This window comes from Serinus canaria, chromosome 15 (genome assembly GCF_022539315.1).
Source record: "Serinus canaria isolate serCan28SL12 chromosome 15, serCan2020, whole genome shotgun sequence".
NCBI classification, from domain to species: domain Eukaryota; kingdom Metazoa; phylum Chordata; class Aves; order Passeriformes; family Fringillidae; genus Serinus; species Serinus canaria.
This window is the reverse complement of record NC_066329.1, coordinates 10,033,607-10,269,033: the sequence shown is the minus strand read 5'-3', so window position 1 is coordinate 10,269,033 and position 235,427 is coordinate 10,033,607. Positions and strand designations below refer to the sequence as shown.

The 235,427-nt window shown below is 52.6% G+C and overlaps 11 protein-coding genes across 28 annotated transcripts; 5 read left to right on the top strand and 6 right to left on the bottom strand.

The window, feature by feature from the left end:
- Nucleotides 1-22,260: 22,260 nt before the first annotated feature.
- On the top strand, nucleotides 22,261-44,703 carry RPH3A (rabphilin 3A). Its single transcript, XM_050980492.1, has 20 exons — nucleotides 22,261-22,382; nucleotides 22,800-22,814; nucleotides 23,769-23,903; nucleotides 31,225-31,354; nucleotides 31,538-31,624; nucleotides 31,927-32,089; nucleotides 32,491-32,517; nucleotides 34,503-34,640; nucleotides 34,745-34,852; nucleotides 35,009-35,086; nucleotides 35,144-35,344; nucleotides 36,017-36,096; nucleotides 36,645-36,719; nucleotides 37,510-37,619; nucleotides 38,235-38,361; nucleotides 38,795-38,851; nucleotides 40,155-40,306; nucleotides 41,320-41,401; nucleotides 41,887-41,983; nucleotides 42,306-44,703. Exons 1-20 carry the CDS (start codon nucleotides 22,306-22,308, stop codon nucleotides 42,434-42,436), a joined length of 2,070 nt encoding a protein of 689 aa, XP_050836449.1. The 5' UTR covers nucleotides 22,261-22,305; the 3' UTR covers nucleotides 42,437-44,703.
- Nucleotides 44,704-59,650: 14,947 nt separating this feature from the next.
- WSCD2 (WSC domain containing 2) lies at nucleotides 59,651-82,855 on the top strand. Of its 2 annotated transcripts, none has more exons than XM_030233030.2 (9): nucleotides 59,651-59,757; nucleotides 67,952-68,872; nucleotides 71,535-71,649; nucleotides 72,836-73,020; nucleotides 73,728-73,849; nucleotides 74,978-75,152; nucleotides 76,140-76,304; nucleotides 77,938-78,138; nucleotides 80,885-82,855. In XM_030233030.2, exons 2-9 carry the CDS (start codon nucleotides 68,497-68,499, stop codon nucleotides 81,235-81,237), a joined length of 1,692 nt encoding a protein of 563 aa, XP_030088890.2. In that variant the 5' UTR covers nucleotides 59,651-59,757; nucleotides 67,952-68,496; the 3' UTR covers nucleotides 81,238-82,855. The 2 variants fall into 2 exon arrangements, with proteins under 2 accessions (XP_030088890.2, XP_030088891.2); XM_030233031.2 differs by lacking the exon at nucleotides 59,651-59,757 and adding an exon at nucleotides 60,360-60,541.
- Nucleotides 82,856-84,653: 1,798 nt separating this feature from the next.
- CMKLR1 (chemerin chemokine-like receptor 1) lies at nucleotides 84,654-96,866 on the bottom strand. Of its 7 annotated transcripts, none has more exons than XM_030232582.2 (4): nucleotides 96,600-96,866; nucleotides 91,962-92,104; nucleotides 89,886-89,976; nucleotides 84,654-89,441 (listed from the first exon to the last, which is right to left on the bottom strand). In XM_030232582.2, the coding sequence occupies exon 4, from the start codon at nucleotides 89,360-89,362 to the stop codon at nucleotides 88,274-88,276; it is 1,089 nt and encodes a 362-aa protein (XP_030088442.1). In that variant the 5' UTR covers nucleotides 89,363-89,441; nucleotides 89,886-89,976; nucleotides 91,962-92,104; nucleotides 96,600-96,866; the 3' UTR covers nucleotides 84,654-88,273. The 7 variants fall into 7 exon arrangements, with proteins under 7 accessions (XP_030088442.1, XP_018772217.1, XP_050836446.1 ...); XM_018916672.3 differs by lacking the exon at nucleotides 96,600-96,866 and adding an exon at nucleotides 93,710-94,056; XM_050980489.1 differs by lacking the exon at nucleotides 96,600-96,866 and adding an exon at nucleotides 93,710-94,056 and having other exon boundaries at nucleotides 84,654-89,438.
- A 9,599-nt stretch (nucleotides 96,867-106,465) lies between these two features.
- On the top strand, nucleotides 106,466-111,709 carry FICD (FIC domain protein adenylyltransferase). Its single transcript, XM_018916666.3, has 4 exons — nucleotides 106,466-106,520; nucleotides 106,937-107,266; nucleotides 108,514-108,961; nucleotides 109,712-111,709. The coding sequence occupies exons 2-4, from the start codon at nucleotides 106,987-106,989 to the stop codon at nucleotides 110,322-110,324; spliced, it is 1,341 nt and encodes a 446-aa protein (XP_018772211.1). The 5' UTR covers nucleotides 106,466-106,520; nucleotides 106,937-106,986; the 3' UTR covers nucleotides 110,325-111,709.
- Nucleotides 111,710-111,861: 152 nt separating this feature from the next.
- On the bottom strand, nucleotides 111,862-127,151 carry SART3 (spliceosome associated factor 3, U4/U6 recycling protein). 2 transcript variants are annotated; one of them, XM_009092412.4, is made up of 19 exons: nucleotides 126,546-127,151; nucleotides 125,947-126,073; nucleotides 125,208-125,312; nucleotides 124,072-124,256; nucleotides 122,945-123,050; nucleotides 122,099-122,223; nucleotides 121,527-121,682; nucleotides 120,592-120,730; nucleotides 120,126-120,233; nucleotides 119,656-119,733; nucleotides 119,392-119,450; nucleotides 118,831-118,940; nucleotides 118,506-118,618; nucleotides 117,928-118,004; nucleotides 117,383-117,548; nucleotides 116,190-116,632; nucleotides 115,400-115,552; nucleotides 114,134-114,318; nucleotides 111,862-113,267 (listed from the first exon to the last, which is right to left on the bottom strand). In XM_009092412.4, the coding sequence occupies exons 1-19, from the start codon at nucleotides 126,711-126,713 to the stop codon at nucleotides 113,087-113,089; spliced, it is 2,784 nt and encodes a 927-aa protein (XP_009090660.3). In that variant the 5' UTR covers nucleotides 126,714-127,151; the 3' UTR covers nucleotides 111,862-113,086. The 2 variants fall into 2 exon arrangements, with proteins under 2 accessions (XP_009090660.3, XP_018772210.3); XM_018916665.3 differs by having other exon boundaries at nucleotides 114,226-114,318; nucleotides 126,546-127,150.
- Nucleotides 127,152-127,223: 72 nt separating this feature from the next.
- Nucleotides 127,224-129,382, top strand: ISCU (iron-sulfur cluster assembly enzyme). The gene is made up of 5 exons (XM_009092410.4): nucleotides 127,224-127,378; nucleotides 127,452-127,565; nucleotides 127,778-127,888; nucleotides 128,498-128,576; nucleotides 128,982-129,382. The coding sequence occupies exons 1-5, from the start codon at nucleotides 127,295-127,297 to the stop codon at nucleotides 129,074-129,076; spliced, it is 483 nt and encodes a 160-aa protein (XP_009090658.1). The 5' UTR covers nucleotides 127,224-127,294; the 3' UTR covers nucleotides 129,077-129,382.
- A 1,241-nt stretch (nucleotides 129,383-130,623) lies between these two features.
- TMEM119 (transmembrane protein 119) lies at nucleotides 130,624-134,379 on the bottom strand. The gene is made up of 2 exons (XM_050980491.1): nucleotides 133,611-134,379; nucleotides 130,624-131,968 (listed from the first exon to the last, which is right to left on the bottom strand). The coding sequence occupies exon 2, from the start codon at nucleotides 131,944-131,946 to the stop codon at nucleotides 131,197-131,199; it is 750 nt and encodes a 249-aa protein (XP_050836448.1). The 5' UTR covers nucleotides 131,947-131,968; nucleotides 133,611-134,379; the 3' UTR covers nucleotides 130,624-131,196.
- Nucleotides 134,380-136,684: 2,305 nt separating this feature from the next.
- SELPLG (selectin P ligand) lies at nucleotides 136,685-140,100 on the bottom strand. Its single transcript, XM_009092601.4, has 2 exons — nucleotides 138,835-140,100; nucleotides 136,685-138,081 (listed from the first exon to the last, which is right to left on the bottom strand). The coding sequence occupies exon 2, from the start codon at nucleotides 138,074-138,076 to the stop codon at nucleotides 136,862-136,864; it is 1,215 nt and encodes a 404-aa protein (XP_009090849.4). The 5' UTR covers nucleotides 138,077-138,081; nucleotides 138,835-140,100; the 3' UTR covers nucleotides 136,685-136,861.
- A 132-nt stretch (nucleotides 140,101-140,232) lies between these two features.
- Nucleotides 140,233-187,539, bottom strand: CORO1C (coronin 1C). 7 transcript variants are annotated; one of them, XM_009092409.4, is made up of 11 exons: nucleotides 185,535-185,686; nucleotides 162,276-162,475; nucleotides 152,984-153,106; nucleotides 147,825-147,954; nucleotides 146,935-147,116; nucleotides 146,301-146,420; nucleotides 145,343-145,447; nucleotides 144,332-144,477; nucleotides 143,764-143,821; nucleotides 143,435-143,680; nucleotides 140,233-142,764 (listed from the first exon to the last, which is right to left on the bottom strand). In XM_009092409.4, exons 2-11 carry the CDS (start codon nucleotides 162,468-162,470, stop codon nucleotides 142,645-142,647), a joined length of 1,425 nt encoding a protein of 474 aa, XP_009090657.2. In that variant the 5' UTR covers nucleotides 162,471-162,475; nucleotides 185,535-185,686; the 3' UTR covers nucleotides 140,233-142,644. The 7 variants fall into 7 exon arrangements, 6 of the variants coding, with proteins under 6 accessions (XP_009090657.2, XP_050836444.1, XP_050836445.1 ...); XM_050980487.1 differs by lacking the exon at nucleotides 185,535-185,686 and adding an exon at nucleotides 179,059-179,149; XM_050980488.1 differs by lacking the exon at nucleotides 185,535-185,686 and adding an exon at nucleotides 179,043-179,141.
- A 3,153-nt stretch (nucleotides 187,540-190,692) lies between these two features.
- SSH1 (slingshot protein phosphatase 1) lies at nucleotides 190,693-224,335 on the bottom strand. 2 transcript variants are annotated; one of them, XM_030232513.2, is made up of 15 exons: nucleotides 224,230-224,335; nucleotides 219,745-219,785; nucleotides 206,865-206,968; nucleotides 205,084-205,148; nucleotides 204,240-204,361; nucleotides 202,873-202,941; nucleotides 202,418-202,483; nucleotides 201,044-201,238; nucleotides 200,636-200,729; nucleotides 199,481-199,609; nucleotides 199,045-199,091; nucleotides 197,723-197,869; nucleotides 196,931-197,131; nucleotides 195,630-196,224; nucleotides 190,693-195,198 (listed from the first exon to the last, which is right to left on the bottom strand). In XM_030232513.2, the coding sequence occupies exons 1-15, from the start codon at nucleotides 224,293-224,295 to the stop codon at nucleotides 193,927-193,929; spliced, it is 3,213 nt and encodes a 1,070-aa protein (XP_030088373.1). In that variant the 5' UTR covers nucleotides 224,296-224,335; the 3' UTR covers nucleotides 190,693-193,926. The 2 variants fall into 2 exon arrangements, with proteins under 2 accessions (XP_030088373.1, XP_018772198.2); XM_018916653.3 differs by lacking the exons at nucleotides 219,745-219,785; nucleotides 224,230-224,335 and adding an exon at nucleotides 209,462-209,952.
- Nucleotides 224,336-225,204: 869 nt separating this feature from the next.
- On the top strand, nucleotides 225,205-233,999 carry DAO (D-amino acid oxidase). 3 transcript variants are annotated; one of them, XR_001991004.3, is made up of 11 exons: nucleotides 225,205-225,336; nucleotides 226,885-227,137; nucleotides 227,273-227,387; nucleotides 227,719-227,795; nucleotides 228,204-228,269; nucleotides 228,605-228,659; nucleotides 229,093-229,197; nucleotides 229,673-229,755; nucleotides 231,155-231,325; nucleotides 231,863-231,961; nucleotides 232,292-232,407. XR_001991004.3 is itself a non-coding variant. In XM_030233499.2 (11 exons), exons 2-11 carry the CDS (start codon nucleotides 226,944-226,946, stop codon nucleotides 232,424-232,426), a joined length of 1,047 nt encoding a protein of 348 aa, XP_030089359.1. In that variant the 5' UTR covers nucleotides 225,205-225,336; nucleotides 226,933-226,943; the 3' UTR covers nucleotides 232,427-233,999. The 3 variants fall into 3 exon arrangements, 2 of the variants coding, with proteins under 2 accessions (XP_030089359.1, XP_009090655.1); XM_030233499.2 differs by having other exon boundaries at nucleotides 226,933-227,137; nucleotides 231,208-231,325; nucleotides 232,292-233,999; XM_009092407.4 differs by having other exon boundaries at nucleotides 231,208-231,325; nucleotides 232,292-233,999.
- Nucleotides 234,000-235,427: the final 1,428 nt, after the last annotated feature.

The window sequence follows — 235,427 nt, the reverse complement described above, 5'->3', positions numbered from 1 at the left end:
GCTTCTCCCTGGAGGAGGACACGGATGGCCGCAGCCTGGAGGTGAACCAGAAGATGCTGAGTGAGATCTGAGTGTAGAAATCTCCAGGGAGGTGTGATGGGAGCATCTGGGCTCTGCCAGAGGCTGGCTGTGCTTTGGGAATGGGCTGGGAAGGAGATGTGTCCCTGAGGCAGCGGGAGATGCCGGCACAGAGGTGTTGGAATCCGTCAGTGATGGAATTGATGGGCAGAAATCAATCCTGGCTTGGGAGTCTGGAGCAGGAATTGGTGTCTGGGGGAGGAGGAGAGGATGGGGAGGCATCCCCAGGGGAGCCCTGGAGCATCCCTGAGCTCCCAGACCTGGCCAAGCCGAGGTGCTGCTGAGCTCCCAGGGTGAATTCCTGCCCTGTCTCCTCCACTGTCACCAGGATATTTTCTGGAAAATCCCTCACCAGGGTTTTCACCCCTGAGAAGCCTCAGGAAAGAAATGCAAACAGTAATTTTCTGATGGCTTCTCCCTGTGTTTTGCTGCTTTGGAATGTGGCAGGTGCATCTTGGATTGGTTCCCTGTGAATTGTTTTTCCTTAATGACCAATCTCAGACTCTCTGGTCAGTCACAGGGGTTTTATTATTCATTCTTTTATTATTCATTCTTTTATTATTCATTCTTTTATTATTCGTTCTTTCATTTCTACCTTTCTAATGTATCCTTTACTCTGTAGTTTAGTATAGTTTTAGCATATGTTATTATTATTATCTTATATTATATATTATATATTATTATTATTATCTTATTATATGTTGTAATATAATATAATGTAATGTAATGTAATATAATGTAATGTAATATAATGTAATATTGTATTTTATATAATATAATATTCTGTTATATATAATGTAATATTGCATTATATATAATGTAATATTATATATAATGCAATATAATATTGTATATTGTATATATTATTGTATAATATATAATATAATATAATGTTATATATAATGTAATATTGCATTATATATAATAGAATATCATATATTATAATGATATATGATATTATATATAATATTAATTATATCATACAATATTATATAACCTTCTAAGGAGTATGGAGTCAGATTCATCTCTTCCCTCATCCTGGGACCATTGCAAACATCACAACACTCCAGGACATGAGACTGCTGCCACCCCAGAGGTGACACTGCAGCCCTGGGGGTGCCCAAACCCCTGCCAGGGAGCTCAGAGCCCCTGGCACAGAGCCCGAGCCCCTGTGACTTTGATTATGACCCGTGGAAAAAATTACCAACCTTGTGTGAGGATCTGCAAGCCACAAAAGTCTAAGCAGGATAATAATTAGATTATCACAGGGTGAAAAACAGATTTTTTGGGGTTTTTGGAATGGGGGTTCAGGGGCAAAGATGGAGGAATCTGGGCATGTCCAGCCTTTCTCCTTCTTCCAGCTCTTCCCTTCTCCCTAATAAGTGATTTTTTTTTTTTTTTTTTTTTTTTTTTTTTTTTTTTGGTGTTTTTTGGTTTTTCTTTCCTGGCTGCCTGTTGCAGAGCTCGCTGCTGATTTCCCAGGGGAGGAATAAAAGAGCCAGAGCACAAACCCAGCCTGGAAAATCACCACCAGCAGGCAGACCCAGGGATGGAGCCTGGATTGGAGCCACAGGGATCATCAGTATCCCAGCCTGGATGTGTGTGTGTGTCCATCCAGACAAGGTGCAAGGAGAAGGAAACTCCAGCTCTGCTTCCCCATTCCCAAACCCTCTGTGCTCAGGGATTTTTCACCCTGAGCTTTGGTGCTGCCCCAAATCTGCTCTCATTATTCCAGGAGCTGTAATTCCAGGATGATTTTCCCTTCCCTGGTGTTTGGGAAGCAGCTGCTTGGAGCTTCCGCAGCTTTTCCTGCTGGTTTTTTGGGCTGTTCCAGCTTCTCCATCCAAAAATCACCCTCAGTCAAACCAAACTCCTTTGGGAATCTCAAGGGAAGCTGGGATGATGAAATCTGCTTTTCCAAAATCTGCTTTTCCTGATTGGCACTAATTAAATCCCACTTCTTCATTAAGCCAGTCCTGTTTCAGACCTTGCCTTGGTTTTGCCTGGCTTCAGGGTCAGCCCAACAGCTTGGATTGCTTGAATCCACAAGGAGATAAATAACCCCACTGGAATTCAAAGTGGGCTTTTAAAAAGACCTTAAAAAGCAGGGAAAAAAATGAAATCATATCCAGAAAAAAACTCCTCGGCCAGCGCTTTCAAACCTCTTCAGTTCAATTGCTCCAGATCCCGCTGGTTTTTGAGAAGTTTGGCATCAATAATCTCCATTTGTTGGTTTGTTTTGGTTTGTTTTGCGACACAAAACGTCTCATCAGGCTTTTGGCACAAAGGCACCATCTCAGTCTTTATCTCCTGTATTAAATAACCCAAATTTCTCTGCAGTTTCAGCAGCATTTCCAGCACCTGTTGGCTCCAGAGCTGGGCAGGAACCACGGATTCCTTCCAAGCACCTCTGGCTCTCATTCCTTTCACTCCCTTTTGAATCAGCAACTGTTTTGTCCTGTATATTCAATTTTTTTTTTTTTTAATCAATCTTTTTAAGCCTGATTACAGCTGCCTCCTCAGCGGGGCTTTTATGAATTTTGTCTCTGCAGCTTTCACCATAATTAATTGTCCCTGAGCAGTGCCCAGCTCTCCCTGTTTTCCATTCAATCCTCTCTCCAAGCTGGCACCTCCTGGTTTTGTGTCTCAGCTCTCTCACAGCAGAGAGGAGAGGCTCTGTCAGATCTGCCTTTGTTGTGTCCAGCATTCCACACAGCAATTCCAAGGGCAGAATCCTTTGGGATCCATGTGGGGAGGCTTTGGGTCCCTGCCTGCTTCTCTCCTGGGGGAGAGGAGGGAGCTGAGGGATCCTGAGCTGAGCTTAAATTAAAACTCAGGAGCAACCTGGGATAGTGGGAGCTGCTCCTGCCCATGGAATGGGATGAGCTTTAAGGTCCTTCCCAACTCAAATCCTTCTGGGGTTCTTGGATTCCTTTTTTCCCCTCTTGGATTCCTGGGGTTAAATCTGATTTTTGGAGCTGGGTTGGTTCCCAGGGGCTGCGTTTTGGGGAGCAGCCCTGGGAAGGGCTGGACCAGGGGCTGGACCTTGGGATCCTTTCCAGAAAGCCCATGAGGGCTGGGTGGATTTTGGGATGGGTGTTAGGAAAACTAACCCACAAACACCAGGGGTTATGTCCAGAAAAGAGACAGAGGAGCCCTTTGACTTTATTCCAATAAAGGGAGAGGCCATGGGGCATCCCCTGGGGTCTCTCCAAATTTTGGAGGACCCAGCCTCCCTTTTTATCCCAATTTCCCAGCCACATTTCCCTTCTCTCTTTCCCCCTTTCTGAGGTCTGAGAGGTTCAGACTTCCCAGAACACCTGATCCCAAAGATTTCCCTCTAATGTACAACCCTCCCCTTTAACTTTTAATTCTTATGGAATTTAGGAGTTTTTCTTCCCCATTGTTTCTTTCACCTTTCAATGCCTAATTTCATTGATCAGCAAACCTCAAGTTTATTTGTAAAAGCAAATATCTTTTTCATCAATCAGTGGAACCCTTCCCATTGTTCCTTTTATTTCCCAGTGCTGGTTTCATCTCCCAGCAGACCCCCAGCTGGTTTGCAAAGACAAATCCACCATTCCTCTCGTGGGGAACAGCACAGGAATCCAACCCCGTGTCCTGAGGGTTCCGGGGGCAGCAGCTGCATCCCGATCCCGGATTCCCGGAGCAATTCCAGGGCAGGCTGGGCTGTGGGCACAGCGGGGGAGCTGCTGACAAACCCATCCCATCAAATCCGCCTCTGGCCAGGGGTTTTGTGCCTTGGGATTCTCCCGGTGCCTCTGGAATGCCATTAGCGGATCATTTTTGGGAGCAAAAAAAATCCCAATTCCTTTGAGAGGCTCCGAGCCAAAGGGATTTGCTCTCAAATATTCACTCGGTTCGTTTCCCGGCTTATTTTTCTTTTCTTTTGGAGCGGAAAAAAGCAGGAAGAGGAGGGAGAAAATGCCTCAGCCTGGGGGGGGGGGCGAAGATGCACAATCCGTGATCGTCCTTGGGGATTTTAACATCCTTTAAATTTCCCTTTCCATCCTCTCTCTTGGAACCTCCGGTTCTTGGCTCGGTGGGGTGAGAGGCTCCTGGGGTGTTGGGAGGCAGCTGGGGTAAGACAGGGAAAAACAGGCTGGAAAAGAAGGAAGAAATGGAAAAAAAAAAAAAAAAAAAAAAGAGAGAGAGAAGAAAAAAGAAGAAAGGGGAAAAAGAAGAAAGAAAAAAAAAAAAGAAGAAGAAAGGGAATAAGAAGAAGAAGGGGAGCAAATTTGAATCCTATGATCTTAGAGAGGCCTTTTCCAGCCTTAACGATTCCTTGGAAAAGAACAAAGGGAAGAAAAAGCCGGGGGCGTAAAGGGAAAGAGAAGGGAAAATAGAAGAAGAAAGGGAAGATAAAAAAGGGAATGAAAGAAGAAGAAAGGAAGAAAAAGAAGTATCAGGCAGCAGAAGAACTCCCTTTGTTTTCCCCTCTTGCTCCTTGTCTTGTCCTCCTTGACTCTGGAGCATTTCACAGCTTGTCCTGGAATGTGGGTTTGGGTTCAGTGGGAATTAGGGGGGAAAAAGAGAGGAAAACTCCCAGGATCTCTCCTTCCTCCATGGATGCTGTGCAGCTCAGGGGGTGCCCACTCCCTACTGATCAGTGAGCCAGGGACAGACCCTGCTGATCCCAAACCCTGGGGAGAATCCCATGGGAAGGGAATCATTTCTGGAATGGAATGGAGAGGAAAAAGGAGAAAGGAGAACCCCAGTTCCCACCATGGAAGCCTGTGGCCATGGCCCTGTCCCCATCCCTAGTGGGAGGTGTCCCTGCCCATGGCAGGCCTTGGAACCTGCTGGTCTCTGAGGTCCCAAACCACCCCAGCATTCCCTGATTCAGGGATTCCCAGGATTCCTGGGAACAGCTTTGGAGCTCAGCTCCTTGCCCAGCTGCTGCTGCCTCTGGATGATGGGGAATGCCCATCCCAGTGCCCATCCCACCTGCTGGAGCCATCCCCGCTCCCACAGCTTCAGGGAAGGTTTGGGAAGGGAAGGGAAGCTCCATCCAGGACAGGGATCTCTCCCTCTTTGAGGACCCAGGGAATGGGGGCAGGAATGAGGCAGGAATTCCCCCCGCTGCCCGAGGGGATCTCTCCGTGTGCCCGGCAGGAGAGGAGCCGCGGTGCTGCCAGGGGAGGGAGGGAGGGATCGCTGCGCCAGCCCTGATTTACTCCATCCCCGCACTGCGGAGCCGCTCCGTCCTCTGCCTCCGGGGCTGTGCAGAATTCCACAAACCCTTTGGATTCCCGGCTCTTAAATCCTTTGGAGCGGGGAAGAGCCGGTGAATTTTAAATAAGCTCTGGAAGCTGCGCTTTAAAACCTAACGAGCCAGAATATCAATTATGCCGAGGGAAAGGAGGGGAAGGAAATGGGGGAGTTGGGTCGGGGCTGCTGGTGAGAGATCGGGACCTGCTGAGTGACGGGGGCAGAATTAAATCCAAATCCTTCATTTCCCACCAGCAGGGCCAGGGATGTGCAGGGGGGCTGGAAGTTCGGAGAGGAGTTAAAACCCGGCTTTGCTGGAGATGCTGAGGTCTCTGGTGCCTTGGGATACTTTTGGGATCCCAAAATCCCCTCACTGCCTCATTTTCAGCCCCCTCAGCCTGTGCCAGTTCCTGTGACTCAGGGAGTCTGTCCTGGAGGGGAATGCACCAAAACCCTGCTCTAAAGTCCCCATCAGCTCTGATCAGGGAACAGGACGTGCCAATTTTCCTTGGGAGGTTCCTGCCCGGTGCCAGCTCCTCTGGGATTATCCATGTTCTCTTTGTCCTGGGGGTTTGGGAGCTCAGGAACGCTTCAGCCCCGAAATTTCAGCTGTGCTCTTTGCTCTGAGCACAATTTTCTATCTGTGGAGTTTAATTGTGCTGCTCATTTCTCTCCTGGAGCAATTAAAGCCCAAAATGCCAGAGCAGGGGTTTAATCTGTGTTTAATCTTTCATCAAAATGCCAATCAGGATTCGGCCACAAACTCCACGTGGCACTGTTGGATCCAGGCCTGGCTCTGGGAATTCCTCTGGTTTGGGGTCACCAGGCTCTGGTTGGATGAATTGCTGACAGTTCTGGGTAGGAAACCTCTTTATCAGCCAGTTTTGGTAGCACAGCACTGAATCACTGGGAGGGAGAAACTCAGAGTTGAATCCCCAGGGAGGGATGTGGGATCAGGAGCTGGGACAGCCAGGATGGTGCAGGGATATGGTGGGAATAAATCCCACAGACTCCATTGTCTCCTGGGTGGAAAAAGCCCCTTCTTCATCCACATAATTCCTTTTTATACAGTTTTACATTTTCCTTTTTAGACAATTTCAAGACCTCGTGTGTGACTCCAATTGGTCAGGAGCTTTCTTGCCAATTACCCATTATCATGAACAAGTTGTTATTAACAGCAATTATTAATAACAAGTTGTTATTGTGCATTGATTGGTCACTCCAGCTCTGGGTGTGTACAAGCAGAACGAGTTGGTTGTGGGAGATAGTTTTCATTTTTCTGTCCAAACGTTTTATACTGGTGTAAGTTGTTTTTGGTTGTTTTTTCACCCAGGAATGGATTGTTATGTTAACAAACTGCTCACACCAGGATTGCTTTCACATGGGAACTTGGAAGGAATGACAGGCCAGCCAGAGCAGGCCTGATTTTTTAATTTTTCTTTATGATTTTTCTACCTTACTGCAGGGGTATCCCTGGTCCAGCTGTGCTCCTCAGCCCTTCCTGGGTGCTGGATCCCTCTGGGATCTGTTCCATGGCTGCAGGAGTGATGCTCAGCCCAGCCCAGGGATGTCTGGGGCAGGTGGGATGTCTCCAAAGCCAATCCAAATCTGGATTTCTGCCCGTCTGAGGAATGGAACAGAGCATCCCTGTCGTGGGAAAATCCCTTGGGAAGAGCTTTGGCATCTCCCAGCAGCACCTGCCCTGGCTGTCATCACACCTTGGCTCTTCCACCTGCTGGGAGGCGGCACAGAGGGGCCCTGCCTCCCTCTCCAGGGGAATTCCAGGCATGGGGAGCACCAGGAATGGGGCCACTCGTGGCAGCACCTTCCAGCCCTTCCCAGCATGGAATGGCTGGAGGATCCACTCAGCACCCCACAGAAGTGCCCCCGTGGGAAGGAAAATCCCAAATTCTCCCAGGAAAACCCCAAAATCAGGAGAGGAGATGCCACAGGGGGAGATCTCAGCTGGGAGGGTGGGAAGAAAAGGAAAATGTGTGTTTATTCCACTCTGGGGAATGAGCTGAGGCAGGAGAAGCACCACGTGGGTGGGAGAGGCCCAGCAGCACATCCTGGCTATAAATTAAATCATAAACTGCATTTTCCAACCCCATCCCAAACTTTTGTGCCAGTTAATTCACAGAGCCCGACTCTGCAGAGGAGAAATCCAGGGCAGGTTTGTAAATGCTGCATTGCTGGCAGCCAAAACACAAATACAACCTGAGCAGCTGCCAAATGGGAAAAAACAGGGAAAAAAAAGCTCTGTGTCAGGATTTACAGCCCTGGAGAAGAACAGGCTCAGCCTGGGGGGCTGGGAAGGGGCTGGCACCACTCCTGACTTCCCTCCCGGGGCAGAGATTTGGGAAAAGGACAGAGAAGCTGTTTTCAGGCTGCCTGGAGCTCTGGAGAGGGTCCTGGAAAGGGATTTGGGTCTCTGGGATGCTGCAGGCTCAGGGAAAGGCACATTTGGGAAAGTGGAGGGGTAAAAAGAGTGTGAAATTCCAGCTGTGGTGCAGGATCGGTGATTCCTGTCCTGGCTGGAGCTTCCCTTCCCTTCCCTTCCCTTCCCTTCCCTTCCCTTCCCTTCCCTTCCCTTCCCTTCCCTTCCCTTCCCTTCCCTTCCCTTCCCTTCCCTTCCCTTCCCTTCCCTTCCCTTCCCTCCCTTCCCTTCCCTCCCTTCCCTCCTTCCCTTCCCTTCCCTTCCTTCCCTTCCCTTCCCTCCTCCCTTCCTTCCCTTCCCTTCCTCCCTTCCCTTCCCTTCCCTTCCCTTCCCTTCCCTTCCCTTCCCTTCCTCCCTCCCTTCCCTTCCCTCTTCCCTTCCCTTCCCTTCCCTTCAACCTCCCAAACTCCCAACCTTCCCACCTTCCCAACCTTCCCAACCTTCCCTCCCAACTTCACTTCCCAAACCTTCCCTTCCCAAACCTTCACCTTCCCACCTCCCTTCAACCTTCCCTTCCCACTTCCCAAACCTTCCCTTCCCAACCTTCCCTTCAACCTTCCCAAACCTTCCCTTCCCAACCCTTCCCACCTTCCCTTCCCAACCTTCCCTTCCTTCCCAAACCTTCCCTCCCCCTTCCCAAACCTTCCCTTCCCTTCCCAAACCTTCCCTTCCCAAACCTTCCCTTCCCAACCTTCCCAACCTTCCCCCAAACCTTCCCTTCCCAAACCTTCCCTTCCCAAACCTTCCCACCTTCCCAACCTTCCTCCAACCTTCCCAAACCTTCCCCTTCCCCAACCTTCCCTTCCCAAACCTCCTTCCCAAACCTTCCCAAACCTTCCCTTCCCAAACCTTCCCTTCCCAAACCTTCCCAAACCTTCCCTTCCCAAACCTTCCCAAACCTTCCCAAACCTTCCCAAACCTTCCCAAACCTTCCCAAACCTTCCCAAACCTTCCCAAACCTTCCCTTCCCAAACCTTCCCAAACCTTCCCTTCCCAAACCTTCCCTTCCCTCCCTGTTTTCCCCCAGTGTTTGTGCATTCAGGAATATTTCCATTTTCTCCTGCTGCTGTCTATTCAGGAATATCAAAGCCCAGAGGTTTTTCCCTTTCAGCAGCAGCCAGGTGACTCCACTGAAGATCAAAGCCAGGCTTCTGGCATCTCTCAAACCCTCTCCTCTCCCTCCCTTTGGAGGAGATGCAGGTGTTGGAGAGAATATCCACGGAGAGCTCCTCCAGGATTAACCCTTCCAGGGGCTGGGAATTGCAGAGGCTCCAGTTTGCTCTGTGAGGAGCCTCCTGCCCTTGCTGGAGCATCCCAGGATGTGCAGCCCTGGATGAGCAATAGCTGTTGAGTTTATTCCCAAAACAGGGCACTCTGGCAGCTGGAAATATCCCAGCCAGCCCTTTCCCAGCTCCCAAATTAAAGCCTTGTGCTGCAGGCCCAGCAACTTCTCCATTCTCCTCTGGGAATTTCAGCTGCTGCTGCTTTAATTCCTCGGAGCGGGGATCGATATCCTGCAGGATTTGCTGGGAGACAAAACAAGGCAGAAAACAGCCCTTGGAATGAGATAGTTCCTGCTGGGACGCTGAGCTGGGGTCCCAAATCCAGCTCCTGGACCTTATTCCTGCCCTGGGCCTCCCTGGCCAGGCTGGGATTTGTCCCTGGGATGGATCATTCCATGCTGGGAACACTGACCAGCCAAACCCCTGAGGGACAGTGCTGGCCAGGACCTGGTGACAGCATCGACCCCTGAGCCTGGGCAAGGCTCTCCCTGCTCATTCCCTTGTGTGGGCTGCTGCCAGCTCCTGATCCAACAGGGAGTTTCCCCCCACCCATGGGGAAGTGACATTTTCCTGGAATCCCAGAACAGTTTGGGTTGGAAGGACCACAAAGCTCATCCCATCCCACCATGGGCAGGGACACCTCCCACCATCCCAGGGGACACTTCTTTTTTCAGGTATATTTTAATCCCAGCGTGGCCTTGGACACTTCCAGGGATGGAGCAGCCCCAGCTTCTCTAGGAAAGCAGAGCAGAATGCCCAGGGAGTGGGAAAAGGGACCCTCTAAAAATCAGGGAGAAATAACAACAAATTGGGGACCCCAAATCCCACTGTGTGCTGCCAGGGAGTGTCTGCACGGGATAACAACGGGATAGGAAAACCAGGGGATGATGAATCCCATGGATCCAGCTCTGGGCTGCTCCTGGCAGTGCTGGCACTGCCATCCCCAGAGCCTGGCAGCCTCGGTGCCTCTCCCTGTGATCCAGGCGGTGCTCGGGCCGGGAAGGGGCGGGGGAGCCGCCAGCTGAAATCCTCTTCTGTACAGGCTGATCCCTGCTCCGTGTGCTGGCAGAGCGGGAGGATATTCTTGGATGGGGAGCCAGCAGACACCTGCCGTGCCGGGCTTTTCTTTCCCGGTGTAAAATTTCCATTTGGGAGCGAGATAAGAGCCCGGCGATGCTTCCCAGGAGCCGCCCCCCTCTCCACGGGAGAGCGCTCCCAGCCCTGGGAATGCAGCCTGGACACGGCTGGAGCTGGCAATTGGTGCAGATGGATCAAAAACCGGCCTGAGCTGCGAGCTGGGATCTCTTTCCATCAATCCAGCCACGGGGGGATTGTCCTCGGCCACCGGCTGCGGCTCCGAGGTGCCACCAATGCCACAGGGGCCGCGCTTGGGGACAGCAGCACCTCCAGGAGCCCGGGCACATCCTGCTGTGCCCGCCCTGGGGCTGGCAATTTTGGGGACCTCCCCCCTCCCAGCATCCCAATCCCGGGATTGCAGCCGCCCTGTCCCCATCCCTTCCCTCGGGCTGGCGGCTGCCCCAGCCCGGGCACGGCAGCAGCCCCCGGCCGTGGGAATGGGAAGTGGAGAGGCTCTATTTTAAACCACCGCTGTGGGTTGGTGACCTAGAAAAGCAGCTCCGGGAGCAGGAGTGTGAAGTCCAACCTCCCCCGCTGCGAGCGGGGCCGCCGAGCACAGGGTGACCTAAATAAAGCCACGGGAGAGGTGTCGGGGGCGCTGCTCCCCTAAATTAAACCATGGAGAGGTGTTTGGGGTGCTGCTCCCCTAAATTAAACCATGGAGAGGTGTTGGGGGCGCTGCTCCCCTAAATTAAATCAGGGAGAGGTGTTTGGGGTGCTGCTCCCCTAAATCAAACCATGGAGAGGTGTTTGGGGTGCTGCTCCCCTAAATTAAATCAGGGAGAGGTGTCGGGGGTGCTGCTCCCCCAGATTAAACTATGGAGAGGTGTTGGTGATGCTGCTCCCCTAAATAAAACCATAGACAGGTGTTGGGGTGCTGCTCCCCTAAATAAAATCCGGGAGAGATGTCTGAGGTGCTGCTCCCCCAGATTATACCATCAAGAGGTGTTGGTGATGCTGCTCCCCAAATTAAACCATGGGCAGGTGTTGGGGTTGCTGCTCCCCAAATTAAACCATGGGCAGGTGTTGGGGTTGCTGCTCCCCCAGCCCCAGGTTTGCAGCTCAGGACCCTCCCAGCACCATCCCTGTGGGTCTCAGGGGGATAAGAGGAGTTGAAATGGATAAATTCCTGTGTTTGGCAAGGATGCAGCCGGAGCAGCTCAGGGGGGTCCCTCTCTCATGGATGGATTCTTATGGAATCCATCCATGGAATATTTCAGCAATGGTTTGGCAGAGCTGATGCTCCTGGTGGAGGGGTGGGAGGGGAGGTAAAGCTGAAGAGAAAGCTGCTTCCTCCCCTCTCTTTAAATGCTCTGTCAGGAGGAATTTCAATTATTTAAAGCTCACAGGTACGTGCTCCTTGCAGCCTCCCAAATGAAACAAGGCCCAGCTCCCCTCAGCCCCAAACCCAGGAAGGTTCTGGGCCAATGCCTTCAGCTGAGTGCAAGACAGGCCAATTAATTAAATCAGCAAATAAGTTCTCCTAATCCCATTAACAAAAGAGGAGCTGGAGATTAAATCTTTGATGGCACTCACTGCAAAATTAATGCAGGCAGCCTGCTAGGAAATGCATTCTTCCCCTCACCTCGGCAAGGATAACAGAGCAGTTTTATAGGGCAGGGCGTTATCAGGAATGGGAAATGGATGTAAAACCAGCACAGATCTCATTAAAAGGCTGTAATGAGCTGCAGACACAACGAGCTGGGCCTGCTGAGCTCGGGGCTCTGCCAGATCCTGCCTGTGCCACCACGGGGAGGGCACGGGGTGGGGGCTGCCGAGGGGTTTGGGGTCCCTGGGGGTTTTCTCAGCTTTGGGGTGAGGCAGGAAGGGGCTGGGAAGGGGAATTTTCACTCAGGGTGGGATGGTGGAAATGCAGGAAGTGCCTGGGAAGGGGAATTTTCACCCAGGGTGGGATGGTGGAGCTGCAGGAAATGCCTGGGAAGGGGAATTTTCACCCAGGGTGGGATGGTGGAGCTGCAGGAAGAGCTTGGGAAGGGGAATTTTCACCCAGGGTGGGATGGTGGAGCTGCAGGAAATGCCTGGGAAGGGGGAATTTCACCCAGGGTGGGAGCTGCCTGCTGCAGAAGCTCCCTGGCATCCCTGGCAGGTTGGGAGCAGGGGGCTGACAGCCCAGGGGGAGGCACAGGGGGTGGTGAAAAACATCCTGGAACCCTCCCAAGGTGCTGCTCCTCTTCAGCTTCTCCAGAGGAGAAAATCCCTTCCCCAGCCCTTGGAGCTGCCGGCTTCCCTGCGGCTCCACCAGAACTGAGGGAAAGGGGGAAATTCCTCCCTTCTTTTTTCATGGATTGATTTTTTATCCCAGCACTTTCCCTGGGGGGAGGAATCAAGGATGGCTCCTCTGGCTTGTGCCTGGTTTGGGGTTTTCTGGAGGGGCTGGAGGTGCTGATGAGTCAGGGGGATCCAGCTGTGTCCCTCAGAGGTCCCGAGGGAGAATTCCCAGGGATGGTTTTCTCCTGCTCCAGCCTAAATCTTGGCTTGGGGTTTTCTCTCCTGGAAAAAGGAGGTGCAAACTCTGTGGCCCCCAAAGTTCTGGGACAACCTCGTGGATTCATCTCCTGCTGCTCCCATCACTCCTTCTCCATTCTCCTCCTGCTCTTTCCTCCTCCCCATCTTTTCCCAGGAGCTGCTCTGGGAGGCTGGGGGTGGATTTGGGATGCTGGACTCTGGATCCTTGCCCATCTTTCCTGTGTTTTTGAATTTAACTCCTTGGGGCTGCTCAGGGATTTATTTTCCCTGAATTGGAATTGGCGACAGCAGAGTTATCCAGGGTTTTTGTGTGCCAGAGCTCCCAGAGTTTATCCATTGCCACTGGAACTCTTTTAATCCTTCAATGAATATAGAAATAAATATATAAATGAATATTAAAAAATAATACAAATTAATATATAAATGAATAAAAATCAATATATAAATGAATATAAAAATAATATAAATTAAGCTATATTATGCAAAAATAATAATATAAATTAATATATAAATGAACACAAAAATAAGTATATAAATGAATATAAAATGAATATATAAATAAATTTATACATGTATATATAAATATATAAAAATATATATAAATATATATAAATATATAAATATATAAAAATATATATAAATATAAAAATAAATATATATAAATCTATGTATCAATATATATATATAAATTATATAAATAAATGTGTAAATGAATCAATAACTGAATGTATCAATGAATATAAAAATGACTATATAAATAAATACATAGCCCTCCCTGCTTTGATCCACTGGAGGATCTGCCAGACTGCCAAACTGTACTTCCAATTCCACAAAAGAATTCCAACTGGCTCTTTTTATTTTTGAAGAGGGGCTAAAAAAAAGGAGAGTGGAAGTGCCAGGGATTTAGAACAGACAAGTGCAGGTGTTGCTTTGTTTCCTTTCTGGAAAGCCACTTTTGGATCTGATTTTCAAATTGCTGCTGCTTTTTGTGAATCTCCAAGGAAGGTGTCGAGACAGATCAGCTTGAAAGCCCCTGTGCTGCTCTCTCCAAGTATTTTGCATAAGTGAGGCAATTCTTTTGCTAAATAAAAACACAGAGTTGGGCCTGGAAGAGGAGGAAATGTCCATCAAGGATCCGGCTGATGCCAATCAACACCCGGCCTTCAGTGCTGCAATCCTTTCCTGGCTGAAGGCAGGGAAAAGCTCCATCCTTCAAGGATCTCTCTCTCTCTCCAGGGATTTCTGTTTACACCCCCCCAAAAGCAGAGTTTTCATGGGGGGGTTTACTTGCAGCTGGGGAAAAACCTTTTGTGGGGAAGTGGTGAAATCCAGCAGGAGGAATGAGGAACTTGGCTCCTCCAAGGTCTTGGCCAGAGGCAGCGTGCTCCTGGCTCGTGCCTGGGGCTCAGGAGGTCTCTAGGATTTGGGAAGGGCTGCCAGGCTGTGGGATCTGCAGGAATCTGGGAGGGGCAGCAGCTCCCACAGCTTTTGGGGGGTGCTGCAGGTGGGGAGGGTGTGGGAGCTCAAAGCTCATCCCATTCCACCCCTGCCATGAGCAGGGACTCCTTCCACCCTCCCAGGTTGCTCCAAACCCTGTCCAGCCTGGCCTTGGACACTTCCAGGGATCCAAGGGGGCAGCCACAGCTTGTCTGAGCACCATGGACCTCACAGGGAGGAATTCCTTCCCAATATCCCACCCATCCCTGCCCTCTGGCAGTGGGAAGCCATTCCCTGTGTCCTGTCACTCCATTCCTTGTCCCAATCCCCCTCCAGCTCTCCTGGAGCCCCTTTAGGCTCTGGAAGGGGCTCTGAGCTCTCCCTGCAGCCTTCCTTTCTCCGGGTGAACATTCCCAGCTCTCCCAGCCTGGCTCCATCCTCGGGGGCCTCTTTGTGTCCCTCTGGACCCTCTCCAGCTGCTCCAGGGGCTCCCTGTGCTGGGATCCCAGAGCTGGGGGTGACTCTGCAGGGGGGGCTCACCCGGGATGGGATGGGATGGGATGAAAGGGAGATGGAAGATGAGGATGGGAGAGGGTTGGGGAAGAGAATGAATGGAAGACATGCGGAGAGGGGATGGGCTGGAGGAGAGGACGAGCGCAGGGGGTCCCGCTGCCCCCCCCAGCCGGGGGCAGTGCCAGAGGGGGCCGAGCGGCTGCGCCTGGGAGGGGGGCGGCCCCGGCCGTGTCCCCTCCCGTGTCCCCTCCCGTGTCCCCTCCCCGCGCCCTCCGCAGTGCTGCCGCCGGAGTCGCGCAGCGCCAGCGCGGCCGAGCGCGGGGAGCGGCCCCGGAGCCCCGGGAGCCCCAAATCCCGGGAGCCCCAAACCCCGGGAGCCCGGCCCAGGTAAGGAGGGGATCGGGGGTCCCCCGGCGCCGCAGCGTGGGGGTCTCAGGAGGTGCCGCGGGCTCCGCAGGGACAGGGATCGGGATGCGGCTCTGGGAGGTCGGGATGCTCGTCCGGGGGTGTTCCTCGCCCCCGCACCCCGCTCTCAGCCCGGGGAAAGTTGCGGCATCCCGGAGCGTGCGGGCGGTGGGTGACACCCCAGACCCGCGGTGTCGCCCGTGGGTGGCCGGTGGCAGCGGCTGCAGCGGGTCCCTGGCGGGGCGTGGGGCTGGCAGCGCCCGTGGGTGCCGGTGGGGCGAGGCTCTGGGTGCTGCTGCTCGTCTCGGCCGTGTGCGGGCAACTTTGAGCCGTGTTGGGCATTTGAGGGGGTTGAAGCCCCCAAAATTGGGGTTTTTTTCCCCGTCCCCGGAGCGCGCCCGGCGGGAGCTGCGGTGGCACCAAGGCTGAGCCCCTTCCCAGAATCCTGGCAGCGGGGGGATGGGGGGAGCGCCCTGACCCTGCTGCTGGGACATTTTGGGGTGCTCTGCTCCCTGATGGGGCTCTGCAAGGGCAGCATTGCCCGGCTCAGGGTGGCCCGCGGGCTCTGGCAGGTGCTGCTCCTTTCCCAGGATGGACCAAAGTGATGCAAACGGCACCAAAAACCTTTCTGGAGTAGCCTGGAACCTCCGGGATGCAAAACCTCCTCGGGAATGAGGCTGCTGGAAGCTGTCGCTCCCAGGGATGGGTTCTTCCAGAAAAGGCTCCTGATTTTGTCTCTTGCTGGGGTCTTTCTAATAATTCTGGTTACAAGCTGGGGCAGCAATTTGTCTTTGTGTGATGATGAACACTCACTCCTTGGTTTCCCTGCTCTGAGCAGAGGCAGCTGCCCCGGCCGTGCCTCTGCTCGGGGCTCGGGCCATGCCACGCTCCTCCCGGGATCCTGGCAGTGTGTGTGGATCAGCCTGATCCCCCTCTTCCCATGAGGTTGCAAGGAAAAAAAAAAAAGAAATCAAAAAAAAAAAAGAGGTAAAGCCTCCAAACACGGCCAGTTGGCTCCAGGGATGCAGAGATGAGAACAGATGAACCATTTGCTTTAATTACTGGTATCAAAAGCCCAGGCTGCAGCTTAGCCTGAAAATAAATATTGTTAATGTTGTGACACTGGGCTCTGTTTGATGATGCATCATTCATCCGGGAGGGATTGAGCGAGCTGATGCTGGAGGCTGACTCAGACCTGCTCAGGGCTTCCGTGGGGAGGGCTCAGCCCCACTCGCGGCACCGGGAATCGCTGTCGCATCCCGTGGGCGCCTGGCCGGGCATCCCGCGGGAGGGGAGCGCCGCAGCAGCCTCGGTCAGCGCTGTGGCATCGCCGGGCGATGCGGTGGGAGCTGCTGGCCGTCACCTGCAGGGTGAGAATCCGGTTATTGCCAACCCCACCAGCTCTGGCCGTCACCTGCAGGGTGAGGAATCCAGTTATTGCCAGCCCCACCAGCCCTGCTCGGCTGGCAAACCCCGTCCCCTGCCCGGCTCCAGCTCTGCTCCCTGCTCCTTCCCAGGCTTCCCTTTGCTCTCCTGCGGGCTGTGGCAAAGGGTTTTTTTTTGGGGGGTTTGGATCCCCCTTTGTCAGCGAGGGACAGCCCGGAGCCCATTGCGGGGCTCTGCGTGAGGTGAAACATTCCCAGCTTTGGGAAGGGCGAGGGGTGGAAAACTGCTGCGGGAGGGTGCGGGGCCTCAGCCCGGCTCTGTGCGCGAGTTCGGAGGGACTGGTCGTGGGGGTGGCACCGAGCCTGTCCCCTGTGTCCCCCGCGGGCCCCGGGGCGGTGGCAGCAGCGGTGACCCCTGGGCCAGCTCGCCGGTGGCCCCGGCTCGGTGTCCTCCTGCCGCCCGCAGCCCGGTGACGCTGTCACTGCAGTCAGTGCTAATTAGTTAGCGCTAATTAGCGCTGAGAGTAATGAACGCTCCAGGTGGTCCCGGCCGAGCCCGCAAGGGCTGGAAGGGAGGGAGGGAAGGAGGGAGGGGGCTGCGCTCCCCCAGGCCGGGCTGATGAATTCCCCCGCCTTCCTCAGGCCGGGGAGTGGCCGCGGGTGAGGCCGTGCTGGCTGAGAAAGGGTCACGGGTGGGGGCAGCGATTCCCTTCTCCAGCCCTGGCAGGTTTGGATGCAGCTCTGTGGATCCGGGGTGCCGCTGGTGGGGGCTCCGTGAAGGCAGGTACAGAGGGGGGTGTGGGGAGGAGAGAACGGGGGAAAGCGGGAGCCCAGAGTGTCCCTGAGCTGGTGGCTGCGTGCTCAGCCCTGGGGGACGGTGACACTGCGGTGCTGAGGGGTCCCCCCAGCACTGGGACCCCTCCCCACAGGCCGGGCCCTGCGTGGCTCCTCCTCTGCCCCAGGCTGGGGACGCCACCCCCTCTGTTGCTCCTGTGGGGTGACACCGCAGCCCTCCACCATCCCCGGGGCACCTGGTGGGGACTGTCACCCTCCTCTGGCAGCGAGCAGGACCTGCTACCACCTCCGAGCTCACTCGGCTGGTGCTTCCCAGCCTTTCCCCAGGGCTGACCCTCCCGCTGTCGCTGTCGCTGTTCCAGGGTCCCTGCTGGAATTCTGATGGCTCTGGCCACGCTCCCTGTCCCTGGCATGGAGGGTGCGACACCAGCTTCCCGTGCCCGAGCCCTGCAGGGATCTTCCCGTTGCTAAGCAGCTCCTGAGGATGGGAACGATGGCAGCCCCGGGTGGGCTCGGGGTGTGCTCAGACCTCACCTGGATCTGCCCCTCGGGCAGCCCCGGGTGAGGTGGATGCACCCAGGAGTGCGTTATTTATTTAATTTTTTAAAATTTTTTTTTGCCGTTGTCTTTCCTGTAATTAATCAAGGGGAGTAAATCCTTGTGACAGCATCCTAACCGTGTTTGGTTTGAGAGGGAGCTGCTGGAGGAAATGTCAACGTGCTGCTTAAATAAAATTGACTGAGCTGCTGCTCAGCTGCCTTGGGATGCAGCTTTGTCTGGAGGATGACGGGGAGCTGGGAATTCAGGGGGACAGGAATAAAGGCAGTTCTCAGCCCCTGGTGGGAATTTAAGGGCAGCAGTGCCATTAGCCAGGCCCAAAGGAGTTGGTGTTCCCAAAGACTCCCCCAGGCTGTGGTGTGGATTTAACTGGAGGGCACTGGAGGCATCGCTTTGCTTTCCCTGTCTCTGCTCTCTCACTGTCACCTGTGGACTGAGGCTGTCACACTGAGCTTTAATTAACTAATTAGCACCACACTGAGCAGGGGAGCTGTGGGGCTGCTGTTCCCTGCACGGGTTCGGTGTGGAGCTGAAGGATGGGGTGACCCCAGGGCCGTGACTGGCTGGCTCTAGGTCTTTCCCAAAAGCTGCATCCCCAGGAGCCCTCAGCTCCCGTGGGGCAGCCAAGGCTCTGATCCCACCCCGTGGCTGTTGGAGGATGTGGGAACACAGGGGGTGTGCTGCCACGGCTGTGTCACCTGGGGTGACACCTCTGGGATTGTCCCAGGTGTCTGGGAGGAGCTCCAGCCCCTGCAGCTTCCAGCCAGCTGAGCTCTGCCTCCCTCCCTGCTGCTTTCACAGGAGAGCCTGGGCCGTGGGTGTTCCCTGAGCACCATCCCGTGGGCAGCTTGCCCAATTTTGCCTGAACTTTCTAAAAGAATTTGCATGTGGGATGAGATCAGTGCTGGAATGTCGGGGTTTGAGGGAGTTTGGGAGCCTCTGGGGCTGGGCTGCCCTCCTTCCCCTCCCTGGGACCTGCTGATCATCCTGCAGTGTTCCACAGCTGCTCCTGCAGGGATTGGGGGGGATATTTTCCCTTTCCCCCCCTCTCTGCAGGTAAATCCAGCAGTACCAAATCCTGCCTGGAGCCAGAGGACAGTGAGGTCCTGCTGCTGTCCCTGTAGCCATGGAGGTGTTCCACAGGGAATGGGCAAAGGCCTTTTCCTGGGAAAGGACAAGCCTGGATGTGGGGTGTGCTGTCTGTGCCAGGTGTCTGGGCAGGATTTGGAATTCCCTGTGGTTTGCAGCCCTTCCTGGGTGCCAGGCATGGAGCAGGGCAGGAGCTGGTGCTGATGGACTTGGAAATGTCCCAGGAGCTGGGAGGGGTTTCCAGCCAATCTTGGTGCTTTGGGATGTGTGCCCTGGGTGGTGAGGAGACAATTCCAGCTTTGGCATTTGCTCCTCACACTGCTCATTTGGTGGGGGGCATCTCAGTGGCTCCTTGTCACTCCAAAATGAGCCCCATCAGGCAATTCCATCCTCATCCCAAATATTTCCATCCCTGGCTCCAGCTGTGGAGCACAAACCCGCTCTGGTGCCAACGTGCAAACCCCACCATCCCAACAGGGAATCACTTTGGATCCATTCCCCTTCCAAACCTCCTGCTGCCTGATGACACCCAATAATCTCCCACTGGGCACCAGAGCAGCAGCTTGGGTTGGTTGGTTGGGGTCTGGCTGCTGCTCCGTGTTCCAGGTGAGTGGATGATGCCCAAAATCTGCGTTTTTCCACCCGGATTAATCACATCAGGCTTTGTCAATGGAAAAATTACCTCATCATTGGCACTGGCAGGTGGTGAGAGCAGCAGACTTATTCAATATTTAAGAAAGCTGCATTGCAGAGCTCAGGAGGCTGGAGGGAGAAATAGGTTGCCTGTGTCAGTGTCTGCTGCTGGAGACAATCTCTGCAGGCATCGGCTGGCAAGTGTGGAGCTCGCTGGAAAAGCCTCACCCTCACCCTGGGAGCTTGGAAAAGATGGAATTTTCTCTTTTCTCCCCTGGTTTGGCAGGCAGGGGAGCCCTTTGTGCAGGGCAGCTCTTTGTGCCAGGCTCCCTGCAGGTGCCCAGCTGTGGGTGGCTCTGTGCCCTGCGGCGCCGTGGGGTGGGATGGGCTCATTCCGTGGCCATCCCACTGCTTTTCCAGCCCTCCCACAGCTGGCTGGAGGGTGAATGGGACCTGCTGACTCCTGACACTGCACCTGCCAGGTTTTGGGTGCTGGAGGTGGGCCCGGGAGTGAGAGGGATCCACGGGAGGCATTCAATCCTTTTAGTCAAGCGTGACCAAGCCCACGGGCTCTGTCACACAGCAGGAATGGAGCTGCATGATTGGAGTCATGTGGCCCTTCCTTCCTCAAGGCCAGAAATTAAGACCTCACTGCTATTCCTGGCTCTGCCCGGGACGTGCCACGCCGGCGCCGGCGGGAGCTGCCGGCATCCCTCGGAAAACCTCGGGATGAGACAGCTCCTCCCATCCCCTCCAACACCAGGGCAGCAGATCCGGGACCCTTCGGGGTCAGCCAAACCCTGGAAGGTCTTGGCACCCTCCTAGGTTTGGGATATTTCCATTTCATTAAGGAAATGCTGCTGCATCCCATCGATCCCCGCTCGGATGGCCACATCCTGCTGCTCGGGAGCCAGGATCTGGCAGAGGGGAGGGAAGAGCCACCCTGAGCTGTTGTTTTGTTTTTTCCCGTGTGCTAAAAACGCTGGAAGAAGCATTAGGGCAAGCGGGGGTAGTTGCTGGAAGTAATGCAAAGTAGATTTTCCAAATCTATTATTTATAGGTGGAGAAAGGGATTGTGTATTCCTCCAGGAGCAGCAAAAGCAGGACACAGCGCTCCTGGCCTCGCTCTTATTAGCACAAAGTTCCAGCTGGGCAAGAGAGTTTTCCTTCCTGATCCCTCTTTGCTGGGAAAAACCTAAAAAAAGAGGGTTTTCCCCTCTTTCCCCCAGCTGCAGGGTTGGGGTGGACATTCCTGCCCCGTGTGACCTTGGGACAGTCCCTTTGCCACCTGCATCTCCCCAAAAATGGGTGGGGGCACCGTGGTGCTGCCCTTGCTCCCTGCTCAACCTCTGCCCACCCGGGGACCCCTGGGATGTTTTCATTCCCAGCAGGAATTCTGTGCTGCAGTGCGGGTTGTGGAGGTGCTGGGGGGGACTTAAAGGAACAATTTCCCTCGTTAAGTGACCTTGTTAATTGGAGCCTCCTGCTTTGGCACGGGAACAGGCACCAGCAGAGCACTAATTACCCGCGTGCTTCGCTCCTCCTGCTTTTCCAAAAATACTTTTTTGCATCCCCAAGTTTTCCGTGGAGCCAAGGTGAGCCTCAAGCCTCCACAGCTCCTCAGGGAGTGATGAGGAACCCTGCAGAGCATTTTTTCCCTTTTTTTTTTTGGGGAAAGTTGGGTGGTTTTTCCTGGCTTGGAGCCGGGGCAGATTTGCAAGCTCCCGTTTTCCATCATTTCCTTGGTATCATCTCCCCAGTTTCTCTGCTGGAATTTTGCTGGAGTCTCTCTGTGCCCTACAAAAGTTCATTTACCAGTTTGGGCAGAGCTCTGGTCCTGCTGGGATGCTGATTTTGGGACCTAGTAGGATGAGGGGCACTGAGAGATCCCTTCCAGGCAGGGAGGAATCCAAGGCAGCATCATCCCCGGGCAGCAGGATGGGAAGGTGAATGATCCATGGGCTGGGAGCAGCCTCATTATCCATGCCTGGACTCTGCAGAGGGCTTTTTGTGATTTATTTTTTTTTTTAGCTCTGCTGCAGGCAAATCTATCAAATCCCTGTTTTTCCCTCAGAAGAGGTGACAGATGAATGGATCCATCCATCCCCACCCCCCTGCAGTGAGCAGGAGCAGCGGGTGGAGGGGCAAAACCCCTCCAAAAAATGGGAATAAAGCAACAATCAGGCTGTGGATTCGACATCCATTGGTATTTTAAGGAGAAGGGTTTGGAGAACCCTCTCTGGATGAACCTTTGGAGAGGAGTGGACAGATCCTCCTGTTGGAGTCCTGGTGCTGTGTTTTCCCTGCTGGATCCATTTGGCAAAAACTTCACTAAACCAAAATGGGAAAGGAGGAGATGGTTTGTTTTTGTTGTTCTTTTTTTTTTTTCCAGAGGGAATGTGGTGTGGGAAAGGACAGCGAGGCAGGCTGGAATTTGGGGAGAAAGTTTCCTTGTTTGTAGCTGTTTCTCTGGAATGCATCCCCCTCTTCCCTCCTGGCTCCAAAGCCTCATAATTAATGCGAGGTTGGGGATTCATTAATTACATCCAGGCTGTGCTGCCCTCGTGGGAAGGAGGTGACTGGAGGCTCCTGTGGCTCAATATCCAGACTGAAGTGCCATCCTTGCTCCAAACCCTCTTAGAATCCCACAAACAAAACCTTTCCCAGCGTGATTTTTAGGGAATTTTTTGTTTGTTTGTTTTCCCTACAGCCTAGCTGGGAGCTCCACTTCCTCACTGGCACCTGGGAGCAGAGTGGTTGAAGTCCCTGCTGTGCCAGGTTGGTGACAGCCAGCAGGGCACTGGTGTCCCCAGGCTGGTGCCCGGGGTGGCCGGCGATGACCGACGCGGTGCTGGGCGGCTCCTCTGACCGGTGGATGTGCCCCAGTGACAGGACCATGTCCCTCCGAGCCAGGTGACAGCAGGGCACAGGGACAGTCCCAGGGTGGGTGGTGACACCAGCTCTTCCCGTGGGGACACCAGGAGTTGGTTCAGTGCTGTTGCACGGGGACGTTTTGCTGGGTTTGCTCCTCAACGCCCTGGGCGAGGTGCTGGGGACAGAGCCGGGGTGTGCAGGGACCTGGTGCTGTCCCTCTGTCCTGGCACCCTGCTAGGTGATGCCACATCCACTCTGGAGCACATCTCCAGCCAGGATGGGGGCTGGGTTTGGTGCCTGGAGGTTTGGAGTCGCTCTCTGGGGGCATTGGGGCTCCATGGGGAGGGACCAGGATTTGGGGACTGTCACCCTGAGGTGGGAGGTGTCACTGGCTGGGCTCTCCTCATCCCTGCTCTCACCTAATCCTTATTCCCTCTTTTTCCCTGTGCTTCCCAGCAGTGAGAAGGAGCAGTAAGTATCTTTTATTTGTCACTTATTCCTCTTTTCCTGCTACTTTGATGGTCAGGAAAAAACTGGGTTTGGATGTTAAAAAATTAAGTTTGGGAAGTGTCACACTTTAAGGGTTTTAATGAACTTAAGGCTCAGGGCCATGTGGGTTTGTTATCCAGAAGGGAAAAGAGCCAGGGAAGCTCTGTGGATGAGCAGGAAGCTGAGGAATGTTTGCCTTTTGCACCCCTGAGTGGCAGACGTTACCCTGTCACCAGGTTAGCACTGCCTGACGCCCAGGCTGGGATCTTTGGGAATGATGTGAGAGGGACAAACACTCCCATGTCTGGAGAAGTGTTCCCAAAAAAAACCCACCCACTCCTGCACCACCACCCCAGCCCCGCGGCTGCCAGGCAGACCTGGTGCTCCGGGGTGCCGAAGGAAACGTGCAAATAATGGGAATGGTGCTGAAAAGGAGTTTTGCCTCTGTATGAAACCAACATTTCCTTATGAAACCCCCTAAAAATGGAGATCAGAGCTCCCAGCTGTGGGTGGGGGCTCACTGCAGGCTGGGTGGGATCTGGAGGATGGGGAGGTGGGCTGGGTTTGGAGGATGGGGAGATTGCCTGGGTTTGGGGTTTGGAGGATGGGGAGGTGGGCTGGGTTTGGGGTCTGGAGGATGGGGAGGTGGGCTGGGTCTGGAGGATGGAGAGGTGAGCTGGGTTTGGGGTCTGGAGGATGGGGAGGTGGGCTGGGTTTGGGATGTGGAGGACGGGGAGGTGGGCTGAGTCTGGAGGACGGGGAGGTGGGCTGGGTTTGGGGTTTGGAGGATGGGGAGGTGGGCTGGGTCTGGAGGATGGAGAGGTGGGCTGGGTTTTGAGGATTAGGAGGTGAACTGGGTTTGGGGTTTGGTGCCTGGGCACAGCCAGGGGTGGGGATGGATCCCTGGCTGGATCCCTGTTCCCGCTGTCCCCGCAGGCTCCCGGCGGGATGGGCGGCACAGCCCGAGCGGCAGCGCAAGGGCGAGGAGCTGACGGATGAGGAGAAGGAAATCATCAACCGGGTGATCGCCCGCGCCGAGAAGATGGAGGAGATGGAGCAGGAGCGCATCGGGTAGGGCGGGCTGGTGACACCGAGGGACGCGGCGGGGACAGAGGGACCCCGGGGCCGCCGGCAGGAGGCTCTGCTTGGCTGCTTTCCTGGGCAGCAGCCTCTGCACTGCGGTGCTTCTCCTGGAAGGAGCCTGCGGGGCATCTTTGGGTCCTGGCCAGGAGGAACCTGCACAGGGAGCAGCTCCGGGGGGCCGGAGCCTTCTGCTCTCATCCCGGGGGTTTTTTAATCAGTGAAAAGGGATCGCTGAGAGCAGCTCAGCTTGTCCAGTGCTGAGCCAGAGAACGGAGGAGTTTGAGTTCTGGGATGGGTTATTCCCACTCTGGAAGGAGCTGTGTGAGGCTCAGGAGGGCTGAGTGGTGCCCAGGGCTGTGCTTGGGTTTGCCAGGCTGGCCTCTGGCAGGGAGGCAGAGATGCTGGCTGGCCCTCAGCTGGCCAGGCTGCTTTAGGGAGCTACTCCTGGAAAGCCAGATTTTTCTGGGATTTTTCTGGGATTTTTCTGGGATTTTCTGTTCTGTGTCCTGGGGTCCCCAGAGCTGCTGGTACCTCATTTTTCACCAGGGGCATTCCCAGTGCCTGTGCACAGGGCGGGAAGTGCCCGTGTTTCATTTCCTGCCAGGTGAAACGAGCTAAGGCCGAGGTACCCTTCCCCTTGCTCTGCTGGGAATGGTTTTCCAGAGGGGATCTCCATGATCCCACTGGAATCTCCACAATCCTGTTTTCCTGACAGAGGAGCAGTTTCTTCTCACTGAGTTTAAGCATCCACTGCTCTTTTTTCTTTTTTCCTAGCAGGGAAAATACTCATCCCCAGGCAGGAGCCACGCTCCCCACTGCTTTGGGAAGTGCCAAATTCCTTCTCACAGCTCAGGGACAGTTTGCTGTCCCTCAAATATTGCTGTGCTCTAGCTGTGGAGGAGAGCTGGATGTATTTCCTCATTTTTCAGAAATCTTTGCTTAGGATTGGAACATCCCGGGAAGGTTTTGCCTCTCCAGGGACTGTTCTCCTTGCCTGGGCTCAGCTCCTGCCCCACGGATGTGCTGCTCCCTCTGACTGGAGGTGCCTCCGGGGCTTGGCATCATTTTCCACCTCGCCTCCCCCTCGAGGCTTTTTGGCAGGAGCCAGGTGAGAGTGGCTCTCTCTGTCCCTCTGAGTGGCGGTGATTCACACCCCAGAAGAGCTCACAATCAGCTCTCCCTGGCGCTTCCCTTTTTGCAGCCCGCTAAGAATTCCTTTCCAACGGCGATGCTCCTTGGATGAGCCGCAAATCGTCTTGGGGAGAGATTTATTTCGTGCAGCTGTTTTCCAGCTCTTCCCTTTGCCGAGCCAGAGGAGGTTTGATCATCCTCATTCATGAAAAGCCGGGTGGAGGGGCCGGGAGCCGGGAATTCTGGCGGGTGTGCAGCCGCAGCTGATTCCCCTCCTGCGAGGAGGAGGAGGAGGCGTAGCGGGAGCCGTGCCAGCCCCTTTGTGTTTGTTGGCTTGCACAACAAGAGCTGTAGGATGTTCAGCCCCGGGAATGTGGGACAGCGGCTGGATCAGCCTCGTAGGGAATCAGGAATCATCCCTTATCCAGGATAGCTCCTTCCATTACAGAATAATCCGGGTTTGCCAGGCTGGCCTCTGGCAGGGAGGCAGCGGTGCTGGCTGGCCCTCGGCTGGCCAGGCTGCTTTAGGGAGCTGCTCATGGAAATCCTGATTTTTCTGGGATTTTTTGGGATTTTTCTATACCTGTAAAGGGAAAAAGAAATCCATTAAAACTCCGCCAGAGAAGCTGTGGCTGCCCCATTCCTGGAAGTGTCCAAGGCTATGTTGGAGCAGCCTGGGATAGTGGAAGGTGTCCCTGCCCGTGGCAGGGGGTCGTGTCCAACCCAGACCATTCCATTATTCCATGAAAACATTGCTTTTGGTTAATATGAGGAATAGCTCACACGGAGTGAGATTCCAAAGGGGGAATACGTGGTGAATACTTGGAGTTGCCTCAATAAGTAAAGGTGTTTGAGGGATTAACTTGATCTTTACACCCAATCCTTGAGGAATCCTGAATCCCACAACCAGGGCTGTGGATGAACCTCCTCTTGCCTCAAACCCTTCCCAAATTTTCTTTGCCCTCCATCTCCTGTACCCTCCACCCCACCAGCCCCTTGCCTTGGGAACAAATCGATGCCTCTTGTTGAGCTGTTGTTTGTGGAACTAGACTTGGTGTCAAACCCAGCTCAGATTAATCCTGTCCGGGAGTATTTTTAGCTCTGAGGGTGGATGGATCCCGTGGGATGCGTGAGCTGGGTGCTGATGAGGCCTGGAGGACAGGGACACTTGGGATGGGGGGGGAGTTTTTGGTCTCGTGGCGCAGAGGACGACGAGAGGAGCTGGAATCATCTCGAACATGACACAGCAGGAGCAGGAGCTGCTGGGTGATCAGGATCATCCTTTGGGATGAGGGACACAGGGCTGGAAGTTTTCAGGGAAAGGGGATCATCCACGTGGGCAGGGATGGATCCGTTGTTGCCCCATCTCGTTCTGTGCTCGGGGGTCTCTGTGGTGGCTCTGGTGGCACTCTGGGGACAGTGGTGCCACTCCAGCTGCAATCCATGAGGATCCTGTTTTCCAGCTGCCACAGGAGCACCTGCAGGCGCTAATTGACTCCGTTCTGCATCTCTAATTGGGGGCCATCAATAACCCAGCCAGGCTGCTCTGCTGCCTAATGAGCTCCAGCAGCTCCTGGCATTGAGGGGAAGATCTGAATCCATCCCGGGCTGGAAATGGATGTTTCTGGAGAGCATCCCAGAGGGAAGGTGACAGCTGCCTCCTGGCTCTGCCCATGGCCCTGTGCTCCCCTCTCCAAGGGCAGAGGCCTGGCTGTGTCCCCCTGGGAGCCACCTTTGCTCCAAGAGGAGCAGCTCTGCAGCAGGACTGGATTTTAATTTGGCTGCTCGTGGCTGGGATGACACAGGGATAATGCGGGAGCAGATGGAAGTCCCTGGGGATTAAATCATTAACCTCAGAGGCAGGGAAGCTGTCTGGGGACCACAGCCTGGGATCTTCATCCCTGTGTGCAGACAGCACTGAGATAAAATTCAGGCTCAAGGCAGGGCAGGGAGGTCACTGGAGACAGCTGGGAGCGTCTCCTGGAATGCCAGTTTCTGGAGGAGATGAGGTTCAGTCGTGGCCAGGGGACAGCTTGTGCTGCTTGAGATTTTGTGGGGGTTTGCTTGAGCTTTCCCCTCCAAAAAAACCCCTCCTCTCTTATTTCCAAGACTGCAAAAATTCCCAGCAAGCACCTGGATGAGCATGGGATGGGAAACTCGGAAAAACTTTGTGGGAGAGAGCTCAGCCTGGAAAAACCCTAGTGGGGCTTTACCTTTAGCTCCCTGCCCACTTGGAGGGGAGGAAAATTGCTTCTCATTTCTCATCCCAATTCCAATTATGTTTCCCTTAATCTGGAGCTTGGCTGCTTTTCTTGTCCCTTTTCCACCAGGAAAATGAGCCTTAATTTAATATTCATCCCTTTGAGGCACACGATTTCCCCGTGGAGATGAGGCTGGGCTTCGTTCTGGAGGCTCTTGGTGACCTCCTTTGTGTTCCTCTGGAATTCTTTTGCCATGGATGTGGTGGCTGAGCCCATCCCTGCTGCCTCCTGCACAGCACTGAGGAGCACGTGGATCATGGTGGCCTGGATCAGGTCCTTCCTCGTGGATCAGGTCCTTCTCCCACCCTTTTTTGCTGCATTAAATTCCTCCCTGCCACAATTTAAAGCCCATTAAGGGCATCTTGGCCACTCGTTTCTGCAGTGCAGATGAATATTTAAGCACAGCAAACCCCTGCTCTGTTGTTAAGTCTTTCCTGGGACCATCAGCGCTTCGTTCTGCTCACTCTGTCCCTCTTCCCATCCCTCTCCTCCTGCTGCAATGCTGGGAGCTCCATGGAATCATCATTTAGGTCGGAAAAGACTTCTGGAGTGCAGGAATCCAACCCCAAACCCAGCTCTGCCAAAGCCACCACGGGTTCTGTCCCATCCAGGACTGAACCCAGCCCAAGGCAATCCCTCATCCCCGTGGGATCCTTTTCCTTCCAAAAATCATGGGAAATGTTTGGATGTGCCCCTGGGCCCTGGAGTGGGGCAGGAGCACCCAGGGATGTCCCTCCCTGCCCACCTTCCCCCTCCCAAGCCACATTCCTGATTTCCATGGCCAGGGCCCTGTCTCATTGCTGTTATCTCAGGTGCAGATAAAGCTCCTCCTGTCCCTCTCCCATCAGTGCCCAATCCCTGCAATCCCTGTTTCCCTGGCAGGTCAGGGATCTCTCCCATCCCTGGGCTGGGCTGAGCCAGCTCCCTGCTCCAATCACTCCACTCCCTGATTTTTCCCCCTGTTTTAACACTTGGATATTTCCTGCTCTTTGAAGTGCAGGCAGTGGGGAGGAAGATGATGCTGGAGGAAGGCAGAGGGATGAGCTGGAGGCTGGTTATGTGCAATAAAAGTGAGGAGGAAATTACCTCCAGTGGAGAAAAAAGCTTTTGGGAAGGCAGAAATCTCATTCCTGGTCAGGGCAGGGCTTCCCTTGGATGTTAATGGGAGAATGGGATGGATTTGGATCTCTGGAGATGCTGGATGGAGCTGGAAGCCAACCTGGGCTTTTTTTCTCTCAGTTGTTGCCTTTATCAGGAGCTTCTCAGCCCGGGGGGGGGTGGGCACAACCCCCCCTTTCTTCCTGCCAGGTTCACACCAGGATTTTAAATTGAACTTTTTCTACAGTTCTCTCTCAGCAGCGTTTGAGTCATGGTGGGGAAAAAAAAAATAAAAAAGCCCAATTTCTCCCTCTTGAATGGATGTTTTAATTACGGAAATGTTCTTGGCTTGCAAGTGGTGCCACAGGTGTGTCCTGGCTGCTGAGCTCTTCCAGTGGTTCAAAAACCCCACTTAAGGAGCAGCTCGTGGTAAATGAGAGCCTGGGAGAGGTTTTTGCAGCTAAATAATGAATCTCTTGAAATGCAAAGGCTTTTTCCTCTTTTTTGGGTTTTTTTTTTCCCTTCCCTCCCTTTGATTGTGCCATTTGTTCCAGTTTCTATAATAAGTTTGTTTGGGCTTGCAGATTTCCAACTGGAAGCTGCTTTGCTTGGAGCTCCTGCAGCTCAGCAGGAGGAGCTGCAGGGGATTTGAGGTTTGTCCGTGAAGAAAAGAGAGGTTTTTTCCCCAAAATGTTCCCCCTTGGTGAGGTGGGGGATGATAAAAGCTGGCTGTTGTGGGGACCGTGCACTCCATGGGATGTGGGCTGGGGTTAATTGCTTTAAATAACACTTGGGGAGCAGCCAGGATCCAGGTTTTAATTGGAATTGCTGGCTGGGTGTTTGTGGGGTGGTGCAGCTCTGCTGGAGTCTCTGGGATTTCTGTGTTTGCCACGGGCTCTGGAGCTTGGGAAGGCACCAGGGGTGGATGGTGGCTCCAGAGCTGGGTTCTTCTCTAGGGAGGAACCACCTGGGGATGTGAAGGGCAGGGATGAACTACAGCACCTCTCAAACAAATCCCGGAATGGTTTGGGTTGGAAAGGTCTCAAATCTCCTCTCATTCCGGGGGCAGGGACACCTTCCACCAGCCCAGGTTTCTCCAAGCCCCATCCCACACTGGGGCAGGGAGTTAGGCTGGCAGGGAGCTTCTCCCTGAAGTGGGAGAGCACGAAATTCCCTGGCTGTGGTTCTGAGGGTGCTGTTTGTCAGCTCAAGGATGAGAACCGCGACTGCCGCGCTCCGAGCCCGCGCGCTCCTGGCGCTGGCGGGAACACGTGAACTCTCCCATCTGCCGTCTGGTGACACCAGAGCTGTGAAAACAGAGCCTTGTCCCCACTGCTGGCTCTGTCTGGCACTGCTGCTGCCCACCCAGCCCAGCTTCCAGCTGGGAACAGGCTGCAGGTTCATCTGGAAGCGGCAGGAGGCGGCTCCGCTGCGGCAGCCAGAGCCCAGCGGGATCGGGGTGGGAGATTCCTGGCTGGGTTTTGGCAGAGCTGAGGTGTTAAGGGGGCTTTGCCTGGATAATTGGTGGAATTACGGATCCACATCCCTGAGTGTGGTTGGGTTTGGTGGCTTTGAGATGCCCCTGTTGGCTGCAGTGAGGCCTTTTTGGGCTGTGATGGGTTGCGCATCCTAAAATGCTTCATTTGGGGAAGAAATTCCTCCCTGGGAGGGTGGTGAGGCCCTGGCACAGGTTGCCCATCCCTGGAAGTGTCCAAGGCCAGGCTGGAACAGCCTGGTCTAGTGGGAGGTGTCCCCACCCATGGCAGGGGTGGAATTTAAGGTTCCTCCAAACCAAAACCATTCCACGCTGGTACAATTTCCCCTCCTTGTGCTGCTGTTACTTTATTCAACTTTTCCCCATGGAATTCTGGCTGTCCAACCCCAACCCCAGAGGCATTTGGTGTGCAGGGAACCTGTGGATGGTTTGTGAGCATTTCAGAGGCCCTGGCAGCCGAGTCACCACAAACCTGAAGTTGTCACCCCTGGTGGGAAAACGCTTTTCCAACACCCGCCGGGTTTTGGATTTGGGTCAGGCTGCCACGGGGGGCTGCTCCCTCCGGTGGGCTCGGGTCTCCTCCTCCCTTTCTTCATTTCTTCCTCACTGAATGACATAAATAATGCAGCTCTTTTTTCCCCCCCTTGCTGTGCTATTTTTAGGGCCAGGATTCTGGGTTAGCTGAGCGCACGACGCCGACGCCAGCTCCCGGCTGCTCCTCCCTGCCTTCCAAACTCCTTCAGCCAGTGCTGCCTTTCCAAAACTTCCTCTGCTGGTTTTGGTTTTGAGTTTTTTTTTTACCTTTGCATGAATCAGGTGTGTTTTCACAGCCTGATTTCCAGCGGGCTTTCATTTCACTGCAAGAATTGCCATCAAATATACGTAACATTTTTCTCCTCAAACGATAAGAAAATTAATTAATTAATTAATTCAGTCCTCATTAGAGCCCTTCCAGGATCTCCTCCTTCAGCTCTTCATGGGCAGCTGCCGGGACTGGGTGGAAAGGTTTCCATTTAGGGACAAGTTGCTCCATGCAAAACTGCTGCCTTGGATGGATTTTCCATATCCACGGAGGTGGGGCCGGTGTCACCTCTCTGGAAGTCCATATTGCGCCAAATAAACCTGAAGGAATCTCCTTTCCCTCTGGGATGTGCGTTTGTACCATAGCTGGAAAGGGAGAGGCTCCGTGGCCAGCAACACCTGGAAAAGGAACAACCAGACCCAAGGCAGTGGCCACCCCCAGGGAGCAGGGCCTGCTCCCGTGTCCTGCCCTTCTCCTGGCATTCCCTGTGCCCTTCCTGACATCCCTGTGCCCTCTCTGCAGGCGCCTGATGACCCGGCTGGAGGACATGCGCCGCAGCGTGCTGGGGGACGGCATCAACCGCTGCATCCTCTGCGGGGAGCAGCTGGGGACAAGGGGCTCTGCCTGCGTCGTCTGCGAGGACTGCAAGAAGGTGAGACACCCCCCCACCAAGTCCCACAAACCCCCCCAGCTGGGGGCACAGTGGATTTTGGATGCCCATCAATAGCTTGGCACCCCCGGAGTCGCTGGTGGTTGTGCAGGCAGAGCTCTCCTTGCTGCTGTTGGGGACGTGTTGGTGGCACTGGTGTCACTCAGATCTTTGTTTTGCCCGCAGAACGTGTGCACCAAGTGTGGGGTGCAGACCACCAACAACCGGCCCCAGGCCATCTGGCTCTGCAAGATCTGCAGCGAGCAGCGGGAGGTGCGTGTGGCCCTGTCCCCTCTGTCCCCTCAGTCCCTCCGAGATGGGACTGACTCAACCTCCCAAGGGCCTCCTCGCCCAGTGGCTGTTTGAGCGTGGTTCTTACAGGATGGTTTTGTTTTCTTCACAAAATTACATTTTATTTCATGAAAACAGAGCTTTGGGGCTGCTGTTGGCAGAGATTGGCTGCTGCAGCATGAGCCGGGGGGGGGGGGTTAATTGATTCATTAATTAGCAGGGTGGGGCTGTGGGGTCGCTGAAGGTGGTGTGAAGCCCTGAGCGGCCCCACCCTGCTCCCACAGGTGTGGAAACGCTCCGGTGCCTGGTTCTTCAAGGGTTTGCCCAAGCAGATGCTGCCGCAGCCGATGCCCATCAGCAAGAAGGGAGCCCAGCCCCCGAGCGAGCCCCGCCCGGCCCAGCCGCCCGCCCCGGACCCCAAAGTCCCCTCCCGGGCACCCACCCGAGGTAGGTGACAGCGGGGGCTGTCCCCCAGCACTGCCAGCGAGGCTCTGGGGTTCCTTCCCATCCTCAGCAAGGGAAAACTCTGGGGAAAAGCATCCAGAGCAGTCGTGTGGCTGCTGCCTGTGTCCAGCAGTGGAGCCTGGGGGTGTTTGATCCCGGAGTTCCCGGTGGGGATGGATGGATGGGGTTGCAGGATATTGTCGAATGAAGCAGCCCCGGGTGGGGATCAGAGCCCGGCTGAGAGTTTGGGCAGTGCCTGGGTTGGGATGTGGTGATGGGGATGCCTTGAAAAAATAGGGATGAAATAGGGGAAATCTGGGAAAACAGCGGCAGCGCATCCCAGGATGGGGTTGGGGGTGCGTGGGCTGCAGTTCACACCCTCTCGCTCTGTTTGTGCCCCCAAGGCCAGGCGGATGCTGAGGACACCGAGGGTAAGCACTGGCCTCTGTCCCCTCCCTGTGCCCAGCCCCGTCCCTGCCTCCTTCTCCTCCCAAGGCGTTTTCCCACCCAGTTTCCCCCGGGATGCTGCAGCAGGATCGCTCCTTGCCGCTGCTGCCGCCCACCCTGCGGAGGGCCCGGGTTGTTCCAGGGCTTCCCCACCTCCTGCACACGCCGGGGCTGAGCTGCTGCCGCTCCGGAGCCGCCTCCGGGGGTGGTGGGTCCTGCTGGGAGGGGATTTTGGGGCTTTTATTTTTTTTTTTTTTTCCTGGTTATTTAACGGCAGTCCTTGGAAAACCTCCCGGGGAAAGTTGAGGAGGCTTGTAGGGGCTTGTGCCTGTCTGTGGGGATGGAGCAGCCCAGCCTTGTGCTGTGCACGGGAGGCAGAGCAGCGTGAAGGGTGCAGCAGTGGCTTGTTCTGGTTGTTCCTTGCACCCTCCAGTGCTTCCAGTTCCATTTGGAAAAGCTCTCAAAGCCCATGGAGTTCAACCATTCCTCCAGCACTGACCCATATCCCCAAGGGCCACATCCACACTGCCGTTAAATCCCCACACAGGGATGGGGACTGCTGGGCAGCTGTGGCAGGCTTGGACAATCTTTCCAGAAAAGAAATTGTCCCTAATATCCAACCTAAACCTCCCCAGGCACAACTTGAGGCCGTTTCCTCTTGTCCTGTTGCTTCTTTGCAATGAGAAGAGCCCGACCCCCACGTGGCTCCTGTCAGGGAGATGTGGAGAGTGAGCAGGTCTCTCTGGGAGTTCATTTTAAGTAACAGCCCCCATTTTCACGCTTCCACATAGGAAGCCAAGGGGCTGAGGATCCCTGATCCCCCTCCAACACCGTCTGCTCCTCATTTGGGCGATCACTAAGTTGGGAACAGCGCAGTGGCTGCAAACCCTCCTCTTCCATGGCTCCGTGCAAGAGGCAAAGAGGGGCTGAGGGGACAGTTCCCACCTGGAATGGTCCCCTCCATCCCACCCTTCCTTTAGCCCAGGTTCTGATGCCCCCAACTGACGATCTCCCTCTTCCCATGCAGCAGCAGTTGGGGAAAGCTCTTAATTAAGGCGATTTAATCACACCCCTAGCCGGTGCCGTTAAACCTCCCAGCTCCAAGGGCAGCTTTTATGAATCCTGATGGCTCCTGGAGTCCGGAAGGCTTTGCCAGCTCCGCACGTCCCTCCCGGTGCTCAGCATGCTCCTGCCGTGCCCGTGATTTTCCTACAGCTCCCTTGGAAATTTATTTATTGCACGGCTCTCTCTGCACCACGGGGCTCCTGCTCCTGGATGCTCATTTCCCTCCCTCTCCCTGCTCTTCAGCATTCCGGGTGTTTTTCCCTCTCTCCCTCCTCCTTTCCCCCCCACCCCCGCAATCTGTTGCGTTCCGCTTTGTCCTCACGCCTGGTGACCCTGAGAGCCCAGCCAAGGAGAAACTGCCCATTTATGTCACGGCAAAGATTTATCCCTGGCGTCTCCAGCAGCAGCCAGGTGAGCGCCGAGACCTTTCCCGTCACGTCCGTGGGGTGGCAATCCATCACCCCGGAGAGCCGGGCTGGGATTGATCCGCTGGGACAGTGGCTGCTGGGTGATGGAGGGAGAGGCAGAGGTAGCTGCCACGGCTGTCTCCTTAATAAATGGGAGATGATCAGCAGAAGGAAAATAGGATTCCCCCCCCCCCCCCCCCCCCCCCCCCCCAAATCCCAGGAATGTGGAGCTGTGGTGCCATCAGGGGTCTAATGGGTGCTGATGACCAGGTGTTGGATACCTCAGGCCTTGTTTTCCTGCGGGACTCTCGTGTCCTTGGGGATTTCCTGAGCGCTGTGTGCAGGTTTGATGGTGCAGAGCCCTCCTGCCGCAGTGCCCGGGGCTCAGAGGTGCTGCTGCAGTGGCCGTACCCATTGTCCCCCTGCTGCTGGCACCCAGGCCAGGGATGGCAGCTCGCTTTTCCAGCCTCACTGCTCCTTTTTCCCTCTCCCTGCAGGCACCGAGGGCACAGCGGCCGCCCGGGGGAGCCGCAAAGCGGCCGAGGGCCGGCCGGGTCCGTGCGGCGGCGAGGACACCGCTGGGGACAGTGACAGCCGGGACTACACTGCTGAGAGCGGCGTCAGCCGGAGCCCCGGTGAGAGCGGCACTGCTCCTGCATCCCTGGACGGACAGATGGGGGGACACAACACCGGGAGCCGTCTGCGGGTGCTCTCTGCTGATTGTCCCCTGTCCTTGCAGGTGTGAAAAGAACCAACTCCGTGCAAGGCCAGCGGCCACCCCCACCGGCCACCGCCGGTCCGGCTGCCGCATCCGCCGCTGGATCTGCCCCGGCAGCGGCACCCGCAGGTGGGATGGGATGGGATGGGATGGGATGGCATGGGATGGGAGCTCGGCCAAGGGTGTGGCCCCTGGGGACACCCCACGGGCAGGGCTCAGCGCGGTGGCTCTCAGGGAGAGGCCACCAGGGGAGGTCCTAGGCACTGATGCCACCTCTGTCCCCAGCGCCGGCGGCCGCAGCGGCAAGGCCGGGTGCCGGGGGTCCCGCCCGCTTCCCGGAGAGACAAGGTAACCCGGGGCTGGCTGCGGGGGGCTGGGGGCACAGCGGGCCGGGGGCTAACGGGGTCCTTCCCGCAGCGAGCCCCCCGGAGCTGGCCCGCGGTGCCGCCAGGGAGGAGCGGGGAGGGGGCTTTGCCGCGCCCCCCGGCAGGGAGGACAGGCCAGCCTGGCAGCCCCCTGCTGCCAGCCAGCCCCCGCCCGCAGCCGCGGCCCCGCAGCGGCAGCAGCAGCCCCGCGAGGAGGAGGAGGAGGATGCCAACAGCTACGACTCGGATGAAGGCAGTATGTAGCCGGGCAGGGAGGGAGTTTCTTTGGGAAATGTGGGATTTGGAGGAGGTTGCTGGGTGGGCGTGACTCACCTTGGATGGCGGTGGGTGTCCAGCAGGGAAAGTCCTTGGGGAATGATGGGTGGGGATTTGAGGGGGAGGATCTGTTGTGGAACATCCTGGGTGGGATGAGCTGTTTGGGGTCGGGATCAGGTGCTTGGATTGGAGCAGCTGATGCCCTCTGTGCCTGCTCTTCATCCCTGGGGTGAAGGAGCACGAGCCTTGAGCTGGTTTCCAGGGAGCCAAGACAGGAGCCAGGTGCTGAGCCCAGCTTTGGGAGGAGCTGCTGTCCCGAGCTGGAGCATCTCCTCAGGGCGGTCCTGGGTGGAATTGCTGTGGGAAGGGTTGGTAGGGTCACTCCTCCCTTGCCTGGAGAATATTGGAGTCAGCTCCAGAGCCCCAGGCTGCTCTCCCTGGGCAGCCCCTGCCCTCCAAAGCTGTGCAGAGCTCCCGAATCCGCCTGGATTTGCGGCGGTTTGGCCGCTGCCAGCGCAGTGCCACTGCAGTAAACAGCTTTTACATTTGACCCGCAAATCTTTCTAATTATTACTAATCGGGGATGATTAAATGCAGTTATTGGCTGGGGTTTTAACGAGGTTGTTTCCTTCTCCTCCTCCCTCCCTGCCAGCCACGCTGGGAGCTCTGGAGTTCAGCCTGCTCTACGACCAGGACAACAGCTCCCTGCACTGCACCCTCATCAAGGCCAAGGCAAGGCTCCTCTTTCCCCCCCTTTTTCCCCTGATTTAAATCCATCTGGCTCCCAGTTTCTCTGGTACGATGGGAAGGAAGCCATGTGGCTGCTGGCAGAGGCTGCTCCCTTGGGAGGCTCCAGGCACAGCTGCTCCGGGTTGGGGGCTTTTCCTTGTGTGGCTCCAAGAGATCTGTGGGAGTGATGATACCCTTGAACAATCCTCCCAGAGAAACTGTGGCTTCCTCATCCCTGGAAGTGTCCAAGACCGGGTTGGACAGGGTTTGGAGCAGCCTGGGATAGTGGAAGTTGTTCCTGCTTGTGGCAGGGGGTGGAACTTGGTCCACCCAAGACCGTTTGAGGTCTCTTCCAACCCAAACCATCTAGAATGTTGATTTTTCCTGGGATGGGTTGGTTCAGCACATCCTGGCACCCACAGCTGCTCTGGGCAGAGGCTCTTGGGTCACTGAACACATTTTCTCTTTGCGTTTTTCATGGGCAGATTTTTCCTTTCCTTGGCTTTGCTAAAGGAGGATTCACATCCTCTGTTTCCTTTATCCTTTTTTAGGGCTTAAAACCAATGGATTCCAACGGCCTGGCTGATCCCTATGTGAAGCTGCACCTCCTGCCTGGAGCCAGCAAGGTGAGGCTTTGCCAGGTTTGGTGCTGAGGATGGAGCAGAGGTTTCTCAAATCCCCCTCAGGTCCCTCCCTCAGATCAGATTTTCCCTGTTGATTTTTCTGCTCGCTGCTGTTTTCCCTGGGGGTGTCTCTGAACAGGGAGGATGCTCCCAGATGCTCTCCCAGACTCGAGGAACAGCTCATCCTGCAGGCAGGAATCTGCTCAGGGATGGAGGGAAACTCCAGAGAAGGCATTGCTGTTAATGCATTGCAAAACATCTGCCCAAAAATCGAATTATGGCCAGGGTTGGAATTATCCATTTGCTTGGAAGCTGCAGCATGTTCTTGTTGGAGCTGTGGGGAGAGAACCGTGGGGGAAACTCTGGCTCTATCATGGAAATTCCTGGAAATCTCCCTCCCCAGCCCAGCTGAGCTGATCTGGGTGGGCAAATCTTGAGGAAGGAATGAGCACCTCTTTGCTTAGAGGGTGCAGCAGAGTTCTGCTCAGAGGAACCCGGAGTCAAACCAGGGGAAAACCAATAATAAAATCATTGGATTTATTTTTACAGCTTTGGGGTATTGGGATTGTTCAGAGGAAATCCAGGTGTGACGTTGGGAATTGCTTTGATTTCTGCTCACTCGAGGCCCTTCTGGAATTCCAGGACTGACAGACAGTGCTGGGAGGGGAAAGGAGAGGTGACTGACACACCTGGGAGGGAATCCTCAGGGGACAAACCCTGGGTTCTGGGGTCAGCCATGAGGTCACTCTGCAGCGCTGGGCTGTGACTGCCCCGTGTTTGTGTGACCCCACAGTCCAACAAGCTGCGGACGAAGACGCTGCGCAACACGAGGAACCCGGTGTGGAACGAGACCCTGGTGTACCACGGCATCACCGACGAGGACATGCAGAGGAAAACCCTCAGGCACGGCCAGCAGGAGCCCAGGGCTCCCAGGGGATGGGGCTCTGCCTGTCCTCACTCACAGCACCACCCCCAGGAGTGCAGGGGGGGGTTTGGGATGTGGGAAATGCGGATTCGGGTTAAAATCAACACGGATTTGGTTGTTTGAAGAGAGGAGAACTGGCTTTTTGACCTTGCCATTTTATAGTAGATTATTGATTATGCTGTGGTTTTTATCATCCTAGAGATGTGCATCTCTGCTGAGTTGACAATAGCCCAGGGAAAAAAGTCCATATAAATATCTCTTAAAATTTACAGCTCTTTCCCCCCACAGAAGACTTCCACCTCTTGATTTCTTGCCCCATCAAAAAGCAAATATTAAAGATGTTGATTTTTTTATAGTTTATTTTATATCTTATATAAAATTATATTTTATTTTATATATTTTATATTTTGGCATGATAGAAATTTGAGGGTTGATGGATTTTGGTCAGAGGAAATCCAGATCAAGGGTGGGTTTGGGGGGGATTTGCTTTGCTTTTCCCTCCCCCTAGCAGTGCCCCTGCAGGGATGGGTTTGGCTCTGCAGCCAGGCACTGCTCCAGCCTGGCTGATGTTCCCTTTTCCCTCTTTTCTCCAGGATCTCCGTGTGTGACGAGGACAAATTTGGCCACAACGAGTTCATTGGAGAAACCAGAGTTGCCTTGAAAAAACTCAAAGCCAACCAGAAAAAGAACTTCAACATCTGCCTGGAGAGAGTAATACCAGTGAGTATCCATGAAAATTCCTTCTGCTCCCCTTGGAAATGGCACCTGAGGGATGCAGGGAGGGGCTGGAGGTGCCTGACTTCCCTGGCACCTTCAGGAGTTGCATTCCCACCTGTGCCTGGGCTGAAATGACATCCCATGGCCAGGAGATAAGATCCTGGTGGGAATCCATGGGAAGTGACTCCAGGACCTGCTCCTGTTGGCATTGCCAGCCCCTGGGGATGGATGTCACCATGGGGGAGGGGACAAGTTGCTCTGTCCCCCGTTGAATCCGCTGGGACGGGGCTTGATGGAGCAGATGGAGATTCCTGAGGCCCTTCCACTTTGGAGTGCAGTGCAGGAGCTGGGCTGCATGCATTCCCAGGTGCTTTTCCTGTGGGATGGTGCCTCTCCCAGTCACTCATGGCTTCTTCTTGTCCCTTTCCCATCCCAGACGAAGCGCGCCGGAACAACGGGCGCATCCCGTGGGATGGCTCTGTACGAGGAGGAGGTGAGTCCTTGGAGCAGGACAAGCTCCACCCGTGTCCTTTCCACCAGCCCTTGTGTGCAACCCCACTATCCCCCCGTCCTGGAGATCCCACATTCCCTGGTATCCATCCCATCCCTCCTCCTCCAGGCTGAGCTTTCCCTCTTCCCTCCAAGAGAGGTTCCTTGGCACAAGAGATGGCTTTGGAGGGAAGTGACTGAAAGAGATCAGGGAGAAAGAGAGATAAAAATCAGAAAAATGTAGTGTTCAACGCCAGCTCTGACCTTCATGTTTTGTTTGCTGCACCTTCATTCTGAATGGAATTATCAAATAGGCAATAATAACCCACAATAAAAATAAATAATAAATAGTTATATTTACACACACACATAGGTGACATAAATTATAATTAAAACACAGTCTGCTCTGTCTCGTAGAACACAAAATTAATTTAAAACAAACAAACAAAAAAACCACCTTGACTGAAAACTGCGCTCTGATCTGACAGAAGCTTGGCTAGGAGAAGGAAAAATTAAGGCAAAATATCTGCTCCCATGGCATGAATACCAGGTGCAATATTATGATTTTTACTACCTTAGCCTAGGCTGGGATCTGGAGGCCTCAACCAAGATGCCATTAAAAAAGATTACAAGTCCTTCCCACCAGGATTTTACAATCCACAGCTGTGATTTTACAATTAACTTCCAGCAGGTCATTTCCAGCACCAGCCCATGACAGGAGTGAGGTTTCAGACAGCTGAGCCAGAGGAGGGGCGTGAGGAAGGAATCATTATTACCACATTTGACACCCACCTCTGTGGCGGTGTTCTCGGGGTCCCAGGAGGAGGGGAGAGATGAGAATCTTCACTCCGTGTTTCAGAATGCTGATTGATTATTTTATGATAATATATTGTATTAAAAGAGAATTATATAGTAAAAGAATAGATATATATTATATCAAAAGAAAATTATAAACTAAAATTATAAACTAAAATTATAAACTAAACCAGATATATGATAGAAAATTATATACTAAAACTATAAAAATTATATACTAAAAAAATAGAAGAAAGGGTTTAATTGGAAGGTTGGCAAGGAATAGAAAGGAATGGAATGATAATAAAATCTTGTGGCTGAGATTGGCCATTAATTAAAACAACCTCATGAGACCAATCCCAGATCCACCTGTTGCATCCCACGGCAGCAGAGAATCATTGCTCGCATTTCGTTTCTGAGGCCTCTCGGCTTCTCGGGAGAAAAAGATCCTAAGGGAAGGGATTTTCCATAAAGCGAGTGGGTGACGCCGCCTCTGGCGGCTCCTCCCGCAGGTGGATCGCGGTGGGGACGTGGAGGAGCGCGGGAAGATCCTGGTGTCCCTGATGTACAGCACCCAGCAGGGCGGGCTCATCGTGGGCATCGTGCGCTGCGTGCACCTGGCGGCCATGGACGCCAACGGATACTCGGATCCTTTCGTCAAGCTGTGAGTGAGCTGGGAACGGCTCCGGCCTGGAGACACCTGCTGGCCTTCCCCTGGAGCCCTGGCGCGGCAGGAGCACGTGGTTGGGCCAAATCTGGTGTCACCAGTGTCACCCTGCGAGTCCTGCTTGAGCTTCAGCTCTGGTGGTGTTGGCCCAGCCCTTGGGTCTGTCACTCCCCAGTGCCCAAATCCCTGTGGTTGCCTCCTGGAGAATCCCAGGGTTGTTAAAAGCTGGAAAAGACCAGGCTTTGACTGATCACCTTGTGTCTGCAAGCAGATGGCACGTGGGGGATGGGGGGTGGGTTTGGGGATGATGCCCAACTTCCCTGGGATCCACAGGAATGGGATTCCCACCCGTGACTCACCAAGGGCGTGGTGGGAGTCCAGGGACAGTGGAAGCTGGAGGAAAGGGGATCCTTCTCTCCACCTCTGACCCAGCCTGGCTGCAGGACAGAGGTGGCCCCGTGTCCCCCCGTGCCCTGCTTGCTGCCCCATAAACCCACGTGACCCCGGGAAGGTGAGGGAAGGAGGTTTTTATTCCAGCCTCGTGAGCTGCACCATGGAGAGGTCCCTGCAGCCATTCCTGGTGGGATTTTTGCTGCTGTTTTTTTCCTTTGCCTTTAGACAAAGACCTCTGTTCTCCCTATAACTCATTCAGTGACTCTCATGTTGAACATATTCTGCTCATCTTTTTGTAGCTCCATGGAGCTGAGCAGTTTCCCTTCCCAGTCTCTCTTTATTTGTTGCATTTTCCATTTCCACAAGCAGAAGATGGTGGCTTTACATTTTTAAATCGGCTTCTAACAGAGATCTAATTAATCCCAGCCCTAAATTGAGTTCTGGATCTGCAGCCAGGCTGCACAGCCCCAGCCCCACACTTTTCCCACATCCTCTGGAAGGTGGGAAGAGAGACTGGCCCCAAATAAATCTCTTCCAGCCCAGAAGCTCCCTTTTTTAGCTTACAAACTCCCACTGTTCTTGCACTTGAATTTTGAGCTGTTTTCTGTTGCCCCCAGTTGGCTGAAACCTGACATGGGAAAAAAGGCCAAGCACAAGACACAGATTAAGAAGAAAACGTTGAATCCTGAATTTAACGAGGTATGGATGGGTATTTTTTATGTTGTTAAATCAATTCACTGAATGCTGTGTTGGGTGGAGGAGGTGGAAGACAAACTCCCCAAGGTTTGGCTCTTTGCTCAAGCTCCTTTCCCACTCCTGTGCCCAGGAGTATTTTTGGGAATGACTTTGCCATGGCAGCGCCACACACCCTGAAAGCTCCCTGCATCCCAGCTGGGAATGTGGGTGGGATGAGCGTTCCTGGGGGTGGAAACTGGAAATTCTCCACTGGTGCTGCTTTGATGGGACAGCTGGAAAGGGCTCACGTAGGTGCAAGGGGTGAGCTCAGCTCCTGGAAAAGAGGTGCCGCAGGGAATGAGCGTTTTTCCTTCATTAATTACGTTTTAACCGTCCTCTCCTTGGATTTTGAATCCAGGCTGAGCAGAGATCAGGTCCAACCCTTTAACTGCAGCCTTTGGGCTGTGTTTTCATTTGGGGTGTGACCTGGGTTGCTCCCATTCCTGCAGGAGTTCTTCTATGACATCAAACACAGTGACCTGGCCAAGAAATCCCTGGACATTTCCGTCTGGGATTACGACATCGGGAAATCCAACGATTATATTGGTGAGCCGTGAGCTGGCAGGCTCTGCCCTCTGGGGAAGGGGTTGGTGCCTGGCATGGGGATTGCTGGATGTGGGAGGGGGCCCTGGGTCACCTGCCCAGGTGGGATGATGGAATCTGGTGGGTGCAGCCCCCCACACTGCCCCACCTCCAGCATCCTGGGAGATCCGGGCAGGAAAAGCATCTCTAGGCGTTTCCGTTAGATTTTTTCATCCAGGAGGTGGAAAAGGCAATTCGGGGTGTGAGGTCTGTGCCCGTGACAGGATTTCCTGGCACATCAGCATCACCTCTGGATGCAAAGTCTGCTCTCCTCCCCTTTCCCCAGGCGGTTGCCAGCTGGGAATCACGGCCAAGGGCGAGCGCTTGAAACACTGGTACGAGTGTTTGAAGAACAAGGACAAGAAGATCGAGCGCTGGCACACCCTGCAGAACGAGAACCACGTGGCCAGCGATTAAAGGGAGCCTCTGCCCAGCCCTCCCTGCCCTCTGCCACGCCCCTCTAGGTCCCTGATGTCCCTGGTGTCCCTGGTGTCCCGTCTTCCAGCGCAGCCACGCCTTGCTACAGCCTCTGATCCCAGGGTCCTCCTCCTCCTCCTCCTCCTCCAAGCCCCCTCCTCTGGAAACTCCCTCAAATCTTTTCTATTCTCCTTTATTTATTTTCAGCTGGGGGAGGGAGGCTGTTCGGTTCCCCTGGTGTGTAATTTTGGCAAGCAATAGTTCCCTCCTGACTGTTCCCCCCACCCTTTCTCTCTCTCTCTCTCTCTCCGTTCCCGTCGCGTTTCTGACGCTCTGTGTCCCTCCAGCCTCCGCTCCCAGGGGAGATGGCAGTGCTGGGCTTGGGAGCATCAGCCTGTCCTTGCTTGTGTGATCTCAATACCTCAGTTGCAATAAGGAAAAAAGCTCCTTGGCTTTGGTGTGGGTGTCACCGCCGCCTGGTGTCCGTGTCGTCGTGGTTAGGCCAACTCCGGTGTCACCGGCGTCATCCCGCGAGTCCTGCTTGAGCTTCACCTCTGCTCTGGCCCACCTGAGCAATGTTGTGGCACATCCTTTGCTGAGAAGATCCACCTCCAGCACCATGACAGCCACAAGGAGGGTTTAGGGAGCTCTGTGCTGGCAGGGGAGCAGGTTTGGGTCGGGTTTTGTCCTTTCCTTCGCCCGAGGAATTTGAGGGCTCTGCTGCTCTAGGAGCCCAGCTGTGTTTTAGGGTTGTGACTACCTCCTCCTCACCTCTGAGCTGTGTTGTAGTGACTGGCTGAGCCCTGAAGGGCTCCTAGGTCCCCTCAGACCCCTCCTGCTTCCAAGGATTTACTGTTCCTCAGGAGGGAAGCTGAGGCAGCTGCTGTTCCCCCCCAGGCCCCCCCAATGTGTGCCAGGATTATTGCTTTAAACCACCACAGCTCCTGGAATTAGCTGGAACTATCTGAGATCTTCCAAACTTGGCTTGTTTTGGCTTGGTTTTCTTTCGTTTTTCCCAGTTTTCCGCACAAGAACCCTCAGCCTGCACTTTAAGGATGGCCTGGAGCTGTTGGAAGTGCTCTGGACAGCGGGAGAGCACAGACCTCTGCAGCTGCTGCTGCTGGGCTCTGGAACCATTCCCTGGCTCTGGAACCATTCCCTGGCTCTGGAACCATTCCCTGGCTCTGGAACCATTCCCTGGCTCTGGAACACTCCAGGCCCTGTGGATAGGAGCACACTAAGCACTATGGAATATATGGAATTTTTTGTCACACTGAGCATGGTGTGTGAAACCTCCCCCTGCACCCTCTGCTGCTGCTCCCCTCTCTTGGAGTTGGATGAGTTCTGTTCTCCTGGTATTTTCTTTATCTCCCCCCAGCCCCAGCAGAACTTGCTGATGTGCCCTGAATGTCCCCAGCCCTGGGTGACACAAACCCCTCTGTGCTGAGCTGGCACAGGCTCTCCCCTCCTTGGATCTCCAGGTGGGAAAAGCCAAGCCAAGCCACCCCAGAGGGTCCAGCTGGGAATCCTCCTCCATCATCCATCACTTGGGGTGGGATGGAAGAGGGCACCTGGAAATCTTCCCCTTTCTCATGGAATTCTTGCCTCTGTGCCAGTCAGGGTGACATCCCTGAGCCACCCTGGCCAGGACCCAGACTGAAACAATCTCTGTTTTTTGGGCTGTTCCCCTCTGCACCCCGTGCTGAACCCTCCCTGCTGCAGGCCCAGCTGAGCTGTGGGGTGGTGGGATCCAGGAGCAATGGTTGGACTCTCCCTTTTTCAACCTTAATGACTCCAAGCTGCCACCATCCTTTCCAGAGGGATGGACCTGCTCCAAGAAATTCCTATTCATACCCAGGGCACGGAGCTGTGCTGGGGAAATGTGGGGCTGAGGGTGGAAAAAAAAAAACCTTTAAAAATCATTATTTAAGCAATTCCTTAATTTCTCCCAGTCCTGCAGCAGCCCAGCCTCCTTTGTACGTGCAGAACAACTCCCTTAAGGTTACCCTTTTCCCATCCTGTATTCCCATTCCCTGTTCAGCCTGCTTTCTTTGGGAAAAGGACACTCAGATCATCTCTTTGCACCTCCAAAAATCAAGTGCAACTTGCCAATCTCCTCAGTATCGTGCAAAACCACAGCCCTGGTCTCTGCCCCACCCCTCTCTTCTCAGTTTTTCTGATGGTAATTCCTGCCCTGAATGAGTTCTTTTTGTTGTAAATAAAGCATGCACCTATGGATTGGGAATGGTGAAAAACAAACAAACAAAAAGGCAAAAAAAAAAAGAAAATTCAAAGCCTCTTCTACTGCTGTTTGCATTCAGACTCGCATGCAGTGATTTTACAGCCAAATATCAGTTTACAACTGTTAAAAGAGAAAAAGAAAACCTTACACAGGAATTAGAAATCCTCCAGTCTTCCGCTGCATGCAGCACAACATCCTCTCTTGGTGTGGTATCTAATAAAGTGAGAATACTGGAAAAGAACAAAAATAAAATCAGATTTTTTTGGCTTCTTTCATTCCCTGTGGGAGCAGGAACCTCATGGGGTGGACAAAGGGGCCTGGCTCTGGGAATTCCTGGTGGGTTGGAGCTGTTGAGAAGTTTGGGGTGGTTGGGAGGGAGATCCTGGCTCGGAGTAACAGGAATTCCTGGGTTTGGGAATATCCTGGGTAAAGCCATGCAGGTTTAAATCATCCACAGGCTCCCCTCCCTTGGTGCCTGGGAGTGACAGCCCTGAAGAAAAGCAGGAGTGGTGGTGGGAGAATTTTTTCCTTCCCAGTTCCCTCCCTCAGCCCCAATTTGGGGAGCAGGAGCTGCTCCCTTGGGTGGTGGCAGCTCCAACCAAGCAACGATTTCCTTTTGTTTCTTTCCTTTTGTTTCTTTCCTTTTGTTTCTTTCCTTTGATTTTTCCTTTGATTTCCTTCTTTTATTGGGGTGTTTTAGGTTCAATTCCCAGGGCCGGTGTCACAAACATATTTTATGAAAAATCCTTTTGCCAGGATTTTTTCCTCCCGAGAAGCTGAGAGGCCTCAGAAACAAAATGTGAACAACAATTATCTGCTGCTGTGGAATGCAACAGGTCCATCCTGGATTGGTCTCGTGGGGTTGTTTTTAATTAATGGCCAATCCCAGTCCGGCTGTGTCAGGACTCTGGTCAGTCACAAGATTTTATTGTCATTCCATTCTTTCCTTGATGAAATCATGTCTGCTTTCCTTGGATAGCTGGAGGACATCAGGATAATATAATAAAGTAGAAGAGAAGATAAGAGAAGAGAAGAGAAGAGAAGAGAAGAGAAGAGAAGAGAAGAGAAGAGAAGAGAAGAGAAGAGAAGAGAACAGAAGAGAAGACAAGAGAAGACAAGAGAATACAAGAGAAGACAAGAGAAGAGAGAAGAGGGGAAGAGGAGAGCGGAGAAGGAATGAGATAGAAGAGGAGAGAGAAGAGAGGGCGAAGAGAGAGAGAAGGAGAAGAGAGGAGAAGAAAGAGTAAGAGGAGAGAAGTGAGATGATAGGAGAGGAGAGGAGAGGAGAGGAGAGGAAGAGAGGAGAGGATAGGAGAGTAGAGTGAGATGATAGGAGAGTAGATGATATGAGAGGAGATGATGTGGAATAATAGGTAATAGTAATATAGTATAAGTAGTATAATAGTAATAATGATATAATATATGCATAATATATAATATAAGATAATATAATAGGATGTAATATAATATAATTATATAATTTCTATATATAATGAAATAATCAATCAGCCTTCTGAAACACGGAGTGAAAATCCTCATCTCTTCCCTCCTCCTGGGATTCCCGCTAACGCCACCCCGGGTGGGAGCCCCTGGACGAGCCCAGGGTGGGGACACGGCCCCTCCGTGTGTCCCCGGGCTGGTGGCGATGCCCAGAGACAGCAGCAGATGTCACTGGAGCTCCAGGTATGGAGCGGGGAGGAGGAGGAGGTGCCGCAAGGATGTCCCGATTTTTCCAGGAATTTGGGGAATTTTTGGGGGCAATCGCTCCTAACGCTCAAACCTTCAGCGGCAGGGAAGAATTGAGATTTTGTTCTCTGGGAAAAAAACGTTCCCAGCAGCCTTAAAATTGAGCCTTAACTTGTTTTTGATGTTTTTGTTTTCCAGCGTTGTGCTCTTCTCACTGATTTTCCCTCCTCTTTCCCGTTTCCTGCCCAGCGGGTGGACAGCAGAGAAATCCCAGGGGAGGAATTCCAGTCCCATCCAAGACCCCCCAGCCAAGAAACCCAACCCAGGAGGCCCCAGCAGAGACCATCCAGCCTCAGATGAAGACTGGGATGAGGATTCCCAGGGATAAAGGTGCTGTGGTGTTTGTGGATGAGGCAGCTCCAGCCGTGGCTGGTTGTGAATTCCTGCCTGGAAATTTATTCCAAAGAGGGATTCTGCTCAAATCCATGGCAATAAGAGAGGCACATTTATTCCCTCTAATTCCTATTTCTCCTCCCATTTTCTTCTCAGCCTCTCCAGAAGGAATTGCAGATTGGGTTCCTCCAGGACCATCCTTTCAATCTCCTGCTTCTGGAGGTGCCTTCCCAGTTTTAATTCCAGCTCAGCACACCTGAACCATTCTGCTCTCCCAGCCCCTTTCCTCCTGTGCTAATTGGATTTGCACCTTTGGAGAAGCCAAAATTTGGATTCTCGTCCTGGTGCTGGTTGGGAAATCAGTTCCAGTTTGTTCTTCATCCAGGGGTTTGGGAATTGGGGATGGCAGCATCACCTTTGGCAGCTGCCAGGACCTGAGGCAGGTCCTTGGCTGGTCTGGGAGAGGGGCCAGGACCATCCCTGGAGAAAAGCCATGGGATGGAGGTGTTGGCAAAGGCTTGGGGACTTGTCCCAGTCCTGTGAATCCCAGTGTGGCCAAGTGGCTCCTCTCCAAGGCTCCTGTGGCTCCAGGAGGTCACAGCAGCCCCCACTGACCCAGCAGTGCTGTTTCCTGATTACCTCCTGTGGGATAATTCATTAAAAATCCCATTTTATGGAGCTCTCCTCATCTCCTGCCTGATCCTGGAGAGAAACCTTCCCTGGCTTCCCATCTCCAGGGAGGAAAAAAAATTGAAATAAATAAACCAAGCTTTTCCTCTTTAACATTTCACTTAAAAAACAGAGGAGCTCAAACAAATAAATCCCTCCTCTATCCGCTTTGGAGCCCAGCTTTTCCAAAAGCCAGCAGGGAGAAATCTCTTTATCTCCCAGGGCAGAGATAACAATGTAATTACCAGCTGGGATCAATGGCTTTCATCTCATCAGTCCTCAGCCTCAGATAAATGGTTCTGTTCCCACCCCAGTGCCCAGAGCGTGGCTACCACCTCCTCTGGGCTGCTGGCCACTGCAGGCTGAGGGTCCTGCTGGCATCTGGAGAGGCCATGGAGGGAAAATCTGGGGTTTGGGATGGTTTTTTTCCACAGGGGAATGTTGGATCTTGAGTGGGAGAGGGCAGTGGAGACCCTCAGGGGATGCTCAGCCCCTCCTGTGCCTGAAATACGGAGCTGTGTTGGAGTGGTTTGAGAATTTCCTGCCTTTTTTGGGGAAGAAAAATCCATACAATTTTTTTTTTAGTGCAGAATGGGAGTGTAACTTAGAGTAACTGGAGAGAGGAGTGGTCTGCAGCTGCCACAAATCCCAGATTCCATCAGACTCCACACTCCAAGAAAAGTAGCGTGGGATAACGGGAAGGGAATGGGAAAAGGAAAGGGAGTCTGATTGAGCCCAGCTTGAATATTAACTGGGCACAGTGGCGACTGGTTTGTACTGGGAGAGAGCCCAGGAGGTGGAGTCAGAGTGAGGGATGCCCCCTGTGTGGGGGGGTGGGATGGGATGGGATGGGATGGGATGGGATGGGATGGGATGGGATGGGATGGGATGGGATGGGATGGGATGGGATGGGATGGGATGGGATGGGATGGGATGGGATCTCCAGCAGATGGGAACTCAATGCCAGGCACAGCTGGGATCATTTGTGCACCTGCCCCTGCTGCCCAGTGTGGACAGTGGCATTTCATTAGAAACCAGCACACAAATCCAACATTTTCCACCCTGCTCTCATCATCCCCTGGCTTTGCTTCCATGGTTTTGTTGTTTTCCAGCCAACTCCGCTCCATCCCAGCCTGGCTGTGGTGCTGAGCTCACCTCAGCTGTTCCTGGGGACTGCATTTCCCAGAGCAGCACTGTCCAGGACACTGGGAATGGCTCTAAACTGGGAGAGGCTGGGTTTAGCTGGGATGTTATTCCCATACCCACAGGGGTGGGAAGGGGATCACTCCCTCCCCCAGTCCCTGCCCTGTGCATCCAGCCCTTGCCATCCTGCTGCTGCACCAAGAGCTGGAAAACTGCATTTTCCTGGAGTCCAGGTGGGTTCTGATCAGCTGGGAGTGGAAAATGGGCCTGGCAGGAGTGGGATGGGAGCAGGGGAGCAGCGGGTGGGGGTCCCCCTCAGTGTGGGGGACACGGACACAGCTCCTTTGGGGACATTTTGGGAATGCTGGGCAGTGAAAGCAAGCCCCCTTCCCACTTGGAAGGCAGTGGGATGCCAGCACCTGCCTTCCAAGCTGGATGGAGCAGCTGGAATGAGGCTGGAAAATGCAGTTTTCTGCTTTCAGAGATCTGAGCAGCTCCCCGAATCCATTAGGGCTGCAGAGATAAAGGATTTCTCAGGTTTGCTAGGAAAAAAAAATCCCCACAAACTCCTTTCAAAAGCTGTCTGAACAAAAAGGCTCGCCTTGATCCGAGCAAACCGAGGAATAAAAGCTGTGACAGACTAAAAGGAGCAAAAAAAAAAAAAAAGAATTTAATTTGGTTCAGGTCAAAGGGAATTGCCACTGAGAAGCTTTGGGGGTGCTTGTAAAGAGGATGGGCCGAATTTGAGAGGGAAGGAGCCTGAGAAATTCGCGGGTGTCTCTGTCACTGCTCTTTGTTGCCTGATGAGGGTCAGCATCGTTAATTAGGGGCCAGCTGGGCAGAGCCCGGGAGCTGATCGGTATCTCCCTGATAAGAGCCCTGTCATGGAAACCCTGAGTGCCAAGATCTCCAGAGCCTCGGCAAATCAGGGCTTTATTCAGCCTCTCACAAAGAGTATTTTCCTTTTAAAATCCGAGTCATTCAGCTCCCTGTGACTCCGGCTCCTTTCTAAAGGCAGGTGGCACCTCCAGAGGGGGAATTCAGGCTCTGCCTTATCTCCAGAACTCTCCCAAAGGATGAGTTTCCAGGAGCTCTCACCTTGCTGGAGCTCACACCTTTCATCCCCGGCTGCTCTCGGGGTGTTTGAAATGTCTTGGCCTTGCAAATTGGCTGTGATCGAGCAGCTGGAAAGTTTTCAGGGAAACAAGGCTTTGGAGACCGGCAGGAAAAGTGGGAATGGAAACCTGCCTGAGGGAGAGCTGCTCTGCCAGGTGTAATCAAGGTAGGTTATACCCCTGAAAAACGCACTCCTTCCATCCCTGGAAGGGCTCAGGGTGAGCTTGGATGGGGCTTGGAGCAACCTGGGACAGTGGAAAACAACAGGGGGTGGAATGGGGCGAATTTTAAATTCCCTTTCCAACCCCAATATTTTCTGGGATTGGCGGAGGAAACAGAAGAACGAAGCAAAGCCCTTGAAGAAGCTGCTGAATTAAAAACCCTGGAAAAGGGAAAACAAAGCCCAGCAGGTCCCTGGGAAGGGCTCAGAGGAGCTGGCAGGCTCCGGTGCTCCAGGATAACCCCGGGCCGGAGCTGCTTTCCCGGGGTGGGAATCTTATCGATCTCCTTTGTTTTACAAGGGCCGCTGACGCGATGATATTTGGCAGCAGCGGTAACACTGAAACACGAGCCGTGCTCGGGCCTCTTTATCTTTAATTGTTTGAAAAATGACCCGGGCGCGGCGTCGGTGCCCTGGAAATCATCCCGGGGCTGCGGGGGAGGTGCTGATGCACAGGTTGGGAACCTGCCGGGAACTCCCGTGGGGGGTCACTCCGCCTTTTCCCAACCTCTGGAATCTCGTGGTCCTGCAGAGGTGGTGCTGGGAAGTCTCCTGTGCTGGTGGAAGTGGCCACTGGCTGCTGTCCCCGGGACTGGTGTGACAGGAGGAGGTGGCAACGGGGCCACCCATCCATGGGACAGCTGCTGGTGGTGGCAGCGCTGCGTTCATCCATCCCCGCTTGTTTTCCAAGTGTTTTTTCCCTAATTGACATGAAACCGTTGTCAGGATCCCGGGCGGGGGCTGGGGAGACAGGCAGAGGGAGGTGGGGTGCGCTGACATGGAGTTCAGGCGAGGATTTGAGGATTTAGGCTGAAATGGAGTTTAAAATTCCTTCCCTGGTGCCAACCAGCCGCAGCCAAGATCTTGGGACAGACGCGGCTGGGGAATGCTGGTCTGATCCTGGGATGGGGAGGATTTACACTCCAGATATTTGGAAAGGGCTCTGACACCTCTTTAGGACACTTGGGGCAGGTTCCTCCCTCCACATTTTGTTTGCCCCGGCTGGGGGATGATGGGGTGGGAATTCATCCCCTTGCTTCAGCTCCTGGAAAATCACTCCCTGCCTGATGGGGAATGCGCTGGCCCAAATCTGCACCTCCTCAACCCTTAAATGCCGGTGAATTTGTGGAAGAACCGCAGATGCATTTCAGCATTAGAAAGGAGCCTTTTAAACACCCCCACTGATTTATTGACAGCTTTGTCTCTCAGCGTGGAAAGCAAACACAGCAATTTATTCACTTTTTTTATCCCCCCCAGTTTTTTATTCAGATATTTTCGACAGACACTCCTCAGGGCAGGCGTGACCGGCGCCGTGGATCTCTCTGTGCCGAGCTCACGGCAGCAGATCCGTGGGACAAATCCCGATCCGTGGAGCCGCTGGGATGCTCGGGAGGTGAGGCAGCCCCGGGATGGGATGCAGGGAGGGCGCTGCTGCAGGAGCCAGCTCCAGGTGCAGCTTCCCGAGTCCTCTCTCGCTCCAGAGGCCAATGGTCCCTCCTGGAGCTGAATAATTCAGGCTCTGCAGCCCTCCCGCCGCCTGGAATGGCAATGAGCCAGGAATTCATCCTTTCCCCCTTCCAGGCGATGCCATCCCCACCCTCGGGGCGTGTCCCCTCCCCAGGAGGACCAAGCTGTGCGTTGGAGCCAGGTTGGATGGGCCAGGATGTGGAGCTGGTGCTGGAAATCTGCTCCTTTGGAATGCAAGTGGTGCGGTGGCCTTGGGGACACGAGTGAGGACACGAGGACAAGGAGCAATCGGGGGTTGCTAAGCAAATAAACCTTGTTCCGAGGTCCTTGTCACCGTGTCCAGGTGTCCCCAGGGCTGGAGCAGAGCCCAGACACCCCGGGCTGTCCCTGCAGCATCCCTGTCCCTGCCCTTTGCATCCTGCTGCTCTCCGGGGATTCCTCTTGGCTGTGGATTCCCAGGGAGTGTTTCCAGCATTGTGTGGTGCAGGAATAGGTGACAAATCCCTATGGAGGGTTTGTCACTACACTGGAAAGCAGGAGCCTGGGGACTGCAGCTTTGTGTCCTCCATGTGTCTGTCCCATGGATGGATGGATTGAATTGGATTGGATTGGATGGGATGGATGGATTGGATTGGATGGATTGGATTGGATTGGATGGATGGATGGGATGGATGGATTGGATGGATGGATTGGATTGGATTGGATGGATGGGATGGATGGATGGATGGATGGATGGATGGATGATGGATGGATGGATGGATGGATGGATGGGATGGATGGATGATGGATGGGATGGATGGGATGGATGGATGGATTGGATGGAGACCAAAACCATCTCTAGTCCTTGGTGGATCTGTTCCTGCCCCAGTGGAGCTGGGACTGGTGTCCTGAGCAGCACCTGGAAGGTTGCACGTTGTGGGATATCCAGGGGGGATAATGGACTGGCTGTCCCATGGTTCTGGTGTCCATCTCTCCTGATGGAGCTGCTGACATTCCTGCTCCATTTTCGAGATGAGCCAGGCTGTGGATAGAATAATTTGCTGAGACTCATTAACCTAATGCTGGAGGTTTTGGATAAACAGCTGCTGAGCCTGGCTGGGGGGAAAATGGGATTAATTGTGGCTCTGGAAAAAGGGATTGGGATGAACACTGGGGGTATCAAGGCTGGGGTCTCCTCCCAGCCCCCCCAATTCCAGGGGGGCTTTCAGCCCCACTCCTCTCCATCCTGGAGGTGGAAAGGAGCAGGAATGAGATGGGAGCACCAGAATCCTGCCCAGGCAAGGATTTATGGATAAAATCCCAGGACCACATCCCAGCCCTACTGCAGGGTCAAAGGGGAAACTGCAAAGCAGCTTAGGGACCTGAAGCTTTTCCCATTTTTGGAAATATTGGAGGTGATGGGAAGTGACCCTGGGCAGGAGGAGGTTCAGAGTGAGTATTCCCATTCATCCCAGACAAGCAGGTTTTCCAGGAAAGGAAATGTCACCAGCTCCATCTTTAGGTGTCGTTGCAATTCTTCTGTTTTTATCAGAATTAACTTTGGAGCTGCGTGACTCTAAATGCCAATAATTAAACCCAAACAGCCCCAGGATCAGGTGCCACCCCCTGTCCCCAATGGGGCCTTGGCCCTATTATTTGAAATTGATGCAATTATTCTTCTGGCAGAGTAATAAGTTTCTGTTCTGCAGTACCCAGTGGACCCTAAAGCAGAACAAATGCTTTAATAAACCCAGGATGGGCCTTCCTGGGAGCCAGAATTTCAGGTTACTAAGGAGAGGAGCAGGTTTGGGAATGTTTAATAAATGATGTTTCTTGCTCACAACGCACCTCTCTGATTAGTAAATGTTTTCTGCTCGCTGATTAACTTTGTTTATTTCTTAATTAGGTTCAGCGCCGGCTGTCTCGTGGTTCCCAAATAATTGTTTGATTAATGGGCCTGGATTTACATTTTCATTAAGCCCCCCCCCCAATTAGCAGTGCCAGAACAGGCAGATCTGGGCCCTCAGAATGACAATTTTAGCCCATTAAGTAATAACTGTTCTATTGATCAGGGATAATGGAGCACAGGCAGAAAATCCATGGCTGAGTCACAGAATTCCTGGGGGAAGGCTGGGAATGCACCCCAGCAGCACCTGCTGCTCCAGCTCCCTCTGCCTCCACTCGGCCATTAAGGGGTTAATTGGTTCCAGTTTGGGCATTGAATTGGTGGGGGAGGGCTCCCAGGCAGGGAGGGGAATCTCCAGTTCCCTGGAGGGGATGGGGATTGGGATGGGGATGAGAAATGGGGCTGGGATGGGATTAAATGGGGAATGAGGGATGAGAATGGGATGGGGCCATAAATAGGAATAGAGGCAGGAGCAGGGATGGGATCCCAAGGACAAAGGGGAGGACACTGCCAAGGACCCGCTTGGCTGCTCATGCCCAGGGAAGGGAGAGGAGTCCTTGCTCCTGTCAGCCTGAAATGTGTCTGGAGATGCTTCCCCAGTGGGGAGAGGAGACTCTGGGGGACAAACAATCCCTTTTCCATATTCCCAGGGGATGGGCCAGGCTGTGGGGATGTCACTGTGGTGAGGATGTCACCCTGGCAGGGCTTTGTCACTCCTAGCACAAGATCCTGTTGCTATATTTGCTCTCACCACAAACCTGCCTTTTTCTCTTTTTTTTTTCCTTTTAAATACTGGATTCCGCTCTCCAAAAGTAGGACACAGCCATTCCACGTGCCTGCTCCAAAGCTCCATAATCTCCTGCCTTTGGCCAGGGCTGGGAATCGTTGTGCTGGGAGCTCTCTGGCCAGGAGCAGCTTTCCAGGTGCTCCAGGGCTCCGTGGGCTCCAGATCCAGGGAGGAGAAGTTGGAGGGGATGGAACCCCCCCCAGGAATCCCTGGGATCTCCTCCTGCTTTGTGGGAGATGTCACCCCTGCCTGGGGCCATCACACAGTGAGGTGGCACTTCCTCCTTCCCACCATCCCACTGCTCTCACCCCTGCCCTGGGATGCTCCTCATCCTCAGAGCAAATCCGTCTGCCAGGAGCTGCCAAGGGAGGAGGAGGATGGCAAAATGGGGCCAAAATGGGCATTTTGGAAGGTCTCCCTGAGTTTCTCCATTTCACATTGGAAGAAATCTGGATTTGCCTCGCTGTTCTCCAGCTTTTCCCCCTCTGGAGTGCCCCAGGGAGGGTGAGGAGCAGCTCACAGCTCATTTATCAGCCAGAGCTGAGGGAAGAGCCAAAATCCTGTGGCAAAGCCACGGGAAGCAGCTTTGCCTCTGGATTCACAGCTCCATGGAAGCGTGAGGATGATCCCTGTGCACACAGATGGTTCCTCTGCTCCCCCCCAGCCAAACACCTGCTCTGCCGCCAGGGTTTGGGGACCTGCTCCAGCTGGGAATGTCCTGATCCAGACCAAAAGCACCCCCGAGGCCATGCCAGGAGCAGCCACAGCCTCCAAAACTCCAAGTGTTCACTGGAAAACTCCCAGCTCTGCCCTGTGTCCTGCCCATCCATAAATGAGGATTTACAGAGCTGCCTCTTGCCCAGGTCAGGGCAGATCATCATCCCTGCCTCTGCTCCAGCCCTTCCCCACATCCATCACCCTTATCCCAGGGCTTTAATCATCCCTGAGGCTCCCAGGAATTGCTGGAGGATTTATTTCCCTGCATCCAGGATGTGCTGCCCTTCCAGGCTGGGTGCAGCTGGGGATCCCCTCACTGATCCAAGCCCCTCATCCCTCCAAAAATTCCCTCCTTCAAACGTTTTTTTTTCCTCCAAAAGCCCTGAGTTTGCAGGGCAGGAAGAAATTCCAGTTTGGTGATGGATCCATGGATTCTCCTGGCAGGACCTGGCACAGCCTCATCCCAGTGCCTGCAGAGCTCCAAGGGCAGCTTGGAACAACAACAACACGTGGGAGACAAACCCAGATCCATGAATTAGTGGGAAGAAATGGAAATTTGATCCCTTTTTGAGGTGTAAAGGGAAGGTGCTGTGTGTGAGGGGGGGCTGGGGGGATGGGATGTGCCTCCCATCCTCGTGGAGCACCAGGAATGCTCAGGACAGGAATCTCCATCACATTTTGGGTTTCAGCAGCTCTGGAAAACCAAGCCCTGAGCCCAAAATCAGCTGGAGGCAGAGGCATGGATTGCAAAATACCGATTGCTTGGGAATTCCTGCCTGGCTTAAGGAATGCTTTGTGTTTAGGGAGAGGATTGTGCCGCTGGGAACAAAGGGGGGGATGGTTTTAAACAAAAAAAGGAGAGATTTAGATTGGATTTCAGGAAGAAATCCTTCCCCGGGAGGGTGGGGAGGCCCTGGCACAGGGTGCCCAGAGAAGCTGTGGCTGCCCCTGGATCCCTGGAGATGTCCAAGGCCAGGTTGGATGGAGCATCCCCTCCTGCCCTAAATCTTTCTTTCCTGACCCAAAATGCTCCCACCCTCCTCCCACCCTGTGCCAGCAGCACAATCCCAAAGTGTTGGTTTTTATAATTTATTAGCAGGACACTCTGATTTAGGCCCTGCTGACAAATGGGATGTTGTATTCCAGGAGTTTATCCCTGGGGAACAAATAAACAAACACAGGGCTGGAAACCTCATGAATTTTTTAAAGAGCTTATCAAAACCTTTTTTTTCCCCCCTTTTCCCACAGGCAGGGTGGCTGAAAGGGGAAACATCCCCTCCATCTGCATTCCCAGCACTTCTTTTCCCTTCAATCCCTTAATCCTCTTCTTTCCAGCCTTAATCCACACGGTTGCCTCTTTCTTGCTTGGTTTTTTATTAATCCCCCCCCCTCTCCAAATAATCACAAAACCAATACCAAGACTCCAGAGCTCCGTGTCCAAACTCCCAGCTCCGTGAGCATCCACAAAAGCCTGAGCATTACATCATCCCAATTCCTATTTTTTTCCCCCAGAATGACCCCGGGTTTGCAGCCCCGGGGCGTTTCTTGGGATTGCAGGGAGCGGGAATTGGACATCCATCACTGCCAGCTCCGGGAGAGGCGCTCCCCCCTGGAGACCTGGCTGTCAGTGGCATCCTAATGAGTTAATTAAGGAAAAGCAGGGCAGCAGAGGTGGGGCCCTCCGGGAATCCTTCCTGGGAGAGGCTCACGGAATTCCCAGGGAACCGTGGCTGCTTCCCGGGGGAGCAGGGGAATACCAGGAGTGAGGAAAAGCCTTCAGCAGCTCCAGGGGGATCACAGGCTGTTGGGTTTCCCATTCCAAAGAGAGGCTTCCCAAAATTCCCCCGCGGCTGCCAGGGGCTGGCCCTGCCTTTCCTGGGAATGACTCGCAGGGATCTCCTGCCTCCAACCCCTCCAGATCCCAAAATTTGTCCTTAAAAGCAATTCAAACCCATCGGGAAAACTCTGCTCAGCCCCTTTTCAGTGATTCCAGCTTCTTCCTGCCCAGGCTGCATTGCTGGAAAAATGGATGTGGAAAGGAAGAGCAGGAAAGGCCAGCAGGAGCTCCTTATTCCACAACTTTCCTGATCTTTGCTCCCTTTCCTGCCCCACGTGGCTCAGGTGGAGCAGAGGCAAAGACAGTGCAAGATTTGCTAATGATTGACTTTTAATCAGCTGATAAATTGACTTTTAATCCCTGATAATTCAGCCCAGCTCTCCAAGCCAGGAAAACCAGGATTGCAGGGACATTTTCCACCTGCAGAGGAACACCCTGGGAGCTCAGCAGGGAGAGCAATCCACCAAGAAATGAAATCAGGCCCCTTATCCTGCCCTTCCCTGGATGTCCCCTCCCCAATAACCCAAACCTCAAGCACAACCTCATCCTTGGGAAGGAGGCAAAACCTCTGGAAAAGCTTTGGGATGCTGCTCCAGCATCTGCCATGGGAATGGCAGGAGAGAAACTCCCTTTCAGCCGTACCCTGCACCCCACAGCTGAAAAAAAAAGTTGAATTTCCACTCCCAAAAGGCCCCAAATGTGGCTTCAGTCCCAAATTAGTTTTCCCACACCCCGGCTCGTTATGGAGCAGGGCACAACAGCACCAGGCATCCCATTTAAACTGGAGATTCTGACCTTCCTGCTGAGGATCTTTCCAGCTTTTTTTTGTTTGTGTGTGTGTGCTGGCACCTCCTAATCCCCCAAATGAGATTGGATGCAGATTTTCAATACTGTAATGCACTGCATCCCCTTTGTCCCCAGCCCTCAGGTAATCAGAAGGTTTTTAAATGCCCATAAATGAGGGGTGCAGGGGTGGAGAGGAGGGGACTGTCACTCCAGTGTCCCCACAGGGGTGGGGACCCAGTGTTTGCCCTTTTCCAGTGAAATCCACCCCCGTGCTGGGCACTGGGAGCCACTGGCTCTGTTTCCCTGGATAAGGCTGGTGCCAGGAACCTCCACAATCACCTCTGGCTCCAAATCCAGCGTCCCTGACGTAGGGATTTATCTGGGGACACTTCAGGCCAATGTCAAAAGTCCCTTGTCAATAACCTCGATGTTTTTTGGGATAAAAACAAGCCTGAAATCCCTGCGGGATTGGATCCTCCTGGTGCAGAATCTCTGGGAGCAGGGATTGGGAATGGCTTCCATTATTGCACCACGGTCCATAAGGAAAATAGATTTGCTGTCCCAGGAGGGTCCTGGGAAGCCAAAGTTTATTCCAACAGATGGTGCTCCCAGGGGAGGGCATGGCGATCCCATCAGGGGAGCTGGAATTGCATCTGGAATTGCCAACACCCCCTGGGGAGCTGCTGAGGGAGGGGAGATCCCTGTTTTTAGAAAATAACGGGAAGAATCGCCGGGTTTGGGGGGAATATGGGCGAGTTTGTAAAGCCCTCGGGGGGAGGGGGTGGCATCCACCGGCCCAGCCCGTGGGAGGTCTCATCTCCCCCCATTCCCGCAATTCCCAAAGTTTAGCCGGAGGGGGGGAGCGCTGCGTGGCCGAACACGATCCCGGGAGGATTAAAATAGCACAAACCAACTCCTCAGCCCCCCCGGGCTGGCACTGAGGCAGCATTCCCAGCCTGGTTTCCTATGGAAACGAGCGCCGCGGTCCAGCCGTGTCCATCCCGGCTGGCTCCGGGCACAGGGATGTGATTCCCGCATGGATCGGCCCATCCCTGGGCAGGATCCGGCCCTCCCCCGGCTGCTGAGCTCCCACCGGGAATGGGGATCCCCGCGGGATGAAGGATCCCTCGTGGACGTGTTGGACACCCCCCGGTTCTCCTGGCACCCGGAAAATTCCGCGCTCCCAGCCCGCATCCCTGGATGTGGCTTTGGGAGTGGAGATTCCCAAAGATGTGGGAGAAGGTGCTGCCCTAATCAGCCTCGGGAGTTTCCTCTGGAGCCCTTTGGAATTCTCTCCTCACCTGGAGGGACTCGTTGTGTGCCACAGCCGGGAATGCTGAGGGATTGGGATCACAGCAGAGCCAGCGCCGGGAAGGGGATGCAGCTCCCAGCTGCCGCCAGCACCCCCAAAAATTCCCCCCAAGGATTAAAGTTGGCAATGAAAGGGGTGGGGGGAAATTCCCGCTACAGTTGATCCTTTTTGAGTCGTAATTTTTTCTTATTCCCAGGATCGGGAAGTTTTGGAATTAATTTTTAACTGATCTGACAACAACAACAACAACAAAATCCACATATGCAAATAAATATACCCACAGATAGATCCAATGATATATTTATATATCTATTTATTTTGATATATTTAGCTATGATATATTTATTTAGAATAGACATATTTTATATTATTTATATATATTATTTTGTATTTATATATTAATAATAAATATATACTTATTTGGATAATTTATATGTGTTTACATTTCTATATGTAACCATATATGGAATGTACGCGTTTGTCTATATTTTTATTTATTTATTTACTTTTTAAATGTAGGTTTAATCCTCGCTGGCTCCATTCAATAATCCTCGGGCCGGTCCCGAGTGCCCGGAGGATGGAACCAGATTCCCGGGGGGATCCAGATCCTCAGCATCCCTCGCTTCGGGCGCAGCAGCGCGGCCGGGGCCACCCGAGAGCCGCTTCCCGGCACTGCCGCATGCCTAAAAAACAGGGAAAACAAGAAATAAATTTAAAAAAATAATAATATCCCATCGGGGCGGCGGGAGGGAAGGGGTTAAGGCCGGCAGCCGGCGGAGGGAGCGGAGCCGCTGGATGGAGACGTTAAGAAGCGGCGCCCGGCAGCGGCTGCGGGCAGAGCCGAGCGGCAGCCGGGCCGGGCTGGGCTCTCCTCGGCCAGCACCGGCATCACCGGAACCTCTCCCGGGCGGTACCGGCACCGTCAGAGCCGCCCCGGCAGCGGGGCCGGGCCGCGGGCAGCGCCCGGAGCCCCCCCGGCCCCGCCGCTCCCGGATGGAGGCACCGAGGGATGGATGGAGCCAGGGATGGAGCGGCTGGAGCGGGAGCAGGGCCCGGGAACGGTGAGGAGGAGGCGGCGGGGGAGGAAGAAGGGCTCGGGGGAGGGGGAAGAGGAGCTGCCGGTGCGGGGAGAGCGCTGAAACCGGGGCTAAAGGGGAAAAAAAATAAAGAAAGACCAAATCAACAACCAAAAAAATAAGAGAAGAAAACAAACAACACCACCCCCCCCCTCCCCAGCCCCCCTGCGCAAAATACAATTTTAAAAAGGACCACGGAGCTCCCCGAGCGGGGGGCGGCAGGACCCCGGCCCGCCGGGAATTGCGGCTGGGAAGCGACGGCTGCGGGTGCGGGAACCTGGGGGGCACCGGGTCCCCCCCGCGGCTTTGCGGGAGTTGATGATTCCCGCCTCATCCCGGCAGGGATTTTTTCGCTGTTTTCTGCTGGTTTGGGAAGGGTTTTGCTTGGCTGAGGCAGGAGAGAGCTCTCCCCATCCTCATCCTCCTTCCCAGACTTTGTGCAGGAACATCTCCGCCGGGGAAACAAGGAACATAAGGGAACGTAATCCTGCCAGAAGCCTCTCCCCTGTTTATTTTCCTCTTCCCACATCCATGCTGGCAACTTCGGGGAATAATTTAACATAAAGATGAGCAGGGAGAGCCGAGGCAGTTGCAGAACGGCGTGAAGGTAACCTTGAGCTGAGCCCTATAAACCCCGGCCTCCGTCAAGGCAGGATTAAAGAAACTTTCCTGGCAATCCAGAGCTGGGAATCCCAGCCTGGCCCTGGGAATTACAGCCCCGGGTTGCCCCCACCCAGCCTGGCCCTGGCCCACTGCACCTTCTCATCTGGTGAGTGCTGTTATCCTTCCTTCCTCTGGGAATTTATCTGGGAGTTATCCTTCATAAGGGGCTGTCCCTTCCCTGGGCTTGGCAAAGAGCTCTCCCTTGGAATATCCAAAGCTGTTGAGCTCCAGGGGTTCCTCCAAGACAGGCTTGCTAGCATTTGTTAGGTTTTTAATATTTATTATTATATTATAGATATTGTTAGCAATTATTGTGCTTTTATATAGATTATATTACATCTATTTTATATACTATTAGCACACACTATGGTTTTATATTCATTATTCTATTATCTATATTATTAGCCCCTACCATGGTTTTTATGTACATTATATTATAATATTCCACGTATTCTTAGCAGTTATTAGGCCCAGGGAGAATTCCCCAGGGGGTTTTGCTCTGGTTTTTGGGATGCCTTTCCCAAATCCTGGTGCTCAAGGACCCAAGTCCAGCTGCAGCATCAGGGCTGCAGGTGCCTGGGTCCAGTGGGGCTCACCCATGTGAATGTCCCTGCTTTTAGAGTCCTTGATGTTTTGGATCCTGGCAGATGGGAACCCCTCCATGGAGCCCTGGCTCCCCAGGGGGACTTGGGTATGGATTTTCCCTCCCAGATAAAAGCTTCATTCTTCCTGGGGGACCTTTTCCCCATGGAAAACCGGGCCAAGCCTCAGCAGCTCCAGGCTCCCATCCAGAGTCACAATTCCCATGGCTGAGGCAGGATCCAGGAGTGTTCAGCACCATCCCCAGCTCAGTCCAGATCCTGGGAAAATCTTCTTCTCCCAGCCCCCTTGGACCTGCAGGGACTCACTGGGCAGAGCAGGCAGCTCTGGGAGGGGAATTTGTCCTTCCCAAAGTGCTGGCTCTCTCTGGAGCCAGGAGCTCCTCCTGGGGCTGGGGAAGGAGCGTGGGACAGGAGGATGTGCCCGTGCTGAGGGATGAGCCTGCAGCATCCATGGGAATGGCAGATCCCTGCCTGGATGGGGGGAAAGAAAGGAACCAGCTCTCCTGGGGAAGGAGGTTTTGAGGGAAGTGTTGCACGAAATCCTCCTTCTCACTCCATTAATGTCTGTGGGCTGTGCAAGGCATTGTCTGCTGCTGGAAAAGCTCGTTAGTTAATTGCCCCAGTGCTGCTGTAATCCCAGATTAACGAGGGTTGAGGCAAATCTCCATGGAGCAGACCTGAGCGTGGGATTTATGGGGAGATTGGATTCTGCTCTTCCCTACCTGGGGAGCCCTTGGGGGCTCCATCCTGGGCTGGATGTGCTGGGTGCTCCCATGGGAAGAGCTTTCAGTCACACCCATGAGGGGTCACACTTCCCAAATCCCCCCTGATGGTCCCCATGGATCCCACGGGGATGGGATTTAGGCAGGTCCAGGTGGGTGCAACCAGATTTCCCTTGGGACAGTCTCCTTTTGGTGTTCCTCATCCCCTCCCGTGAATCCTGGAGCCAGGGCTGGGCTCTGGTGCTCCAAACCTCGGGATCAAACCCTGCGGCTGCTGCGGGGTTTGTTCCTCCTTGTTAAACACAAGGAGCAAAACAGCGGCGTCCTGGCTTTCCCTGGAATAAGGAGCTGTCAGCTCGGGAATGCTTCTCCACAGCCACAGGGACGAGCAGGTGTCCGTGGATGGAATGGGCAGAGGATTTGGGGAGGATGAGGAGCGCAGGGAGGGCCGTGCATCCCCCGGGGGTGGCTGCCAGCCCCGGCACTGCCTCTGGAAAAGTCCATCCCGTGTGTCCTAAACCTCCTTCTCCTCCGGGATTCAGGCAGCTCCGTCTGGGGGGAGCTTTGCTGAGCCAGCAGCTGGCTGCGATCCAGCTGTGCTTCCCTAGGGAACAGCCCCGGCCTTCCTCCCGCCCCCCTCCTCCTCCTCCTCCTCCTCTCCTCCCGGCTCCGTGTGGGAGCGCATTCCCTGGGATGCACATCCCGGCTCCCCAAGTCTGATTGAAATCCCTGACTGGATTTTGCAGGCTGGGCATGAAACCCCCCGAACGTGAGACATTAAAACTGCTCAGGTTAAACCCTGTCACAGACACTCAGCGTCCTCCGAAGGAATTACATCACCTTTTCCAAGGGCTTGAGTGTCGGCAGGGTGGGAAGGAACGGGAGAGGGAGTCTGGGAGCATCCCTCGGTGTCACTGAGACCCCACAATCCGGGGTGGCCTCTCCCAAATACCACCCTGTGTCACCCAAAAAATAGGGAATTAACGGGGAAAATGAGGTTTCTCAGCCTTGGACGCAGGGATGGGGCTGATGCCGGCAGCAGGAATGCTCAGGGAGGGATGCTGGAAACTGGCAGGGATGTGGTGGGAGATCCCACCCCAAATTTAATGACCCTGATCCCAAAGGAGGGAGCTTCCTGCTCCTTCCACAGCCGCACCCAAAATACCCTAGGCAGATGGGATAACGCTGCTGGAGAGAACTGGATCACCCAGACCCCTGGGGTTGCTGCAGATTAATTAATTAATGAAAACCCTAACGATGTTGGGAGGGGAACACCGAGTGCCACAGCTGGATCCCCACTGTGCCACCTCATTTCCATCATCCCACAATTCCCTGGACCCTCTCCTTGCCCCAATCCCTGCAATCCACGGCAATTTCCTCCCCTATTTCCTTCCCTGCCTTCGGCAGCACCGGGTGCTTTTTAAATGATTCATGACTTAAACCATTTTTTCTTTATGAGCTGCTTTTCACACTTGTGAGGGGAATTCAGCCTCCAAATACTTGGAACGGGCTTTGATGGAATTGTGGGTGGAGGAGCAGAACAGTGAAGTAAAAACTCCCCATTTTCAGCTCCACTTGGGCCATTGTGGAGGAGAATACCCAGGGAAAGGAGCAGAGCCTTGGAGATGGGATTACCTGGGAATTAACTGGCCTGGAGGCCACACGCAGATCTTTGCTTCTGGGGGCTGGAGCAGCCTGCTCATCCCAGCTGGGATTGGTTTGGGGAAGTCTCTCAGCAAATTCCCACCACCATCCTGGTGGTCCCACCCTGGGTGGGTATCAGCATCCCTTGGGCAGGAATCAGCATCCCTTGGGCAGGAATCAGCATCCCTTAGGTCGAGCTCTGGGACATCAATGGGAATTTGCCACGCCAGGCAGCTCAATGTCATAATTAAGAATGGGGTTAAACTTCCTTAAATAACTTGATTAAACAAAATTGCCTTTCTGGGCCAGGCTGCAGGCCCTGGGCTCGTGTAGCTCTGTCCAGTGATTGGGATAAGCCAGGGCAGGATCCATCCTGATGTTCCTGGGTTTATTTATAGCTCAGCCCTGGCAGAAACGGGGCTGGTGCCCTGTGGGCTCTGTCCTCTGGAGAGCACAGGGAGCACTGAGAGGAGGTTGTGCAATTAACACGACCTCATTTCAGAGGAGCCTTTTAGAGACCTTGATCAATTAGTCTGGGGCAGCCCCGAATGGATCCCGGATCCTCCTGGATCTGGATCCCTCTGGATCTCGATGCCTCATGCCCTGGGAAAGTGCTGAGGCCACCAATAAATCCCCAAAATATTTCAAAATCAGTTTTTATCCATAAGCAAAAGCAGCTCCTTAATTCCAGTCCAAACTCCTCCATGGACTCCCAGCAAGGAGGAGGATTTGCAAACCCCACAAAACGCTTGGAAATCCTCCATAAAACTCCACCAGCAGATGGGCAAATCCTGCCCTGGATCTTCAAATTGAGCCAATAATTCCCTAAGGAGAGGTTTTCCCTTTGCATCCCTGGCTGGTTTGGCCTGTGGAAGGGATTTAGTGGCTCCACAGGGAAGCGCAGGCCTGGGAAGTATCTCACCCTCGAGGATGAGGATCTGATCCCGGTGCAGCTTCCTGGGATGAGTCTGGAACCTGCTGAGTCAGCTGCTTTTAAGGCTTCCCCAGCGGAGAGGAGGCACAAATCCATTTCTCAGCAAAATGAAGGTAGAGAGAAGCTGAATAAATAAACTTGGTTTTGATTTGAGGGCGACTGACAGCTCCCTGTGCTGGGCTGGCCCCTGGGAGAGACACTGGAAGGTTCTGGATGCTCCAGGTCTGCCCTGCTGGGATGGAATAATCCTGGTTTATCTCAGCTTCATTCCCAGCCATAATGGGGTTTAAATTCAGCCCCATGCATCTCACTTGCTGCTTCCTTAAGGAGTGCAAAAGGGTGAAAATCCATTTCCACAGGGCTGGAAAAGAGGATGGGCAACTCCACCTGGAATCTTGGGCTGTCCAAACTCTGCCATGGCAGCAATTCCAGGCTTGCACTGCAGGGCACTCCTGGGGATGGAGGCTGAAGGGTTTGAGGGATGGCAGCGCCCAGGGTGCCCGGTGTCACTGGGGGTTTGTGCTGGTGTCACTGGGGTTGGGCTGGTGTCACTGGGGGTTGTGCTGGTGTCCCTGTTTGGTGCTGGGGAAGACGTGGAGCTTCAGGAACTGCTCTGGGATGGAGGGACATGGGGATTTCTGGTGGTGCCTGCACCCAAGTGGGTGGCTTTTGGTGACAGCTGGTCCAGGGAACCTCCATGCCCTGGCTCCTGTGTCCCATAAATCCTGCACCCCGTGGATTGCGTTCTTTTCCCAAATCCCCTGGATCCTTCACTGCATTTCCAGGTTGGGCAGAGGCATTCCAGCACTCCCAGGGTGCCCAGAACCTGCTGTCCCCATGTCCTGCGGCGTGGGACCGAGGTCAGTCCCTGCGTCACAGCCCTCCCGTGGGGTCACCCCACTGATGTCACCACCCCTCTGTTTGCCAGCCCCATTCTCTCCCCGTCCCTGTGATAAGAGATGTTAATGAGGGGGTGAAACTGGATATTCCCGCGGCCTTCCCCTCCTAATGGAATTCTGGTGGTGGTTCATTTGCTGGTTTTAATGGGCCCATTGTTCTCCCGGGCTGGGGGAGCCACGTGAGGGTGTTTGGCCCTGCTCAGATGGGAGGTGGTGCCTGAAGGCGAGCGAACCTTGGGGCTCAATAATTGCAGAGCAATTTGAAGACAAGCCCCCAATCCATAATTGATGGGCTCTTCATTCATCCCGCTCCCGCCGCTCCCGGACCTGTTCCCACCTCTCCAGGCGCAGAGGGATGGATAAACCTGGGTAAAGATGGCAAATTAGCGAGGATTTCCTTGCCCTGGGGACAGCTGACACAGGGAGGTGGGTTGGCTGTCGAGTGATGCTCAGCAGGGTATCCCGGGCTAAGATGAGGATTTTGGCTCCTGGTGGGAGTGTGGTGATGGATGTAGCCAGGGAACCATTCCCCACTCCCGGCTGGACCCGCATCCTGGGAAACCGCTGAGTTTGGCTCTGGGGGGGCAGGGAGGGATTCCCCAACCCTGGCACTGCCAGCCGGGGGGATTTTTCCAACTCTGCAGCTCCAGGGCCGGATCACAGCGGGTCGTACCCGAGCGAGGGCTGTCAGATAATTCCCTGCGGATAATTCCCTCCGTTCCCTGCTGCCCCAGCAGTTTTCCATCCGAGCAGCCGCCGGAAGGCCAGGCTGAGGCCGCTGCATTGCGCTGGCTGGGGACTGTCCCCGTTTGCTTCATTAGCTGGGATGACAAAGTGTGTCACCGCTGTCCCCCGGCCACGCCGCGGGCTGGGCTGGCACCGAGCGCAGCGGGGTTCAGACAGCGGGGTCGGGGACAGGATGGGACCCCTGGGGACACCGTGGCGGGTGACGGTGGCGGTGGGGACCAGGGGTGGCCGCTCCTTCACCCCAGCGCTGCTGCACGGGGTGGATCCATCCTTAAAACCCAGGGAGCGCTGGTGGGATGCAGGGAACAGCGCTCTGGGATGGTTCCTGCATCCCTCAGCTCCCAATACCCCCAGCTGATACTGGGAGCACTGGTGGCCGTACTGGGAGCACTGGTGCCGGCCCTCCCCGCCGCCCCCGGGAGCCCGGAGCCGAGCCCATTATCTGCTCCAGACAATTAGCAGAAGCATTAATGGAATATATGCAAATGCGCAGTAATTGACCTGTGACTCCGCAGTTCATGATGGAGAAGGATGAGCTCCAGATGGCTTAATGAGAGTAATTTAAGCCCCTTCTTTATATGCTGTGCCAGAGCCTGGCAGAGCCCAGCCGGGGAGGGGAGGAGGAGGGGGTGGCACTGGGGACACTGGGGAGCAGGGACAGCCCTGGGGTCGCTCCCTTTGCTCCCCAAACCACCTCGTATCCAGCTCCCATCCCAACCCGGGAAGGTGGATTTGTTCTGGGTAAGGAAAAAACAGAAAATCCTGGTTGGGGAGTGCAGGAGAGCAGCCAAACACCCCCGGGATCACCGGGCTGGGGGCTGCTCTCCCAGCAGGGCCATGCCGAGGTGCCAGTCCTGCACATGCAAAACCCAAACCGCTGCTACTCCGAGGTTACTCAGCCTTTACTCTGGCTGTGTTGAGGAGGGCTGGTGTGGGGTTGTGCCCCTCCACTGCTCTGCCCCAGCCTCTCCAGGCCTGAGCTCCACAAAATTCCCGCGGCAGAGCCGGAGGGATCTGAATAACCACTCTGGGAAACCAAATTAAAATATTGATGTATAATTCATGCCATATGTTCCACCAATATTTTTTATTTAATCAACTGAAGACAGATGGCAGGAACATAGAGGCCATTAAACTAATGGCACTTTGTCTTTCCATTTATTTCCATCTCCTTTCCTAAAATAAGAGGAGACCATGACAGGCAGCACACCCCGGGCACTCGGATGTGTCAGCAGGGGCATTTCCCACGTGGCATTTTCCCAGGAAGGGCTGGAGCAAATCTTCTATAGCTGGGGGGGTTGGAAGGAGAGAAATCCAGCTGGATTTCTTGGGAAGTCCAGCCTGGTGGGGCTGGAGGGGACTGTCCCATCTCTGCTCTTCCCATGCCAAGAGCCACCAGGGATGGTCCTGGTGTTCCTGGGACAGCACCACCCTGGTGGCAGGGTGGGAATGGGGATGCTCTTGGCTGGAGGAAGAGGTTGTCATGGCCATCTCCAGTCCCTGGGACCATGAGGAACTGGAGGGACACCAGGGATGTCGTGCTCCTGACCCTGTAGGATGCTGGAGTATCCACTGGCAGCACCCCACTGCCCATGCATGGATTTCACTTGGGACCTGCTGCTGCAGAGTTGTTTGGATCTCGGGGTGCAGTGTGTCCATGCAAAGTGTGTGTGCACAGCTCATCCTCCTGGGGGTGAAACTGGGAATTTTCCACATCCCAGAGCCATCCTGGAGCACCTCCTGCACGACGAGGCAGAGATGTGTGGGCTCTGGGATTTGGGCTCATCCCACCAGCATCGCTCCCACTGCACCCAGTTACCCACCTGGGAGAGGTGGATCTGCCCCTCCCTGGGGCTGGAAGCTGATGAAGACCACAGGTGGCCTTCCTCCCCCCCTGGAGGGACAGGGCCACCATCCTCCCATGTCCTGGGACGCTTTCCTGAGTGTGCCTCTCTCTTTGACTTGCAGGTGGAGATTTCTTGCCCTGGGAGTGAGCTGAAAGGGGTTTCCTTACACAAAGGGTCCCAGGCAGCATTCCAGGCTCCAGGCGCGTCCAGGCACCTTCCATTCTTTGTCTGAAAGGGCAGCGGTGCCGTTCCCAATCCAGCGATGCCTGACGGAGCCGGTGCCGCCGGGAGCGAGGAGCTGCGGCAGCTGATCGGCTTTCAAATCACCTTCAAACTTCGATTTCCTTAACATGATCCCTCCATCAGAGCAGTCCCCGGGGCACAGCCGGGGGACTTTGCCAGCAGGAGAATAAACCGGGGCTGGAGGTGACAGCGCTGGAACACCCCGGCCACGACGCGGGGACTCAAAATCCACCTTCCCCAGCATTCCAAGACTTTTTAGGGTCGGACAACAGCTTTGCACGGCCTCGTCTTGCAGCTCTCACCCCATTTGCTCGCAGGGATTCACCTCCAAGCCAGGCGGGATAATCCCCTCCTCGGAGCATCGCTGGAGCCGCAGAGCAGCTTCCCCGCGGCGCCGGCTGCCGGGGAAGGGATGAAGACGCTATGGCCAAGCTTTTGCTAAAACTCCAGCGGTATTTTCGGCGCAAACCCGTGCGTTTCTTCACTCTGCTGGCTCTCTACCTGGCCGCCGGTAGCTTGGTTTTCCTGCACTCCGGCTTCTCCGGGGAGCCCACGGTGCCGGGGAGCCCGCGCAGCTCCGCGGCCGCCGAGGGGCCGGGGCTGCCCTACCTGGGGGTGATGCAGCTCAGCCGCGGCTTCAAGGCGGCAGCGACGATGCCGGCTGGGGGCCGACGACACGGGGCCTGGTTCAAAAGCACTTCCAAGGAGCCGTCGGACAGGGGAAAATCCCGGGATAACGGCGGCCCCCGGAGCCGGGCGCTCCGGAGCAGGAGCGGCCGCGAGAAGGAGGAGGACAGAGGTGAGAACGGGGAGGTGGGGGCGGTCCCTGCTTTTTGCCTCTCCAGGGGGACATCACGAGGTGGGGAAGTGGTGTCTGAGCTAGTTTTGGGTTCTGTGTCCCTGCCAGGACCACAATCCGCCCAAGGAAACGTGTATTTATTTGTTTGTTGATTTATAAACCACACACGTGCTGCACCCAGGTTTTCTTCCCACATCCCACGGGGATGCTCTGGGGAGCAGCAGCCCACTCTGGAGAACATTTCCAGAAAGATCTTCTCCCTCCTTCCTCTCCTCCCTCCCCAAGTGCCAATAATGTGCTTTTATTTTTCCATCTTCACTCTTTCCCCCTGGTGCATCACTGAGCTCTGAGCCCCCCCCCTTGCTGTTCCAGCCGATTTTGGGGGTGGCAGCTGGGGGGATGCTGTGCCCCATCTTCCTCCCACCCTTTGGCTCTGGCAGGGGCCAAATTCAGTTTTCATTCTGTTGGCCTGAATCAGCACAAAATCCAGGCTTGTGTGGGCCTTGTGTTGAGGCAGGGGCTGGCTGTGATTCCCATGGGAGTGCAGACAGGGCTGGGCTGTGGCCTCTGGAGCCAGGAGATCCCTGCCTGGCTGGGGTCTTGTCAAGTGGGTCCTTTATTAATGATCAAGGATGAGAAAATGGAATAATTCCCATTGATTTTTTTTAAATGGCATTTATTTATCCTGGAGGCAGCCAGAGCTGCACATTCTGTGGGATTTGGGTGGCTGGGCTCCAGTAGGAACCCCCAACCTCACAGCAAACTGGGGCTGCTCCCAGGGCATGGAGGGCTCCTCCTCCTCCAGTAGGACATGGTTGTGCTCATTCCAGGAATGATGCATGGTCCAGGCATGGAAGCCAGAGGAAAAGTGGTGCTCACGGGATTTTGTCCTGCTAAAAGGAGCCCTTTGTGACCCTACTCCGAGGGGTCTCTGGGGTGTTTTGGTGGCCACATCTCCCCATTAATGCAAACTGACTTGAGTGCAGCCTCAGCAGATGGTCCCTGAGCCCAGGCTGCCTGTTCCTATAAAGACCCCAAGCAGTGCCCGTGCCCTGGGCCATATGTCCAAGCGCTCCAAGATTAACCTCATCCAGCACTGCCAGCAGGGATGGGATGCTGGGCTTGGGATTCCTGGGTTTATCTGCTCCCAGCTGCTCTGGGAATATAATTTTCCCCTTGGAGCATCTTGGCAGCTCCTGAGTGGGATGGTGTGGAGAGAAATTCAGCAGCTTGAGAAATCCCACATGCCAGGTGTTCCTGGTGTGGCTGGCAGAGCTCCCCCTCGCTTCCCTGCTCCTCTGGAGCACCGGGATATCTGGCAGGAACAGGTGGATTTAATGGTGTTGGTAATTAAGTGGGGACAGCTTAACGAGGTGGCTGCGGAGGCTGTGCCACGTGAAATCATTCCAGAGGGAATACTGCTCCAAAAATCAGCGCTGGTTCAGAGAGTGATGTGCAGCTCCCTCTTCCTCCTCTTCCTCCTCCTCCCTCTGGTGGCAGTGTCAGGTGAAGGTGTGGGTGGAGAACAGCCCTGTCTGCCAGGGAACGGCCTCATCCCCATGGGAATGCAAATCCCCGTGGGAAGGGGCATCTCCTGCCTCCAGCCAGGGAGGATTTTTAGGCAGTGAAGCCAAGGGAAGCAGGAACAGACCCCAACCCTCAGCCACATCCACCTCTGGTGCCTTCCTGGAGAAGCCCAGCCATTCCCACCTGTGATACACAACCAAGCAATTCCATGAGGATGGAGGGACCAGCCACCCCAGGCAGGGAGCTGGAGCCATCTCTGTATTCCCAGCTCTGGGAAAAATTGGATGCTTGGGGAATTTAATGACAATCACTGGGTGGATGTGGGTGTCTCTTCACAGCCGTGTTTCCAACAGGCTCCAAAATTCCTCCTGGAGAGGTCCAGCTCTCCCTACAAAGTGCCAGTCCCACCCTCCCCTTTCTCTGGTGTCCTTGTCTGTCCCTAATTATTCCAGCTGGCTTCCCAATAAGTGGCAGCACGCATATGTCAGGAGCACTGGGTTGAAGGAAATGCACATTAGTCACCGGCTCCGTGCAAGTGTCTGGAGCCATCCCACACCCATTGGAATCCTCTGACCTGCCAGACCCTGCTCATCCCTGTGGGAATGCTGTGTGGAGCAACTGGGAGTTATGGCTTTGCTGGTTGGAGTTATCTGGCACATTTCTCTCCATCTCCCTCCTCTTTGGCCTCCAGGCTGGCTTGGGAAGGTGGCTCCAGCACCGGTGGGGTCTGTGCTGTGCTGGGATAACTGGGAATGGGGGATCTGTGCTTGAGGAACACCATGGGATGGGGTGAGCTGGCTCAGGGACCCCACAGAGGCGTGGAAAGCAGGGAGGAGGTGAGAAGGGTTATCCCAGAGTGTGGTTTGGAATTGGAGTGGCACAGTGAAAGCAATTCCTTCCTGTGAGGATGGGCAGGCTCTGGCACAGGGTGCCCAGAGAAGCTGTGGCTGGAAGTGTCCGAGGCCAGGCTGGACAGGGCTTGGAGCACCTTGGGATAATGGAAGGTGTCCCTGCCTGGTTGGGACCCAGAGTTTCCATAGCAAACAAACAGGGAATGCTGCTGCACATCCCTATTTAGGGAAAAGTCAGGAGGGGTGGGATCAGAGGGTTGTGACCCTGTCCCCTCTGTCCCCAGCCCGGTACATCGGCTGCTACGAGGACAACACCCGGCAGAGGACCCTGCGCGGGATGTCCTTCTTCGACTACAAGAAGATGACGGTGTTCCGCTGCCAGGACAACTGTGCCGAGCGGTGGGGACGGGGACAGAGCTTCCATCAATCCCTGATCACTCCCTCAATCCCTGCACACCAGCTCCATCAGTCCTTCCCATCAATCCCTGCACACTCCATCAGCTCCTGCACACCAGCTCCATCAGTCCTTTCCATCAATCCCTGTACACTCCATCAGCTCCTGCACACCAGCTCCATCAGTCCTTTCCATCAATCCCTGTACACTCCCTCAGCCCCTGCACACCAGCTCCATCAGTCCTTTCCATCAATCCCTGTACACTCCATCAGCCCCTGCCCACCAGCTCCATCAATCCCTGCCCACCAGCTCCATCAATCCCTGCACACCAGCTCCATCAACCTTTTCTATCAATCCCTGCACACCAGCTCCATCAACCTTTTCCATCAATCCCTGCACAATCCATCAGCTCCTGCACACTGTCCCTCCCAATTCCTGCACACCAGCTCCATCAACCCTTTCCATCAATCCCTGCACAATGTCCCTCTCAATCCCTGCACACCAGCTCCAACAACCCTTTCCATCAATCCCTGCACACCAGCTCCATCAGTCCTTTCCCACCATTTCCATGAATCCCTGTACACTGGTTCCATCAATCTTTTGGGATGGGATAGGATGGGACAGGATAGAATGAGATGGATTTAAATTATATGATATTATATGATGGACTAGGATCCATCATATAATAGGATCCATCATATGATAGGAAAATAGGGTAGGATAGAAGGTAGGATGGGATAGGATGGAATGGAGTGGAGTAATAGGAGAGAACAGACTAGGAAAGAATAAGGATAGGATAGGAAAGAATAGCAGAATGAATGGAATAATGGATAGGATGGGATAGAAATGGAATTAAATTACATTACATAATGGATTAGGATATGATAGGAAAATAGAGTAGGATAGGAGGTAGGATGGCATTGAATGGAATGGAGTGGAGTGGAATAATAGGATAGAACAGACTAGAAAATAATAAGGATAAGATAGGAAAGAATTGCAGAATGGGATGGAATAATGGAAAGGAAAGGATAGGATAGGATCTGATATTTTCAGTTGAAGTGCCCTAAAAGGATCATTAACCCAAAACCGAATCCCTGGGATGCACAGCTGATCCCAGATAAGCAGGAATGCTCCCTTCCAAACCCCCTGGAGCCGGGGGGGATGTGCTGAGATCCCGTTTCCCCTGGGCAGGGGGTACCTGTACGCGGGGCTGGAATTCGGGGCCGAGTGCTACTGCGGGCACAAGATCCAGGCGTCCAACGCCAGCGAGTCCGAGTGCAACATGGAATGCAAGGGAGAGCGGAGCAACACCTGCGGCGGGATCAACCGGCTCTCCATCTACCGCCTGGAGCTGGCCCAGGAATCCGCCCGCAGGTGTAAGTGGGAGGCTGACCCCAGCTCAGCCCTGGAATGGGGGGACTTGTCTTGGTGCTGGAGGGGTGATCCTGGCATTCCCGAGCCAGGTCGTGGCTCCGTGGAGAGCAGGGGTGGTTTTGCTCCTGCAAACATCAGGAATCTCCTTGTGGTCAATGCTGCTGGCTGGGGTTGGGTGGAGTGAGGAGCCCCAAGGACTCCTGCTGGAATTCAGGGAATTTTGGGTGACTTTGGGTGGAGTTTTCTTTCCCCATGGCCAAATAGGACCATCAGTGTCAGGATGGAGGATGTGTGGGAATTCCAGGGAGAGCTGAGGGTGCTCCCTCGTTCGTCTCTCAATTAGGCAGCTCTATAATTACCCACATTCCCTGCTCACCTTCCCTCATATCCAAGGAACAGGAAAGGGGATGGCAACAACCAGGAATGCACAAGGGCTGAGGGTATCAAGGACCAGGGATGGGATTCCAGGCCTGACCAAACCTGGTCCTGCTCTCCTCCCTGGTTCCATGCCTGGGACCACGGAGCTGATAAAAACAGCCAGGAAAATAAAATCTCCCTGACTTTGCTGCCGGGGTTTTGCTCCGATTGCGGCTGCACTGCTGGAGGGGCCAGGAGCCACTGGAGCAGTTGGGAATGCCGTGTCACACAGAGTGGCAGCAGTGTCATTTCTGGAGTGTCACCGGGGCCTCTCTCTCTCTCTCTGTCCCAGATGGAAGCGCGATATTCCGGGGGTGCTTCCGCCGGCCTGAAAACGTCTCCATAGCCCTGCCCACCAGCCAGCTCATGCTCAACATGTCCGTGGATAAATGTGTGGATTTCTGCACGGAGAAGGTACTGGGATAAACTCCTTCATCTTTGTTTCCATCATCATCATCAGAGTCACACTGGGAGATCTGAACCCAATTTAGGAACATCATTTTTGTGTATCCAAAAAATGGATTTGTGTCCCTGCCGCGGGAGGGAGTGGAGCCAGCAGCAGCCCTGGGAAAGTTTGGGAAGGAGCATCCCAGAATTAGAGTTTAGGTTGGAAGGGACATTTAAAGGAGCCTTATGGGGTCCTGCTCTGTCCAGGGGTCTCGTGCTGGGACATGGTGCCTCCGAGTAGGGAGGGGAAAGGTTGGCAGTGGGAACTGGTGGAGGGTGGGTGCTGGAAATGGTCTGGAATGATGCTGGGATTGGAAGGATGCTGGAATGTTTTGGAATGATGCTGGAAATGCTCTAGAATTATGTTGGGATTGGAAGGGTGCTGGAATATTTTGGAATGATGCTGGAAATGCTCTAGAATTATGTTGGGATTGGAAGGATGCTGGAAATGTTCTAGAATTATACTGGAATGTTCTGGGATGGTGCTGGAATGGTCTGGAAGGATGTTGGGATTGGAAGATGCTGGAATGGTCTGGAATGATGCTGGGATTGGAAGGATGCTGGAAATGGTCTGGAAGGATGTTGGGATTGGAAGGATGCTGGAAGTCTGGATGATGCTGGGTTGGAAGGTGTGGATTAAGGCTGAATGGTGGGAGGATAGTTGGAATGCAGAATGATGCTGGAAGGATGCTGGAATGGTCTGGAATGATGCTGGAATTAGAATGATGCTGGAATTGTCTGGAAGGATGTTGGGATTGGAAGGATGCTGGAAATGGTCTGGAATGATGCTGGAATGGTCTGGAAGGATGTTGGGATTGGAAGGATGCTGGAAATGGTCTGGAAGGATATTTGGATTGGAATGATGCTGGAAGGATGCTGGAATTGTCTGGAAGGATGCTGGAATGGTCTGGAAGGATATTGGGATTGGAATGATGCTGGAATGATGCTGGAATGGTCTGGAATGATGCTGGAATGGTCTGGAATGTTGTTAAAAACCACCCCGCGCTGCCCAGCCACGGCGAGTGCCGGGCGCGAAGGCTCTGCCACGGCCGGGGGGGGCGATGCCAGTGCCGTTCCCTCTGCCCATCCCGGCAGGAATTCCCGCTGGCAGCGCTGGCGGGCACCACATGCCGCTGCGGCTTCCCCAGCACGCTGTTCCCGCTGCACGAGCGCGAGGACGAGCAGCTCTGCGCCCACAAATGCGCTGCCGAGGAGTTCGAGAGCTGCGGCTCCGCCGACTTCCTGCTGGTCTACCAGACACAAGTGCAGGGTGAGCTTCTCCCGGCCTTTCCCCCCCCACCCAAAAAAATGAATTTTCATTCTCCTCCTGAGAATGGGAATTTTGAAGTTTATAATGAATTTTCATCGGCTTAAAACCAGACTTCTACTCTCTCACCTTCTTCCCCGTCGCACCGTTCGTATCGTGGTCTATCCTACAATTTTCAGAGCCTCAGACCCTTACATCACAGAATTCCTCACTTGCCTACTATTCTTCCTAATTGCAGTGCTCATCCTGATCATTGCCAGCAACCCAAGTGTGAGGATCCCGTTAGAAATGAGCGGGTTTTAATTCCCCTGGGAAATCGGCGCTCCCCTGGGGAGCTGTGGTTGCTGCCTGGCTCAGCTGCAGGGAGCAGCAGACTCTGCCTCTGGCAGGATTCCTCCTTCCCAGGGCTTTCCCACCTCTCTGTGATCCCATGGGAGTCTGCTACCCAGACAAGCTGCAGGGAAAAATGTGGGGTGGAAAAAAGGCTGTGATCAGGCAGAACATTCCTGAGAGATCAGTGAGCCAGGGAGAGATCAGGGAAGCACTGGGAGAAAGGAAAACTGTTCCTGAAAGAGGAAAGGGCTGAAGGGAGCAAGTGAGGACCCAAATTCAGGTGGTTTTGGGTCAGTCTTGTCACGATCCTTTGGTGTTTGGGGCTGTGCTGGAAATGCTGTTCATTGATTCATCGAAAAAGCAGGAGCGTTTCTTGGCACAGGAATCCCTGTTAGTCACTCTTCCCTAAGCACAGAGCTGGGAATGACAGAGAACTCTGGGGAAAAATCCTCTTAGGACTTTTCAGGTGTTTAGGACTCTTTGAGGTGTCCAGGACCCTTTGGAATGTCCCTCTAAGCCTTAGGCAGGGCACCTTTCCCTGCCCAGCCACCTCCTCACCCCTTCCCCAGCGTTTTCCTGGGAGAGGCAACGTTTCCTCAGACATCCCAGTGGGACAAGCAGGTTTCCATGACACATTCCTGGTGTGTCTCCCTGCAGACAACCGCTGCATGGACAGGAGGTTCCTGCCCAGCCGTGCCAAGCAGTTGGTGGCCCTGGCCAGTTTTCCTGGAGCTGGGAACACCTGGGCCAGGCACCTGATCGAGTTGGCCACCGGCTTCTACACCGGCAGCTACTACTTCGATGGCTCCCTGTACAACAAAGGTGAGGGGAGGGCACTCCTGGGGTGCCACCCCAGCTGGGGACAGTGCTGGTGACATCCCAGGGGCTGCTGGAAGGGCGGAGCAGGGCTGGTTGTGGGTGCTGCTGGGGTGGTTTGGGCTGGAGTATCCTGGTTGAGGGAATTCCTCCCTGGGAGGGTGGGGAGGCCCTGGCACAGGGTGCCCAGAGAAGCTGTGGCTGCTCCATCCCTGGGAGTGTCCAAGGCCAGGCTGGACAGGGCTTGGAGCAACCTGGGATAGTGGGAGGTGTCCCTTTCCAGGAGGATTGGAATGAGATGAGCTGTAAGATCCTCTCCAATCCAAAACATTTTGGGATTCTGGTTTAATAACTCACCCCATTCCCAGCTCCCCCAGTTTAGAACCACTCACAACAGCTTTATCTGGAGACCTTGAAGGCTTCCCCTATTTTATTCCATCACTTTCTGTGGCTTTGAGAGGAAATTCTCCATTCCTCCTCAGCTGTGGTGGAGTTGGGATCTGTATCTCTGGGGTCTGTACCCAGGCTATTCCCTAAATCCCCATTCCTTCCCAATTCCTGCCAAATCCAGCCTTGCAGAGAGGGAGATGCTCAGTGAGGGAGCACTGTCCCAGCCCCCAGGGTGCAGCAGCATCCCAGGGAAGGCAGCAGCAGTGGGAAAAGCCTTGGCTGGGTTTTGCTGAGCCACACGAGCGTGGGCTGTGCTCATTCCCTGTCAGAGGGGCCAGGAGGTATCCAGGCAACCAGCAGATTTATCCACTGCTGAGAGCCAATTACACCTCTCTAATTGATGGAATACAGCTCCTTCCAGCTTATCCCCCACTCCAGGTGCATTCCAGGGGCTGGGATTGATGCTGGCTCAGCTCCACGCTCAGGGCAGGGTCCCCTCTCTGGACCCCCCATGGCATCACTCCCACCTTGGGCTGATCCACTGCCCCGCAGGCACAAGGATTTCCCTCTCTTTATTTATTACTGGGAGAGTTTCAGCTGTGCTCAGGGAGGTTATAGCCATAAAATCCGCCCTTGACCCCTCAGAACAGGCACAAGAGCTGAGTGTGGCCAGGGAGATGTCACCCCGAGAGGCCCCTGTTCCTGTGAGCCACCCACTCATCAATTTTATGAGACTCATAACATGGGAAAATAAATTATTTCCATCTGGGGGAAGGGATGCAAATCCTCCTTCACGCCCCTGCTGCTTTCATCATCCAGCTGGATTTTGCAACCTGATATCCCTGTGATGTTCCCTTTCATGGAACCGTGGGATCCTTTGGGTTGGAAAAGCCCTCTGAGACTGAATCCAACTGTTCCCCCAGCTCTGCCAAGGCCACCACGTCCCCAAGTGCCACATCCTCACGGCTTTTAAACCCCTCCAGGGATGGGACCTCCATCACTGCCCTGGGCAGCTGTGCCAGGGACCGATCACCTTTTGGGTGGAGATATTTTCCCTCATATCCCATCTCAACCTCGCCAGCACAGCTTGAGGACATTTCCTTTAACCCTGTCTGGTTTCCCCTGGCTGTCCCCTCCTCTCAGGGAGCTTTGCAGATCCAGAACATCCCCCTGAGCCTCCTTTTCCCCAAGCTGAGCCCTTTTCCCATCTCCCCATTAGTCCCATTAATCCCAGCTCTTTTCCGGGCAGGATTCAAGGGCGAGCGTGACCACTGGAGGAGTGGGAGGACCATTTGCATCAAGACCCACGAGAGTGGGCAGAAGGAGATCGAGTCCTTCGACTCAGCCATCCTCCTCATCCGCAACCCCTACAAGGCCCTGATGGCCGAGTTCAACCGCAAGTACGGGGGGCACATCGGCTTCGCCGCCCACGCCCACTGGAAGGGCAAAGGTAGGGCAAGGAATCCTCTGGGAGAGCCCCAGCCCGGCTGCTGGAGCTGGGAATTGGTTGGGAAAGCCAACCCATGGGTGTCCATGGGGGAAATTTTGGGCTGTGCCACCATTTTGGGGACGTTTCTTGGTGTCACCTCTTGGTCATGGGTTCCCGTGTTGGGTGGGACAAGATGGGAAAGGGTGGGACAGGACAGCAGGACCGGGCAAGGATGGGCATCTCCTGTCCCCAGTGTGGCCACAGGGCGAGGTGACAGTCCCCAGCTCATCCCTGTGGGATCCAGGTGTCATTTCCACGTGTCCAGCTGCTCCCCAGCCACCACCCTTCCCACGCACAGGCGCGCGCCAGAGGCTGCTTAATTACTGCAATTTCCAAATTGCTGTTGTGGGATTGACTTCATTGGAAAGAGTTAAAATGTTTAGCTTGATTGAACATCTGCTACCCTTAATTCTGAGTTTATTTAAGGGGAGCTTTGGCTGCTGTGGCTGGGATGTGCCTGGATTTCGTTATCTCCATGTGCTCACAGTGCTGGGCACAGCCCAGCCCTGCTCTCCCCATCCCATAAAACCAGCGGGGTGTGGTGTCCCCCACTTCCTCAGCTGGTGTCCCTGGGCTGGCACTGTCCCCACTCTGGTGGCACAGGAGCCTCTTGGTTGATTTTTTTTCCCCATCTATCTGTGGATAGAGCAAGGATTGGTATCCCAGGACCACAGGGAGCCTCCTGAGCCTTCCCAATCCTTGTCCAGGGAGCCCCCTGAGCCATCCCAATCCCAGCCCCCTCCTCAGCCTGTCCCAGGCTTCGTGTCTCCGAGGGGAGGGAGATCCAGAGGGGACCATGCCAGCACAGCCTTGTTTGGATGCACTTCAAATACATCACCAATTTCTTTCCAGAGGATGTGTGGAGTAATTAGCTGATGGGTTAATTTTCAAGTTAATTAACCACTACTGGGAAAGATGGAGATTTTCCATTTCATGGTTGGTGACCCCATTCCCAGCTGGAGAGGCCTCTGAACACGGAGCATGAGGGTCCCATTTCTGGCCTTCCCTGCATCCCAGCTCTTCAAATCATTTTCTTCTCCCAGGAACTAATTTTGGGGCAAAATTGGAAAAAAAATCCCCAGGCCCTCTCTCCAGCCTCACCCCCAGTGCTGAGGGGGTGTTTTCCCATTCCCCCAGCCCATTCCCAGCCCTGCAGAGGCCAAACCCCTGTTTGGTTCCGTGGCGTTAATTTTACAACATCCCTGGAGCAGCTCCAAAGCAAAGTTTTATGTGCTGTGATTACACAAGGTGAATTGTCCTGGATCTGTTTAATGGAACACATCCTGTGGTTAACGATTCCTCAGGGAATTAAGCCCAGTCCAGCTGTTAATCAGGCCTGGGTTTTGTGGGGAGGACACGAGGAAGAGGGAGATGCCTGGAGCTTTAACGCAGCCCTGCCAGGAGAGAGGCGGCTGATTATCGGTGTCTCATCATCCCTCCCACCACCTGATCCGAATGGCAGGATCAATTAGCCAGAAGGTTAATTGAGATGCTCCAGCAGGGATGGGAGAGGACACAGGGAACATCCACTCACATCTGTTGGACCCCTGGATGCTGAGAATTTTGAACTTTCTGTGCTGAAAGGCACAGACCCACACGAGAACACTGCGTTTGACCCGAGGCCGTGGAGAGGGCTTCCAAAATGGATTAATAGCACTGGGATTCCGGGTGTGGAGTCAGTTAGAAGTGTGTGAAAAATCTCAGATTTGGGGTTTCAGTGCATGGTGATAGATGGGACCCAGGATGGAGAATTTTGGGCGTGGGTTAGGTGTCTTTTTTGCACCTTCTTCTTCACGAATCTGGGTCGTTTCCTTCTCGGAGTCTCTGTGGTCAAGATGACCCCGAGGTGTTAGAAAGTCTCTTTTTCCCAGCCCTGAGATCGAAGAAGGAGTCAGGATTCTTTGGCTGTGGTTTTCAAGGTTGTTTATTTTCTGTTATCCACAACATTCCTTTGTTGACCTGTCCGGCAGGTCGGTCTGAGGCACACTGACCACCTTAGGACAGCGTTATCTTTTTATACTAAAAACTACAAGTACATTATTTACAACAATTTCCCAATACCTATCACCTACGTTAGACAGTTTATCTCTAAACCAATCCAAAAGTGCCACCATCACAGCAGAAGATGGAGGCTAAGAAGAAGAAGAAGGAGAAAAACAGAACACGCCCAGATTCTTCCATCTTGCCTCCTGAACCCCCATTCTAAAAACCCCAAAATTCTGTATTTTTCACCCCGTGATAAATTCACTACTCAAACCCTTGTGGAGTTTGAGTAGTGAAGGGCAGTGGAGAGGGCTTCCAAAATGGATTAATAGCACTGGGGTTCCGGGTGTGGGGTTGTTAGAAGTGTGTGAAAAATCTCAGATTTGGGGTTTTGGTGACAGATGGGACTCAGGATGGAGAATTTTGAGCGTGTCCAAAACCCCAAAATTCTGTATTTTTCATCTCATGATAAATTCACTACTCAAACCCTTGTGTGAAGATGTTTGTACATCTTCACACAAAGTTGGTAGTTTTTAGTTTTTTCCATGGGTTAAAATCCAAGGCACTTGGAGACCTTGACACTTTCACTCCGTGCCAAGGTCTCCAAGCCCCCTGCCGGGTTCCCAAGTCCTCCGGGGCAGCCAGAGGATCGTCCTGACCTCCGACATTTTCTCCAACCGGTTGAAATCCCAACACACATCCCCTGCTCCATTTCCCCCCTCAGAGTGGCCGGAATTCGTGGCCAACTACGCCCCGTGGTGGGCCACCCACACCCTGGACTGGCTGCGCTACGGCAAGAAGGTGCTGGTGGTGCACTTCGAGGACCTCAAGCGCGACCTGTTCGCCCAGCTGCAGAGGATGGTGGCCCTGCTGGGTGTCCCGGCCTGCGAGGACAGGCTGCTGTGCGTGGAAGGACAGAAGGACGGCAACTTCAAGCGCTCGGGGCTGAGGAAGCTGGAGTACGACCCCTACACGGCCGAGATGAGGAAGGCCATCAGCGGCTACATCCGCACCGTCGACGCCGCCCTGAAGCTCCGCAACCTCTCGGGGGTCCCCGAGGATTATTACCCCAGATGATGGTGACCACAGCGGGGGGATGGTGCCCAGGGGTGGCTCTGTCCTCCCGGATTCTGCCTAATTCCACCCAGTGGGTGGCTCCTCTTTTAACCCTGCGTGTGCTGCTGTAGCTGTCGGTCACTCCCTGCATGAGCCGCCACAGGTCCCCAGGTCCCCACAGGTCCCCACAGGTCCCCAGCCACCGCTGAGCTTTTTTTTTGGGGACACGGGTGCCTTCCCTGCTCCTCCCTCACCCTGGGGTCCCTGCTCCTGTTCTGGCTGTCCCAGCCCTCCTGGGAAGTGCAGTGGGATGTTTTGTGTCCCCTCAGGCTCTCCTGGGGACATGGAGCTGATGCACCCGGAGCTGAGCTCCTTGGGGTGGGCGTCCCCAAAATCCCAGCCCTGCAAGGATTCCACTTGTCCTTGGATGGAATCTTCAGCCTTTCCAAGACAGGAAGGACCAAGGGCGTGGCACCGTGTGGATCCTGCCTGAGGTTATGGGATGGCAAGGCCATGCTGTGCAATGCCCCCAAACCTGCTGGCTGTGGCCCCTTGAGCTATCCTATGGCTCCCTGAGAATTCCCTGGAATTCCCCAGCCACAGCACCAGGCAAAGTTGCTGCTCCAGCCCTTGGGGGGGGCCCATGACCCCACCAGTGTGGCTACAGGTAGAAGCTCCCCTTCCCTGTAGATGCAATTCCAGAGGGGGGAAGTTTTCCCTGGAGCTGCTGGGACCCACGAGCTCATCCAGGCCACGTTTCAGAGCCAGAACATCCCCTCAGGAGCAATTTTGGGGAGCCAGGAGCAGTTTGGGGGACCAGAAGCAGGGTCCACACTGCAACCCAGCTGCACCCAACCCCCGTGGGGAGCAAACCCTGGGGCTGAGCTTTGGGGTGTCCCAAAGCCAAACCAAAGGATCCCACCCGCCGGGAATGTGCCGATTTCCGGGCTGGCTTTGTGCACAGCTGCATGTGGTCCCTGGCTGTCCCCTCATCCCACGCCACCCTCCCCATCCTGGCTTTGTCCCAGACGAGCTCCCCAAAGCTCCCGACCCGCAAAACCCCTTGGATGTAGGTGCAAAAGCCATATATTGTACGCAGCCTTTTCTAGAGTTAGAGATTCACCAGTTGGCTTTTAACTCTTGATCCTGATAGAAATGCAGGCACAGGTTCAATCCAGAGACCCTGCTTGGTCTCTATTCCAAGAGAGAAGAAAACTCCCTGGAGAAAAAAGGAGAATTTCAATAAAAATCTATTTTTCTAACGTGTGTGTGGAGCAGAGCTGGGCTGCTCCTTGTTTTTTTTGAAGGAGGGCGAGATTGCCTTCAGAGGGAGCAGCTGCCCCCTTTTTAACTCTTTTTTAACCCTTTAACTCTTCACTTGGCAAACAGCTGGAGGTTTTCTTGGGATTCATGGCAGTGGGATTGGAGCTGAGCCCACTCTTCTTTGCCCATGGCAGCCCCGGGGTTGTCATGTCAGAACAAGCCCTCAGGGTAACCCAAGAATTAAAGGAGAGGTTTTGTTGCTGCTCTGCCCCCCCCCTTTGTGTTTTTGGGGTCACCTGAGCAGTCCCCACCATCCCAGACAAGGGTTGTGGGAGCCAAGGGAGAACAGCTTCTCTCCCCTTTAATCCCATTAATCCATTTCTGTATTTAAACCCATTAACAGGTATTTAAATCCCATTAATGTCATTTCTGCTTTGACAACAGGACCAAAGCTGCTCCTTTTTGGGAGCTTCAGTACCCTGAGAGTGTCCTTGCAGACAGATTTAATGGGATTCATGCTAGGAAGGGGGAGATTCACTGCAGGATTTATTCCTGACCTTCCTCAGCACCAGAGAGAGAGCTGGGTGCAATTTATCCCTTATTTCTAATCTGGAGTTGGTGAAATTCCCTTTTTTTTCTTTTTTTTAAGCAGGGATGAAGCCTCACCTCGGCCTTGATTCGTTCTGACAGGCCCCGGCCGCCCAAGGGGCAGCTCTCCCTCCCTCCCCTCGGAAGTAATTAACCCCTCAAAGCCAATTAATGGCCGAGAGAAAACAATTAAGGGATGACATCGGGTGGCGTGCGGCGCTCGGAGCCTGGGCTGCAGCTTGGGAGGAGGGAGGGGAGGGTGGGGAAGGGACCCCACATCTGCACCTCCACAAAACCCACAAAAAAAAAAAAACCCTGGGAATCTCTCCAGCCTCCAGCAGCACCAATTCACATCTTCTCTTTTATTTTCCCTGCTTTTATTGCACCACAGTTTCTTCTTCTTCTTCTCTCTTTTTTTTTTTTTTTTTTTAACACATTTAAATTGCACCGAAATGGAGCAGCTGGAAGATGTTATGACCATGTCAGGGCGTGTTGCACATCTGGCTGCACCTCTGGATTCTGGGATCCCTCTTCCCCTCATCCCACTGATGCAGGAGCAGCTTCCCCCTCCCGGAGCTTCGTACTCTGATTTTTAAATTTATTTATTAAACGCTGGGCTGTGTTTGAACCACGTGGAACTGGCGAGTAAGGACAAAATTCCTATTCCCCCTGGAAAAAGGATTGGCATCATTTTCCTGGGAAAAGCTCTTGACATTTAAGAGCCCGCCCGGCTGCCTGGGGGAGGCAGCACTCAGCCTTTCCATGAGGATTTGAAAAGATGGGATTTTTCCTCTTGACTCAGCCTGAGCATCCCTGGGTGGGCACAGCTCGCCCTGCCCTGCTGGAAGGACCGTGACCCCCCCTCCTCCCTGGATTCCAGCAGGAAAAATCATCTATTTTTGGCAATCTCGCATCCCCCGGAGCGTTTTCCTGCCTCCCGGTGCTGCTGCAGCGTTCCTCCCTCCAGGGCTGCAGGGGTTGCTCAGCTGTTGCCGTGGCAACGGCGTCTGCACCAAAAACTCCCGCATTTCCCCCAATTCCGGGTGGGGTCGGTGCTCCCTGGACGCGGTGATGCTGGAGGGGATGGCGAGTGTGGCTCGGGTCTGGGATCCCTTCCTGGCAAAGGGACTGGATGCTCCTTTGGGGTGGATTCAGGGGATTCCTGAACGCAGGAATTCCTGAATCCAGGAATCCCCCCAATGCCCCCAGTGATGCAAACAATGCTGGGGGGGCTCGGAGAGAAGGAGTTCCCCTTCTTCCCAAATTAAATCCCATGAAACTGTGTTAAAAAATAAAGGGAAATCCCCCCACAAACACAGCCCTCAGCAGCAGACCTTCCATAAAAACCCCAGAACGGGGAGATGGGCCATAAATCTGAGAGCAGCCACCTCCATCCCTGACAAAACCAACAGGTTTATGTGTCAGCTTGGCTATTTCCCCTAAAATTTACAGCTGACAACGTGCCTGAACACAGCAGGGATAATTTAAACCCAGCTCCAACCTGCCTGGCTCTGAGCAAAGGGAGAGGGGAACACGTTTTGTCCTTTTTTTTTTTCCCCCCTCTTAATTTTAAATTTCATTCCAATTCGGAATAAAGGCAGTGATTTATGGGAGAGGGAAAACACAGCTTTATTTTAGGGCCGTGACAGCCAAGTGAAAAAGAGCTGTCATAAAGGGTGGTAACACGTTCCACAGGAGCAGGGTTTGTTCTATTCCAGAGTAATTTCTCCCAGGAAATGAGACCCAGCCTTGGGTTTGGGGTGGGGGGTTAAATCCAGGGAAGCAGCAGAGGGAATGGGATAGGTTTGGGATGTGCTGGGTGAGGACCAGTCCTGCCACAGCTCCCAGTGGGCTGCACCAACATCCCTGGAGCACACAGCACAATTGGGAACTAGGGGAGGGAGAGGGAGGTGGTTGGGAACAGGATTTGGGAGGTGGGGATTGAGTGTGTGGGCTGGGGATTCTGGGCTGAAGGTTGGGGTCCCAGAGTTTGGGATAAAGGGCCTGGAAAGGGGTTGGGGCTCCAAGGCTGGGGATGGGGGTTCTGGGATGGGGGTTTGTGCTCCAGCTCCAAAACCTGCTATTCCTCTTTACCACAAGTCTTGACTGACCCTAAAATCCCCACAACTGCCTTAATTCCAGATTTCATGGGATGGTGGTGGCTCTGCATCCCACTCACCCCTGGGCTCTGAGGTGCTGAACCCAGCTGCATCCCAATTTCATTGATTTCTGCCCCAAAAGGGGCAGCAGATCCCGGCACCAGCAGCCCTGGAGCTGCAGCTCCCAGCCAGCCCTTTCCTTGGATGCTAATTCCAGTTTGTGCACGTTCCCCTGGAGCTGCCCCTGGTCATTAACCTCCTGCTGCCGTTAATCAAGAGGACTCTGTTAATTAACAGCTAAGGATGTCTCCAGCTGAGCAGTGCAGGGGTGGGATTGGGGTCACCTGGATACATCCAAGGATCCTTGATTTAATGTATTGGAGCTTCCCAACGCTCTGGGGGAGTGCAGCCCCCTCCCCTCCACCAACAAAATATCCAGCTCTGCAAAAAACCCAAGGAATGCTGACAGGATCCATCCTCAGCACCCTGGGAGATCCCAGAGCTGCAGCTCCTGCAGTATTTTGGGACTATCAGAGGAACTGGGGCAATACTGAGCTGCATTTCTTTGCCACTCTGCCAAAAAGGGAAGAAAAACTTGGCTGAGGAGGCTGAAGTTTTCTGAGGAATGTTATTTTTTTCCCCCTGCTTCTATTTTATAGACATATAAAAATGTGATTTTTTTTAATGCTGCCTGGGTGAGCTGTTTGCTGCCTGTCTCAGTGGGTGACACGGGAACAGAAATCACTGATATTCTTCGGGGAGCTTAATTCAAAGCTAACAGGGTCCAGCAGGAAAAAACTCAGTGGATTTTTCCCTTTTCCTCCCAAACCCTGGCAGGATGAGGAGAATCAGGATCAGGAGGAGGAACAGAGCAGCAGCACTGGTGTCTGGATGGATGGTGGGGTGGAGCACTTGGATCATCCATGGGAGACCTCCCAAAGCCCACCCAAGAGGCTCAGATCCCACCTCAGTCACACAAGCCCCATCCCTCTGCTCCTGAGCTCTTTCCACAATTCCAGATTGGACACCAGGGCTCAGGAATACACACAGGGAAGTGACTGCTCAGGGAAAAACCCTGGGATCCTTCCCACTCCACACTTGGAGGTATTTGCCTGGAAAACAGAGGTTTTATTAAATAAGCAAACAGCTACAAAGATGCACTCAAATATTTGGGAAACTTGGGATTGCCAAGCTGCCATTACAGGGATGATTTAACCCCCCAGGGTAAGTACCAAGGCACTGATGTTTGGAGTAATAGCAGATGGGCTTGGAAAAAACAGACCCCAGAATTAGGGAGGAGCATCCTGAAAATCCATTATGAACATCCCAGCACCAACCTGAGGAGGTGTGGGATTGTGGGATGGCATCCAGTTCTTGAGGCTTCATCCCACTGCTCCCACATCCAGGCCTTCTCCAAACCCTGAGCCCAAAAAGCCCCAGAGGCTGCTGGCTCTGGGTCCATCCCATTCCCACTGCTCCCTAAACAGATCCTCTGCAAGTTCTGTGTGTCCCTGTATGTCCATCTGTCCCGTCCATCCCATCTGTCTTATCCCACTCCTAGTGGGATCCTGGCAACATTCCAGCAATATTAATTAAATACTGGGGAAAATGAGCAAGAGGAGCCTCCTCCCACCACCAGAGAGGCCCTGCTGCCTCCTCAGGCAATGCATCTTCCATGGGTATGGAGCCAGCATGGATTTGGGGGGAAAAATCTCTGTGGATCAGGGCTGGGAGTAGCCCTGGGCTTGGCCATGGGATGTGGTGTGGTGCAGGGACATAGCAGTGCTCCCTAGGGAGTGGGTGCACCCCAACCCCAGGAGACACAGGGACAATCCAGGTGCTGAGTGTCCCATCACACAGAGGAGGGGATGAGATGGAGGTGGGGCAGCACCGGGGCGGAGAGAATGCCGGATAATCCTTCTGAAATCCTGAAATCTTGAAATCTTGAAATCCTGGCATCCTGAAATCCCTCTCCTGCCACAGGATTTCAGGATCTGCTGCCTGGAAATAGCTCCCTGCCTTTTCCTGGGAGATGTCTCTCCATTTTATTTTCCGTTTGCTGAAATCCAAGGAAAGCTATAAATAAATATTTCAGCTTCTGTGGGCACCTCGGAGCAGATTCTCAGCTGCCAAAATCTGCACAAAGCTTCCCAAGGGACCTCCTGAAATGTCCCCAGGGCCACTGGGGACTGCTTAATTCCAGCTCCAGGGATTCCTCGCTGTCCTGGGAGTGACACATAAATGAGGGGGACACCAGGGCTGTGGTGAAGGAGCTCTAATGGAGAAGGATCTCCCAAATTAACTGGGTGTGAAACTGGACTGAGGTGGTGGCTCAGCCCATCCTTTGCTGCAGAGTCTCCCAGGAGATTCCCAGAGCATCCCAAGATGTGCATGAGGGGACAGCAGGTTCTCCCCAGAAGCTCATTCCCAGCTCATGGGCCTGTTCCTGGTCCCAAACACCCACCTTTCCTGCAGGATGTACCGTGTGGAATGTGCCCATCAAAAGGAGGGTTAAAAACACATTTCAAATTGACCTTTCCCTCTTTCTTCTCCCAGTTTTCCATGCTGGTGGCCCTGTGCATGAGCCCAATCCCCACACTGGAAGGTGGCCCTGGATCTGGGTCACTTAGAAGACATTTGAGGTGGGATAATCCAAACCCTCCTAAGGACACTTCCCAAAAAAGTCACTTTGTTCTGGTACCAAAATACCTCAGGAATTTCCCATGAGGAGTCACAGACATGGGACAGAGGAGTGTCACCAATCTGGCCATGGCACAGGAGGTGCCTTCCTTATATCTTGCCCCCCACCACGGTGCCTCTGGAAACACCAGGAAAGCCCTTCCCGGGTCAGGCAATGCACAGTTTGGATGGGAATGCCCAAAAATATTTTCTTAGTTTGGCGCAAGGATTTTTGCAATCCCACACAGGATCAAGGGTGGTTGTGTCTTCTCCACACCTTGGGGGTCTCCATCTCCTGCCAGCCCCCAGGCAGCAACACCAGTCAAAAATGGGCTGTAGGACAGTGCAGGACAATGTTTGACCACCCCAGGGCTGGTCACCATCACAGTGCCAACACCAGGGGATTCTGTCCCTCCCGCGGGCTGAGTTTAGACAACTGTTGTCTCTTTCTCAGTCATGGAGGAGACCTTGGAGAAGCTCCTGTGCACGATGCTGGAGTGTCCTGTCTCCTCGCTGAGGGCGTTAACCAGCCTGGAAAGGAGAGTCACCTTGAACTTCTTGAAGTCCTGGCCCATGAAGACGTAGAGGACGGGGTTCATGCAGCTGTTGGAGGCTGCCAGAGCCGTGGTGAGCGGGATGAAGATCTCGAACACAGACCAGGGCACAGCGTCGGGCACCGTCTCCAGCAGGTTCAGCAGGTGGTAGGGACTCCAGCAGAGGAAGAAGGTGACAATGATGGTGACAATGATCTTGAAGGGCTTCTTGGACTTGGCCAGGCGGTTGCGGCGCAGGTTGAAGACGATGGCGACGTAGCAGAAGGTGATGATGGTGATGGGGAGGATGTACCCGGCCAGGAACCTGGTGATGTTCACGGTGCGGTGCCTCACCAGAGCCAGCCCTTCGTAGGATTTATTCCTGGAGAGGGAGAAGTTGCTGAAACAAATCACGGAGCTTCGGGTCTGCGCCGTGTCCCGGAAGACGAGCGAGGGGCAGCTCATGACGATGCCCAGGGTCCAGATGACCACACAAACGCCGTAGGCCAGGTTGGTGGAGCGGTGGTTCTGCGACCACACCGGGAACACCACAGACACGTAGCGGTCGAAGCTGATGGTGGTGAGCAGCAGGACGCTGGTGTACATGTTGAGGATGAGGAGGAAGGAGTTGAGCTTGCACATGACTGTGCCGAAGATCCAGTGGTAGCTCATGGCCGTGTAGGCGATGTTGATGGGCAGGAAGATGTTGAAGAGGAAGTCGGCCACGGCCAGGTTGAGAAACCAGACGGCGTTCACCGACTTCTTCATCTTCAGGGTGATGATGGCGATGACGAGGCCGTTGCCCAGGATGCCCAGCACGCAGGACACGCTGTAGATGATGACGGACAGGATCCTGGTGATGTCCTTGGGGTCGTGGGCCGGGTCTGCCCACACGCTGCCCGTGTCCTCGTAGGTGTAGTCGGGGTAGTCGCTGTAGTTGTTGTTGAGGCCGTCCAGGTAATCGGACAGGTTGGGAAGAGCCATGGTCTGTGGGAATGGCAGCTGATCCGTGTGGTCCCGGGGAGCTGGGATGCTGGGGTCTGCAGCCAGGGATCTTCCCCTGCTGAGCAAACACTTGGTGTTAATTGCGGCGAGGAGAGCGGGAGGGACAACGGCCCCCAACACTTGTGGGAATTGGGGACAGGGAGAGAAGGGACAAGCACAGGAATGGGGGATCCCATGAGAACCCCACTTGTCCCGAACAAGATGCTCCCGCAGCTCCTCCCTGATTTCCTCCCCCATCCGTGAGACATCAGGACGTGATTCAGTCCCTCAGCTCCACCAGGATGTGGCTGCAGCCTCATCCTGCAGAAATCGTTGAATGCCTCCTACTTCCAGGGGGAAAACCGGGATAATGCTCATTAACAGCTCATCAACAGCTCTGACTTTCCAATCTGAAACATAGTATGGCTCCTTTTTTTTTTTTTTCTTTTTTTTGCACTGAGGTGGACTGAAAACCCAGAGGGAAGCTCCCCACACCCCCCACTGACACCAGGCACCCTCTCACCTCTCTCCTCTCTGTCGGGATGGGGGACAGGTGACACTTCAGTGTCCCAGGGCACAGCGGCAGCTCCCTCCACACCGGCCTAAGGCATGAGCTGTAACATTAAAGCCAGGATCAAAGAAAGGCCACTCACCCCCGGATGTGGGGTTAAGGGAGGAAACCCAGACAGAGTGTGGCAACAATTAACCCTGTGCAGCCTCCCTCGGGGGACTGGGCTGGCCTGGGGACCCTCCTCGCCTCCAGTCTGGGGAAGGTGGGGTCCTGCCATGATCCCAGCAGCTTTTGGGGTAATCCAGGACAGAAATCCCAGCTTGTACTCTCTGACCAAGCCCCCAACACGAGCAGCATCCTCAGGTGCACACAAAGAACCAACCGACCACGGGTTACTAATAATTAAATAATAATTAACTCAAGGTATAAATGAGATGCACATTATCTGCATGATCTATTTTATATCCTCCATTCTCACAGGGTTGTTTTCCTGATTCAATTGATGCCCTGTATGTTTAAACATGTTAACTGTGGTAAACCAGCAGCATCACCTGCCAGTGTCAGACTCCAGAGCCTGGATTGAGGGGGTTCAACCTCTCCCCTGTGAGCATCCAGGATACAAATCCAGAGTTAAACCCCCCCCATGGTCTGACTGAGGAGCACAGAGCATCCCACCCAGACGTGTCCTCACAGGAGGGACGTGGGGACGCTGAAGGACCCTCCCTGTTCCCGAGGAATTTCACCCCAAAGGTCCCTGAGCGTCACCCTCCCGCCAGCCCTGCTTTGAAATTCCCATGGTGTTTGTGTTGGAAGCTATTGTTTCTCCCTGGGCTTTTCCTGCTGTTCCTTCCTGCCATTGCTGCTGCAGAGTCCCCAGCCAGGGGTGAAATCCCTCCCTGTCACCTCCCCCTGGCCCAGCTCCTGGGCATGATAAGCAGCCAGAACAAATGAGGGTTGAATGCAAAGTTTGGGAATCAGCTGGGGAGAGGCCTTGTCCCAGGAAAACCTTGATGGCCACAGGGATGAATTAAAGTCAATGATCTGGTGGAAGGAACAGAATCAGCAGAACTGACTCTCCCAGAGATGTTAATGCTGATTAATGAGGCGTTGCTTTATGGAACAAGGATGTCAGGTCATCCCCTTCCCAAAGGCAGAGCCCCAGAAAGGTGGGGGAGCCCAGAACCCCATGTCCATCCCATCCCACCCCATTGCCTCATATCCCATCCCACTTCATTGCCTCCCATGGCACCACACCCCATTGCATCATATCCCATCCCATCCCATCCCACCCCATCCCATCACCCAGAGAACCCCAAAGCTCCCTGGACTTGTTCCACAGCCACCTTTTCCACTCTGGTGTCATCCATGGGGCAAGTGAGACACTCCCACCCCTCACTCCTACCCCACATTCAGCCCCTGCTCCAGAGGGACAGGAGAAATTCCCACTCCTCTTCCCACTGCGTCCACTTCCAGGTTTTCAATGTAAAATCCTCCCTTCAGTATTATTTTTAATTGCTGGGCCTGATGACTTTCAGCTCGTTCCAAAGCTCCTTTTATTGGGTTATTTATCTGAATTCTCTGTTAATTTTGCTCTGCCGGGTTGGGCAGGGATTGGTCTCTGTTCCCAGCAGGGTGAGGATGGCAGACAGCAACGGGAACACCAGGACTCTGCTTCCCTGTGGGATTTGGCAGAGGATGGGTTTGTTTCCAGGGCTCATGAGGAGCAATCCCAAACTCCACAGGAGCAGCAGGCAGCTGCCAATCCCACCATGAACATTCCAGATGGGCACCAGGAGCCCAGACCTGCTGGAAAATCATCCAGCAAACTCCCACCTGCCTCTCCAAAATTCTCCCAAAAATTGAGAATATCAGAGGCAGCTGCATGAAACCTCCTCATTTCTCACAGCAAAAAAAAACTCCAAAGTCTGGGAGGAAAGAAAAAAAAACCAAACAAAACACATAATACTAAGAGTGTTTCATTGCTCCTCTCCGGGCTGAAAATTCCCTGCTCAAGCCAAAACCACTGTTCTCCCTTCAATCTATTCATCTTTGTCCTCCTATCTCAACAAAACGGAGCAGAGGATTTACCCAAAATAGCCTTTTCTCCGTCATTCCCGCAGCTGTGTTTGTCTTGGTACCCAGGGAAGGCCGGGTGGGATTCCCGACGGGCGGCTCGAGCACCGGCAGCATCCCGGCACATACCGGGGGAGGATGAGGTCAGGGATGTTGTTCTTGGGAAGGCAACAGGAAACCGAGAGAACAGCAGAAAATGTTCAAATCCAGCTTTTCTGGGCGAAAAAACTCTGCCCTGGCCAAGGCAGACGGGCGGGGGACGGATGTGAGCGGGGAAAGGCGGCGGGATCGGCGTCCCGGGGACACGGGGAGGGCAGGGAATGCTCGGGCAGCCGATCCCAGCGGGCAGGGCGGTGCCAGAGCCCTGCTCCAGGAGTTTATAGGGATGGGCAGGTTGCCAGCACTGCCTCCTGCCCGCCGGCCAGGCTTTTAGTGGGACAGGTTGAGGAGAACTGATAGAACCTAATCAAATCAAATCAAATCAAATTAAATTAAATCAAACCAGCAGAGCAGCTTTTGAGTACATCAGATCCTGCCTGGGCTGTCAAAGTGCATCACGCTTTGAGCCACATCATGAAATGAATCCGGGCTGGGACCTGCCAGGGCTGGCTCTGCAGCTCTGGGGACACTGGGGCAGCCCTTGGGTCGGTGCTTGTCCCCTCTGGAAAATGCTCGTCCCCGGCACGGGACAAACAAATCCCCCCGGAGCAGCCGGGTCCGTGCCCGCCCTGCTGCCGCCTCCTCCCCGGCAGCTGTTCTGCCTTTCCTTCCTTGGAGCGCTTCCCTCTCCTCTTCCCATTGAGGTTTCCGAGCTCCCAGCGCACCCCAAACCCCAAACCCGCTTCCTCTGGGCGTGGGAGGCGCGGGCAGCTCCGGCGCAGCTTCCCGGGAGAGGGGAATTGCCGGCAGATGTTCGGAGCTCAGCTGTGGGAAGGGCTGGGGGTAAAACGGGATCTCCACGTCCCTCTGGAGCTGCTGGCACCGGCCCCCACCGAGCCCTGCCACAGTCCTGGGTGTCCCTGGAGGGCAGGGATGTCCCTGGGGACATGTGGCAGGTGCTGGTCCCAATTCCGTGGAGGGTCACAGCTCTGGCTGAGTCCCACCCTGCGGGCTGAATCCCAGCATCCTTGAGAATTCCACGGCATCCCATGGCCCAGGGAAGGCAGATGCAAACCCCATCCCAAGCTGGCAGCCGAGGCCACCCCATCAATCCCCACGTATTTCAGCCCAGGGTTACGCAGGAGGGACATCTCTGCAGGGATCCAGCTCCCAGGAATCTCAGGGAGCAAGGCCCCAAATGGCAAAGCAGCTCTGGGTACCCAGCTCCAATTCCCCTTTATTCTAGCAGGTGATTGCCATGGCAACAGATGCCACAGGAATGAGGCTGCCCAGCATCCCACTCCCCACCGGGACACCCGGGATGAAGCCCCCATTCCTCGGTGTAAATCAACCACCAGCCCATCAAGAGGGAGCTCAGACCTCCCAAACCCCGAGCTCCAGCCTGCCCAAAAGCTGCTCCTGGCTGTGATTCCAGCCCTGTCACCACCCCCTACCCCTCTGTCCCGCTCCAGCAGGCTGGGAAAGGCACAGGGATGTGGGAGGCCATGGGAGCAGCAGCAGCAGGCTGAGAATGAGCTCCTGCCAGCGAGGATCCAGGCTGGAAATTCTCCCAAACCTCCCCCAGCACCTGGAGACCCTCAGGGCAAAGGGAGGAGGCACGGCTATGGGGGAAACTGAGGCACAGAGGGAAGCTTAATCCCTACCTGCATCCACTCAGACACATCCCAGTTCTCCATCCCGGATCTGGGACCCCCCCAGCCGGCAGCCTCTGGCATCCCCAGCCTGTCCCTGCATCCCTGGGGCTGCACCACGCCCGTGTGAACGGCACAGGAAAAAGGGAATAGCTGGAATAGGCAGCCTTAAAAAAGCTGCTGTGCCCAGGGTGGGACAGAAAAACATGAGTCAGTGTTTATCTGGGCAGAGCCAGCCAGGCTGAGCAGGACGGGTCGGGATAGGATGGAATGGATCCCACAGATCCTCCTGGCCACAGTGTGGGGTAGCACTCATGGGGAAAGCGCCCCAATCCTGCCAGAAAAAGGGGTTTAACCTCAAAATTTGGGTTATGAAAGGCCCCTCCCAGGGTGAAACTCTGGCAGAGCAACCCGGCCTTCCCTGGCACCAAGTGTTGAAAGAGCCACACCGATCGTAAAATCCCGGCCTTTTGCTCCATCTGTTCTGCTCTTGGGAAGGTTTGAGGATTAAAGGAGAAAATTTTGGGCGTTTGCACCCACACAGGCAAAGATTTCCTTGAAAAGGGGCAGTTTGTACTTCTGAGCTGCTTGAAATGACTTGGCTTCAAAGATAATGAAAGTTCTGTCATCTCCTCTACTCTCTTCTAATAATCCAAGGTTTTCTCCTGGCACTTCTCAGGCAATAAAAAGACAATAAAACCTCCCTTTGTCAGAGCATCCTCCCTGCTACATCCCAGCAGTGCAGTGATGCTGTCCCCAACCACAGCTTGGGCTTGGTCAGGGGACAAAACCTTGGGGGCATCGCTCTGGATTCGGGGCATACAAAGGGAAAGGAACCCAAGGAAACAGAAATAGGGCTGCAGGAGGGATGTGACCCCTCAGGGGATGTGGCATGGCTGGGGACAGCAGGCTCAGCCCCCCCCCCGGGTGAGGAAGTCACCCTGGATCCATGGGAGCATCCTCCCAGCTGTGCTCTGTGTCCCCAGCTGAATGCTGATCAGCACAGCAAAGAAAAGCCACCCTGTTCTCCCTGTCCCCAGCCAGGGGACACTGCCACACTGTCAGGGCATCAACCCCCCCAAATTCACTGCCAGCTCCTCTCCCTTCTGTGCTGTTTTCCCACCCTGCAGGCTGCAAAGCCCAGCTTCCAAAAAAGATTGGGATTTTAGGGAAAATTGGGGGGTTTTGTGGTGAAGGGCAGTGGGATCCCAGAGATCCCAAACCCGCTGTGTAACAACAGGGCAGCAAAAAACCTCAACTGGTTGCAAATCTCCAGCAAACCCTTCTTCCCAAATCCCTATAAAAACACAAATTAACAAATACATAGAAACCCAGAGGTGTTTACCTGAGCTGGATAAATCCCCAAGGAATTTTCAGCATTTAGGGGCTGCATTAGCCATCTCTGCTTCTCCTACAGCCCCGTTAGGGCTGGCATGGGAATCACCCTGGGCTCGTGGTTTTGGCATCCAGCTGGAGCTGACACGGATATTGCCGAGCGTTCTCATCCCGAGGAGAAGCACATGGGATGGGAGGATGAGGAAAATAAATGCAGCCCGTGGAATAAACCAGCTGCTGGCCTCAGCAGAGCTGCAAGGGGAAGGGGGAAGCTCTGGGGGAGGATGTTGAATTTGCAGAGTTTGGCTGGACACAGAAGGGGATGTGGCAGCAGTGACATGTCCCGTCCACCACGGCTCCTCTGCTGCCCACAGTGGCTTGGGAATCTCTTGGGAGCCTTTGGGAAGGGTTTGGGTATCCCTCATTGAAAGCACAGCCAGAGGGTCCCCTCGGGCTCCTCCAGCCTGGCTGCCCCTCTTCCCTGCTCCCCAAGCACCCCAAATCCATGCCCTGCTCCTGAGAGGCTCCTGGCCTCACACACGCAGGAGAGGGGGAACCCAAAGCCATTCTTGGGGTGCAGGGAAGAAGAGAAGCTGCTCATCAGGTCCTGCCCATCCCACAGTGCATTCCCAGTGAGGAAATCAGCCTGGCTTGTTTGTACCCCCAAAGAGAGGGTCACCAGCCAAGAGCTGTCCCCAGCCATCCTGACCTCAGCCCTGTGACCGCCAGGAGCTGGAAATTGCCAGTGGCAGCTGGTGATCCTGCATGAGCTGAGCCTGGATGGACACAAATCCCTGTCCTGAGCCAGGACAGCTCATCCAGAGGGAGATGCAAAACACCTGGAGCAAAAGCAGCACCGTGCTGTGAGAGAGCTTCACCTTCCACCAGAGCCCCCACCTGCTCTCCGGCACCAAGATCCACGAGTTTTCCAGGGGACAAACCCCAGTTCCCTCAGAGCTGGAAAAGCACCACCCACGTGTCACCAGGGGACAGAGGGTGATGCCAGCAGGGAGCGGTGGCAGGTGAGAGGGAGCTCGAGGCCCCCATGTCCCCTGAGGTGGGGACATTGCCCCCGTCCCACGCGGAGCAGCTCCCGTGAGAGCCGAAAAAGAGGAATCGGAGGCACCGCCAGCTTTGCACAACTCCGTGTTGCAACATCCCCGAGCTGAATCAGGGCTGAAAAAATGCTGATGTGCCGGTTCGTGGGGCTGCTACGGGGAAAGGAGAAGCCCCAGAAGTGTGAACCGGGCAGGGATGTGCCAATCCCCCTGTGGAACCAGGCTGGGGACTCGTGACCGGCTCCCAGGGGTCCCTCTCTCCCAGGACCCCCGGCATGGGGTGGCAGCTCCGGGATATTCCACACTTGTGGCACCTGTGGCAGGTCCCCAGCAGGATGCAGAGGAGCTGCCCCAGGACAGTGGGAAATGCAGCCCAGGATTATAAAAACCATGAGAAACACGGAGCCGGCTGGGGAGTGGCACAGGCTGGATCTGCCCCATCGCTCTGCCGCCCCATCCTGTACCTTCTGCTCCCCCAGTGTCCCCCACCAAGTGACCTTTCCCGATACCTCGTGCGGTGCCAACGCTGTCCTGCTGCTCCGCGCTGGGCAGGACGAGCTCGGGCTGCCCTGGGTGCCAGCGGGATCCCATTCCCAGGCGGATCCCGGCGTGCCGGGACAGACCCAGGCACGGTGCCGCTCCCCGCCGGTTTTAAGGGAGCGGGGAGGGAGTTGCATCCATCACCAAGGTTTTCTTGGCAGCGCGATGCTCGGCGAGCAACAGCTGGGAGAGGGTGTGACGCCGGGAGCTGGGAACGCTGGCCTGGATCACAACCCAGCGTGAGGAAGCAACAAGCTGCTTCCCGAGGGGCCTCCTTTCCTGTGCCGCCCCCCGGGCCGGAGCGCACCGTCCCACGGAGGGATAACGGAGCCCAGAGCGCCCCGCGGGGATGCTGCTCCAGCCGGGAGCACAACGGGAGGCAGGTGGCTGCCAGCCCCCCTGGCTGTGCTGTCCCCACCCTGGGTCAACCGCTGTCCTCTGTTCCCCCCACCGCCCCCAACTCCTTCCAAGACGTTGAGTCACTTCCCTTCAGGCAAAATCTGGCTCCCAAACGCCGCTCCTGCTGCTCAGGGGCTGCTTTTTCCCGATGGATTTCATTACCACCAGGATGCTGCAGCTGCTTCCAGGCAGCCCCCCCAGCCCGCAGAGCCTCTGTGGTGGCAGCTCTGTCACCCCAGCCCCTTTGACACCTGCAAGAAAAGTTCTATGGGGGGCACAGAGGGGTTGGGAGAGGCTCCAGGGTCCCCTGGGTGAGAGGGATGGGAAAGGCTGGATGCAGGGATGGGGTTCAGGGGTTTTTGGGGCAGCCCCCCAGACTGGGAGCACTGAGCAGCACAGCCCCCACCCACACAGAGCAGGAGGTTTGGATAACCCCTGGCTTGATGTGGCACCGGGAAAATTCCTTCCCTCCCCACGCAGATCCCGCGCTCCCAAGCCTCAGGCATCCCAATCCCAGCATCCATCCAAGTCCCAGCAGCCATCCCAGTCCCAGCAGCCAGCCCAGCAGGATAAGAGCCAGTGCAGGGGTTGGGAGCAAAGGAAGCACAAGGAAAGACAAGAAAATTTGGCAGGGATGCCCCCTCACCCTCCTCCAGCCTGGAAAAGGAGCAGGATTTGCCCCACTGGGACACCCCAGCTCAAGCAACACTGTCCTGACTTTGTCACCAGCCATTCCCCAGCAGAAAGGAAGTTCATCTACCACAGGATACTAATTAAGGCTAATTAATTATTCTCAGCTGTAAAGACAGAGCAAAGAACATCCTGAATCCAGCCAGCAAGGGACAAAACCAACCACAAACTGATGGGATTTCCTTTTGTGTGTCCGGAGTCCAACGGTGCCACCAAGAGATGCTCAGCCCAGGAAGCTCCGGATGGCACCAGCTGGGACCTGGTGGGGATCTTTGGGCTTCCCAAAACCACCCCAGGGCCTGCTGGGGCTGGGAATGCTTGGCCATAGATGCTCCTGCACGTGGCCTTGCCAAGGGCTGACCTCAGGACATCGAGCAATGACCAAAATCCCGGCAGCTCCGAGGGGTCCAGAGCCAAGACCCGGCACAATCCCAGTGTTCCCAGCAAGGCCGAGCTCTGCAGCCCCACTGAACCAGCCCATCCCTTGGCATTGCCTCCTTTCCCAGGCACCTGCCACTTCCCCTCGTCCAGGCAGGATGCAGGATCCTGGTCTCACACTCATCCCTGTGTTTAGCCAGATGAAAGGAAAACACGCTGACTTGGGATGTGATTTCCCATCCCGAGCGTTTGTGGGTTGGGGTTTCCCTCCGGGGCACTGGCACCGCCTGCTCAGCAAAGCCCTGCCGGCAGCAGCGCCTGCGGAAGGACAAACCCCGTTCCCAGGGCCGGTGATGGAGCAGGATCCGGGCAGGAGCAGCCGTCGGGAACGGCAATTCCAGGCGCCGCAGCCTTTGGCAGTTGTCACGTCCTTGGCAAGCGCCGAGTGCCACCCACACCGAGCAAAGCAATTAAAGCTCTAAATTGATTTGGGCTGATTAAACTCCCTGGAGCAGCTCCCTGCCGAGCCGGGATGCGCGGGTGGGGCCGGGATGCGCGGGTGGGGCCGGGATGCGCGGATGGAGCCGGGATGCGCGGATGGAGCCGGGATGCGCGGGTGGGGCCGGGATGCGCGGATGGAGCCGGGATGCGCGGATGGAGCCGGGATGCGCGGGTGGGGCCGGGATGAGCGGCCGGAGCGCAGCAGGTCTGACCTCTCCGGTTCTCGCCCTTTTTTCTCCCACACAGGGGCTGGGAACCCGCCTGACTCATCCCGAAACAGATGTGGCAGTCAATGGGGAAGAAATTGGAGGAAGTTTGGAAGTTTTCCCTCTCCGGGAGAGCTTTCTCAGGCATCCAGCAGCACTTTCCCTCGCCCCGGGCAAAGCCGTGGGGATAAATGGGAATGGCTGGAAAAGGAGCTGAGCTCAGCTACGAGGACAAGACAGGAAGCTCCCACTGCATATCCCAGCTCCAAATCCCAGGTTTTAGAGCTGAGTTTATGCCCAGGGATAACTCTGCCCAGCCTTTCCCCCAGGGAGCTCATCCCTGGCTCCACACCCGCTGCGGTCCGGAGCTCCGGATCCCGTCACCGCCTCCCGATCCGAGCGCAAACTCCCTGCGCAAATAAAGAAGCCACAGACAGGATGTTCGGGAGACGGCTCCCGTTCCCTTTTTTCGCTGATTTGATACAACCACGGAAAAAAACCCAAAAACCCAGTCCCAACCTTGTGCAACTCGAGTTTATAAATAGCCCCAGAAACACAGCCAGGGCTGGGACGGGGTGGCCAAACCCCGCTGTGCTCCTAAGGCTGGCACCTTATCCCGCTGCATCCCACTCCTGGGATGGGCAGGTCAGGGATCTCCGGGTGGTTCAACCCCCAAACACCCTCACAGAGCCTCTCTTTACTCCAGTCTTGCATCATTCCCCCCATTTTCCCACGTGCTTCCCTCAGAGCTGTGCCAAGAGCTGGATCTGAGCGATGCACACCCACAGGCCAGGGGAGAATTCCGAGTTCTCAGCTCCCAAACCCCACCCTTGGCAGAGGAGCACTGATGGGAACATTCCCAGGGCACAGCTGGGCCCTGTTCCATGGATTCCCCCACCTGTGGCATCACCCACCTGCTCCCATCCCCATGCACTGCCCAGCTCTGGGCAGGGAAGCAGCTCCTTGTGGGAAGGTTCAGCATTCCTGCCAGCTCTGAGCAGTCCATGCCTTTTTCGGGGATTTTTTGGCTGGGGGTGGCCTTGGTGCAGGTTCCCTGGGCTCCAATTGCCCTGGAATTTGTAAAAATAACAGCAAAATATTTTATTTTATTCCTGAGCCTTTGCCAGGCTGGGAGTATTTCTGAAATGAGGGAGCACTCAGTGGAGCCAGGGAGATGTGGGGGTACCTGTGCCCTCACTGGGGCTCCCCACAGCATCTCCCTTGGATGGATCTGGATCACTGATCCCAATATCCAGAGCTCAGCCACGTGCTGGATACAGCCCTGTCCCACACAGGAGCCCAGTCCCAAAACCCAGCTGTTATTTCAGAATTATTAAATAGATCCAGAAATGTAGGGATCTATCCAGAGGGTGATGTTGATGGAAGCCAGACCCACTAACTCCAATGAATTCCTGATTTTTATTCCCTAAACAGTGCAGAGGGAATCCCTGTTATCCATGGCCTGGAGTGGGTGCAGAAAGTCCCCAGCACTCTTCCTGGCTGGTGGAGAATGGAGTTCACATCCAGCTGCTCCCAGAAGGATTCAGACCTTGGGAATACCTTATAAATCAATGGGGATAAATTGAAAATTCGGGCAGGACTTCACATCATTCACCCACTCTCCCTTAAGAATTTTGAGGAAAAAACAGGTTAGGAAAAGGGAATTGGAGGTACCCTGGCTGGATGTGGCTTCCCTGGCACATCTGGCTGGGGAGAGGATGTCCAAGGAATTAATTCTGTGTGGAGATCATTGGAATGTCAGGGGACCTCTCATTTATCCCCAGGCTTCAAGTGCAGGAATTAATTCTAGCCACGGAATTCTGGGCACTTCCAACACCAGCAGAAGCTGCTTTCAAGGAGCCATAATCCCCAAGGGAATTAAAACTAAAAACTGATTAAAACTAAAGCATTTCCCTGGGTATCCCACCTGGAATGTGGGGGATTCCTCACCCTCACCCTGGCATCTTCCCAACCCAGCAAATCCTCGGATCTGCTGGTGAGGAGCTCCTGCAAAACAATTCCCCTGTGGAAAACAGGGGGCTAATGGGATTTAGGGGAAGAGGAATGAGAGGCTGGATGTCAGCAGACCCAATTAGTGGATGGGTCAATTAAGAGAGAGGTGATGGGATATTGGAGATCCCAAATCCCTCCTTGCTCTGAGGATCCCACCTGCTCCTCTCCCATCGTTGCTCCTGGAAAATTCCACCATGAAGGATTTAAACGAGTCATTTATCAATTAAATGTGTGCTCTGGCAAATTAAAATCTGTCCTCTTGTTTAATTAATAGGGCAGCTTTATATTCGACAAATTAGGGAGGCTCTTGATGAGCTAATTTGTTAATTAATGGAAGCCTGGAGGCTCTTCCTTCATTAGACTTTGGCACATCCAAAGTGCAGCTCCTCCTTAGGAGCCCTGGCAGTGGATTTGCCATGGGAGAGCTCTTGGCATGGCTCCTGGCATTCCTGGGATTTATGGCAGCAGTGCTTTCCCCTTCCCTTCCCTTCCCCTTCCTTTGGGAAAAGTTCCATCCCTTGCCAAGGAAAAGTGTGGGATCCTCCAGCCAAACGGAGCCCAGAGCTGCTCTGGGATGGAAAGAGGGAAAGAAACTGATAAAAAAATGGGAAAAAGCTTCTGGTCCTGTCCAGGGATCTGTGTTGGGTAGGAATCAGCCCTGTGGGTGGAGGATCCAGAGCTCATCCCAGCCGATCCAAGGATTCCTGGGTGTCCCCAACACCCAGATCACTCCCACAGGGAACACAAATCCCCCAGGTACATCCAGGCTTATGGATCAGCCCCCTACCCCATCCCAGACAGCCACAGCCACCCCCTCCCAGTGCTTCCAGTACAAACCAGTGCCAGGATGGTGCTGAGGCTGGGTGGGCTCCGTGAGCTGCTCCAAGGAGTGCCAGGGAAAGAGGAATCACAGCAATTCCAGGACAGGGATCCCAAAAGGAGCACTGGACCAGTAACACCAGTAAGAGCAGCATGGTGGGGCACACCCACACTGACCTGGGATATGATCCTGCTGCAAATCCATGTTAAAAACCAGGAATGTGGATTCCTGAGCTGGCACCAAGGAGCATTCCCCTCCAATCCAGCCTGTCCCAGATCCCATGGAGCAGCTCCCTCATTTATTTTTATCCACCAGTGCCTGCTGCATTCACCAGTTATCAAATAAATATGGGAAACCAGGAGAGGCACCCAGAGACTCCCTTATCTCAGTTTTCCATGGACTGGCAGTTCCTGGGATGTGTTTACTCTCAGCCTTTAAAAAGCAACACCAGGTTCACTTTCTGCCATTGGAGTTTGCCAAGTTTCCAGCTTTCCCTGGATCTTATCCCACCCAGGCAGGTCCTGGAGAGAGGGCACAGCTTGCTCAGACCCCAAAGGTGCAGTAAAAAAATCGCAGTGAAAGGCAAATTCCTGATGGATTTTCCACAAACACTTGGCCAAAAAAAATAATGCCGCTGTCAAAGCTGCCCTTATTTGGGTGCCTTTTCCAGAAGCTGTGCTCTGGCTCTGGATCCTGATCCATTCTCCTGGAATGCCAGGCACAGGGAACCCAGCTGATGCTGGGACACCTCCCTGATTCCTGCTGGAATGTGACCCTCAGACACTTTTCCCAAATCCCACTCCTGCCCTGTGCACCCACAGCCTCCCTGCTGCCACAAGGGATCCATTCCCACCCTCTGCCTCTGATTCCCAACACTTTTGGTGCTCCAATCCTTCAGAAAAATCTCAATTTTAACATCCCCAAGAGTCTCTCTGCCCTCCCCACAAGAAAAGGCAATTCCTGGGCTGTGTCTTTATCCCATTTCAGCAGCAGGTTGTGCTGGAAATGGAAGAGAGAGAAGCAGATGCTTTTCCCTTGTCATTTTTCCAATGCATTTCTCCTTTCACAGCCTAACACACCAAAAAAGAGGGGGGGGAAAAAAATCTCCCTTGAAATAATATTTACAAGCTAATTAGGCAGAGAATTGATTTGAACATCACTGGAATACCAGAAAAATGCCAGCTGAGCTGGGAAGGCTTGGGCTGGTTTTCCATGGAAATTAAGATTGCCACAGGCTGCTGGAGGCAGGAGCTGGAGCCATTCCCTGGGAGGTCTGAGCCCCTTCCCACCCCCAGCAGCCTCCTGGAATCCCTTGGTTCATCTCCAGTTTGTGAAATGACTGTGAGAGGTGAAGGAAAGGGAATTTTTCCTTCCCAACAGGAGAACATTTGAATTCCTGTGTGCCATGGGAATAGGGAGAAATCCAAGATATGCTGGAAATAAACACCAATTCCTTTTGATTTATCTTCAGCAGCACTGCCTTGCCCAAATCCCAGCCAAAATTCCAGTTCCTATATCCCAACAGGTTTCACACCAAGGGAGCACAACATGGAATTGCTTCTCCTTCCCTTCCCAGCTTTGCTCCTTCCTGCCTTGCCAGACCTCAGCCCTGCTCTCCCAAAGCTCCCAGAGCAGGGCTGGAGGCACCTCTGGAGGCCCTGCAGGTCTCTCCTGATTTATCTGGGCCATTTTCCCAGTTTTCCACCAGCCAGCAGCTGGTGTTTGGAGCACAGCTCCCCTGTCTCTCAGGAATTATGGATCTACCCAGCAAAGGCACAGGGAAATCATTGTTTGCTGCTCAGACCCCTGAAATTCCAGGAGAAAATGAGATTTCTCTTGCTTGCTTTAGATTCTGGGGTTCCCCCCCAATCTGCTGGGTTTATTTCCAAATTCAGGTGCCAAGCAGCAGCAGGGAGCTGCCAGTGGCATTCCTTTTGGGAAGGGACAGGGAGCCTGGCACTGCCCCCTCCCAGCTCCTGCTCCAGCTCAGCCTCTTCCTGTGGGAAGCAAAGCCCAGCTGGGGGAATTTGACATTCCAGCTCCAAAGGAATTAAACCCAGCCTTAAAAAGAGAAATATTTCCCAACTCTGAGTTTTTTCAGAGTGCTGGAAGCACCTGATAACCACAGAATTCCACAAACAGGGGCTGCTCCCTGCTGACAGGGGGAGAGGGGAGCTTTGGACTTAGAGGAATTTTACAGGATCCATTTTATCCAGCAGCATGCAGGAAAATGAACAGAGCACCCTGGAAAACTGGGAATGGCACAGGCTCTGTCTCCTTATTTCCAAAAGGGCTCTCTGAGCTCTGCTGAACAGCACAGGTTTGCAAATTCATTTCTTCCATTTGCAAACCCATTTCTTCATTTGCAAACCCATTTCTTCCACTTGCAAACCCATTTTTTCCCAACTCCTGCCCTGTTCCCAAGTGAACATGCTGAGGAAAAAGCGGTGCAGAATTCCAAAGGCCAGATCTCCTCAAGGGCACCAACCACAGAGGGGATTTATGATTCCTGCTTTGGTTCCCATTTATCACAATCAGCACATATCAAGAGTTATTTGCATATCCCAGCCTCTGGGAGCCTTTGGAAACTTAGATCCATGGAGGAGCAAAATGTGAGTGGCAGGTGGCTCCTGAGGCCTCCTCTGCTCCAGAGCTCCTGTTTATCTTCCTGGGATTTAGGAACTTAAATAGCTCTTGAATCTCAGGAATTTTATTTTATATATATATATATATATATATATATAGTGTATATATATTATAATTATGTATGTGTGTACATATAGTATACATATGTATATAGGTAAAAATATATAATATAATATAGAAAATGTATTTTATATATCTATTGTGTACATATTAAAATATATAAAATATATTTAATATATTATATATGTATATGTCTGTATCTATAAAAATATATTTATTAAAATAATTATTATATGTATATAATATGTATATATACATATTAATACATGTATATACATATTATATGTATATATATATATATATAAAATTATATATTATTGTTCCTGTTTGCAAATCCTGCTTGGGGCATCCTGGTTGGGCAGAGCCCCTCCCAGGTAGCCCACACTGCCTGAAATGTTGGAATTCAGCCCAGGAGAGCTCCAGCAGCTCCCCAGCACCTCTGCCAGGACACGGCTGTGTCCCCAGCATCCCTGCACTGCCGTTGCCATGGTGACTGAGCATTGTCCCCTTTCCTGCCGCCTTTAAGGGAAAATGTCCCCCCAGAGCACTCCCAGGTGGCCTCAGCTCCATCCTGCACCCAGGACACCCCAGGACAGGGATTGCAGCCCATGAGGAATTCCCTGCTGGCTCCAGCCCAGAGCTGACCATCACCAAGGAAAAAAAATCCAGGAGGAGCCACACCAAAACAGGAGGGTTTGAAGTGAAATCCAAGCAGGGAAGAGCTTGAGGCCACCCAAGACCAGCAGAGCATCCTTGAGCATAGAAAATCGTGGGGCCAGCACTGTCCCCGTGGCTGGTGGCACTGGCAGCCCCAGGGAAGCCACCAGCAGTGCCACCCCCGAGTGTGCCAAGCTGCCTCTGTGCCCTCCCAAATCTGCCCTGACACCTGCTGAGCTCTGACAGCTGCCAGGACCTGAGCAGGGGGCGAGCTGAGAAGCTGAAAGGAAAAACAGCTCCTTTTGTAATCTGCTCCCTCAGCACTCCCACCCCCTGCCCGTTTTAGCCCTCCCTGTCCCACATTGGAGCCCTGGAGGTGGGAAATGGGAGGAATTGTGGCTGCTCCAGGACGTAGCACACGGGGGGATGTCCCCTCTGGTGTGGCTGTGGCAGGAGAGTCGCCCACCCTGCTCCCACTGCTCCTCTGGGGGAATGGTTTGGGTGGGAAGGAACCTTCCAGATCATCCCAGGGCACATTCCCTACCCCAGGCTGCTCCAACCCGGCCTGAAAGAAGCAGCACTGATGGGTCTGGCTGATCACATCCTCCAAAGGGAGGCCCGGGAAGATTATCCCAAGGATGGGCAGGCTTTGGGAAGCGCAAGCTCCGAGCTGCTGGTACACCCAGGAATCCCTGAGCGCAGGCACAAGGGAATTTCATCCCAGCACAAACAGTTCCAGAAGGCAGCCAGGGCCTTACTCAACCTCCAAATATGTTTTCCAGGATCGGCGCTGGGCAGGTCCTGGCGGGGGAATGCAGCAGGCTGGGATGTTGCCGTGGAGCAGCGAGAGGAGTCAGTGCCATCTGCCGGCTGCAGCGACCCCGCCGCTTCCAAACCCACCGGGTGGACAGGGACAGCGGGTTCCTGCCCATTACATGTCACAGCTTGATGATTCTGATTAATTTTCAAGTATTCCTTTTATAAATCAATAAATAATTGATTTCTAAATTACTATAATATATTACAATATAATATTGTATGCTGCTTAAGGCCAAAAATAAAGAGTGAAATATCCAGAAGAGATACTCCCGGAGAGGCGACGGGAACTCTGTATGCACAGAACGAGGTGATTTTCCATGGAAATGGCCAGAAATTGAAGGCAATGGAATTTAACCCTTTGCGAGCCCTGCCGCCCTCCCGTCGCCTAGCAACAGAACGCCATGCCCTTATTTGGCAACCGGGCCCGCCCACTCCATGTACTCCATTTTCATTGGTTGTATCCGTATGATTGACGTGCGCGGTCGCCATTCCTCACCCTCCACGAGCCTCTCCCGCGCCCGGGGCGCGGCCCTACCCGGAAGCCGGTGCAGGAAGGGGAGGGGAGGAGCGCGAGGGACGCCGCCCCTGCGACAGCCAATAGCAGAGGAGCTTGGGGCAGCTCAGCCAATGGCAGCGCGCGGGGGCGGGGACGGGGGCGGGGTGAGGGAGCCGGCAGCGGGCGGCTCCGGGAGGCGGCAAAGGTGAGGGGGGGACCGGGCAGGGGGCTGGGACAGCACCGGAGGTCTTGGGCAGAGGGGGATCGGGGGGAAGGCCCGGGGTGCTGGGGGGGATTCCGGCCGGATTCGGGCTCGATGAAGGAGCAGTGGCTGAAGGAGAAGCGGAGCACGGGGAGGTGTTCCAGGAACCCTTGGCTTGGCGGGGGGCACCGGCCTGGAGGAGGGTGGAGAGGGCACGGGAAGCTCCGTGGTGCCCACGGAACCGGCTGGCAGAGCCCCGTGCCCACGCTGCTCACGGGCATCCATGGGAGTGGATGCAAGAGCGGATCCCATATGGTGCTAGGGGGTGGCAGAGAAGGGGGTGGCAGGGACAGCTGTGACAAACCCAGAGCACAATTCTTACCCGGCGCGGAGCTGTGGCTAAAGCTGTGCGTTCCCAGGTGGGAGCAGTGACAGGGGAGATGCTCCAGGTGTCGGTGCTGGACGCAGGATGAGTCTCGTGGCGATGGCGACCGATCCCGAGCTCCAGTGGGTGTCCCTGTGGCTCCGTGTGCGCTGGGCGGCCGTGCTGGTGCTGCTGCTGAGCTCCCTGGTGATGCTGCTGCTGCCCCTGGACAACCAGTGCCAGGCTGTGCTCAAGGGCCTGTCCTTGCTGAGGAACAAGCTGGGCTCCTCCTCGGGAATCAGCAGGCTCACGGGACAGAGCACGGAGCTGAGTGTCACCTCCCGGGGGCTGGAGCTGCTGGTGCTGAAGGGAAAAGCATCCCCAGGTGAGAGGTGCTGGGTGGGCAGAGTTCCTTGGGTTAAGGAGATGCTGGAGAGGGTCCAGCAGAGGTCACAGAGGTGATTTGGGGTCTGGAGGATCTTTGTGATCAGGAGATACTGCAGGAGCTGGGCCTGGTCAGTCTGGAGAAGGGAATCTCAGCAATCCACACAAACATCTCCAGGGGGTGTCAGAGGATGGTGCCAGGCTCTGTTCAGTGGGGACAAGGAGCAGTAAATTAAAACACAAGTTCCACCTCAACATGAGGAGCAGCCTCTTTCCACGAGGGACAGCTGCCCATGGAGTGGTGGAATCTCCCTCCATTTGGTTTGGAGACATTCCAAACCCACCTGGACACCTTCCTGCTCCAGGTGACCCTGCTGGCAGGGGCTTGGAGTGGGTGACTTCCAGATGGACCTCCCAACCCTGACCATGTCCTGTACCCCTGATGGCAGAGACACTGGACCCTGATGGTAACAAACTGTAATTAACTGCAATTAACACTGGCTGTAAATGCCCCCGGGGTCAGGCAGGCCCTCACCTGCCTTGACTGCAGCTCCTTGACTGCATTCCAGGGCCCTGTGCTGGCCTTGCTCCGTCTCTCCAGAGTCTTTCCTCATGTTTTCAGTACAAGTAACTTCTGTGGAGGCAACTGGAACACAGAGAGGTGGTTTAATGCACAGAAATCTGGGTTACACAGCGTTAATCCCAAAATCCTGGCACAGAACAGCCTTTCAGGCAATAGCCATGGCCAGTATCAGCCAGGACATTAATTTGGAAAACACTTAAAGGAATTATTACAATTCCAGCACTGTATCTTTGTTTGCATTAAAGCTCTTAATGCTGGGAAAACATTGGATAGTACAGTGGAAAAACAGAAGTGCTGTTGGCAACCAACATAGTGATGTTAAGATTATAATTTCACCTAAAAGAATGCCAAGGGAACACTGTTAAAACACTGTTTCCTCTCACATGAAGCAGTTTGGTAGCCACCTGTGGCCACCTTGAGCCTGCTGCCCGCAGGTCCTACCTCCCCACACTTGCTGCCAGGAATGGCTCTGCTGCCTCATGCTCAGCCTGGAAACGTGGCATAAACCCCTGGAACACAAATTCTGTTCCAGTTCTTCAGTTTTTATATCAGTGAACAGTCATAGAATATCCTGAGTGGGAAGGGAGGCACAAGGATCACGGAATCTGGATTTCCAGAGGTTTCCAGTAAAACTCACCACCTTTTATGTTACCACTTCATTCCAGAGGTGAAGTTGGAAGCCAGAGCAGCTCTGAATCAAGCCCTGGAGATGAAGCGCCAAGGGAAGCGGGAGAAGGCCCACAAACTCTTCCTGTACGCCCTCAAAATGGACCCGGATTATGTGGACGCCCTGAACGAGTTTGGGATCTTTTCAGAGGAGGAGAAGGACATCCTCCAGGCCGACTACCTGTACTCCAAAGCTCTGACCATCTCCCCCCACAACGAGAAGGCTCTGAGCAACCGCGGCCGGACGCTGCCCTTGGTGGAGGAGATCGACCAGAGGTATTTCAGCATCATCGACAGCAAGGTCAAGAAGGTGATGGCCATTCCCAAAGGGAATTCCGCCCTGCGCCGGGTGATGGAGGAATCCTACTACCACCACATCTACCACACGGTGGCCATCGAGGGCAACACGCTGACGCTGTCCGAGATCCGGCACATCATCGAGACCAGGTACGTGCTGGTGTTCACAGGGGTCCCAGGAGGAGGGGAGAGATGAGAATCTTCACTCCATGTTTCAGAAGGCTGATTGATTACTTTATGATATATATTATATTAAAAGAGAGTGATATATTAAAACTATACTAAAAAAATAGAGGAAAAGATTTCATCAGGCTAGCAAGGAAAGAAAAGAATGATAACAAAAGCTCTTGACTCCCAGATAGTCCGAGCCAGCTGACTGTGATTGGCCATTAATTAAAAACAACCAACATGAACCAATCAACCTGTTGTATTCCACGGCAGCAGGTAATTAATGCTTACATTTCGTTTCTTGTAGTCATTATATTTTCTGAAAAATGCCTTTGCCAGGATTTTTCTCCTGAGAAGCCTCAGAGGAAAAGAAAACAATTATATGCTGTGGTGGAATGCAACAGGTGCATCTGTGATTGGTCTCATATAGTTGTTTTTAATTAATGGCCAATCACAGTCCAGCTGTCTCAGACTCTCTCAGAGTCACAAGCTTTTGTTATCATTCCATTCCTTCCTTTTCCTTGCTAGCCTTCTGATGAAATCCTTTCTTCTATTCTTTTAGCATAGTTTTAATATAATATTTATCATAAAATAATAAATCAGCCTTCCAAAACGTGGAGTCAGGATTCTCATCTCTTCCCATGGCGGGGCTGCCTGCAAATTCCGTCAGCCTCTCAGAAGAAAAAAATCTCAACAAAAGGATTTTTCATAAACCATGTGTCTGTGACACAGGTATGCCGTTCCCGGGAAGAGCCTGGCGGAGCAGAACGAGGTGCTGGGCATGCACGCGGCCCTCAAGTTCGTCAACACCACGCTGGTGTCGCGCATCGGCTCCGTCACCAGCAGGGACATCCTGGACATCCACCGGCGCGTGCTGGGCTACGCCGACCCCGTGGAGGCCGGGCGGTTCCGCGCCACGCAGGTCTTCGTGGGCCACCACATCCCGCCGCACCCGCAGGACGTGGAGAAGCAGATGGAGGAGTTCGTGCAGTGGATGAACTCGGAGGACGCCACCAGCCTGCACCCCGTGGAGTTCGCGGCGCTGGCGCACTACAAGCTGGTTTACATCCACCCCTTCGTGGACGGCAACGGCCGCACCTCGCGGCTGCTGATGAACCTGATCCTGATGCAGGCGGGGTATCCGCCCATCACCATCCGCAAGGAGCAGCGGGCTGAGTATTACCACGTGCTGGAGGTGGCCAACGAGGGCGACGTGCGGCCCTTCATCCGCTTCATCGCCAAGTGCGCCGAGACCACGCTGGACATGCTGCTCATCGCCACCACCGAGTACTCCGTGGGCCTGCCCGAGGCGGGCTGCAAACAAACCATCCCCGTCAAGACTTGAGGGTTTTGGGCAAACTCAGGAAGCTGTGGGAGAGCAGAACTCCAAGCTGTTCCCTGCTGGGAAGTGACTGGATGGGAGGTGTCACTTGAGCGTTTTATTTAAATTTTATTAAATTAATATAACTTATTTATATATGTGATGCCAAACAGAAGTGGGGATGGTGGCTGTGCACTGGAAGGAGGTGGGGAGAGATGTCAGAGGGCTAAAAAAGATGAACTGAAAAGTAATTTCTCCTTAAAACTAAGCTTTGAGGAGCTGCTTCAATTATAACCCTTCACCCAGGCAGTCAACTGTACTGTCTGACCTCAGCAAAGCCTAAACTGAGTTGGTTCTGTGTGGCCTCTTCCCTGTAGCTCCAAAACACATCCCTGAAGGAACAGCACTCCCAGCTGTGTCCACCAGACACTTTAGTATCAGTCACACAGGTACTGAAGAGGAAGGAGACTGAGCTCCAGCCCAAAGGCATCTCTCCCCCCCCATTTCTGTTTCTGTGGCACTTTGCATGTTTACTTTCAGCTGCCTTTCCTGGGGTGAGTTTTGAACCAGTGGGAAGTGTTTGGTTTGAGATTACAGGTGATAGGAGGGGAACAAGAGGAAAAAAGCTCTGACTTATTGAGGGAGGAGTCAGAAAATCTCAGCCAAGAGGAGCCCTAGGAAAGCACAACTGTCCTTAGACATTTCAGTGGAGGGGTTGGAAGGAGCTTGTCTGCAGAACTGTGGGCAGAAAAGGTCATCAGGCAGAGCCAGGAGACACCAGTTGGGCCAATTTGGGAAGAAGGTGTACAGGAAATTTTTGGCAAACTTCCACTTCCTTAGTCTAGGTAAGGGAACTTCCACAATTAATCACTGGTCATGTCATTACTCTGGTAAATGTGTCAAGAATCACTCGAGGCCTCTGTGTGCTGCAGGGGCAGTGCAGTGCCTGGAGCTGCTGAGCAGTTCTAAGAATCACTTTTTCCTTGGTTTTTATCTTAAAAGTACCCACAGATCTCCCTACCCCAAACCTGCCAGGTCTGTAACAGCATCATTGACCCCACCACCCCCAAGCTCACAAAACGTCCATTTAAAATCCCAGTTTAGAGCAATTTAGCCCCTTGATAAAAGCTGCCAGGTTGTCCTAGGCTTGGTTTTCTTCCCTTTTAACTCTCTCTCACCTGACAGGGAGCTTAGGTCATGTTTTAGAGAAGCAGGAACCAGGATGAGACTGGGAGTTCTCTGAGCACTGCTGCCAGGGAAAGCAGACAATAGAGGAGGAAAGGTGTCCTGTCCTTACAAAGCATGTTATTTTTGTAGTGCAACCTGAGTATAAATAATGCACTTTAGAGCTCTGTGTGGGGGGGAAATGTTATTTTAGTAACAGATTAATAAACTATTTTAATATGAAAGTCTTGGTTTGGAAGAGGCTGTTCTCAGAGCACACTTGGCTGCAGTGAACTAAGTGGTTGTGGAGGAGGAGAGGCCATGGGAGAGATCCTGGTTCCCTCAGCCATGTGACAACAGGAGCAGAGTCATCATTTCAAAGTAAAGCCAAGTGAAATCAGCACAGAAAATAGTGTTTATTTGCAGCAGTGTTCGTGTGGTCCAAGTGAACTCAGCACTGGGGTCCCCCCTCACATCCACCCCTCTGGGGGGTGACTTCCAGGGTAGTTGACAAGCAGGGATGTTTCTAGCCAAGGTCACACCACTGTTGGAAAGTCTGAGGTGATGACTGAAGTGATTTCAGGATATTCAGAGCAGATGGAATGAGCTGCTTCAAGGCCTGAGGGACACTGAGCACACCTGAGAGGTGAGGTACATCACTATCACCCAGGTGCCAGAGGAGAAGTGCAGTTCCAACACACACATTTAAACAAAAGCAACAGTATTTATAGAAAACCTTTGAGAACTTGAGTTTAATAAACCGAGAAACGTCAGCTTGCACTTCACAGTTGTACAAAACCATACAGAAACCACCTGCAAAAAGACATGAGCTAGCTAGGAAAAACAACCAAAAAAAAAAAAACAACCAAAAAACCTGGTCCTCAACAACAGCACATCCAGCTTCATGGGAAACAAAAATTACCACCTAAGGATCAGCTCCTGACACTTAAAAAGAATCAGCTCAATGTCCTTTACAAATACACCATATAAAAAACAGGTCAACTGGAGCAGAACAGGAACTGGATACATATATATGTATATCTGTGTATCTACATATACACACATATGTATAGAAACTCTCCCAATACTAAAAGAGGCCATTGTGGTGAAGTTGGAGCATCTGCTGTTGGATTCTGCATGGAAGGAGATGACAGTCCCTGCGTGCGTGGGTTTGGGTGAAGAATGGGGCTGTTGGCAGAGAGAATGTCTGCAATCCCAATCTGAGCTGACCAGTGGAGCTTGCTGAGGTCCTCCCATGGCATCTCATTCGTTAATGAAAGAGAAAATTGTTGGAAAGTACTCCAAAAAACTCCATGTGGCATCCGAGCCATGCAGGAAATATTTCCCCCCTCGTTACCCTCAATATGAGGGATCACATTAACGCCATTTCACCAGAACAAAAGTGTAACTCTTTGCTCTTAGAGGAAAAAAATAAAATCAAAAAAACCAAAAAACCACCACCTGGATTTGTGCCATCCTCCACTGATCCCGAGGAATGCAGCAGTCCAGTATTTACACGGGATTGGGACGGGCGTTCTCTCCTTGCAAAGCTTAAGGACACAACATGGCTTCCAGAAAGGCATTTCACATTGGACCAGACCTGCTGAGTGCACAACCCTCGTTCACTTTTTCAGGAGCATCTTGGCAAAATCAGCATTGGACATCTTTTTAGGCTCTGCAGGGGGCTCAGAGGATGCTGCTGGTGAGTTCTGGACCATCCCATTCTCAGCCTTGGCCACGGGGTTGCTCTGACGCTGCAGCGCCCGGGGCACCATGGAGAGCTGTGTCCTTCCCTTCCCTCGCCTGGAAGGGAAAAAATTCCCATTAAAAACACTCTTTTAGCTTGGGGGAACAACAAGGACTTGTTTGCCATGAGGAATGCCCATTTCAGTATCACTCCTGTCATTTGTTTCAGGGATAAAGCTTTTCATGGGCGTCTTTGAAGCACCCCTGGGTTCTGGTGGACAAAAACTGCCCTACAGTCCCCAGGGCTGAAGCTCTGTTTATCCACAGGAGCTCATCCAATACAGGAGCACTAAAAGATGAAGGAGCAGCTTTAATGTTTGCTAGGAACAATGGCTGCTTCTCCAGAGGGAGAGGATCTGGAGGTTACTAGGGATCAGTGCCAACATCAGATCCAAGGGGATGGCCAGTGCCTCATCCTCTCATTGCTACAGAGCTGTTTCTGTGGGTAAAGAGGGAAAATCTGCTTTTCTTCAGCAATCCAACAACCCATTTTTTATGGTGCAGTACCTTTTAAATGTTCTTTCAGATCCACAGGGTCCTGCACTGATTTGGGTTGGAAGAGGCCTTGAAGATCACCCAAGTTAGACCCTCTGCCATAGGCAGGGATGCCTTCTATCCAAGCTGCTCCAGTCCCATCCAACCCAGCCTTGGACACTTCCAGGGATCCGGGGCCAGCCACAGCTTCTCTGGGCAACCTATGCCAGGAGCGCCCCACCCTCACAGGGATTCCTTCCCAATATCCCACCTAACCTTGCTCTCTGACAGTAGGAAGCCCATCCCCCTTGCCCATATAAAAAAACCCCTCTCCCTCCTTTTCCTAAACCCCCATATTCCAGCTAAGAGTCCTTCAGCATATAAAGAAACACAGCATTTCCTTTCCAGGCAGTGCCAGGCACCCCTCCCTCAGGCCCTCCCTGACTCACGCTCCATAGCTCTGCCGTGGCAGGGGCAGGGGGGCATAGCTGGGGCCGGGCCGTTCCGGAAGCTTCCGGAGCGGGGGGTTGCTGATCATCACCTTGATGACGTGGTCCTTCACTGTCAGCCCATCCATCTTCAGCACAGCCTGAGAGGCCTGGGCTTCATTCTCATATTCCACATAAGCCAGGCCCTAAATTAAGAAAATAAAAAACCTACATTAGGTTTTAGTGCTTCTGTAACAGCTGATGAGGAATTTGTAAATTAAAAGAAACTCAACATGGCTCAGTCCCAATGTTCATCACTCCCAATCATCATCCTCCTTACAACCACCTGTATTTCTTGTCTCTCACTCCTGATGTTAGAAAAAGTATTAAAAAAGGAAAGAACCACTCTAAAAATGCTATTAAAGCAAATATAATGAGGTACCACTGCAGGCTCACACAGAGAAGGGCATCACCTCTCCCTGCTGTTACTCTTTTAAATGACATTCAAAGCCTTAAGCTGCATTTTTCGGATTATCCAGTTTCACAAGAGAGGCATCAGGTTTTACATAACTTTGCCAAAATACATTTATTTGTGGTTTACACACAATCCCAGCTCAAACTAAGCTCAGAACAAGGGCTGAGGTTCCCAAGAGCACTCATTACAAGGTGTGCACACCACAGGAACTTCACCTGAGGGCAAGCAAATTCAATTTAAATCCGTGAACAGCATTCCCAGGATGTCCCTGTGGACAGGACCCACCACACAGACACAGCCCAGGTGTCAGAGAGAATTTTGGCAGAGCAGTAGCTAGCTCAGAATCCCTCTCTTAACAAGGAGTCATTTACTGAGGGATGGAAATAATGAGCCCTGTCAGAGAGGGGGCTCATTTTTCACTGGCAATTCCCTTCCTGCAGCAGATGTTAGGAACAAAAGCTTCAGGAAATTGAGGAAAGGATGGAAATTGACTGCACCAGGTAAACCAAATTTAGCCAGTTATTTAAAAACCAATCCTCTACAGAGTTGCCTGTTTTTACAATACTGAAAGTGCTGTAAACATTTCCCCCTCATCCCATTCTCCTCATGCAATTTCAGAAGTATTTTGGAAAAATTCCTTTTGGTTTTCTGCACACAGGTACACTAGGCTGTATAAATCCAAGCTTTTCCACAAGTATTAATACAACACCACACTGGCACCTTAATAAACCCAACATTTTTGTCTCCAGACTCCATGACAAGCTTCTTTTTGAAGGATTCCTTAAAACCAGGAGTATGTTAAGGATGCCTACCTTGGGTTTTCCAGCTCTGTTGGTGACCAGTCGAATGTCCTTCACATTCCCATGGGCTTTACACACCTCCTCCAGTTCCTCCTTAGTGCAGGAAAATGGCAAACCAGATATAAAGAGTTTGTGTTTCTCCAGGGTGGTGCTGTACCTGAACACCTGAAGGAACAAAAAGGATGTTGGTTCACAAACCAGCCAGAAATCTCAAGGATTTCACACCCCAAAAAGTAATATAAAACTGCTTCAAAGCCATCAATGGTGTTTTGGAAAACATTTGCATATAAACACCAAGGACTTTCAACTAAATGCTACTAAACCCCTTCCCAATGAGGACAGACACTGAGAATCATAAAATATCCTGAGCTGGAAGGGATCCAGAAGGATCAGAGCCCAATTCCTATAATAATGTATTTATAATATTGCCTTCTTACTCAGTTATCACTATGGAAACATTGAATTTTACTGTGCAGGAACTCCAGAATGCAGAAATCCCCTGATTACACAACTGAGTTCTAGTACAGAACATCTCCAGCCAGGGGATTGGGTAACAAATGCTGACCAAGAAAGCTCTTCAGAGGTTGAACCTGGGGAGGTCCCACCACTAAACCGCTCAGATCAGCAGATTTCTGCAAACCTTGAGTAAATTATGTCAGTCCTGGTGTGTGGCAACGTAACAGAAGATGCAAAAAGTCCCAAAAAAAGAGCTTGAAGCACAACATGAATTAATTGGACACAACGGATTCCACCAACTCCCTTCCCCACATCCACTGTCCAACAGGAACCACCAAAACTTTACCTTAAAGTCAGGATTCTTGTTCTTGTCAACACAAGGAGACACAAACATGGGCCTGCCCTCCACGGCCGTGCGATCCAAGGCCAGGGCCTGCCGAGCAGCCTCCTCCTCCCTGAACTGCACGTAGCAGTAGCCCCGGAAGATGCCCTTGTTGTTGAACACTGCTCGGACCTCCACGACCTCCCCACAGCTCGCAAAGAGCTCCCTCAGCTTGGTTTCAGGCTCTGCCATGGTGTAGGAGAGGTTGCTGACAAACACAGTGACTTTATCCTTGCTGCTGTCGTGGAACACTTTGGGGATGTCCTTGCGGCTGGTGGACGCCTTTTCCTTTGGGGCTGCGGGGCCATCGGGCTTCTCACTCCTCCCAAAAAGCCCAGTCTCCACCTCCATGTCCTCTTCAGGGAGCACCCCATCACCCTCTCCCCTGAGCCTCTTGCTGGGCAGCTCTGATGGATGGGATTGAAAGAAAAAAATTACCCCATTTACCCCTTGTTAGAAAAAATTACCCCATTCCCTTCCCCACTGAAACTCCTCTACCCTCCATTCCTACTGTGGAGCTTGGAAACGGCACATGGAAGCACAAATACAATGACAGGTCTTAAAGACACCACAAAAAAAACCTCCCTCAGGTTTTAAAGAACAAATAACAACAGATTATTCCACCAAGACAGCTTTAGATGAAAGCAACTGGAATATTTGTTCCTTTGTTCAGCCAGTCATAACTGACAGTTGCTGATTCACGTTCTTTTCTTTGTCTAATGGCTCTTTATGTAAAAAAAAAAAAGATATCTAAAAGCTCACAAAAATCCCAGGGGCAACAACCTATTAAAGTCTTCTGTTCCCACCTCCAAGAAGCTGCTACAATTCTGAATAACCTAATTTAGACACACGGCTCAGTATCATAGGATGAGTCAGAAAAATTACTTTAAAGGAAAACTAAGGAAGAAAAAAACCAAAATCACAATATCCATAATGAGAAACCCCAAGAAAACTCTGGAAGTTCTTATAAACCTGTTTTTCTCTTGGTATAAAACCATTTAGCCTTGTTTGCATTTCACTCCCACACTGAACACTTCCCAGGAGAAAGCAGCCCTGGAAAGACACCAGTGCTGGCAATTCCTCAGCTCCCTCTACCACAAGACAACCAATAACCCTGTTGCCAGGGCTCTGAAGTTTCAATTTAATTTTATTTTTACCTTCTTCTTGTCCCCATTCACCCTCATCATCCTCATCTGCTTTGCGCTTGTCCCCAGTCCTGGTTTTTTTGGCTTTTTTGGAAGCTTTCTTCTCTGCCCTTGCTTGCTTTCTCTGCTCAGCTCTCTCCTCCTCCTGCTTTGCCAGAGCAGCTTCTTTCTCAGCAGCCTAAAACACAGAAGATTTATTTCTTTTTTTTCCACACTGGCTGCAGATTGCAGAGCATTTTCCAGAGCACTGAGCCCAGAGGGTTTTCTCCCAACCAGCACTAACGGGGACATCATTTAAAGCTCATCCCAATTCTTTGCTCTCACAGCTTTCCTGGAGGGCACATCACTCTTGTGGCCATCCAAGAGGCAAAAGGAGAAAGATAAAAAGCAGCAAGAGGTTGTTCATCATAGTTTTAAAGTAAAAATCAATAGTTCTAGGGCGTGAAGGCATTTCAGGCTTATCTGGGGGGGAAGCCACATTAAAAAATGTGACATTCAGAGGCATGGACTTTATTTAGGTGTATAAAATGCTTTGGTAGCTCACAGAAAGTTCTGACCTTTGCTCTTTGCTCATTCACTCGAGCCAATCTGTTCTCAGTTTTCTGAACAGCTGCATCCCAGTCTTCCAGTGTTCCTAAAGGATAAAATTAAAAATAAAATTTAAAAGGCTTTTATTTAGCTTCCTCATAATTCAAAGATACCATTCTGGAAAAATAAGAGTCGCCGAGTTCATGGCACTAGCTGTTCATATTTAACATTACACATGAAAATTCTATTTATAACAACTAGCCTGCAAGGTAAAAAAAAAATAAAAAAAAACAAGAGCCAAGCAGAGCAGAAACCTCTCATTAATAATGCAAGACTCCAAAAAGGCATGGAAAAATCCAGTGATTTCAGAAAAGGAAGGAAGAAAAGAGCTGTCTGTGGATTTGACAGCAGTGAAAAGTGAGACTTCAGTGGAGCACAAAACACAGGATGAAAAGCCTGTGTGCCACTTCTGCCTAACCAGGCTAAGAGATGCAGTAATTAATTACCTTCTGCCAGCCACTGAGTCACCTTCTGTTAATTAATTACCTCCTGCCTGTCACTCAGTGACCTGCTGTCACTTAGTCACCCCCTGGCAGTGCCCAGGTACCTTCTATCCTCTCCAGGGTGAGCAGCACCTCGCAGACGTGCTCGGGGTAGTCACTGGTGCACTGCACTGCCCGGTGCAGGGCCTTCCTGCAGTGCTGGGTGTCCCCATGGGCCCTGCAGGAGGGGACAGGACACTGAGGGGACAAACCACACACAATTCCAGTCATGCAAACATTTCCTCTCCTTCCCCAGCTGCTGTGACACTCCTGGAAGCCACAGCAGAGCCACCCCAAGAAGCTTGAAGGTGTTTTGTAAACCCAGACAAAACACATTTGTTCTAAACTGTTTTCTCCCACAGAAGAGGTAACTAAAAAGTGAATTATTACCTTTCCAGGTTGTAATATTCCAGCCACATGTTGGCATATTTGGCATTTCCTTTAGTCATGATGTTGTCCCAGAGCTCCCTGGCTTTCTGCATGTTGTTACACAAGCGGGCCTGCAACGGAGCATCCAAAATATCCTTCAGCATTCTTTGTACAACATCATTAACCCCAAACCAACACCCCACAGGTGCTGCAGACAGACCCAGCAAGACACATCTGAGCCTTGCAGTGGTCAAAATAAACACCTGACACAATCCTACTGCTGAATCATCCTTCCCTGCCCACCTCTCCCATTAGTCTTGGCTCTAGCTCCCACATCCATTTGATTTTGGTCATTATAAAAGAAATTACAGAGCTGTTTCTGAATTTTTCCTTTTGTTTCTGATGAATGTACCTAATAACATGTCAGACTGAAAACTTGGTTTGTGTTTAAGAAGAGGAGCAGGGGAAGAGGGGAAATGGATTGGGAAAGGAATGCATTGCACAGTTGGAATGTTAAAACGTTTTATTTTAAATCCATTTTATCAGGTTCAGCAATTTAAATACAGCAGCTAGAAACATCACCTCAACTCTTGCCCAGTTCTGCATGATGGTGCAGGATGGATCTCCACTTTCACTGAACCCTAGGAAGAAAAACAAGGGCTGTTTGTTGCACTTGGCTCTCAGAAATAAAAGTGTTTATAAAACAGGTCCCACAAGGAGATGAAATCTTTATCTGCAGCTTTCTAGAATGTTCAACATTCTTGAAGACAAACATTGTGTGGAGAACTGGTCTTATAAAAATGATTTTGAAGAGGAGAATATACTACTTGAGATGATTTCACTTACTTTCTTCCACTTCTTGTTTCAAGTACTCCACAGCTCGTGCAAACGCAGAGCGCAGCTCCTCCAGCTCCTTACTGGAGTCTGCAGGGAAAAAAAGAAAGAAAAGCCTTAAAATAATAATTCAGTTTTCATTTCCCACCCAACAAAACTATTTCCTTAACACCCACAATGAATTTATTGGGTAGCAAAGGGAGATTAAATTTATTATTCCTCGGTGTTATTATCGCTTAAGTTTATGATTTTATAATGCGTAAAACTCACTACATGAATAATTTTAAAATTTATCAAAAATATAAGGCAGGGCATTTTTGCAATAGCAAACCAACCAAATTCCTATTTTTAACAGACATTAAATGGCCAGAAAATAATTTCTGTGAAAGATGAAAATGCTGTTAATTTTCTTTAAGAATGTAATATCCAAGAAGTACAAAGAAAAAGAGTATAGATATTTATTCTGTATTCATCATACAGACCTTGTGTAAAATCCACCCTTCTCCTCAGGTAATCCAGGTAGGCCTGCCAGATCTCTACATAGTCTGTGGCTTGAATAAAACCTGCATTCAGAGCTTTTTCAAACATTTCTGAAATAAAAATGGGGAAAAAACCAGTTACTTCCCATGTAGTGTCAAAATTAGCAAGCTGCAATGACAGCACAAAGAAATACCTACAGAAACACCACTGATTTCTAGGAAAAGAAATCCTACACAATAAATTGGTTTGAGAAGTGAACTTAAAGGAAGCTGAATTGAGGAATACTCATTCCAAGCTGTTCACTGCTTGCTCAGGGTGAAGCTGCTCAACCAAAGCAGCTTTGCCCTTGCAGGACCTGCTGCCCGTGGCAGCAGCAGGATGAGAAGAGATCCTGCAAGTCCCATTGGTCCCAGGCTGTTTGGAGTGCAGAGAGCAGCTCTGAACTGCAATTGCTGGTTCTTTCCTCACCAGAAATGATGCTGTGCTCAACCCTGTGCCTCTCCATGGCCAGCAGGTACCTAATCCACAGCCCAACAGTCCAGGGGCAGTTCCTGACAGCGCGGTCGTGAGCGGACAAAACCAATTCCTTCACCTTCAGCTGCCTGTCCTGGAAGAATCACACAAGAAAAGTGAAGCTCCTGTCAGCCACAGAGACCACCTGAGACAAACCTCAGCTTATAAAGAGCCAACAGCTAAACCCCAGCACTTTCATTTTATATTCAAAAAGGTCAGATGGGTATTTTAAATTCTGTATTCCTAAAAACCCAGTGGCACCTTCCAGTGAGGAAGAGCATGCTCAGGAAAGAACTACCAGGCCAGTGAGGTGTCTTCTGCCAAAGAAATAAATATAATAAAGGCACTGAGTGAATTCCCAACTGTTCCTAGAATGTCAAGGATACAAAGAAGGAGCACACCCAGCCTATTTGTGGAGGTGTTGTTCCACCTGCAACCTGCTGTGTCCAGCTGGGAAGAGAAAGAGATGATGGAAAAACTGAGCCTGGATAAGCTCCTGCAGGGAGGCAGCCCTGATCCCTTAATCCAGCCACCTTCTGTCCTGCCTCTGGAGCTCAGCATCAGCTTCAAACTGCACTAACAAACCCCCCTGGAAACAGGGGCTGAACATCTGGGTTTGCTTCAGTGCCCACACCCTGTTATTCTGCAGAGAAAACACAGCTAGAGCAGAGAAAAAGAGAGAAATGCTCACAAGAGCAATAAATACATCTCTAAAAACAGGAGGAAACCAAAGGTGAGGTGAAAATCTGTTTCTGGAAGATTTACAGAATAAAGAACAGGACTGAAGTAGAACTTAATGGCTGTTTATCAGCAACTGAGATTAAAAAGATACAAACAAAAGTAAAGACAAGAAAACAAATCTGCAAACATTCCTGGGTTTATTTCCTTACCAAATACTGGTTGTAGCGTGCCCAGAGGTCTGGGACAAGGCAGTTCTCAGCCAGAGCTCTCTCATAGATCAACTGAATCCGAGCTGGGTCACCTGCTTTCATTTCAAAATCAATGTAAGCTTGGTATTCTGCCAGCTTTGGGGTTTCAGCACCCAGCTGGAAAACAACCAGGGAGACACAACATCAAACTCTTCAACAAAGCAAGACTTCAACAGTTCAGCTGCTCCTCAGAGCAGCTCTTGTGCAAGATTTCACACAAGAGATTTGTCTCTGTATCAGCAGCTGTTGATTTTCATACATCTCTGAATGAGCCTGAAATCTGTCAGATCCTGGGTTTATTCCCCTTAACCCAATCCTGAAAAAGACACCCAGAGTCCTCATGTGCACCTCAGGGTGGTGTGGCACACTCAATTTTCATCATTTCCAGTATATAATTGTCAGTACACCCACTGCTGACAAAGTCCCCCAGCTGGGGACTAGAAAAATACTACATTTGGGAAAAAAAAAATCCCCAAATCCCCTCAAAGCAATTCCCTCTTAGTTTTGAAGGAAGGTTTAAGTGCCAGCATTACCAGTGCCTCCTCGTAGGGTTTACACTTCTCCAGCTGCTGTAGAGCTTTTTTGTAGTTCTTTATTGTTGTTTCTGGAATGGGCTCTTCTGACCACTCCTCATATTCAGCATATGAAGCCTCCATGTCTATTAAAACATGAAATCCCATCAATAATGCACTTATGAAACTAAAAATTCAGATTTCCACCTATGTTCGGTTCTAAGACAAATTCCTAGTTTTATTTATATAATATTAATAATTTATTTGGAACAAATATTTAAATTTTTACTCTCTTTTGGTCCTTGCTGTCACACTGCTGCATTCTTAAAGGATTCAGACATTTCATCTCACACAGTGTCCTATAACAAACTCAGGCAAGTTGTATTAAAGCTGCTCAATTGGAATTAGAAAACCAAAGTGGCAAAATTTTCCCCAAGGCTTTAGAGAAAAGAGAATCCAAATTCTTTCCAGATGGAAATGAAGTCAAAAGAACTGGGCTTAACTTTCTCCCACGAGCAAAAAAAGGAACTCAAGGAGCTTAAAGCAGGAACTAGACAAGGCAGAATTCCAACAATCCAGGAGGCAGATATTTCTCCCTACCAAGGGTTTTATGCAGCAATCACAGCTGAACTAATTTTTAAGTCACAATTTGTGCTCCTTGCTTGCACTTTGAACATCCTCAAACTCCCAACCCGGTGACCCGAGTTCCAACAACTCAGAACATTCCTGATCCAGAGGGATCTCTGCCTCATCCAAGAGAGCACAAGACCTCCAGCTGCACTTGGTGTGGCTGTGCCAGGAGAATCCTGATGCCTGGAGCATCCCCCAGCTGCTCCAGGCCCTGTGTCCCAGCACTGCAGCCCTTACCCAGCAGCGGGATCCCCAGCTGGCGCCGGAAGAGCGTGTGGATCTTCTCGAGCTGGCTGCACAGCACCTGCTGCTGCTCTGGGGATGGAATGCTGCCAGGAGCTGGCTGCAAGCAAAAAAAAAAAAAAAAAAAACAGGGAAATTCAATCCATCCTCTCCAGTCCATCCAGCTGATGGGCATGAGAGGGAATTGTTTATGAGCTGAGGGAACTGAGATCCAAGTGAATACATGATCCTTGAAGGGCACACATGGCCAAGCTGCATCTCGGTCACTGGTGGGAAAGATAAAACTTGGGAATTGCTGCCCTTGGAAAATGGATAAATGGGAAAAGCATTCCTGACTGAAAGTTGACACAAGCACAGGGAAATGATCACCTGAGAACAAGAAACCAGCAGGTGACTGTGCCATTTCACAACCCCACCGTGCTGCCAAAGAGGGTTTCAGTAAATCCCTGGGGTGTGGGGAGAGGATCTAAAACTTCCAGCCTTAATTGTGTTTGGGAATGAAAGAACATCCTCCTGTTACTCCTTTGTTTGGGGCTGAAAAGGACCTTTTAAGACCAAATAGTTCCCACTGCCACCCTGAGCAGGGATATCTTTAAATTTCCATCTCTTATGTAGCAAATTATCAAATATAAGGAAATATTCCCATTCTGGCTATCCTGGAAAGGTGACTTTTGCAGATATCAAACTGTACTTTCCAGGGATAAAATACCCTCAGCCAAAAGTCTGTGGATAAAATACCATCCTCCACAAATTGTGGAATAATGAATGAATTAAAAGCTGAACAATCTAGGAATTTAAACTTGGTTGACTCTGTGCAAAAACAGCCACAGATTGTTGTATAATAATGGAACATTTCAATTTAAAGCTGTTCTTGGCACCTCAGTCAGCAGCAGAGCCAAACTTTGCTCCTTGATTCAAGATGATTTTAGGATTTTACAGAAACACAAATCCATTACTTTATCAGCCAAACCCACAGAATGGTTTTCCTGGAGCACAGGGCTGGTTTCTACAGCTGGGAAAAAAAAAAACCAACTGGGATGTGACAGGGAGGAGACAACTCCAGGTGATTCCAGGAGCTGCACCACAGCTTTTTTGGGATGGGAGCAAAGGAATGGGCTCACCTGTGCTGTTTCCAGGATGGCATTCTCAAATTCCCTGTAGGCCTCCCAGAGTGCCGTGCCCTTGGTCACGTGCAGCCCCACGGCCGTCAGAGCCCGCTCGAAGATGGACCGGACCCTCTCGATGCCTCCCTCCTGCCCAATGCCCCCAATGGAATACTGGGCATATTCCAGCCAAATTTCAGGACCTAAACAAGGTTAGGAGAACCTGGTGATTTGATTTTTTCAAAAATAATAACGAGGAAATGCAGCTCTGCTTTCCCAAATAACTGATGTGCTGCATATAAATAGGAAAACACGTGGCTATCTTCTTTTTTTATCCTAAAAAGTTAAAATATTTGCATTTATGCTGTTGGTTCAGCAGCAGCAGCCCCAGTTTCCTTCTGAATGGTGTCACTCCTGGAATTTTGCTGACAGGGACCAGCGCTGCCTGTCACCTCTGCCACACAAACCACACCAAGATGCCTGAACAGCAAATTCCCGTTTCCTGAGCTGGGACCACAGAGCTGTCACACTCTGGAATAATTCAGATTAAAGCAGCTCCTCCTCCTCTTTCCAAACTCCTGAACTTCCCTGATCAGTAACTCCTGAAGCAGCTGAATCCTGCAGGTGAAGGAGAGATGGGAGAAGAGCACTGGCTGCCTGGCACTATTCCCACCAATACCAAATTCCATTTAAGGATCCCCAGGTTGGGACTGCCCTGGCTTCCAGAGGTGCCCCCAAACCCCAAATACAATCCAGCAGATCCACAGGATAATTCCTTCTTCTCCACTCCTTCTTCCTGAAGGATCACCAACACCAGGTAACGTCACTGATGTGACTTTCTGTACACAGCTTTTGAGAGGGATTTACCTCCATATTCCCTCCACTTCTTCAGGCTTTGTTTTTCCAGCTCTTTACCCTAGTTCCCAAAGAACTCAGGGATTTATCCCCAAAATTTTAAGCTACAGGTGCAGCACCTCCTGAGGAATAGAGACCAGACACCACATCCTTCCCTTGCAGCACTTCACACTCAGATTTTAGAAATTAATTTGAAATTTTGACCCAATTTCTTCACTACAACAGAAACAGGAGAATTCCCTACAAAGCCAAATCTGGATGCAACAAAACCCATTTTATAACGTTTTTGGATGACTTACAGATGTAATCTTTGACAGCTCTTTCAAACAGCTCATAAACCTTCTCTCTCTCAGAGATCTCTGAGGCCATTTTTATCTCATCCTTCAACCAGTCCAGCCAGATTTCTGAAAGGAAAACATTTAGAACACATCATTAATATTCAGAAATAATAAGTTATGTCCACTTGGTGAGTTTTTAGCAACAGACTTAAAACAAAGGAGGGGGAGCAAGGCAAAGAGACGAATTTTAACCTCCACAATTCCTAATTAATTTCAAATAAAAGTTGGGCAGAGACCTCTTAAATTGGTGCTAAACAAGCACTTTTTTACTACAGGGAGAAGTTGGAATTTCTCAGACTTTGAAAATCATCCCATTCCACCTCCTGCCATGGGCAGGGACACCTTCCACTATCCCAGGGTGCTCCAAGCCCTTCCAGCCTGGCCTTGGGCACTTCCAGGGATCCAGGGGCAGCCACAGGTTCTCTGGGCACCCTGTGCCATCCCTTTCCAAGAATAAAATCCCACAGCCTCTGCAATATTTCCATCACCTCTGAGTTATGAGCAAAAAGAGATATCCCTACAATTTCCACCAACAGGGAATTTTCTTTGCTGCCTGCCTATGAAATTTTTAGCAGGAATTCGCTGAGCTCTGGATCACATTCCCAGATTGAGGGTGCTGAAAACTGGCCTAAATGTCTTATTTCACTGCTGAAGCCTCTTGCACAGGCGATGCTTCACCTGTGGAGAGGATGCTCGGTACCTTCAGTCAGGGGGAAGAGCTCGCTCATCTTCTGCCGAGCTCTGCGGAGCTTCACCAGCTCTCCCTCCTGCCGGAGCAGCTTGATCAGATCCAAGTGACAGTTGTAATCAAAAGCATTGATGGAGAGCTTAAAAAAAAAAAAAAATCCATTTTAAAAGCCGTGTTGAGTGATGGACGCGAAGAAGTCAGAAAACAAATGATACAATTCTCGCGGTGCGATCACAGAGCCAGACAACGCAGAGTTTTTTCAGATTTAACTTTAGCCCTGACACAGCCCGGCCACTCCCTCGGGTCCCGCCACAGAATTATGCTTTATTTTTTTTTAAGGCAATAAAAACCCGCGGGCAGCCGGCTCAGATTTCTCAATGAACACAAACTGCTTACTAGGACTTCCCTCCTCTCAAAAAAAAAATCCCAAGCTGGTCAATTTCCACCTCAGACTCCAAACATTCACGGCATAAAATCAATGAATATCCCGACTCGGAGAAAACTCATAAGGAGCAGGGAAATTCACACCCTGACAGTTCCCAGCACCGAACTGCCGGGGCAGCCACGGATTATCCCCGTTCCCGCCACACCCGCTGCCCCGCCGGGCCCACCTGCTCCTCCAGCCGCTGGATCTCGGCCTCGTTCTCCTTCTCCTCATCCTCGCCGTCCCCAGACGAGTCCGAGTCGCCCTCATCGTCCGAATCCCCGCCCGACTCGGGGTCTCCCTCCGGCAGCCGCTTCTCCTCCTCAGCCGCCGCCTCAGCTCCCGCCGCCGCCATCTTATGCAGCTCCGCTCGCCGCCCGCCGCGCTCCGCCAGCCGCCGTGGCTGCCCCCGCGCCGCCCGTCCCGCTGCTCCGCCCCACCACCGGCCGAACCGGGCGGGAAGAACCTGGATCCTCAGCCCGCCCCGCCCCGCGCTCGCCCGCGCACCGGGGCCGTGTTGCGCCGAGTGCGGCCGCGGCGCGACCCTTTGTCTTCTGGTCCGTGGCGCAGGCAGCGCTGCGGGCACCCCGCTGTGTGGCCATCAGGGGGCCTCCGAGAGGGTCCGTAGCGTGCGCGGCGCCGTTCGCCCGCCATGTTGAGTGTGGCGCCGCGTGCCGCACACGAGCCGTCCGTCGCGATGGAAACCCTGGCACGACTGAAAGGCAGTTTCATTTTTTTCAGTTTTCGTTTATTTATTTACTGATCGGTGCGGCCGCAGCGCGGCCTCCAACGCTCGCGCCGTCTGGACGGCCAACGTATGACCGGGGTGAAACGCGAGCTCCGGAGGCGAAGGGGCGTGGCCGGGGCGTGTCTGGGGGCGTGGCCAACACCGAAGTTATAAAAGGGAGGCGGACACCGCCCCTCCCCTCAGTCAAGATGGCGGCGCTGAGGGCGGCGGGGGCGGCGCTGCTGCGGCCCCGGGCCGGGCCGGCCCCGGCCGTGCTGGGCTACCACAAGAAGGTGAGGGGCAAGCGTGACACGGGGAGGGGCGGGGGAGCGCGGGGTGACCCTCGCTGACGCTGTGTCTTGGCAGGTGGTGGATCACTACGAGAACCCGCGCAACGTCGGCTCCCTCGACCGCAATGCCAAGAACGTGGGCACCGGCCTGGTGGGCGCCCCGGCCTGCGGCGACGTCATGAAGCTGCAGGTGACCTTGGGGACCCGTTGGCACCTGGTGGGGTCACACGGGGCTATTGCCAGGGTCAGAGCTGCCCCTGTCCCCTCATGGGCTTCCCTCATGCCCGCCCTTCCCGTGCCCTGTGCCCAGGGCAGGGCCAGGCCCGATCCCCGCGGGCCTGGCTGGGGGGGACCTGACTGAGCTGAACCGGGCTCTGAAGTGTCCCCAAAATGCTCCCGCAGGTGGAAGTGGACGAGAACGGCAAGATCGTGGACGCTCGCTTCAAAACGTTCGGCTGCGGCTCAGCCATCGCCTCCAGCTCGCTGGCCACGGAGTGGGTCAAAGGGAAAACGGTGAGGGAGCTCCGTGAGGCTGCAGGGCTTCCCACGTGCCTGTGTTCTCTGTTGGGATCACGTAGAAAGTGCTCTCCAGGGAGTCCCTGCACTGCCCTGTGCTATATTAGTGACTGCCAGCACTGTCAGGGTTTCAGTTGAAGGGCAGTAATTGTCTTTTTCAACAACCATCAAAGAATCATTAAGGTTGGAAAAGCCCTCTAAGAACATCAAGTCCAACCATTCCCCCAGCACTGGCAGCTCCATGACTCACCGTGTCCCCAAGTGCCACATCCACACGGAACAATGCCACCAGGAAATTACTTTGTGTCTTATGGAATGAGCAAAACCAGGCTGATGGAAGAAATTTTAATTATAGACAACCTTTAGATCATTTCTGCCAGCAGCAAATGCACCTCAGTGTTGTGATAGAGGATCAGACTTGAAACAGGCCAAGTGAGGACAGTGTGTGACACTGATATGTCAGTCAGACATGGCTTAATTCCCACATCCCTCACTGCCCTGGGCAGCTGAGAGGATCTCCCCTGTGGATTCTGCTGGCTCTGGAGCATTAAACCTTCTTAGCAAACACAAACAGCAGGGCCCTTGACCACCTCTGCTGTGTTTCAGGTTGATGAAGCGCTGAAAATCAAGAACACAGATATTGCCAAGGAACTCTGCCTTCCCCCTGTCAAACTGCACTGCTCCAGTAAGTAAAAACCCTGCATCTCACATACTCTGGAAATAGCACAGATGCTTCTGGATGCTGTTTTCCAAACAGTTTCTGCACAATGTTGTCCTTAAGAGAAAGTCTGTTCAGATTTCAGGGTTAATTCAAGAATTTTCAGATCACTTAAACATTTAGAGCCTGTAGCTCAGCAGACTGATAATAAACAATCAGATTCTGAATTGTGTTATTATCTGAGGTTATATTACATGAAATCAGCATCGTAGGAATTCAGTATTTTAGGAATTCCATTCAGATTCTACTCCTCAGACCAGTCAATGCTGCTGGTCTTGTTTGCTCACCGCTGCCTGCTTTTGTTTTTACTTCATCCTTTGTTTTAAAAGCTCTTGAATTGTCCTTAAAATGCTTTTTTTTTTTGCTTTGCAGTGCTGGCTGAAGACGCCATCAAGGCTGCCTTGGCCGATTACAAACTGAAGCAGGATCCAAAGAGAGAATCCGACAAAAAAGCCGACAATGCCTGAACCGCCTGCGCAGCTTCCCCTGCTCAGTCCCTCCTCACTCTGCAGTGCAATTCCCGAGCTGTTGTAGGACCCTGTGCACTACTCGAGCTGTAAGATACGCACAAGTTACGCACAACGTGTCCCTGTGGTTCCAGCCACCCCGTAGTGCTCACGTGGATGGGGGCTGCTGTCCCCTTGGGAATGCCGCGGGAAGACTCCGCTCCGGAGACCAAACCCCGCTGTCCGGTACTGGAAGGGCTGCACTTTTCATTTGTATTTTGGGAAGATGTCTAGTTTTGCCTAATATCTTATGGAATTTAGTGGGAAGTGTTGCCCTGGTTTGGATGTGTGTGTGAGAGCTGTGGGGCCGTCCTTGGCTCTGGCTGCGTCAGGGTTGGTTTTGCAATCCGGGGGCAAATTCCTGCTCTTGGAATTCTGGGAACTTTTTGCAGGTGCCAAAGGGAAAAGTGACCAGGAAACACTGGTGGTTTCTGCTCCCATCCTGTCACCACTTAATTTTTGAAGCTTTTGTTTGAGGAACAGCCTGAATTTTGGCGTGTTTTCTCTAAAGATTTCACTTCTTCACTCACCAGGTGCTCTCTTAGAGCTGTAATTCCTGGGCTAGAGGAAGGTATCCTTGGCCAAGGAAGGGGTTTGCAACTGGATGACCTTTATGATCCCTTCCTACCCAAACTACTCCATGATTCTCTAAAGTTCACCCTCAGACTGGAACCCCTGTGGGGAATAGCAGAACTGGCATGCAGAGCTGAGGGGGAGCTCCCAGAGTTCCTCTTTTCTGGAGGAGTATTTCCAAACCGAGCAGACAACACATTGGCAGACTTCACTTTTTAACCTTCTAACCCCCCACAAGACGCATCACTTCCCATTTTTCATACTGAGGGTGTTGTTAAATATTTAAAACCACATTCAAAAAAAAAAAACTGTCTCATTCTGCTCCATCCAGGCACAATATTTGTAATTTTTAACAAAGAGGTCACACGTTGTTGCAAGTTTGTCACTCACATGGTCCCTCTTGTGGTTCCTCAGCTCCTGACACCCTCCAGCCGTGAGGAAAGTGCCTCTCCCTCATGGAGCAATCCTGCTATTTCCAGGTTTAAAAAAAAAAAAAAAACCAAAACAGGGAAACTTCACAGACTCACATCTGCTTTGGGGCAAAATCAGCTCTTTGTGGTGGTACATGCTTCCCAAGGGAAGGTTGTCCTGAGGCAAGGACATAATGGGATAAAACACAGGGATGCAGGGGTGTGCTGCTTTTGGGGCAGAGCAGCCTCACTCACCTTCCAGGTTTCCCTGCTGTCCCCACTGCAGCAGCTGCACCCCAGGGCCGTGGCTGAGTCCCCTCAGCCCCTCCTCAGCCCCACAGCTGTGGGTACAAGATAAAGGTTTCCTGGAAGGGCACGTGATGTGCTGATGTGGGGACTGATAACACCCTGCCCAGGGTTCCACTGGCCCTGGAGTCCAATCCAGATGTGCCCCTGGAGGAGCACAGGGACACGGGGACTGTCCCCTGACCACCCCACGGCTGCAGACACACACGGGAGAGGAGCTGTGCAGAGGAAATGTTTATTTTTAGCTGAAGGGGTTCAGGAAGTGAGGCAAAAATCCAGCTGGGCTCTGGGGTGGAAGAAGGAAAGGAAGGTCCTTGTCCCTAAATCCTCATCCCTCTTTCCCTTGGGTGGCCATGGGCAAAGCTGACCCATGTCCTACAGACCTCCAGCCCTGGTCCCATCCCTTCTCCCAGAGGGACACAGTTCCCAGCCAGGAGCCTGGCATGGACCAGGCTGCTGCTGCTGATTAAAATAACATTTGGGAGGAAGCTGGTGGCACGGAGGGGCAGAGCTGCAACTGGGAAGAAGCACCCCCAGTGCCTGGGGTGGAAGAAGCCCCTTGGGCAGCAGGAGCTGGGGCTGACAGCGTTCCAGTGCTGGGGAAAACCACCAGCTGGCAAATCCCCCCCTATGAGCATCCCATCAGCACCAGGGTCGGGGGAGCTGGGAGGGAATGGGATCTTCATCGGGGCTTCCTCGAGCCACCACGTACGTACGGAGCTTGATCCACCATGTCCATCGTGTGTCCCAAGCCAGCAGCTCCTCAGGCTTGCCCGGGACCGTGTCCCTGCCTCAGATTCCAGAGGGAGCCTGGGAGCCATCCTGGCACACATCAGGGCTCTCCTTGCTTCCTGTGCTCACTGCTTCCTCCGCACCCGGATTTTGGGTGGGGGGCTTGGGTTGCTCATCCCCCAGCTTCTTCTTTCCTTCCTCCTCTTCCTCCTTCTCCTCCTCCTGAGGGGAATTCTGCTCGCTCTGGGCCCCGTTGGCCAGCGGTGCCTTGTGGGGGGATTTGAGGTTCTGGGCAGCAGCCAGGATGTCCGCCTGGAGCTGCCGGCCGCCATCCAGCGGCTCCTCCGCGCCGGCCTCGGGGGCTTTGTCGGGCACCTCGCTGAAGGCCCGCGCTCCCCCTGACTTGTCCCTCTCATCCACGTATTTCTTCTTGGGAAAGGAGGAGGGATAGTAGGCAGAGGCCTTGTGCTTCTGCCGGACGATGACGGCGGCGCAGATGATGAAGAGGAGGACGAAGGACAGCGAGCCCACCACCACCACCAGCAGCAGGTACTCCTTGAAGAAGTCCACCAGCCCGTCCAGCACGCCCGGCGCTGAGCTGTTGGTCACTGTGGTCCCCGGTGCTTCCCCCACGGTGGGGCTGATCCGGGGGGTCACGGGCTGGGCGGGCAGCGTGGCTGATGCCTCATCCCCGTCCCCACTGCCCGCTGTGTCCGGCAGCACCGGGCGGTGCCGGGGCGCCGCCGCCTGAGCCGGGGCTGCCACCAGCAGCACCAAGAGCAGCAACCACGTGCCCATGGCTGAGCCCATTCCCAGGATTCCTGCAGGAGACCTGTGGGATGCAGAGAGGTGGGAGACGCGTTAATAACCCAAGAGAGCGAGCCCCCCAAGCCAGCCCTCACCCGCCTGAATTTCCTTATGGAAGTGGAAAGGCAGCTCCGGTTTTCTTGCCCTGACAGAGCAGGGGGCTCCGTTTGTTTTCCAAGGGCGCAGCTGGAAGCCAGCTGGGTGGGATTGCTCAAGGCCGGGGACCGGGGCTGCTGCCAGCACCCGGCTCCAGACAACGGTCATTTGGCTGATTAGAGAATTCCTGAAAAATGGAGGTTTGCAGTGGAAACTTTGACACAGGCGACGCTACAAAGGGGCTGGGCCCGGCGCAGGAGGCATTTCCCAACCGCCATCCCTGACCGTTAATTCCCAGCTGGAACACAGCTAAAAATAGTTTGGGGCAGGATTTCACCCTGGTGCCACCATGTGCTTGAGTGGAGCCGGGATGGGGTGTGGGACAAAGGGGCAGCCCCAGAGCTGGGGTGCAGGGAACGGGGTCGCAGCTCCCTGAGTGTCCCTGTGAAGGGGACAGGCTGGCTCTGTCCCTGTGCCGTGCTCCTCACCCGGATGGGGCTGGAACTGCCCCATTCCACAGCCCACAGTGTGCTGTAGGACACGCCCATGCGCTTCCCAGCCCGGAGCAATGACCAGGGTGAGCCCCTGGCCAGGCTCTGCACCCCACGGGATTTGGGATTTGGGAGAGGGACGTGACCGTCTCCACCGCGTCGCGAGACATTCCCGAGGGACATCAGCGTGTGCCATGCCACGTAACGCCATCGAGCCATTCCCAGGGCTCTTCCCCTCCACACGGCTCCATGGGGAGGTCTCAGGAAACAGCTCCCCAGGTACATCAGCAGGAACCCCCATGACAATTCCCCAGCCTCAGGCTCCCCAAATCCCAGCCCACATCCTATTTTCCCCCCAAACAAACACAAGCCAGCAGCTCTACAGACCGAGAGGGACTCCAGCAGCAGGATTTGGCTTCCAGGCTCTCTCCTGGCTGCACAATCTGGTTTCCATTAATCCAGTGCAAAGAAAAACGGCAGCAGAGGTGGGAGGTGCCCCGACCCCCAACCCTCCCAGCTCCCCATGGGCACTGCTGCGGCTGTGGGGTCACAGCACTGACCAGCACCAGGAGAATGAAGGGTTTGAGGGGCTGAGATGAGCCCCTTCATCCTCCTCTCCACCCCAGACAGGGGCCCCTCGGCAGGAAAGGGGTCCCGGGATGGGGACGGCACCAATTCCCCGGCAGCCATCAGAGCTGAGGAGCAGCCATGGCCATGGAGCGGCTGAGCAGAGCCCAAAGCAGAGCCAAGAGCAGGGCCTGGCACCACGGGCATTGCCAGCCCTCCACCCCATCCCAATCCCATTCCAGCCCCTTCCTTGCCCACCCCCAGACCCTCAGCTCCTTCCCAGCTCCACTTCCCAACCGCTCCAGAAATTCAGGATTTTGGTGTTGTCCAGACACAGCACGCTCCAATTCCCGCCTGGGAATGCAGCCATGTGGCCGCCTCCATCCCCTGTCCCACCCTGGGGACCATGCCCAGCCCTCACTGCAGCACCCCTGGCTGTGGGACAGCCTGTGCCCTGCTCCAGAGCCCCCCGAAAATTGGGGAGCAGCTTGGCATGTCCAGTGGGATCCTCACCTCGCCCGCAGCTGGCGGGAGGCAGCCAGGAAGACGGGATCTGTCCTACACACCTCGAGCCCCTTTCTGCAGCCTGCTGGGATAGAGCCTCCTCCTTCTCCCTCCTCTCCTCCTCCTTCTCCTCCTCCTCCTACTCCTGCGTCGCAGCCTGGGACCAGCTTGTTCTCATTACGGCCGGGATGGGGAGGGGGTGTGGGAGGCCAGGGAAAGGCAGGCAGCCCCCAGCCCCCTCCCAGATGAAATCCAGCTGGGGCTGGGGGTGTTTCCTGGCTTATCCTGTCAGCAAAGGAGCCACGGTGTCCCCCATCATCAACCCCGGAAGGGGCCACATTTTGGGGTGCAAGTGGGGACGACGGGGTTGCTTTTAATGTTGTTTTTACCCACAAAGGTGGGAGTAAAGCCCATCTGAGGGTCCAAGGGGGACAGTGAGAGAAGTGGGCTCAGTGCCCTGGCATTATTGAGGCAGTGGGGCAAACATGGCTTAGGACCATCCCCTTAATTTCAGAAGAACATTTCCTAAAATCCCAACCTGGAAATGCTCTGGCCTGAGTACCTCTGCCTTGGGGTGCAGGCAGGGACACAGGCAGGGGTCCCCCTGGTTCCCCAGACAAACACAGCAGCTGCTCAGCTCCCCGGGGCCTGGTCTCCAGTCTTGGGGTCTGGGGGCATCTCTTGAGCCCCCCCAAGCTCTCTCTCCCCCTGCCCTGGTCCCCTTGGCCTGGCCTGAGGTTGCTCAAGAGGCTGCAGCAGCTGTGTGACCTCATCCTGTTGCTATTTTCCTCTGCTCCTCTCTGGGGACCTGCCAGACCCCCCAAAAAGCCACGGCCAGCGCCTGGGGACCGTGACCCCCGCGGGGTGGGGGGCAGGGATTCTGTCCCCTCGGCCGGAGCGGGGCTGGCGCCGCTGGGGTTTCTCCGGCGTCGCCGCCGCCGTCGCGGCTCCCCGAAATAAAGGCTCCGTCCGTCTGGCTGCCCCGGCGGCTCCCTGCAGCTGCTGGCCGGGCTTTTCCCGGCCTTAAGTGCTCAGTGATGAAATCTTAGAGGGGAAGGGGGAAAGGCTAGAGGAGGCCGGAGGCGAGGAGTTCCAGCAGCATCCGGCCCTGCTCCTGCAGGTGGGGATGGGGCTGAGTTCCCCCCACCCACCCAGTAATGGCGGGGTTGGGCTCAATTTCCTTTTCCAGGGTCTCCATTCCACCCTGCCCAGGGTCTGCATCCCACATCGCCCAGAGTCCCCATTGCCACTCATCCAAGATCCCCATCCCACCCTAGGCAGGATCCCCATCCTGCTTCGCCCAGAGTCTCCATCCCTCCTTGTACAGGACCTGCATCCCACCCTGCCCTCGCTTCCCACCCTTCCTTGCTCAGAGACCTCATCCCTCCCTGCCCAGGGTCCCCACCCTCGCAGCCGGGATCCCCATCCCAGTTCCCGGTGCCAGCTCCCACCATCCCATTACGATGCCGTTTTTGCCTGCAGCGGGCGCGGGCCCGGCCCCTCCGAGCTGGGCAGGGCCGGGACCGCCCGGCCCCGCCGTGTAATTTGGGGCAGCAGGAACGCGCGGCCGCGCTGGGCTGGGCTCGGCGGCACAGCCCGCCCGGGGAACCGGCAATTTGAGGCATTTCAGCCTTGCTCTGCTTCTAATTTGCTTCCCGGGGCTGCGCTTTGCTGTGCCAGCAAAATACCCGGAGGGTGCCCATCCTGTACGGGGCGCGTGGAGCTCCATGTGCAGCATCGTGCGTGGGAATGTGCCACCCCGGCCCCCTGTCACCCACCACGGCCCGGTGCCACCCCACCACACCCTGCCCTGAGGATCCCGCTGTGACACCGCGCAGGCTTCCCGTGAATTCCTGTGCCGTGAGGCGGGCGATGGCAGCCCGACAGGACCTGCTGACTGCGCCAAATAGGGCGATTCCCGGCTCCCGGCTCCGCTCCCGCGGTGGAGGAAAGTTTCTCCTCGTTGGGCTTCTGCTGGAGAGCGCCGGCACAGGGCTGGGAGAGGGGAGCAATCCCAGCTGCTTTGGCTGGTGGGGCACTGGCATGGGGACACAGTGGGACAGAGCAGGGTGGCATCAGCAAGGAGCCCATGGTCATGGTGTCCTGCGAGGGGACCAGCCACGGCCACCGGCTGTGAGTCCCCTGGCTCGGCTGACTCAGCCATAAACATTTACATTCACAGCTGGAGCAGGGCCGTGCAGCTGCCAAGATCCAGATGGAAAATATCCCAAGCTCAGGGGGAATGTAAACAGGCAGCAGGGCCGGGATGCAGGTGAATGACCACGCTGGCAATTCCCCCTGGACAGCCAGCCCAGAGTGGCCTTCGAGGAGGCTGCAAGCTTGGGGATGTGGGGAAAGGGATATGGGGATGTGCAAATGGGAATGCTGAATCTGGCAGGACAGGAGGGAGGATGGAGAGATGGGGACATTGAAGCTGGTCACAGCAGGGATGGGGATGTGGGGATGCAGGGATGGGGAGCCTGGGTGGAGCAAAATGGAAAAATGGTGACATTGAGCCTGGCAGGACAGGGCCAGTCCTGGCCTATTTCCACTCCCCCAAGGAAGGGATCAGTTGGTGGCTTGAGGGGTGACTGACACCTGCCTGAGCGGGTGAAACGGTGGGACCTCCACTGGCCTCTCATGGATTTGCTCTCCCCATCCCCCCCGAGATGATGATGCGGAGACCCTGCGGTCACCGTTCCCCCCCGGGCCGACAGGCAGCGGCGGCCCCGGAGGCGTCCCCGCCTCGCTGCAGCGACCGCAGGCAGGAACACGTTGTGCCACGAGCGCACCCGTCCTGTCCTGTCCCCGTCCCCCCGGTTTCCGCCCGGTCCCCCCCGCCCTTCCAGCTCCCACCAGGCCGAGCCTACATGGGCAGGGGGTCTCGGGGGCTGCGGTCCCATCCCCAAGGTCCCGGGGTCTGGTCCCTGCCCAGCGAGAGGTGGCCGCGGGTTTCGTTTCTGCTCCCCCAGGGGCTTGAGGGGGAGGATGGAGAAGCGAAATTTTGGCAGCAGGATGTGGGCAGGCGGCGGGGCCGGGAGGGGGCTGGCGGGTGCCGTTCCTGCCAGGAAGAGACCACCATGTCCGGGTAACTCTTTAATGGGATGGGCCTCGAGGGCTGAGCTGGCTTCGGGGGAACAGCTCCGTCTTACTGGTCCAAGCGAAAACACCGGGGGACAGGGGTCCCCTGCCCGCGGCTCCATCAGGGATCGGGCACGCGGCCCCGCAGCGCTGCAGGATGCAGGAGCCATCCCTGCGGCTCAGGAGTGCTCCGGCAGGAAGCTGCTGAGAGTCAGGTTGTCTCCATCGGGCTCGGAGCTGCCGTCGGGCAGCAGCAGCTTGTGCCGCGGGGCTGGGACAGGACGGGGGCCGGCGGCCGCCTCGGCGTCGGGCAGCAGCGAGGAGATACAAACCATCTCGGTGCGGCTGAACCGCCGCTCTCCCGTCCGCGCCCGCCGCCACAGCAGCGTCCCCAGCACGCCCGTGCACACCAGGAAGGTGGCGGCCACCAGCCCCAGCAGCAGGATGGCCAGCAGGCACTTGCTCATCACCCCGCTGGGCTCCCAGGGCACCGCGGTGCTCACCGGCGTCGTGTCCCAAGTGGCCGGGAGGGTGGATGCAGGCGGAGCTCCGGATTTCTTGGGTTTCTTGTAGCCCGTGCTGGTGAGGACAAGGGCTGGGGGGGCTGTTGAGCGTGGCCCCGTGGAGGAGCTGCTGTCCAGGTCGTCAGTCGCTGTGCCCTCCTCGATGGGTGCCGTGAGCCAGCTGGGGGTGGTGGTGGCGATGCTCTTTTGGGCTGCTGATGGTGTGCCGAGTTCTGAGCCTGGCAGCAGATCGGGAGCAGGGGAATCAGTCTCATCCATGGTATCAGCTGTGGTTGGCTCCACGAGTGCCCGTCTGGCCTCCGTGCCTGGTGCTGGTGGTGGGGCAGAGCTTAGGAGCAGGTCGGGATCAGGGGGATCTGTCTCATCCATGGGAGCAGTTGTGGTGGGCACTACAGACACTCGGAGCAGGCTGGTGCTGGCACTGGTCACTGTTGATGTCACAGAGTCCTCCAACAGGTCGGGTTTAGGGGAATCTGTCTCATCCATAGGCTCAGCTGTGGTGGACACTGCAAGCACCCGGAGCAGGCTGGTGTTGGTGCTTGGCACTGGTGCTGCAGAGCTCAGGAGCAGCTCAGGCTTGGGGGAATCATCCCTGGGATCAGCTGTGGTTGGCACCTGCAGCAGGCTGGCCTTGGTGCCAGGTGCTGGTGGTGGCACAGAGACACCATTGCTCTCGTCACTGTTGATCATTGCGGTGGCACTGGGCTCCTGCCCACGGTCATCCCTCTTCCCACGGGAAAGGTGCAGGGGCTTGGCCTCCCCCCAGACCCACTGCCCTCCCCAGGGCAGCCCCGGCTCCAGAAGCTCAGCCCCACAGGCCCACAGGGGGCTCAGCACCAGCAGCACCAGCAGGGCTCGGCCCAGCGCCATGGGACCTGCAGGGGACAGAAAGGGCAGGTGACATCGGGGTCCTGCTCCCCGCGGGAGAATGCTGAACCCCAATGAGGGATCACACTCCAACCGAGGATCCTCCTTTCCCCCTCGGGTTTGCGGGGATGGAGGAGGCACCCATAGACCTCTTCCTGCCACAGCCCCCACCTGCGGGAGCTCAGCCCGGCTCTGCTCCAGGAGCAAGTTTTGATAAGGAAGTTGAGTGTATGGAAATGGGAAATCAGCCGCGATGGAGGCGGCTGCTGCGGGACGGGGCAGTTGCGGGATGAGTCTCCGTGTGGAAATGAAACCACAGGGATGTCACCCACGTTCTGACAGACACCCCTTGCCAGGGTGCCCGTTCCCCCCCCCACCTCCACCCGCTGGCCTGGCACAGAGCTCCAGGGCTGGGGCCACCATGAGCCTGTGTCTCTGTGCTGGAGCAGGAAAGGCAAATCCACCCCAAACTCACCCCAAATCCCCCTGTTCCATCACCAATCCCCCTCACTCTCTCGGCAGCCCCAGTGGGCGGCAGCCACCGCGGTCCCCGAGGATCCGCACCCAACAGCATCCAGACACGGCTGAATGCTCCGAGCATCCCCAGGAGGCTCCCACATCCCCAAAACACTCACCAGCCTCCCCAGACCCCCAGGGACCAGCACGGAGCGTGGCACCCTCAGGGACACTGAGCATCCCCTTTGTGCCCAGAGCATCCCCGGCGCAGAGCCCCGATCCATCCCCTTCCCACCAGGGCTCACCTGTGCCGATGGACGCGGTGGGATCCCAGCTGCAGGACTCACCGGCGAGGGCTGGCACGGGGGGGCGAGGGCAGCCCGAGCACCGGCACCGCGGGGCGTCGTGGGCCACCCTCCGCCTGCACCTCCGGCCGGGCGGGGAAGGGAGGGAGCGCGGAAAAGCGGCTGCGGTTTCGTGGGGGAAGGACGTCACGAGAGCGGGGCCAGCGAGGGCTGGGGGCTGCGGGCACCTCCGGGGAGGGTGGCAGGGTGTGGGCTGCACCCCAAAAAGGGGCTTCCTCGGAGGGCTCGGCCCCACCGGCGGCCCCTGGAGCCGCTGCGCGCCGGGGCTCGCGTCGCTCCGAAAGCAGAAGTGACGGCAAACCTGGTGCCAGGGCTGCCACCCCCGCGGGCACGGTTGGGCATGGCCAGGGAGGGGGCCAGGGGGCGCTGAGATACCTCAGCGCCGGGAAACGCTTTAGCACACCAGGTGGAGGAGGGTGAGGGCCTGACTTGATGTTTTGCACAGCCCTTGTGCCGGGCTCCTTCTCCCTGCACCAACCCCAAGATGCTCGGAGGGGCTCTCGGGGGGGCTGCCTGGTATTGCCCTGGGTGTTGCCCCGGCCTCGTGGCATTGGCACGACAGGAAAGCCCCCGCCCCAACCGCAGGCTCTGGGGCAGGAGGCGCAGCCGCAGCCGCAGGAAGGTGCTGCAAGAGGCACATCCGCAGGAACGGGCTCGGGGTGTCAACAACCCCCCGCCCTCGGAAACCCCGGCCCGTCCCTGCTCCGAAACACCTGGCCAGGGGGCTTGAAAAGGGAAGAAAAGGGGCTCAAGTCTGTGGGATGAGCATCCCTGGGATGGCTGCATGGTGCCCAGGGAGCACTGATTCTCTGGGAGCATCCCTGCACGGCTTTGGGGCAGCGCCGGGGTCAGGGTGTTCTGGCGGTGGTTGTGCAACATCGCCTGAAATGCCTCAGCCCTGAGAAAGCTCAAACCTGGGTGGAGTAAGAGATGCTGTTTCCAGCCCGGGCTCTGTGTCATTTCAGACTTCCTGCAGCCTGGAAACAAATTTCACCTGGGGAAAAGCAGAGTGAGCCCCCCCACCCCGGATTCAGGGTAGCTCCAAAGCAGGGCTGTTCCTTCCTGGGAACACATCACCCCCATCCATCCCGAGATCCCTCAGCCCACCTGTGCCATCACATCCCACATCCAGCCAAGCTCTTGGGTTCTTCACTGGGAATCACCAGGGAGGAATTCCGCGTGCGACCCCAGGAACGGGCCCTGGCTCTCCTGGACAAGAGCAGAAGGTCCCCAAGGACCCCCTCATGCACAGCCCCCCACTGAAGCATCCATCATTCCATATCCCAGTTATCAACCAGACCTGGAATGCCGAGAGCCAAAGGAAAAGCCAAGCAGAGGCAGTTTATAATCAATGACTTTTATCTTTTGAAAATGGAAGCAAATATTTGGACAGATACTCTGGCCGCTCTATAAGAGCGCGTCTTTCCGGACTGGGCTGGTTCTCTCCCGGGATATCACGGCTACAAAAAGCTTCAGGCACTGACTCCGGTTGAGCCTGGCGAGGCATCAGTTCATTTAAATAAAATACAGGCTAGGAACTAAAATCTCCCACACCCCCACCCCCGGGCACCTCAATCCAGCGGCTCCCAAAACTGATTTCCCTCCAATGTTAGGAACAAACCCGAGGTCCCCGAGCACACAACCCTGAAGTCACATGTACAAATCAACACAGAAATCACCACTGTGGGGAGAACAACCTTCGGGTTTGGGATCCAAAAGGAAAAAAAAAATCCATAAAAATACACATCTCAGGCATTTACTGCAATACAGAAACGTCACCAAACAGCCAAAGAACCTGGAGCAGCCGGATTGTGGAACCACGGGCACAGGGCAGGGGATGCCACTTGTCCCTAAAACACAGAAATTCCACTTTTCTGAAGCTTTCCTGCTCTGCAATCCCACCACATCCTCTGTCTCCTCCATCCCGTTCTTGTGCCTCTCCAGCTACATCCCCGGCCGATTCTGCCTTCACACACACATCCCTCCACAGCAGGGAATCCTTAACCTGGAATTCTGAACATGCAAACACTGGAAAAAATGGAAAATCAGAATTCCTAGCTAAACTAATGGAAAATAAAAAAAAAAAAATCAATCACTTCAGCCTGGATGAGGGACTCGTGTCCACTGGGATGCTCCGGGTGGGAGCACACGGAGCTGCCACAGGGACAGAGTCCAGCTGGGATAAGGATCCAGAGCTCTCAGACACCTGATAGTCTCTGCCCACCTTTGGATTCAGGATGGGTTATCAGCACTGCCTGGCACTGCAGGGATGGGCCGTGCCAGGAATGGCAGCACCAATCCTGCTTGGCACAGCTTTGTGGGGTGTCCTGGATCCCATTCCCAGCACAAGGACAGAGCCTGGGAGCAGGGAGCCAGCCTGCCCCATCCCTGACAGCTCCTCCACAGGGCAGACCCTGCCTGAGCAGAGCTTTACTGAGCTGAGCTTCCCTGGAATTCCAGGAGGAGCTGACCAGACTAGAGCACTCACAGGGCGTCTCCCTGCAGGATCCCAAAGGAGCTGTGTGAGAAACCAGTTCTCCAAACTGGGATCAAATCCACCCTCCCAGTCCCTTCTGCTCTCAAGGGCTGGGAGTGCAGGGTGGGGGAGTTGGGGTTGGAGGTCGCTCATCTGATCTGGGAACAAATCCTTTCCTGCATGGAAGGGTGGGAGGCAGGAATGGGAATGATGGACAGGAGAAAGCAAATGATAAAAAGTAGCAACAGAGGCATTTTGTTTGTGGAGAATTATCATGGAAAAATCACCTTTCTGCTGCTAATGCTGCTTTGGAAGCACAGAAAATTCCTATTATCAGCACTGGTGTGAAGGGCTGATGGATTCCAAAAGCTCCTTAAAATCCATGAGCTCAGGAGTGTTGGGGGGCAGGAACAAGGATTTACAGCAATGACTGCTGGCATCCCACAGCTCACCTGGAATTCCATGCTCCATGGACAAAAACATTCCTGCATGGAAGTCACTTTTGCCTTGAAATGGAAATAAAAATGAGCAAGTAAAATGAGTGAGTTTGGTCATGGAACCAAACCTTGGAATTGTAAGAAAAACGGGAACATGGTGCTGGCTTAAAACTTCAGTAGGAAATAAATCCCCTCATTCAGAATGATATATTTGTATTTTTCTGTCAGCCAACAGGGCTGGGGACACGTGGAGCAGGAAAGGCAGCTGATCCCATCTCCAAGGGGATTCCACAGGGAAGAGAAAGGAAGGGAACCCACCTGATTTTTCCAAATGGAGGATTTATACAAAATAGCTTCAGCTTTGTTCTCTGCACAGTGTAAACAGCCCCCACACCCCCTGTCCCTTGGAATGGAAACACAAATACTGCAGAAGTGGCAAATAAGAAAAATAAAAGCGATTTTTTTTTCTATTTTTTGGCAACTCTAAAAAAAAAAAAAAAGTTTAAGAACAATGTGGCGTTGGTCCCTAAATCTAGAAAAAGATATTTGGGCATGACATTGGAAGTCAAGAATGGATTAGTTTTTCAAGGATTCATAATAACATCTGGGAAAAAAAACCCAAAAAAACCTGTAAAAGTAGCACTTCTTGTTTTTGACACAGTCACAGAAATTCATTGGAACATCGGGAAACGAAAAAGATCTTTCACTAAAAAGCTTGGCTTGAAATCATCGGCTCTCTTGACGTGGATTTAGGAGAACAGGAAAGCTCGTACTGGAATGCTGCAGGCTGCTGCTGGCTGAACTGGGAGCTGGGATGTGCCTGGGCTGGCGGCCCCGTCAGTCCGCGATCTTGGCCATCTGCTGCTCCAGCTTGGAGATGCGCTCGTCCTGGCTGGAGATCGTGTCCTTGATGGATTTCAGCTCCTTCAAAATCTCATCCAATTTGGCGTCGTTTTGCTGGAAGATGAGAAAGGATGAGTGAGGAGAGCCCTGGGGTTCTCCAAGGAAAGGACTCCTCCCAGTGGGATTGTTGGAGGGATGAGGGTGTGACAGACTCTGGAGCAGTTGGGATGCTCAGGGCATGGAGCAGCACCAGTGCACCCATCCAGGACCAGAACCTGCTCTTTAAGCCATACTTTCCTCTCTGTCCCAAAGGACAGGGATTAGTGGTGAACAAGGTGCTGGGTTAGGGTTGGATTTGGGGATCTTGAATTAGGGATGGACTTAGGGATCTTGAAAATCTTTTCCAACCTTAATGGTTCTGTGATTTAGAAAAAGCAGTTCCAAGTAATCTTCCAATCTACAGAAGCATTAGAATCACTGAATCATGGAATATCCCAAGCCGAAAGGGACCCACAGGGATCATCCAGTCCAGCTCCTGACCAGGACACCTCAACAATCCCACCTTGTGCCTGAGAGTGTTGTCCAAATGCAGCCTTGGGGCTGTGACATCTCATGGGGAGCCTGGTCAGTGCCTCAGAACCCTCTGGGGGAAGAACCTTTTCCTGATATCCAACCCAACCTTTCCCTGACAGAGCTCCAGCTATTCCCTCAGGCCCTGTCACAGGTCCCACCCTGGCATTTCCACCTGAGGCCATCACCCCCAAAATTCCTGGAGTTCACTCACGGAGTTTGAGGCATCCGCTGCTTTCTTTGGAGCGTTTATGAGATCACTCTTCTTGTTCCCAGCAGGTTTGTTGTCCAGTATGTTCTTCTTGACCACCTTGAGATCCCTGTTTTTGCCTGGAATGTACCCGTGCTTCAAGGAGATGAGGAGAGGATCAGCGTTCTTCCCCTCAAACCACTCCTCTGCTTCCAGAGCTGCTTCTGGGCCGGCTGTGTCCGGGTACAGGTCGTCCTGGAAGAGGTCAGACTGCAAGGCAGGAGACATGGATCAGTCAGGAGCTCTGGGAGGCAGGAGCTGGCTCCAAAGCCTGGCCCCAGGGCAGTGCTCACCTTGCGGGGAACCGTCATGATGATGGGCTCACACTTCCTCTCGTGGAGCTTGAAGAACCTGCCGTGGAAAAGGAGAGGTGGGACAGGGAGTGAGGATCAGGGAGATGGAGGAGATGGGAAAGGTGCAACCCCAAGGAACCACAGTAATCCCTGAGACCATCAAGTCAAACCATTCCCCCAGCATTGCCAAGGCCACCATAACCCATGTCCCCAAGTGCCACATCCACATGGCTGTTAATTCCCCCCTGGATGGGGACTCCACCCCTGCCCTGGGCAGCCCCTTCAATACCTGACCCCCCTTTCCATGAAGAAATTGTTCCAAATATCTGAGGACATTCCCCCCTGTCCTATCACTTGTTTCCTGGGAGAAGAGATGGCTCATGTCCCCAACCAGCAGCAATGTTTCCTTCTGGAGCCACTGCAGCAACATCCCAAGATGTTTCCTGCCCTTCCCAGGTTTTCTGAACCACAGCTGCCCTGTGCTCACTGCTCTGCTGCTTTAACCACTCCTGAAACCCCCAGCCCCAGCTCCCAGCCTGCTCCCAGCCCTGGGATGAGCTCTCCTCACCTGGCAATCTCACACTTGTTGACGTCGAGGCCCCTCTTTGGCATGAACCCCATGCCCCTCTGCGGCTCTTTGCTGCTGAAGGTGTTGAGGTAGTGAACGTACGGGGACTCATCCGTGATCTCGAAGTAGCGGATGCTGCTGTCACCCTGCAAAGAACCCCAGGAGAAGCTGCAGGACCTCTGTTCCCTGTGCCCACACTGCTGCTCCCATATCCTTCCAGGAATGCTGTCATGGACAGCTCACAGCTGTTTTTGAAGCAAGGCTGATCCCCTTCACAACCTGAGTCCATCAACTGAACAATTCCTCCAAGTCCTGTTCCAAACGCTGTGGGACAGGGATTGAGCTCTGCTTCCAGGCTGGGAGTGGCCCCTTCCTCACCTCTTGTGGAAAAACCTCCTGCCACAATCAGGCAGAAAGGCTATAAACCAGTTTATCCTTAATTCCAAGCAACTCCACCACACTGCTGTCTCTGAAAATGCAGGAGGAGTGGCAGATAGAGACCAAATGTTCCTCATCAGCTGCTACAAAGATGGGATTCATGAACATACTTGTATGGATCTTCCTTTGTAATTCCTTGCTCATCTTGGCTTGGGCTCCTACTTGGAGAAGTCCATCACACATGGGCACCAAATTCCTACAAACTGCTTTTAAAAAGGAGCACCTAATTCCAGTTTTCTATTATTTAACCCATAAATTACAGAGAGTCGCCACACGCTCCAGCATCTCCGAGGACAAGGAGGACAACACCCAAAATGTATCTTCCTCCCATACCAGTGTAAAATCATCCAGGTCAACACCAGCAAGAAATGTTTTGGCAACATTGTGGGACTTGTTGCATTAGAAGCAGCTTTACCTAATCCATCTCCAACAAACATCCGGGTCCTTCCCAGGTCCTGCAGTGAGGATCAAGCCCATTCCAGAACAGCCTGGTCTCTCTGCAGCCCCACTGATATTTTGGGGAACATTTCAGAGGCCCCACTCCCTCCAGGTACCTCCAAAGCCTCTCCTTACCTTCCCACACAGGTAAATGATGTTGGTGTCTGGGTCGTAGAAGGGCAGCAGGACCCCATTGCTGGTGTCCATCTCATGAAGGGCTATTGGCTCCTCCATGTTTTTCTGGAAATAAAAATGCCAGGGATGTTAATAAAGACTGGAAAAGTTTCTGTTCATAGATAGAAGGTCTAAATTATTAACACTCTGGAGGCAGTGAGCTCCCAGTGGTGTCTGCACCACCCAAAAGGATCTGTGTGTTACAACAAATGCTGGGAATGTTCATGAACTGATTCATTCCCCAAGGGCATTCTAATCACTAAATTAAATAAAAACAGGAGCCAGGAAAATTCACCAAGTCAAGGGAAATATGTGACACAGTGAGTTAGTGTCAGTAGGATGGATGATGGGACAGAGCCTCCTTCCCTGGAGACACTCAAAAGCCACCTGGACACCATCCAGGTGGTCCCTTCCACCCTGAACCCTCCTGGGATTGCTGCTGGCCTGCTCTCCACAATGCACAGAGAGAAGTGACCTTCCCACAGCCCCTCTGCTCCCTGTGCATCTTCCCAGGCACTTCCAACCTGCAGCTCCCAGCTGATCGCTGCTCCTGCTCAGCTCCTTCACTGAGTGACCACACAGCCAAAATCATGGAAGCAGGAGCAGGCAGCAGATGGAGTAGGAATAACCTCAAGTCTATAAACTATGAATTTAGGAAGGAATTCTTCCCTTTGAGGGTGGTGAGGCCCTGAAGAAGAAGGCCCCAAAGAAGCTGTGGCTGCTCCATCCCAAGGCCGGTTTGGACGGGGCTTGGAGCAACCTGGGCTATGGGAAGGTGTCCCTGCTCACAGATTGGAATGGGATTGGCTTTAACTCCTAATCCAACCCAACCCATTCCACGACTCCATGGCTGCAGGGCTGGGCTGACAGGAGCAGGGCACGGATGTGAGGAGCCCAGGGATCCAGGCTGGGGTCGTACCGGGTTCCACAGGGCCAGCTGCCGCTCGCTCATGCGGCTGAAGCCGGTGGTGAAGATGTTCCCGTCTGCCAGGAAAATGGCTCGCATGGGCCGGGCTCCCTCATGGGTTTTCTCCTTCTCCTGGAAGAGAGAAGCAGGTCAGGATCAGCAGTGAACAGAAAAAGCCTTGGAGTGGTGGCTCCTCTCTGGACACACTGCTCCTCCGTGCAGGAAGAGATCCAAGGAGCAACATCCAGCTCTCCCTCCCTGCTGCCTGAGGGAAGAACCATGGGAGAAGGGGACATTCCTGGCTCATTCCAGCTTTGCCAATCGGACTCTTGCAAGGCTGAAGGAAAACCTCTTTGTAAGCTATAACTAAAGCTCTGCTTTGCATGCACAACTCTGGAACTGTAATTATACAAAAGGATTAGATGTGGAATTACACTCCTGCAGGTTTAAAACTGAGCCCTAAAATCCCAGTTCAAACACTAATCCAAATAAACCCAGACAAATCCTCCAACTCCTACTATTCCTCCTGTAATTTCTGAAGAAAATGACTGAACGTGGTGTGTAAAATCCACATATTTCTTCCATATTTTCTTCACTCCCTGCTGGAGTGAACCCAGTTATTTCTTTAATGATTAAGCAAACTTACAGCAACAATTTCTTGTTTCCTGGGGTCAATAACTCGGACTTTTTTGTCTTTGGAAGCTGTGCAGATGAGGCTGCCGTTGCGATTCCAGCTCACGTTGTAGATCATGTCCACGTGCATGTCATCCAGGTTGATGAGGGCTTCTCCTGTTCCCACATTCCAGATGATGATGGCATTATCACAGCCTAAAATGGGAAATAACAGCTCCAGTCACAGCCTTGGAGTACACAGGGGCAAAGCCAGAGGTGGGGAACAAGGGATGAATCCCCTTCAGCTCCAAAGGTCTTTTTGGGGAAACCAAAACCCAGACTGGGAGCTCAGGAGGGATTTTTTTCAATGGAAAACATCCAGCTCAGCCAGCAATCCAGCTGAGAGGTCTCACTTCTTTCCTTGGGACCCAACCCATGGAAGTCTCAGATGGTGTCAATGGATAATGAATTATCCAATTTATTTCCATAATGGTGTGACTGATTTTCAGTGGTCAAAAGAATCTCATTCCATGGACTGCACCGGCCAAGGAGACAATTTGAAAAATGCTGACCACGAGAGCTTGTGAGGGATCAAGGGAAAAGAGAAACACTTGGGCCTGTTCTAAAAGTATATGAGAGCAGGGATGTGGGGAATGCAGATGTAAATTGTTCTTCCAGATCAAATAAAGTCTGGAACAACTTTCATACTCCGATTCCAGACAATTCCTTGGTGCTTATCCCTGTAAACTGAAGATAAAAATGTCTGATACAGAGGGGGCTGTGAGCCACATGTCTCAGTGTTCCCAACTACTGCCACAGGTCTTGTGATTCACAGGGATCTGAGCAGCTGGGAGAGGGAAGAAGGAAGGGCTGGAGAGGAAGGAAGGCAGGGAGAGGAGCTGTTGCCCATTCCTGGGCTCCTACCTGCGCTGAGCAGCACGTTCCGCGCTGTCGGATGCCAGGCCACGATGCCAACTCTCTTGGAATGGCCTTCTAGCACTACCACAGGCTCTGTCAGGGACAGGGTGAGCCCGTTCTCAGGAATCTGCCACACCTGGGAGGGACAGGAAAGGAAAGGAAAGCTGCTCAGGCAAGGGCAACCCCCCTGGAGAGTGTGTGGCTTGGCTGCTTCCCACGTCCCACAGCCGCTGGAGCTGTCACTTCTCGTGTAAACAGGAAGGGAATCAGAGAGGGAATCAGGGAGGGAATCACTCCCAGCTGTCAATAAACCCTTGGCTGATCCATGAGGAACGTTCTTCCTCACTCATGTGCCAGCACAAACCCACAGCTCCTCACGGTGCAACCCCTGTATTTCCATGTCCATAGACCCACTCGGCTCCTGCTCCCAAAGGAGTCTGGAAAATCTCCCCTGGAGTTCCAATTCCATGGGAACAAGCTGCTGTCTTTCCAAACCATGCCTGTCCCTCACAGGGATGATGCTGCAGCTCTACCACTGCCTACTTTTGATTACAGTAGGAACACCAGCAGTTTGTTTTCTCGTTAGATTCAGGATCCGTCCAGATCCCATTTAATCAGGGAAGAGTGGTTTGGTCCTGGGAGAAGTCAGAGCAGCCCAAATCAGCACTGCCTGTTCACTTCTTGCCTGGTTACACAACCCTTCTGTTGCAAAATTCCTCAGGGAAAGGCCACCAGGAGGAGGAACAGCCCCCCAAGGATGCCAGAGCACTGGAATTCCAGCAGGAGGGAGGTGGCTTTTGCAGCTGGCAGCAGCCAGGGATGGGACAGACAAACCCATCATCCCAAAGCCCCAGGGCAGGATCAGCCCCACCAAAACTATTCCTGCAATTCAGCACTGGACAAGCATCTTGGAATTGAATTTGACCTACATAGAGTGTATTAAAAAATGACATGGAATTCCAGGGAGAGCTCCTTGGGGAGCAGTTGGAGTTGCTGTAGGTAGGTGGCAGCATTAGAGCACGTTTGCTTTGCTTCCCATTGTTTGCTTTTCCTGGAGCTGGGAGAACGGGGCTTGCCAGCCCCTGCCCACGATGCCCCACAAGCTGTGGGATGTGAGGGAGTGGATTTAGGAAGTGAGGCAGACTGAGATGGACACGTGGATTTCTGTGCTAATCCCAGTTTTTCCCCTTCTCAAAGGAATGACTGGCACTGGAAAAAAAAGCCCAGCAAGATACAGAGATTCTCAGTGGGTACCAACTCACCTCTAAATAACCCAAAACTGATTTAGTTTTTTATGGACACAGCTCCCAGTGCCCTCCTTCCCAGCACCCTCAGTACCCCAGGAGGAATGACCACAATGGGAACACTTCCCCAGGAGAGGATTCCTCTGCAAGGGGTGAAAATGGTCACAGCCCCAGCTCCAGGAGCCTTTGGACAAGGCACAGGGTGGGATTGTTGGGATGTCTGTGCAGGGCCAGGATAAAACCAGGGAAATTACAGAATTTTGGATGCAGGACTTACCCTGCCAAGGGTGAACTCAGTTCTGTTCTGCACCATCTCAGCCCTGAAGGATCCTGAGATTTCTCTGAGCAAATGCAAAGGAGCCAGAAAACTCCAGAACCAAATTTAAACATAAGACAGCAAGTGCAGGGGGTGGGAAAGGGAGGCGAAAGCCCAGTGAAAAAAGGGGTTTTTTTAAAAAGCCTCTGGAGGACCGATGGAATTTTTTGTCAGGTAAAGAAAGCCCTGGTAGCTGGGAGCAGCTGCAGAGCAGTGCAATCCTGGGCAGATTTCAGACTACTGACCCAATAATCCTGCCTGCTATTCCCCAAAAGAATAAAAAAACAAATGTGAAAGGTCAGGGCAGGGTCCCAGCTGGCCCAGCCCCTCGTTCCTGCACAGGGTGGGGGTCTGGCCTCAGCCTGGGATCAAATCAGGTTCACAGGGAAATTACAGAATTTTGGATGTAGGACTTACCCTGCCGAGGGGGAGGACTCGGGATGACTCCAAGGAAACCTTGATTTGCTGCAGGATTGCCTGGGCTTTAGGAAGGGTTTGTCAGCTCTCCCTCCCCTGGGTGTCTGGCTGTTTTTTGGGGGGTTTGATGTTATCAAGGCTGTTTGTTTGTGCAAGAGGAAGTGGAGTGGTGGCACAGCTGAGGGAGAGGTTTGGGGCTGCAGGAAGGGCAGGAGAGGAAGGTTTTGCACAAACAGCACGTGAGAAAGAAAACAAAGCAAACTTTTCTTTCACCCCCTTTAAAGAGAAGCAAACCCAGCCTCCTCTGGCTCTGCACAAGTTGAAAATGAGATTAAATCCATGTCTATAAAAAACATTACTTCCTACAGCATACCTATCAATTTTTATCCCTTTAAATAAGGAAGCAACTGAATTTGAGGCCTGGATTTATCCACGGCCCTACTCCCACATCCCTGCAGGAAGGTGCATCATTTTTGCAGGGTCAGACCTTCTCCTCATTCTCCCTCTCCTGGTTGGTGACTCAGGTCACTGCAAGGGCTCTTTTTAATTTTTAAAGGAATTTGCTCGATCACATGAGCTCTGCTCTGACCTTTCCACACAAATTCCTTAAAATCCACCTTCTGATGAAGAAAATTTTCCATATCTGAGGAAGGGCCTCGATACCATCTACACATCTTTATCCACTAAAACATTTTCCAGCTGAACAAAAAGCCTGCAGTACATCAGAGCCATTCAGCACAACATCAAGCAGGAATATTTAAGTAATTCCTCATTTGCTGGCACAAGGAAACAATTCCTCCAAGGGAAGAGGCCACAGAAGGTATTTGCAAGAAAGCCTTTGGAGAGGGATGGCAGGTCCTCTCTTTCCCAGTCCCCTCTCCAATGCTGTCTGGTATTCCCAAACCAAGCCTCTTCAAGGTTTATAGGCAGGTTTTGTAAAAATCTGTGAATTTCTTTGGAGGAAAAGGTTTCTGGCTTTGGATAGGGCCAAGTGAAGCTTCCTTGTGCCACAGGGGTCTGCAGAGTTATGGCTGCAGGGAATCAGCCCTGGCCACCTGGAGACAGTGGTTTGCACCTCAAATCCATGCTCTCTCCCTCTCTCAATACCATTCCAAATCCATATTCTATCCCTCAATACCACCCCCACATCCATGTTCTCTCCCTGAATACAATCTCAAATCCACATTCTCTCCCTCAATACACGTCTGGCTGACGTAGCTGAGATTTCTTGTGGCAGAGGGTGAGATCCTAAATCCCTGAGTGCCAGGGCACAGATGGTCTTTAAGAACAAGGTCTTTTCTCCAGCAGCTGGAATTGCACAGAATCCCCCACGTCACTTTTCTGTGTCTCCCCCCGGCAGAGCTCAGAGCCCACGAGCAGCCACGTGTCCTGAAAAGCTCCCTGGGTTTATTCTCTCAGGCTGCTCAGGAAGCAGGACCAAAACCCTTTGTCCAGGAAAACAGGACACTGAACTGTCCATGCCAGGCCAGAAAAGCAATTAAAATTGGGAAAGCTCATTAGCTCACTCCCAAAAATCCAAGCCAGGGGTGTTCTTTACACACTGGTGTGGTTCCCAACTGTCCTGAATGACTTGGGATCCATCATCTCCCATTCCAAACCTCCAGCTAACGTGTGTTAGCACCTTCCAAAACCTGCACATCCCTGATCCTGGAAGTGCAGCAAGGACTCACCTATTTCCCCTTCTACTCCAGACAGGTTACACCAAACAGGACCATGAGGGTGCAAAACCCCCAAAGAGCTCCACCCTGCTCCACCCCACCCAGGTTCACCCTTTTTCCCACACAGTTGCTGCCTCCAGGGATGGATGGGAAGCTCATCCCCACCTTGGGATGTGTGGAGAACCCCCAGAGTCCAGCAGGAAGTGAAGATTCCTGCAGTTTGTGTCCCCATCAGGATGGTGTGAGGGAGAGAGCGGATCAGGGATGGTATGATGGAGAGAGCTCGTCCACTTGGACAACTTGTAACTGAACTCTGTCAGTTTTTCTCCACAATTCAGTCCCTCTGGAGCCTCCCAACATATTTCTCATTGCACTTGGATTACAGACTTATTTTGCCTCCAAGGAGGCAGCTCTGGGCTTTCACTGATGCTCACATTTCAGAAACATTCCCAATGTGCAGCCCTTCTATATCCTGGTTGGAGAAACATTCCTGCATCCCTCCAAAGCTCAGTTCCAGCCCAGTAGTGAGAGTTGCTAACACAGAAGTTGTTGTTCTGTTTAATATTAAATATAGCCCATTTTGTTAACATGTTTCAGCTTCCAAGACTGAGAGATCACAGGCAAGAGCTGTCCCAGGAAAAGCCTCTTGGGATGAATCCCCTCCCAAACATTTTAACGATGAACAGAAGCAAAAGAATTTATCTGACATGATCTATAATAAGATTTCAATATAACATTCAGCCTACAGCATTTCTAAATATGGCCAAAGATCCCTGGAGTTATTTGGCATTATTTCATCTTCCAAGGATTTTCTTTCACTTATTCTGCTGTGTTTGCATACATGGGATTCCACATCCGTCACGGAGCGAGCCTGGCTGGGCCATCACTGACTTAAAACAGGTTTCAATTCAAGGTTGGCAGGTGCAGAATTTGGGAGATTGTTTTTGTTTATTTATTAAAAAAAAGACCTTTTGACACCTGCTCAAAACTTGGAGATACAGGGAAAATTTCAAGTGATTTCCTTAAATCAAGGGTTGAAGGAATCCTGGAACCTGCTGGGCTCATTCCCTTCCAATGCCCGCCTCTTCCCAACACACACCTCTACATCCATTGGGATATCTGTGGTAAGGAACCAACTGTCTTCTCAAAGCTCAACACCTCACCACAGACTGGCACTCTCATTCCTCTTCCCAAACATCAAACAAATGCCCAGGGGAAGGAAAAATGGAAAAAATTCTTCCCTGTGAGAGTGGTGAGGCCCTGGCACAGGTTGGCCATCCCTGGAAGTGTCCAAGGCCAGGTTGGACAGAGCTTGGAGCAACCTGGTCTATGGAAGGTGCTGGAATGGGATGAGCTTTAAGTCCCTTCCAACCCAAACCCTTCCACGATGACTCTGCCCTCACCTCACCTTGGAACAGAAGGTTCCTGGAGACACCTCCAAGAATTCCAGTGTCCTTTGGAGCAGGAGCTGCAGCAGGGAGCAAAGCCCACCCCACAAGGGACACTCACCATGACAGTGCAGTCCTCGGAGCCGCTGGCGATGACCTGGTCATTGTGGGGACACCAGTCGATGTCCAGCACCGGCCCCGTGTGGCCACACACTGTGGGGTAGGACTTGTCAATCCTGCCTGTCTGGAGGGAAGAAGAAGAAGAAAGAGAGCTGTGATATCCTGAAGAAAAGTGCTTCCCAACCCTCCTCTTTTGCTCTTTCCTATCCAGAATTCCATGAGATTTGAACTCATGGATTAGCAGAACAGACCAGCAGCTCTTCTTCAGCATCAACAACCTAGAAACTCCCCATGGAGCAAAGGAAAGGGTTCAGAGATCCAGCACAGCAGGATTGTGATCCCACATCTCAGCACCTGCTGCCACACCATCCCTTTTTCCACCCCAACCTTTTGGGAAGAGCAAAGTTCTGGTTTCATCTGTGCTTCCCAACAGAGACAGCTGAAGACAACCAAGCTAAAAATGTCATTGGAGGGCATTGCTGGTCACTGAATTTACCAGGTCTGCTTGGTTTCTTAAAACAGAAGGATTTTGCTTGGATGGGAAGATTCTAGGATGCAGTTGACCAGAGGAAAATATTTTTTGAGGAATAAAAGTTGCCAACATGGACTGTGACAGCCACACCTGCCTCTCCACGGCCAGAGGACCGAGGCCACCCATGCCAAGCTCCCTTCAGGGATAACATTTCCAAGAAAATGAACTAATGAGCCACTTAAACCTCAACTGGCACAAATCCAGTGATGCCAACCCAGCTGATGCTGAGACACCAACTCTGCCCCTGGGCCTACATTTTGCTGAGGAGCCCCTGAAGATCCTGAAGCACCTGATCCCACAAAGAAGGAAAAGGAAAATCGCTCTCATCGTCTTTCTCTCTCTTGGCCAAGCCTTGCACACAAGGGAAGCAATATTTACAATACTGAAGATGCACAGCAATAACACAGGGTGAGGAGGAGACTCCTCCACTTCCACAGCCACACCCCTGGTCCTGCTCCATGGGGTTTTGTTTCCAGGGAATGACCTTTTCATGATGAGTGATGGGAGAAGAGACATAGCAGGGAAAGGTCTGGGATGGGGTCATCTTCTTTTGTGCTTAAACATGCAGAAAAAATGGCTGGAATTTCACTTGTGCCATTGGATGGGAACATTCCCCAACCTTGGAGGTGACATTCCTTAATTTATGCCTCCCACTCTGCTTCATGTGGGAGGCTGCTCCCATTCAAGGCTGATAACCAGAATAATGCTGGACATTGGTTTTAGAGGATGACTGACCTGGAGCCCTCCACAAACAGCAAAACAAGATATTGATCCCAAAAGATCCCACTAGCTCCTAAAAGGCCAAATTTAGGCTTCAAAAAAAAAAAAAAAAAAAAAGACTTAGTGATTCAGCTGGTTTTGGAATTATTAAAAGGGGAAGAGTTATAGATGAAAAGCCATAAACCTGCCATTCAAAAATTAAAGCCTGTGTAATCCCTCTTGGATGCCATAATGTGAAATAGGATTTAAAAAATTAATACACCCAACTGCCATGTAGAATTCATCCATTTTAATTTACCCAATTAAAAGGAGAACCATGCAGAGCACACGAACTGCAGAAGGCACATGACAGGCCACAGACAAATACAGGCCTGAACCAAAAAGGAAAAATAGCAATAATAATGCAAAATGTCAGGGACTGCCTGTTCTGGCTCCCTGGCAGGAATCAGTGGGATCCTCCAGGAGGAGCTACTGGTAACTATTTCCAGGCTGCACAAGCACTTGTCAGCTCAGTTTTGGGCTTTTACAGTCATTTATTACTGTGGGGAGGCCAAAACTAAATTAATTTGAGCAAATTAAACCCCAAACAGGATCCTGCACTTCCATAAGGAGAAAAACTTCCAAAATCATGGAATGGGTTGGAAGGACCTTAAATATCATCCAGTCCCATCCCCTGTCACGGTCAGGGACACCTTCCACTATCCCAGGTTGCTCCAAGCCCCATCCAGCCTGGCCCTGGGCACTTCCAGGGATCCAGGGGCAGCCACAGCTTCTCTGGGAAACCTGAGCCAGGGCCTCACCACCTTCATGGTCAGGAATTTCTTCCCAGAATCCCATCTAAATCTACCCTCTTTTATCTTAAAGCCATTCCCCCTTGTCCTGTCACTCCATCCTTTATCCCAGGTCCCTCTCCAGCTCTCCTGGAGCCCCTCTAGGCACTGGAAAGGGCTCTGAGCTCTCCCTGGAGCCTCCTCTTCTCCAGGTGAACACTCCCAGCTCCCCCAGCCTGGCTCCTCAGAGCATCTCTGTGGCCTCCTCTGGACTCTTTCCCACAGTTCCACATCCTTCCTGTGCTGGGACTCCAGAGCTGCTACAGGTGGGGTCTCACCTGAGCAGGGCAGAGGGACAGAATTCCCTGTGCATCACCTACAGACACCCCCTGTCCCCACCTGCACCCGGAGAGTGACACCAAACCCTGTTCCCAACAGGGAACAGAGAGGGACAATGGGGAAAGGAGATGTTATTGAGCAGCAATGGAGAGGCAGCAACCTCGAGCTTGTTCATCCACAAAGAATTATCAAACCAAGGAAGAGAGGACAAAGCAGAGCAGGAGATGTCCCACACAGCAGCTCCCTGGGATCTGGCAGAGGAAGACAATCCCAGGGAGATGAAGAGCCCAGGGGCATCAACATCTTCACTTGGGCACAAAAGGAGAGACTCTGCTGCTCACCAGGAATAATCCCACAATCATTCAGGTTGGAAATAATTCCAGAATCATTCAGGAATAATCCCAGAATCATTCAGGTTGGAAAGACCCCCGAGATCATCCCACCTGTGAGCAACCCCCACCTTGTCACCCAGCCCAGAGCCCTGAGTGCCACATCCGGTCCTTCCCTGGCCGCCTCTGGGGATGTACAAAAATGAGCAGCAAACACCAAAACGAGACTAAATAAGGACATAAAAGTGCTGCAGGAGGCCCCAGCAGGGCGAGCACAAGCCCCAGCCCTTGGAGAGAAGCTCCTGCCTTGTGGTCAGAGGCACCAAACAGTCTCTGCAGAGCAGAGGAAACCACAGGGTCTTCCTGAGCACGTTCTGAGAGCTCGGTGTGGCATCCGCCCCTCGTCACCGACACCTCCAGCAGAGCCCCTGCCAAGGCACTGTGGGGACAGCACAGCACAGCCACCCCCGGCAGCACCCCGGGGCTGACCCCTCAGAGTGAGCAATGAGCAGCTTTGAACTCAGGGCTGTGTTTCACCACCTCTCAGCATCGCTTTTGCAAACTCCATCCATCGGATTCTTCCTCCCGGAGATTCCCCCATCAGATACAGCTCCCTGGAGTAGGGAACCCCAATTCCCAGCATTGCACTGTGCTCAGAAAAGCTGGAAAAATCAGTATTTTAGGGGATTTGCCACAAGGGAAAGCTGCAGTAAGGTTATAAAACCCCACCAGGCTGCAAAATCACCAAATCCCATGGTTTTTAACACAATTCCTTTGCAACCAGAACACCACGAGGTTTGGCAGCTGGGTGTGTTTCCATGCCTCTCTAATGATCCCAGGTTTGGGGATTTATTTATTTATTTGGAAAATGTAATCTTATAATTAGGAGAGGATTTAAAATAAATCTCAAGTGCTGATACACAGCTTAAAATTAACTTCAAGAAATTCAATCCTTCTCATAATCCACTGGGGTTGTGGTTTGACACACCCCTGATAACTTTTGAAATCTGGAGTTGTATTTTATAAAATGTTGGTCAAAAAGGTGAATTTGAGGATTTTTTAATAAAGTTGGTGTTGTCTGAATACACACTCAATATTCAGGTGTTTCAGCAAGGGGCAAATCGGCCTTATTAAATTAATTGCAATTATTAAAATTAAATTTTAATGTATTTCATGTATTCCAGATCAGAAAAAAAAAAAGTTAAATCATCAGAAATATTAAACCCAGACCAGAAAAAAAGTGACAGATGAGAAGAAAAGATATTATTAAATTCAAAAGGGATGGATAAGCAACACAAGAAAACTGTTCCTAAAAGTGGGAGTTTTCTGAATTAATTTGAGTGTCTTGTGATCGTTTCTCTGCCAGAAAAGGGCATTTGGTGGCAGGAAACAGCTCATGGATTATGGTAAAAATATCAGGGAGAACAGCTGCTTCCCCAGCCCATGGCTGTGCTCCTTGAAATCTCCATTTAAATTAGGGAAGTGGCATGGAGTTGCACAAGCCAAAGCAGCTCCCCCCCCTCACTCTGCACAAGTTTGAGGAAGGAAATCAGGTCACAACTGCAAAGTTTGAAACCCCAACCAACTGCACCTTTTCTCTGCTAGACAAAATACTCCTCTTTTCATTAAATTGTGGGTTTTCCTCAAAAAAACTCCTAAGTTTCATCCAGGGAACTTCTGAGCACTGAGCCTCCATCTCTGGCTGCAGCAGCTGGGCCTGGAGGAGGCAACTGGGAGAAAACTGGGCTGAAATGGAAACTCCTGCCCATGCCCAGCAGCCATCAGTCACCCCACAGCCCAGCCCAGGCATCCTGAACTAATCTGGAGGATTAGGAAGTGTTATTCCCTAAAGATCCACTGGAAAGTCAGGCAATAAGAGGCCACTGTGCTCTCCAAGAATCCCCCAGCAGTGCTCCTGTTGTCACTCCGGCAGCTGAAGGGCTGTGACATTGGATATTGGGGAAAATTTCCACACTGGAAGGGTGGTCAAGCATGGAAGAGGCTCCCCAGGGAAGTGGGGGAGTCACCATCCCTGGAAGTGTTAAAACACAAGCAACTGGGGCATTTTGTGATGTGGTTCACTTGGTTAAAGGTTGGACTTGATGAGCTTGGAGGTCTTTTCCAACCTTAAGGATTCCATGATTCTGTGATTCCAGCCCAGGCTGCCACAGAATGCACAAATGCTGGCTTGAAAAAGTTTAAAAAAAACACAAAAACAGCACAAACAGCACTCACAGCCAACCCAACCGGCAAAATCCCATCCCTAGGAGCTGGGAGTGCAGCACAGCTCCAGCATTTCCATGGATATCTGTCCCAGAAATGACATTACAATTAAAAGGGACAGAGGCCGTGTTTTTTTCCCTCTCTAAAATATGATTCCCAAAGCAGTTCATCCCCCTGCTCCTTCCCAACTGCAGGAAAGCCAGTAGGTATCCCAGAAGCTGAGGGCTCTGGATAAAGTGGTAAAACTGCTGCTTTTCAGAGGATGAGCATCCACCCAGAGAGAGCAGAGCTGCTGAGCAAGGAGACAGGGATCCATAGAGATCCAAACGGATCCACAGGGATCACCTCCACGAGCTGGGAACAGATAATCCAGGGTTCCACCAAGTACAACTTGCATTCTCATTATTGGACAAAGCTTAAAAATTGCAGAGATACTTCTACAGACCTCTGACTGTAAGACAGGGGATAGAATTTGCTGGTTTTTTCCCTGGAGGAATGAGATCCATTAGCCCCTCTGCTGCCTTCTCTTCCCTACTGCATTAGAACCTGATGATCCATTGGAATCAAGTTGACAGTGATAAATATAAACTTCTTTTTATAGAGAAAAATCCAAGATGAAATAAAAGGACAAAATCCACCACACTCCCCCTAAAATGGCAGGAAAGGCTCAATAAACCCATCACAGGAAAAAACTCCTGATTTTATTCTACACACAGTTCAGAAAAAGATGATTTTCTTTCCCCCAAATCCTTCCTGGTGGAATAGGAATTGGGAAGAGCTGCTTAACAGCTCTCATATGCCATGGATGAACACCAAGGCCTGTCACTTGCAGAACAACATATTCCTTGGAGAAGATCATTCCCGAGGTGTGCACGCCCCCACCCACATGCTAATTGCCTCTGAGGGCACCATCTGATCCCAGATCCTGCAGGAATGCTGCTGCTGTGAAGGGGCTGCAGGAAGGGATCAGGAAAATGGAAAATCTAATAAAAGCTATATCCAAAAGGGACTGAATAAACCTCTGGTAAAGGCCTTATGTAACACAACTCGTGGCTGAATGGATCTTTCTGCATGAACTCAAACAAAAAGGAACATTTGCAGCAGGTTTTTCTGTGCAGATAAAAACTGCAAAGAGTTTTTGAGGATGGGAAAAAAGAAATTTTTCTCCAGTTCTGCTGGAGCACAGATCCAGCATCAGAACCACCCCCTGAACCCAGGTGTTTCCAAGTCATCCTGCCCAACACATCAGGAAATCCAGAGAATTTTTATGTGGTACTTTCCCTGTGTACCCAGAGCTTTCCCTGGGATAAACCTCAGAGAAAACCAACTCCACAACCACAGCCCAGAACAAGCAGGGAAGTTTCCAGCTCCTTCCCTGGTGAGCAGAGTTAATGCTGATTACCCTGGCTCTTATCACCTACACAACCCTGACCAAGAGGAATTACAGCTTTCCCAAACTATGTGGCTCATTCCAACAGAGGCCAACCCCCCCAGACCGAGCAACCTGTGGGAATTAGATTGTCTGATGCTCAGCAGCTCCTGCCGGAGCATGGGAATGGCGAGTTCCTGGCAAAGCCCCTGCACATGTGCGTGCAAGAAAACAGGAAGTTCAGACAAAGCATTTCCACAGGCAGCAAAGCCGGCTCGGCCGCGCCGGCTGCGGCTGCTCCGGGAGCTGCGGGGATGGAAAGAGGATGCAGGGAGGAAAGAGGATGCAGCCCCTGGGTCTCTCATTGGCGCGGGGGACAGCAGTGACCCTCGGCAGGACGGGGGAGCCGGGAAAGCGACGGGGACGTGGGTGCACAGGGGTTAATTCGCGCACACACATGGGTTATATCCCGCACTCGGGTTAATTCATTCCCGCGCTCACGGGTTAATTCCCGCGCACTTGCCGCGCCGCGCCCCCGCCCCCGCCAATCAGCGCGGCGGCCGCGAGCGCTGCCATGACCATATAAGGTAAAAAGCCGCGGCCGCCGCAGTGCCGCTGCGGCGAGCGCGGGTGCGCGCGCGCGGAGGGGCGGGGCTTGCGGGAGGGGCGGGGCCTCCCCTCCCGCCGGTGTCCGTCCACCCCCTCCCGAGCACATGGGTGCGGGGAGCGGGGTCTCGGGGGGCTCATCCCGCCCCAAAAACACCCCCAGACCTCCCGCTCAGCGCCAGGAGGGAGCTGGGAGCCACCAGCTCGGCAGCGACAAAGCCCGGCCACAACAAAACCATGTAATGTCACTGAAAATTGGCATGAAAAGCACATTAAAATGAATAAAATCTCCCCTTTTCTGTGCTCCTGCACCAAGGGTCAGCCACATCCCAGGTAATTCCCAGTGAGCCGCAAAGCGCTGGAACTGAGCAGCCACGATGTCGTTACAGGACATTTCCCCTGCAGAAATGCAGCAAGTGTATTTTTATGGCTCAGTTTTAAAATCAGCCCAATCCCAGGGCTGAAAATTGCCTTTTTTTCTTTTTTTTTTTTCCCCTTGACTATAACAACAAGGATTTTGCTGCGGGGAGCTTAATAAGTATCTGTACTAAACAGGCTCAAAAGAGAAATCCAAATGTTATTTAGGGTGTTGAAGGAACTAAAGGAACAATTTCATCAGCCCAGGCTATAAAAATAAATGCGGAACACAGGAACTGGTTAGAGCAGAGCCAGCAAAGCACTGCATTGCAAAAGAACGTGTCAGGCTGGGGGTGAGGGCCACAGCTCCTCCAGCTTCTCATGGAACCTCCTCAGATGTGGATATTAAATGCCTGTGGAAGACAGGAATGGAGCTGAGGGCACCAAGGCAGTGATAAATAAGAGGGTGGGAGGAAGAACAGAATGGATGTGAACATAACACCAAAGATGGCACTTAAAAATGCAAAAGGGCACTCAGAAATAACAGGAATTTCTGCCAGGGACTGAGAAAACACAGAATCATAGAATCATTAATGCTGGAAAAGCCCTCTGAGGCCACTGAGTCCAACTGTTCCCCCAGCACTGCCGAGGCCATTGTGTCCCCAAGTGCCACATCCACAAGGCTTTTAAATCTCTCCAGGGATGAGGACTCCATCACTGCTCAGGGCAGCCTGTTCCAATGCCTGACAACCCTTTCCATGAAGAGATTTTCCACAATATCCAATCTAAACCTCCCTTTGCGCACCTTGAGGCCGTTCCCTCTGGGTCTGTCCCTGCCCCCTGGGATCAGAGCCTGACACCTCCCAGGTGCCCCCTCCTGTCAGGGAGTTGTGGAGAACCAGAGGGTCCCCTCGAGCCTCCTTTTCTCCAGGCTGAGCTCCCAGTCTCCCTCATCAGATTTGTGCTCCAAACATTGGGATATAAGAGAGGAAAAGAGGGATGCACATCCCCAGCTGTCAGCATCTGTGCTGTGATGAAGCTGAAGGAGGAATTCCTAATCCAGGGCAGTGCCACCAAGTGCCACCACGCATGGTCCAGGCAGGAGGAGGACACGTGGCCTGAGGATGAGCCCTAAGCAGGGAAGGGCTGCTCATCAGAGCAGCAAACTGAGCTATTTTGGGAGGTTGGGGTTTGGCTTTGCTTAACACGATGGAGACGTCGCTGCCTCCGCTCTGCCCTGGCTGGGTGGGAAGTTGTGCTGAATCCTGGGCACTAATTCTGTATTCCACAGGGCAGATCTGGAAGTGGAGCTGGCAACTGATGACAGACTGAGGACAACTTAACCACAGGCTTAAGAGAGGAGTTTGAGGGTCACAGAGAAAAGAATGTTGCAAAAAAAAGTCTTTTGATCACAAGAATTTGCTGGTTAAGCATTACAGAAAGAGATGAGAAGAACCTCCTTCAGAAGATGGATGTGACTTTTCCATGCAGGACCAGGGGCAACAGGAATGCTCTTCTTGGAACCAGTTCATTCCTTTGCATCCCTCCAATGAGGGGTTGCAAGGAGCAATTTGGCTCAGGTGTATTCCTGAATTAAATCTATAAGGAGCAGTTGGGCTCAGATGCATTCCTGAATGAATTCTGCAAGGGGCAGCTGGATTCAGATAGTTCCTGGTTTAAGTCTCAGGGAGCAGTTGGGCTCAGGTGGTTCCTGGTTTAACTCTGTAAGGAGTAGTTGGATTCAGTTGGTTAAAAAAAAAGCTGAATCCCTGACAGTAGAAAAAAACCACACTTGATGATGAAAAGGCTTCTAAAATACGATTCTACGTGTAAAGTTCTGCCAGAATCAGCTCAGATGAGTCAAGCAAACAGCTTGTTTGTTGTGCTTAATGTACAGAAAGCATCAGACTGATTACAGACATTAAACACATTCATACACGGCACCACTGAGCAGCCGCTGTCACCACAGCCTTCATTATCCCCAAAGAAACGCCGGCATGACAGCACAGCCGAGCAGGGAACTCCAGAAACATTCCAGCAGCACTTACCTTGTGCAGAGGCAGCACCAGGAAGGCTCCCCCACCGCTGGCATCCACGATGATGGCCACGAAGCGGGGGTTGACGGCGCAGAAGGAGCTGTCCCAGGTGACGCGGGACACGCGGATGTCGTCGTAGCACTGGTCGTTCTTCACCGCCTGGCCGAAGACGTGCCGGAATTTGCTCTGTCGTACCACCCGCCTCATCGTGTCTGCAAAAGGAGAGGGTCAGTTCCAGGGAAAGGATGTGCTGCTTGTCCAGGAGATTCCTGGACAAGGATCAACACTGGATGTTCTCGTCAGCTCCACGGCCACGCTTTCGGCGATGCGGAAACACTGATTCGCTCGCTGTTGGTAGGATCGGGGAATGGTTTGGGTTGGAAGAATCCCAGAAGGGTTGGGGTGGGCAGGGATCTCTGGAGATCACCCAGTCCAGCCCCCTGCCATGGCAGGGTCACCTAGAGCAGGTGACACAGGAATGCATCCAGGTGGGTTTGGGATTTCTCCAGACAGGGAGACTCCAAGCCCTCCCTGGGCAGTTCCAGTGCTCGGCCACCCTCCATGGGAAGAGGTTCTTCCTCATGTTGAGGGGGAATTCCACATGGTTTAGTTTATGGCCATTGTTCCTCATCCTGTTGTTGGGCACTGCTGGAAAGAGTCTGGCACTGTCTTCTTGGCACCAAAGACCTTAAAATTTATCCCATTCCACCCCCTGCCATGGGCAGGAACACTCTCCCCTATCCTAGGTTGTTCAAGCCCCATCCAACCTGGCCTTGGACACCTCCCCCTTAAGACCTGCCAAATTCTCAGCCAGCTTTGCCTTTTCCTTCTTTTATTAACTAAAATTTAAGGTTATTTTGCACCCAACCCAACCCAACTGCATTTCCAGGGGGCTTTTACAGAATTTGCCAGTTAAGCTTTAATTTCCCCACTGTAAATGTGTTCCCTGACTGCAGTAAAGGAAGTTCCTAATCCCAAAAGCAGTTTTTAGACAAGTCTCCACATATTTTCAGGGATAAATCTAGTCTTGGATTGAACTTGTTTACTTTCAAGTCAGACAGGGTCCAGAAGATGTAAATAAAAATGCAAGCTCTCAAAATCCGGTGTTCCTGTGAAGTGGTTCCACATGTTCCCTAGCTTCCAGTTCTTTCTTCTAACTCCAAAATCACCCTAAAAAAAATTGTTTCCTAGGCAGAAAAGAGTAATGGAAACAAGTTAATGACTCCAATTAACTTGGTGTGTCTGTAGCATTTCTTGAGAAAAAATATTTTCAAGAATTCTGGAGTTAGAATAGAGGGAAAGGGAATTGGTGTGGAAAATTCCAGCACCTGGGAGAAGACACAATCCCTTGAACTAGGGATAAAACCTGTGGAGCCCTCACACCTGGGAAGGGCTTTTCCCATCATCCCAGACTTTCTCCCTCAGAAAAGATGGAGCAGAAGAGGAGCCTCCATACAGCATCTTGCTTTTACATATGGGAAAAAATATTTCTGTCCCAGTCTCTAGGGATAGGGGAAAAAAAAAAGAAAAAATAAAAATAAGCAGAGTCCACCTCCTATCTCTCCTCCCAGAAGGTCCCCAAGCACATGGAGAGGCTGGGAAAAACTGCCCAGTCCCTGGAGCTCCTCGCTCCAGTGCAATGTTCCAGAGTGAGAGACTGGGAATGTGGTTCTATCCCAAATCCCTGCTCCCAGGCTGTCTGCTGCAAACGTGATGAAAGCTCCCAGGGCTGTCTGTGACTGCAAAGGCTTCGCAGGGAAGCGCCGAGCGAGCGCTGATGGCTGTTTTGTAGTCTGGGAGGTGAAATAAAAAATTAACCACGACAAAAAGCAGGATAACTGCAGGGAAGCGCTCATCAGAGCCGGGAAATGCCACGGAATGTGTTTGAAGAGGAGGGAAATGCTCCAATTAACCGAACAGACAGCTTTGCAGTGAAACTCTCCAGTTCTGCAGAGGTAAGGGAGAAGGAGCAGAGGATTTGTTTTGCACCAGAGCTCGTTTGGGAACTGGCATTGGTCACTTCCACAGTGGCTCAGCTGCTGGGACAGGGATGTACCAGTGCCACTGGGGCCACCAGTGTACCCAGTTCATATGGATTTAGGATCAGTGTTGTGGTGGGGACACCTGTCCCAGGTGTGGGGTGGAGCCCACCGAACACTTTCATGCTCCATGGTCATTCCCAACCCTGGAGAGCAGGTAGGGGTTCCCCACAGTACCTTTGCCATACTGATATTTTAAAGAGAATTAAGACTGTTTAAGAAAAAAATAGGTTTTAAATGCAAAATTTTGGGAAGAACTGAGGTGTTTAAGATGTCCACGGAAAAGAGCTATATGGAAATTGTTAATGATTTCTGTCCTATTGAAGCTAAACTTAGGCTCCCTCCCTACTTCCATTAGTTACTGGAATTGTGTAATGAACTTTCTGCCAACTGTTTCCCTCAGAGCACTAATCAAAGGCCTGTTCCACGCTGGACACGCCCCGGAACACCAGAGTATGATGGGGAATCATAAACCAGGAGCTCCAGCCAGCAGGTGAGAGCACTAAACAAAATTGTGGAATGGTTTGGGTTGGAAGAGACCTTAAAACTCATCCAGTTCCACCCCCTGCCATGGGTAGGGACACCTTGCACTACTCCTATCCAACCTGGCCTTGGACACTTCCAGCACGATCCCAGCCTCACCAAATCATGCACAAAGAAAAAGTGAATTTCAACTCCAAGATGCCCAAATGACAAGAAATGCTGAAGTCTCAAGGTTCAGTTAAGACACATCATAAAAAATGCAGTTCCACACCCAGTTACTGATTTGTGTCGACTCATTTCGAGCCCTGTCACACAATTCCATCCCCAGGGCTCCTCCCAGAGCTGGGAAGGCTCAGCTGAACCTCTGAGGCCATGGCCAGGTCTGGCAGTGAACACCATGCAACAGCAGCATCACTCCCATCTTCCCACCATTCCAGGTGACCCCAGGCCACCCCCAGGATATTGGGAATGTTCTCCCAAGCCCAGTGTGACACCTCAGCCCTTTGCCACCCCTTGCAGCAAACTCTTTTCATCATCTGCCTGTTCAACTCATCCAGGAGCAGGGAAAAGGCTCCTGCTTTGTGCAGGGTGGATTTCCAGGAGTGTTCACCCCCTGGCAACATTCCCACCCTGCTGTGAATCCAGATTAAAATCAGATTGCTGGGAAGAAGGTAAAGAGAAGGTTTGAACTTGTCGTGCTGAGCCAGCACAGCAAATTGCCTGGAATCACATCCCACAGAGCCAGGGGGCTGGGAATGGGGCTGCTCCACTGCTGGCAATTCAGGTGTGATGGTTACAAAGGATTATTTGTATCACTTAGATAATTGTATCACTTCTACACTTGATCAATACCAGAACAGCAGGAAAAAAATATTAAATTTCAAATATCAGATGCTGGGGATCTGTCACCCCTTCCACTTTCTCAGAAGAGAAACTCTGTACCCCATGGTGAAATCCCTCTATTTGATTTCCCTCATTTTCACCCTCTGATGCAAAGGGCAATCATTCGATTTTCTATAAATGACTTTTTAAAAATGCAGAGAGTTCAGATGCCTCCAAAAATATCCTTATTTGTTCCAAAGGGATCTGTTGGAACACACCTTCCCTGCCCTCTTCCCCACCTACAGCTCATCATCCTTAGCAGGAACTCTCTGATCAACACATGGTGAGCAGCCTCCAAGTGCTCATTTCCATAGCAAAGGGAGTGATTCTTGGCGTTGGATCAGAGCCATTTTGATCTGGCAGCTCTCCAAGGAGAAGGAGGAGGGAATGTGCTGGTTGTGGTTGGAAGGAGCAGCGACTGTGGCTCTTTCAGCTCACCAGGGAGAGCAGGTGAAAAACCCAATGGAGGGAGGGGGAGCCTGAGCACCCCAAAAAGAGTCCCTGACACAGACTGTCCCTAAATGGGAAGAGTGTTAAGTTTCCTCTTTGCTTCTCAATTCTGCCCTCCCTTCTCTTCCTCCTCATCATCTCCAAGAAAATCCACAGCTCAGTTTAGTTGCTGCAGGTTCTCTCAGTAGAGTCACAGGCAGGAGCTCCAGGCTTGGCCAATTCATGGAATGGTTTGGAAGGAACCTGAAAGGTCATCCCATTCCACCCCCTGTCATGGGGAGGGACACCTCCAACCTGGCCTTGGACACTTCCAGGGATCCAGGGGCATCACAGCATCTCTGGGAAACCTGTGCAAGGGCCTCCCCACCCTCACAGACAGGAATTTCTTCCCAGTATCCCATCTAAATCTACCCTCTTTTGTATTAAAGCCATTCCCCCTTGTCCTGTCACTCCATCCTTTAGCCAAAGTCCCTCTCCAGCTCTCCCGGAGTCTTTTCTTCTCCAGGCGAAGACCCCCAGGTCTCCCAGCCTGGCTCCATCCCTCAGAGCAGCTCCATGGTCTCCTCTGGACCTGCTCTAACAGGTCCATGTCTTTTTTGTGCCACTGTTAGGATTATCAGGTGAGACACCAACACCTGAGATGATTCACTCTAGAGAAAGGCTGATTCAGTCTCTGTATCACACTTGCAAAAGGATGACCTGGGTGGTTCAGGGAACCTTGGGAAGTGACTTTGGAAATACCCAAGTGGGTAAGGAAATGTATCCATGGCTAACGGGGCTGTGCTGGGGATTTTCTCTTAGGAAGTGGACTTGGAACATGAGCATTCAAAAAATAAGTTAATTAGATCATCATCTATGCTGTTAAACCTTGGCTAAGGAACTCCCTACCCACTTGCTAGACAGAATATATTTTTGGGGGGTAAAGTGCAAAATTAGAGGATTTAAAACTTCCTGACTGGGAGCTGAAAGGCCTTTAAATTTTGCCAGAGTTACAACCCTCAGCAAAATTAAAACAGAAGCTTTGGACACCCTGCAAAGGCCTCCACAATAGAAGTGCTGACAGATCTACGGCTGCTGAGCTCCTGGATCCCGCTCGGCCACACACGGCATCTTGGTGGGGACAGAGCAACGAGCCTTCAAACCTCTTATTTATTCCCTCCCTGAGTGACTTCCAGCTGAATTGTACCAAAACTTGGGGTTCATCTGCCAGTGTGTGCCCTCTGAAGAGCCCAGCTCTTGTGGCAGCTTTGGAAAGGACCCTGGAAAGGCTGGATGCCTCCGGCCGCGCTCGCACAGGGACACTTTTCATCCCACTCCTTTCTGATCTCCCATCACGATGTGTCACAAGAGCTACCATGAGTTTGCCCATTTTCCTGTTTATAAAGGATTTATCTGTCTCAAGAATCCAACAGATGCATTTCTGTGGCTTCAGAGGGTTTGCAGCCTGCTTATGCAAGAGGAAATGCATCCTGCTAGGGAACACTTACAGGAAAACCCCCCACTAATGGCAAAATCCTGCTCAGCCCATGTGATTGTGATCCCTTCTGGAAAGGGAGGCATTGGAATAAAAGGCCAGTTAAGTCAGACAGCCAGAGGCTACTGTTAAGGGGGGTGAGGAGATACAAATCCAGTGGATAGGGAGACCAGCATTTATAAAAGGTTGGTATTTGGGACTGGAAAAGCTCTTCCTTAAGAGGAAGAAGTCACATTGCAGCTGTTGATGGTGAATCCCCAAACTCCCAGTCTGAGCCTTGCTGAGGATCTTTGGAATAAAGGTCCAGTCTTAATTGTTAAAAAATGAGAAGCAGATTAAGAAAAATAAAAATTAAGAGGTCAATAGTTGGACTTGATGATATTAAAGGTCTTTCCCAACTTCAATAATTCTGTGGTTCTACAGGCAGTGCACCAGCAGCAATTATGAATGGTGTTATGGGATGGATGGGGTGCTGGGGTCAGCAGGGACAGGGGATGGTCCCACTGGTGAAACTGCAACATGGGAAAACCCAGAGGATTCCCAAGTACCAACTGTGAGGCCTCAGTGGCCTCATCAGCAAATCATCTCTGTGCTCAGAGCTGGTTTTACAAAAAATCTAGGGAAGTGTGTTATAATCCTAAATCCAAACCAGGCCATGGATGTTCCAAGCTGCCCCTGGCATGGAGAGAACACCCTCTGGGAGCAGGGCTGAGCCACATCTGCAGAGCAGTTGGCCATCATGGAGATAAGCACCAGAGAAAAGCCCACAAGGAATCTGCTAATTCCTTCATTGGAGCACTTTGAATATCCTATGGAAGATAGGGGAGAGAGCCACACTGAAAGGGAGGGCAGAGGCATTCAGGGGGTTGGAGGCCATTGAAACACCTCCATCCCCTCGTGCTCCTCACAGCAAGGATGGCTCCACCACTGTGGGCCCAAGGGAGCAGGGACTGAGCCAAGAGCTGCACCCACTGAGAAAAGGCACAGAGACCTCCAGGTTATTCCCTAATCCCTCCCTTCTGGCATATTTTTTCCACTCCAGAGCCTTGGTTGTGCAAGCTCTGGGGTTCTCAGTGACCCAGGGCCATGCCCAGCCACAGGGACAGGGACATACACTGCCCTGGGCTCAGTCCAGCTGCACACCTATTCCAGGGAGATCCTACCACCACTGTCACCAGCATGTCACCAGCGAGGCTGGAGGAGGAATCAGCAAAATAAAATCCCAGAATGGTTTGGGTTGGAAGGGGCATTAAAGGTCACCCAGTTTCACCCCCTGCCATGGGCAGGGACACCTTCCACTAGACCAGGTTGCTCCAAGTCCTGTCAAACCTGGACTTGGACATTTCCAGGGATGGCTTCTCTGGGCAGCCTGGGTCTTACCACCTCACATGGAACAATTTCTCCTAATATCTTCTCTAAACCTACCCTTGTTCAGTTTGAACCCGTTCCCTGTTGTTCTGTCACTCCATGCTCTTGGAAAATTTCATCTCCCTCTCCAAGAATCCATGGAACCAAAGAACTCAGTCTCATGATTCGAAGTCTTGCAAGACTTGGGTAAAGAAGGAAGTGGGGGGAAGAAATGTCACGTTGCCACAAAAAGTTCAGCTCACCCCACAACTTCACATGAAAGCTCAGCAGAAAAAGGGAACAGCCATGAATGCCTTGATGCAGTTTCTGTGCTTTTAAACACATTTCTGTTCCCTCTGTGTATCCCTTTTCCAATCAATCCATATCCAGTCCATTGCTGACAGAACTGTTGTTTTCAGCTGTTCAGAGTTATTTAAAACAAAGGTGAACACTACTACAGATGGTCACAATTCCAAAACACATCATATTTGTGTGCAGATTATTTTCAGTCTTTGGTTACTTGAGCCTAGGTTGAGCAAGACCCTGCCATCTGATTTCACTTCATTTTAAAGACAAAAAGCTGGAATATGAACTTAATACTGAAATTTCCAGCTGTTCTACCACTGGCAAGATTCTATTTTGGGATGGGAACCTAAACCACAAACTACCAGGGAATTTGATTATATCTCAACTGGGGAGCCCAGCACATTCAAAAATGTAACACAACCCAAACTTTGAATAAGCTGAAATTTCTGTTCTGGACGAAGAGCAAGGTGTTGGCTGCAACCTGTGAAACACTTGATACAACTCTGAATTTCAGAGCTGTAACCAGAAATGATCATATGAAAACCTTCAGAATATGAAGAACTCTTGAGACAGAAGTGCCTGTAGAGTTCAAATCTCCCAGGATCACCAAAGACTCGTTATTTCCTCAGGGTTTACCTGTGTGTGCTCGTCTCACATCTCCCCCCTGGGGCTATTTTCACTTCAAGATTTCCAGGGATACAATTCATCTTCTGGGGAATCACCTGGTTGTGGAAGGTGTCCCTGCCTGTGGCAGGGAGGTGGAATGAGATGAGCTTGAAGCTCCCTTCCAAGCCAAACCCTTCTGGGATGATCTTACCACTCCCACACTGTGTCACTGTATCTCCACATCCAGCATTACATCACTGACCATAATTTGCAGTGACAAAAGGACGCTGCAGTTAAAGTCATTACCCTGAACTGAGAGCCTTGTCTGGCTTCATTTAATCTGTGTCATCTACCAGAAAGGCAGAGCAATGAATGCACACAAAAATCATTACACAAAATAATTCAGCAGGAGCCATAGAGTGATGGGGAACCAGCAAAGGGAGACACCAGCAGGAATGGGAGTTCTGCTGCCCTGGAGCAGCAGCCTCCAGACAATCTCTTCTTTTGGGTTTATATCTTTTAGAGCATCCTCTGTCAGCTGGCACTAAAGCTGCCCTGCCTCATAGGTGGGGGGATGTTACCACAGGCTGGACAAAAAGGGTATTAAAATGAAAAGAGGAGAGCAAAGTGGAGATAAAAATAAAGGATTAAATCTCAGGACAAAACCTCATAAAGGCAAGTAGCATACAAAATATAGGGCTAAGAGAGCAGGGATTGAACATTCCAGGTGCCTCAGTGCATTCAAATCCAAGCTGGAGCATGGAAGGTGTCCCTGCCCATGGCAGGGGGAGAAGGAAATGAGCTTTAAGGTCCCATCCAACCCAAACCGTTCTGGGATTCTGTGATCCCTGCATTTCAGCTTTTGCTGCCAGCAGAGACAGTTGCACAGTGGTTGGACACCACAGAAGCTTTTTACTGGACAAGGAAAGGGAAGCCTCCCTCCCACACACTCCCACCTCCAAACCGCTGTTCCAGCAGCCGACCACAGAAGGCCGTGACCTTTCACATCATCCCCTGCAAAAATCCTTCCTTTTCTTTTCCACTGGAATAAACACCAGAGAAGCTTCTTTGCATGCTGTATCCCATCCACTGCCAAGAGACAGAGCAATATCCTGAACAACAGCCCTGGGAGCTGCAGCCAGAGACACCACAGCAGCCCCAGGGATGCTCCTGACACCCACGGGGAGGAGGGAAGAACAGGGCTCCAGACCACACCGTGATCCCAAGGGAAACACAAGCAGGAGTGCAAGGCTCTCCCAGGATTCCAGCAAAGGGAATCCAGTGATAAAATGCTTCTCCCCAGCACTGACCTAGTTCTCTTATCAGAGCTAACAGGGAAGTAGCAATCTGGTCAGAGCTGCTGCCCCAGCCCGCTGGATTTCTCTCTCACTCAAAGGTTACATGCCAACGTTTTCCAGACCATATTCCTGAGATACATTGGAGGCTTTTTTTTTTTTTTTTTTTTTTTTTGGTAAGGTTGGTGGTTATGAACAGAAAAAGAGCTGTTCCCCAGCACAGCTTCATGAAATTCTCAAATCACCACCAGATCCCAGCATTCCCAACCAACCAAGAAAGCACCTTTTTCTAACAGAAAAGGTGTTGTCCCTTGTTCCAAGTCCCTCTCCAGCTCTCCTGGAACCCCTTTAGGCAGTGGAAGGGGCTCTGAGGTTTCCCTGGAGCCTTTTCTTCTCCAGATGAACACCCCCAACTCTCCCAGCCTAGCTCCATGGCAGAGGGCCTCCAGCCCAATCCCCAAAGGAATAGATAAGCTGGTTTTTATTCCTCAATTGCGACATCCCTTGGCATCCATAGGAAAAAATTCTAAACATTAAAGGTGTTTTAAGAGATAAACAGTCTCACAGATAAAAGATTGCAGGTCCTATTTCTCCTAGAGCACTGCACCATCAGGGAACCCGGACCTGCAGAACCCTCTGCTCCAAACACCAAATTAACAAAATTCCTCCCAAATCTGGAATAAGGCAGAAACAACAGATCAGCACAACCAAGGCTCCCAAAGAGCCTGGCCAAGAGTGAGTCAGACTGACCAAGTGAGGAGCAGCGTTCTCCACATGACCCGGCCTGACCACAGCGGCTCCGAGCTCTGCTGGGCCGAGCTCAGCTCCAGCCCTGCCGGGAGCCTGTGGAGAAGGAGAGCTGCCTTGGGGAATGTGACCTGGGAGCAGCAGGATGACCAAGTGCAATGGCAGCACCACATCTCCTGCTGTAACAGCTAACAGGATGGCCTGGAGTCCTGGAGAACATCTCAAGTAGATTGGAGGTACAGCACAGAGCAGCGTGGTCCATCACACCGGAATTTTGAGTGGACACACTCTGCTCCAAAAAGTGACAAGGAGCTTGGCTGCCACATCCTGAGTAACACCTTCTTCCACTCCTCAACAACACCCACCCAACAGGTGAGGCCCCTACACTGAACTGCTTTTAATGTTCTCAAAATAACCCAAACAACAGCGAATTGTCAAAGACAAGACAACATCCTCACCCCAGGACGTGGAAGGTTTGGCCTGGACAATGCCAACATCTCAGATTTTAATGCAGCACAAACAAGCTGCAAAATGAATCTCAGTGCTCCCAGTTGGAACTGGCGTGTGTTTCTCCACATTTCCATTTGCTGTCCTGCCAGCTCTTCTGGCCAAGCAGCCTATAATTCCAAGAGCACCATTGTCATTCTGTCCTGTTTCCGTAACGTGCAATTTGAAATCAGGGCTGGGGAAGGAACGACGGGGCTGGAGGAGGCTGAAACTCAAATCCAGATAGTTCAATCTGCTCACTTGATTTTAAATCCCTGTCTCATGGTGCCAATTACAGCACCCCAAACATCTGTTTTAGCAGAGGCTTCCAAGTTCAAACACATTTCCTCTGTCCTACAGATGTTCTTTCTCACTGACCTGTCATGGGATGACAATGAGTGGGCACAACCTGGTGTCAAACCATAAGGGTGACACAAAGCACCTTTCTCACTTCTCTGGGCAGGCAACAAACCAAAAATTAACTTAGGGAAGTGGATTTAGTCTATTAAAGAGCTTTAATAAACATTCTAGGCTGTCAAGACAGATTTCAGATTCCTACCCATGTCCTTGACACCTCCATGGCCCCACATCCACCTCTGAGCTTCCCTGACAGGGGGAATCACACCCACCCCAACACTGGGCAAAGGCTGATTCCTTGGGGAATTCTTGGACCTTCAGCTGGCTGCTCTCAGCTGGAGAACTGGTTTCCAGTGAAGAATTACAGCCTGTGCCTTGATGACCTTTGAGCTTTACTTACCTGTTGGTTTGACAGTCACGTTGCTGCACGTGCAGCCCACACTTCCAGTCCTCTGGGAATCCCTGTGGCATTTCCAGCAGCTCCAGAGGAGACCAGCCAAAACAACAGAATTACACCCAGATAAGCCCAGCTGGTTTTTATGGGAGCTTGCAGAGCACTTAAAAATACCCTGACTAGAGCAGAAGATGGATGTGGCAAAGCAGGGATACAAAGAACAAAGAGATAACCTTTACCCCCAAAGAAACATTAGGGAGCCAAGGGAAGAACAGAGAGATAACCCCAAGGTAGCCTGACCCTAACCAGGGGCACCCACCTTAAACAGCAGCACCTTAAAACACCACACAGAACAAATTGTTCCAGAAAGGAGCAATTTTCCTGGCAGTGGCCAAGAAAAAGATGCTGGAAGCACAGCAACACTGAGCTAGAAGAGTTTTGTGCCCACCCTTCAGGCTGTGCTAAAGCAGAATATATTGCAGAGGAATGTCTGGCAACTTGTGTTTGCCTAAGTTGGCTCAGGATTATCTCCTGCCTTGCAAATTGATCTCAGCAGATCCAAAAATTCAAATAAACTTTAAAAAGCATCACTGAAAACTTTTTTAAAAAATGCAATACACCTCCTGTTGTGAATGAGACATCTTTGGGCCTCCAGCCTCCAAGATATGGTATCATTCTATAAGTACTGCAGAAGGGAACTAAGTAAGAAATTAAAAGTGTAACAATGATCATTTATCCCATGTACACATCCCACTATGTGTGCTGGGGCAAATACCTGAAGCCTGTGTAAAACAACAATCCACTTAGTAGTACATGCCAAAAGTATTCCCAGCCTAGGACCTGCCAGACCCTGAGTAAAATGTGTCACCTCACATTCCCAGCTTGGAAGGAAGGATACCAATCTGTTTCACAGAGGTATGATGAAAAATGCCAAGGAAATGCCAAGCAGACACCCTGAGTCAGCTGGGGGATCCAGATTCCAGCAGGAAGCAACAAAGTATGAGGGTTTTTTAAGTATTTAAAGTGAAAAGGGGAGAAAAAAAAGCTATTCCAGGAGGTAATTCCAGCCCTGAGCAGGTGCCTGAGCACTGAGGTTTGCTGATGACAGTCTTCCCTATCAAGCTACCACCTGCCCAGCATGGCCAGTTTGCCCAGTTCCCAAGGGACCCGCTGCTTCCTAGGGATTGAATTTGTTACTGCCTGCTAATCCCTGGAGCTACTAATTACACCCATTATCAGTTTGTCCAGCATCCAGGTCTGGCACATTGTAAAATGTCAAGTCCCCATCAGGTTTACAAACTGGTTTGGGTTAGCAGGGACCTTAAAGCCCAACCCATTCCACCTCCTGCCAGGCAGGGACACCTTCCACTCTCCTAGGTTGCTCCAAACCCCATCCAACCTGGCCCTGGACACTTCCAGGGATGGGGCAGCCACAGCTGCTCTGGGCACCCCGTGTCAGGGCCTTGCCACCCTCATAGGGAAAAATTTCTTAAATCTAAGTCAAATTTCCCCTTTTTCAGTTTGAGTCCGTTGCTCCTTGTTCTGTCACAGCAGTTCCTGATGAAGGAATGCTTAGGAACGGGATGATGCAAAATGTGCTGCTTTAATACTGCAGATTTTGGTGTTTATTTGGGAGAAACAATGGATTTTCAAGGACTCCGGAACATGGTCGCCATGGCAACTATATGCAGAACCAGGGGGGAGGGAGGGGAAGTTCCCATATTTCCAAATACTCAGAACTGAGTGATTTGAACTCCATTTTCCAGGGATTACTTAAACCAGCAGCTGCAGGTGCAATGCACTGCCCAGGTTCATACAGGGATGCAAACAAGGAATATTTTCAGGCACACCATTCCCATGGAGTTTTATGAAATCCTGCTCAGACACATCTGCTAAAAATGCAGAAATGTGCCTTAATGTTCAGCTCAGAAGAATTATTATCTATGTGCTTGTTCCTACATAGATGGCAGCCAAAATTTGGAAAACCACAGGGAAACCCTGGTCCTTCCTAAGGGGAACATTTGGCTTCAAGCACAGCTCAGCAACACTCCAAGGAGAGCTGTGAGCTCATCTCAGCATCAGGCTGAGCCTTAATCACTTTAAGTCAGAACCCACCACTGGTTTATTTCCATTGCTCTTTCAAATTCAATTATTAAAAAAGGAAAACAAGACAAACCTAATTATGCTGGGCTGAGAGGCCCAGCTCAATGTCAGAGTCACTGCAACTTCTCCCACCAAGACCCAGACCTCAAACATTACCACAGGCTCAGCAAAAAGCAGATTGGAGATCATTATTGTTATCACCAACAAAGCCAGTGGTGTTGAAGAAGCAAAGTGGTCATGCTGAAGAAATTGTCCTTTCCCTAGTGCAGTGATTCTGCCTTGATTCTCTCTAAATCATCAGCACAGAGGGTAAATGGTCCAAAAGGCCACGTTTTGTCACTTCCAGACCAAGGAGATCTCTTCTGTCCACCGTGGGCACATCTCCAAAGCCCACAGGTTTTCCCCTTTGGAGGGAGCAGCATTTTCAATATTTCTCTGTCAATTTCCTGACCTACGGAGCAGGATTTTAAAGTTTTCAGGATGTTCCATCACAAAATCCTCTTCCATCTGAGGAGCACTTTGTGATTCCTTAGGAAGGTATCTGCTCCAAGGGATCCCCCCTGTCTTACTGGCATCAGGAATTTCATGGGAGGGGAATGAAGTAGAAATTATCCACTTGCCACACCAACAGCCACCTTCTACTTTCCAACTACATCATTATCTCCAGCCATTAATCCTGATTGGATTTACATTCCCTACACAACCCCATGAACACAACTAATGGCTAGTGATACAACTAATGGCTGGTATATTCCATTAGGATCCTCTCCAGACAATTTGTTCCTCCAAGGACAAGCCCTGCAAAGCTGCCAGTGGAACCTGGGAGCAGCTGAGCAATTCTGTGTCACGCTGGTATTTCACATGCCTATGTGTGGTTTGAGATGAGAAAAGCCACAAAAAGTCATGTACTGAACAATTATAACCTCAAAAAGAAACAAATAATCCTTTCTTTTTTTTTTTTTGCACAGTTACTCACAGGAGGAAAAGCAGAACAAAGCAATCCCATTAACAGATAAAAAGAAAGGGCCCAGTAAACAATTCCCAACCATACTGGTGGAGCCAACACATCCAGAAAAATGAACTTTCACTGCTGCTTTCCTGAGTCACTCAGCTAAGCCCAAAACCTTTTTCTGCTTCATTTTAACTTGGTGTTCACCACCACCAGCAACTGTGCAGAATGTGACAAAAACTCAGCAGTGCCCATCTTGTCAGCCACAAGCCACCAGCAGCCTGACTCTTCACACATGGCTCCAGGAGCTGCCTAAACTGAAGCTCTAAGCAGTTTCTAATCATACCAATTTCAGAGTTACCCACCAGAATATGCCAGCCCAAAAATATTAAGTGGGGGAGACTACAGGGAGCAAGCTAGAGGAGAACACAGACATTTCTTGTTCCTATGCCCTGCAAAGGCTTAAACTGGGGCACTTCAAATCCTCAGCGAGTTTCTGTTCCAACACATCCTCGGAGAAGGGCTGAGATTATCACAAAACCCTCAATAAAACAAAATCAAAACAAACAAACCCAGACTTTAAAAGTCAAGTGAAAATGTGCCTGTGAGCTTGCCCAAGAGGACATTCCTGGCCCTGGGAGTGGTGCACTGATGACCTCACCGAGCTGCAAACTCAGGCCAGGAAGTGTTTTGCTCGTGTCTTCAGAATAGGAAGCTGGCATCCCAGGGATATTCCTCGGAATTGATCACCAAATGAAACCCAGGAGCATAAATCCCCTCCCCATCACAACACAAGGTTTTGTTTAATGAGTCATTTAAGTCAAATGTTGGACATGGCCACCACGATGTCACTCAGGGCAGAGCTAGGCACCCTGTGCTGCATCACCCAGGGAAAAGCTGATATTTCCCCCTTCTGCACATTCCTCCTCATTGCCATTAAACTGAATCCCTGCCTTTCGCTTGGAGTGAATCCCAGAAGTGACAGATGCAATAAGCATGAAGATTTCACTTGAAAAAATCCAATGATGTTTGAAAAGACAGCTCAGGAGAAGACAGTGCAATGCCAACAGAGAACACAAATGCTGATTAAAGCAATCTGGATAAAAGGCTACAAGTGACCATTGAAAAATTACTATTATGAAGTGCTGTACTGAAACAAACAGCAAGCAAATGCTGCCTGACGTGTCCCTGTGTGTGTCAGGTCTTACTGGGGCTACCGAAAACACAGCAAAACACATATACCCCAAATCAACATGCATTGCCACAAAAGTATTTGATCTTCTACCTTTGTGTACACAGTCCTTAGCAAACACCACTATTGGCTGCAATAAAGCCTTCCTGCAAGCACACAGCCATCTGGATTTTTCCCCCCTCCTTGAGCAGAAAAGATGATTCAATGCTCGTTATTCAAATGAAAATGGAATAAACCCTCTCCTGCCTCCCGCACACGACACCCGCTGCTTTCCCCACATCCAAACGCGCTGCTCCCAGGACATGCTGTGCCAGTTCACACCATTTTCCCACACTCCAGAGCTTCCCTCGTACGTGCCATGGAGGCACACAGAGGGAGAGGATGGCACCAGGTAATTTGGGAACAGCCTGGCCTAAAATTAAAACAAAATCGGGAAATTCAGCAGCGAACTGAAAAATCAGCTGCAGCCTGGTGTGTTCAGAACATCCCTCTCTGATTTTGCCACCGTCCTTGGTCTTGCTCCAGTAATCCCCACGCACATCTGCACGAACAGACGTGCTCAGACCAACTCCAGCTGCTAAAAAAACCCAAACCCTAACGCATCTCACTTATCTTCAACTATAAAAGTGCTTCCATCGGGTTCACTTTTGTTTCCTGGCACCTTTCACTGCCTTTTTTTATTTTCTGCTTTTTTCAGACCTGTATCCTGTGCAATCAGTCAGTTAAGGCATCACAATGTCCTACAGCTGAACCTCTGTGTGGTGGTGTCAGACACCTGCCCATGTGTCCAAGATCTTCCCTCATGCTGTTAACGGAATCAGTGGGAATTTCATAAAGCACAGGCATGGACCAGCATTTAAATTCCAGTTTTTGGCATATCACTGTTAAACAACGTGGCTTCCTGCATAGGAAAACAAAGCCCAGGGACATCTGCCAGCAGCAAAGGGATAGGATGAGATGGTCCTTAAGGTCCTTTCCAACCCAAACCATTCTGGGATCCCCTGGTGATTCAATGACATGTCACACAGCCCAGGAGTCCACAAATCTGCACAGCCTCCAAAGAGCCCCTAATAACGGCGTGACAAGGACCTGCTCTAGAGGAGCCTCCGAAAAATAAACCCAAACTAGACCCCCATCAGGGCGCTCATCTTTTGTCCTCTGCCATGGTGCACGGCGGGGACGGGCGCTCCGGGGGCGGCACACGCCGGTGGCACCGAGCGGCTGCTGCATCGCCGGGCGGAAAAGAAGGGGGAGGGAAAAAAAAAAAAAAAAAGGAAAAAGGAAAACGTGCGGAACAAAAGCCCCCCAGCGCTGTCCCCGCCGCGGGATCAGGTGCGCGGCGGGAGCGCCCGGCGCCGCCGCCCCGCCCCGGGCTTGCCCTGCCCGGCGGCCCCGGCCGGATGCGGATGCGGCGGCGACCCCGCGCCGCTGCCTAATAAGGAGGGAGCGGGGAGCGGCCGGGGCCGAGGCGGTGCGGGGAGGGCGCTGCCGCCGCGGGCCCCGCGCTGACAGCGGCCGCCGCCTCACGGAGGGCTCGGCGGCCCCGCGCGGGAAGGGCCCGCCCGGCCGGACCCCCGCCCTGCCCGGCTCCCACCCGCGGGCACCGCGGCGCCCGCCCTGCAGCAGCCCCGCTCGCGGGTGCTCCCCAGTTCTCCCCGCTCGCCCTCACCGCCCCCGAGCCGCACCGCGATCCCGAGCCGCCTCCCGCGTCCGCTCCTCAGCCCGGCGGAGCCGCCGCCTCCGCCTCCTCCTCCGCCCGCCGCCGCCGCCCGACTGAGCGCCGCGGGTGGGGCGGGGCAGAGCGCCCGCGGGTCCCGCCCCCTCCGTGACCACGCCCACAGAAGATCAAGCCCCCTTGGTCTGGTCCCGCCCATTCCAACCTCTCTGTGGGGGCGGGTCGAAGAGATGAATGACGGCTCGATCAGCCAATGGTCGTGTGGCTCTCGCCACCACGCGCGGTCGCGCGCTCTCAAGCCCTGCCCCTCCTCCCCTCAGCGGCGAGTGGGGGCGGGAGGTCATGAAGGACCTGAGGGGTCGATCGTGTCCGCCCTAGGGGACCGGCCACGTCCTCCCTGTGAACCAGTCCTGTCCGCTCCGAGGGACCGGTCATGTCATCCCTGGGGATCAGTCATCCCATGCCTGAGGGATCGATCATGTCATCCCTGAGGCACGGATCGCCTCATCCCTGAGGGACCGGTCATGACATCCCTCCCTGAGGGATCGGCCGTGTCTGCCCTGAGGGGTGAGATGAGCCTGCTGTCCTCAGAGGTAACGCTGAGGAGAACCAGTAGTTCCACAAGAAAACAACCGTGTCACCTCACGCTGTCACACCAAATCACAGTGGCTGTGGTGAAAAAAGGACAGTGACAAAAACCCCTGCTAAAGACTGCAGAGCTCAACCCCAGCTAAGAACCACGCTCCAGCAAGACACCCACGGCAGAGGTTTGAGACAAGAGTTCTCCCCATTGCACTGTGGTAAAGGCAAGTTGGGGATGCCGTGCTTTGAGGTGTAAGGTTTGTATCTGTGTGTATCTGCTGTGACACGTCAGGCGAGCGCTTTGCACACACACCTGGCTGCCCACAGGTGACACCGCCACACTCGGGGCCACTGCGGCCTCAGGGAGCCCGAGGGGCGGGTGAGCAACACCCCAGCAGAGCCCACAGCCCTCAGTGTTACCATACATGGCCAAAACCAAAACTCCTCGAGCTTCCTCATCCGCTTGGGCCGACGTTTGCACGTTCATTTGCATGTGGTTTGATGCTTAAGGGAGGGGTGATGTTTCAGGGGAGCATCACCCCGCTAATCTGTCTTCTAATCCTTCATAATTTGGAGGAATATGTGTCGTGATGAGCTGAGCTGAGAGCCCTGCTCTTCCCCCACGGGGCTGTGACAGGACCATGAATTCCCCCCTGTGAGTGATAGCTGGGGCTAAAACCCACGGAAAAACTCAGGGAGATACATTTGTCCTGGTCTGACTGTCACAGCTGATGGAAACATCAGTAGCTACAGATTAAACAAATGTTATCCTGTTTTTATTAACCTTGACACTAAATGTAACTGCTGATCCAACAAGCGGGAAAGCCTCTCTCACCTGCTGAGCAACACCTTGATAAAAAAATTATACAAACAGAGATTGGAGTGGCAAGGCTGCACCCTTGCCCATGACAATAATTGCCCTGAAATTAATCAATAGCATCTTTCTGAAAACCAGCCCAGCACAATTACACCACCCTGCTCCCTCAAACAATCCCTTTAAAGCTAAAAGAGAAGAAAACTAAAGCAGCCTTGGAGCAGAGCTGCAGGTAACTCAGAGTTAAGGGAGCTTAGGTTATGATTCACATTTTCCATGGATGTACATGATGTGTTGAAGGCCACAGAATGAGTCAGTGATAGAGCTGAGAGTCCTGCTTGCCCATCCTTAATTTATTAGAAGTCTCAAAACTGTGTGGGGGAATTAAATTTTATAAAACTGAATTTTAATAATGTACCAAGAGATGCTTTAGCCTGGACTGGAAAACAGGAATGAAGGCAGCAGCACCCAGCACTGCCCACCAGCTCAGAAGGGGAACCAAAGAAGATTTTTGGCCTCCAACTGAAAAAAAAGTGACACAGAGAGGCCACAAAAGTGAAATTCGTCCTAAGAAATCTGATTGAAGCCTAATCCTCTCAAGAGCTGCCTTGGGAAGGGTGGATCCTGCAGAGATGAAATTTACTTGCTCAACACAGTGCTGGAAGAGCTGCTAAAGATGGACTCAGGTGGAAATAATATCTGTGGAATTTTTACCAGACCTTCCTAAAAAATCTGGATGGAAACACTCCAAAGAACACCCAGATCCTGTCTGGGATTAATGAGCTGTTTAGATCACAAAGTGATGAAGAAATTACAGGAATTTTAGGCTGAATTCTCCAACAAACAGAAGAAACAGCTCAGGTTTTACATGTGCTCTTTGGTTCTGCTGTAACCACTAATTTTCTTCACTTCAGATGAGTAAAACCACCCTAACAAACAATTCAAATGTTATCCACAGTGCTGCAAGTGAAACAACCTGTCAAAATATGCCACAAATCCTAATTTTTGTATAGAAAAAACACCAAACCCTTACAGCTACAAGGAGAAACACACCAAAATTTGCCCCATTTTACCAGCACCTGCTTAGTACATATTGCAGAAATTCAGGATTTATTAAAAACCCCTCTTTTAGCCATCCCACATATTTTCCCCTCAGCTACATCACTGCAGGATTGCTGCAAACTATCTCACAGCCTTTATAGGGAAACAGCACCGTGGCTACAGACTCCACCTCTGAAACTTATGTCAGCTGCTAAATTTAGCCTCCTGCAAATATGCATCAATTCCATCCCTGCAATAAATCCCCCAACTTTGCTCCTGGGATGAGCCTGATGTGTTTCACAAGGCCCACATCAGGTGTGTCCCACAGCCTTCCCCACCAAGGCCATGTTTGTAGTTGGAAGAGGAAAAGAAACACCTGAGGCACCTTTTTTAAAGGAGAAATTTTGATTAATTTCTTCAGTCTGGTGTCTCCGAGCCATCCCAAAGGGGTGACAAACCCCCTTTTTGGATCCAGTGAGGTCACTGGAGGGATGAATTTGTCTCAAACATTTCGTTTAGCTGAAATCCTCATTGCTAAATATATTCTGAATGGAGGGAAATGGCTTAGGGAGGGCTTAGAGAGATCAGCAATTTAAAGTCCTGTTATTTTGCAGCTTAACTTCTAAATCAAGCAAAATATGCCAGACAGGACCATCTTGAACCCTGGTTTTGCACATATCCAAATTGTACAGCTTTCCAAGGACTTTTATGTCCCTGTTTATCTATTTGTTTCCTGAAGCCTTTTGATGATGATGATGACGATGATGATGATGATATTATTACTATTATTATTATTATTATTGTTATTATTATAGTTACTTTATGATAATATTTCTTTATCAGGAAGTACTAGGTTCTCCCACATGAAATTTGAGTATTTTTATATTTCTCTTCTATGGCTTCCATAATTTAGGGATCCCATCAAGGCCAGGCCCAGCAGCATTGGGAAGAGCTGCTCCTGCTGAAATCAGGAATTTGATCTTGCCTTTCACTGAACATTATTGGGATTTAGGGATTTTTTAGTGCAGGGAAATGTTCTCTGCCCATAGCAGGGGGATGGAATAAGATGGTCTTTAAAGTCCCTTCCAACCCAAACCATTCTGGGAAGCTCTGAACTGATTGTAGCGACAAATCCTCCCCACTCCACTTTCCCTCTGCGGAATTAGATTTATTCTCAGCATTAATTTCCTTTCTCTGCCTTGATTCCTCCATGTCCATGGGCACAGAACAAGTGCCAGGGGCAGCTTTATGAAACTACTCCCAATGCTGATTTTTAGGAGACATTTCCATGATCATCAACTGTTGAGCAACTGCCAAGATGAAATTGTTCTCAGAGCCACCACCAAAGGGCTCTGGATAACGGAAAATCGATTCTGTGTCTGGCTGGGAGGATGTGCTATGCCCAGGAAAGTGTTCCCCAGCTCCTGCAAAAGGTTTGTCTGGAGAGCCAGGGAGAGCAGAATCCCTTTGGACTGGCCTTATTCAATCCTTGGCCAGAAAGGGGAGCTGTAGAATTAGGGAATGAAGATAAGGAGAGCAAAATGTTCCATCAGAAGCTTTGAAACAACAGCCAGGAAGGGAGAAGTGTCTGAGTGGCAGCAAGGAAAGAGGAAAACATGGATTAAAGGACAGGGTCGGGAGCCACCACCCCTGAGCTTATTGCCAGCTCTGTGTGACATGGAACCATCACTGTGCTACTTCCAGACCCCAGAACTGGGCTCATTCACAACCCCCCTCCCCAAAGGGCAATAAAGTCCACTGTGGTGAATGAGGGCCCGTGCTGACATCACTCCTGAGCCACTTGGAAAGGCTGGAGGATGCTGGAGATGGATAAGGAATGATGAACATTAGGCCAGGATGTGCATTAATAATTGATGCTATTGTTATTAATGATTTACAATAGATTTCAGCCAGTACATCTATTACTGCATCTCCCCACTCTCACACCTTTTGTGCAGCAATATCAGTGTCAGATACATCCCTCCCAACTCAGCTGAAAGAAAGGCACAAAAAATGAGCTTTTACAGCAAAAAGAAACATCTAATTTCAAGCTAATCTATTTCCTCATGTATTTTTCTCCATCATTAGACAGGATTGTGAAATATATTTTCATTTCTTTTCTATTTCTGCAGTGAAAAGGAGGTAGGTCCCAATACCTAATTAAAATGTTGGGCCACCAAATAAACCCAAAGCAATTGCTTGCAACAGATGGGATTTCCTTTGTTGCTGTCTCCGGATGATTAACGAGGAGGAGAGAGACAAGAAAGCAGAACTGGGGAAAAAAAAGAAAAAGAAATGAAGCAATCTGTATTTTATTTACAACATGAATATGCTGGGATTGACAATTCCTATCATCCTGAACAGCAGGAAAAAATCAGGGAAGAAGCCAGGGCTGGGTGTTGGGTTCCTGGGCACTGATCACAGAGCCTCACTATTCAAGAACTTTCGAATTCTTTTGCCATCTCCTTCTGTTTCTCTCCCTGCTGTATAGGATCAGGTTGGACCAAAGGTGCTGAAAAAATCAGAGATATAAGAAAGGAAACACATAAGGGTAAATCCAGGTGAGGTGTCTGTGTTTGAGATTTGGGGAAATCAATGTTTAACCCAGTTTTTAAATCCCCAACAGACTGTCAAGGATAGAGTAAAATGGGAAGCTGTTCCTGCTCTTCTTCCTGCTCCAGTGGAAGGCGTCCCTGCCCATGCAGAGGGTGGAACGAGATGAGCTTTGCGGTCCCTCCCAGACAGAGCAATTCCCTGAGTCTGTGAGTTTTTATTGCAATGTTTCCACCGTTCAGCACTGAAATATTGTCTCAACCCTCCCTCCCTGTTTCTTCTGGAGAGCAAGGAGGTAAAAATGTGTCAGGAGGGATTGGGCTGCAGCTGGTATTGCTTTGGGGAGGGAGCTGATTCCTTGTATCCCTTCTCACCCCCTTCTTCTGCCAGACCCATTCCATCCACCTGCTCCTTCATCCCGGGAAGGATGAGCTGATCAAACATCCCAGTGCCCGGTGTGGCTGAGGGGAACGCTCCAGCCCAGCTGTGCCAGTGACACCAGCGAGCCTCCCTCTCGAGGGCTGTGGAGATCCACACAGACACCACCACCCTGCTCCATGCTCTGAGCCTGGCAGCGCTTGCAGTGACAAATATCTCCCACCCCTACTTCCTTACATCGTGCAGTGTGTCCTCAGCTGCTTCCTGAGAGCACAGGAGCTGTTTGTCATCCCTGCAGGGATTTTGTCATCCCTGACACGCACAAACTGTGCCACGTTCACGCTCCGACTCTGTCGCGACAGTAACACATCACACCTATTTTTTAAGCAAACTCAGTTCAAAGCCACCACAGATTTCCTGTGCCTTAAAACACTTATTTTCCCTTATAAGGAAATGCACAATTGCAGATTGTCACTGAACAGAAGATGGGAGTTAAGCAGCGTGGGTCGGGTGGCTCCTTGCGGGATCCAAACTCTCATACAAACACTCATTTCTATCCTTCCTATTTTTGCAGAACTGCTGTTTTACCAGGAAAATTTCAACAGAGTTCACTTCTCCATATTTTTTTCAGTGAAAGTATTTCCAAGTTGATGTCATTCTCCTGAATGGCTTATTCAGTGAAGTCACAGTGCAGGAGAAAAAGAACTTAGAGAAAATAATGCTGCTTTTTTATAGCTAAAATAAAATTACATTGGCTCACCCAGTGCCTGGAGAGATAGAGGCAAATAATCTCACATGGCAGTGGAAGGATGCATCCTATGGACACTGCTGCTTTGTAGCTGCTGTGAGAAGCAGTAAATTGTATTTATTATCACGCAGGAGTCTGACAAAACAAATCTTTCCCCAAAACAGTTTCACTGCATGAAGGGCTTTGAACCAACACCTGATTCCCATCCTGCCTCCTTCGGAGACTCCGTGTGCCCTGAGCACATCCCGTCTGTCACCCAGTTATTCCTGGCAGCTATTTCCCATCCACGGCAATGTTCCCACCTGCCCTGGAACTTCGACCTCCAGGACCCCCCAGCCCCACGGCAGAACCGGGACCCCCCACTCCTCACCTTTTTTGGGCGCTGGTGCTGCTGCCGTCCCCTCCGACGCCTTGGGCTTTTCGAAGGTTTTCTTGGCATCGGCAACTTTAAGCACATTCTCATCCTCCTGACTCTGCCTCCCCTTCCGCTCCGGCTCCTCCGAGCCCCCTCCTCCCGCAGTCCTGCCTCCAGGGAGCAGCTCCGTGCCCGCCGCTGCCCACTGCTCCCTGCCAGGCTTGGCCTCATCGCCGAGGGGCTCCAGCAGTGCCTCCGTCAGCGCCACAGCCTTGCTCATACTCAGAGCCAGGCACTCCTTGCTGTGGGTCCTGACAGGGGGGGCCGGGGGGGTTCTTTTCTGAATGTAGGAATCGAGTTCATCAGCTTCACCTCCGAGCTGCTCCCGGCTGTCTGGGAGCTGGCTGCTGCTCTGTCTTGAAAGCTTCCCGGTGTCTCTGGCCACCGAGGGATAATTTGTGACCGCAGGGACCGTTCTCTCGAGGCTCTTCACTACCTGCTGGTCTGGCTCGGGCTTCCTGGCCGGATCCTCCTCGCTGGCCTGGCCGTTCTGGCACAGGTCAAGTGTTCCATCGGGCTGGGGGGCAAAGCTCCATGCCTGCCTCAGGCTGTCCCTGCTGCTGTCCCTGGGGATGTAGGTGACAGGTGTGCCTGCCTCCTGCTTGCTTTGCAGGATGTAATCCATGAGGATGGCGTTGCGCTCGAAGCTGTCGGATCTGACGGGCACGGTTGGTTTGTTCCCCTCCGAGGGGCCCTTGGGGCTCAGTTTGGTCACTTGCCTGCTCTCCACGCTGCTCTCCGAGTCCGAGCGGCTCATCTGCCTCCTCAGGACTCTTTCCAAGGAGTTGAGCCTGCTGAGGCTCGGGCTTGCCACCTTCCCATCCCCTGTGTAGCCCTCCTGAATCAAGGGGAGCGTGTCCTCTGCCTCTTCCCATTCTTCCTCAGGTTCCGTTTCTGCCTCCTGGATGAGGCGCCGGTACTCGCTCTCCTCCAGCCTGTAGACCACCGGCCTCACCGTCCTGCCCGTGCCCACCCGCCTGGGCACCACCTCCAGCTCGTACACCTTTGGAGGGGCTTCTCCTTCCTGCCCTCTCCTGCACCCTTTGGACACGGGATGCTCTTCCAGGGACAGCTCCCCTGCTGGCCCCCACTGCCCTCTCTGCCCGCTGCTGCTCATCTCTGACCTCTTGGCAGGGCCTGCGGTGTCGCTGCGGAGGTCGGGGCGCTCCCCCCGCTCCCGGCTGTGTCCCAGGCCCTCCTGGCTGAGCTGCAGCAGTGGATAATCCTCACAGGTGCCTGTAGAGTCTCCCCGGGAAGCTGGGCAGTCTCTCCCCCTTGCCTTACTTGTGTCATCCCGTAAATATCCACGGTACTGCCAGGTGGAGGCTTCCATGGCCGGGAGATCTGTCACTATAATTCCTGGTTCCAAGTGCTTTGGGACTGGCCAGCCAAGATTTTTCCCACCTTGGGTCTCGGCGGGCTTTCAGCACCGCCTCCTCCTCGCTCTGCTCTGGGAGACGGCGGCACTTGGAAGCGTCGGAGCCTGGGTCATGTGAACCGGCATTCCTTGGCCTCATGGCCAGTGGAGAGGAACATCCCATTGGCACGATGGAGCCCATGCTCTGCCACTCCTGACACCACACCCAGCACAGCTGATGCCACGCTGGTCCCTACCCGAACACATCCCACCTGGATAACTGGAAAAATCCCCTCCAGCTGCTAATTTGCTGGTCCATGGCACTTCACAGTCAGGACTTGCTTTCCATCTGCATCCTTCTCCAGGGATTCTCCTCTTTCCCCAACCTACTCCAGCAACAGCTCCCCACAGCCTGGTGCAGCAATCCCGGCTTGCCTCCAATTTTGCAGCTTCCAGAGGGATTTACTGCCAGGCTGTCTGGGCAGAATCACCTCTGCCAGCTCCTTGTGAGTTCCACGGAGAGAAGGGAACCCGCATCCATGCCCCTGGCCCTGTTCCCTCCTCCCTGCCCTGCGCCCGTGGGACGCGGAGCGGCTCCCCCAGTGCTCCTTCCTTGGAAGCAGCACTCAGCCTTGGGCTGCGTCCCAGAGTTTGAGGGAGAGATGCTGCCTGCACAGAGAGCACGGGGCAGAGCCGGAGAGCTGGAATGATCTGCGGGAATGCGTTATGGAAAAGGGAATTGCTGTGACAGAGACCGGCTGCCTGAGATAAACACGGGAGCCCAACAGCAGCCTGAGGCACAACTTTCCCTGTAGAAACTCCAAAACACAACTTATCAAAAATCCCTATTAATGCACTGGGCACTTCTCTAAATAACCCTCTGAGCAGCCCTTTGGATAACCCTCTGGATGGCGGTGGAGCCGGAGAGCTGGAGGGCTCTAATCCATTTGTACACAGCTGGGATGCCTGGCATTGCAGTGAGCCACAGCTCCCAGCTCAGCTCCCAGCTCAGCCACTGCCCTGTGCTTTGCCTTTTATGGTTCCCTGAGCCGGGAAGCATCCCGAGGCAGGACGCAGGAAAACACCTAGATCAGCCCAAAAGAGGTGCCTGCACAGGCACCTCAAGGTGTTGGGACTGAGTTACCCCAGTGTCACCTGAAGAGCTGGCAAACAAAGCCTGACCCCAGCTCAACGGCAACCCCTGATATTCCATGAGGCTGGAAAATGCCACAGGGCCTCATCCAGAGACTTCAAGGACCCAGACAACCTCTGGGCACCACAGACACACAGCAGCTGCAAGGGTGACACCTGGACCATGGTCACTATGCCACTACCTCATCCTGTATCCCATGTCAGGAGTGAATCCTGGCCACTGCTGAGGGGATGGAGTGAGGGATGAGGGTTATCCCAGCCCTGATCGGCCTGGAGCCAGCCAGGCCCCTCACTGGGACTGTTCTTTATCATTGCACGTTGCAGTGCTGCTCTGCACAGACAAAACCTCATTTGTTTCCACTGGAAGTCTTAAATCCCCACCAAAGCTGCCCAGAGCAAACACAAGCAACTCCCAGTGGGATCAGGGCTGGTGGCCGGGCTCCTGCTGCTCCTGCCAACAGCAACAGGAGCACCTGGCAGCAGCAGTCCTGACAGGTAGAGAAATGCTGAGCAAAGTGTGCTGGCAGGTGCAGGAGTGAGGAATTTTACAGCCAAGTCACCTCTCCCATGGGAAGAACTCACTCAACATTTGCACTGTCACCCGATCAATAATTCCGGGTGTTCCCCTCAAGCCCTCATGACAAAACCAAATTCCTTCTATGCTTCTCACAAACCTTCAAAATTTGGGGATATCATGGTGGTTTGGGCTTGTCCTGTGTGGGGACTGCAGAGCCCAGGGTTGGTGTGGAAGGGACACAACTGCGTCCTGGGACCTGCCCTGGGCATTGTGTCCCATGTTCCCGGGAGCTGCTCGGAACTCTGACACAGCACCAACGTGGTTCTGCTCCTGAACCCTCTGCATAAAAGGAAAAGGCAGCTGCTGCAGCATTGCTGCTGTCCTGTCCTTCAAACAGAGGGAGGAAGAGACTTTTTGGGAATACACACTGAGGCGGGAGCAAACCTGACTGGCAGCACAGCTCGGCCTGTGCCTGCTGCAGGAACTGGCTCCTCTGGCCTTGGCAGCACTGACTCGCAGCTTCTGCTTAGAAAAATATTTACATTTCCACCTTTCCAGAGGCCAGAGCGGCTGTTCAGCCAAGTCTCAGCAGGAATGGATGCAGAGGCATCATCCTGGGGCTGCAGGCAGCTGGAGAACCACTGCCAGAGAGCAGCTTCTCCTCTGCCAGTGTGGAAATGCAGCCACAGCCCCCGGAGTCCTTCCTGCAGCCTCTCTGTGCACTACAGTCAGCCTCACTCTCCTGATAAACCTCATCTTTTCACCCAAACCACCATTAGAATACCTGCTCACCACCCCAACTCCACATGGAACTGGGAAATGCTGCCAGGGAACTGTTCTCCCATCAGAGGCTCCTTGAGGAGATCAACTTTGGAGCACTTGCAGCTCCTCCATGGGGGAGAGATGAGGGGCACAGCTGGACCCTGCACCTTCCCAACACCCCAGTTCCCAGGAGGGCACCCAGTGCCAGGCTGTCCCTGCCCACGGCAGCTCCAGGCTCAGGCATCTCCTCTGGTCAGCAAGGTTATAAATAAACCCTCCCTGGTCGCCAGAGAGAATTTGTGTTGCTCCAGATGTTGCCTGGTTTTGCCATGGCAACATCACAACAGGATGTAACATTCAGCCGTGAGGAACCGCTCCGAAAAGGACCAATTTCCAATCCTAACAAGAACAAAAAACCAGCCAGGGACTCACCAGCAACCTGGGCATGCTCCAGCCATTCCACGGTCCCATCTTGTGGTTCCCCATATCCAACTCACACCCACCTCTGGAGCCAGGAACTGCTCCGTGGGGAGGCTCCATCTTTGGGAAGCTGAGCTGAGCAGGGAGCGATGCCTTGTCGACCCAGCCAAGGGATGTGTGAGTTCAATGAGCAAACACTGCCCCCAAATCGGTGCTGGCTGAGGGGCAGGCTGTGCTCCAGGATCTCAAACAACAGCAGGAAGCTGCTCTTCACCTGCCCAGGCTGTGCCAGAGCTGCTCCCACACTTCAGATCCATCCCTGTCCTGGGGATATCCTCAGGTGAAGGAGACCCAAGTGGTCCAAACCCACCCCCAGCAGCCCAGGGCAGTGCCCTCGATCGTTTGCAGATGATTTCCCCAGCCAGGGAGCTGCTGTGAGTCCCTGTGGGGGCTCCTGGGCTTGCACACCTGGCACGTGGCTCTGCTGGAGAGCAGCACAGGCCTGTGCAATCCCACGGCCCACGTTGCTGGGGCAGCATCAAGGCCTCTCCCAGGTGGGATTTTCCAGCCTCAGCAAGGTGCAGGTGTCACTTTTCCATGTGCCACTGCTCCACTGCTGGAATCCTTTCTGGAAGGTGAGAGGCTTCTCCTGAACCCAGGCTAGGGTCTCTGAAGAAACCAGGACAGAATGACTGATTTCCATCCTGCTCCTCTGGATCCAGCCTTCAGGAGCATCAGAAAACAGCCAGGACCCAAAAATGAGGGAAGTGGAGCCAGGACAGATGGGCAATGATAACACAGGGCAGGCAGTGGCTCCTGAGATAAATCCCATTCCCTCCTTTTCTTTCCACCCCTTCAGCGTCTGTTCCTTCCCCACCTCCAAACAAAGCTACAAAACTCACTTGTAAAAGGAAAAAAAAAAGTTTATTTGTTTTTCCTCACAAGATAAACATAAAATATCCAGGACATTTTTACAAACAAAAGTAAAAAAAAAAAAAAAAAAGTGCATGATGCATCCCTCCCGCGGGCATACAGTACAAAAATCCTGCAGATTTCCATATAAAATTGGAATAAGAAATACCATGGAATAAAGGAACGTTGTTATGGAGTACAGCAATGCACAGAACAGCTACACGTCACTCACCCCCTCCTCAGGGACTGACCGGGACTGTCCCCACCGCTCCGCGGGGAGTCGGTGACACGGCCGGGACGGGAAGGGCTCCCGGGAGGTCGGGCACTGCTGCCACACGGAGCGACACCACCTGGACCGGGAATAAGGTGCCGGTTTGTGCATTTCAGGATTTCTGGCAGGACGGGACAGGGTTTGGGTCTGCCGAGCAAAGCGTGGTCGGTGATGGGATGTGTCCCTGCACACCCCGCCCGCGTTCCGGCAGCGATGCATAGATACATGGGATACATGGGATAAATGGGGACACCGGGAGCAGCCACAGGCACCGCGGCTGTCACGGAGCCCTTTGGTTCTGCCATGCCCAGAGCAGAGGGAAGCGGTAGCAGGTGAGTAGTGCCGAGCTCGGCGGGGACAGGAGGGCAGGACAGGAGGAGGGACGGCCTCACTGCCATCGGAAACACCAAAAGCACCAAAAACTCCCTAGAGAACAGCAAACAGCAGAGTCCAACAGCTCAGCAGATACACAGTGTTTGTAAACTATGAGTAAGGCACTCCATCGTAAGGACACGTACGACACGTGGGGAGGACAAGCACATCAACCTTGTCATGCAACAAACCCGACGGGACTGGGGAGTTTGGCTACAACCCCCCGGGAATGGCACAGCGGAGCTCCCGGAGCAGCTCCCACCAAGCCGTGTCTGCATCCCGAGCACGCAGGGAGGGAGCCCCGAGCCCGGAGTGAAGCCTGGGGCTGATCCAGCCAGAGCCAGGCGGGAGCAGCAGCAGGGGAAGGCGGAGGGTGCCGAGCTGAGCCCCGGAACGCGGCGGGTTGGACGCGGCAGAACTCGGCAGGCACTCGAGAAACAGGAAGGAAATCAGATGTTCGCTCGTATCAGTTCACGGAATTTTGCGAACTCATTCAAAACCGTTCCCAGCACCTCTTCCCTCAGCCAGGCAGTGATGGGAAGGGTCGGCAGCACACAGAGAACAATAACCTGTGGGCAGCCCTGGCGAGCCGAGGGTGACGGTGGAATTGTCCCGGGCATGGGACAGGGAGGTTCCCCAGGTGCTGCTCCGACCCTGCGGCACCCAACAGCCCGGGGACCTCCCGTTTGCCCTTTCCCAAATCTGAATATGGGTGCAAAGGAGGATAAAGATGATCCAAACACAGGGAATGGATCCGGCCCTGGCTTGTGGGGTTTCATCCTGCCCTGAGCACGACCCAGCGCTGCCTCAGCCCAAACAAGCCCAAACAACAGGTACTTCCTGCAAACTTCCCTCCCAAAGCAGCTTTTGCTCCACACCAGCTCTCCCGGGTGCAGCAAGTGCAAATCAAATTCAGACTCTTTCAGGAGGGACAATTATTCACTGATTGCCTGTCCCTACAATGCCTCACACAAATGAAACATGCAGGATCTTATGCTTAAGGGGAAAAAGGGAACTCCAGGCATCCAGGGCAGGAAAATGCACAGCTCCCTTCCTCAAGACACTGGATTTTGAATCAATACAGTTCAGAGCAGCTGCTGCAGCCTGGCTCTGCACCACCTCAGAGGGGAGTTGCAAGGAAGCCTTTCCATGGAGATTTTAAAATGTGGGAATACTCCCACTCACAGCCAGGGTGAGCAAATCCACCTCTTTGACCGCCCAAATCTACTTCAAAACATCACCCAAAGGCACAAGGCCTCAGATGGGATCGGGGGCACTGAGGTTTGGAGCACATCCCCTGCTCACTTCCCAAGCTCTTCCCTCTGGACTCAGTGAGGGCCCACATGGAGCAGCTCTTGACTAGGCTGGCTGCCAAAAATATTCACAGAAAATATGAATTCCCTAGGGAATCCAAGCAGCAGCCCTGGCAGGAGGGGGTAACACTGGACTGAGAGCACAGACAGCCCCTGGCTGCCCACCCTTCCTCCAACATCCCTCTCTAAGAGCGTGTCCGTGTTTCTGTCCGACTGCTCCCCCAGCAGGGCTCTCATACAGCCCTGTGAGCTCTGGGACAGCCCCAGCCTGCCTGTGGCACCCAAACTCCTGATGCCCACCATAAACAACACCCAGGACTCCTCCAGCAGCTCCCTGGGCACAGGAACCATCCTACAAAACCAACAGCACAACCACAAACAACACTGTCACCTACTGGGGTCCAGGAGAGCCACCCCTCCTCCGCCACCTCACGTCACCCACAGCCCAGTGACAGAGGGTCCCCAGAGCACCCACGACACTGACACAGCTTCACATCACGAGGGTCCACAGGCAACCACTGGCCAGGCTCTGTCAGCACTGGGACAACACCAACCACAACAACAGCAAAACACCCCAAGAACACAACACCTGTGACAGCCAGGGTGACATCGGGTCACAGTGTCCCCACGGACACAGCTCAGCACTCTGTCACCTCCCAGCAAGGCCTGGGGAAGCCTCTGTGTCCACACTCCTCCAAGCCTTTACAGCTAAAGGAATTCCTTCAAACAACAGCAAGAATTCTGGGAAAAGCCTTTTGGATAAAAGCCCCAAACAATAAACCAGGACAAAAAGCCAGCGAGAACAGAGGTAGTGTGCGTGTCACCATTTTAAGGATTTTCCACAAGTGCTCTGTTTAAACAGAGACTTGTGTTTGTTCTGTAAAAAAAAGTCATGAATAATTATTTTGAGTCTTTTAAACAGAATATTTCAGCATTTTAGATATAGATAGAGATACAAATATCTATCCATAACCACACACAAATCCACATTATTACACTTGGCAAACAGTACTAGGAAGAGTATCCTGCAGGACAACAGGCAAGTCACACACCAAGTCCTCCTCTAAGCCATGCAACACATTTTATTTCCCTTGTGCCCTTCATTGTGACCCATCGTGGTTCTTTCCTCCTCTCTTGGAGCACAAAGAGGGGACGAGGAGGTGGCACCAGATGAGCTACTGCAAGTATCAGATGATAAAACAGTACTGATGTAATGAATAAATGCTGCAAACCCCCAAAATGCTCCAGCCCCCTCCTCCCCCTGCAAGACATCAACTTTTGCCCATCCAAAGCGTGTTCTTCAAGTTCCCAGCCAGAGCCTTCACCCCTGGTTTGGAGGTGCCGTCCGCGCTCCTCAGCGGGGGCTCACAGAGCACAGAGCACTCGCTGGACACGGCCTCCTTGGAGTCCGTGATGGTGGCCACGTCCACGTCACTCGACAAGTCCTCGGAGGAGAGGTTCAGACATCCCAGCTTGGCGAGGGAATTGGACCTTTTCAGGGGTGAGGACACGGTGAGGCCGGCCAGGCGCAGCCTGGTCTCGATCTCCTGCGTGCGCTGCTTCACCAGCCCGGGCTTGCCCCGCACGCTGTGGATGCTGTCGCTGCTGGAGCTCCGTGTCAGGTTGGAGCTGCGGGAGGAGGAGGGGGTGTAGCAGATGGTCTTCAGGAAGTCCTTGGTGAAGCTGCTCGTGTGCTCCATGCGGCACCCGGCCGGTGTGGAGGTTTTCTGGGAGATCCCTTCCAGGACACGCTTCACCCCCAGCTTCTCCACGTCGTTCTCGGCGTCTCCGGGCACCAGTGGGGCCGGCGTCAGGAGAGGCACCAGGCCAGGATGGGCCATCAAGTCCTCATTTTCTTCCACGATGCTGGAGTCGACCCTGCCCAGGGTGCTGTCCCTGAGCAGCGCCGAGGCATCCGAGGGCAGGCTCTTGAGGCGCTCCAGCTCTTTGGTGTGCTTCCTGACCAACCCTGCTTTCTGCAGCTGGAGCAGTGACTCCTGGTGCTGCATCAAGTAACTGTTGGCGCTCGGCTTTTCCAAGTCTTTGCTGAAGAACAGGTACTTCAGGTCCTTGGTAGCTCTGGGGTCCTTTCTGGCCAGAGACTCTTCCCTCACCACCTCTGCGTGAAGGAGGCTCCTGTCACAGTGGGAGTTTCTCCTGGGCAGCAGAGTTTTTTCGGGGGTTTTTGGCGCATCTTTCCCTCTCTCCAAAAGGCCGCAGTGCTGATCCAGTGACCTGCACATGCCAACCTCCACAGCTCCTGCTCCTGGTGCCAGAGGGAGCGGAGCCTCGTTATGTTTAGTTCTGCCTGGCTCCTCGGGGGGTGCCCTGCTGGGCAGGTGTTCCATCAGGTGGGAGTGCAGGTGGGACAGGAGGGGGGGCTGGGTGCAGATGGTGCTGCTGCGCCGCGCGGCGCCGGGGCCGAGCCTCTCGCACTGCTCCCCGAAGGGGTCAGGGGCCAACCCTGCTGAGGAGTACATGCAGTCAGTGCAGGACTGGTAGGAAGGCTTCACCTTGCTGAGGATCCCAAACACGGCATCGTGCTGCAGGAGAGAAAACAGGGACAGATCAACGAGCACGGAACAGACACCAGCACAGCCCACAAGGTGTGGGACAGCCAAAGAGATCTGGAACAAAGCCCATTTCCACCTCAGGCCCTGCAGCAGGAACTAAAGCCACGTGCTTTCCCAGCAGGCAGTGTCTCCAAGGAATACCTACCGTGCCAAGCGAGGGTCATGCAAGCGAGCTGCCCACAGCACTTTACAGGGCACTCACTGGGCACTCTCTGGCATCTACATCCACAGCTCGGGCAAGCAAAGCCCTGGTGAGAAGCGCCTCGAAAGGGGAGAAGCTCATCATGGAATGAAAGGCTTTATCCAAGTCAAATGAAACTGGGCTATGAGGATGAGAAGAGCAGTTTCACTTGCAGCAGAGTCAGCCATGCCAATCACCTCCATCTCACCTCCATACGCACCTCAAAATCCTCTGGGCAACTCCTTTTGCTGTTGTTGTTATTCAAGTTCTCCCTATTGAGCCTGCTCTCCTCCTTGTGCATGGACAAACGCCGCTTCCACTTCTCCATGGGATTTTCCTCCCTGACACCGTCCTCCCCTGGCTCCCCAAGGACCATCCTTCCCTTCCTGGGGCTGAAGTCCAGTTTCTTCTTTGCCTCTTTCTCACAGAAGCCACCCAGCTCTGCCAGTGGCTCCGCTCTCTCTGGGGCCTTTTCCATCTCCAGCAGCCTCCCCTGGGATGGTGCAGATGGAGGCTGTCCCACCAGGGCATCCCGCTCCAGCTGCTCCATGTGGAAGAAGCCCTCCCTGTCCCCGGGAATCTTGTTCTCCAGCAGCGTGTCCGAGAGGCGGCGGAAGCAGTACCCAAAGCCCTCGGAGCCGGCCCGGTTGTCCAGGTAGGCAGACTGGGAAGGCATGTCCAGGTCAGCCAGGCGGTTTTCCAGGTCGATGTCCAAGCTCTCCAGTAAGAAGTCTCCTGAGCCCGTGGTGCCGTCAGTGTTCTGGGGCAGGTTGCTCTCTGCCTGCTGCTTCCACAGTTTATTGTGGCGCTGCTTGCTGGGGAGAGGACAAGGACATGAGTGACTGCCCTGCAGGATGCCCAGTGCCAGGAGCTTCCTTCCATCTCCACAGCCCAGAACTCAAGAGCTGGGTCACTTGGACAAACCACCTTCAGCACTGGGATTTTTTCCCCTCATTGTCCATTCCAGAGCAGTGCCCTGAGTACAGCTGTGGTGGGATCAGACCTTGGGAGACCCCTCAGGGCACAGAACCCCCCCTCAGAGCATAACACCCCAAACTGATCCCTATGCATGTCCTGTGGCACAGCTCCTGCTGAACCAGGGGACAGAATTCTCTTCTCTGTCCTTAGAAGATAAATACTACAGCCCTTGCAGTGACAGAGCCCTGGGCTTGGCACAGAACCACGAACACTTTGCCTCCAGAATGGCCCGAGTTCAGTTCTGCCTCATAAAACAAGAACAATGCTGTGCTGAGCAGCACTGGCTGCTGAGAAATCCAAACGTGCTTCCCAAGCACGAAGAAACCCTCCCTGAATTACACCAGAGCAGCTCTCCCAGTTAATTTCCATGCAGGGAGCCTGGCACAGGGAAGGTTTAAGAAAAGCACGACTGGCCCAGGATTCTGCCTGTGCCCCTCACACATCTGTGGCCATGACACCAACAGAGCCCCACAGAGATCCAGCAATCCTTCGTGATGTTACCCACAATCAGCTCCTTTCCTTCCCACTCATCCCAAGCCTTACCTGGCATCCAAAATGCCCTCGTACTCCAGCAGCTGCCGCATGAAGCCAGCGTTGGGCCGCGTGATGCTGCGCTTCTGCTTGACGTAGTTGTAGGCCTTCTCCAGGGACCAGCCGAACTCCTTCATGGCGTAGGCGATGACGGTGGATGCCGAGCGGCTCACGCCCATCTTGCAGTGCACCAGGCACTTGGAGTGATTCTTCCTGCAGCAGGACCAACAGGAGAATAAATCCCATGTCACCGGTTATGGATTTGTTATGGCTTCATTGGAAGAGGGACAGTGCTCCCCGCTCTGCCCACCCTGCACCAGGGCTCTGGAGGGGAGAATGATGAGGGCCAGGAGAAGAATCCCTCTCCAGAAAAGCTGGGAGTTAGAGATGGGCAGCCTCATTCATTTCAGAGACCACCATGAAGCCTCCTGCCTCTGTCTAAGTCTTTGGAAAATGGGATCACTGGGAAAACACTGAGTGCAGAGACTCCACAGGGTTTGACAGGCTCTGTCTGAAGAGACAGCTGGGGCAGATCCAACACAGACACGGCTGGAGCAGCTCCAGAGTGTCTCCAGAAGAGGAAACATCCTCATTTCCTTTCGGAAGCAAAACAAAGTAGTAACAAAAATGCTGGGCTAGGAACAGGTTAATGCCAATCCGGGAAGGGACAGGGCACAAGGGAGCTCCAGGAACACAGAATGATGATGCCAAGGCCCTGCAGTTCCTGTGGCTTTGTGAGGGCCCAGGATGAGACACAGAGAGCTGGGATGTGCCCTCCCCAGGGCCAGGTGTCCCAGCACTCACTTGGCCTTGTTGATGAAGTGATAAGCCTCGTTCCAGTGTGCCAGCAGGTCCGTGGTCTCCTCGTCGTACACGCGGATGTTGTGGTAGGCAAACAGGCCTGGGAAGAAGTTGTCGATCTCCCGGGTGACGTTCAGGATGTAGTCAATGCTGTGGGACCAGGAGAGACACCCTGAGCTGCCATAGTCACCAAACAGGCCCTGAGGGACACTGTGGATCCATGCAATCCAACCCAACATGAGCTGTAAGGTTTTGCCTACAGCCCTAATCCTAAACTCCTGGTACACAGGGCACACAGGGGCTGTTCTGCCACCTCTCACTGCCAGCACATCCCAAGTGTCCAAACACCCTGGGCACAGGAGGGAGAAATTTACTTTATCTCATTTATTATCTCTGACTCTGTGTAATCCAACCAGGAACTCCTTGCTGTGCCACACAGCTCTGGGGATGCAGAAAGAAGTGAATCATCTGGGAACACAGCCCAGGAATTGCCATCTCCAGCTGCAATCCCATCCCTTCCCCTTCTTTCTGATCAAAACCATGAGAGTCACATGTTATCTCTTGATTCCTGCCAAATATCACAGCAGGGATAACAATATACCTGAGAATGAATGTCCAGATTGATTTATCACCTCCTATCACTGAGAAAAATCAAGGACACAGGATATTTTGTCTCAGAATTTGTCCAGCTTTGCCTTTGGACACTGCATATCCCAATGCAAGACATAATCATTAACACCCTGCTTGATTTCCTTGTCCCAAGATGTGCAGACATCTGCTCCCAAGGACTCCAAATGAAACATTTTCAGCTGTGCTGAAATTGTAAAGAATTTCAGTTCCTTACATCAAGGTTGGTGCAGGCCTTGAGTGAGCAGCAAATACTTATAGGCAGAATTCTCCCTGATCTAAAAAGTGTGGCAGGGAATGGAGCCAAGCAGCACCATGGGGATGGGAGAGATACCAGGAGCTGCCTGTCCAGGCAGGTAAGGAGGAGTTTGCTCATCCACAGGCAGCTCTGCTCCATCTGAATGGAGATTTTTTCCTTAGTGCTGCAATCTTTGCTCCTCTGCAACCTGCAGGAATTCAGACCTGACACAGCACTGGGAACACTGGGGGATGGAGATCCTGATGGACCTCACCAACAAGAAGTTTTGTTATTTTCACTCTCTGAGGTTGGAGAGATTTCTCCACAGAGCTGCTGGTGGGAAGTTACCACATGGCTGAGGGGTAAAATCATCTCTAGAGCCTGCAAATGTCCTCTCCAGGTCCTGGAGGAATTGCAGGCACACAGTGGAGGGTTTGGAGCTGGGAGAAGGAGTACTCACCCCGAGCCCTGCAGCTCCTCCAGGTTGGAAGCGTTCCACTCGGAGCCCTGCAACAGCCACAAACACACATTGCCAAGGGGCCCCAAAACACCCAGTTTCCCTTAGGTTCTGCAATCCCCCAGCCCCAGCCATCCCAGACATGCCACACATGAGAAGTAAGAAAATCCTGAAACTCTGGGCGTAGTTACACCTTGGATTCTCCCCAGACCTTCACAAGAGAAAGCTTTAAACTGTTAAAAAGCAGATTTTGCCCTGAAACACGAGCAATTCCTCTGACTCTATCCAGAACAACAACAAAAAGACCCAATGGGCACAAAGTGTTCATCTCTGGAAGTCTTTGTTCCAGAGGCAGAGCCTGGTTTTGCCTGGAGTACCATCTAGTGGCAAAGGATTGGACACAGCACAGCAGAGCTCTCCTGGAGCTCCTGACACTCACCAGGTACAAATGATCAAAAATCAGGGATGGTTTGTCCATCTGACCCAGGATCAGCAGCATTTCATTGTCTATAAATTCCTTGAATTCCTTCAAGTTGCAGTTCATGTGTTTCTCCAGCTCGTTTCGGATCTGCAGAGCAAGACAAAGGATGGCATTGGAATCTTGGTGTCCAACAGAAACATTTGTGGGCACTTCCCTGCAGAACATTTTTCACTTTTTCATTAAAAACAGCAACAGGGACTCAGCCTTCTGGAGACCAGGAATTTCAGTATGTGGCATCTCTCCAATTATCCCAGAATGGTTTGTGTGGGAAGGGAACTTAAAGTTCATCTCATTCCACACAGGTTGCTCCAAGCCCCGTTCAACCTGGCCTTGGACACTTGCAGGGATTCCAGCTTCTCCAGGAATTCCATCCCAGCCCCTCACCAGGAAGGATTCCTTCCCAATATCCCATCTATCCCTCCCCTCTGACAGTTTAAAACCACTGTCCCTTGCCATGGCATCCCGGTATCTTAAATCTCCAAACTAAGAAGTTAAAAAATAAATAAAGTTTTAGATAACATCTGCAGGAAAAAAGTATTTTGGGGTACCTGCTCCTTAAAAATAGTAATTTGAGAAATAAAAGACAAGAGCTTGTCTGCAGGAGGAGGAACACATCCACAGACAGACACGTTGTCAGCTTCCTCCTACCACTTGCATGTTAATAAGCTCCCTTAAAAACCAAAAACCCACCCCAAAAAGAACCATTCCCACTCTGATCATGCCTGCACTGTGGGTGGATGGATTACACCAGCCTGGGGGATGGATCCAAAAGAGCTCTAGCCTTGATTTGTGATTTTCCATCCATAAACTCACCAGCAAAATGCTGTCTGCAAGGTCCTCTGACATTTGTCCCAGAAATAAAAAGGAAATAAAACCTTCAAATCTAATTTGAAAGTCACACAGCTGTTGCTGAGGTCCTGACAGACATTTGTGATGCTGGGATTATCCTGATTTCTCAGGAGGGAGGTGCAACAAAGCCAGAGCAGAGCCTGTACAGGATGGTTGAAATGCACATTCCAAAGCCAGGGACACCCAGGCATATGGTGCCTGCTCACCACTCTCTAGAGAGGGAGTCTGGCAGGAAGAACAAGAGTGAGGATTTTTCCTATTTACCTCCTTGGAAGTCACATTTTCCAGGTCCTTGCTGGTCATGATGCTCCGGAGCTTGGCTTTAATGAGCCGCTCTGTTCGTTCCCGTTCCGTCGGCCTGGAGAGGAACAGGAAGAGGAGAGGATGATTCCAGGCTGGCAGCACCTGCACAGCACTGAGGAGTGAGGGGAGAGGCTTGTGTTAAAGGGAATCTTTATGGGAATAATGAAAAAAAAAGAAAAAAAGAAAAAAAAGCAGTTTGTTGGTGCTTATACACTACATAAGCTGAAGTTTCAGGTCTGACTATTTCACACAAATTCTCTTTCGTTGCTTTTGCAACCCCAGAAATGAACCAGGCCAGGAAGAACAGGGAGAAGGGGAGATTTCCTTCACGAGCCAAGCAAACTTTTCCAAATAAAATGCTGCACTGACTTGTCAACAAAGAGGGCTGGGGAGTCGGGGCGGGTGGACTCCAGGTCCTGCATGGCGTTCCACTCATTGATGCAGCTCTGGTCCGAGCTGATGCAGCTCTCGTAGTAGGTGGCCCACACCAAGGCCACCCCCCCTGGGAAGTAGTTGTACCTCCTGGCAACTTCACAGGCTTTGTGGAGGATCTGTAAAGCAGACCTGCAGGGTGGGAGAAGAGATTTGAGCAGCTGTGAGCAGAAAAAGCAGGAGCTGAGAGAGTTTCACAGAGGAAAAGTGATTTTCAGCATTAGCTGTTGCAGTTTGCTCTTTGAAAGCAGGAAATTTATGGTGTCAGAGCTCAAAGAGGCACAAACTGCACCTTGGGGGCTTCTCACAGCAGGGCTGAGGCAGGGGCTGAAATCTTCTCCTAATTAACAGGGAAGGAGGGGGCACAAGTTGCTCTGGGATCTACTTATTACCCAGCTTGTACAGCCAAAGGAAGATAAAGAACAGGGACAATTTTCCAACCACCTCCAGCAAGGAGCCTGATGCATATTTACCAGCATTCCAGGCCCCTGACAGGCTCCAGGGACAAGGCCCAGATTGGGTCATTTGTTTTTGCAAATCCTAACATTACTTTTTCCTTCCTTCCCTCCTCAATTTTTCCTTTCTTTAAGGCTCTACTCCAAAGCTGTTGCACTGAACACATCAATCACATCCAAGGCTGGCAACAAGAGGGGCCAAATTCAAAACCGACAGGAACAGGAGTTTTGTTTCTGTACCAAACCATCCCCAGCACAACATCCTGCTCCACAGCTGTATCTCCTCCCTAGGAGATGCTGCAGGGACAGGGATCTCTTCAGGCTCCAAAGGGAGCATTGCCCAGGCAGAGGGAGATGCAGTTCCATGTGGAGCAGCCTCTTCAGGGAGGAATTTGCTGGCTCAGGGGTTTGGAATCCCTGCACAGGGGAGGGCTGGCAGGAGCTGGAAGGAGAATGGGGACCTGGGGCTGCAGGAACCCCAGGAATGGGGCAGGACACAGGGAATGCCACAGGCTGGCAATGGGCCCTGAACTTCCTCTGTCAGCCAGTGAGAGAAACATGCAGAGAGAGGAAATTCTTGGTTTGCAGCTCCAGGAATTCGAGCTCATCATTCATATTTATTCACCTCCCTGGTGCCACTTTCCCCATACTCAAGAACCCAGAGCTGCTCTGAACTGAAGCAGCAGATCCTGCTTTGGGATCAGGATTCCCATAGCCCCTCTGCTGACACAGGGAAGCAGATCTCTGCTGCAGCCCACTAAATACTCATTGTGGAGAAGGCTAAAATGCAGCTGATTTTTTTTTAAATTTACTGACAGAAAGAAGAGTGTCTCCCTGAGCCCAGCCCCTCACGTACCACATGGCTTGCACCGACACAGGTTTGAAGATGTGCATCCTCCCTGCAGTGCTCACACTGAAGCCACTGATGGAGAGAGGGAAAATGGAGTCAAAAACTGCTTTTCTCTGCACCCCAACCTGCTCTCTACAAACAGCCACTGCACTGGGGCACCCACAGGCCAAAAGAATCAGGATGAGAATTTCTCTCACTGATTTTCCAACCTCCCAAGTATGAATGGCAAGAGGCTGCCAGGAATGGGAGCTCCAGTCCTCAGTGGGGTTTCACAGCATTCCCTGGAACCACAGGAGCAGTGTGAGGGCAGCAAGACAAGAACTCACTGTCTGAATAAGAGGACTCTGCAGCCATGAATCCAAAATGGACACTTCATTTGCAAGGTGATGGAGAATCTCTGCTAGAACAGCCCCCAGGTAGGGAAGGACATTCACATTTATCCTTTCAATGTGGTTTCTTACCCATCCCCATCCAGGTGGATTTTAGTATCACTCCACAGGCGAAGAACCATTCCTATAGTGCAGCTTTTACTGGAAGAGAGATGGTGAGACAGGAAGTTAAATATAGGCCACAATGTGGTCATGCCAATAGCCTAAATTATTAATACTCTTTAATTTTTAAAATCCTCAAGCCTTGCTCTAGTAATCTCTCGTAATATTTCAGGCCATTAAATAAAACTGGAAGTTGGAGTCTGAAGGTCTGACAAGGTGGTAACTCGTGGTGATTGCTCCATGGGATCACTCTAACAGGTGGAACAGATGAAAATGGATTTTAGGGGTTTATCTGACCCAAAACAACACTTTCAGTTCAGACAGGCAATCTGGCAAGAAAACCCTGCTATAATGAAGGCCAGGAACTTCCAGCCATAAATAATTAAGCTACTGAGATATTCAGGTTTTAAAGGAAATTGGGATGCAGACAGCAAAAGAAATCCATCCTTCCTCTTGCCTCACATCAATAATCACCAGGAGCAAATTAATGCAAGGCTGTTTCAGAGTGGAGGTGACATGGCAAACCTCCCCTGCTGTGGCACACCAAGGGAATGCCACATGGAAATTTCAGAGCAGAACAGAGGAAGCATCAAAGCCAATGACAATAATCTGACAAGGAAGGCATGGCTGGGAGCTTCCCTACAGATCTCTCTGCTGTGCAAAGCTTCCCCTTCCCACCTTCCAGGGGAAACCACCACTAAGGTTTTCCAGAATGAAACAAAACTCACAGAGGCTGCACCACAAGGACAGGGCAGCTTGTTAAATCTTGGGAGAACACACACAACAGCCTGGCAGCTCCAGCCTCTGACTCCAGCTCTGCCAAACCAGCCCCTTCTCCCTGAGCCAAGAGCTTTTCTGCCTTGGTTTACTCACCAGAACTGGAATAATCTAAGAGAGGCTGCAATAACAAAATACTTCACTTGCTTTTCCAAATACTGTGTGCTCTTATCAGTCAGACAAAAGGAACAGCTCGTTGCTGACACAGTTGTTTGTTGGTTTTGGAGCCATTTCTGCAGTATTGTTTTTTGACGTTATTTGGCAACAAAGCTACTACAAAAGCAGCTCCATTGCATCATTCCATCAACACACTGGAGTCTGGGGGAGAGAATGAGTTCCAGTTTTGGAAATGTGTCTGCAAGAGCATTTTGCAGGGAGCAGGCAGCAAACTCCCACTGGTGAGGTGGATGCCACAGCTTTTGATTCCACAGAGACTGAAAGAGACTCATCCCCGTGTCCTTTCTCTTGCTGGAATCTGCAGATGCAGGTAACCCAACTGCCTGGGGACAGTTTGGTGCTGCCAGAGAGCCCATCCTGCCTGGCTGCCAGCTCAGACCTACCTCTCCTTGCTGGAGAAGTCCACTCCCAGCAGGATGTTCTCCTCGGTGTCCTGCCGCCCGCTGCTGTACACCACCACCATGTAGCGCACGCGGTCGGTCCACACGCTCTCCAAACGCACGGCCTGCAAACCACCTCTGCCTCATTAGTGCTGCCACTGCTGCACAAGGCTTTGGAAGTTCTGACTACCCCCAAAAGCTTTATTTAGTGCAGTATGGAAGATACAGCAAGGCTTGTTGCTGTTTTGGTGAGGGGAAGATGAGCCAAGATTACAGGTTGAGGAAGTGCTACAAAATGTAACCCAAAGGTTTGCTCTGAAGTTTCAAGCAGGAAGTGTAAAAACATTGATCATGCACTGAACTGAAGACAGGCAGGCTCAGAGGATTCTCCCACTCCCAAACCTTCACTGAAATAGCTCAGTCCTGCAGGAGGCAAAACTGGCATCAACTTCTCTGCAGAGAAGTGACTTTTACAGCAGATTTTTATCTGCAGATTTCTTCAAAAGAAAACCCAGCCCAGCTGATGCAATTTCAAGGCTGACTTAAAAGTGTCCAAGAGAACGAGCAAGGCCCTGTCTCTCCTGTATTACTGTTTGTCAGCTAGATGGAAAATGAAATCTAACAAAACAACCCATTTCAGGCAGAGCAGTTCCCTGACTCAACTCACAGCTGGACACAAGGAACAGGGCAAAAGGAGTGGTCAGGAAAGTGGGGTAGGGCTGGAAACCAGCACAGAGTTAAGGCAGCTCTGAAATCCAGGATTTGCCAATGCTTTTCCTGCTCCTCTACAGGTCTATTGCAAACACTTTCAAGAGAAATGAGAGCAGGAAAAGGCACCTGTCCTTACCAGTTTGATCCTGTCCTCGCAGCGCAGGAGGTTGATCATCACCTGGAGGTGCTGGGGCAAGTCACCTGCACAGAAAGCACAGCAATCATCACAAAGGGGCTCCTGCTGCACTAGGAATCAGCAGAGTCTTGACCTTTTAAGAAATTGGATGCTTTTAAGTAAAAAAAACTAGTTAGGGAGGTCAATTAACTTTGCTGCCCCAAAGAGCACTAAGAGCAATGAGATTCTTGGATGGGCATTTCCTGGATGGGTGAGAACCCAACCTTACTGTATTTGGAAGCCATCAAATCAATTGAAACCACCCGTGCCTGGCACAAGAGAGGATTCTCTTCTTGTCACAGCACCTTAGAGAGGACAGAAAAGTTTGGCCATGAGAACAGGTGAGGAAGAAGAGGAGGAAAAACTCTGATTAAGAAAACAGGAACAAAGGAGAAGAGAACAACTTTGAGCTGTGAATCACCCCCAGCATGGTGGGATCAGCCCCACCAGCCCTACAGAAGGTGTGACTGAGCATGAGTGACCTCCAGAGGGAAGGGCTGCAGCTATGGCCTGGTTTGGGTGATGGAGCCCTTCTGTCTCCAAGCTCTGCTCATGCACTAAGTCCCCTCAGCTGTAGTCCTGTGGGTACATTTCTGTTTGGGGAAAGCAGACGAAAGGAACAAGGAATCTACAGGAAAACAAACCAAGTTCCCATCTAATAACTCAGTAATGCACTCATAACTTTCCATGTGAGATAAAATTCCTTCCGTAGGCTGTTTGCTGGGTATGTGGAATTGCTGACAGTTAAAGAAACCCAAAGCCAAGCTTGGCACTCAAACACCCCCTTTGTGCTGGAGTGTTTGCTAAGCAGCACCACACAGTACCACACTGTGCCTTTCCCACAGGCTCCTGCTCTCAAAAGGCCCCAAAATCCCAGTTCTTCTTGCCCAGTGCCCACCTATTCCCAAAGTGCCAAAGGCAGAGGGTATAAACACTGGGGAAGCAGAATCAACTTCCCTGGACACCCTTATCTGCATCCAAATCTGTGTGTACACTCACCACACCACTCCCTGCCATTTCTTCCCACCAGCTGGCAACTGGAAGGGACTGGAGGAAGCAGGACAGTCTGTTCTTAAACCATGATAAACTCCAACAGACTGTGGTGAGCTGACAGGAAAGGGGATTTTCCTGAAACCAGGATATGAGGGGCTAACAAATGTACATCTGTCCAGATACCCAAATCCTGATCAAACATCCCTTACTCTGACCAGCAACATCCAAACAAAACCAGCAACAGGAAGTTCCAAAGCAAAATGTCCCAAGCTTCAGATGACTGGAGGCTGGGAGAGCCCCTGGAGAAATGTCCAGGACATCCACAAGTGCCCAAGGGGTGCTGAGCTCTGTGACTCAGCCCTGCCACAAGCCAAAGGGGGGGCAAAGATTAACTCACTGAAGCACAAGTGACATTTCCTCCTGTGTGACTGGGGAAAACAGGGAGAGATATTCCACACAGCCCTTCTGGCTGCACAGCCTTCCCTGCCTAAAGAAAGCCATGCAAAATGCCATGATTTTCACAGAGTTTCTATTCCAATCATAGTTCCAAAAGAATGATAAAAGTTTAAACCAAGACTCAGCATCCCAATAAAAAACTCAGTAATTTGAATGTGGGCTGAAACCCTGGGTTTGTTCAGCAGCTTGTACAAGGCTCACTAGGACAACCTGGGGTGTCACCCACCTGTGCCATCAGCCTGTCCCTATGGATGGGAGGGAAAAAGAATCTCCAGAGGGGATTGAATCATTACCTGCATGTTTGTGGGGATGCTGGAGGCTTCTCTGGCCCTGGGAGCTGTTTCCTTGCTGTAAGAAAAGAGCTGCACCTTTCACCATGAAAAAGCTCTCGCTGAGGCTGGAAAATAAAAAAAAACACACAGGAGTCAGCTGAAAGGAAAGAGCAGCAAAATGTGCACATCTGGGAAAGGAAGTGCTTTCCTCACTAAAATAGTAGGATTTTGCCACAGCCACTTGCACAGCATGACTCTGGGATTATTCATGGATTATTCATCTGTCATTTTCCAGCACTGTTTTATTACTTGGCCCCTGCAGGAGATACTTGCCTGAGCTGTCATGGGCTGGAAATGACTTTATCACTTGATTCTAGAATTCTGCAACTCAGAAGAGGCAAAGGGTTGGACTTTTTACAGGCTGAGACCTGCAATGGACTGGAGAGCAGGTTCTGAGCCCATCACTTCCTGCTGATTGCAGTTCTTGACATTTCTCTGGAATGCAAAAACAAGAACCTGCCACTGTGTAGATTTAAAGGGGAAGGGAGATGGAACCTGCACATCCCAAGGGAAAGGACACAGCTCTGGACCCTCAGGGAAAAACAACCAGGACAAGAGCAGAGGTTTGGCTCTGCTGTGGCTGGATCAGCATCCTGGGATAGAGTCTGGGCAAACACAACGACATTTCCAGAGGGAAATGACACCCAGGGCTGGAGCACAAGGGAGGAGAAGGCAGAACAGCACCGGCACAGTCGGATTTCACATGAGAACCTCGGAAATCCTTCAGAAGCAGCTTTGGCCAGAAGCAGTGAAGTTGCATTTCCCACATGGCTGGAAATCCCTGTCTCCTGAGGCACCTTTCAGCTGCACAGGAATTGCTTGGGATGTGTTTGCTCTGCTCCCCAAACAGCACAAGAGCCATTTGTTGCTCCAAAGCCCAATTTTCCACCGCCCCACGCTCGCAGCCATAGATCACCATTAATTACTGTCTGCATCCACTAAACAGAAATGCTCCATGATGAGACTGTGCTACACAGGAGCTCCTTATGCTCCAGCAATTGATCCCACTGGAGTCACTACTCCCAGCACTCATCTATTCCATATTTTATCCATGGTCTTTGCCTTGAGACAGGAGTAAGTGGTAATGCTCTCAATGCTCTGTTCTACCTCAGCATTTTTGTGAGGACAGACATGAAATCCACGTCATTTCAGATTTTCTAATCTCTTAAGAACACAGCCCAAGTTCCCAGGAAAAGATTCCTCCTGTTTCAACTGAATTTCAAGAATTCCACAGAAAAATCTGGATCAGGTTTAAATTCGAGGTTTCTCGAATTTTGAGTTAACTTTTTAAAAAGTGAACTAAAATTTTTGCCTGAATTTCAGGTTCCACAAGATCAATAAAACACACAGGAGAAGCACACTCTAATTCCAACAATTCTCCACTTTCATTCCCACAGGATTCCAGCACTCCCTCCTCACCTCACTGGCTGGGTCTGAGCAGGATCCGAGCTCAGCCTGGCTCGGGATAACGGCACTCACGGCTGCAAATGGGAACAAATGGGAACAAATGGGAATGTGGCTCCTTCCAGGAGCCAGCCAGGAAGAGCCTTGTTTCCTTCTCACCCCAGACCTCACAGGAAAGCGTTAAAAAAGGCCAGAAGTGACACAAAGGCAGCGACCCCCACACAATGTATGGGATATTCAGCACTCACAAGAGGCAGGGAATGCTTAGATCGTGCACTGGGAGGTAATTTACAGCATTCCCACCCTGAGAATTTGGGGAAAAATTTCTTTGGGAAAGCAAAAAGATATCCTGAAATAGGATATTTTACTCCAGTGTTTTACCCCAAAGGATCTTTGATCTCAAAGGACTACGATTTCTACAGCAGAAAAAGCCTTGGAAAAAGCAGAGCTCCTTCCCAAGGTTATCAGGATCTCCTGCTCTGATGATACATCTTGACAGATGTTCTCCTCTTCTGCAGTCAGGAAATCTGTGACAATAAAGCAGAATATTCCCAGTTGCAGGCAAAAGGGAGAGCTATGCTGCTGGAGCAGCAAGAGGTCCAGGAAAAGGACAACTCACAGAGCAAAAATTTTTGTTCCCGTGTATCCATGTGCATGGAAATGAACCAGAAAGCAAAGCCAGGAGCCTGCTGAGAGCAACGTTTCCATTGCCACTGAAATGCCCGTTCCAACCAGGCACAAACTCTCCTGTACCCCCAGCATTCCCCATCTCCACACCAGCAACAGTTTCCATGTGCCCAGCACGGTGCCAGACACAGGGAACACACCCAAACGCCTCTTTGCTCACAGTTTACACCACATTGTAACAACAACGTTACCCAAGCCCAGCCCTTATCTCCGCTCTGGGAACTGTCCGCGCTCTGCCGCTTCTCACAACTGCTCTGGACACAGCTCAGCGAGAAAGGCAAGGCACAACTCCCTTTTAAATCCTGCATTCCCAGTAAACAACTAAAACTCCGAGCTTTTTTTTTTTTTTTTTTTATAAACAACTTCTAAAGAACACCCAAGTCCTGGCATTAAAGAACATCCCGACCCTCTGCCCCTCGGCAGGGGTGACAGATGCCCCAAAGCACAACCCCGTGGCTCATACATACTAATTCGGGCTGGTTTTCTTTGCACAGCGGCAGCATCGTGGTGGCCCCAGCGTCAGACAGAAGTCAGAGAAATCGCAAAGATTCATAACCAGCTGGAAAACTCACATCCTTTTGCTTGTAAACCCATAAAAAACACCAGAAGGCAAAGAAAAGGTCAAGTGTATTTTCTGTGCAGAGCAGAGGAATCGCGGCTGCTGATGCTCCCCGGGAACTGGATGGCTTTTAGGGAACACTGTGTCTTCCACTGATATCCTGGCTTGAAAAAGCACTTGTCCCAACACATCCTGATGAAAGAGAGCCATTCAAGAGGGGAAACAACCAGCTGAGGCTCGGCTAATCGTTTCCCTCCTCCAGACTTGTTTGTTTGTTTGCTTCCCCCCTCGTGCTCCAGAGGCTCCTATCAGCACCCACACAGCCCCTGGCTGCGGGAAGTCCACATTCCCTGGGAGGGACAGGATTAGAGGAAAAGCATCCTATGGACTGATGCCTGTTCATTCCTTTACAGTTAAAGCAATGCTTTAATACAGATACAGGAAATTTAAATGGTCCTTCCCTCAGTGTACAGCTCCCCAGTTGGATTTTCAGAGCCATTCCTAAGTTTCTGAGCTCCTGCTGGACAAGGAGTCTCTGAGGTGCTCGGTGTTTGTGTGTTAGGGGCTGGGGAATGTGTGAATTCCCTGAATATTTGTTTCTTACAAACCCAAATTCTTTCTGCAGGCACACACCATAAGGCCACTCTGGTCCCACCAGCCTGACCAGGGGAATGAGGAGCTCTCTGTGCATTCTCAGCCAGTTTTCACCCAGTTTGACTGGCACACACCACAGAAACCACCCAATCCCTGGATGCCCTTCCAGGAATCCTGACCAGCACAAACTTCTCTACAAGGAGTCACTTCAGGCTCTTGAATAAACACAGAGCCCACTCACAGCCCCAGGACCCTGATGCTCCAATACAGCTGCAGACCAGCTCTCCTCCCACTCCTTGACCTCAACTTACCAAACACAGGAAATTATTACCCTACAAGAGGGAAAAACCAACACTTCCAACACCTGGGAAATGCCAGGAGTGTCAGGAGGAGGGTACAGAGAGTGACAGCCCCTCCTGCCCCCAGAGGCTGGCAAGGACAGGGTGCTCATGGCCACAGCCCTGCTGAGAGCCGGCTCCAGAGGCTGTTGCTCCATCCGTTGGCTCCGTGCTGCTCAACTTGAAAAGGAAATATTTCTTCCCCTTTGGGAAAGCTCCAGAGGAGCGTGGCTGCAACACACATCAACCCCATTTCGAGTCGCTGAAGAATACAATAGGCAGCGCCTTCTCGGCGGTACAAACTGCCACCCCCCGGGGCCAGGAATGCCAGTAAGCAATCCCTTAAAAACACTGGATTTTGGGAAAAGAGACAGAGCTGCTCACGCTCCTGGGCAGCCAGATGCCAGTCCCACAACAGCTTGCCCCAGGCAGTTTGCTTTGCCATCCTGGCTCCAGCTGAGAAGTGTCCCAGGAGGAATCCTTGCACGTCTCATGTGCTTGAGGTCCATGTTTTAATGGGGAATCTCACATAAGCCATAATGACCTTGCAGGACACAAGAAAACACTCTATTAACACATCTATAGCTACAGAACTCATCTCAAAATAAAGATCCACTGACAGAGTGGAGAAAAAAAATCACTTTTCCTGGGAAGACCCAGACAAGCCTGAGGTGAGTGAGCAGCCTCCTGCAACCAGGTCTGTGTTTAAGGAAGAAAAAAACCCCAAACCCCCACAAGAAAAAGAGTATTCACTTCTCTCAAAATTGGTCATGATTTTACAAAGGCAAACATGGTAATGCCTCCCAAGTCTTTGAGTTTCATGGCATCTTCTACTCAAAACATTTCCAAACTGATAAGGTGAGGGAAAAACAGGCCTCCCAAGCACCACAGAATTGAACACACTTCCCTTTTCTATAGTCCTGTTGATAAGAAGGAAGAGAACTGATTTTTCCCCTCTTTTTCTTTCCCCCTTTGCTGCTTGGTCTGGAACAAGCTTGGCCACCTCAAGGCAGCTGAGAAAGAACACAAACCAGCCCTGGAGAGGGAGTGAGTCAGCCCTGCTGGATGCTCCCATAGCCCAGCCAGAGCCTCCATACTCCAGAGGGTGGATTTTAGGCAGGACACTGCAGTGATCAGAGAGGATTGGCATTGTCCCACAGCCACACCAACAACAGCAACACAACCCAAGCTGGGAAGGAGCACATCAAAGAGAAAGGAGAGAAACAGGAAGAGTTGAGAGCAGCTGTGTGGCTCCTGCTCCCCAAAAAAGCCGACGGTTAAGGCGGAGGCACCGCTTGCTCTGGCCTGATAGAGGCACATCTGATAACGCTTCCTGAGCACCAGAGGGGCCTTTGGAAGGGGCCTGAGCAACACAAAACAGCAGAGGGGAAAAAGGGACTTCAAAGCTGCTCCTTCCCATGGCACTGCACAGCCCCAGGAACAGCCCCAGGGATTCCAGCAGCAGCAAGTCCCTTCTCCTGCTCTTAATGAAGTGTGTCCAAGCGGCCTTTGCTCCATGTCACACGAAGATTAAATGGATTTACACAGGTGGGAATATCAGCACAGGCATCCCAGCTCAGCCCCACATGGAGCATGGCTGCCACAGGAGCAGTGTGCCCCCCAGGGAGCAGCACCTGGAAAAGCCCAGTTCCAACACGTGCAAAGATGGTTTGGAACAAAGAGAACAAAGTGCTATTGCACATGTGCAGGATTTGAGATATGCTGACAAACTGACCTGTGGTCAGGACTGCAGGAGCCCAGAACACCTGGCACGGTCAGAGATATGCTCAGGACCACTTGGACTGAGGTGTTTTTACTACCAGAAATGCAAGGCAGGAAAGTTCTTTCCATACCCATGACTTCCACACCCAAAGTCTTCATTCCCAGACCTCCTGAGCTGAAGACAAGTCACTCCCAGAAGAAAAGCAAAATGTGGGCTGCAGGTTCTCAAGGAGAACATCTCCCCTTCCTCAGACACAGCCAGGGCATCTTTGTGCTGGGAAGGGGCCAGGCAGCAGCTCCAGCTGGGGGGTGATGGTTGCAAAGCCTCCCTGCAGGAGCAAACATCCCTCCCATCTATTCTGAAGGAAGTGAGATGTTGGGGAGACCAAAAAACTCAACAGGCTTTGCTGTTCTCAGCAGAGCAGGGACCAAGGGGGAGTGTGAGTGTGTGAGTGTGCATTGTTGGGCTTGGAGGCGTGGGGATCGTGGGCCACAGCCCAGCAGGAATGCTGACAGGGCTGCAGACACTGCAGGCCATTCACACACAAACGCTCCTCTGGCACAAAGGGCAAAAAGACAAAAATGAAATCAATCATGAAGCCCACAAAAGCCAATTTCCCAACAGAAATAGACTGCTGATGATGTCCCTCCAGCCGCTCCTGGGATGCACTGGGCTGGAGCAGCAATCAGCACAGATCCAGATCTGCACAGAGCAGAACCAGCTCAGCTCTGAGTATCCCACCCTGGGGGCAACCCCAGGATCCAGGCTGTGCCTGCAGACAAGTCTGGAGCAGCTGGGATAAACCCTCCAAGAGAAAGGGCAGGAAGAGGGAAACAAACAAATTAGCAGGATCATTCCCCAATCCAGCAGACTTGCGCAAAGTAAATTGACAGAGCTGCTCCCAAACAGCCAGGAATGAGAAAATTCTAGGAATCCCTAGTACTTGGATGGTGAAAAGCCAAATAAAATAAGAGATTGTTTCACAAGGAAAAAGAAATCCTTTCTGCTCATCCCATTAATTGCAGAGTTCAAAAAGGCACGAGGCTGATCCCAGCATCACCCAGCTACGCCATGGGCTTGGAACTCGCTCTGAATCCCAAGGAGCATTTCTGAGATTCCCACTGAAACACGATGTCATTTTGGTGACAGTCACTGTCTCAGGGGGCCAGGCCAGATCCTCTCCAAACCTCAGCCTGCATGAGCTGCTCAAAAAAGGAGTATTAACCCTGCAGAGCCTCCCAGCACTGGTGTCCCCAGTGCATTCCCTGGACTGTCCCCAGCCTGCTGTGCCAACTCCAGGGCCACCCACCCTGCCATGGGGGCTGGGCAGAGCTGCTCCACACAGCAGCTCATGCTCACCTGGACTCATGGACTTGGAGGGCAAGGCTTGGGAAAGCTGGCACAGGGGAACACACAGGGATCCCAGCATCAGCAACAACATGGATTTCCCTGGTGGTATGAGGGAAGCTGGCTATTCCCAAAACACTGGCTCCCTCTATTTTCCTACAAGTCACTGTCCTGGGTGCTGCCATGTTCCTGCCATTGCTGTTCCATGAACACAGGTAAGGGGGGACCCAGGCCACAAGCCCTGGAGCCATCCCAGAGCAGTGCCTGAGCTGAAGGAGAGGTGGGATGATGCCCATCAAGGTGGGCACACCAGAGGCAGAGCCTCCACCCGCGCTCCGGCAGGAGCTGATCCTGCTCCTGTCCTCCTCCCCAGCTCAGCTGTCAGCACATGGGCCCATCCTCCTGCATTCCTCCTGTCAGCCCATTGTTTTAATCCTTGGAACTATTTTATTAAGTCACCCCACTTCACCCACTCAGCAGTGTCTCCCAGAGAAACAAGTGGAAACTCCCTAAGGGCGCTGCTGGAAAAGAAAAGGAAGGTGAATAACAGCTTGAAGGATTAAGGGAGCAGCTCCCAAGCGGTGTGAGTGAAGGTCAGCCAGGACACAGACCATGGCATCGGAAGCATGGCTGGGAATCTTGGTGGCACAGCAACCCAAAAACCAGCTGAGCTGCCAGGTTTCAGAACGGCTCCAAAAAAGGCAGCAGAGACCAGGGAGTACTTGACATATTGGCAATGTGGAAAAACAAAACAAAATAAATCCAGGCGGATCACGCGCGGCGAGAGCAGAGTGAGAAAAGTTCTGGTTCAGCCCTGACACCTCAAGTGTTTGACTGGACTGCAGCCTGCCTTTCCAGCCCCCTGAGGGTACACAGCCAGCATTCCCAAAATCAGGAGAGTGCCAGGCAGGGGCAAAGCTCTCTCACAATGGAAAAGTGGTGGTAAAAACCCCAGGACCATCCTTGTTTTCCCCCTCCTCTCCAAAGCCATCTTTTCCAAGCAGGATGGTGTTGCAGAGGGAAGCAGACAGCTGGAGGTCAGGATGTTTTGCAGGGCTGGGAGGGAGATGCCAAGCCATGGGCAGCAGTCTCCACTGGGATGCAAGTGTTGGACACGGTTGGATGTGACCATTTGGATGGCAGACAGAACAAACAAGGAACCTGGCAGCTTCTTGGGAAATCTGAACAGGACGTTTTGTCCCATTCCCCGCATTTCTGGCTGGCTTGGTCCCTGATTTGAAGGTTTCCTTCACCAGCAGTTCTTGCAGCAAGGATTTCCTCAAGAAACCAAAATTTTCAGAGAGGGAACACGAGCCCTGCAGAGGAGAGTCCTGATCCTAGATAAACCTAAACAACTGATGGATGTGGTGTGCACCCTAATCTGTTTGAATCTGGGCTTATTTTTGTTCAGTGGTAAAGTGATTCTGCATCAGGAATTTTAATGCTGCAAAGGGATGTGTAAATGTTTGGGAAAAAAAATCAGTGTTCTCAGGAAATAATCTCAACACTTATCTTCAGAACTAAAACCAGTCCTGCGAAGGTGTTATGTCCATTCCCCATTCCAAAAACATCTTAGGACCATTTGCCAGGCAGAGCACAGCTCTGATTTGTATGAGAAATGCCTGACTCACAGACCTTGGCAGACAATTATCAGAGATTAAGATATTTAAAATCTGGAGGCATTTGGAACCAAAATATTGTTCTGACCCAGCTCTAACACCTAAATAAACAGTGACCACACTGGCCTTTTACAGAAACAAGTGCTCAGTGCACAGCCAGCACCTCTGATAATAGGGCCTCATGGTTTGGGATCTGCCAAACTGCTGAGGTTTCATGGAAGAAAAAAAAACCCAAAAAGATTTAGATACAATTCCAAAAGAGTCTGATCATCACATCTTTAAATTGGCAGCTCTCCTGCTGTTGCTCTACCTACATCCAAGTAAATATTGCTCAATTTCAAGTCAGCAACAGTTTCCTGGAAAGGCCAGATCTTAAATAAGTATCAAGTAAGTGAACGTTTCCCTAACGCTGTGGCCTTTGAACATCCACACACGGCCCACCACAAAATGTAAAGGCCTAATTACACCTTCCTGAGCATCCAGGGCCACGCCTCCGGCCTGAGAGCTCCCGAGGGCCGGGGGCTGGGCCGGTGCCTCCCCATTGTACGGAGCACGCTAAGGCAGGATGCTGCCGCCGGCCAGGATGTGATTCAGCGTCCTGTTTTGAACACTTCATGAAGTCAGCAACTTCTGCCCCGAGATCTCCCACCAGCTCCCCGGGACACAATCAATCTGCAGCCAGCAGGACTTGTCAAGGCTGTAATGAGCTGCTGTCCCCACAAATAAATCCTCAAGGCAGCTGCCCCTGTGCTCCCCCTGCCCTGAGCGCCTGCCTGGCACCATGGACACAGCTGTGGGTACAAGGTGTTCACTCAAGTGCTGCTCCAGCAAAACATGCTCCTAAATCCCTAAAGAAATTAAGGATCAAGGTGTTAAAAGACCATTTTGGTGCACTAAACTATAACATACATTAAATGTAAATTAAGTGTATAAAATATATACATATGTGATATAAGATACAATGATGTCCTGTGGTGTGTGCCAGAGGGATGATCATGGAATTATTTAGGTTGGAAAAGACTTCCAAGAACAAGTCCTGCTGTTCCTGCAGCTCTGCCAAGGCCACCACTAAACAATGTCCCAAGTGCCACATCCATGGAGTTTTTCAATTCCTCCAGGGATGAGGAGTCCATCACTGTCCTGGGAGGCCTGTTCCAATGCTCGACAACTCTTTCTATGAAGGAATTTTCCCTGATATCCAATCTAAACCTGCAGTTGCTCTGTTAAGAGTTTGTCTGCACCAAAGACTCCTCCTGTTGATCACTGATCTGCAAATGTACATGAGCCCAGCCCTGTAAACCTCTACCTCCCACAGCCGCTCTTGCCAGCTCTTAAAATTTGGTTTAGAGGAGCCAAACAAGAACAATTCTTTCCATAACCATCTTCAGGCTTGATCAGAGCCTGGAGATAACTAACTTCCAGGCCTTCTGCAGTGGTTCAACCTCTATCTCTGCAGAAGGTGCCTGAAAACATTCACCCGGCCCTGCATTCAGGCTGTGACTGAAAAGCCAATAATGGCAAAGATTACAGATGACTGGCTAAACAAACCTATTTATATTTGTAATTAAAACCAGTGATTATCTTGCTGTGTTTGCCAACCACATCTGAGAATCAGCCAACACTCACAGAGCGATTTGGGTTGTACAACATCTCCTCTGCCTCGCTGTGACAGAGCTAGCACACGGCCAGGAGTGAGAATCAACTGGGTCACACCAAAAAGGAAAAACTGCACATCCAGCCCTGTGCCAGAGCAGGCAGCTGGGAAAGAGCTGGGCTCTGCTCTGCCTCCTCCTTGATAGCATCTCCTCAGAGTTTGCTCGGAGCTGGAGCAGCAGGATCTGGGGCTGAGATAAGGCCACAGGCACCGCACGCACGAGGCTCAAACGGAACTCGATCTCAGAGAACTTAAGGCTGTGCTTAAGTCTAGGCTAACACATCCTCCCATGAGCTTGGCCTAGCCCTGACAGCAGTTTTACAAAGCTTTGGGTGAGCTGTGGGTGCTCTGCACCAGTAGGGGAAAAAAGGGATCAAGCCACAGCATCTCCCTGACAGTTATCCAGGAGGGAAGGTTTGAGCAGACAGATAACACAGCTCAGACGTGCAGCTTCTGGCTCCACTGAGCCCAGCAGGGCTCTCAGATCTCTTATTTTTCCTTCTGCTCTGAGTCTTTACCTTCAGGGAGCAATACAAACTCCTGGCTGCCTGCTAGGAACAAAATGACTTAAAGCAGATTAATGTCTACGAAAATGCAGATAGCAGCAATATCTTTGAACCTAGAGCATGTCCCCTTGGTCTGTTCTGGGGTAGAAGCTGTTCCAGGGAGAAAGAAAAGCTTTTTGGAATGACAGAAACCATAAGGAAGGATGACCAGGGAGCAGCAAGACATGGCTGGGTGCAAAACCATGATAGAGACCGGTTCCTCCAAGAAAACAATCAGATGGCTCATGGAACCAGATCCAACTATGCAACCTCAAATGAAAATCCCAGCATGTTTTGGAATGAACAAAAATAATTGTTCACCAGGCAGATGAATACATTATGTCATAAATGTGTACTAGCACAGCCATCCTGTATTGATGAAACACAGCTTGAGCTGGCAGCATGCTGGGACATGTTTCCAACAATCCTTCCTTTCCCTTCACCCTTAGATCTCCAATGTCGGCAGAGCCAGGGGCTGGACTGCTGACCCCCGTGCTCAGGGCACTTGTGACAAAGCCCAGCTGTCACCAAGGCTAGACCAGGATTGAAGGAGGCACTAACACCAGCACAGGCCATCCTGCAGGGATTTTTCAGAGGAGAAGCAGCACAATGAAGTTGAACAACTCTGCCACCCCCTGGGCACCGGGCAGAGTCTCAGCAGATCGAACCAGAGCAGGGAAGGGGACAGCAGCCAGTGAGAAGGGGACAGGATCGACCCACCAAACTAACAGGAGCTCCATTCATCATCAGAGTTATGCCTGCATATTTCCTGCAGCTCTTGGCAGTGTTTCCCCCTGAGGACAGCAGAGGCTGTGCGTGAGAGCCATCTGATTCTTGAGCTCTGTCTGGCTATTTAATTACCAGATTCTTATCCTGACAATCGTATACGGAAGAGCAGCCCCAGGAGACTGAAGGACAGAGGAAGCTCATGGGATCTCAGTGTCCAACGTCAGTGCTGCAGCATTTTTCAACAGCCAGGAGAAAAGCATCAGCCTTCAAGCCTGGTCTAAGTGCATCTACACTCCTGGTGGCTCTGGTCAGTGGTGGATGCATATGCCCAGCTTGCAAAGAGGCCAGACAGACCAAAGTGTCTCACCAGGATTTGTTTGTACAGTGACAACATTTGCAGTGAAGAGGATAAAGCTGTATTTTCTCTTTCAGCACAGAACTGTATACCCAAAAGAGGAGGCTGCCATCCTGCTTGGTTACATGTTGCTGTTTAATACCACATGGGGAAAAGCACAAGAATTAGGGTTCTGTGGCTGTTCATGGCTTCCGCAGGTTCCTGCTGGGGCCTTGCATTGTACAAGGAGCAGAACAAGGAACCCTGAATTTTGATTTCATTAACACAAAATCCATTCCCCATACAGTCAGCTCTCAAATGGCATTACAGACAGCCATGAAATGCCCATACACACAGGAGAGCACATAGAGCAGACACACAGCACTTCTGTCTGCAACTCATGTGTGTGCAGACAGGACAGCCATGGAATTCCAGGCCTCCCAGGCAGGCTGCAGCCAGGAGACACCATCCCAGAACTCAGAAACAAAAAAGTCCAACAATTTCCTTCTCTGTCCATGAGCAGCCCTGCTTTCTGGTCTCTGAATTCACTTGCAGGGCAAACACAGCCCAAGCAGGAGTACGAGCAGCTTTGTTTTTCCTGAAGCCAGGATAAGGAAAGCAGGAAGGAGGCACGAGGAGAAGAGACTGAGTGCTGAACCATTGCTGTGCCTTTACACTGCTCCCCTGGGCTGTGGTTTACAGGTTAGAGGGTAAGAGCTGCCTGCAAGAGCCAGGCTTAGAGTGAGCCATCCACAGCATTACTCAGAGCCCATTATCCAGGGCCCCGGCACATGAGCTTGTGTCACCACTTTAGATCTGCACAGTGTCAGCAAGAGGAGCCTCTCTCTTCTCTGGCAGGACAGCTCAGCCCTTTCTTACCCTCACACGAACACAGTGGCTCTGCACAACGCCAAGGAGGCAAATTCCTGGTAGATAATAGCCAGGAATGAGCAGAGTTCTCCTCTCCCCACTCTGGGAGCAGAGCCCCTTCCTGAGTGGAGCCCCAGCCTCAGGGAGCAGCAGCAGAACCAGAGATGCTGTGATAACACTAAAGTGCTGTGGCCAGAGCTAACCAGTAATTTTCCAGTGTCTTCTCAGGAGTGGAAAAAGGATCACAAACTCTCTTTTATTCTTTCATCTCATTCAATGCTCATCTTAAAACTGATGAGGGAAAGATCATCCCCAGGTTCAGCTCTCTGCAGACAACGCCATCCCCTCCAGGCAAGGGGATCTCTGCGGGATCAGGACTCGGATGCTTGGCAGACAATTAACAACAGGGCAAACTGAGAGCCCAAAAGTTCAGCTTACCTCACATTTAGCCTACGCTCTTCATCACTGCCGACCTCCGCCTGAGGGGAGAAAAGGATACAAGACAGTTACATGTTGGTTGTTTGCACATGACACTCTTAAATAAAATCCCTGCACCGACAGGGTGTGAGGGGCTGTTTTCTGCAGGGTTTTTCCTCCAGGGGCCAGGGATAAATGACACTCCCTAGTCCTGTATGGCACCAGCACCCGGCGCCGGGTGACAAAGGGGCTCACGGGGATTTTAAAGCTATTAGGTCCTAATCCTGCAAGCTGGTCCTGGAGCGCAGAGCGCTTTGAAGAGCGCCAGCTGCGACGTCACCGGGCGCACACCTCGCTGCCACCGCGCACACACGTGAGGGCAGCAGCTGGCTGCCACAAATAACTGGCATTCGGGTGTCCCAAGCACAAAAGTGCTTCCTGGGACTGTCCAGCCCCAGCACCTGATGTGCAGCTCCAGGGATCACACTGGCAGGACAAGGAGGCCACCTCCACCTGGTGCTGGCACACGTGTCCCCAGGCTGGGACAATGCACGTCCTCTGCCTGCTGCCTTCCTGGGGAACACGCTGCTTTGGTGGCAGGTGTGGATTAAAATGGGTACTTTTGCACCAAGCACTTGGGGAAAGTCCCTCTGGAAGCAAATCTGGCTGCTCAGGTGACACTACACTTTATTGAGTCTCCTCAAAAGAGAAGTGTGACCTCAGTCTGCTTCCAAACCCAAGCATTTTCACAGAATCATGCTTTCCAGTCATCCCCTTCAACTTCCCTAGTAGCTTCTAGACAAAATTCCTTATTAGAGAAAAGCAGAGTTGGGGCTAATTGCATTCAGAGCTGACAAAAAAACAAAATCAAAACAACAGGCTCTGAGATAGTTCTGCTTTGGTCCTGTGTGAGTGCAGAGGAGAGAGGGCTGGGAGCATCCCTGGAGAACTGGGCTGTGCTGGGAGAAGATTTGGGCCCAAAAAGCAAAGCAGGGACCTCACATGAAATCCTTCACACTCACAACACACTTGATCCTGATAAAGCTGGAGGGACACAAGCCTTGCAGGAATCAGGCTCCATCAGGGCTGATACCTGGGGAACATCCTGGTATTTCCTACAGCATCGCTCAGAAACCATAAATAAAGGGTTCAAATAAAGGTCCCTGTAAGAGTTACTTGTTTCCAGTTGGTTTTGTATGAGTTAAAAATAAGCAAATTGCATGATTTCAAATGTTCAAGACTGGAGCTTTGGAGGGATGAGGGGACCTGGATGCTCCCCATCCTCTCAAGTTAGGATGTGGGAGGCTGGAGGGCACAGAAGCTGCTCTGCTGACAATCTGTGAGAACCAAGTAAAGCCAGGGGAAAAAAATTCCTGCAAATGCAACAGCAGAGGCCGGATATTGGAACTGTGGCCATTTGGAGGAAGGGAGATGCACAAGGCTGTCCTGACTGACCCAGCAGAGGGTGAGGAGCATACCATGGCTATTTTTAGTCTGTTTACAGTGCAGAGCTGGGCTGCAGGCAGGGCCCCAGAGCACCCCAAGTTCCAGTGCCCCCACTGGCAGATCCCCCAGACCTGGGAAGGTCTGGAGGTCTGGCAGGTTTGGGACCTTTGCAGGTTCACTCTCCTGTTTGTTTGGGGCCGTCACATAGCAACAAAGGGGAGAAAAACTTTTTTCCTTTTTAAACAAATGTGACTGTGAGGATGACGACTCTTGGATGTCGTCAGCTGGGGCTCAGCAGCAGGGCTGGGTCTGGAGCTGCTGTGGGCTCCTCTCCTGCAGGAGCTGAACTGTTCTGAAAGCTGACTTTCCCTGTATTTTCTACTAAAAACTGCAGGAAAACCAAAGGAAGGCAGCAGCAAGGCTGCCACTCTGAGCCCTCCTGGCCTGTCCTGTCCTGCTCAGAGCACCCCTGGCAGCTGGCAGGGTTTGGGGTGTACCACACACTGTGGTGATGCTCTGGAGCTGCAGCTGCTCATCCACCATGGCCAGACCCCACCAGCCACTGCCTGTCCCTCCCTGGGGACTGTGCTGAGTGTGCCACTCTGAAGGACCACAGGGAGTGGGAGACATGTGGAAGGGAGATGCACAAGCAATGCAAGTTTGCAAGTGTGTGTGAACCACTCTCACCTAAGAATTTATGGCTCACTATGTCAAGGCAGCAGCATCCATTTTATAAATTCCTTTGGGCTCCTGAGTTAGGAGAGGCCACAGTAGCACAGTCACAATTAGCAAGGACATGTTGTCATCATTTCCCACTAAAATATCTTCTACTAATGATTCAGCTAAAAGCCCCAATGAACCCTGATCTTCCTTGCAAGAAAGATCCTAAAAGAAAAGGACCAGGCAGGCAGTTTTTGATAGGATCTTTCTTCACATTAACTTTGCAAAAAACAACATGCTGAACCTGGAAAAAGAATCTGGAAATCATAATTTTATGGTATTTCATGGCAGAAGAGACCATTCTAACAGGACTCAATGTCTTCCTTCCGGAGCCACCGCAGCACAGCTGAGCTGTGGGTGCTGCAGAAGTGCCCTGCCATGGACAACACCTGGTGGCAAATTTGGGCCAGCAGTTTTGGGAGGAAAAAGGAGAATTGCATGGTCACCCAAGAGAAAATACAATCACTAGTAGCAGCTCTGCCACAAAGCAATGCCTAAGACAGATGTACATGGCAAGGCCTGCATGACTCCTCTCCCACCTGCACCAGTTAAATCCAGTCTAATTCCACTGCCTGCTCCAGGGTTACAGCTCATTTTCATCTCTCTGGATTGGGTGGCCACTAGGTCTTGTTTAAGACACTGTCTCAACCAGATCCTACAAAATTCCTTCTGAAAACTCCTTCAAAAGTGCAGCTCACATCTCCAAGCTCCTCACCGTGTACAGCATGGCCCAAACTGGGTCCCTGCAGCCTGGGACCCCTCTGCAGCCCCTGGAGCCAGGGAGAACCTGGGAGCTTTGTGGCTCCCCCCTCCTGCTCCCCCCTCAGCCCAGCTAATCGGGGGAGTCACAGGGACCTGACAGGTGACAAATAGGATTGTTTACCTGGCAGGAATGGGGACAGAGCGAAGCCAAGGGCAGTGAACATCAAAGGAAAGAAGGGTGGGGGGAGAGGGATGCACAGGGAGGATGTGCAGGGAAACAGCAGGCCTGTCTTTAAAGATCACAAAGGAGATGGGTTAGGAGGGAAAAAGGTGAGAAAAAAGAGAAACTGGAGGTGCAGCTGTGTTCGGATGGCACATGGGAGCTGTGTGGGGGAAGTAGAAGCCCAAGGCTGGGCAGATGTAGGAGAGGGCATTTCTGGGGCACAGGAGTTGAGGAGGTGTGCAGCAGAGCTGGTACAGGCAGAGTGCCAGGCCAGCAGGACACGGATGGCACCATGGAGCAGGTGAAGTGGCAAGTCCAGGTCCTGGAGCAGCAGAGCTGGGGAAAGGACAGGGCAGCAGAAGGAGAGGGGAGCAGCATGGTGGAGGTGTGAGGAGTGGCACAGGTATGGGGTGGAGCAGAATGGAAGCTGCTCCTGGAGAATTGACAATGATCACCTTGGGGAAGGGCTGGTGTGAGCTCCCTGAGGGGCAGGAGCTGCAGCAGGGAAAGGCGGTGCCAGGGACAGAGGGATAACACAGGGCAAAGCAGAGCATCCCTGGGGCAGGACGTGGTGGCAGCTCTGGGATGCCAAGCAGGGACAAGGGACAGCACAACTGCCCCATGAAGACAGGCCCAGCACTCTGCCCAGAGATTTACCTGGCAAGAGAGAAGTGAAGCAGGATGACCCAGGGTTTAGGGAGCTCAGGCTCCCTGCCAGCTGAGGGCTGGAATGGGGGACAGCCACAGGGGAATGGGGCTGTGTGTTGGGGGGATAGCAGGACAGAGCCAGGCCTGGCTCAGCCTGGCAGCATCAAAAGCATCCCAATATCCCATCTAACCCTGGGCAGCATTGGGGGCTGTGAGAGGGAACTGGGATGGTGGGGGCTGTGAGAGGCTGAGCTGGGCCAGGGACTGGTGGGGGTTGTGAGGGGAAGAAGGGGGGCCATGGGAGCTATAAGGGGAGGAAGGCTGGGGGGAAGTGGCTATGGGGGAGCAGGGGGCTGTAGGGCTGGGAGCCATGAGGGACCAGGGCCTATGAAGGGCATGAAACCAGGGCCTGGGGAGACTGTGAGGGCTGAGCTGGTACCAGGGGGCTGTCGGAAGTCAGGCCATGGGGACTGCGGGGGGATGAAGACAGGGAACAAGTGGCTGTGGAGGGCCAAGGGGCCGCGAGGGGGTGGAACCAGGGCCTGGAGGGGGAAAGCTGTGTAGGGCCAGAGCCGTGAGGCCGGGACCATGAGGAACCTTGGGCAGTGAGGATGATGGAGCCAGAAGCTCTGGGTTACGGGATGCCGGGGGGGCTGCAGGGGCCTGTCCCTGAGCGGGGCCTCACCCCGCCCCTCCCCGCTACCCATCCGCCGCCACCGCCCCCGGGTCTCACCCTCCCCTTCCCTGCCCATCCCGTCCCCGGTCACCTCGCTCGTGCTGGCCGAGGAGGCGGCGCTGGGGGTCGGCGAGCGCTGCAGGGTGACCAGCGCCATGGCTGCAGCTGCGGGGCTGCGGCCACCTCCCCCTCACGCCGGGAAGGGGCGGGGCTGGGGCGGGGCCTGCGAGGGAAAGGGTGGGGCTTGAGAGAGGAGTGGCTGCGCTGTGTGGGCGCGGTTCGCTCGCGGTATGGGCGGGGCCTGGTTTGGTGGGCGGGGCTTCCCGGCCCATCCCACCCCAAAATCCCGCCCCGTCCCACCCCAATATCCCATTCCATGGCAGGGACCCCTTCCGCTGTCTCAGGTTGCTCCAAACCCCGTCCGACCTGGCCTGGGACACTTCCAGGGATGGGGCAGCCACAGCTTCTCTGGGCAGCCTGAGCCAGGGCCTGCCCAGCCTCACAGGGAGGAATTTCTTCCCAATATCCCATCTAACCCTGCCCTCTGGCAGTGGAAAGCCATTCCCCCTTGTCCTGTCACTCCAGGCCCTTGAAAATAGTCACTCTCCGTTTTTCCATCAGGCTGCCTTCAGGTACTGCAAGGCCACAATTAGGTCCTTCTGATGCCTTCTCTTTTCCAGGCTGAACAATCCCAATGCCCTCAGCCTCTCTTCCTACGTGAAAACTGAGCCAGAAGCACTCAATTTTTCCAGATCCCACAGGAATCTTGTGTTCAAGAAGCAACTGGATGTGACATTAGTTGACAAGATGGTGATTAGTCAAAGGCTGATTGCAGTCGTCTTTCCCAATCTAAGGGATTCTGCAAATCCAGACTCCCGGAAGTCATAGAATCACTGCTGTTGGAAAAGACCTCCAGGACCATGCCCATAAACACATCCCTGTGTCCTGGTCTGCCAGTGGTCACCATGGAGACAAGAGGCAGGGGTGGCACTTTGCCACCGATGGTGGTGACCCCGTTTTCCATGACTCTGGGGCCTCCTGCCAGTGGCATCACGTGGGAACTCCACCTCCCAGAGCGAGAGCAGACTTTGGCCCTGCTGCCCTGGATGCTCAGACCTTGCCTCCTGAGCTGAAACAACTCTGACTCTGAAGACTCTGGACACGGCACTGACTGCTCCAGGGACCCCACACTCCACAGGTAAACTGGTGGGAAATGTGTATTCCCATTATTTTTTGGCAGATCCTCCTCAGCTGGTGCTGCAGGGGCAGCTGGGGCGAGTTCCTGTCCTTGGTGGAGGAGGTGACCTGGGTTTCTGAGGGTTATAAAACCATGGCAGATGGGAAGCAGCTCCCACTGTGCTGTTCCAATGACTCATCCCTCCATCCTGGCAAATGTCATCCTCCTGTTGTCACAACAGAGATCCTGGACTTCACCTTGTCCAAAAAAACCCTGTAGGCTGGAATTTATTCCTGCTCCCAAAAACAGCCAAGGCTCTGCACCCCCAGCCCTTCCCCAAACTGTTTTTTGCCCACTTCCTGCACGGGCAGTGGCCACAGGGCTTTTCCAAGGCAGGAAAGCACTGTCAGCAGGGGACCAGAGGATGGAGAGGGGCTGCAGCTGTGTCCAGTTTGGGCCCCTCGGTTTGGGAAGGACATTGAGGCTCTGGAGAGTGTCCAGAGGAGGGCAACAGGGCTGGTGAGGGGCCTGGAACGCAAACCCTGTGAGGGAGCTGGGGGTGTTTAGTCTGGAGAAAAGGAGACTCAGGAGTGACCTTTATCACTCTGTACAGCTCCTGAAAGGTGGCTCTGCTCAGCTGGGGTTGGGCTCTTTCTCCAGGAACTGACAGAACCAGAGGTCACAGTCTTCAGCTGTGCCAAGGGAAATACAGGTTGGATATCAGGAAAAAGTTTTTTATGGAAAGAGTGATAAAGTTCTGGAATGGCTGCCCAGGGAGGTGGTGGAGTCCCCATCCCTGGGGGTGTTTAACACAGCCTGGATGTGGCATTGGGTGCCAGGGTTTAGTTGAGGTGTTGGGGCTGGGTTGGATTTGATGGTCTTTAAGGTCTCTTCCAACCCTGTGATCCTGTGAATTCTGGGATTCTGGGATTTGCAGCCAGAATTTACCCACAGCCATCCTCCCAGCTGTGCCTGGAAGGGTTTGGGGTGGTGGCACAGCCACCCTCGCGTGCAGCCCTGTGGGTGGCAGTGGTGTGAAGATCCAACCTTGCACTCACCACAGCTGGCATTGCTCCCTGGGAAACCCCTGCTGCTTCCCATCTTTTTCATCTGTGCCCACCTCGTGCCTCCAGCCCATGCCAGTGGCTGGGAAGGAGTGTGAACTGCTCAGAGCAGGGTTGGGGCACTGGGAGTGGAGGGTTCACAGTGTCCCTTGGGAGATGAACTGTGGAGGGTGCTCCAGCATCTCCCTGGCTGCTCAGCCTGTGGCTGGTGGGACACAGAGGAGGATCCCTAGGGCAGGACATATCTGGAGCTCCTTGTGCCAGGTGAGCAGTGCAGCCGTGCCAGCCGAGCTGCAGCTTTTCTGTTGGCACAGCCAGGGGTGGAGGCACATTCCCCAGCCTCTGGGAGGAACCCCCCACTCATGATTCCTGGATCAGAGCTTGAGGAGGGCTGGGAGGCTTTACAAGGAAAGCAGATGCACCATGAGGACTCAGCCCTTCCCTGCTGCCCTGGCAGTGGAGCTGAGCTCCTGCAGGAGCTGAAGTCCCCCTGTGGTGTCCCCAGCTTGTCCAGCAGCCCCAGCCCTGCCCTCGGAGCCCTGATCCCCCGCAGGAGCCGGAGCCATGCGTGTAGCCATCATCGGGGCCGGGGTGATCGGGCTCTCCAGCGCCCTGTGCATCCAGGAGCAGTTCCAGAGCCTGCTGCCTTCCCTGGAGCTGGAGATCTACGCTGACCACTTCACCCCCCACACCACCAGCGACGGGGCGGCCGGGCTGTGGCAGCCCTACCTGAGTGACCGCGGCAACCTGCAGGAGACGTAAGGCAGCAGGAGGAGGAGGAGGAGGAGGAGGAGGAGGAGGATGGTGCCTGTCCCTCTCTCTGTGTGCCATGAGCTGCCCTGGCACAGCTCCATGGAGCTGGCAGAGCCACCACTGTCCCATTCTCATCCCAGGCTCTGGAATAAAGAGACGTTCGATTACCTCCTCGGGCAGCTGCACTCCCCAGCAGCCAAGGAAATGGGACTTTTCCTCATTTCTGGCTACAACCTGTTCACGGAGCCGGCACCGGTAAGGAGCAGGTCCCAGCCGGGGCTGGGGAGGGTTTCAGCTCAGCAGCTGCCGGCTGTGGGTGGGGCTGTGCTTCTTCCAGCCAGTTCTTCCCAGTATTTCCAAATTTGCCTTGGGACATGGTGTTTTCTGTGCTCCCGAGGCAATATTGGTGTGAGGATCCAATAGGAGAGTGGGAGTGACAGAGCCTGTCCAGCTGTGCTGGCAGCTGCACATCCAGCTGTGTCCCTCTTGGATGGCTGTGTCCCATGGGGTGTGTCCCATGATCCCCCCACGGCTCCTGTCCCACGGTGATCCCGGCTCATGAATCATCTCAGCTCTTTCTCTTCAGGACCCATCCTGGAAGAACATTGTGCTGGGATTCAGGAACTTGACACCAAAAGAACTTGAACTCTTCCCTGGTTACAGGTATTCTTCAGGGGGTTTTTTTGGAGACTCAGGTAGGACAGTCCTGGATACCTCCTGAATACAGCCCTGGCATGAGGCCGTGGGACAAGGAACTGCAGGTGTAGAAATGTCCTCACTTCTTTAAAATTGCTTCCTTTCAAATAAGTAGGAGACAGCTCAAATGGCCAAAAAAGCAGCAACCCAGCACAGAAACCATTCCAGCTCCTCTCTTACCTCACCTTACCTCAATGTCAAAACAGGGGAGGAAAACCAGAAGGTGTTTTATGGTGTAAAAAGGGAGGGAAAATCATGCAGTCATGTGAGGAGGGTCCCAGGGGGAATTGGGGTCCCAGATCCACAGTGGCTGTCACGAATGTTGGGGCAGGAGGCTCCTGCAGGTCCTCACAGCCTCCTCTCCTCCTCTTTCAGCCATGGCTGGTTCAACACGGCGCTGATGCTGGAGGGCAGGAGTTACCTGCCCTGGCTCACCAATAGGTGAGTACAGCTGCTCCTGTTTCCTCTGGCTGCAGGTGTGGATTTTCATCCTGCACATCAGGATAGGGTGGGCAGAGATGCATCCCTGGGAAGAGGCTTTGGAATTCCTGTTCATTGCCCCAGGGGGGTAACACATTAACACTGAGCCCAGGAGTGTATTTTTTGCATGACAAAAATTAAAGTATTAGGATATTTGGAGCTGCATCCAAGTGCTTTTGGCTTTGGAGGAATTTGGGGCTTGATTTTATTCCTGTAATTTCTAATGCTGAACAGGTGTCCTGGTATTGAACATTTGCTTTTAATTTGCTAGTAACAAATGAACTTTTGCTTCCCAGGCTGACGCAGAGGGGAGTGAAGTTTTTCCATAAGAAGGTTGAGTCTTTCCAGGAGGTGAGTGAAGATGTGGAACCAGGGCAGAGGGCACAGCCCCATCCCAGAGTGGAGAAGCAGCATCCAGCAGGCAGGTGCTGCTCTGGGATATTCCTTGGCATGAGTGATGGGACAGGGAACAGCAGCAAGACTATGCCAAAAACCAGGAAATAAATCCTGCTAGGAAAGATAAAGGGTCTTGGGTACTGAGGGATGGTTGACAGAGGATGGGGTAGAGCCTTTATCCAGCCTGGATTGGCAACTTTCCCTGGAATGGCTTGGTGGCACACATGGGATGTCAGCAGGAGCTGGCTGGGGAAGAAGCTGTGCCCTGGATCTGGCCCTTATTGTTTATCCATTTCCTGCCTGTTGGAAAGAGCACTTGGCTTGTTTGGAAGCAGGAATGTTGTGCCTCTGTGGCAACATCCCTGAGTACTGCTCCCTCTCTCCTCAGCTGTTTTCCCAGGGTGTGGATGTGGTGCTAAACTGCAGTGGGATGCGCTCAGGGGACCTGCAGCCCGACCCAGAGCTGCAGCCTGGCCGGGGCCAGATCATCAGGGTAAGCTGGGGCAGGCCTGGGGGCTTCCCAAAAACCCAGTTATAACAAGAAGAGTGGCTGTGCCCTCTGGGGAGAACCATGGGCTTGTGGCTGGATCCACACTGGGATCAGGTCCTGATTCCCAGCAAACACTGCTGATGTGGAACCAACCAGATCCCATTCCTGGTTCAGCTGTGGGAATGCCCTCAGTCTCCAGCCTGTTTCTCCATAGGGTGAGGGCTGGGGGAGGTCAGAGGCACAATGCTGATAATAAAATGACAAAATCTTTGGGGGAAAGTGGTGATTATTTGGAGAAACACAGGTGAGTAGGAAGCTCCTCCCTACCTGCACTCCTGTTTTCCCATCTTCCCAGGGAAGCCAGCACAGGGAACACCGAGCTAAGAGAGGGTCCCATATCTGGACCCTTGTGTCACTCCCACTGTCCCCTGAGCCTGGCACCCACTCTCCAGCTCTGACTCTCCCCTTCATGTCCCAGGTGCTGGCCCCATGGGTGAAGCATTTCATCATCACTCACGACCTGAAATCCGGGATCTACAACTCACCCTACGTCATCCCAGGGTAGGTGATGGCTGGCACCAGTGACATTCCTCTGTCAGAGTCCCCAAAGCCTGGTCTGGGACATGGCTCCTGCTGGGTCTGCCAGGCCTGGCTTCATCCCTGGTGCTTTTCTTGGCTGTGTGGGAGGAGAGCAGAAGGACGTGGCCAGCAAAGTGAGGGAGCTCCCAGTCAGCACAAAGAGCATTCTGCACCACGGTGCTTCCATGTCCTGTCCTTTTCCAAGGACCAAATCCCACCAAGGCAAACTCCATCCTGGCCAAGTCCCCAAACAGCCAAACACTGACAGTGGAGTGGGTATTTTGGGGGAGATGTTTTGTTTTCACATCTGTAGCATCTTTATCATCAACAGTGTGGACCAAACTGTGGTGCAGTAGCTCAGGGTGGGGAAAGGCACTGCTGATCCATGCTCCCATATAAATAAGGCAGGAATTCTTTTTCTTCAACAAAATCTCCCTGGGAAAGCTCAGCCTGGGGGCACTGTCCCCTGAGCTGCTGGTGAGCCTGGGGGCATCTCATTTGGTTTATCATGGAATATCCTGAGCTGGAAGGGACCACAAGGATAGAGTCCAGGTCCTGGCTCTGCCCAGGGAGCTACACCATGGGATAAATAAATCCATCTGCTGTTCATCCCATCTCTGCTTTCTGCCAAGGGCCTGCAGCAGCCCTCCTCTGGCAGTGGAGAGGGGTCTTTAAGCTGGAATTTGAATGCTGCATCTCTGGCACTTCCTATTATCCTAATACTTCAGGCTTAGGCAGTAAGCCAGGATGCAAACAGGAGCTTTGCAGGCTCACAGCCCCCATGCAGCATATTCTGAGTGATTCCTGATCACAGTCCCAGATGAATTCCTCTGCCTGTGCTTGTTTTAGCTCGAGCTGTCAGGGCTGGGCACCAGGCTGATCCCAAAGGAAGAGCAGGATCCAGTTCTCATGGGGAGGGCACCCTTTCCCTGCTGGAGAGCTCAGCCCAGGAGGATCCCTTCTTTTGCTTTTGTGCTTCCCAATGATCAAGCAAGGTTTTGGAAGGGTCCAGCCATACAGACCACTCCAGGCTCCCCTCAGCCTTAACCTGCCTCTTGTCCTCTGTTAATCCACAGGAGTTTGGGGCAGCAGCAGCACCAATCTCTGTGCTCCCCTCCAGAGCCATCCTGTTCCTTCCAGCTCTTCCTGAGCCAGGCAGGGGCAGACCTGTTTGATAAGGATGGAATTATCTGTCTACTTTGCCCAGACAAGGCAGGGCTGACAGGATTTAATGAGTGACTTGCTCACGAGCAGACGTGCAGGCTCATCTCTCTGCCTGCTCCATGTGGGAGTTTCTCCCACAGGAATATTTTGTAGGCTCAGGGTGTAGCAGGATCCAACATCACACTCACACAGTGTCCCTCCACGTGGTGGTCCACAGGGGACAGCTGGGGACAAGCCACCACTGTGTGTTTCCTTTGGCTCCTGGTGCAGGAGCGAGTTCACAGTCCTGGGAGGGATTTACCAGCACGGAAACTGGAGTGAGGAGAACAGTGCCAAGGACCACAAATCCATCTGGGACAGCTGCTGCCAGCTGCTCCCGGCTCTCCAGGTGGGTGATCTGACGGCCAGCATGGGGCACAGGGAGCTGGGGGGGCTCAGCATGCAGGAATGAATGCTGGGACAAACCATAGGAGCTCGGTGTTTCCATGAGTCAGGGTTTCAGTGTGTCCATCATGGACACCCAGGGCTCTTCAACCTGGCTGAGGGATAGGCAGGGCTGGGGCTGGCACTGAGATGAGATTTGTAGGGATAATAATTACTCAGGTGTAGAACCAGAGCTTTGGGAGGTTCCAATCCTTTGTCCCCAGACCTTTAGAGAAGGGTTGTGTGGGGTGAGGCTGGGTTGTGTCCACTCCCAGTGCTGCTGTTATGCCCAGGATTAGCAGGAAAAGTGGCATGGGGCTTTTGCACAGGGATTTGCCTCAGCTGCAGGCTGGCACTGCCATCCCAAACCATTCTGCCTGGAACTGCTGCAGGATGGGGAAGCCCCTGTCCCTGCTTATCTCAGGGCTCACCTGGTGCTGTGAGGTTTGTCTGGTGGGATTCCAAGGAATGCTGTGCAGTGTTGATGTGCTTTTGCTTCCAGAAGGCGAAGATCGTCGGGGAGTGGAGCGGCCTGAGACCAGCCCGGCCCTCGGTCCGCCTGGAGAGGGAGAGCATCCGCCTCGGGAACGTCCAGGCAGAGGTACCCGCCCAGCCCCGGGGCTGAGTGTAATCAATCACCGTGTTAATTGTGCCTGGGGCAGTGATAAACAAGCCCTGTTCCTGTGCTCATCCCTCTCTCGCTCTCCCCACCAACAGCGAGAGAATCTTTGAGACCAGGGCTAAATGTCAGAGATACTGAAACAAACGATTGATGAGGCTGCCCCATCCCTGGAAGTGCTCAGAGATCTGCTGGACAGGGCTTGGAGCAACCTGGGCTAGTAGGAGATGTCCCTGCCCACAGCAGGGGATGGGACAAGAAGGGCTTTGAGATTCCCCCAACCCATGCTGGGATTCTGTGCTTCTCCCCCAGGTGCTTCACAACTACGGCCACGGCGGCTTTGGGATCACCATCCACTGGGGCTGTGCCATGGCAGCAGCTCGGCTCTTTGGGACCATCCTGCAGGAGAAGAAGCAGCTGGCCACCCCCCCAGGGCCACGCTTGTGAGCACCTGCTCCCCCGGAATATGTGACAACAGTGGCTTAGGAATCACAGTAGAAGGATGGGAACAGCACAGGGATGCACACAGGGGCTGCTCAACCCAGCTCTGGCTCTCAGCGTCTCATTTCCAGGTTGCTGCCATTTTCCAGATGGCTCCACTCCCTCCACAACCTGCCTGCAGTAAGGGCTTTCAAATATGGACTAATCATCCGTGGCAAAGTGTACCAAGTGCTGTCTGGGATCAGGCTGCAAAGGGCAGGCTGGGTTCAGCTGAACCCTGGACAGTCCTGCAGTTCATCTGCACCAGGGGACAGGATCTGAAACGGAGCTGGGGACACCTGAGGTCTCTGCTGGCTGCTCCAACACCCAGTGTGTAATTAGATTTACAGGCTCCCCCCCAGGAGGCAAAAGCTCCTTAGTAGGAAGAAGCTCTGAGGCTCCCAGGGAAGTAACAGCAGCTCTGGGAGCACGTGCCTGTCTCACTCCAGTTTTCCTCACATTCCTGCCAGGGCCACAGCACCTGCTTAGTGTAGCTGGCACCAGACAGCAGCACTTGCCTAAAATGGCCCTTCCAAACGATGTTTTAGCAACAAAAGCAACTTGTTCCATCCCTGTGGGCTTGCCAGACTCTATATATAGCAGAGAGCATAAGAAAATAGCTCTTCTTGTCCCTAAAACTCCCAAGGGCCCCTCAGCTTCCCATTCCTCCCAGCTGTGGGACACAGCTCAGAGAGAGGGCCTGGCTTGGGGAAGGTTGTGCTTCTCAGAGGAGGAGCAGGACTTTTTGGGGTGATCAGGGATGCTTTTGGGGACCCAACACACTGTTCTGAAGATACAGCCTGGCTGATCTTCCTATGCCACGTGTCTTCCCTGCTTTACAAACCCTCCTAGACTGGGCACTGGATGGTGAGAAAGCCTCAGATCCAAAGGCTGTTGTGAGCCCAGCACAGTGCCTGGCTCACTCTCCTGTGTGGATAAGCCAAGTGTTCCTTACTCATCCGTGGTGCAGCTCCTCTCTCCTGCTGACTCTGTGTGCCAGGAATAGCTCAGCAGCGTGGGCATCTCCCTGCTGGGCTTAGCAAACACAGCTGGGCAGGGGAAAATGGGAGCCACTGCCATGCCCAGACTGTACAAAGAATTTCCAGCTTCCCTGGAAATGTTGCAATCACTAGGTAAAGTCAGGAAAAAGAAAACAAAGGCTGGAGAAAACTCCGTGCTGATTAATGCTGAACTCAATAGTTTGTGATCCCACCTCAGGAAAAGCTATTCAGGGGAACTGGAGCCCCTTGGTTTCACTCATATTCCAAATATGAGACATTCAGGAGCTCATTCTCTGCTGTAAATCCAGCCCCACTTTGGTGATTTGGGTAAAATTCCACTGGACAAACAGGGGTGTAGGAAATCATTGCACACCTGACAAGAAGCAGCTGATTCTTTGATCTCAGAGCCTGCAGGAGCCCTGGATCTCACGTGGCCTCTTGGCAAACAGGAATGAGCTGATCTGTAATTTCATTTACAGGTTAACTCTGTTTGTTTTCTAAAGGCCTCAATTTAATCTGTGTGACCAATAAAGGGAATGTTCAAATCTCTTGTGCAGGGTGGTTCTTCCTCTTAGTGATGGCACAGGAAGGGCCTCAAACGCTGATTCCACAGGAATGTCCCAGGAGATCATCATTCCATGTCTCCACACACATTTTTCCTAAATATTTCATCCTAGAGGAGTAGGAGTCATCAGTCCAGATTCCAAGCAGACCAGGAAACCTGGAATATCATCCTGTGAAGATCTGTGGTTGCTGACAGTCCCCAGGGCATGAAGAACACACAGAAATCACAGAATCATGGATTTGGATGGGAAGAGACCTTGAAGATCATCCAGGCCAGGACAGGGATACCTTCCACTATCCCAGGTTTCTCCAAGCCTCCTCCAACCTGGCCTTGGACACTTCCAGGGATGGGGCAGCCACGGCTTCCCTAGGCCAATTCCCCACTGAGGGACTGAAATTCATTTTGAGGCCAGGGAGTCAGGGAATGGGGTCTGGACAATTCCTGCATGTCCTCTGACACACACAAAGCACCACCTCCCATGTCCAGTGTCAGCACATTTTAGAAACTCCCAGTTCTCCACAAGGATCTCCTGTGACCCAGAACAAAGCTGGAAGCACATCAAGTATCAGGGAAGTCAGCAAACAGCAGCTCTGGCATTTGGGAAAACTCCAGCCAGAGCTCAAAGAGTGTTTGGACACCACTCCCAGGGATGCACAGGGTGGGATTGTTGGGGAGTCTGTGCAGGGCCAGGAGTTGAACTGGATGATGATCCCTGTGGTTCCTTTCAGCTCAGGACATTCCATGATCTTAAGGATGAGCTTTAGAAATGCCTGAGGATGCCAAAAACTTACCACAGATGAAAGAATATTTCCCCCAGCATAGCTTCAGCCACACAAACCCCTCTAGTTCCCAAGTAATTCCATTCCCAGGAAGGAGGCTCTGCAGGCCAGGCTGGGAGAAGGAAGATGGAAGCACTCTGGGATGAGAACACCCTGCATTAGCATGAGAAAGATTTACAGCTTCATTTTGACTCATCCTTCAACCACCTCCTGCCTGTAAATTATTGGGCATCAAAATAAGAATGTCAGTGACAGGGTAGAGGAAAATAGGGTTGGGCACTTAATTATGGTTTAGAAAAGTGATAGGGAAATGAAGGGTTTCTACTGAAATGGAAATGAGTAGAAGGAACCCTCCCTGCCCCAAAGTCCAGACACATGTGCAGCCACCTGATGCCAGCACACACAGGGAAGAGGCCAAACTGGCTGGGGTTTAGTGTCCAAACTGAATTAAAGATGAAAATCAATTAAATATTTAAGAGAATTTTAAAAATTATAGAATCCCAGAATGGTTTGGGTGAGAAGGGATCGTGAAGCTCATCCAGTCCCACCCCTGCAATGGGCAGGGACAACTTCCCCTATCCCAGGTTGCTCCAAGCCCTGTCCAACCCTGCCTGGAACACTTC

Coding starts and splice junctions, on each gene's coding strand:
- RPH3A (XM_050980492.1), top strand. CDS start 22,306: ATGACCGACGCGGTGCTGGGCGGCTCCTCTGACCGGTGGATGTGCCCC. Junction 23,904..31,224: donor ATGGAGCAGGAGCGCATCGG/GTAGGGCGGGCT, acceptor CCCTCTCTGCAG/GCGCCTGATGACCCGGCTGG. Junction 38,852..40,154: donor TGGCTCTGTACGAGGAGGAG/GTGAGTCCTTGG, acceptor CTCCTCCCGCAG/GTGGATCGCGGTGGGGACGT.
- WSCD2 (XM_030233030.2), top strand. CDS start 68,497: ATGGCCAAGCTTTTGCTAAAACTCCAGCGGTATTTTCGGCGCAAACCC. Junction 71,650..72,835: donor CAGGACAACTGTGCCGAGCG/GTGGGGACGGGG, acceptor TCCCCTGGGCAG/GGGGTACCTGTACGCGGGGC. Junction 76,305..77,937: donor TGGCTCCCTGTACAACAAAG/GTGAGGGGAGGG, acceptor TTTTCCGGGCAG/GATTCAAGGGCGAGCGTGAC.
- CMKLR1 (XM_030232582.2), bottom strand. CDS start 89,362: ATGGCTCTTCCCAACCTGTCCGATTACCTGGACGGCCTCAACAACAAC.
- FICD (XM_018916666.3), top strand. CDS start 106,987: ATGAGTCTCGTGGCGATGGCGACCGATCCCGAGCTCCAGTGGGTGTCC. Junction 107,267..108,513: donor GAAGGGAAAAGCATCCCCAG/GTGAGAGGTGCT, acceptor ACTTCATTCCAG/AGGTGAAGTTGGAAGCCAGA. Junction 108,962..109,711: donor CGGCACATCATCGAGACCAG/GTACGTGCTGGT, acceptor TCTGTGACACAG/GTATGCCGTTCCCGGGAAGA.
- SART3 (XM_009092412.4), bottom strand. CDS start 126,713: ATGGCGGCGGCGGGAGCTGAGGCGGCGGCTGAGGAGGAGAAGCGGCTG. Junction 121,683..122,098: donor AACCCTACGAGGAGGCACTG/GTAATGCTGGCA, acceptor GTTGTTTTCCAG/CTGGGTGCTGAAACCCCAAA. Junction 120,731..121,526: donor CACGCTACAACCAGTATTTG/GTAAGGAAATAA, acceptor TGATTCTTCCAG/GACAGGCAGCTGAAGGTGAA.
- ISCU (XM_009092410.4), top strand. CDS start 127,295: ATGGCGGCGCTGAGGGCGGCGGGGGCGGCGCTGCTGCGGCCCCGGGCC. Junction 127,889..128,497: donor AGTGGGTCAAAGGGAAAACG/GTGAGGGAGCTC, acceptor GCTGTGTTTCAG/GTTGATGAAGCGCTGAAAAT. Junction 128,577..128,981: donor TGTCAAACTGCACTGCTCCA/GTAAGTAAAAAC, acceptor TTTGCTTTGCAG/TGCTGGCTGAAGACGCCATC.
- TMEM119 (XM_050980491.1), bottom strand. CDS start 131,946: ATGGGCTCAGCCATGGGCACGTGGTTGCTGCTCTTGGTGCTGCTGGTG.
- SELPLG (XM_009092601.4), bottom strand. CDS start 138,076: ATGGCGCTGGGCCGAGCCCTGCTGGTGCTGCTGGTGCTGAGCCCCCTG.
- CORO1C (XM_018916663.3), bottom strand. CDS start 186,912: ATGGAAGCCTCCACCTGGCAGTACCGTGGATATTTACGGGATGACACA. Junction 183,998..185,534: donor AGCACCAGCGCCCAAAAAAG/GTGAGGAGTGGG, acceptor TGATTTTTTCAG/CACCTTTGGTCCAACCTGAT.
- SSH1 (XM_030232513.2), bottom strand. CDS start 224,295: ATGGCGCTGGTCACCCTGCAGCGCTCGCCGACCCCCAGCGCCGCCTCC. Junction 204,362..205,083: donor GCGAGGACAGGATCAAACTG/GTAAGGACAGGT, acceptor GGTGGTTTGCAG/GCCGTGCGTTTGGAGAGCGT. Junction 197,132..197,722: donor CACTTCATCAACAAGGCCAA/GTGAGTGCTGGG, acceptor GTCCTGCTGCAG/GAAGAATCACTCCAAGTGCC.
- DAO (XM_030233499.2), top strand. CDS start 226,944: ATGCGTGTAGCCATCATCGGGGCCGGGGTGATCGGGCTCTCCAGCGCC. Junction 227,388..227,718: donor TGTTCACGGAGCCGGCACCG/GTAAGGAGCAGG, acceptor CTTTCTCTTCAG/GACCCATCCTGGAAGAACAT. Junction 228,270..228,604: donor CTGCCCTGGCTCACCAATAG/GTGAGTACAGCT, acceptor TTTGCTTCCCAG/GCTGACGCAGAGGGGAGTGA.